Genomic DNA, 281,711 nt, shown 5'->3' on the forward strand with positions numbered 1-281,711 from the left:
CTATAAATCATCTTGGAAGATACAATCTCAGGGGAACCCGCCGTCTTTTCTTTACACACGGGCTGCTAAGACCTCGTAGTGTGTATAAGGTGTATAAGGTGCACGTGCATGTGCTAAATCCCATGTTGTCCACTAAGAGTGTGAGCTTTTATCTCACTTTTTTCTCATTCATAACCCGCTCTGTTTCCCAGCTCTGCCTCTTTACACGCCTCTCTGTTTCCTGTCCTTAGTATATTCTACATGGTGTTTCCCTTTCATTCACTGTACTTGAATAATTGAGCAGTCGTGTAAGATGGCGTCATCACGATCAGGCTCCCGAGAACACATTCAGGCCAAAGAAACTGATGAGGATGATATTTGCCTGTAGCCCGACCGTGCCCCAAATATCACGCACAATGTCATGGGATGCACGTGCGTCCTTGAAAATGTAGTCCTTGTAGCTCTGTCTGTTTACCGTGTTCCCGGTTGGTGACATCACGGTGATGGGAACCACAGATGGTGGGCAGAGCAGCATCTTCAACCCCACACACCGAGGCCCGTCACTGCGAGCTCCATCAAAGCAGATATGACTTCGAAGTAGCTCAGATTTCCATCACAAGGCTGGCCACTGTGCAATTTTAATGAGCATCCAGGCTGTTTTGGGACGAGTTGGCACTAAAACCCCCCGAGGACTTGGGGTGAGTAAGAGCAAGTGTGTGAGTGTGCTCCTATCACGTCTCTGTGCGTGTGTGTGTGTAGTTGTAAAGTCACAGTGTGGCTTTACCTCACGTGAGTTTTACTGGAGTGCAGTGAGTGAATTATGGGGGAGGGGACTTTAGAATACGTGAATAAGCACCTCATTGTGTCATTCCCTTCAGCACATGCAGCAGAGCCGGACAGACACTCTTAAATCATTAACTTGTTAAAACCAATATGGGGATGTGGAAGCACAATTAAAACCTACACAGCAAGCGATAAGAGGGGCAATAAGTTCATTATGTGCAGTCCTATTGATGCACAGACACACATGCTCAATTAGTCCAACACACGCTTGCTGGATGGAAAAGTGAAAACAACAGCACATTTATGATGTAATAACAAAGATTTTTCTTCCGCTGACTGTGTGCTTAAATAGACTGTTACACACACATCATGCTAAATTGGCTGTAATGCAGAAGGGTTACAAAACTTTTTTAAAAACAGAATTGTAGAAGGGAAAGAGAAAAATGAGTTGAGCTAATGCAAAAAAAACAAAAAAAAACAATCATTGTTGATGAATATAAGTGGGAAAAACAACAAAAGTCCTCCATTTTCCCCAAAACTGAGCGAGGTCAGATCTCCTCCCTGTGCCCTCCACACATCCTCTTCCCGTCCTTTTCCTCTTGCCCCTCATTTCCATCCTCCAGAGGAGGAAGGGGGGGGGGGGTTGTGGTGGAGGGGGAGATGGAGGGCAAGGGCTTCTCTGCTAAAAACTGCATGGATACAAGGGGGGGCCGAGAGGGAGGGAGGCAGAGGGGAGGAGGGAGGGAGGGCGGTCTCTGTTGTTGTAATGTAGCACAGTCAGTGTGTCAGAGACAGGCCCATCACAAAATCAGCCAGTCAGTGTGTCAGAGCGGGCGGCGGGGAGTGGCGCACGCGTGTGCATCTGTGTTTATGACTCGGGGTATGTTAGCGTGTGTGTGTGTACATGCAGCGTGGGTGATTTCATCCCGTCTAAGCAGGGGAAAAAAAATCAAACCACACCCTCTTAAAATTTGCCACTCTCGTGCCCATGTGCACGCAGTATCCATGGGTGTGATGCTGGAGCAGAGAGAAAATGGTGAAGGTTTCAGCATCTTTAATTCAGGAATTTGGGTCATATTAGATTTAATAATTGATTAAATGTATGAAAGCAGAGCTGCAGCCAATGATTATTTTCATTATCAAGTAATCCAACAGTTATTTTTTTCGTTTGACTGATTAATCATTTAGTCTATAAACAGTCAGATATAGTGAAAAATGTCCCTACGTTTTGTCTGAGCATCAGTCCAAAACCTAAAAACATTCAACACAGAAAAAACCCACTTTAGAGAAGCTGGAATCAGAATGTTTGATGTTTTTGCTTAATAAAATAACTTAATAAACGAATGTTCTGACAATCGACTAATCGTTGCAGCTGTGAGAGTATTTAATCAGTAATAGTTCACAGCTTTGTGTCTGCAGCTTTGCTGATTTTCACCATTGACTGACAGTATATTTTGATGTAAAAATACATTCATTTGTGTTACATAATATTACAATTAACTGGCACCCAGTGTGTGTTCTGCAGTTTGGGTTTTTGTCATGTTGTCATGTTATTGACAGGATGCAGACAAAGAAAGAAATCTTCTTGTTCAGTGTAGAAATGACATCACTGAAAACACAGCCAGGCTTTATGGGCTTAAACAGGAGCACGGGACGCTTTGGTGAGCGTAACTTTTGACTCTCACTGTTTGATTTTTTTTTTTTTTTTTTTTTTTTCCAGAGGGACTGAAATCAGCATGCCTGGGTGCAGAGATCAGACCTGGGCCTGTTTGACTGCTCTGTTACAGTACCAGGAATACATACAGACACAACCATGGCAGGCTCTTCTCTACTACCTACGGGAGGTACTGTATTTACTCATTGCAATCTCTCAAATTAAACAACCAACCCACATGAACACACATAGAAGCTACAGTAGTGTTTGCGCTCTGTAGAGCAGCTGGTTGAAGGATCAGCCAGACCCCCCACTATACTGCCAGTCAGATTACCGAGGCTGTAGTCTCACACTCTGCTGCCCCTCCTTCCCTCTACCCTCTCCTTCCCTTCCCTTCACCCCCCCCCCCCCCCCCCGCCCTCTTACCCACACACACACACACACACACACACACACACACACACACACTTCAAAATGTACAGTCTGTAAATCTGCACCCCATTGAGTCACACATCTGTTCAGTGAGAGCTGCTTTCCAAAACATGAGTTATACTCACATTGTTGTATATTATGTCAAAAACAAAATCAAATATGCCAACGCGTGAACACAAATAAATACAATAAACAGTGAACAAAAAGACCAGCACACGTTTCAGCTTTCAAAAATGTGTCGTTTATTAAAAGATTTTTTCCTTTTCATTGTTATTGAAAAAGTAGCCAGAGGAGAAATATCATGTAAAGATGGGGTGAGAGAGACAGAGTTTAGTTTAGAAAGAAAACACACTAACAGGATTGGGGCAGATGAAGGAGAGAGGGCAAGGGCAGACGAATGCAGCAGAGTGGGGGAGGGGAGGTGGGGGGGGGGGGGGACTACAGTCAGCTTTTACAGTTCAAGAAGAGAAAGGCAGCTAAAATAAACAAAACATATTATTCCTGACCAATCAGCAGTGGTCGCTGCAGTAGAAAACATACATGAAAAAAGAACATAAACAATGAAAAATAAGTGCAATTGGTTTCTCTGTCATAACACAACCGTATAAAAACAGGAGTCGGGTGGAGGACACCCCCAGCCTCTGATCAGCGCCTGGCACATCGCAACATCACGTTTGAAGACAGGATGGGGTAAGACTGCCAGACTCCGGATCTGCGGCCGAGGGGCTGTACGCTCCACAAACATAGGCAGTAACATGGAGGCTGCCAACGGCTCTGTGTTCACATGTGGTGCTTTTTGGAGGAGTCTGGTCTGTGGATACCCCCCCTCTCCATTTATGTAAATAGTGTATGAACCACTCATACCAATTTAAAAATATTTTAGTCTAAATATTTACAATACCTTTGCAATACAGGTAAATCCAATCACATCATTAACACCCCCTCCTACATTTAGAAGAATATTGTGAGCAGATTTCCAAATAAAGAGAGAGCCTCTATCATCTAAGTTAGATCTGGAATTAGAACCATAGCAGCAGTAGAGGGTGGTGCAAATAAAGATTTCCTCCCTTACATTTATATTTTCTCTGTTTTTTCAAGTTTTCAATAGCACCAGCTATAAGTGCAGTTCAGTCTGTTCCTTTGTTGATCAGAACCAAGAGAGAAGCCCCAAAGAAAGGCTACACTTTAAAGGTACAATGTGTAAGAATTGGCCTCCTGTCGAACGTCACTCCAAACAAATAGGGGGCAGCATCTCATCGGAGAACTGCTAACTGCTGCTCACTGTACTCCCGGCGTTAGCTACTTAGCTCAGTTAGCCGTGTGCCTAGCGGTCGTTAGCTGACTGAGTCTGCCCCGACCAGGAGCTCGGAGAACCAGGGGGCCGTTGGTGTTCACACCTCGGGAAACAGAACTGGGCTCAGCCAGGGCTAGCTGGTTAGCACGCTAACTTCAGTAGATATCTCTGCTACACAGTACATGGACGTCTTTGACATACAGCCAAAACTGTTACTTCTTCACATTCTGTTGATAAAGTTAGTTCGGTTTTTCATGTTTTCTGCTGCAATTCTGGCCATATCTTACACATTTCACCTTTAATACTACACGACAAATAGTAGCCACTGCTGTTGGTGTGTGTGAAAGTTGGAGATGTAGGCAGGTTGAATTAACTGTCGCGGGTTTTTAAGCAGTCGATAGATAGTTGATGATACTGTTGGTTTTGATGCTGTGTGTAACGTTTGAAGCAAGGTGAAAATGACTACATGTAGGCTTTCATGATTGAATGTGTACTGGTTTTGTGGAATAAAAGCAAACAATCAAAACGCAGTATGAATGCACTGAAAGCACAAAATGCTTTTCTGAACACATCCTATTTGGTAAAAGGCACAGTAGTCCAATAGTCCGATCATAAGATTTCACTTCTTTCGTTTTTTTCCCCTCACATGATAGCAATAAAAACCACAAACCGTCAACAGCATCTTCCCAATCGCCTCAAACAAATTGTAGGCCAAACTATGCAAGTGCACAGCAGGCGGTATTCAGCTGCCCAATAAATAAATACAAACAATAAATAAATGCAGTGTCCGATCTACACATGAATAAATTAACTGTGGGACTCGAGAGTCATAGGTCTTTGAGTGGTCCTTGTTCTCTCCTCCAGCTGGTCTTCCCTGGATTTTCATGTCAGTTTGCAGTCGAGGACCGGGCAGCAACATCTGATCCACAGCATGACAAGAAAAGTCGTGTGACCTCTGATCGCCGTGATGTCACGCTTCTCTACGCCTTGCTGCGGATCTGCCAGCCAAGTGCCCAAGCAGTTCTTGGATTACATTCGTGAGCTGATGACATCATTTTTTCCACAGTCTCAGATGACTCGAACACACCACACGTTTAGTATAATGCTGCGTTCTGTACACTTGTCACATCACCAGCTACAAGATTTTCAGTGACTTCAGCGTCACGTTTCCTCTTCCAGCCAGTTGTCTTGTTTCTATCTAAAAGTGAATGTAAGGTCAAACGTGTCTCCTGCCATAAGACTAGAATCAAATTCAGCTCACCCTGTGTTACTCACTCTGGACTGAATCCTAACTAGAATTGCCTCATTACAACAAACCATGGAGGCTTTCATTCTCAAAACGGACATCAGCGTTTCTATTTTCAGGTGGAGTGTTCCCCTCAAGTTAGATTTCTACCGAAACATTCCTCCCTGAATACATTGATTGCTTTCATGCTGAGGAGAAACTATTATTTACTCCTCGAAATTCTTCAAAATCTTTCCGATTGATCGTTACTCAGATGTAGATAACCTGTCAGTTTGTTCTTTCCTGCCCCCCCATCAACCACAACTGCCTTTCCATGCAGATGTTTAGATTATTATGTAATTGTGATTCATTATCAACTCTGATTTGATTCTTTTAAACACATTTTGTCCTTTTGTTTGAATTAACTGTTGTCATTGTGGTCTTGGTGGGGGGGTCATGTATGATCCATCAGTTGTCTTCATCATCTATCCCCTCTCTTTAATGCATCTATGATCTCAGGCCCTCAGCCTCTTCCTTTCTTCCCCTCACAGCAGCTCTTAGCTCGGTGGTGCATCAAAGCAAGGCTGCTGGCTCTTTAATTGTTCAGTGCATCAGGTCTCTAACGGGGTGGGGCACACCCTGGGCAAAGGCTTGAGAGTGACATGTGGAGATTGATTTGGACCCTGACAGGTCTCGATGGTCTCACTCTCACACTGCTGTCCAGCAACAGGCTGGCTTTGGCACCGGATTGGCTTCTTCATATTTTTGGGGTGCTGCTTGAAGGGTGTGGTAGAAGAGATGGAGCTGTCTTGTGTGGCTGGACTGCCCAGCCTGCCGGGTGGGAGGACAGAAGCAGCGGGCTGATTTTCATTGTTACCTGCTGCTGAGGTGCCCTCATGTGATGGGCAGGCCTTTCGAGGGGACAGGATGGGGGCAACGTGAACCCACGTCAGGCTCGGTTCAGAGCTTTGACCTGCTTTGTATTGTGATAGCTTGCCTTGTTCCTCGCTGTCACTGTCCTTTCCTTTTGTGTCCTCTTTTAGCTGGCTGTCACCGGCCCCATCTGGTGAATTTTGGTTTGCATCAGATGCCAGTGATGGAGGAGGCGGGCAGCCCCTTTCGTCACGATCTTGCTTCACCCTCTTCTCCTCTGTACCAATGTGAGGGCACTTGAGAAGCACAGGGGACGGTGTGGGGGAGTCTGTACCTGTCCAGCTGAGCCTGCGCTTCTGGAAAATGAGCAGGAGAGTACTTTGAAGTGAATATAGAACTCAGTTGTTGTTTGCGCGTGCACAATTAGACTCTTGCACGCACAGGTATGCATGTGTTCTCACCTTGACGGGAATATGTAACTGATCCCTGTGCTTGTGTGGCGGAGTGGAGCTGGAAGTGTCTTGGAGGGAGCGAGCGGGGGACGCGGCGATGCTGGAGGCTGCAGAGACGGGCTGAGCAGGGATGTGAGGAAACCAAAGCTTCAGCATCATCTCCACCTGGAGCAGAGTGTTCAGGTACTTCTCCCTACAAAAATAGATAGGTTGAAAAAGAAGATAAAAACTTTAAGTGAGGACCAGATGGCCATGGATTCGTGTTACCGCACAGGAAAACATCTGGATGTTTATGGTCCTGCATAAAGCTCTAGATAAATTTAAGTTTCTCTGCACTGTCAGTGAATGCTGTAACTCTACCTACCCCAAGGACTGTTCAATAAAACATGGAACGGGAGATGAGACTGGAAATGGAAGACTACCTCGTCGGCTACTCCTTGTTATAACTCCTATCTTATGATCATTACATGCTAAAAACTAAAATATAGTGTTGGAGACGATAAGAATGAGTAACAGATAGTTAGATATACTGAGGGTGAATGGTGGGACAATGTCTTACCCACTGTTAGGTCTCTGTAAAACCCCCACAATCCTCTGGATTCGATCCATGGCAACGCTCTGTTGGAAACTACTCAAACCTGTCAATCAAAAACATAATAACCTGTCAGCGTTCGCAGTCTGAGACGTTGTAGTCACAGAAAACAGATGCACATGTAGACAGTCTCTCTTTGTCCCTCACACACACACACACACACACACACACACACCACTTTCACTCTGTGATATCGGTAAACTCTTGTGAGCTGATGAGTCAGCCAGAAGACTGTCGCTTCACACAGGCTGCACTTTGGACTACATCAATAGGCTGCGTCAATACAGACTGCTGCACAAAGGAACACTCTATATCACAGTGGAGTGAAGCCACTCAGATCATATAAACCTGCGCCCATTCTCGACAACTTTAGCTGCCAGTCTGCGCACGTGTTTGACTGAAAGCAGTGATGTGAGGATGCTTACCGCGGTCGAATCGGCCCCTCTTCAGTCCATTCAGCAGCTCCAGCAGGGGCCTGACGAAACCCTGTAGCTCAGCACACTGACAGAGGAAGAGGGAGAGAAGATAAATTACTACTGAGTTTGGGTTAGGCCTTGCTGTCTGAATCAGTCTTTTGGGCTTTCCCCTGCACATATGGCTCTGTCATCATCACCCTCTTCTTCTGCGCCCTCCACCCAGTCCCTCACCTTTTGAGCAAACAGCAGGTCTCCCTGTGATTTTGGGATCTGGCTTGTAGGGTCCGTGTCATCCAAGCTGATGTGAGTCGCTTTGCCGCTGCCCTCCAACCTGTATGGCTCCTCCTCTTCCTCTTTGTCTGTGAAGCCGTCGCACGTCCACTGGGACCCGGGACTCTCCGATCCTCTGTCTCCACTGGCCACAGCCCCGCCCACGTCGCCGATGATGACAGAGGAAGAGCTGTCCGTCAGGAAAACGTCCGTGTCGTCCTCCGCCTGCTCCGAGTCGCTGAACAAGAAGCTGTCATTGGAGCTCAGGGAGTCGAAGGAGGGTTGAGAGGAAGTGCTGCCCTGGGACTGCATTGCTGTTGGGGTGGCAGCAGAGGGTTTGGGTTATTATTACAATCATTACAGTTACTACAATTCAGCTGAGAAAGAAACAATAAAAGACGTGGCTGAAGGCTCAAAACCAGCACGTTTGAAGTTGTTACTAGAGTGAGAGGCAGGGCAGATCGAGACAGACAGGAAAGCGAAAGGATGGAAACAAAATCCACGCAAAGAACTGCTTTCCATTTGGCAACACTCCATTTTTTCCCATCTCTCTCCCAAAAATAATAACCCCAATTACTCAAAATGGTGGCTATACCAGTGCCCTAGTTTAACATGGTGCAGAGTGGGACTGTGGGGTAGGCACACAATGGTAGTGCATGTCTGGCTCCCATTGAGGAGATTGGAGACTGGAGAGGAGAGTAAAATGTGAGGGGGATGGGAGCTTGTAGAGTAGTGAAATCAGAATAAGCAGTCTCTCTCTCTCTCTCTCTCCCCCCACTGCCTCTGGTGCTCTCTCTCGCCCCTCCTCTCTGTCTCGGGCTTGCTCCATCCCCCCCACCCACCCACCCAACACACACACACACTCACTCATACACTCACACACTCACACTCTCTTTCCTCTACGGCTGCATTTCTGTATGCCTCTCATCTCTCTCTGCTCTGCCTTCAGCTCATCCTGTTCGTTATGCACACAGGCCTGGTGGCTCCTCTTCCTCTCCTCTTCCACAGAGCAGCCCTCCTCCTCCTCCTGCTCTCTTACTCACATTTTACATTCTGTATCTCTGGCCATGTGCCTCTCTTTCTGTCTCTCTCTCTTCCTCTTCTGCCTTCCCCTTTCCTTCTCTCTCTCTATAATCTCCGAGTGCCTGCTGGTCTCTGATCCCACCAACACATAGGGGAGGAAATTAGAGGGGGGGGGGGGGGGGTCACCGGAACACACTCAACTAGTACACACACCAACACAGCTTTCATCAGTATGAGAGTAAAGTCTAAACTCACTCACAGACAAAGGGGAGCGACACACATTTTTGCAGTGTGCCCACACAGGTGAAAAAGACCAAGAACCACCCATTCGCGAGTTCGCACAATGTCTCAGTTTCAGGAAACAGTTTAACAAGCCTGTTCAGCCTTTGCAACGCACAAAATGACCTGCCATTCATATTTTATTTGTATCTGCTGACTGCCCCCCTCCCCAGGCTAGCTGTTTCCTCTTTAAACTCTAAATTGCTTGCACGCATATGCGGAATAATCACAATACAATAAATTCATTCTTTATTCCCAAATTTCCTTCGCCCTGTGTGATTTAGTTAGCAGCCTGCGGTGGATGGGATTGGGATGGAGATGGAGGGAGAGTGGGTGGGACGGGATGGAGGTGATGATGCATGTGTCGGTACAGTCTGCACAGGTAGACATGGACCATGAGGCTGCGTCTCAGGTGTTGGCTGCCTGGCTGTGTGTGCTCACCGCGTTGCCCACAGCAGGAGCACACCGCGCATTTCTATGCGAAATGTTCTTTTGTACAGTTGTAACAAATGTGCATGTGTTAAAACCTCAGATATCGATGACACGAGAACAAAGTAAATATCTAATACAAGATCAGATCACATGGTGCTGGTATATAAAAGCCATATAAAAGCGATCGCACATCATTCAATGGTAATGATTTATTAACAATATAGAAGGAGCAAAGTCACATGAGAAATAAACAGCTTCTGGCTAAATTAACAGATTGTACCGGGGGCACATACGGGATATAGCGGGACAGGAAATTCCTTATGGCTCGGCTGCCAACTTCGGGAAACATTAGCCATGAAACACAAAAGCCGCTGGAGATACTCACCTTCAGTAATGCCAGTTAAAAGCAGCAGCTGCCAGAAACAATCGCTTACGGCTCAATCTTCCACTTTGATACGACGGATCCGTCAATACACTCTCCGTAGCTGGAGCAGCATCGGGGCGCCCAGCCTCAGCTCTCTCTGTCTCTCTCACACACACACACACGCACACACCGACCGGCCGTTCATCGGTTTGTGTCTTTGCTCGGTCTTTCTCTCGGCAGTTTACGAGCATCAACATGTGCGGGAATCCACGTGCCCACGTTTTGCGCGTATCCCATTGGCTGCTGTCCCAGCAGAGGCGCACGCCATTGGCTGACCCCTCCAGCCAGTGGTTGCTGTACTAGCGTTTGATTGGACGGCGTCCCGGGCACTCACGGTCCTGCCCACTCATGTGTCGCTCGTGTGTGTGGTGTCGGGCAGGGCTGCGCTACTACAGCGTGCGGGTGTAAACACACGCACGGCGCCGGCCCGAGAGATGCACAATATGTTCTATGCATCTGATGGACACAGTATGTATGATCCCGCCTCCTCACGCTCGCTCCCAAAACACTAAAAGCATGCGAACCCCGAACGCGCCTGAAAATAAGAAACTTATGCAACCCAGCTCACCCATCACACTGATTTGGGTTTAATTGAATAAATGCATGTGGAAATAACAGACACCAGCAAAGCATAGATCATTTTCCTCCTCAGTGAAGAGCCTAACCTCTAATCTGTGGGGAAGGCGGCTGTAATTCAAAATAAATAAGGACATTTGTTGGGATGTAAAAGGCATTCAGGCACAAAAAAGACTAACATGATCTTTGATAACCGGGTCCAGCCACACCTCACCGCATAGACCAGGCCATCATCACCACCATTATAGTGGAACAGAGCACCCTTACATGAATTTTATAGTGTGCAGAGTCAGGCTCCAGGCTCAACTTTCAGAACCAAGTAATGCTAATATACACCTCCATGGCTCCTTCCTCCTTTCTCCAGTCTTTCTAAAGAGGTTCTCTAACAGCAAAGTCAGTCATCAATAAGCCTGTGACACTTGAAGATCCTATAGGAGCAAATGTGAGATGTTACATTTCCTGGAATATTGTATTTTTAATGGCTGGGGTACTGCAACATTGCCAGGAATGTGTCAGCTTATTATTCCAACATAGTTCTTTAACCCTATGTGATATCTTAGCTGAAGTGAAACCGACAAACAGGCTCTACGACTCTAAATATTCAGCGCCACAAACATCCGTAAACATAAAATTCTTTCGCAAAAAGTGTTGAGGTTGCGCAACTGGAAAACCTGTCAAAAGATAAAGCGAGATGAGAGTAAAAGGGTGAAACAACTAAATGAAAAGGTGATATTTGATTGAAAAGGTAATATTTGATGCCATTTTGTAAAATAAGATCCCTGCTACAGTAAAATGTACATAATAGGGATTCGACCACAATGCAGTAAGTCAGCTTTCAGGTCCATGATTTATGGCCATAACAGTCTCCCCCTCTCATAGGTTACTACAAAGTGAACTCAGTGACCCTCCACTTGAAACATGCAGTGCAGTATTCCAGCACTATGTATGTATAGACCACACACACACACACATGCCCCATACTCATTATATTTATTGATATTTTCTCTCCCCACAAGACTTTAATTGCAGGTCAGTCATTATGCTGGCTTTTACTGGTATTTTTAGATGGGAAATGCCAGGTTCAGCAGGAGAGGTGGTGGATGCCTCTAAGCGCCTTGCATGTCAGGCCTGAAGGGGCCCTTCCCCCGCTATACATACAACATACACATGAACCCATCGACCCCTCTCCTCAACATACACACAACAGGCTGTGTCCTTGTGTGATCGACAATACCTGTCTTTAAGCCTTGTAAGCATATACAGTCACTTAGTAACCTCAACACCAGGTGAGCAAAACCACCCCTTTTATTGTCAAAACACAATCATAGTTAACCTTTGGCAATAGTAAACCACGGGAAAGGGGTCTGTTTGTGTATACATAGTAGGGACCAGGTCAATAGTAAAAGACTCCCCTCCCCCTCCCCTGCATTCCTCTGCAACACATGAACCCGTTGAACCTACTCTGAGTTCATGGGTGTTGAAGACAACCCCCATCACTTCCATCTTTCCATCTCCCTTCCCCCTTCGTTCCATCCCCCACCTGGTTTCTGTGTGTCTTTCTCTCCATCCCCTTCTCATTATCTTCCCTTATATTGACATGCTTGAGAATAGAAGTGATCATGTGAGGCCAAACCCTGTGGAAGGTGCTTTTGTCAGTGCAGTGGGTCAAAGTGCAATGTGCCACATTGGTCCCCAATAAGGAAAATGCATCTTTTCTATGTTGGATTTCTCAATGCAGAATTAGAGTGATGTACATCTGGAATAAAATCAGTTTGAAGCTTTAATACAGTGGTTTATAGATTTACCGCTGAGGCTTGTGTCCTCAGGTGACATGTAAGACAGCACAGCAGATGATCCTACGGTTTATCTCAGGACGAGAGTGAGAACGTTGAATTGTATTTAAATCATATTAGTTTCATTATCATATTGTTAATGTTACTGTAATGACATTTGTTTTGCGGTCTTGCTTGCTGTGAAAGCATGCAGGAGGTCTCCTAAGGCCAAATGCATAAGTGGGTGTGGTGAGAGCTAGACACCAAAACAGAAAGCTGACCCACCTGAGGGAAGACAGAGGCCTTAAGAGAGACTAAAATGTCTCCGCTCTTGTTGAGGGGGTAGAGCAACATATCGCGTTTCACCTGGAAACCAGGACAGCTGCGAAACAATTACACACTGTTGCTGTTATGTCCTCTCTGCACTGCACCTGTCTGCCAATCTTTCCCTTCTTCACCCTCCTCTCACGTAGAGGAATTTTACTGACACATTACATTTAAACAGTCTTGACAAAGGAGCAGGATAAAACAGCCTATGTATTCCCTTTTTACTGTTTATGCATGGTTGCATGTGCCAGTGCCTGCACAATGTAATTCATGGTATGACAAGCAGGAACAGCACTGTTATTTATTTATTTATTTCACATTTAAAGTATCAATTATTTGGTTTGAAGCAGCCCAGTTCACAGTGATCATTTACTTCAGCAGTATTATTAACCATTATCTCTCTTTCAGTCACTCTCTGGTCCTTTTGAGGTGGATTCTGCTCTGACATTGGTGGATCAGGACTTTCATAACCGTCGTTAATCAAATGTCGAGAGTTAAACGGCGCTTTGCTTCATGCAACATGGCTGTAGCCCGATAGGACATTATGGGTCAACCCATGGTTTGACCATAAATCACGCCAAGCTTTGACATCTATTCAAAGCCGGAGAAAGTCTCTCTCCTCCTGCCGAGGCTGCAGCGTTCTCCGCCGCTCCCATTTGCGGAACCGGGACATGTGTTCATCCGAATAAACAGAGGGATATTCACATGTCGGTGAGACGCTCCGCTGGCAGATTTGTGAATGAAATCAAACGGCACGCCCACTGCTAAGACGCGGCCAATGATGTGTAAAAGTATTCTGACCACACCCCCTCGACGGAGCCCTGAGCGACCAATGAGAGGCCGACAAATGTTATTGCTGTTGCATAATTTGGCTGAAGTGCTTCACGTTTAAGCGGGCCGGTACACAGTGTGAAAAGATGGAGATGAGAGTCAGAGGAGGTGGAGAACGAATAAAACAGTGGTTTTCGTGCTATATATACAGACCTGTTAGTAGACTTCAGACAGTCATACACTCTGGCCCGAGGTTGCCTCGTGATGTGATTAGGAAAAAATAGCACGCAGCGGAAACAAGTGCGATTTTTCTGAAGTCGCTTACAGAAACTAATCCAGACACTAATACTTTCTTGAAATGAGTTTCAGGGAGTTTCAGAAAAAAAGGTGGACGACTTCGATAACGACTAAAAATAATAATAAAAATGATCATAGGCTATCAACACTCTGATTAATTCAGGACCACTAAACTGAAATTAGACCATAAAATACATGACAATGAAATAAGTCATGGGTTTATGGTAAAATTTGTTTTTCAATGGCTAATCTATCTATCTATCTATCTATCTATCTATCTATCTATCTATCTGCTATTGAAAGCTCTTCTAGAGTTGTCACAGTGCAGTAAGTGATGTAACCTTTGCAGTTTTATTTTAATGTTTTAAGTTTATCCTTGACTCCAGAATGTGATGTAATCTAGATCAAAAGACTCTTGGCTGGATTGCCTTGGATTTTTTTAAAGGGGAAAGCCACCCTAAAAACAGAAATGGGATTGTTTTTGAAATGTGTGGGTTTTTTGTTTTTTGTTTTTTGTTTGTTTGTGTGTGTGTGTGTGTGTGTGTGTGTGTGTGTGTGTGTGTGTGTGTGTGTTGGGGGGCTGCGATCAGATGACAGTTTGCAGTGACAATGAAACAGGCTCAATAGGCTTCTTTGCTTTTGGATGTTACATTTCTAATGTAGCTGTGAATCAGACTTTCCCATCAAGATTGCTGCTGTTGTTCCATTATTCAGTTTTTATGAACTATTTCCGGGCCTGTAACCAATCTGGACAACGTTACAGAAACCATTGACAGTGTACATTCTGTTTTAGGGTGGATTTAAAAAAAACAGACCAAACCATGTAACGTGGAGAGGGCTCCCCCTAGTGTTTAAGAGTGAAGAAGTCTTTGAGACGTTCAAGTATATGTTCAGTTTATGTAACCCTTTTTTTTTTTTTTCTTTTTTTTATATAGAGATATGCTGTAAATCCAACTCACAGTCAGTCTTGGTCGGGATTATAAAACACCAAACAGAAAACATTTTTCTACACAGAATGATGCAACTTGATGACTGACAGACCACTGAATGTTGAACATCCCCACTTCAAAGATCACACTGTATTTCAGGGAATCAGGCTTTGTTGGCTGTGCAGATAACTGACAATGAAAATAACAATGGGCCGTCTGAACAGCAGACATTTTGAATTCTCATGGGAGGAAAAGCACAGGTGTCAAGAATAAAAGTAATGATGACTGTGTTTTATTGAAGAGTCCCAGTGAGTCATGACCGTGTGACCGTGGGCCAGCGTGAACAGTAACTGAGCACCTCGGTGTTATCAGTCATTGTAAATTTGCCTTAACAGTTTGCCTCATTTGCCTTAAATTCCCCCACAGTGATCAGCTCTGACAATTTTAGATCTTCTGTACATTAGTACAGGATGAGGGGGCAGTGTATTTAAAAGCTTTTTGACTAATTCTGTTCTATCTCTGGGGACCAACATCTGTAGAATATCATGAGATGAATCACATATAAAAGCTGTTAAAACACAAAATGTGAATGCATTCTCCCATAACAGTTGTTTTTTGTCCTGAAAATGAAGATACCCTTTGTTAATAGAGAGACTGTTACATAATTATAAAGGCATTCATTTAAATGGCTTTTTGCTAGCCCAGTGGTTCCAACACGCAGGATGGGACCCCATGAGGGGATTACTGGGGTAGGAAATAAGGAAAAAATATGATAAATGAATACGTGTTTTGTTTTTTGTTTTTTTTAATGTATATTTGTACTTCGGACCTCTAAACGGTTTTCAAGTTAAAGTTTCACTCTCAATCAACAGCACAAAAGCAGCAATGTGTTATTCACATTTAACAGTCTTATCGAACATCCTGAGAAAGGAGTGTCACGCTTTAACTGAACTTCTCACATATCATGTATTACTTTGTGTTAAGCAGTATAGCTGAGGATACCACAGTACCAGCCTGTGCGATTCGTCCTCACCCTCTCTATTAGTATTATCTAATAAAGTTATTAGGACAGATGAGGACTTCTTCTCACCCAGCCGTAATTTACAAGCACTTTTTTGAAAGTTCAGCAAATCAGATGCCTCCTCTCAGATTGACACATATTCATTTCTCCCCTGCAGTCTGTGTGTTTTTGCATTGTAAGCCCCCCCCCCCCCCCCCCCCCTTCACTCTCCTTTATCCCATTGCCATTTTTTTGCAGGCCACTCGTCCCATGCTGTAACCTGCTTTCCTCGGCCCCGTCCCTCTCTCTGTCCTCTCACCCACTGCTGTATCGCTCTCCTTTTTTTCAGCAGCGAACATTGAATTAGTTCTCACCCACTGGTCCCTCTTTGCAGTCTTGTTCCCCCCTGATTTCTCCCCCACCTCTGCCCACTCTCTCTCTTCTCTCTTTTCTTTTCATACTTTCTCTCCATCCGCCTGTTGCTGAGACCTGTTCCGGTGGCCTGTACGCCAGAGTGGAGCCAGCATGTAACATCCACACTCTGGCTGTTAAACCGAGCTGTGGCAGGTGGGATCGCTGGACCCAGTCAGTCTCCCCCTGCTTCCCTCTCTCTCTCCATCTCTCTCTCTCCCTCTCCGTCTCTCTCTCGCTCTCTCTCTCTCTCTCTCTTCGTCTCGCTCCTTATCTCTCCGTCCACTTGTATTCATTTCTGTGTATGGACAAGGAGGGCGAACATGGGCTCTTTGGGTCTCTTTATCCTTCTTATGCCTCTGTGTTTCCAGTGGACAGCTGCCCCTGCTCCTGGTAAGGTCTTAATACTGAGTACATTTGGGTAGTATGTGAGGACTTGTATATTAGAAATGATAGAAACAGAGTTAGATTAAATGTGTAAAAAATATATAATAAAATACTTGATGTCACAGATAGGGTGCTTCATGGTCAGTACTTGTTGGAAACCACCGTGAACTTATATGATTACTGGCTAAAATCAGATTTTTAGGAGTTTTTCTCTTTTGCTATTTTTCAGAGGAAGTTACCTGGACCTACACTGGTAAGTTCAAGTTTACTTGTAGAGCGAAATCTCATGCAAAAACAGTTCAAAGTGTCACAAAGAGTGTTAAAAAAAGCAACATACACAGAGGGTGGACGATAATCTGGAGACGGTATGTCAGCTATATTGTATAATGTGGGAACTAAGAGCTTCATAGACCAGGAGCCCACTCCTGAAGTCAATTCTAATACATAGGAAGTGAGTGGAGACATTTGATACAACAGATTTTTTTTTGTCCTGGTCCAGCAGTTTAGTGTCTGATACAGGATGACTTGTGGTGATCTAGTCTGATAATAACAAAGGATGTGTTTTGAATGAAACTCTGCACACGCAGCCTTTTCACGCTGACTTCCCTCCACACGTTAAACTTGCATCTCTAAAACATCAGAACTCTCATAAAAGCATCTGTAAGTTGGGTAGGATTTTCTGCTTTTCCACCCCTCATATCTCCCAACCCTGCTCCCTCTGTTTTCCTCTACTTGCCTCTCTGTCTGTATTAGTTACAGTTCAACAAGCTGGCATGAGCACAGCAGTCACACAGAGATGATGAAGGGGTGGTGGGAGATGGAGAGGAAGAAAGCAAGAAAAAGGCCGATAGAGAGGCAGGCGGAGGGAGGCAGGTGCACGAGGATGAGGGTGTCGGACAGAGAGAGGGAGATGGGACGGGATTAAGCAAAAGCATACCAAATTGTGCCCTTATTGTTGCAGCGCACAATAACCTATGTGTTTATTGTGTTGTGGACGCACACTAGCTGCCTATGCCGTGGACAATGACATTGTGGGAATGAATGGGGCACACAGACCACCACTCTCTGCATGTATTCAGGAGAGCAGCACCGATGTACAGTACATACAGAAAGCAAACTGTGGAGGCTGTGCCTGGAGCAAGCCGGTGTCTATACACACGCCGTGTGGGCATTATCAGAAAAGATACGGTGCAGAAACATGTCGTGCAGTCTTAGACTCGTAGCCAATATGTTGAGTGATACATGTCTTGCATTCAGTTACCTTTGATTTTTGTCCTGAATTTTCAAAATAAAAGTTCATGGACAGTGCTCGGATGAGTGCGTGCGAGGCATGTCGTGCGACACAGTATTGCGTGATGTGGCCTTGCTGAGCTGTTAGCTGAAGTGGTAAGTTAGTTTTGTTACACACAGCTGTTTTCCTACACAAAAGAGCAGAATTACAGGCTTTCAGAGATGCTTCTTTCCACTAGAGATGACAAATGCAGAGCTGTGTGAAGTGATCGAGGGACAGTCGTTCCCGCATTCCATCATTTCCTCATCACTCTCTAAGTGAGGGAATCTGCATGTGTGTGTCTTTGTTCGCGGCTGTATTCAGGACAGGGGTAGCATGGTAGGGAGAGGTAGAGCGGGCGGGCAGGGTCAGAATTTTCGGCCTCCGGTTGCCATGGAGACCTCCATGACGACCAGTGGCGGGGCCACGGGACTCACTTTTGAAGTTGGGTCTTGGTGCGGGGCTGTGCTGTGGAGAGCAGTGAGGGGGTAGGGGATGGAGAAGAGATTGGAAGTGCAAGATGGGGGTTACAGGCGCTGGGAGAGCAGTGGGAGTAATGTAAAGACCCTTCCTCAGATTATGTGTGCAGAGAGAGAGAGAGATGACCGGGACTTTGACCTTTGTGTTCATGTGGTAGTTGTTGAGGCTGAAACCATGATGGGTGATTTGCAAACATGGCACAGTAATTATATGCACCCTGTCTCTCTGTTAATACATAAATACAGATGCTTGTTATTAAAAACTTCAACATTTGCAAAACCTGCAGCTGCAAATATATGATTGGATGCTATTTTTTTTCACACTGCTCACATTTCTTTGTGTGTAACAGTGTCAGCAGTGCGCCTGGTTTCTAAAGCATTCCTTTCCTTGCAATTGAAATTCAGATTCTTTGACTAACATGTCACTCTCGTTTTCTTTCAGGCTCTTTTTTTTTTCTCACTTTCTTCTATTATGTAGTTGGGGAGACCACTTTCTTTTTTGCTCAGTGAACCAAGGCCTCAGTCACTCTCCTCTCCCACAGTTATTTTCTCAATATTTCTGTCCATCTTTTCATTAAAGTCCAAGGTTTAAGTTCAATGAAGTTCAAGTTTCAAAATGATTTTCAAATAGAGCATATTTATCATATACGTATAATGGTGTGGTACATAAGCTGTAGAGGACGTGCTCTATGCAGCAGATGTGTAAAATAATCTGTATATTGTTACATGTTGCCAGCTTTAATCTTATGTTTGTGTACTACCTTTCAAAATTTTTTCCAAATATTTAACATTATTATCATTTTATCACTGATCAGGTTGTCATTTTCTGTTTTTTCCCCATCGCATTCAGTTGATGTAGTATGTTTGAGAGCCATTTTTGACATTTAAAACCACAAAAACAAATTTAAATTCTACATTTTTTGTTTGTAATGCCTTCTGGAAGTTACTCCAAACAAGATAGCGTTTATATGTTGACAAAAAAAAAATCATTTCTCAGGAATGAAGAATGGGAAACTCAATTCAATAATAATAATAATCTTACATCATGTAAGACTTTTTTAAAATCTCATCTCAATATCAGGCTTAGAAAAAAATCACATAACTCAAAACAAGATTAAATGGTTTTTTGTTGAAAAAAAAAATAAAATTCTGGTAACCTGAGTTAATTTTGCATTAATTGTGACCAAATTTTGCAGGTATTCAACACAGCATTTTAATTTACTGGTATACACTTTATGAGGCTGATCCGTTTCTGTTGTTTAACGTCATATTGAATATATCAAGACATCTGGATAATACTATAAAACCAAGGGTTGAAGAGGTGATATGAGACTGAATATTATGTACTGATTATGTTGTGGTGTGTCGTTTGACATTTGTTTTTCAAGTCCAAGTGCCCGTATCACCTGCTTTTGTTGGTAGAAACTCGTGTCTGTGAGTTTCTCGGAGGGTACGTTTCACCTGCATCTGAGTTCGATTTTAAATTTAGTGTTGATCCACAGCAGCAGTCATTCAGTACAGTCAGTCACAGACATGCTTTATGTAAACGAGGCTTTAAGTGGCTGTTATGACCGTTGTGAAACTCTCAAACTTTAAGCCATGTGTCATTAAACGTTCACTGAGGTTTTTAAAATGTGGTACAGTTGTAGATTATCACTCATTAAAACATGTAAAAACTGGATTTTCCTGTTATATTTGGTTGAGGTGGAGCTCATTTTCACCTATTTTGTATTGTACTGTAACTAATGATTGATTATTTTCTCCATTAATCAATTGATTGTTTGGTTTATAAAAAGTCTAAACCTCAATAATGTTAAAAATAAATCCAAATAATTAAAATTGAATAGTAACTTCAACTCCCAGATAAATGGAGTGAAGTAAAAAGTACAATATTTCTCTCTGAGATGTAGTGGAGTAGAATTTGTACTTAAGTGCAGTAGATGAGTAAATGTACTTCATTACATTCCACAACTGCTGTGACCCTAAAGAGAACACCAAGGAATAATTGTCTCGTCTAATTAGAGACTGATCAATGGAGGCTTTTCACTGAATGACTGGGAGCCAGTGGGCTGTGTGATTAGGTGACATCATTGTTTCTGTCTTCTCTCCTGTCAAAGGCTTGGTGGGTCAGTCTGAGTGGTCACAGTACTTCCCTGACTGCGGTGGTACTTCTCAGTCCCCCGTCGACGTGGTAAGCACCCAGACTAAATATGACCCCAGTCTGATCCCTCTGACTCCGCTGGGCTACAGTCAGCACGGCAACACGCCCTTCACTCTGTACAATAATGGACACACAGGTAACTATGGCAGCCAGCTGATCTCTCCCAGGTATCCGAGCAGCCTTACGGTTGATCTGTTTACTCTGCACCATCCTCAGTTGTAACCTGGCAGCAACCTTTTTACTCCCCATTAATAAATTCACTTCATATTTTAAGATTTCGTGCATTTATTTTGAAGTAAAATCCTTGTCTTCCAGGTTTGTCCTGTTCAGTTTTCTTGTCTGTTGAACTCAGAGAGGGAACTCTTGTTTTGCTCTTCTCTCCATCAGCGGTGATTGAGCTGCCAGAATGGATGGGACTGGCGGGGCTGCCGTGGTTCTTTACGGCTGTGCAAATGCACCTCCACTGGGGCAGCGGCGGCCCGAGTCACGGGGGCAGCGAACACACCATCAACGGACAGAGCGCTGATGCAGAGGTATGTTTGAAAAGTTGAGACTTGAGTAAAGGGGTCAAGTCGAGGCCACTGGTCTGATAACAGTAGTTTTCGAAGGCGGTCAAGATTTTGTATAAAGGGATGTGTGTGATCATTGTTATGGAGAAGAGGATGAAAAAAGGCGATGACACATAAGTGATGACACAGCATGAAACCAGGTCGACGACAGACCACGTTTCAGCTGCCGTACAGTATTTTACTCTTGCTTATCAAGGAACAAGTACAGTAAGAGAGACTGAGGAGCAAATAATTGTGTGTTTATACAATTAACTTCCTAAATTTTGGAGATAGGTGAGATTTAATTGAGCCTTTATAATAATGCAAAGAATGAACAGAAATTGATTACTCTGCAGATTTCAGCAGTGCATGAACACGTTTCTACAGGACACACACACCTAGCAGTGTGCAGTGTGTGCTACGAGCTGCAGTGCCCAGCTCAAGGTTTTAGTCTGATAAAACAAGTGAATTGAATACATGACAGTGGTCTCTGACCCACTACATTGTTGGTATTTGTCTTGAAATCTTCGGTTAACATTGAGAAATTGGAGTCCCTGTCTTTCTTTCTTTCTTGCTATACTGCTCTTCTGTGACTACATCTCTTTTTTTTACCTCATGGTTTCTTTCTCTCTCACACACAAATCTGTTATAGCTTTTTGAGCGTGGATCCCTGTTCTGGTTTACTGAGGGATAGAGATGGAAACACTGAATAGAAGTCCTGCAGAGTAGCCGAGAGAAAGGTGCAGGGACAGAGGAGCAACAGACGATAAAGTTTAAAGATAGTTTGCGGTTGATTAAAATAAACGTGAAAAAAAAAAATCCTAAAAAGCTCAAACAGAAGAATAAGCTTCAGGGAGAGAGGAAAAAGAGTGCAGAGGGATTAAGGTAGAAGTAAGGAGGGTAAGTCGTCTCAGCACCTCACTTCCTGTCCATCTGTCAGTGTCCAGGTATGCCAACACATAGGTTTCTTCAGGGGTCAGCGGTTGGAAAGGAGGAGGAAGCATGAGGGATTTTAAGCAGATTAAAAAAACGAAATCATGCAGAGTCAATGAAACAATGAGACAAAAAAAAAACACAAAACGAAGGAGAGGGCAAGTCTGACTTAAAAACACTCGGCAGGTCATGCATGAGCGGTGTTATTACATAATGAGACAATTAAGCTTTTTGCCACTCACATCAGTCTCCTCGGTGCTCTTTATTTCTCTTCTGCCATACTCTGAGAAGGAAAGCTGAGTTTGCAAGCAGCTTTCCTTCTCCCAGTCTCTCTGTGTCTCTCGTTTTCTAACCGTCAGCCGTCATGAGGACGAACCAGGACGTCTTTCTTGCTCTGACAGTGCTCTTCTCCTCTCCAGCTGCATGTGGTGCACTACAACTCCGAGCTCTACCCCAACATGTCCACAGCCATGACACAGAGGGACGGCTTGGCTGTTTTAGGAATTCTCATTGTGGTAATAAAGCAGTACAAATAAACAGCAACAACACACATGATTTGATTATGAAAGAATAAGAAGAAGAGTCATTCTCTGAGCCGTCAGCTGGAGTATTTTGACCAATGTAATAAACGGTACCACTTTATATTAAGGTATAGTCCAGCATTAATAATATGTTTCCAGTGTGCGTGCCAATAAGCCACCAGTTAATGGTCAATATGTGCACCTTAATATATCGTGTGACCTAATAAACATTGAAGCCTGAGATTTGATTTCTCAGACAGGTGAGGAGACCAACCCGGCATTCAACAGCATCCTCAACTACCTGAACCGCATCAGACATGCTGGTAAGCATGTAAATTCCTTTACATACTCATTTATAATCCAGTGTTTTCTTCTAAATCAAACAGTGTCTTAAAAGCTGAGTGAGCGGCTTTTCTCCTCTCTTCTTCTCTCACTACTAAGTAATTTGCAGTTTGCGTTTTCAGACATTGAATGTAAATGGATTCTTCACGCCACCCGGTCACAGTCCGTTGAATAGATATGATAACGGTGGCGTGTCAGAGAAGAATTTGTTTTTCTTCAGTGTGCTGCTGCAGCCAAACATTTTGATGATATTTGGCTGCAGCAGTAGCATCTGTTAGATTTTATTTTATATATTTTCTCTCCTCCTTACACCCACTGGCAGATCAGAAGGTGTCCATCCCAGCCTTTGACGTCCAGTCTCTGCTCCCGAAGGATCTGGAACGCTACTATCGCTACAATGGCTCCCTAACAACACCGCCCTGCTACCAGAGTGTGATCTGGACACTGTTGCATGAGAGGGTTCAAATCTCAAAGGCACAGGTAAAACTGAGGCTCTTTTTATCCACGGTGGATCTCGAACTGATCCAACGTGCTTTGAAACCTTACACAGACTGTTGATGTGCATATTTCCACTCCCTACAAAATCAACACATCTAAGCCAAAGCTGTGATGCTTAACTTATGTGGAACTTCCAGTTTCTAAATTTAATAATCATATGTTTTAAGAAGTGAAAAACTTCATTTCCTAACTGACAGCTTGAGAGTCAGTACATTAATGTGCATTAGTGTGAATTAGTGTCTTCTTCGTTCCCTTTTACTGTTGGCATTGTTGGATTTACTGCAGTTCTTGCTGTTGATGTTGATAAAGTCCAACCGTTTCCACTTATTTATTTATTTCTGTGATAGATTTCATACTACAAACATTTCTGCATGAATTCCTTTTTTAAGATTGTACAAACTAAGCATATATAGGTAACATCATCATCAACCAAGGTGAAATCTAATCAATACTTCAAGTGTCACATTAGTGCAGAATCAGCTAACAGTGCAGTGCATTTAAACGGCCTTAAACTCTGACTTTACTATTCAGTTTAATGTCAGTCTGTTCATTTTTACTCTCTGTTGTAAGTTTCGCGCCTCAGGACTTTAACAATTAGTTTTTTCCATCTGCAGCTGCTGAAGATGGAGACGATACTTTACTCGAGTAAAGCTGAAGAGGCAGACAGGATGCTGCTGCAGGACAACTACCGCGCCACACAGCCACTCAACCACAGGGTCGTCTTCACCTCCTTCACTGCAGGTTAGACAGACCGAGCATGTGCGACGAGATAATTGGTGTAAAAAAATCACACCCACTCGCCCAAGTTGACCTCTGATGTGAAAGATAAACACATGCCGTGTTCAGAATCAGACATTTGCCTTTAAATTACACAGCATAATTTTTTGGTTTTTCAATTATTACCCAATTAGTGCAATATATGCAGTAGTGGAGGAATTATTCAGTACGTAAGTAAAGATACTAATACCACACTGTAAAATTATAAGTAAATTACAAGTAAACAGTTAAATAAAAAAATTGTAAGTCTAAACAGGAAAATATAATATAAGTTTTAAAGGTAAAAGTACTCAGTTCAGTAAAATGTCAAGTGTGACTGTTCCTATTATGTATTATATCATTAGATTATTTTTTACTTAATATGCATTAAGGATTTTACTGTTGTAGTTTATTTGAGGTGGGACTCATTTTAACAACTTTATTTAGGGCTGTATTGGATGATTATTTTAATTATAAATTTATAAATCCATTGTTTGGTTTGTAAATGAATCAGAAAGAATAAGTAAATGTTGTCGCAAATACCCAAAGTGAAACATCACAGCACTTATTTTGCCCAACCAATAGTACCAAATTCAGAACTACTCAAAATGAAGAATAAAACATATGTATTATTTGGAATAATATTGTAAAAGCATTTAATCACAGTTATCACAGTAGTTGACCTTTAATATTATCCTCTAAGATGTAGTGAAGTGGCAGCATGAAGCTGGATAAAAAGCAAATATTCAAGTATGAGTACCTCAAATCTGTAATTAAGTACAGTGCTTAACTAAATGCTACTTTCCATTGCTGAATATATGATCAATATATTCTTTCAAATCACACAAATGTGAACTAGCAAAGGTCACAAGCTGCTGTGAAATCCAGTGTTTCACCCCAACAACACGTAGTCGGATTGTATCGCCAGCATGCTGCTAATAATGAAAACCACAATAACAAGCCAGTGGGTGGCCGTGGAGACCAAAGCTAGCAATTAGCACAACCCATGCAAAGTGGAATGTGGAGAGAAATGTGGGAATATTAAGGATTACCGGTGACTTTGTCTGAGGGGAAAGAGCCTTTGTAGGGCAGGAGTAGAGAGAGAGAGACAGAAATAAAGGGGAGGTGGTGGAAAAGCACGGGGGAGCTGTGTTTGTTTGCGAGCTGATTAGAGAAAAGGATTTGCAAAAACGAAACACTGACTCCATTGTTATCACGCGAGCCTAACTGAGAAAAAGAGAGAGGAAAAAGAAAGACAGCGAAGTGAAAGAGGGAGACAGAGTGGTAGACAAAGACAAAGGAGAAAGAATTTGTGTAAAGTGCTCATTGTAGTGAGTGACTGAACTGGAAGGCCTGTGATATCAGCACTGCTGTCAAAGGCAGCAACACTGACTAGACATAACATTTTACAAACAGCTGAGCAGCAGATTCTGCTGAGATAAACCAGCAAATTAATGTGTCAGAACGGTGCGACAGAAAGATGAAGTCTGCTGTGACTTTTCCACTCATTTATTCCATCTTTTATTTGTCGTAGAATCGGGGAAGGAGCTCTCCTCCGGTAAGACTACGTTTTTGGAAATAAAGTAGCCGATGCTACTGCTACATCACTTGATAGTAACTGTGTAACTGCTCTGATTCATGGCTGTATTTTTGGAGGATTTCCTTCCCCCGTCATGCCTCTGTGTGTGCTCTTCTTCTGCAGGTGAAGTCACAGCTATAGTAATAGGAGTGATGTGTGGCTGTGTGGGCCTGGCAGTCATCATTCGCTTCATTGTGAAGACGATACGGTAAGGAGCTATGCTCTGCTGCCCGGTCGTGTCGGAGGCAGACACTGGCCACCGCTCTGCTGCTGTTCTGGTTTAACTGGGCGATCTGCAGGAACTGTGGGAGCGGTCACTATGGAAACATCCAGTCTCCTCTCATTCTCCATCTCCTATCTCTTGGCAGATTTTTTACACTCCTCCACCGTGAAACAGTCGTGGTAAACAGGTGGTTTACCTGATCTCAGTACTGACAAGGATGCTCGGCTCGCACTGACAGCGTCGTTTTTGTGACTTTCTCTTCTTGTGCTTGTCAGATATCCTTAAGCGCAGATCTTGGATTTTCTTTTAGGAGAAACTCAAAGAGGAGGCCTGCGTGCCCACAGTCGTGTGCGTACACTGCAGCGATGGTTGAGATTATGTTAGGTCAGTCTGACCAGCACTCTCACATGGCTGTTACTGGCTGATTTTGGCTTACGACAGATGTATTGGTATTGGCCTTGTTGCTTGGGTGCTAATGGAAATGTCAGTAAATCCTCTTTGTAAAGTTTCACCATAAAAGTTTCAAGTAACCCCTAAGATCAGCGCTAAGGATAATCTCTGCTGCAATAACATGGCTGTTTCCAAATACTCGTATTATTTTCTTTCATTCTTACCACTGATTGATGAACGTATGCGGTGAGTTTCCCCTTGTCCCACCAGTCAACGATTTAACCTTTCCACTGCTTTGATCAGGGGTTCCCAAAGTTCCCATACACATGTCACAGGACGAAAATATGATTGTCATTATTGCACATGTGAGATCTCTGATTCCTGTAATCTCTTCTCTCTGTGTAATCTCCAGACGAGATTACAGTGAAATCATGATGCTCCTGATTGTTCTAGGTGTCCCCTGGATCCCTGTGAAGACGCCTCCAGGCTGCATCCTGCTTTGGGAACCGCTGGCTTTCATAATGTCAATCAACCAAGTGCAATCACTTAAAGAATGTCACCTCCAACCCTTCTATCTAATGAGAAATGTTGAATCTGATTTGAACATGCGATTCTGTCTCTTGATCTGCGACAGCTCTACCTCTAGCTGGGACGTCCTACACAGTAACCGGCCTGCTCCTATGCCAAGGTCACCGTTCAAACCTTAACTTCTACGAGTTAGATTCTTTAACCACCCATTCATACTGACTTATCCTCTGGGGCTAGACTTTAACACCTCTCTTAGGCTGGAGATATACTTGTTTTTGAACTGTGCATTCACATGCAAATGAGAGCTGCCCCTGCGTCTGTTTGGAGCATTGATTCTTCACATTTTCAAAGATTAACACTATGCATACACAAGATGCATTACACCCATGATCAGAATTAACAAAATAGTTACCGTTTTATTACTTACATTGCACATTACATTGCGCTTCTATACAGTTTGAGTTGTCTGGTGTGCCCTCTAGTGGCATCCTCCTTCAACACACATAGTGAGTAGGCTAGTATGTGAACAAATACGATCAACATGCAGCCAGTCGCCTCTGAGAATGTGTTGGTAAAAATCAATTATATTTCCAACCTTAGAGTATTAGCGATTCTTTAACATCAGTCTATACTAGGAAGATTAATCCTTTAATCCTGAAGTTTTAGGTGTTTTGTCAGCTGGCCGTTAATGCAGTGTCATGACACATTCTGCCTCTGTCGCAGCTGCAACATGTCAGCTAAACAACTCAAAAGTATACTGGAAAGGTGGCTGCTGGAGAATGGATGCTCCACTGTTGAAATGCTGGAGATGTGGACATCTACACTCACACATTTCTTCTCTCCTATCATATAGCATGTCTAAGTCTTGGTGGGCTAAAACACTTTCTGTACATATAACATAACATTTAAGGCTCTGCCAGTTATTTCATAGCTTGTATTGTCTAACAACTAAGGACCTCTGCTGGACAAAATAACAAACTACACTGACAGCCCACTTCCAGCATAATGGGATGAGTCAGTCGGAATGATTCTTCCTGTTGATGTTTCAGGATGAAGGAACCAGAAAAGGCAAAGGAGAAAAAACAAGACGTGGCTCTGAACACAACCTCTGAAGGAGAAAAGAAAGAAGAACCTTCGCCGCCTCCACAAATTGAGCCCTAGCTGACAGCGCGGTCCACTTCAGGGCTCATCCAACACTTGCAAACACAGTTACAGAAAGGCAACAGGACATGCCGTTGCATATAGTAAACTGGACACGGGACAAATCACCTGCTGCCCTGATCACCTAACTGTTTTCAGTATTTCTTTTTTCCACCCAGATTCAGTGATGTTGGCAGTCGTGGTGTCAGACATTTTTTCAGTTTGCACATGAAGCACTTGGTTTAAACATGTCAGTTTGCTGGCTCTGACTCGTATGTTTGCTCTTGCAATGCTTGGGATGCATAATTGGTTCATGTAAATACTTTGTATGATATATTTTGTTTTATTGTTTCACATGTTCAGCTGTTATATCATCTTGTTCATCCTGCCTTGAAGCACAAGCACACTGCACTGTATGAAATGTAATAGACTCGTGAAATGCTTGCCTGTGAATTCAGGCCCAATGTAATGTTATTATTTCCTTTTGCCCCAAGAATTTAGCATACACACAAAATTGGACAGTTTGGTGTCAATACACCAACAAAGTCCAATCAAAAAAAATAGAAATGAACTATGAAGGTCTTAAGGGATTTTAAGTGTTTAGTATAAACTGATGTTGTCCAAACATTATGGCTCAATTTAGCATATTATGTTGTAAATGAATGAGTTATATTTATGTACATGTACATGTTCACTCTATTAGGAAAATGATTTTTGGTGCCATATATCATCATTTTTTTGCTGTATATAACTCGTCAACATGGGCACCTCATTAAAATACTTGAACGTTAACCTCACAGCTTTGATTTCTGCGTTGTGTGTGTGAGACAATAATCACGTTACACACAGGTAGTAGATCCAGTTCATATCTGAATTACCTCAAGCAATCTGGTCAACTCTGGATTTTAAAGGTTTAAGACAGTTATTGGCTCTAATCTCATTTCTGTTTGCAGCAGAGGGGACTTGAGTCACGCAGTCCAAGTGAAGATAAATTTGGTTTGGCAGCTTCATAAGACTTGCAATTCGACTGTGACCTTAATGACTTGTGACTGCAGGTGGAGAATTTGAAGTGATTCTTCCTTCATGCTAGAATTTCATTTCTGTGTCAGTAGAGAAAGGGGGCAGAGAGAAACAAGCAGGATGAGTTTGGCTACTTGGGGATGAAAGCTTGTTTTGATGCAGGATGAAAATCCTTTTTATTTTATTGCCTTTATTTGATAGTGCAGCTGGAGAGAGACGAGAGGGAGGGTGGGGGACGAGGGGGGATGACATGCAGCGAAGGGTTGGACTCAAACCCAGGCTGCTGCCAAAAGGACAAAGCCTCAGTGCAATGGGTGGGCTCTGCCAGGTGAGCCATCAGGGCGCCACTGAAAATCCATTTTACTCCATCCTGATTGCATGTGAGATTTTTTTCAGTTCAGTGGCAAAACAGCTATCATCTTATTTAATGTATAACTTCACATTTTGATTGGCAAGACATGAAGCACAGCCAGATCACAGCTGTCAATGTAATTGTTCACATGCTTACCCTCTGGTAGTAAGTAACTTGGCTTGTCCGACCAACCATGGTGGAAGGGCTTGGCTTGGCTGTGGCTGACTTCCTTGCAGCCTCCTCATGGTTCCCATTGGCCTGTGGTATCCCCAAGGTATTTGTAGCTGTCCTGAACATCTGCAATGCTGCCTTCGAGTAGTTCAACACCCTCGGTTCTGATCATCTTCCTCTCTCTGTAATAGCATCCGCCCACATTTATCCCGTCCGAATGACATCTCGATGTCACTGCTGTAGATCCTAGAGATGTAGATCAATGTCTGACTCATTTCTGGCATACAGCTGGGTGTCATCCATGTAGAGGAGGTGGCTGGTGGTTGTTCAGCTTTGGAACCAGTATCCATAGCCACTCTTCATGATGATCTGGCTGAGGGGATTCAAGCCTATGCAGAACAGCAGCAGCATGCCGCACTTGTGTACTTTGAGTTGGCCTCCAGGGTTGTTTTCCACAGCCCAAAACTAATTCTGTATTCGTTTACACCAAACATCATGTCAATGTTTGCTTCACAGAACCAATTAGAAATGGAAGATACATTTTCTCCATATTTACTCAGATTTAACAGAATAAAATAGCCATATGAACAATATGCATGTCTTCAAACTGCCAGTCTAATGTTTTTGACCACTTCATATTTTGGACTTTACAATTTTAAGTACCTTTAAAACAGATAATATAAATGCACAAGTGGTAAAATATGATTACTGTAGATCTAAGATTTTGATCTATTTAAGCATGTTTAGCTGACAACATACTACATATTTCTGTTTCTAGTGTACAACTCATAATCATAGTATATTTAGTAAATGCAATGTGAAGCTCAAGCCTGTCGGTATGAATACACTAATAAAATGGCCACCAGTAGTATCAGTTGAAAGACAATATTGTCTGCTTAGCATCTTCTCAGTTCATTCACACACGTCTTATATGTGGATGTAGCAGTGAAGACATATCCCGGAGTCATTTTCGAAACCTGGGTGATCAGAAAAAAAAAAAGTCAAACATACTGCATATTAAAGTTACCACATGACAAAAGACAGATACACGCGGCAGTGCTACTCGCAGCACACACAAACACACACAAACACAAACACACAGGCAGTGTCCAAAAATGAGCTCACTGGACCTCTCACAGTTATATATAGCTGTAACTGGATCAGGTCTTGCCATATGCTCTAAGGCACAGCCATGTGGACAGATTTAAGTAATGCACTCACTGCTCAGGCCACTCCCGCTCACACACACACACACACAGAGGAAGTGAAATGTGGAACCGAGACTGAAGGACAGAAGAAAAGTTCTCACCTCTGAAGCTCTTACACCACTTGTAGCCCTCAGAGGCCTCTGCTGCTGCCAAAACAAGGTACAGGAGTTTTCACATTAAGCAGTTGTTTCTACTCTGCTGCTTTCATTTTTACGAAAACACTGAACAGCTCTGGCTCTGTCGAACTCTGCTCTTGTTCGCCCATTGTTTACTTTATTATGTGCCGTGTGATTTGTTTGGTAAAACGGAGAAAAAAAAACAGTTGCAAAAAGCTGTCAAGTGGAGTGTTTGTTCTTTACAGTCTTTGTTTGACTCCAGGACTGCTGGGTAATGGCTGCTCTCAGGACTTTCCTCTCTCTTGCCGTCTGTCTCCTGCTGTGTGATCAAACGTTGGCTAAAAATGACGCTCCCTGCCAGCTCTCCAAATGGAACAACGGCTACAACACCTTCGTCAAACGTCACATTCGCTCTGGCACTCCCACTTCTCTGGACCAGAATCAATGGGAGAAGTACATCAGGAATAACGGGGGCTGTGACAGACCCACGCAGTCCTTCCTCAAAGAAAAAGACCTGGACCTGGTGAATGATGTGTGCACGAACAAAGGAGGGAAGATATTCAAGGAGAACCTGTGTATCAGCCGGCAGCCTTTCACTTTTGTCACGGTGAGGAGTGAGCCGGGGACGTGTGGCATCAGGAGCGTCCGAGAGGAAACCAAACATCTGATCCTGGCCTGTGAGGTGCTGGCCAATCAGTGCCTGCCAGTCCATTTTGAGGGAAACCCTGGGAGTTTAAAGCCTGATAACAACGCCAAAGCCTGCCAGGACCCACAGGCTAAAGGTCACGCTCCCAGCTTTAAAATGACATGGCTGCCGTTGTTATCTGTTCTGCTTGTTATTATTCATGGCTGTTAGCTTTTTTTTAGATTGAGAAACTGGATAAGACTATTAAGCTTTTATAGGAGGAGTCGAGACAATTTGCTCTGTGGAGTCTCGTCCTGAACACATTTCAGCAGCCTTGAAACTGAATTTGAGGAGTTTTTGGTTTTAAAACAGTATAAAATCACATCAACCATGTTTTTTGGAAGAATTTCACATTCACATTTTTACATGTATTTTTGTAACAAAAGCTTGTACTGTTACGCATGTGTGCCTGTGTATTTGTGAGTTTTCATGCATCTCAGAGATAATGAGAGGTTTGGTGCTCTAATGGGTTTTTATTTAATTTCAAGTGTGCCACCTCAGGCATCAGTGTAATGCTGAATTCAAGTTGTTTACAGTGTTGTGTGTATTTTACATTAATAGGGCACACATGAAATTGGCATACAAAAGGAATTTAATTGCACGTAATAAAAAGATTTCAACCACTTTAACTGCCACACTGGTTTCAATGTGAAAACTTAACTCTGATCACAAAGCAAGATATGTCCAGATCAAGTCTGCAAAGACATCAAGACAACAGACTAAATCTGTGGACTCTGATTGGAGGCACATTTTCACACTACTGTTGGTTTGACGTCTTTGTTAGACGTGTTTGAACTGAAACTCACAGCTCACGTCCCATTGCTCAAATAGAAACCCCCACCAAAACCTCTTCTTTGTTGCAGTTTCCAGAACAAAACCATGACTAGTACTGGGAGGCACGGGTTCACTTTTTACTTTGGTTCGTCCAAACATAGAGGAACATTTCAGTACATGTGTCATATGCACATAAGCAACGCTGCAGAAACCATGAAAAAAAAACTGCAGAAAGAGGTAAAAGAGACCCAGTCATGCTATCATGAAAGAGGCACTGACTTCGATCCATAACTGGTACACTCAAGGTTTTTCAAGGACTGAGTTCAGACCTACAGTGCGACTGTGAAGATGAAGACATGAATTGGCATAAGTTGACAACACCATAACAGATTATGAAAGTCAAACTGGGCGTATTTGTCAGAAAATTGACTGTAATCTACATAATTTGAGTCATTTTTCTTTGCTGGTCTTACTGAGCCGCGTTGACAGCCATAATGCTGTCCACACACGCTCAAACTGTCAACACGCAGATGATGAAAGCAATGCATAAATTTATTGGCAGCCAAAAGAAGGGTCATATTTGCAAATTTTTGGATACCCAATATTTGAGCACACAAATAAACCAGATATGCCTCAATAGTCTATCACACGCACATAGCTAAATTAAGCTAATAGATAAAAATGGAGGAGAACACTTGACCGTGTCCACATGCATGGATGGATGTTTTCCATTCATCTTTCTCTTTTTTCCCAGTAAAATGCACCATGTAAGCACAATATGTTCTGGAATAATGAGGCTTTAGATTTTAATTCAGGGCCCTTCTATAAAATGGTGCGCCAAGATTATACAATAATACAAATTGCCTAAAGGCCATTGTTTCAGTTTCTGAATTGCTCACTAGTGTCATCCTTCATTTACATTTAATGAAGGCGGACACTCATTTTCAAATTTTCACTCATTGCCACACGGCAAACCTGACGCCTTTGGCACCAGCCTCTGTGCCAAGTTGCTAACCCAGCCCTGGAACAGCTGGAGGCCTGCACTCTGAAAAACTGGTTCTCACAGAGTCAAACCAACACAAACACAAATATACTCGCATTCATGCGCATGTGCCAGATTTCCAACAGTTTTCTGGACAAACCTGCATGTCTCCTGACTGCACCTGTCCCTGCAGGGATTTGAGTGGGCCCCGTGTACAGTAACACAACGTTGTGTGCACCAACCAGAAGTAAACACTAATAACAATAGTATGATTGGTTACAGTGTGTCACCTTAGTTGCACATTCCCAGACAACTGAGCCAAGAAGTTCCTGTCAGTCAGGAGACGTGATATTGCCTCTTTTTGACCACCAGGTGGCAGTAGAGTTACTTAATACTCCCGACAAGCACCAGAGTGAAGCCCCAGCAACCTCTTTGACCTGTCCATCTGTCCCACAATTTCCTTTGTATTTTGTCCTTCTGCAAGCATTGTATTACTGTGGTATTACTTCTGCACATTTCCCTGCAGTGCATCAGGAGACATGCAGAAACCTTTCCACCTGTTGTCTGAAATGCTTTTTTCCGAGACACTGAACCTGCCTGTTTTTGCTTTCACAGCTCTTTGTGCTCGCACTGCCCAGAGAAAACAACTCCAGACACAGTGATCACTGAAACTAAACATTTTCAAGAAGATGAGAGATGAAACTTTAGTGTCCGCTGCAGAGCATTAGCATGCAGTTGCAGCACAACATTGTTATGAAGGCAAAAGCAGTGGCCACATGTTTAGAATTTAACACAGAAAATGTTTATCAAATTGTTTTTGGTGCACATGTGACGCTCCAGGCACTGACTGGTAGTGGTGCTCACAGATGATCCCTTTGGAAAGAAATGCAGCCCTGATCCTGTGAAACGTCCTCAGCTTTCCGTTCTGCCACAGCGCATCATTTTAACCTTCTATAATCTTCTGCCTCGTGATTCTGTCGCAGCGAAAGACAAATACAAGTTTAGAATTCATTTTTTTTATCCTTTCATTTTTTTCACAGGCTGTTGGCAAAGTCATAGGACCATAAAGAAATCACAGGATGCAGCTAAACATTATGTTATTTTTGTTTTCTGCCCAGAGGCACCAGGGAATGACATGTCTGCTGAGTGCATTCGAGACAGTTAAAGAACAATAAAACAAATAAACGTGTTAGCATGTGGTCAGGTAATTCTGGAGACTTTAGGGACCCACACTGGTCACATACAGTAACAGTGACCAGAGGTTGACCTCCAGACAAGTATTTAACTATAGCCATTCCTAATCCATGACATCATCAGAGGGTCTCTCTCTCTCTCTCTCTCTCACACACACACACACACACATATATAGTTGCACACAGTCACACATTCAGAAACACACACATCAACACATGCACAAAGTCAAGAACAGTGTCTACTGAACACACACACACACACACACACACACACACACACTGACTGCAGACACACACAATCATGGCTGAGGAAAAAGCAAAAGCGAACAACAATCGTTGACTTGGGTCAAAGAGGAAAGGCTACGGGAGAATAAAAGAATGAGTGCAGAGTGAGAGGCGGTGTGAGGGTGGAGGGGCAGAGCCGTAGGATGCAAGATGAAGGAGGAGTAATATGATAAAAAAAAAAAAAAAACAGGACTGCACTTTTATTGAACTTTTGGGTTTCAAGGAAAACAAAACACATGAGCATAAAATAAGGTGAAAAGCAGTGAAAGTATGGGAACCAGCGGCTGTTTTTCTTCTCACATTTCCCTTCATTCCATCTCTTCTCTCGTCCACTTTGGCTGACTGTACTTCACACAACCTCCCTCATGAACATCTCCATCTGCCTCACTTCCTTTCTTCACATATTTGACCTCCCCTTTTCTCCTCTCTTCTTCTCAGTCCTTCCCTCCTCCGTCTTCTTGGTGAGCGTATAGCAATTCGGCATCATTCGGCCTATACAATGCTGTTTTACAGTGCTGTTGTCACGTCTCGGCTCAGAGGGGCCCATGGGCTCATTAAACTGTAGGTGGTCAGCGACAGAGTGGACAAAGTGCAAAAACAGAAGGGAGGTTAGAGGGAGACGGACACCCGAATGAGACCAAATTAAATCTGAGAAAATAAACTTGCATTTTAAACTGTTGTGATTCAACCCTTCCAAGTATAACCTCTCTCAGCTCTCGGCCTCCCTCTGTCCAGACCAACTCATAACAAATGAGCGCGATAATTAGAACCACAAAGACTGGAGGGGGAGGGAGGAGAGATTTTAGGAGCTTGGGGGGGGGGGGGGGTGCAGGACAAAAGGAGTCGAGTGTGAGTAATACAGGCGTCTGGGTGCAACTGCCCAGGCATCTGGTAGTTTAGTCTCATGTACACAAGGACACGCAGCTCGACTCATGTACGCACTCACACACTGTCCATTCTGATATACTGACGCTTCAAATAGAAACATGCCTGGATGCGGTGACGTGATGTGTGTGGGCCGGACAGTAAGTGATGGTTTGTGAGTGACTCTTCCTGCTTGATTCCTGTAATGTATGATTTTACCAAAGAGGAACGATAAATGCTGGTGGATTTCAACACACACATGCATGCAGGGGCTCACAGGAGCACGCACACACACACCCACATACACACATTTATGCAGACAAAGCAGAGACGTCCCGTACATGATGAATTTAACAAGAAACTTTTGCCCCCAGTTTTTTAAGTTTGTTCTAGGACTTTGCCAAGGTGTGATGACACACATGACTGTTCGTCTGCTTTCAGTCTCCATTCTCTTTTCCTCTTTCTTATCTTTTCTTATCTTTTCCTCTCTGCTCTTCGGTCTCCCTCATTCTCTGCCTCTCATTTCCACGTACTAGGTTAAATGCTGCCATCTCCTCTCCTCTAATCAAACCCACATGGTTTGGTGGGTCAGCGTGCCAGCAGCCCACAGCGCTGCACACACGTTTGGCTGTGAATGTGTGTGTGTCACTGCGGCTGTTTGTTGTGCAACTGTTGTGCAAGTCACACAGAGCAGTGGCTCTGAAACTTTTCGGTTTGTGACCTCCTGAAATGAAGCGTCCTTTTGTAAATTCTGTGTCTCGCGTTGTTTATGCCTGTGAGTGATTTCTGCATGTCAGACTATAATTGTTATGAGGCCGGAGGAGGTAGAACTGTCCGGTATTTCAGAAGAAAAGCGCGAAAATTCGAGAAAAGGACACCACTTTGTGTCACAGAACAGCTTTTGTTCCAGTCCTGCTCAGTCAATCTTCTCTCAACCCGTCAGATTTATCTTATGACCTCCTTCAAACCCCCACATGGACACAGAAGTAAGCATGGATACTGTAATTGGTGGCACTTTCTTTCTGCATGCATGTGCATATCTCGTCCAGTGGCTTCCTCTGAGGGTAAAGGCCAGTGATAATGACTTCCAGGAGTTGGTGGTCAGGAAAGCCAGGGTCAAGTTCACATCTGGGATTCGCAGGGTTACTGAGGTGAGCCGGATTTTACTGGAGGTCATCTGGACGATAAAGTGGAGAATGCCACTGAAGTGTGACTTTATTATGGGCTGATCACACCCACAAACTCCCACTTGTGTAGACAAGTTGCTCCTTTTCAAAAACAATGATTGCAACACCAATTTCAAAAGGGTCACAGCTGTAGGAGAACTCCAAAATGCTGGTGCATGAAGTGTAAAGTGGTCCATGTCGTTTCCCATCCCACATACAGATAAGCTCCCTTTGGGACAATAAATAGACTGTAGCAGTCTGGATGTTCCACAGATATGGTTCAAATCTGTGTCATTTGAATGAGGAGAGGAAATAGGAAACAATAAGCAGCACAAGAGGAAGTGGACATGGAGATATTGTACGTTTCACCTCGGTGGGAGTGTTGATACAAGGCTCAGGCTGATTTGAATAAGAGAGAGGCCCCACAAAACCAAAAGAGATGGAAAGGGAAGTAAAGCTAATGATGTCTCTCTACTGCTACCGATACAACTGCGACACCATGTCGGATTTCACATTATTTGAATCGTCTGTTTAAATTACAACATCAGAAAAACTTGACAAGGAAAACATTAGATGGATTAATATGAAACATCGGTAATAACTTTGAAATAATATGATCATTTTTTGATTAGTCGATTCATTATTTACTCTTTAAAATGTCAGAAAACAATGAGAAATGACCATCACCACACTGACATCTTTATGTTTTGTCCAACCAGCAGTTTAAAGCCCAAAGGTATCCAAGGATACCAAACAGAAAAAAACAACAAATCTTCACAATGGAGAAGGCGGAAACACCCAGCGTTTGGACTTTTTGTCATCATCACTTATCAGAATAGGTGGCCTTACATTTTCTGTTGATTGATTAATCAAACACTCTTCAACACTGTCTAATGTGATTTCAAGTGTCAGGATTTCCAAAGGAGAAACAGAAATCCTGTGACTGTCCAGTGTGTCTGTGCTGTGAACTGTCAAACATTACTGCAAACATGTCACAAGACGCTTTGTTTTGCTTGCACGTGGTGTGGCCTGTGAATCTCTGCACAGCCAGTTGATATCAGTTACCAACAAGGTTCTTGGTATGAGGGAGAACACAGAAAGATGAAGATGACAGAACAAAAGACGTGAACAGTATACGGGTGAATAATAGTTGGATGGGAACATAAGGAAACGAGGATGATTGAAATAAAGTTGGCAGCGGAGGAGCAAACTAATACTTCTTACACCTCCAAAGACAGAGGAGTCTCTCTTTACATATCCGTCGCCTTCTTTCTTTCGCTGTTTCTCAACCTCTCCATCTCTGTCACTGTCTGTTTGCCTTTGATCTCTTTGCTGACTCACTCTCCCTATCCCTTTCTCCACAACAATGAGATAAAAAATGACCTGCACTCTAGTCTCTAACTTTCTCACTCACTTTTCCCCTTTTTTCTTTCTCCTCCTTTCCATCCTCTCCCCTTCTGTTTTCCCCTTCTCCCTCTCATCAACGTGCTTGAGGAATGTGTCAGAGCAGCACAAAAGAACAAAAGCTTGACAGGAGGAGGAGGAGGAAGAAGAAGAAAAGGGGGGGGGGGAGAGAAAGTTGCGTGAGGTAAAGGAGAGGCAGAAAGGAAAAAAGGGGGAATGGAGGGAAGGAATGAGTGGAGAGAGAAAGGTTGAGAGGAGCAGAACACGGTTGAGTGGGTCTGAATGCTGAGCGGTGCTTTGTCATCACGTGCTGACATGCAGCATCACACACATTTCAGAGCTCTTTATCAAGCCCCCTTTGAACAGCACGCACACAAGATGGGTGAGGCTGTCGCTGTGCTATACTGCACGGCTGCCTGTTTGATTCAGGGGCCTCTGATGCATTTCTTGTTGTGTCATGGTAATATGCTAATGGCCTGCGGCGAGGCTGAAGATGAATTTCCCCAACACTAGACAGCTCTCTATTGTGACCTTTGTGTTTGCATCAGTCACTTTCAAACCCCGGGCATGATCAATTCCCTCTTTCTGAACAGCCCATGTTCGACAGACCACCGTGGCAGCAGTGAGGCAGACTGATGCTGTGCTTGAATAGATATATTCTTGTAGATGTGGACCCATCTCGCCTTTTAAAGGTACTTTTCTACTTTACGGACAGGTTGTCTTGTTTTGATATTGTCAGAGCAGCCTTGAAGAGTTAACGACTTCAAGTTGGCTGCAACAAGTGAATGACAGGAAAGAAAACGAGAGGATGGGAGAGGAAATTGCAGCTCTGATATTGCTGTCTAATGGCTCACCTCTGTTGTCTGGACCAGGAGTAACTTGTGAGGACACGCTGTGATTGTGGCATGGTGTGTGGCCACAGAAGAGCGCGTGTGTGTGCGTGCACTGATGAAGGAAACAATGAGAGCGAGTTTTGTTCACATCTCACAGAGCCGAAGGGCCCGATTCAAAGTGCTGGATTTGGACGCAGCTCTGTGCGTAAAAGCGCATATCGCGTTACCAAATGTCAATCTGAGGCTGTTATTCACCTTTGTTAGTCAGTGCGTCATTGTTGTAAGTCTGACACTGAGCCGGTGTGTACATGGTGCCTATGGCTGGTTGGGGAACCTTCTCCTGATGCCCCCACCTCCTTTCTCCAAGTCGCCCGGTTAACCTCGCGCTAATTCGCCGTGCAGTGTAGCGGATGGGATCATCCATCAAGAGTCAATAGTTAACGTCGGCTTTGTCCCGTTGCCATCCATCATCGGCGCGTGCGTGCGCGCAAACATACAGTGTGTGTGGTAGTGTGCGTGCTCTTTATAGGACTACCTCCGACCCCGCGGGCCCCTGACCCTGCCCCACTGGTCCGTCTGACTCGCCTCCTCCTCCTCTCTCCCCTTTCTTCCGTCTGAGCAGCGGGGGGCGAGAAGCTCTGAGGACACACCGCCGACCTGCGCCAATCCCACCTCTTATTTTAATCTCTGCCCCTCTTTCTTTGCCTCCCTCATGGGTTCAGGATGTTTCATCCTCTAATGCAGGTCCCGTTAAATGGATAGCCCACCGGTCGAGGCCAGAAGCTGTATCCCATTACCACCGCTTTTATTTTTATGACACAGCGCCGTGGCGCACAGGAGGCTGGGGTGAACTTGGCCTCTCTGTCTCTTACTCTCCACACACACACACACACACACACACACACACACACACACACACACACACACACACACACACACACACACACACACACACTTTGCCATCCATTCAGTCTGCCAGTTGACTGGTTCTTCCTTCGCACCGCCCTGCCAAGACGACATGTTCTGTCAACAGACTGGACTGGCTGACATCCTCCCTGTTTGCTATAGTAATGTTCGCCGCAGGTCATTCATTCATCCGTGCCATTACTGAATGTATCGCAAAACACATCTTACCCCTAAATATTATATAATATGAAGTCTGCAGAGGTTTCTCCAGAGCGCACAGGGACATCAGGGCGCGGTCATTTTGGCTGATTCAAGATACGCGCGTGGAGGAGAGGCGTCTCCAAATGTTGGATGAAGTGCACATGTTGCCTACAGGGGCGTGGTCAGGTTGAGGCACTGTGGACCTTTGCCTGTAATCTGTTGGCCTGCGGGGCGTGTCCGTATAGAAAGGGGCGTGTGCATCCCTACACAAGTATCTTCGCTGTCTGTGCCATTCATTTGTGGCACAGGCGCTTCTGACACATAGGTGAGATAAGAGCTCTGACAGTCGGTCACTCATCCCGGGAAGAGGGCAGAAGTAACTGGACAGGCAGAGTAAAACTAGCCGGCGCACCCACATATCCCGATTCAAAAGGGACAGTTGGAGCATTTTTGACGCAAGAAGCGCACCGACTGCAGTTGGACCTCACAGTTGACCTACATTAATCCGCAAACTACCTGCAATATGGAGCGCAAAATCCCCGATTTCTCCGGCACCTGGGAGATGAAGAGTTCTGTAAACTTCGAGGATCTCTTAAAAAGGCTGGGTAAGTGATGGAAATGAGGATTAAAAAAGTGCCTCACCATGGTAAAATGTGCCAGCTTGACTCATTTTTTGCGCGACGGTGGTTTCGTATGAAGCCTTTATTTCTGTGCGTAATGACACAGATCAGATGTGTCAGCTCAAACTGTAGCTTTCTCAGCACATTATAGGTCAAATCTTCCTCTGTGTCCGTGCGCCAGCGAGGATCACCCTCTGTATCGCATTGGTGGGGGGTCTTTGTCATTCTGCAAAACCCAAAATTCAGTGCTTGGCCCCCAGCCAGCCTCACCCTCTCTCTCTCCTCTCCCCCTTTGGCCTCCCCTACTAACACAATAGAGACAAACGGCGGCACATCTGTCTGTGTCACAACCTCCGATTGTGTATGCGTGTGTGTTGAAGGGGACCGTTATGGCACGATACAGTGCAGGACAGTCGCATCATTATCTGAAGTGACAGTCGGGGGAAATGACAAACACCTGCTGCTGAGAGTCACTGTTTTCTTTGTTTGTTTTTTTTTTTACATCACTGGTGCGTTTGAAGTCCGGACAAGGGTGTGTGTGCCTGTGCGCGCGCGGCGTCATAGCCGTCTGTCATTAGTAGCCAATTAGATGACTTGCTAGTGCACACCTGGAATTCATATCATCACGTAAGGGCACACGGAGAGATGACTGTATGAGACGACTGCGCCAAACAACAGCGCCTTTTATCTCTCTCTCTCTCTCTCTCTCTCTCTCTCTCTCTCTCTCTCTCTCTCTCTCTCTCTCTCTCCTTTTCACACACATACACACACATGCGCACACACAGAGTCCTCTGCATATGAAGATTATTGAAATAGCAATCAATCAAATGGTACTATTGTTCCGACGCATCACCACAGGGCGGGGGCGCGAATTCCAACTTTCCTGTTAGACTGACGCACCAATTAGCGTTTAATAGCTCTCTAACGCTGCTTATCTTCACCTCCTCTCTCTCTCTCTCTCTCTCTCTCTCTCTGTGTGTGTGTGTGTGTGTGTGTGTGTGTGTGTGCCTGACGGAAAGCGTGGTCATGGTCGATAACAAAAGGAAAGATGGCAACATGATGGCCCCGTGCACAATCATCAGTGTGCATGTTTTTGCATGTGTACAGTATACAGCGGTATATGCTTGTGTGCGCTTTTTTAATGTCGATGTGAAGTATGTTCAAGAGTGCCAAAGAGATGGGAGGTGTAAGACAAGTGTTCATGGAGAGGAGGACCTGCAGCAGGAATGCAGGTTAAACTATCTCTCACAGGTATCACCGCACGTGTTCTTATATTTCCCTCTGCATTGGCATGACTGACAGAGAGGAATGGCCCTTGGTTTGGGTGGGGGAAAAGGCGCAGCTGTATGCAGCCTGTCAGCACCCAGCTCCCTCCTCCTTCCGTCCATCCTCTCTTCCTTTCCTCACCCCTGTTCTCCTCCCCTCTTCCCTCGTTTCCCCATGTCCCAAATGCTTCCTCTGCCCTCTGCTCTTTGACCTCTGACTCTGACTGTCTGTCTACCTATGTGTGTGTGTGTGTGTGTGTGTGTGTGTGTGTGTTCCCTCATGTGGTCAGGTCTGTGTGAATTTTAAGCATTTTGGTCATAGATTTGCAAAAGTCTGTTCAGGTAATTTTCTAACGTCTAACAACTAGCAGTTACTTGAGAAGCTTCAGCCCCCTCGTGGCTCCCAAATGGTCCACAGGCCACCACTTGACTCCTGTGTCTGAGCCAACAGACTGACGAGACTCAGAGGTCAGCTCGTGTCTGCAGGCTGGTTTGTTGCCTGAAATAATCTGAGCTTTTAGGAAGGAGCGGACTTATATTTTAGACTAAGGTTCCTGGAGTTACAAAGACGTGTTTGCAGCAATCTGCTGTGTTAAACCCAATTATCAGTTAACGTACCTGTAAAGGCTGACATTATTCTGATGTAGTCATTTTATACAGTGCATATATCATGGGACCCACCTTTACAATCATATCATTGTATGCGGCAGTGGAAGACGTATTTATATCATTTGCATCAATAAAAGTCGCAGTGCCACAGTGTAAAAGTACTCCATTATGAGTAAAGGTCCTGCATTAAAACTTTTGTAAAGTAAAAGTACATAATCTCAGCAGAATGGTCGTAGAATATTCTGTATATCATAAGCAGTGTTTCAGTGTTGCAGCTGCCAGAGGTGGAGCACATAATTTACATACTGCTGGATAGTTTAATCTATAATGATTGTATTTTGTAAAACATGCTGTGGATGTAAATTTCTATCTTCTAACAATAACTGTCACACACTGTAAATGTAGTGCAGTAAAAAGTCCAGCATTTTCCCTGAAAATGTAGTAGATTATTGAAATATTTCAATTACAGTAATAAAGTACAAAAATTGCTTTCAAGTATAGTACTTGAGTACATGTGCTTACTTTCCACTCCTGACTGCATGTCTGTGAAAGTGTACCAAACATGAGAAAATAAAAGTCATTAATAAGACAGTGTCTCGGGTGCATGTACAGCCCCGTGCAAGAGCTTCAATTATGAATAAAGCTATTTATTAAATAATCTGTCTGTCCACCCCGTACATGCCAAAAAAAAAACAAAAAAAAAAACAAAAACAGGAAAGGAAGATGCTGCTGTCAAAGGGTGAAAATGTTCCCTGCATTGTGATGTCCTTTCACTGAGTTTTACACAATGTAACATACATGAAATCCATCTGCACACACTGAGAAAATGACAATGCACATACTGTGTGTGTGTGCAGCACATACAGTGCACAGCCTGGACATCCTGACGCACACTGAATGACTGTGCACTTCGGAGTGTGTATATATTTACCCTTGGTGACAGGTGGGAATGTGTGAGAGGTGAGAAGTGCGAAACCCAACTCGACGGCAGATACACACTGGACGACGTACGCACACTTCCCCTCACACTTGGACAGAGATCTTCACACACCACACACAGACCACTGCCCCCTCGTCTGTGCGACCCCCCTCCTGTTCCTCCCTCCACACCGGTCGGCACCTCGTTCCCTCTCTTTTCCCACGCTGTATCGTCAGTTTCACTGCAGCACACCATGACAATATGAGTGTGCCATCTCTCTGCTGAGGAGGGAACAATGCTGGTTACATCACAGAAAGCACAAACCACCACATTAGTCCACCGTGTGTGTGTGTGTGTGTGTGTGTGTGTGTGTACATGCATTACTCATATTCTGGGGACATAAATCTGTTTACACACTCAGATTGCGGGAAAATTAATGTAAGTATATGTAATGTCCTTTGAAATGATGGAAACACAGCTGATTACGGATGTGTGTCCACGCAAAGATGATTAATTGGGGGGGGGGGGGGGTGCAGATGTGCTGGCCATGCTTTGTCTTATGACCTCATTGTTTCCTCTGTCATCATTATTGGACAGAGGCGTGCAATGCTAGGCTGCTCCTTTTACCCTGAGTGTGCAGGAGAACACCCAACAAGCAGCAACGCCGCACCACTCAAGCCCACACACAAACACACATACAGCGTAAGGCCAGTGGTGATGCAAAATTAAAGTAAAAACTGGTTTCATTTGCTTTGGTCCTCAGGGCAGAAACCTGTAAACCAACACTGTGACTGAAAAGATCTGTCCTAATGAACTGAGCTTACCCTTTCTGTGGTGTTCTGCTTACATAGGAATATTCATTCAAAGTGGCCATGACAGCTTGTGCAAGATCAAGTATTTACTTGTGCGTATTGTCCATATCTATATATTTATGTTTATATGAATGTATTTATATCAACATTAAATCTCCTCTTGCATGTTCTCTTTCTAGTTTGATTGTTACCTCCTTGTCCTCAGTGTTTTTTTTTTTTTTCTGTAGGTGTGAACATGATGCTGCGTATGATTGCGGTGAAGGCAGCCTCCAAGCCGCTGGTGGAGATCACGCAGGACGGGGAGACGCTGTCCATTAAAACCTCAACCACAGTGCGCACCACCCACATCACCTTTACTGTGGGGCAGGAGTTCAATGAGGCCACAGTGGACGGGCGCGCCTGCACGGTACACAACGCATGGACACAAATGCTCTCTCACTTGTACTTTCTTTGCATTTTCACACACACACACACACACACACACACACAGAAGAAATGGGCGAATGGGGAGGGAGCTGTCCAGATTACATCAATCTGTTTAATTTGGCTTTTCATCAAATTTGGACCGATAGCATATCTTTACCACTCCCTTGGTCTCTGAAGGCCTATCGTGCTACATTATGCTGATTCACACTCTTTATGGTCCCTTTCAACTTGCCGTCTTCCCTCCGTTCCCCCTTCTTGCCCTTTCCTGCCCTCTGTCCCTCCCTAATTCTCCCTGTTGCTTTCCCCGTTTTCCCATAGATGGGCTCTGTTTGGCCGTCTCCAAAGCAAACATATGTCACAAGCCAGCACTTTGCTCTAGTAACGATGAGCACATCACAAGTTATCACATCTCAGCGATCTCCCTGTTCCACCTTTCTTGTCTTTTCCCTCCATTAGCCACCTCCTCCTTATCTCCCTTTCCCTTTCAATAGCTTTGTTTGGTTTGTCATCTTCTCTCTCTCTCTGTCCTCAGAGCTTTCCACGCTGGGAAACTGACAGTAAAATCTGCTGTGAGCAGACTCTGCAGAAAGGAGAAGGGCCTAAGACATCCTGGACCCGAGAGATCACCAATGATGGCAAGATGATCCTGGTAAAGCACACAAACTATCCACCAAGCCAGAGTTTAGATTTAGAACCAACCAGGGTGACACTTTACTGCCGCTCACAGAGCACAAATTACTGTGACATTGTGTTGTACATGTAGGGTGTCAATAAGATTCTTAACCATATACGTACACCGATAGTGTTCTGGACTCAAGCCACATGACTTGGGCTTGGTAATGAAATAACCAGTACGATTATATTTAAGATAATTGTGTTTTCAAGGTAGGTTTCTGTTATTTAGTGACTCTCCTCAGAGTTGAATATGTCATATTCTAGACTACACATTGATCAGTAAACGGGTTTGTTACAGTGTAAAAGCACTGCCTTTGACTCAGCCCCTGTATCATTTATGATATAGCTACGCTGGCAGTACATAAAAGCTTAAATGGACTCACATGTTCAGCTGTAACTACCCCCAAACTACATTATTATACCTCAGTATTTTCAGTTAGCAGCTATGACTTCAAGAGCATTCTGAGTAATGTAATTTATGTTGCTTATTTAACACCCTGCACACCATATTTAAAACTTTCTGTGCCACAGGATTTCTTGTAAGTACGCTGTATGTTTAAAATGGATTATACCAAAACTAGATTATTAATTCCTCAAAATATCATTATTTGCATTGCGTAGCCAGTAAGTACATGGAAATTAGAAAATACTGCAGTGGATTTTTCTCTATGTCATTTTCTCTAACCTCCAGTCTGCCTCACTTGCACACACATTTTCATACTGGTAGTTATGTATTTTATTGGTAACCCCATTTGTACAACAAAATTACACTGTAATTTGCAGGCTATAATTTTAAGTGTTGCCTTTAGATTATAAATCATTTGCAAATTGTGCTTAGAGTAACATAATGCCAATCTAATTATTCTATCCCACAGAAGATGAAGGCGTTTCCGTTGAAATTATAAATGCAAGTGCAGGTCTCAGCATGAAGTCATGACAGTGAGCGTACAAACAAAATCAAAAGAGAGCGGGGCAAACAAACCATTATGTCATGTTAGTGACGTCTGCAGTGAAACACTAAACAGGTCTAGATCAATTATGGTTTTCTAACAATTTGTACCTGTTTGCACAGTTTTGTTCTGCCGCTGACAGCTACCAAAACCTCTGTGAATAATAAGGTGCCTGTTTCACAAACAGAACTGTGTTCAGTAAGAAACCCCACCCAGCTGGCACTTCAGGCTGCCTCAGACAAATTTTGATAAGTAGTCCAAATAATCATTTGACCCAAGTCAACCGGTAAACCAGTCCAACCAGGGGTGACACATGCATCCTCCACAGTCCTCTCTGGAGCAAACGGTTTTAAAAATTGGACAAAGTGTAAACTGAACAAAAGTGCTTACAGGGCAATGGCTGCACGAGGATTGGCAGTAAGTTTAAATCTAAGGCTCCTGACGTGCTCTCGACCAAACCCACAACTGCTTTTTAGAAGCCAGCAGTGATAAAACTCAGACTTTCTGAGCAGATCAACAACTTTCTGCAAAAAGTGTGAGATGTCGGACTTAACTGCTGGAGGCATTTAAAATAACTTGGACATTTAGAAAGAATCAACATTAATGGCTTATTCTAAGAAATACTCACCTTCTGATATGAATTCACATTGACCAGATAACCATGCCAGTCCACATTTAACATCCACATTCTCCTCTCTTTTCAGACCATGAGAGCAGATGACGTGATATGCACCAGAGTCTACGAACGACAATGAACAAGAGCACTTCTCACTTTTCGACCTTCCAGCACCCCCACCCCCCACCCCCCTCCGCATCACCACTTGCGTCACTGGTCCCCTTGTCAAGGCAGCACTGGGAGATAGTCTGTAGTTTTAGTCCAGTATCTCTGCTAGCTTCACTATGTAATAAGGGTGGTTATTGTATCAAGTCTATCACATATCTACAGAATGTTCTTAGCTTCTGAGTTAATCCGTCTGTCTCTCCAGCTCCATCAAACGCGACCAGCTTGGTTTTAAACATGTCTTTTGCTTTACATGTTAGATTTGCTGAGTGACATCTCATTTATTTGGCATTGTGTGTGTGCGTGCGTGCGTGTGTGTGTGTGTGTGGCAGCAGAAGAGGTGTGAGACTATATTTGTAGATGTGTAAACCAATCTATGAGCTCTTCCAGTTTCAGGTCAGTTTTGATGTGTCCCTCCTCTCTGTTCCTTTAGCTCTGCCCCACAACTTTAAGCTTTTCTATCTCACGACGACATTTTATATTTATTACTACACTAGGGGTCTGATACAGTACTGCTAAAGTTTTTACTTTGTGTCTCTTTTATATAAAATGTGATCATAAGAAACAACACTTTCTATGGGAAAACAATAAAGCATGATGTTAACTCATACCGGCGTAGATTCTTGGCCATCTTGTACTGTAAACCATTAGGGGCATAAAAGCATTTAACAGTGCGTATGTTTTATGGTTTGTGAGTGTAGCTGCTGAATATGTGCACATTAGATGGCTCCATCTTATTTTAGGCTTTCAGTCAGCTGTCTGCAACTAGAATAACTTGTCTGTCCCCTCCCTTCCAGTCTCTCTCTCTCTCCCTCTCACTGTTTTTGTCTTCCCATCCCTCCCGCCCTCGTCTCTCTGTCAGTCATCTCTCTGCCACATGCCCTCGTTATTCTTCCCTCACTATGCTTCAAGGCAGAAAATGTTTCCATTTTGACTTCTTTTCCCTCTGCCTGTGCACTTTTATCACACATTTCATGTGGATCTGTTCATCCTGCAACTTTCCCTGGCACATGAAGCGACACACAGGGAGCCAGCTGCGGGAATGCCACTATTAGACTCGGCTTTATTTCCATTTCATTTGCCAGTTGGTTCAATTTGGTTCATATTTCTCTGGAAAGTATTTGAAGGCTGCTTGACTTAAAGGAATAGTTCAACATTTTGGGACAATCACATTTCTTGAGAGGGGTTAGATGAGAAGATTTATACCACCCTGATGTTTGTACGGTGAATTTGAAATTAGAGCCACCAGCCGTATAGCAGGTTGTTTGTCAGCCGGGACCAGTTACCTTCTGGAGTCTCTCCTGGATGCCAGGCAACTGCTCACAGCCAAGAAATAGTCCCATCCATACTCCCCCAAAATGGTAAATTGATATGTTTTTACATTTTGTTTTTTGTACGGATTAAACAAGATATCAACTCTGAGGTGCTGGTAGGTGGATTTGGCTACCTTTGTGCAGAACTAGGCTCCAGTCTTTATGCTAAGCTAAGCGAAGCTAAGCAGCTGCTGCCTAACTAACGCTCAGTAAGAAAGCGATTTTCTGTTATGGTAAACAAAAATGGTGATAAGTAGGTCCGTTTTGGGTCTGACAATGGACTACCTGACCAATCATCAAATGGTCAGAGAGTGGGCGTGTCTCCAAGTGCAGGAAATGCCAATTGCATTACAGGGTACAGCTGATTGACAGCAGATGTTCTTAACAAGGAGTGGGCTATTAAGGGACCTGGAAATGAAAGAAGGGCTGGGGGAAAAGATGGATGACCCTGGGTTCACACACACACGTACAGTCATACAACAAGTAAAAACTAGATAGGGAGGGATTCCAGAGAGAGGAATTTAGTGAAGCTAAAAGTCTTATTTTTTACAAACTATCTCTTCTTATTTCTCTTCTTGCCCTGCAGCTGTGTGTAGTTACAGTGTGACCTCAATAAAGTCCCCTCCTCTGCCTCCTTCCCTAATAAAAGGGGTAAATAACTACCCCTCCCTCACTGTTTATTACCCCCTGGGGCAGTAAAAGGCAGCTGTCTGGCCCCCTTCAAAACGCCTGGCCTGCACCGGACCCCCGTAAAATACACATGTATACACTCACACACACACACATTCACATACCAAACTAAAAACACACATTCTGGGAACTCTTCACACATACCATCAAACACTCACACTGTACACGCAGCTCGTAAAACACCGTCATGGCTCACCCAAAAGGTGCCTGTTGCACAAAACCTGGGAAAAGACATAGCACCACAAGACGAGGCCTAGAAAACAGGAACAAACTGAGCACAGCGTCTCTGCTGCCGACATCGTGCCTGCATTGTTGTCCCTGCAGGTTGTTGGCTTTGCAGAAACCTTAACAAGGAACAGAAGACAGTTTGGCAACATCCTAACCTAACTCCACTCCCTGTAAGTCAAGAAATAAATAGGGACATGCTGTAGAAAGAGTAAAAACACCAGTTCACACGCATACCTACAAAATAAAAAACACCTGTATGATGCATGAATACGCCTACAGCTAATGCACTTCATCCATCAGAATTAAGGGGGGAACTGATATCCTTTTAACATGTCTAACAAGGTAACCATAGCTATCTGGATAGAAACCCAACATTGCCGCCATTGACTCTTACGTGACAGCAGGTTAGTTTAGGTGCCCAGCGGCCACGGCTGAGTCAGGTTGCAGTTTGACAGATGACTTATGTGCAGGGTGGAGTGGAGTGTGTCTACTTGTCTGCATACTTCAGAGTATGTCACAAAAGTCAAGATGGGTGATTGATTTGTGATCTGGTTGAAGTAATTATTGCCATGCGGGTCAAGTGAATTCCCGGTTAGATAGTAAAGAAATGAGAGGGCTTGCAGAAAAATGCCCTGCAGGTGGTGGCTGAGTGCATGACAGGGGGAAAAAACCCAAATGGCTTCATGATAGTGTCTTATTGTGCACATTCACATTCATAGAAAGAGCATACATGTGACAGCGTGATGACAGGTGAGTGTCATTAAACACCCTCACATACTGTACCGTCTATGCAGGATATTGATTTACACCCACACACAACTGCAAGCCTGCACAAACTGATACACACATCTAACACCGTGGCAAAGAGCTCCATCTCCTGTGGCAAACGCAATTAGACCACCCAGGAACCTCTGAGGCCTCTTGTAAAACTTTGGTCAAGAATAGTGCACATGAGGGCATACCACACACACACACACACACACACACACACACACACACACACACACACACACACACACACACACACACACACACACTGCTGCTTTTGCAATGTTACAGTTCAAGTGTTTACTGGAGGAAAGTAGAGAAAAGCAGTCTGCAAACTGACCCTCTTGGCACACACCCACATGTTCAAATAAATTCGGTTTTATATATCACTGACATCACTTCAAATCCCCCTCCTTCTTTGTCAAGATGCAGTCAAGAAATCCGAAAGACATGAGAGTGGAGAAGGTATTCAGTAAAGGTTATGGAGGAAGTCTGGAAATCAAGACTATATGGTTGGCACCTCTGCCCACTGAGCCACACAGGACAGTCAAACCAGCAGCCTCTGGGCAGAGAATCCCTCCATCAGGGGAAATAAAATCAGAGAGGCGTGGAACAGAGCGACATGGAGACATTGAGTCAGAGACTACAAGAGGAGTGAGGTTAAGAGGAAAAGCTCCCTTTTAACTTCCTCATCTAATTTGAAATGATTCACTCGCTCACACAAAAAAGGGATTTATTAATGTACTTTGCTCAGACATCTACAGATTTACTGTCAGCTCAGTGGGGAGAATCCCCAAACGGTTCATCACCAGTCCTCCATGAGCACCAGCATCCAAGACAATGGCCTTACAGTATACCAGAGGTAGGCTGAATGAAGTCTTTGTAGAGATAAAGAATGTAGTGATAAATCTGATTACAGACTCTGACGGTGACCTCTGGATAGACGCAGGGAGATGAGAAGATAGAAGATATTGCTTGAAGACAGAATAAGAGAAAGAGGCAGAGTGTGTGAGGAGTTAAAGGGAGAGAAGTCTTCTCTCACGTAGGAATTTGTCTTTGTATTGCTGTTATTTTCATATTAACAATTTGGTTAAAAGAGGGTGGACACCAAAAAAAGCAAAGCACAGAAAGTGGACAGAATGTACTTTCAAAGCCAGCTGGGTAGAGGTGGAGGACAAAGACACCATACAGAGCTGGAGGACACATACTTAATTGCAATCCAGTCAGTCTCCTTACATGTTTCTGACCATGTTAACAAAAAACTGAACATCATAGGCTTCAATGTATTTTCCTTCAGAGTAGATTTTAGGTATATAATCTGCAAAGCTGTTGAAGGTCAAAGCGTTGCATGATATAATTTTGGTGGTGATGCAGCAGACGGATAATGGACCAGTACACCCTTATTAAAAGATACTGGTATTGGTAGATAAGGTCTGGCTCACAGTCTGGGTTCCAGTTCATCCCACAAAGGTTGAACTTTGTCAAAAATGTTAGAAATATACTATTGAATAAAATATAACTGTATTCTGTACACAGATGTAAGTGGGCAGGTGTGTCCATGTACTTTTGTATATATGTAGAGAAGAAGAGAGTGAGATGGAGGGGGTGTGAAGAGAGGCACCCGGGAGGATCATCAGGCATTACAGGGTGATCAACTGTCAGAGCTCCATGACTCATTCTGTTTTTTTTTTTGAGTGAGGATCAGCTCACTGTACAGACACACACTAACACACAAAATGTACACACACACACACACACACACACACACACACACACACACACACACACACACACACACACACACACACACACACACACACAAGCCAGCATATTCCCATTTCACCCACGACTGGTTTTGTTTAAACATGTAGATAAAATGTATCCTCCACAGCGAAATAATGATAGCTGGAGTTACATTAGTGGCACTTTTAAAGAGTCTGCATTTGATTACTGCATACATGAGGTTCAGCTTATCACCCTCTTTATTTTCTCTCCCTTCCTCACTCTCTTCGTCCATTTCCTCTTTTTGACCAGCTCCAGACGGCGACCAGGCCAAAGCATACCAGAGACAGGCATGTCATAACTGGACACAGTGTAACTCTGGCTGAGGTGTGCTGCGCTGTCGTTTGATTGGCTGCAGAGGACTGAGATTTGGGAAACGGGTGGAGGAAGCACACCTTGTAAAAAACCTAATGGCTGCTGCACACACACGCAAACACACACACACACACACACACACACACACACACACATACACATACATACACTGGAACGTGTGTCTGCTTGAAAAGAAATCTAAATCTGCTACCAACAAGTTGCCGTATGTGTGACAGCAATGCTTTCTGAAGCAAGACGCACTGCACACTGACAGAAAATCATGATAACCACAGGTGTCAAAAGTTGGCACAGCTATTGCTAAACCAAACAAGAGTGACGCTGCAGGAGCACCTGGTGACAGATAGAAAACAGGCTCATCTACTAACACTAAACTGTCACTACCGCCTAACTTATCCACAAATCATGGATACTGTGTTGCACTGATAATATGTAACACAGTGGTGCTATGGTCTCCTACTGGCCCCTATCTATCTGTCTACACAACCAAGCTCTATGTCTGACGTTGATTTACAGATCAACCAACAGGCAAAATATCCCATGGACATGCCAACTAATGCAGTACGCCCAGCGGTAGACGCTCCTTTTGCTCCTCATCCTAACATGCACATTTGCTTTTTGCACATCTGCACACTGAGGAAGATGTCAGCTCAACCTCTGCTGCTGTCTGATATAGTTCACATGCAGTTTAGGAGATTTTCTAATGGTGTAGTTCGTGATTTTTAGAGCTGGAAATGCATGCTTGTTCATCCTAACATAGACCATCATGAGCAATCATCATAAATGCATCAGAACTGGTCTAAACAACTGTTTGTAGATGAATGTAGAGAATCTAGAAATATTATTAAATGTCCTATCCATGTTATAAATATAACATGCATAAATATTATTATGAAATAGTTAATCATGTCAAACTCCTTCGTGGAAACACAGATAATAAAGCATGCTGTCCACCTGCAGTCACTCTGCTGTGCAGCAGTGGTTTGTAAAAGCCATAAAAGTTATCTACTCTGCATTGATTCAAGTTGTGTTGTTACAGCAGCGCGACTCTGCAAAGTTTGATTTTATGCCTGATGTTAATGGGCTCCTGCATAGTTCCCACTGGTGTGAAACAGTCTCTGTGTGTGTATGTGTGTGTTTTGGCTCTCACTCCAGTTTCACCTCTGTGCAGGAATCTGTGGTTGTGTACAACGAGGTTTGGTTGCATGTGAGCAAGCGCATCTGACTTTCCATACAGCTGCCAGGCAGCCTGACTATGCTGCCAACAACCAAACAATGTGGCTCACTGGAAACATAGAAAGTGTTTGTTGGTGTGAATGCTTTTTGCCCAGTAATTGTCCATCGTTATCATGGGACTGTGCCATCAAAAAGTATGCTTCTATATTCACTGTGGTTGCAATGAAGGGGGACATGAGATGAGAACAGGAACAACTAAGATCTGAGAGGAGGGAGACAGAGCGTGGAGAAAGAAGATAAAGACGAGGAAGGAGGAAGGCAATAATGGCAAGGACACTGATGGAGACCAATGTCAATTAGGCAGTAACTGTCAGAGCAATGATGGAGCGACAGTGGTAAATTATCTAATAATCATTATCCCCCCCCTCCCCCGTTTCATAAATCAAAGCTAATGAAGTCCTTCTCATGCCAAGATGTGTTGGCCACTTATGAGTTTACTCTCCAAAGCCATTCTCCTGTCCCAGTCCTGGAAAAGATCCATCACCACATGCGGTCTCTGATTTGCAGGAGACAGAAAAAGACATTCAGCAAAATTCCTACAAATTTGAAAGGAGCATAATATGAAGCCGTCGTCAGCTGACCGTCAGGAGTCACAGCAGTAACAGTCAGGAGACAGACTGGCCTGGGATGAGCTTCGCAATTAGATAGAAAAAGCAAACCCACCAATTATGACCAGCTGTTACAGTATTCAAGCAGCCACGAGGCTGTTCAGCCAGGCTTTAAAATACATTTGTTGAAACAGAGCGCCACCGAGTGGTGACCCGTGAAATTTGTTCCTGGACTTGATGCATAACATATAAACTCAGGAAACCCACAGCATGTTTGCCTCAGGGATGAAGTGTTTCTGTGTGAATCTATTCTGAAATGTAGATTTTTCTTTTCCCCATCAATCAGGACCTAATCCATAACTCAGTGACCGTTAACTGGTCACTGAGAGCATTTTCTTGTTCAGTATCAAGTTATCATTATGGATTTTACATGTTGTTTAAGAGTCTGTTCACACTGATACAGGCTCATGAAAATAACAGTCATTTTAAGAAAGTGTAAATAATAAACAATACTCAGGTAATTAGGCCTAAATAAATGTATTTTTCCCATATGAAAGTACTCCCCACAATGTCTGCTTAGACAAATGTTGTTGAGGACCCCTGCCACCTTGAGTGGCTACAATACGCACAGCGTTTTATAGTTTGAAATAAATTGAAATAAGTTGGAAGAATATGTCTGAGTCAGAAATGAATATTGACTAACTGTCTGAGTTGTCATGCCGGCCCAATCACAAGAGACGTGATGTTAATTAACTGATATTGTGCTCCTTTCAGGTGGCCTTCAGGTGGCACTTCTGTCTCTCCACTCCAGATCAGATCACTTTCCTGATTCAAATTGTTTTCTTTAAATATTCACTGTTTCATTTGTTGCTCCTCATTTCTTGCTAACTGATCATATCACTGTTCAAATGCACGTCAGTATGCACGAACTTCACTCTCCCTGCCTCGAGGAGCCCTTTCAACACTGCCATTTCAATGACCATGTTTCCTGATTTTCTCACATTTTGTCCATCACATCCCTCTTTAGATCTGAGAAAAATACAGTTTTCTTTAATGAATCAAAGCTCCTGGATCTGCTCTTTTGTGAATGAGAATGAACCTTATGTGTGCAGTTGTGTTATCAATCCACCAGGTGGCTCTAAAACTCTACATAATGTTATAAAAAACGCATCAATTTTGGAGAAATTCCGAAGTATTTCTAACTCAGGTACATATGCATCATATCTGGTTATGGTGGAGGTACTTGTTTCTACTTAAGTCTTCTCTTTCTCTGCACAGTTTATACATGTCTTTTATTTCTGGTTAGTTACACACGTCTAAATACATGAAAGCCAGGGATATCATTTTGCATATCTCACTTTTTTGCACTTCATGCTCCGTCATGCTAGTCTTTCATTCAATGACTCCTCTTATCCTGTAGATGGGGGCATTGTCATGCTGGAGGAGACACACGTCAGGATAGATTGACTTCATTTGGTCAACGTGAATCTTGATAGTCATGCCAGTATATCAGGGCTCTACAGTTTCTTTATTTTTCCCATATGAATCAGGTTCGTAGGCCTTTTCCACAGCAGACATTTTGACCTGTCAGCAGGAAAAGAACAGGTGGATCTTATATTATCAATGATGGCTCCTTTCCAGCACTTATTGTAATACAATACAATACAGCATGTTATTATGCTAATGAGTACCACAGCATAACAGAGCTGCTGTAAGGGTCAAGCATTCACACCTATATCATTTCCCTTACCTGAGTTTGATTGAAAGGATCATACTGCTGTCTGGCACCTCATTCATTCATGAATTTACCAATGTTTTAAGTCATTAATAATTACAAGGGTTGCCAAGTTGGTAAAAATCCTCTTCCAGCATGACACTTGCTTTGTCTGCTTTTAGTTATAGCTCCTCAGATTCATCAGAAACACCCTCCCTGGACAATTCTATCACCTACCTCATGGAAAAGATCACCAGGGCATCTAAACTAGTGGCAGATGGTCAGCTGATATTGAGCATTTTGAGATATTCAGTGTCTGTGAGGCTGATTAAGCAAAAATGTCTGCAGACATGTCAGAGACAATCCATAGTATTATGTATTTCTTATCTTTTTCAGTGAGTAATACATTAGCATTAAATGGATGTTAACCGGGACCAGAAATAGAGATGCTACTGGGTGATACTGTGTGCACTAAACATTATCTGTTTCTTACTTATTCATGTAAGTTTAGGAAGTTTCGTGCTCTCTCAGAAACAAGATGCTGCTATCTGCTGTTTAATGTTGTTGTTGCACACACTGACAAAAACTTCATTTTTCATTCAGAGAGGTTTTGTTTTGTTTTGTTTTGTTTTGTTTTGCAAAGTTTAGTTTTTGAATACCTGTAGTCATTTATTCAGCTGATACCTCCATAACTTTATTAATGAGTTATTACCCTTTATAATTTCAGACTGACTAATGTTTGCTCGTGGCTTAGTGAGAAACATGGGGACCTGGCAACCCAAAAGTTTTTGTTTTTGTTTTTTTTTTTGTAAATGGCTCACAGTAACTGCCATCAGTCTCAGCTTATAGTCTTTTTAGAGTCTTTTTACTGGGTTTCTTATTAGTAAATGATACCAGCTGGCTTATTTGTTTTGTTATCTGTGAAGTGCAGCTCAAAAAAAAAAAAAGAAAGAAAGAAAGAAAAAAGAAAAAGAAAAAGAAAAGGTGAGTAAACCCAGAGATTTTGAGAGAGAGTTTGCCAATATGAACCAGTTGCGCGGAGAGGAGTCTGGTGGATGGAGGAGGACGGATGGAGGGAGGGGAGCTCTGAGGATAAATGCGCTCTTTCATTTCAAAGTGAGAGCAATCCGTTGCTGGAGGCACATATTTACACCGACAGAAACTCACGGGAAACAGCCGCCTGCTCGTTAACGTGAGGGGAAATCAGCGGAGAAGATCATGGATCTGAAGTTATCAGAGGAACCGTGCGCAGCAGCTCACCTCACACTTTGGTCTTGGTGAGCGGACTTGGTGTCAGCAGGAGAGCTTGATCTTCAAAGACGCGCTCCGGAGTCAAGGGGGGATAAAGCGCGCTGCTCACTGACTGTTTGGGAAGGTGGTGCACATTAGTAATGGTTTAATGACTCCGAACTGCAGCCTCTTGTTGGATGGGACAGGTGCAGGGTTTTCACGCCCAAAACATGGGTCACCGAGGTGTCAATTAAGTTTGTGTCCTTAATCTTAAAGACCTTTTCATGAACTTTCTCCTGAGGCGTCACTCAAATATTCCTACAGGGACTTGACCGCAAAGACGCCAAAATCACGGAGTAGCACTCTGGTGTCGAGCAGGTTTATTTTATTGTAATCTTTATTTAACAACTGGAGACTGCTTTCGTGGACGTCCTGAGCTGAGCCCTCACACGCAGAGCAGACATGCCACTGCAGCACCGTTTGACCGGATTTTACGCATCTCTTGGGGAAAGAGAGGGCTGAAAAGGCGCGCGTGTGTTTATGTGTGTATGTGTGTGTGTGTGAGTGTGGTGGATGCCGATGCACTCCATTTCCAACACCTCAGGGGAGACCACTTTGTAAACCAAAAAAAAAAAAGAAAAAACAAAAACAGAAAAAAAGGGGAGAAATAAACGAGAGACTGCTTTCATTCGGTTTTATAAATGGAGCTGCGTAAATACCTGTTGTGCCTGGAGTTCATCCTCCTTCTTAAAGGTAAGAACTTTTTTTTATACACATTTTCATTTTTCGTATAGTAAGTTAAAAATGGGTTTAGAGGCCAGCTTTAATTTTGTTTTCTTACATATTCGCTGTTTTTAAATTAAGATTAAGCCGCTTAATGATCACTGGATCACTGGAGGGGGAAATGACTCACTCAGTGTTCTTAAAGTTAGACCGTGAACTTTGGAGACTTTTCTAAAGTCAACCTCTTGTCCTTGATTGATGCCTCTTCTTTGCCCCGTTGCTCTCCTGTCCTCCAGCACTGTCTCACCGGATGACATGGTCATTAACCTCCACAACTTTTGGACATTAACAGCCAACATGTGAGAGAAATTGTGCCACACGTGTCTCCCTGAGTCCCAAAGAGCTTTGTTCTGTGTGACAGTAAGCGACTGACCGTGAAGACATTCCGAACATGACTGTGTGCAGGAGAGTAGGGAAGCAGGCATATTAAAACATATGGTCACACTCCATTTGCCAAACAGATTAAAGCTATAGGAAGTTACGCATGAGTCCAAAAAAGTCATGGATCATGGTTCAAAGTCTGATCCTTCAGTAAATCTATCAGTTTTGGGAGTACCAAGGAAATATTTTATTCCCATTGGAGGCCTCCAGCTACCAGAAGATGTCTGGAGCAATCAGAGATAGTTGCATGTATCCTCCACCAAAAGGTTACTGGTTCATCTCCTCTTACAGCTGACACCTTCCTGACCCTGGCAGCTGCGTAACTCGACCTCACCGGCACTATCAGCCATTTCTATCACCTAGACTTGATGCCTAAGGTTCCCCTAATAAGGCGTCCGTACCATGTGTGTTTTCTCCATAGAGCAAGAACATTAGGCTCCCCTCTTACACTCATGTTGTGGCAGAGCAGCCTCACACACCTCATTGAGCAATTCCTGCTCACCAACAAGAAACCGAAGAAAGTGGCCATTGTTGTCTACCAAAACTAAGCGTTTACGCAGCTGATAAGAGCCAGTTTAACTCCTGCATTACGGCACGCAGCCGTGAAGCGAAGAGAGATCCATAGGCTGAGATATTACGTTGTGGAAGGCATGTTAACTTTGTACCTGCTCTGAATCACACACACACACACAGTCTCTGAAGTTAATGCATAGATTGAGATGTTGGCATTTGTGCCAAATTTGAACATGTAAGAACAGTTATCCAGGCAGCCAGTTTAAATGCTATGCAAAAAACTTCCAATTTAGGAGCCAGGGAATGAACAAGGAACGCATCAAGCATTGAAGTTATTCACACCACGTACTTATATACACGCACACACCTATTTACACATACCAGCAGCCAAATGTTGCCTGTGGATAGGTTTACACATTGCCCTCCATTAGCTGTTTGATTCAAGCATGTACGCCGTACTTTTCCCCCTTTCTTACCGTGTAAACTTTGATTTCATTTGTACGTAACTTAGGTGATCTAAGTGTTCTCGCATGTGTGTGAGTTTGCTAGCTTGTGCGTGTGTCATACATGTTGGTGAGTGAGTATGTGTGCAATGTTAATGGTTTCAGCAGAGCTCCCCTGATGTGGGCAGCAGGCCTCCCCTGTCTGTTACACCCTGTTATGCTTTTACCGAGATGTCGAACACAGGTGTGTATGTGTTTAACTCAGTTTCACCGGCCATTCATAAATTTTCACTATTATTCTCCCAGCTATCGTCTTGTGTTTTTTTCACTCTTCCATCATTTGCTGGCTTTCATTCCTACTCCCCCTCTCCATCCACCCCCATTCCCCACGAGAGGGTGACAGAGATGAGAACAGAACATGACGGAGATAATGGAGAGAAAATCTGTGAAAGAGGGTGAGAAGAGGTGAAGGAGGGGGATGCACGGGAAACATTATGAGTCGGTTAAATTAAGATGATAGAAACAGACAGTGGAGCCGACGTCTCTACTGCAGGACATTTCACAGACGTGCTGTAAGTCAGGGATGTAAATTAAAGAGACAGACAAGCAGAGACGGAAACTTAAGAATGTTAGTACAATTAAAACAATGTACTGAACATCAGTGTCTCTGCATGCTGCTGTAAGTGCTGGCATGTCTCTGCAGTATCCAAAACATTGTAGTGTCAAGTTCAGTTTCTGTTCCCTCAATAACACACATATACACATTCTACACAATCACAACCATACTCATCCGGCAGCAGTAGCGCCCAGAGCTGAACGTGTGGTCGAGAGGATCTGGACTCAGTTTGGCTTGATAAATGTTTGCCGCCAGTTGTCATGGCGATGGGTGGTCAGACAGGCTGCGGTACAGTGTCATATATAAAGCCCAATGAAAATGGAACCAGAGGACAGGGAAAACAGGGAACGATGCTACGGTTTTGTGGGAGTCGGCGGGGTTGGGAGGGGAGAGGGGGGGCCTGTGGTAGAGTTACAGTGTGTGTTTGTGTGTTGCAGGAGAAGGGGTAAAAGAAAGGAGCAATTTATGGTTTATGAGAGAATGAGTGAAATAGGACCATGACGGAGAAAATCAGTAGCAGGGGTTGTTATCAGAGGCCTGGTTGTTGCGGAAAGAAGTTTGGAGAGGGAGAGGGAGGGTGCTGTCGCCACAAGAAAAGACAGAAACATTTTACTGCACTGTGTATATGAGGGGTGATGGGAGAGGACTGGAGAGTATAGCTTGTTACAAAAAGGCTGGATGGGAAGAGTTTGTTCATTCTGGCTATGAAAAATTTATTACTGAGGAATTACTCTATTCTTGCCTACGCATATTCCCATTGGTGAAGCGTATTAAACATCTGTGTAGAATCAGATAGATGGCTGAATTTCATCGGAGTCACTGGAGCTTTGGAAATATTGGAAGCTCACGCAGATCTGCAAGATGAGCAGAAACGAGTCTACAGGCTCTGTGTGGCTCTACTTATGCACAGTGGTGCTTTGAGCTAAATGCTAATGTTAGCATGCTAACATGCTCGCAAGACAATGCACACATGCTGATGCTAATTAGCTATAATGTTAACTGTGCTTGCCATCTTAGTTTGGCATGATAACAATTACAATTACAATTAGTCTTTGGGCAGAAGGTTTTATCCAAAGTGACGTACATGTGAATTCACACACTGATGGCACAGCATCGGGGGGAAGTTTTTTGGTGGGATTCAGCATCTTGCCCAAGGATACTTGGGCATGTGTCGGATTGAACCACCGACCTCCTGATCTGCGGACGACCGCTCTACCTCCTGAGCCACAGCCGCCCCATAACATGATAACATTTGCTAATCCGCACTAAACAGAAACGACAAACACAAATTCAGATTTGACCCAATCATGTGGCTAAATAAAAAGCTAAGAGATAACCAAAGTTATTTGAAAGTTATTTAAACCGTGAATGTTTTATGGCAGTTCATCCAACAGTTGCTGTGACATTTACCTCAAAACCACTAATGTGAACCTCATGGTAGCACTAGATGAAAATCCAGAGGATCTGTAAAAGGCTTCATCCTTTGGGGACCATGTTGTACCAATCCATTAAGGAGATCAGGGCGGTATCAGACATCGGAGTATAAACGTGAACGTAGGAAAAAATTCATTATGTCCAAACTAGCTGGTTAGCAACCTCACTCACTGACTGTGACACAACTGAATGAAACGTGACACACAACTCCTCACTTTGCTCCATTAATTTGCCTGTCCAGCCAGAGAGCCTGAGGGGAAATTACGCGACACAAATTACAAATTACTCAAGTTGAAGTTATTTTTAAAACCTTCAGATTCGGGGCTTTGGATAAGGCACTTGGGCCTGGAGCTCAAGAAGCCACCCCCACGCTCCAACGTTGGGGGAGATGTTTGGATATTTCACAGGATAACTGCAAAATTTGACCTGCTGGTTGCACAAGAGGAAAAGTAAGGGGATTACCAAAGTCAGCAGGAATCGTCCTTTAGGGAACATGGAAGTCTGTGCAAAATCTTACGGTAATACATTAAACATTTGTGGAGATATTGCAGTCTGAACCAAAATGGTGTACGGAGCGACATTGCGGTTCCTAGAGTCGTGTTGCTAGTAGCTAGTCCAGAGTTAATCTGGGTACAAGAAAAGAAGAAACTTGACAGAAAAAATCTATGACATTACAATAAAAAACATCTGTGCGAAAGAGACCATGAAAGAGCAGGTAGAAGAGACTGCAGTGTGAGAAAGGCTGGAGCAGAGATGGAAGAGAAACAGTGAGCGTATCTAGTTTCCTTCTCAAAACCAAGTGGAATCCCCTTCTGATTGGCCTGGCCGAGGTAACTGTGTGTGTGTGTGTGTGTCTGTGTGCGTCAGTGTGTATGTCTGGGCAAGTATCTGTATACGAGTGTGTGAGTAGCTGGTGTATAATCACAGCAGCAGGGTTCTGGTCTTATTCCCCATCCTGATCTACATTCCTCCAGTGAAATCACTGAGGTATGTACAGTAGGAGAGTTGCTGTAGATGCCCCCCGGATGCTGCTAAATTACATGTCAGGTCAAATTTATTTTAACAGAACACATCTAACACATCCCACTTTTCATGGACACAAATGACATACAGTAGATACACAAATGGGACAAGTTAAATACCAACTGTCAAGAGTCGCATAGTGTTTCTGAGGCTGAGCTGAAAAGACTACAAAGTAATGTTCTTTAGTTTAAGTGGAACTGCTCATCTATAGGAAGTACAAGGACAGCTCATTTCCTGTGAGCCACCGACAACATCAGCAAACTCTTATACTGAAACGTTAAGTAAGTGTTTGTTTGTGGTCGCAAGCGTGAACCAGAAACCTGTCAGTCGTCCATTTCTTCTTTCACTGGCAGTCATCTTCTGATTTTAGAACACGCAGCAACACCATTTGATGGACTGTATATAAAGAAAGTAGAGATAAGATCAGACACCAGGATGGAGGCAAAATAACTGAAAACTGGAGAAGAGTGGAGCTTCAGAAACTTTGAATTCCCGGATGCACCAATTCACAATAAATGAACTCACTAATGCAAAGATGTGCACTGTTGCTAATGAGTCATTAATCATAATCTTATTTATTTTGCGTTCTAAAAGGTCATCAGTGAACTCTTGTTTCATTTGTTCATTCAGGCTTCACACTGTTAGCATATCAGGAAGCATTTAATAATCAATCTACCTCTGTATTTTTTTTTTCTGGTGATGGAAAAACATATCTAGACTTTCCTCTTCAGTCTGTGAAAAAAAAAAAACTAAGACGTGCGCCTTTCATTTTGCCAGTTGGAGCATGTTTTCATGCTTCTGTTTACACCTAAATGTTCACAACTCAGTGAACTGTCTGACTACCATCTTGTTGCTCTCTGTCTTCTCTCTGTCTCCTTCAGCTCTCTCTCTCGTTATATGAAGGGCAGGCTTGTGTGTCGTAACAGGGGGCTTACTATACTCCATAGTTTTTCCAACCCACACCCTTCCCTGCCTTGCCTCTTCTCTCCCCTCTGCTCTCCCTCTTTCCCCTCAGACTGAACTCCCTTTTTCCTCAGAGGTTGCCTTTGGTCACTCTGTTTATCCATCTTTTTCAGCCCCCCTCCTCCCTCCCCCCAGTTCCCTCTCCCAAAGCCAAGAGAGAAAATAATAATCTGACTCTGCACTGTAGATGTACGGTTGTGTACACACAGTCTTGCCGAGAGTTAGATGAGATGATTGATACTGCTCTCATGTCTGTACAATAAATACTAAAAAGTAGTCTGATACATAACACTTCACATAGTAAGACAGAAATTTGTTGTTCTTACACTTCTGTTTCTGTGCGGATTAAACAAACAAGATATAACGTGTTAATTTGTGATGCTTTGGACGCGCTTGTAGGCAGATTTTCTTCCTTAAGAACAGAGTCAGGCTAGACTTTCCCCCTGTTTCCAGTCTTTATGCTAAGCTAAATTAGCTAGCTGCTTGCTGTAGCTTCCTATTTAAAGGACAGACACAAGAGAGGTATCACCCCTCTCATCTAACACTCGAAAGCCAATGAGCATATATCCTGAAGTGTCAAACTTTTCCCGCAACATCCAGTTTTCTCCTTCTTTAAGTTGCTTTAAGGTTGGAAAAATAATCCTATTCCACTCAGTCTGATTGGACCACATCGAGAATGTGTGAGCGATGTTATGTTTACACTGAGTTAAATCTTTTTATGGCTGCACCATTTCATCAAATGTTAATATTCTCTGCCTCTGTGGTTCTAAGGGAATGCCAAGATTAAAACATATTAAATTTATCTACTTTATAATCTCGTCTGTCTTTCAGAGTTGTGTCAGTGTTTCAACATAGATGTAAAGCATCCACGCATCTTCACCGGTCCAGAGGACTCTCTGTTTGGCTTCTCCGTTTTACAACACGATGCAGATGGCGAGAAATCGTAAGTGTGTGTTGAGAGACAAAGAAAGACAAGCAAATAATTAAGCTGCCATAATGCCTACACAAAGAGGACATGTCACGATAATAAATGACAGACTGCATTGTTCTGCTGAAGGATGCTGGTCGGTGCTCCCTGGGATGGGCCGCCCAACAACAGGAAAGGAGATGTGTACAAATGCGTGGTGGGAGAGGAGAAGACCTCAAACTGCAGCAAAGTGAATCTAGGTGAGAGGAGCAAATATACTCAAAAAATCAACTCCCCCTGAAAGAACTCACATCAAGTTTAGATGTGCTGCCCAGTAAACTGCTCTGTTTATCTACCGCAGGCGAGACTGCTCTGCAGAATGTCTCTAAAAACCTGAGGAACTCTCACCTGGGAATGACGCTCACTCCGGACTCACCTGACGGCTTCCTGGTATGCAACACTGAGAAACAAGGCTTTTTATTGTAGCTACATGGGCATCTGGCTCGTGTGCGGATGCCTGAGGGGATGTGGTGAGGCCAGGTTGTGTTTGTGTGACAGAATTGTAATGAATCATCTCTGTTGGTGCGTTTTTATTTGACTTTAGATGTGACCATGTGCGGTTCACTCATCCCCCACTTCCTGGAACCTTTTTTTTGGAGATTCATATGCACATATCACACATCAGACACACAGGCTGGTGAATCACTTGCTTACAGAATTTGTTCATGGATTATGTTACACATACAGGATGTTAAAAACTTCAAGTGAAGATGTTTTTCAGGTCTGAATGAAGAATTTGGATATTTTCTTTTCAAACTGCAGTTTTTTTGGATATAAATGAATCAGAGCCTGTGTTCACAAAGAGGTGAACCTCCCTCCATCCTTGCTTGTGAACGACTGAGCCCTTCCAGGATGCCCCTTTCATACCCAATCATGATACTATCACCTGTTATCAATGAGCCTGTTTACCTGTGGAATGTTCCAAACAGGTGTTTTTGGGGCATTCCACAACTTTCGCAGTCTTTCGTTGCCTGTGTTCCCCTCGGTGGAGTCATAAATGTAGCTCTCGGCTCCCTGCTTGGTGCTCCCTTTTGGGGAGTGATGAAATCAAGGCCCAAACACCAAACATCAATTCTGTATAAAATCTACATTCATATAATAATCTTTTCCATGTGAGTTGGCTGACTGAACTGATACCACGCTTTCAGTGCACAGGCATAATACTGTAATTAGTGTGATTATGCAAGGCTGATTTCTGCTCTATTTTTGACTGTAAGAGGTACAGATTTGAGACTAATATTGTTTTTGTTCTCAAATCAAAGTCTTTAGGGAGTCAAGTCTCAGAGCAGTCAAGTGTTAGTCAGCCCCCATTTTTGTGACATAAGTCTCACTCAAGACTCACAAGTCGAAAACTCTGATGCGCACATCCTGCTGTTGCTCTCCAGTCCTGATTTCTCCAGTTTTGAGGCTTCTGGCTTGCAGATGAACACACTTCAGCCTGGGCCAGCAAGCAGGCATGTGTGTTTTCATGTGTGTTTGTATGTTAGTTACTGTGTCTATGGTCCTGTGTCTGTTTGTAAGTGTGCGTTATGCAAGTGTGTTTCAGTGTTTGCCAGGTTTTTACTGCTGCTTCGGGTGTGGAGTCGTGTACAGTTCACGAATGATCCAGCTTAGCCCATTTGAGTGTGTGTGTGTGTGTGTGTGTGTGTGTGTGTGTGTGTGTGTGCGTGTGTGTGTGTGTGTGTGTCCCTGTGTGTTTATCTTAACCCCAGTGGTCAGGTCTATAACAGGATCGGAATGCGTCTCCGGCCCTTTGTTAATGACAGACCTACCAAAAGCCATAGCACCTCTCTTGCTTTTCTCCGTCTTCTCCCTCCCTCCTTCCTCTCATCCCTCTCTCCATCCCTTCTTCTCCTCCTGTCTGTGTGCCTAAGGAGAAACCCGTCCATAATGACAGGGCAAGCAAAACCAGGATGTTTCTCTTTCTCTCATTCTAGCCCCATTTCACCCCACTTTCTGTCTCTCTTTTGTCTCTCTGGTGTATGCGCTAGTTTCTCTTTTATCTCCTCTTTCCGCACTCTCCCCCTCATGCCTCCCTCTTGGTACGAAAGCCAAATAAACGGCATGCTTTGAAGACAGAAATATTTTTATACGATGCCCCCCCCCCCCAACCCTGCACTCACCCCTCTACATTTAGCACAATCAGATTTAAATTGCTTCGCTGGTCTGCTGTTCCAGCTCTGTTAAACCACTCATGACAACAGTGACTGCCAACATGTCAACAATAGTCTCCCTCTCTCTGCCTCTCCCTCATTTTTCTATCCCCCAAACCACACTATTGTAGTTTTTCCATGACTTACTCCGTCTCATGACTTGTTTTCTTTTTGTTCCTCGTCTAGCCCTCGTTTACTCCTTTTTTTTTTTCCTGTGTTTATTTGCGGGTCACCCGACCACATTCGTTAAGGCCTTTGATATTGACCGAAAAGCCACCTGCATGTCTTGCGAGCGGAACACCAATACTTGCAAATAAAATCCCCTAAAATTGGCTGTAGGTGCTCCTGCAATTGCTTCACCTGTAAGACAGATGCTGATGTGTGTGTTTGTGTGTGTTTGGCAGGCTTGTGCCCCTCTGTGGTCTCAAGAGTGTGGTACGTCTATGTTCAGCACCGGCATCTGTGCCTCTGTCAGCGATGACCTAGAACCAAGAGAGACCATCGCTCCAACAGCGCAAAGTAACCACACATTTGCACACACACACACAGTGAGGCAGAGAAACATGCTGCACAGGCCTGCTTTAGCTAACCAAATATTTTTAAACTCCCACATGTGGCAGGGTGCTCCACGTACATGGACATCGTGATCGTGCTGGATGGCTCCAACAGTATCTACCCCTGGTACGAGGTCCAGAACTTCCTCAGCAACATCCTCAGCAAGTTCCACATCAGCTCGGACCAAATGCAGGTAAAAGTGCAAGTTGGTGTGTATTTGCGCTGCCTATAAATATTATTTACATTAGTAATGGAAACTTGTGGGTTTGAATTAGTGTGAGTCCCCTGTTTAAACCACTGAAACCCCATAACTGTTGCCCAGAACAGTAAGACAAGCTAGCCCCTTGAGTGAAAACATACATGGAGTGACACATATTGCCAGTTTGGCAAAATAGGACCAGAATGAATTGCTTTAGTAATGTAAAGGGACATGAGCCGAGCTATCTTGAGGTTGCAGAGGAATGGAAGTTGGAGAGGGGGGGTCTGGGGACATTATTCTGAGCTACAAGAGGAGTGAGTGGAGGTTTGGGTTTTGAAAAGGGAGGGTGGGGGGTAAGGGGTAGCAAGCAATGTGAGGTGAAGAGGAAATACCTCTGGTTTTTGAATGAATTCAAAAATTCCCCAAGTGCACTGTTTGCTTTAAGAACAGGATTGGTACTTAAAGAGATAGTTCACCCCAGAAACAACAGTCTCAAATGTTGCTCTCCACAACTATGTACCAGCACAACCATGAACATGTGCCATTATTGAAACATGTGTGTGTTTGTGTGTGCGCACTTTCAGGTTGGCATACTGCAGTACGGTGAGGTAGCTGTCCATGAGTGGTCTCTGAAGGACTACCAGACCACACAGGAGGTGGTGGAGGCCGCCAAGAACATCAGCAGACAGGAGGGACGGGAGACACGTACTGCATATGCCATCCACATGGCCTGGTAGGCCTGTCAATCACTGCTGCTCCACTCTTACCAGCTGATGTTCTTTGTACTAAAACCTACCGTAGATTTGGCTGGCTGACTGGAAACTGTTTAGATTTTTGGTATAACATCCTCAGGGGGGTTTCTCTACATATATCACAGAGTAATTTATAGTTATAATGACTATCAGGGGTATTTTCTTCTAGTCTGTTGATGATATCCTCCAGTAAGATTCCATCATTCTGGTTTTTGATTTGTGGCTATCAGACAAGGACTAGAATAAACAGCGTACGATGGGGGACTCAAAGCTGCTTTAATCATTATTTTAATTTAACAAAGGATCAAATGACTGAGCATAATGTGAAAGAAGTTGCTCACAGTGATAGACAAATGCATAATTATGATAAATCCTCAACTCTATCCAGGGTTTTAGCATCTTTCGGCTCACTATTTTGGTTTTACAGCCTGCAGCCTCACTATTTTGTCTCTCTCTATCTGCTCTCATCCAATACATTTCCAGCCAGAGCAGGCAGCCGTCTCCACTAAAATGACTCTGACAAGCCCTCGATACACTTCTTACCCATCATCAAACAGCAGACAGTCACAGTTAGCAACTAGCTGGTGAAAAAAGTGGATAACTCAGCAGCTATGTGATCCACTGGTGGTTTTGGCAGGTGAACGCCAACAGAACTTTAAATGAACGAAAATGTTGCTCTGTGTCTGCTGGATGAGTAAATAAGCATTTGCATAACAACGTAATGAGAAGATAATATGTCACTGTTAAAAAAAAAAAGCTGTTATTGCAGATTTAAATTGAAGAAGGTTGTTTTAGCTGGGATTACTTTTGTGTTCATATAGGTTTTTTTTGGGAACATGCAATCACCAGTTACTGAGCAGAGATATATAAAAGATACATCCTGAGAAAATGTCTAGGCCATCTTTAAAATACTCTCCTTTAACCTACTTCTGGCTGTATTATTGCCCAGCTTCTCATCACCGTCATGACTTCTCCATAGAAGTATGTTGTGGGTATTTAAGCTGGTAACCCAAGTCTAAAGAAACAGCTCTATAGGTTGAGGGTCAGTGGCTAGATGAAAACCTCTAAGTCTTAAAATATCTCTTCCCTTTCAAAATAAAATTCCTGCTTTATTAAAGTCATACCCACATAGAGCACCACACCCAGACCTGATGTGTGGCCATTACTTCCATTTTGGGATGTGTGTCTTGGAGAGATATTCTACTTTAGTGTGCGCACGTGCACAGACACACACACACACACACACACACACACACACACACAGGTAATTGGAGAGTTCCTGTTTTGTGGTACATTTAAAGGTTCAAGTTGGAGAAGTTTAGGAGGAACGTTTAAAAGGTAGTTGAAAAGCAATGACTGGAAAATGGAGCCAGTAAAATAGTCTAACTGTGGCATTTAAACACCAGTGACAGGAAATCCGGATACTACAGCACACTCTCCGCTCTTTACCTTTCACTGTCACTACCTTTCCCTCCCTGCGGACCATGACAAGAAAGAAACACAGAACTTGTTACTCAGAGGTCATTTTTAAATCTCTAAAGTGAAAGTTTGTGTGTCAGGGTCAATAAATCAAGTAGTTACAGTTTTTGAAATGATTTAAGAACTTCAGTTTTGACTTACACACACATGCATACTCCTACTCACACACGCACGGAGATGTACAGATAGCAGTACTGGGAATAGGCAGGAAAGTAACAGGGTAGAAAAACAGTGAGATTAGCTGAGCTGGACTAGCCGGCTGCTGGCTCAGCACGGCTGCAGGTGTGGCACAGCCTGACCCAGACCTGGTCAGCCAAGTAGTGCTCCTGCAGCTGTAAAAATACACACAGACACTTACAGTACAAACATGCATGGATGAACACATACATACATATTAAGCCCTCACACCATACTCTCAAAGTCACATACATGCATTGTATTACTATACTTACCATGGCTGACATTGACTGCATTCATGCTTTGGTCTCCCCTAACCTCAACTTTAACCCTCTTCCTTACATGTTTGACCTTTAACCTTTACCCTGACCTTGTCCTTATTATAAACTTAACCCTAAACCCAAGCACTTAGCTAACATAGCTCCTAAATATATCACCTTGGAGGCTTTTGCTGATTTTATTTTAGTGTGGACAATCAGTACACACTCGCACAGAGCCGTAGCATAAAGACACCAACAAATTTGAGGACTTGACTGGGAAGTGAGTTAGACCAGATTTAAGACTTGACTGTCTCAGACTTATGGGAAGTTGGCAGAACAACTGGTTCTTTAATTGTTATCTTACCCAAGTCAGTAGGAATATAACCACCAAATCTCCTGTATATAACCAGATATACACATGCTATGAAAGTTGTGTGATGTGTGGGGAAAACAGTAAAAAGCTAAACAAGCTCAAGACCAGCTTGCAATGGAAAGGATCTCAGACCATACTGAGGTACCGTGAGCTAGGCTAGCTAACATTAGCAGAGATTCCAGGTTTTAGTAGTCTTTTCTTACCATAGGATGAAGCTAAGCTAATGGCTCATATTCAAACACAGAGACAGGAGTAGTATCGATCCTCCCATCTAAATCTTGGCAAGACATTTCGAAAAAGGTTTGTATCAAAACCTTGAGCAGGATACTGAATCCCAAATCGTGCCCAGTGGGAAACAAAGTGCACTTTGCTTTGGATGTGCACACGGTGTAATGCTGACATGTGAATGACAGTGCAGAGTGTACAGAGGACTTTTTGAATGCAGAGTAGATGACAGACTGATGCATGAACTTCAAACAGCCCTCTACAATTGGATTAGCCACTGATTTTTACATCGCTCCACCCGTCTGCGACGCTCTCACTCACCCACACACACACACACAAAAGTACACTCACAGACCGCTGTGCCGTGTCATTACCACACTGCTGTGACTCCATAAAATGGGTTGTAAATACAACCAGGCCTCCCAATTAGCTCCACTCACTTTCTCCCCTCTTTCATCTCCCCTTCCCTTTTTCTCATCTCCTTGTGTCTTTCACCCTAATTTTTCTCTTCTTTCCCTCCTTTCATCCCTTCCCTTCTTACCTGTTTGTGTCTCATCATTTCTTTCTCTCTCTTCTCTCCACCGCATTTCTTCCCCCTTTTGTATCTCTTTCTTCTCTCTGTCCTCAGTTTTATTTCCCCGTATACATCACACAATCTTAATCCCACATCAGAGCAGGATTTGCACCCCTCAGCTGTAATGTTTGGCTTCATTCTGCTGCCTTTTACAATGCTTTTAATTTGCAATCCCAACCCCTTTCTCTCCTTTCCAATTATCGTCCTTAGTTTTTTTCTGTTTTCTGCCTTTTCTTTAGATGTTTTTTCTATCTTTACACACTCATTGTTTACCTGTTTGCTATCTTTCTTTTCACATCTTCTCCAGTCTTTCACTCATGTATTTGTTCCTCTCCATTATTTTTCGTCCACTCTTCTCTTCTGTTTTCTTCTCTCCTCTCCCTCACTGCTCCCTATGTAATTTGCAGACTGCATAGGGGAAACGGTTGTTTTTAACTCTGAGTTTCTTGCGGCTGACCACGATGTTATATTTAGGCAAGGGCTGGAGTTAGGCCTGAAAATGACTGAGTTCACTAGCAGTGACTTCTCTCCCCAGTTCGCTGTGTGTATGTGTGTGTGTATGTGTGTTGGTCTGAGGCTTACCAACCCTATTCAATGCTTGAAGCAGGTCCCACTGAGAACAGGTTTCCTGCAGACAAACAGGGTGCGGCTTGGGTCTGTTTGTGTGTGTTTGTCATTTAGGTTTCCTCTCTGTGTCATGGCACAACCGGATGGGAATGCACAGATGCGGTCACTGCATGCAATGACACATGCACACTGCTTGTGATGACCGAGTCAACTGGTAGCTGATGTATGTGTGTCAAGTATGACTAATATAGTTGCGGCGAGGTCCAGTTGTCACAATCACAACTGGACCATTTATATCTGACTTGATGGGAAGAAACTTAAATCCAATGTCCCAGTGTTTTACTGGCTATTCATTTTCCCAGAGAGGCACTTGAAATTGTATATTATCTTATAGGGATGTTTATTTGAGATTTTAGGAAACCAAGTGACTGATACTCCCTGGTATCCTCCCTCTCCCTCAGGCTCTTCACTCTTTGTGTTTTCCTTCCATTTTCATTCTCTTTCTTTCTCACCCTTCCTTTCTTGATTCACGATCATTCAATTTTAGATGTTACAGCAAACTAGCATGACAGTCTTTGTCTCAGTCTGTCCTTTCTTTCTTTGTAGCACGGAGGCATTCAGTACTGAGCGTGGAGCCAGGGAGGGCGCCACCAAAGTGATGATCGTCGTGACAGACGGAGAGTCACATGATGGGGAGGAGCTACCAGACGCTCTGAAGGAGTGTGAGAACAGAAACATCACCAGATACGCCATCGCTGTGAGTACATATCATCAAGTGTCGATGGGTCATTCTGCTTGAAGGGCCTGAAACCTTAAAGAATAATAAGTTCTGGAGAGTTTTGGTGTCTCGCGATGCTTAGAATGTTGATTGAGGAGCTTTTTTCTACCATGATAACGGTGAAACTACTGCAGGAAACACACAAACAACTAACCTACATCATCAGTGGGGTGTGCATCCCTGACATTCCTCACACATTGTGTGAAAGCGGTATGGTGACCATCTACACCCGCAAGCAACCACACAATACCACCACCACACCCCCAAAAATAACATCTCCAAATTACCAAATGAACCCCTTGAGTCTACTAAAATAGCAGAGTGGGAATGAAAACTCTTCCTTTTCAGCCCCACCCGACACCACCCCCCAACCCCCACCCCACATACAGGCACACACTGAGAGGTGGCATGGTTTTAGTGTCAGTGGGACAGACAGACTCTAGTGGCAGGACTGGTTGCAGACCCCTCCCTTCCCCACAAGCTGGGGAGCCTCCAGACTCCACTGGAACCACAGAAGAGGAGAACTTGAGCCAATATGGAGGAGAAGTGCAACTTTAGAAATATAGTGACAGTGGAGATCAGAGTACTCTGTGGATGGAGAGGTTCAGTGGATCGTCCTGGTGTCTGAATTATTATTCAGTTTGGTTAGTTTGGGCTAAAAATCTGTTCCAAAGATTTACTGTTCAAAAACATTATGGTTTTCATTGTATTTGCCTTGTCACTTTAAACTACAGCTTTGTTTGCTGAATTCCACATATCACAACAAAACTATTCATAAGGGTTTGTCCTGCCTCTGGAACAACATGCTTGATCAGACTAGGATCTGATTATAAATTCTCCTGTGTCTTCCTGAATCTGTCTCTCAAACTGTGCACCTCATTTACATATCAAGTGCACTTTGTCCTTTAAAGCATCGGCTTGAAGAGCTGATGAGAGATGAGCCTGATGAAGGCTAAATGCTGAATCACGTCTTACTGGAGTTTCGACCACTTCTTTTCGTGGTATTTATAGTGGTATGGAACCATAAAATTTTGGCTTTTATTTGTCGAGATATCCGTCTCTGAGATTTCTGCTGCTATGCTAACACAAGAAGGACAATGCTAACATGCTAGCAGGTTTACCACATTCACCATCTTTGTTTAGTGTGTTAGCATGCTAACACTTGCAAATTAGCACTGAAGCTTGCATTAGTTTTGCAGGTTTTGGTCATAAGTTGTTATGATGAAACTTATGATGAAAGCAAAGGATCCCCAAAATCATTAAGAGTCATCATTAGGGGAACATGAATATCTGTACAGAATACAGTGGCCATGCATGCATAGAAAGCAGTGGACACACAGACAGACTGACAATGCCGTCTATAAAAAATTCAACAGCAACATCTCTTTCCAGACACATTGTCCCGTAACTCTGAACAAACCTCACTGTGAACTAATTTCATCAGAACTACTTTCTGAGGAGTAGTCTCTATTAAAACTATGCACTGTGATCATTTTTCAGTGTTTTCAGCACCGCAGATGAAATTCTCCATTGTATTGGAGTTTCATGGAGATCTGGTTATCTTGGCTGGATACCTGTTGGGAAAGGAGAAAAAATATTTTTATTTGTAATGTGGGTGACCTGACCCTTTAAAATGCTTACAAAACAGAACGTTGCTTTGAAAGGGTCTAAATCCTGATCGTCCAGCAACCATGAACTGTGTTAAAATGGGTTGCTGGGGTCATATCACTGTGTGGTACTTAAATAACACCTTCATCCGACATATGCACAACATCACCCACCAAAGTCCTAATTTGGAAGAAGGACACAGACAGCCAGAGACAGACAGTCAAGGTACGGGTAGAGGAGAAACTGTATACGCAACCTTCAGTGCAAACAGAAACACAAAACTGAGCAATGAAAACAAGAGAGGCTGAGGTCAGTTTTGTGGTCGAGTGTTTGCCTTAAATGTCAAAGTGATGACAGGTAAGTACTACTTGTAACAGCAGCCATGTTTTGATGTTGCTCTCATGGCTGCTGCGTGTGAGTGTGCGTGCAGTGAAAATGGCTCACACGGGACAGCAGGGCTTTCAAAACAAGAGCACGGTTACTGCAGACTGTGTTTTATACATCAGCGCAGGCCAGGGGCTGGGAGTGTGTGTTTGTGGGGGAGCATTTCTGTAGAGCCATGTATGTATGTATGTATATATGTATGTATGTATGTATGTATGTATGTATGTACAGTTGCATTCATGTTGTATATCATATTCATCGTGTCTGCAGATCCCTTATATCTGGAAATGTGCTTCATACTTGTTAGGTAGACAGTAAGCTCCACCCCTTCAATGATGTGCACCTATTGATGGCACCTGCATTCATTAGCGCAGCTGGAACTAATCAGCCGGGCTGCTCTATAAAAGGAGGCTTGTGGCTCTGGTTTAGTTGGGTGTGTGATACCAGAGAGTTAACACCTTCAGTTGGCTCTCCTGGTTTTGTGTGTGGCATTGATGAATGAGTGTGTAGTGATTCTTTGTTTTCCAGAACTTCACTCCCTCCTTTTTAGTGACTCTCAATTTTTGTTTTTGGGCTCATTTCTTTTGTTCTGCTATCATTTTGATAGAATTAGTGGGTGTGTGGGTAAGTTATTCCCCATCACCTTTTAGACCCCAAGAGGCCCATTTTGTGTTGAGTGCAGTTTGTTTTTTTTGTTAGTTTCCCCTACCAGCGACCGCCATTAAGTTTGTTTTGAGGGGAAACGTAACATATTTAACAGGACTTTCACTTTTCTGTCTTCCTCTTTCTCTGCTCATTACTATGTAAACGCCAGCAGCAGTTGGCAGCCTGACTGGAATTTCTCTATAAGACTCTATAAGATCTTAATGTACATATTTATATGTAAGCTCTCTTCATGTTACACTCTACAGCCCTCTCCATCCCCTACCCTTTGAAAACAGAGGATTTCCGTAGTTTGCTTGGCAGCTGAAGTCACAGGAGGAGATTCTTGGGTTTGGTTTCTCTTATGGAATTTTCTCATTTGTACTTCAGGCGTTAAGCCATAGGCCACTGCTGCTACAGTATATCTTCCTCATCAGTCATCTCTTCACCTCTCAGCTAGGCCTGTGCACCTCATTTACAAATCTCTGGCGGCTGCCATTTCCTCCGTTCTCATGTTTTCCAGTCAATTTGTTGCCTTTAGGTACTGTTTAATTTCTAGTAAATTGCACAGGCTGGGAAGTGTATTTGTTTTCATTTTAGTCACAGTTCAATCCTGCATTTCCAGGTAGTGGAGGAGGAAATATTCAGAGCCTTTACCAAAGCAAAAGTACAAGTACCGAAAGTGAAAGTACTCATTGTTCAGATAAATGGTCCCTGATAGTGCTTCATTTTGATGTTTTTGGATTAATGTAAGTGCTGCATTAACTCGTATGATGCATTTTACTACTGAAGATATGTAAGGTTGAGCTAATTTTAATATACTGTTGTGTGGTTTAATCTACATCTCCATTCTATAAGATCATCATATCCAGATATGTGGTTTTCACTGGATGGTGAGGGTATGAAAAATTGCAATCTTAAATGTAACTAATAACTAAAGCTGTCAGACAAATGCAGTGGAGTAAAAAGTACAATATTTGCTTCTGAAATGTCATGGAGTATAAAGTTGAATAAAATGGAAATGCTCAAGTAAAGTACATGTACCTCAAATTTGGAATCAAGTGTAGTAAATGAATACATTCCACCACTGATCCTTGATCGTCCTTGAAGGTTACCTGTGTGCTACTTCTGCTACACAGTGATGTTGGTCCTCTGTACTCTTGCCTCAGACTTCTGTGATGAAGACACAGTAGTGTTGAAACATGTGTCTGTTTGTACAATTAATGGTCCCATCCCTCTTTTCCCCTTGGACGTTTTCTGTCCTCGAACTGAGAAGCACCTGATTCAGCTGCATGCTGCTGGAAGATGTTTAGAGAGCCTTGTTTCATCTCTCTTTTCTCTCTTCAGTGTCCCTCAGAAACATGGAGAAGCAATTCCTCTGACTCTAGCCAGAAACTCTGTTTATGATCTCTGTTTTTCCCGCTTTCGCCCCCTTTCTCTGCATCCTGTTTAATCCCGCAGTGTTTTATTGAGCTTGTGTTATCTGCTTATTCATTTATCGTATTCTCTCTTTTAAAAGTATTTTTCCCTCCCTCTGTCTCTCACGCTGGGTTCCAGGTTCTTGGTCATTACATCCGGCGGCAGCAGGACCCCGAGACTTTCATTACTGAGATCAAGTACATCGCCAGCGACCCTGACGACAAATACTTTTTCAATGTGACCGATGAAGCCGCACTCAATGACATTGTTGATGCTCTGGGAGATCGCATCTTCACTCTGGAAGGTTTGTGGATGAATGAAAAATGCAGTGTTGCAGTTCTTTAAGTCATAATTAGCACCAAGGATCTGGTAATTAAGCAGTAAGGTTCATTTCTGTCTGAGAAGTCTGAGAAGGAAGAGAAGAATGAAGTAGAAGAATATGAGACAGAAGTGGAGAAAGAATATCTAGGAAGGAGAGAGGAAGTGAAGGAGGATTGGGACAATGTGGGAAAATAAATAGCAGTTCTGCAGAGAAAGCAAGAAAAGGAGATGAAGGTAAAGGAGGGGTACAGCTATCACAATAGTTGCAGGAACATGAGAGGAAGGCTGATGAAAAGTGATGCCACCCTTTAAATGTTTAGGGAATTCAGAGAGGAAGGGACAAGAGGAAAGGAAAGGGTGAGGTATGTCTGCCACCTGTGGTCTTTATGGTGAGTGAGGGTGCTAATGATGCCATCTAGATCCTGTAAGGGAGAGGAAGGAAGGGAGGAGATGTGTAAAGAAACATGACAACGGAGAAGACTGACTGCTGTCTCTGTCCACTTGTAGGCACGCTGGGCTACAATGAGAGCTCGTTCCACATGGAGATGTCTCAGATCGGCTTCTCCACACACACACTGGATGTAAGTCCGGTCAGCTGGTCTCCTTTGTGTGAAGTGCATGTGTTTTACCTGAGTGTTTCTCATCCGAGCCCTTTTCTGCTCTTCAGGATGGCATTCTGTTCGGGATGGTGGGTGCCTACGACTGGGACGGTGGGGTGTTGAAAGAAGGGACCAATGGGCGCATCATGCCGCCCAGAGAGGCTTTTGAAAGCGAGTTTCCACTGGAGCTCAAAAATCATGCTGCTTATTTAGGTATCCAGATGTCACACCCCTGAGCATGATTCTAAAATGATCATACTCGTGGTTTTTGTATTAATATTACACACGTTATTGTGTTATTGTGAGGTTGTTGCCTGGACCAGGGTGGTGCATTCTTGGTGGGAGGGCCAGACATGAGAAACCAAATTAACCCACAAATGGGCCCAGGGGCAAAAATTAAGTGTGGGCCCAAGATTAGCCCCCATGTACAAATTAGTTTGGTTGTAATAACTCATAGTTTCATCTGTAAAATATCTGAAAATAATGAAAATATCCTGTTTAATCCCAAAGCCACACTTTGAAATTTCTTGTTCTTTCTGGTTCAAAGTCCAAAACCCCATAAATGTTCAATTTGAAATCACAAATCTGCAGATGCACCAGTTCAAGATGAAACCAAACTTGTCCATGAATGTCAGTTTTTGAAGTGAATAGTGAAAATGTGACCTGTAACACAAACCTTGTTTTCAACCTAGGTGATTGCTGGAAATGTTATGTTGCCCCAAGCAGAAACAAGAACTGAAGCAATTGTTGATCACTTGTGGCCCCTACTGGCCGGTTAAGAGGAGTGAGGAGTCAGTCAGGTTTTTGAAAAAATGGGAATCACAACAACCGCAAGAAGTCCATGAGCAAAAAGTCATAAATATGCACAAACAGATGAGGCTGACAGGTCCAGTAGCACACCTGATGGAGATAACAGCTTCCAGAGGAGTGAACCTGGACCCTTTTGGGACTGTAGAGCAGTTACACACATTTCCTCAGCTGATAATCCATCTTTGGCTGACTTCTAAACAGAAACCTCTTTCAAATGCAATAAGCTCCAAAATTGACAAAATCCTTTTCAAAACATCCTTGTTTGCTTCGTCCGCTTTCCACCAGCATGTAACAAACACACTCCTGCAGAGTAGGTTCAAGTCAGGCGTTAACCTGCATGAACGCTGATGGCTGTGGCTCAGGAGGTAGAGCGGTCGTCCACTGATCAGTAGGTCGGTGGTTCAATCCCCTGCAGTCCACGTGCCGAAGTATCCTTGGGCAAGATTCAGAGATACAGAACCCCAAAACTGTCCCTGATACCGTGCCATCGGTGTGTGAATTCATGCTTGCTTTGGGTAAAAGCGTCTGCCAAACTACTGAATAATTGTCATTGTAATGAACATGTAAATGATACAAACACTGACAAAAATGTAAGGCCAACAAGACATGACATCACTTAACTCTGCAAGTAGATTTTCGGGGTCCAAATGGTCAACAGACTCTAAACATCAAGCATGCTTGATTTGTAGTAATGGATTAAAACATTCACCTCCAGTATTACACTTGAACAGCAGTGTTGGATGATGTGTGTTTGCAGGTTACACAGTGTCATCTGTGATAGTTGGAGACTGGAGGAGGCTGTATGTAGCTGGGGCTCCTCGATTCAAACACAAAGGGAAAGTCATCCTGTTTGAGCTCAGCGATGAGGGCGATGTCAACATCGTGCAGGCCCTTAATGGTGAACAGGTAAAGCTGTCGTCCTCTCCCTTGAGACACTTTTGTTTATTTGTAGCAAAAAAAAAAAAAAAAATCAGAACAGCAGAAATTTCAATTTGTCAGAGGTTAAAGCGAGGGCTCCACCTACTGGCAGTAAGGTGAAAGAGCATGTTTCTGTCTGTAGATTGGATCTTATTATGGCAGTGAGGTGTGTGGGCTGGATATCGACCGGGATGGCATCACTGATGTCCTCCTGGTTGCTGCTCCAATGTACCTCGGCTCAGGAAACAAGGAGGCCGGGAGAGTCTACATCTACACCCTCAGTGGGGTAAGGCCGCAGTGACACTTATCACTCTTCTCCTTCAGGATTATTATGCAACCATAATGGAGATGAGCAACATTTGTCAAATTTATGCTCAATCCCCATTAGTATTTTCTCACAAGACTGACATTAAAACCTATTTTTTAGCCCCTGCGCTGTATCCTGTTACCATCAACCTTCCTCCCCTCCCCTTTCTTTTCCCCCAGGAGGAGGTGTTTGTTTCTAATGGCACGCTGAAGTCTGAGGAAAAGTCCCAGGATGCCAGGTTTGGTTATGCACTGGCAGCTGCTCCAGACCTCAACCATGACGGCTTCACTGACCTGCTGGTGGGAGCCCCGCTGGAGGATGAACACCGGGGCGCCATCTATGTCTACCACGGAGAGGGTATTTACATCATCCACGGTTATAAGCAGGTATTTGACTCTTACCTACATTACATTTTCACAGGAGTATTTCAGGATTCAATCTAATTCCTGCTTTTGTTTCTGCCTCTCAGCGTATCCCAGGGTCATCAATTTCCCCCTCCCTGCAGTATTTTGGCCGCAGTGTGAGTGCTCAGTTGGACTTGGATGGAGATGAGCTCATAGACTTGGCAGTGGGAGCACAGGGCAGTGCTGTGCTGCTCAGGTGGGTAGAGGCAGAGTTGGAAAGGGAGGGGAGGGGAATTGTTATAACAGATTTTATTCCATAGCTGCAAACACTGGAGTTAGACAACACATTAAATGCATCACATGTAGCCGGCTAGCTTCCACATTAAAGAACATAAAGAATACAAACAAATGCTAATTTCCTATATAGATTCAAGTCATTTACTGGCTTCTGCATTTCTGTAGTGTCACATGGCTAAAAATTAAATCCAGTATTTATCCTCCACCGTCCCTCCTGCCAACAGCTCTCGAAGCATAGTCCAGATCAATGTGAGTCTGTCCTTCCAGCCGCACTCCATCAACGTCATCCAGAAGACCTGCCAGAGGGGTGGCAGAGAATCAGCCTGTCTGAATGCCACCGCCTGCTTCACAACTGTCTCCCGCTCCCCTGGACCACACAGCAACAGCTTTGGTATAACACTTTATTTTTCCATGAAGCCCATATTCACAGGCTTGCCCTCTCTAGTCCTTATAACAATCGTTGTTAGTGTTGTGAATTGGCCTGGCTCACAAATGATTAGAATGGGAATTTTCCAACACTCACCATCTGTCCAAACTGCCTGCTACCTCCTCAGATCTGTGGGTGGCGGCCATGTTGGACGACAGGAAGTTGTCTGCGCGGGCGCTGTTTGACGACAGCTCCCACCGACAGACCCAGCTGGCAGTCCGAGTTCACACAGGACAAACTCTCTGTTACAAACTGCCCTTCCATGTCTATGTGAGTGTTGCTGCTCATACCAGCCACAAGTCTGACATTGAATCAGACACTCGTGCATCAGGACAAACTTTGTTTAATTACTGTTTTTGTTGTCGTAGGACACAGCAGATTACATCCGTCCAATTAGCTTCTCACTGCGGTTTAAGATCAACAACACAGAGAGTGGCCCAGTGCTGGATGAAGGCTGGCCAACAACTGTCAAGAAATCTGTGAGTGGCACAACACTGACTATTCTCATTAGCAGCTATCTTACTGCATCATATTTCCTCCCTCTTCTCTCCATTAAACATGCTGTCCTCTCCACGTGTACCTCTCCAGATCCAGTTCTTTAAGGACTGCGGTGAGGACGATGTGTGCACAACAGACCTGGTTTTGCAGGCTCATATGGACATCTCTGGGACAAGGTACAGATCTGAGATACTCTTCTAGTCTCTTTTCTTTCCACATGAGTTTGATAAAATCAGATATCTAGTCAGTTTCAGTGACTTCTCATTGTATTTTCTCCACAGACAGAAGCCTTATGTGATTCGCAGCCCTCGTAGGCGTCTGGCAGTGGAGGTGCAGCTTCAGAACAGACTGGAAAACGCCTACAACACCAGCCTGACGCTGCACTATTCACGCAACCTGCACTTCTCCAGCCTCAGCATTAGGGTAAACCACAGACACATAAACAGCTAACACATGCAGCACCACATGTAGCTCACCATGCACATTTATATACATCTATAGAGACAAAACTAACACAATTTCCTCTTTCTCACTTTGTTTTCTTTTCATGTAGGAGGATGCCCACTTTAAGATTGAGTGTACAGCACTTGGTGCCAACAGCCACTTGTGTAATGTCAGCTATCCAGTATTTCGCTCCCAGTCAAAAGTATGTGCATGCAGAGGAAATAGCTCCCTCACTCTCTCCACTCAGCCCACTCGTACTTCACTTCCTCCAGGTGAAATGTGTCACTTCAGCAGCCTGTTCTCTCTTTTTTTGTTTGCAGGTTAACTTCATGTTGGAGTTTGAGTTCAGCTGCACATCTCTGCACAGTCGAGTTCAGATGAAGCTTCATGCTGCCAGGTAGCTCACCAAAGCAACAAGTTCTGCCTGCTCTGCACACGGTTCATGAATACTGGAAACTTTAATAGACGGAAGGTTTCCACAAGACGTTAAAAAAGGCTTCTCTGTCTACTGTGTGTTCACGTAACCCTCTGTTTCCTCTACAGTGACAGTGTGGAGAGAGAAGATACTCTGGGGGACAACAGTGTTCAGCTGCAGAGTTTTGTTCAGTATGAACCCGACTTGTTTGTTAGCAGGTATATGTGTGTGTGTGTGCAGCATAGTGTATGTATTATTCAGCAATCAGATATTTTACCTACTTTAAATACATATTTGTGCAACCCAGATGTTTGCATTGTAAACATTTACACAGCGACCTCAATTTTTTGCAATCAGGGTTGTATTTATGGATTTTTTTCCCGTTTTTCTGTGCAGTGACTCTAATTTGAACCGATATGAGGTCCACCCCACTCGGACAGTGTCAGAGGCAATTGGACCAGAGTTCTACACACACCTCAGGGTAAAGCTATGGCCCACATGCTAATTTTATAAACCCATGGCTCCAAGTTATTGTAAAGCTCCCAGTAAATAACATAAATGAGTCATCATCAGTCTGCACAAGGCGAGGCGAAATTTGAGCAGTTTTCTGTTTGTGTTTGTAGCTGCAGAACCTCGGCTGTTACTCTGTGAGTAATCTGGAGCTCAGGCTGCATCTGCCCTCTGTGGCTGCGGGAGACAGAGTCTTCATGACTGTCACCGAAGTCTTTTCGTACAACGTGAGTAGTGCTGCCGCATGAGTGTTTGTGTCTCTCTTTTAGGTCATATCTGATGTGTTTAAATTGCCCCGCAGGCCACAGGGGTGAACTGCAGCGTGCTGAGCGATCCGGCCCAGCTGAAGGCCAGACAGAGAGATGTGCGTCCCCTTCATCCCGAAGACATGATGCAGAATGACATACTGGTGAGGCCCCTGGTGGCACAGCTGCTACTGAACACTGCACAGCAGCAGCAGCAGCGTACATGTTAACACACTGTTTGTTTGCATGTGTAGAACTGCAGCAGGTCGTGGTGCACAGAGGTCGTCTGTGAAGTCCAGCAGCTTCTGAGAGGGCAGGCCGCCATCGTTCGCGTCAGCCGCAGAGTTCATGATGATTTCTTCCGAAAAGTGAGTGACACAGCAGCACGCAGACGCTCACTCCAGTCCTTTTTTCTGTCCTATGACACAAACACTGGTCATCACCTCTGTGTCTCTTTTTGTAGGCCAAATATAAGTCAGTGAGGATAATAGGCGCCTATCACCTTGCAGCTCAGGAGACAAACCTCATCACTCTGGGCACAGAAACAGTCTGGAGGGAGGTACGAAGACTGAAGCAGGAGTTTGAACAGCAAAATGTGAATGGTGTTTACTTTCTTCTCATCTCTCCCTTCATCTTTTTTTCTGTAGACGGTACTGGAGGTCCTAAAGGGCCGAGCTATTCCCATCTCGCTGTGGATTCTGATTGGCAGCATCATCGGAGGCTTGCTCCTACTGGCCCTTATCATTTTCGTACTATGGAAGGTATTTTCACGTTACATTTCAAGTTTCTTCAGTGATGAATGTTGCACAGACAGAATATCAATCTCTATCTCGCTTCTCGTCAGCTGGGATTCTTCGCACGCAAACAGAGAGGAGAGGATGAGAACCATGAGGACTGAGCCCAACTTTTGCTGCCATGTCAACAGTCATTTTCCATGACGCCCACATGAGTCATACCAGGCACAGAGACAGTCCTGAGGTTGGACTCGACACACAGACGCAACAGGGACCTCCAGGACCAAAGAGAGCATTTGAGGGTCCAACAGAAATGCACTACCCACTATTTCCAGGGTCGGGAGCACTTATGTAAATAATCTTTTTTTTTGTTTTTATTTTAAGGAAACATCAAAGTGTACTAAACCACAATTCTTCTATTTAATATACAGACTCCTTCATGGTTTTACATTTCAAACGATCACTTTGTCCTGTTTGTTTTAGTTTTGTGTTTGTTCTTTAATGAAATTAAAATAATTAAAAAGAAGAATTCTTGTGTTCAGTTTATTCATTTGCTGATATGTGCATTAAGAACAAGCAAAATAATGTTTTCAGATCTTAAATCACTTCAAACTGAAATAGTCCAGTCACATAAACTATAAAACAGCCATACCTGACAGCATTCGTACACGAACAGTAATGGCAAAAGTAGTAAGTAATAGTAGTATGTGTGAGCTGCACTGCCCGTGCGCCTGTCTCTCAGCTTGTGGCAGAGGAGTTGATGTACGATTCTACTAGAAAAATGGTTTCATCCACCTGGTTCTCTGCTGAATCCAACCTGGAAGGGAAGAGAACAATAATGAGAAAGGCAACACCAACAGGCCAAAGAAACCTGTAGAAAAGAGAACTGCAGTTTTGTTTTGTTTCCGCCTACTTGTTGATATGAAGCCGTAAGCCGTCCAGCTGTTGCTTTTCAGGGGCAGTGATCATCTCCTCGACCTCCGTCAGCTGCTCAGGCTCGGCCCCGCTGGCCTGCAGAGATGCCAGAATGGCCTCGATTCGCTGGGATTTCTCCAGTAGACGCCTGTCGATCAAACAGAAAACCAATCATCTGTGATGCTGTGTGAATCAGACAACTTTTACAGTTGATCATGTGCCGTTATCTGGCTCTTATCAGGATATAGCAAACATTGGGACATACAGTTACGATGAACTCACTTGCTGTCTTTGGTCTCAAACAGGCGTCGCTCTATGAGGTTGGCTACTGTCTGCAAAGAGAAGAAAGTCCAGAGCCGAGACATTACTGAAGGTAGAACCAGCAGCCATTGGTAATCATCTTCTATCCAGAGCTCTGAAGGTTACAGTATGATCACTGTTTTACCTTATAGCAGTTCTGAAGCAGCATTCTTGCAGTTGGGAGTTGGTTGACGGTGTAAAGATAGAAGGTACGAGAGGGAGCATAGTCAGGAGTCTTGGGGATTTCCTGAAGAATGAAAAAAATATTGCGGCTGTTCAGAGAAAATGGTCACTTTTATGAAAGTCCTCCTCCCTTATTGTCCACAGAATCAAAGATTGACTTTGATGCTGTGTGGGTGTAGTTTAGGAAAAATCTCGTTCTAATCTGCAATTTCCTGTAATATCCTACATAATATCTAAATATCACCATATATTTATAGAAAGTACAAAGCAGGAATTTCACCAAATTGTCCCAAATTTAAAACTCCTAGGTCGTATTGCTTGTGGGAGAGCAACAAAATTCACTTATTCTGGAGTTCAATATGTGCAAACACAGCACAGGAACAGGTCAACATGTCAGCAGATCCACTTTTATGTCCCTGGCTCTCTCACACTGCACTTAGCTCAGGGCTAAGGATAGCCCCAGGCTAAGAATACGCAGTGTGAAAAGCTCCTTTAAGGAAGTGGTTCAATCGCTTTTAATGCCGGCGAGGAAAGCCATCATGGTGAGGTGGGTCGGGGATGACCCTCCCTCTACTTCCATGTGGACATCTCTGATCCTCAAGATTTTGACTTTGGAAAAAACAGGACTCTATAATGATGGAAGCGTTCTTTTACTGCAGACATGGAAGAAACCACTGGAACCTCTGGGAGTTAAATATAATCTGGATTTAAGCGGATAAAAACTGTGGACAAGTGTCTTAAGTGGGGACATTGGACATGAATCAGAATCCATGTGTATACAATAATTAGCAATGAACGTCACCATATTGTGTCTCTTATTATGTAGGTGCTGGGCTTTTTTCCTCTTTTAGGGACCAGCCCTGTAACACTATGTTTTTTCTATATTTTGATTGAATTAAATAAAAAAAATAATAATAATTTTAATAGTGCATCTTCAAAAAGTGTGCCAAATAATTTTCAGAATAGGTTTTTGGATCAGATTTATTTTTTTTTGTTTTTTTGGATAACTCCTACCTTCCAGACAGCCACTCATGTTAATACACTAAGAAAATTGGCCTGAAATCGATCACAGCGATCAGCGTGTTCTCTTATTTTTGTCAAAGTTACAAATCTTTTCTGGCAACAGTTGAGAGGGAGGACTGTTTTAGAAGCTCTTCATTCAATCAGATCAGAGTTTAAAAGCTCAGAGTTGGGTAATGGCTTAGTTAGAAGACAGAGATGTGATGAGAGCATCTTCACATGTCGAGCTTGTACCTGCAGCTGGACCAGGTTGTGTGAAAGCAGCGTGTAGAGCATGTCTTTAGCCTCTTTGGCTGGAATCATGGCAAAATCCTCCACCTGCTTCTGCTCCAGGTGACGTTTCCTTAGCAACAGACGGAAGATGCGGGCTGATCGGGAGCCAAATCTGATAACAATAATAATAATTACAACTTTATTCGTATATCACCTTTCATACAAGAAATGGAGCTCAACAACAAATAATTACATGCACCAAGTGTTTCACATAAGAAAGGCATGAAGATACAGTCAGAACAGGGATAGAATGCCATTATTAATGTAAGATGAATAAAGCCCACTTGATAAGAATAGTAAAAATACAGTAAAAATAAGGATTGAAATAGAATACAGAGAGCATAAGATGGCAAATAAAACCCACTGAAATATAATGACAAAATTACGTTAAAATTAGAGTATAATGAATGCATGAAATCAAGGAAATCTGCAGGGAGTGCAGGAATGCATAATTGTGGCTGCTAATGATTCCGAAAATAAGATAATCAAGGTACTGAAATTATTACACCACATTCCCTTTGGCACTGATGCTCTTATTTGTCTCGTGTTATAAATCCAGCGCACCCCATTCCTTTACAGTGGTGCGTTTTTGTCCCTCCTAAAAGCTCAAACTCATATCAGCCAGGCTGTGTGTGCATGTTTAGTTCAGCTCGAGCCAAGATGACAGAAAGAGAGTCTTTGACCAACAAGAAAGGTACAACCAATTCAGCTGTTAGGCAGGAAGATGTCACATGGTGCATGGGTGCACACAAACACACACACACTCATGCACAGTGAAATCGTGTTGGGGGAGCAGGCAGAGAGAGTTGTTGAGCACTGGAGCGTTTGCAAAACCCTGTTCAATGAGGCTAAAAGAAAGCGGAAGCACATGACAGCTTGTGGCGCATGTATCAGCTCTCTTAAGACATGACTGTGTGCGTAACGTGCCCAGAGCTGACAGTGTGTCACTGGACGCCAAGCATGTTCTGTACTGAATGAGTTAGAGAACATTCAGACGAATCACGATGACAGAACTGAATAAAATGATGGCAAAGCCCATGATGCTGCTGTACATATTACATTCATTTCTTAATGCGTTTTCAAGTCGTTATATTCAAAGTTCAACAAAAGTTCAAGGAATGCATCACATGCTTAAAATTTTAAAATGCACTCACTCACCTCTCCTGTACTACAGACTCAAGCGTGGCCCGAGCCAGATTGGTCAGTGCTCTGTGCAGATCTGAGTGATGAGTTAAGAGAAGTGTCCATGTCTTGTGTTTCCCGATTTAAATGGCACAAAACAGTGTGTTGGTTCTTGACAAGGACCCTCTAGTTTAAAAAGGATACTGACAACGTACATCCCTCCTCCGCTTTCACCGGCCTTCCCAACAAACTCCATCTAAGAAAGGAAACGAGGACAAGTAGCTCTAAAAAAAACCTTGTAAATAAAACAAAATGGAAAATGTGGTATGTTTCTTGCAGAGGTCTTACCGGGTCATCAACCAGTAGTGTGAGGTACTGGTCTAAGATGGGTCTGGAGATGTTGTAACTGCTTGGGAGGGACCTGAAGATCTCGTTGGCTGAGAGGGGCTTTGTGCAGGTGGCTGTGGGCGAGGTCGTCACTTCACTCATCCTCAGCATTGTCCTCACAATCTCACTGCTAGTCTGAGTTATCAAGATGAGATGATTTAGCCACAAATGACTTCAATAATGAAGCATTCACTTGCCTTCTTGGTGATACCAGTTTTATATCTATACAGCAAATATGAAGCTACAGCCTGCCGCTGGTTATCTTAGCTTAGCATACAGACTGGAAACAGGGGGAAACAGCTAGCCTCACTCTATCCTAAGGTAACAAAAAAAAAGCTCACTAACACGGTATATCTTGTTTGTTTAACCCACACAACAGTTAAGATCTTTTGGCTGAGCACTGTGACTTTTTGGAGTCTTGTCATCACCATCACGTTGCCAGGCAGACAGAGGACAAGACATAACATGTTCGTTCTTTAGCTTTAAATGTGCAAGTCGGCGCAGACCCGGGTTAGCTGTTTCTCTCTGTTTCCAGTCTTTATCCTTCAGACATGATTGTAGTATCAATCTCCTCATCTAACTCTCTGAAATAAAGCAAAGAAGTGCATATCCCTAAATGACTATTCCTTAAACAAATACATTTTAGCCTGACCTGGTCCAGCTTGTTGGCTACAGCGCTGATGATGGCCTGGTCTCTGAAGTGGAGATGGAACCTCTCAAAATTCACCTGCCAGTAAATCCCCTCATCACCATGTATCTGAATATATGAGACACAAAGAGGGGAATAGAGTTTTAAAGGTGCAGCAAATGTGTTAAAAGTGTAAATAACATGTTCCAAACACCCACCTCTGAACTCATTTTAGCCTTCTTTGCATTCCTTTGGTCCTCTCCTTCTTCACTGGGGAGTTGGCGTTTGCCCCGCCCGATGAGTGTCACTTGAGGCACCTTGTAGCAGTCAGGGAAGCTCTCTGGTGTGGGCAGGGCGGTGCTTACAGGGGCTGCAGGAGTACCAGGGGTTGCGGGGGTTGCAGGGTCAGCCGGAGTTGCTTTCTTAGTTGTTGCTGTTACCGCCATTGGAGGGCAGCGCTGAAGAAAATGGGTCTCCACCAGTTTGGAGAAGGCAGTAGACACTTCACTGTAATCCATGCTGAGACCCTCTGGAACGACAGGAAAGACAGAGACAAGTTGTATTTTTGAGCGTGTTTGCTTGATTGACAGGCGTTAAGCGGTCTACAGTCTCTGATGGATTCAGACACTGACATACTGACCCTCCATGTTCTGTGTGAGGCGGTCGGCGACTGTCTTAACCGTGCAGCTCATGGTCATGTCACCTCTCTGTAGTAACTCCTCTATGATTAGCTCTCCAGTGTCACCGTACAGGGTTTTGGCAGTGTAGATGTAGCGTGGATATCGCAGAATTCTCAGAATCTGATGACAGCTGCTCCGATACTCCGTTGGGCTCCCAGGTCCTTTACGGCCTGAGCTAAACACACATGCCCCATGCTGCACAAGCACGCACAGGGACTTCTTAACCTACATACAGACAGAAAAACATAGGAAGGGGGTGCTTTACCATCATGGCTCCCTTTATAAGCACACAATATATACAATATGTATTTGTATATTGTACGTAACATATTAGCATGCAAAGTAAAGACGGTAACAGTCTAGAGACAGTAAGTGTAGGGGTGGTACCAGGTCCATCGAGATGCCAGTTTCATGAATGATGGTTCTTAAATTCTGTGCTCCACTTCTGAGCAGGTGTGTTCCCACTTTCGCCACCAATTCTCCAAAGTGCTCCTGCAGCAGGAGACCACACAGACGCACCTCCTGGGCAGTCATCTGCACAGATACACAGGGGAATACGCAAATGAAGAAAGATCTCACGTCCAGTCTCACTACGAGGTTCCCAACAACCTACATTAAGTGCCTGTAGCAACACATCAGTCAAAACAAGCCTATTTGCTTTTAATATATGTTATATACTGTAAGTTTAGCTTTGCCTTTTTTTTTTTTACCTTTCCAGGACACCTGATTCTAATGAAGCCATACATAAAGACACAATTAGGACCAAAGAGCTTGGAAATTAAAGGGTTGCTGCATGCAGTGATTTACAAAGCCATTCATCATGGAAGGCAAATGTTAGAAAAATAAAACGTCAGAATTGCAAAGAATTAGATTTTTCTTTTAAAAGGGAAAAAGTGCCTTTTATACAATGTGTGAAATGCATAATGTTGGGAGAGGACTACTGTTGCTGCAGGATCAAAAACACTGGTTGTTATGTGTTCCTATGTGAAAAAAATACAAAGAGAAATTATAAATTTGCGTCTTATTACTGGATATTACAAAACCAAACAGTCAAAGACCGGCAGTCACATTATACTTTGTGATGCATTATCTTGCTGTTGCTGAAAGTTTGCATTTTCATTGGACAGTGGCTATCATCAAATGAGGGAGCATCTTTTTCACTGCACTGGTATCACTAATAATATCAACAATTAACAATGGCTCTGTTTTATTCCCAGTAAGGCATTACAGCGTGACAGTGAGCAGCATGAACAGCAGCAGGACCCTGAAATTGAAGCAGCTCAAGAGACTTTTATTATTTTGATCATTAATAATAGCAATAATAATAATACTGTTATTATTTACACGTGTGCTTTACTGTTCCATCCCTCCAGTGGAGTTCAAAGATGTCTAACCTCAACCAGGTGCACTGAAGGCTGCCTTTAATTTAAGCTTTCAAAAAGCATCCAGAACCTTACGAGACATGCTTTGCACACACAATGATGGCTGCTGTCATTGATTTTCACTATTATTCACAATTATTGTTGATCTCAATGGCATCTCCTGAATAAATAAAGCACAACAACATCAATAATCAGTGGGCTTCCCAGAGTCCCATCAACAGGCCAAAACCCAAAGATATTCAGTTTACAAATATATGAAACAGCAAATCCTCACATTTGAGAAGCTTGATCCTGGTAACGTTTTGGTACATTTGCTTGGAAATGACAGTGAATGAAATGGTTGCAGATGCACTAGTAAGGTACTAGTAAGATACACCATTTTTGGAGGTTGACCGACACTGACTGGACTAACTAAAATTAAAAGCATATTGGCTGCTGCTGCTTTGATTTGAACCATTATGTTGTTAATTTCTCTCTCAAAACTTTATGGAAGTGCACTTCTAAATCTAAGAGACAACTGCCCTTTGCCTGGCTAGCATCATTTCCAATATGTGACAGAAGTTACTAACATTCAATGACGTCTATCCAATACTTGTATTTTCAGTGTATTTACAAGTACATTTCTAGAATGATGAAATATTCTGTAACTTACAGAAACTTCTGCTTGGCTGTGTAGACAAATGCCAGTGTTTGTCATTCACAGTTACAATATAAACTAGCTGTAGCCAAAGCTAACACCTGAGCATTATGTCGTCCGAAACGTCTGCTGCTTTCCACAAACCTTTCTGAGAGTGAAGCTTCTGGACAAAGACAGCTCTTGCTTTTAAGCATCCCAGAGATAAACGAGTAAACACATGCGACTTCTCACTGACAACACATGAACACTTCCGCTCCTCGGCTGTGCTCGTTCGGATTTGCCCAGCGGTGCCGCGGTGCATGCCGGGCTGGAGGCGGACAGATGTCTTCAGTCTGTGGAGGACCGACGTCAGTGTTTGTGCTGGGCTGGGGAAGATGGCGGAGGCTGCGGCTGTTCCACCGCATCGGTTTTTCTGTCACTATTGTAAGGGAGAAGTGAACCCCAAACTCCCGGTAAGGCAGATGCTTTTCTTTCTTCCTCTGTCAGACTATCCTTTATAACATGTGTGGTTGACAAGTCAGCCATTCTCCAAAAGACCGTTTGTTTCGCGTGCTTGCTCCAGCTCAACACTAGCTAGCCAGTTAGCAGTTAGCGGCGTTTGTTGTTGTTAACTCTGTTAATAAACTCGTGACACTCGCAAATTTCTTCGTCCAGAAACGGACACCAAAAGCAAATATCGAAAGGCTTTGTTAGGCTTGCATGTTTAGGACAGTTTTGTGAAAGCACCGTGCTGGACGCCTTGATTTGACAGCTTGGGGATGTTGTGTTTTACACAAAACACAAACAGATGAGAGAAGAAGGTTTATGTTATTACCTTGTCGTTTAATTGCATCGACAGTTAGCAGCAGTTATTTGACGTTAGGTTGATTTTGTTTTCAGTTTTTGTTTCCGATAGAACACAGTTTTGGGAGAACGAGTTGGGGAATTTTCGCTAACATAAACATGTAGGTTTTAGTTTCAGTTTTAAAGTCGACCGTGAGTGTAATGTGGAGTTTAGGTGTAAACGCTAATACATCCTCACATCTTGCACACTTTTAGTAACCTCAGGATGTGTTAAATACATTATTTTCTACATCTTAGATAGTTGTGAGACTTTTCTATTTACACTCAGTTGCCAGTTTATTAGGTACACCAAACTAAAACTAAGCCACACTGATACAACAGCCTCACAGTAAACCCTCCGTTCATGATGGTTATTTTGTTGAAGCTGTTTCAGAGAGGTGTTAATTCAATTTAGTGGTAATTTTGGAAGCTGTTATTTGTTGTGCTGTTGATTTATATTGAATTAACCAGTGAGATCTGAAATGATTAGTTGATTAATCAATTAGTTAATGGACAGGAGATTAATTCCCAACAATTTTGATTAAAAATTAATTGTGTAAATCCATTATTGAGCAAAAATGTCATTTATTCTCTCATTGCAGCTTCTCAGATGTGAGAAATTGCTGGTTTTATTAGGCTTTTATGGTGGTAAACTTTGAGCTTTAGTCTGTTCAGGTGGACAAAACAAGCTATAGTAAGATGTCACCTTGTATTTTAGGAAACTGTGATGGGCATTTTGACTCATTAGGCAATAAAATGATTGGTAGATTCAATTGTGAGCAGCAGAGTCAATTGGCCAGCAGTCATTGTGTCAGTAAGTCAGTCCACCAGGTAATCTTGTCAGGTGATACCCTTATGTTTATGGTGCGATAGAGGGTACTTCCAGCCTGCACTGTCACTGACTCTAAACTAGCCGGCTTGTCTCAGGCACACTCAATCCTGTGGCATGTCTTCACTGAGCCAACTGAGTGTGACACCAGGGCTTGTCACCCCACACTACTCCACTATATCCCAAGGACCGTCTCTCAGTCGTGTGTCTATTTATGCAACAGATGTGATAACCTTTGTGTGAGAAAATGACACGCAACTCACTTTAACTCTTTTTGCAGTTTTCTTACTGCTGGCTTTCTCAAGCAATTGTGGTTTTAGATCCCTGAATTTTTGCAGATCAGGCTAATAGAGGGTGTTGAATTGTCACATGAGTTTGAGCATGACATTCATTTGTTTTGTTTTCAAAAGCAGTCAATGAGCTCCAAATATAAATGATGCTAAATATCTAATATAGTTTAACAACATATATTTTTTGAGCCGCTTTTCATTAACATACTGTATGTTATAAAATAAGTAGATCAGTCTAATCTTCATCTAGTCTGTGTATAAAATGACCCTGCTTCAGTCCCGTTCCCATGGTTGAGAAAATCCTGGCTTACACTGAGGGGACAGTAAATGATCCAACTGTACAAACTGGCTGTAGTGCCTTCCTCATTCTGTTGCCGTGATTTCTAAAACGCTACACACTATAGGTGTGGTTGGCAGACCAGCTCTACCTCTTGTGCTACATTCATAAAACACCGGACGTCATGCAAATCTGACTGATAATATCCATGCAAAGACAGACTGACAAAGTGTTGTTTTGTTGACCAAACCGCTCAGCAAAATGGTTTTAGAATATTTTTAGGATTCCCTTGAAGGGCTATCTAACCTGTGTGACTTCTTGTTTGTGGTGACTCTTTCCAGGAGTACATCTGTCCAAGATGTGATTCAGGGTTCATAGAGGAAGTAACAGAAGACTCCAGGTAAGAGACATGTATCATTCTAGGTATCTGCCTCTAGTCTCCAAACAGCATGAGGCGTTAGTCTGGAACAACAACGGGTACATGGACTGAGCTTATTTACAATAACCCCCGTCTTGCTCTGTAGGTGTGCTCACTGTAGGCTCACTGTGCATTTTGTCCCGGCCTAGCACTGAACCTGGACATGTGCACAGAGTTCAGTGGATGTTGCTAATAATGTGTCTTTTGTCCCCTTGTGCACGTTTTCCCTCAGTCTCCTAGAGGGTGGCGCTAATGGGATAGATGACACAGCCACACACTTTGCAGAGGTACAAGCAGCTCTGAGGGGTTTTGGGCAAAATAGGGTGGGGAAGGGGACAAAGAGGCTTGATTGCAGTCATTTTATCTGTTTTGATTAAATGTGTCTTCTTTTTCTCCTGTCTTCCTCTCCACCCACCTTTTTCTTGTCCCCTCTTCACTTTGCTGTTGCTTGTTGGCTCACCTGTCTTCCCATTGTGCTGCCCTTTTTTCTGTCCTTAATCCCTCTTTGTCCAAACCCTTACCTGTCTCCTCCCGTGTTCAATCCCAACATCCCTGTAGCTATGGCACCTGTTGTTACTGGAGCGGCCATTTACAGACGGTGACTCACTTGATTCAGAACCTCGGCTCCCAGGAGGGCGACTGGGGGGTCTCAGTGACCTGGGGGGGTTGGGAGGGGGACCAATTGGTGGGTCAGTCCCAGCAGGACTAGGGGGACCAATGGGGGGTCTACTAGGAGCCGGGGATCACTGGGGACCAGGACGTCCCCCTCGCCTGCACAGCCAGAGGAGATACCGGTCCAGAGGCAGCAGCAGGCCAGACCGCTCACCTGCTGTGGAGGGGTGAGTAACTGACCAGTTCAGCCTCCACCTCCTTCATCTTCCTCAACATCGTCTTGGCTCTCTTCTCCACTTTGCATACACCCACGTATAATGATGACAGTGCTATTTATGCTCTTAGAAATCCTAACTGTTCTTATTTTTGGCAGTGACAGCAACTGTTGTATATTTTCTCCTCGTGTCTCAGGATTGTACAACAGTTTCTTACTGGCCTCTTTGCCAACTCTGGAGTCCCTGGCTCACCTCCCCTCTCATGGTAAGATGACATTCCTGTGATGTCACAGCATTGGTGCTATTTCTTATCAACTAGTGGTGTCAGGAGTCCCTTTCACACATGCACTACAACGTTGAACTTCTCAGGCATTACCAGTGGAGCTGTGTGTGAAAACTTAAACGTCCAAATTGACCGGACATTAAACAGGTTTTACCCTGCCAGCTCCCGAGTACAGAGTCCGTGTTATGTCTGACTGGGCCGTGTTGTCTGATTGGGCCATGTTGATGACATTGATGATGTTGCAGTGTAGCTGCTTCGTACTCTTCTCTGCTGGCCTGTATATTGCTTTCCACTCTGTCGTTGATATTTCGCATATGTCCAAATACATGTAGCGATATCAACGCCAAAACAGTCATGATTACGGATGAGCCCCCCTCCTCCTGCACGGTCTACCCAGGTGTCAACCCTCCCCTAAACCACACAGAGTATTTCCAGTAGGAATACATCTGACATGGAGAATGACCTGTTGTGTGCGACATGTGTGAATGGGCGACTCCGGACAATGTCTGGACCTGATTCTCCAAACGTTTTCTGGAGTTCTTTTGAGAAAACAGACTTTGTGTCTCTCTCAGGACGGGGATGCTGCACTCTAACCCCGGGGACTACGCCTGGGGACAGGGAGGGTTAGACGCCGTGATTACACAGGTACTACAGACTTCAGAGAACTTCACTCCAACTTTCTGTTTTTGTTGCTTTTTAATTTCTTTGAAGTTTATGTGTGTGTGTGTGTGTGTGTGTGTGTGTGTGTGTGTGTATATAGTTACTAGGTCAGTTGGAGAACACAGGACCTCCTCCAGCAGAGAAAGAGAAGATCTCTTCTCTCCCAACTGTCAGTATCTCTCAGGAACAAGCAGGTCAGTAATTCCCTGTTTTCACATTTGTCTCACTTATTCGCTCCACGTTACTCTTGCTGTGGCCCTGAAGAACCAATTGCTTGTTGCTTGTGGAGCTGTCAGTCTGATCCTCTGCATGCAATAACTGTATTTAGACAGTTAGCTGAGTACACACCTTGGGTTGGACCTGCTCTTTGTGAAACTGCTAAGTTTGTATGTCAAGGCATTACTAAGTGGTTAGTAACTGGCTAGTTTGAAAGGAGTGATTTAAATCAGGTTGCACCAATAAATCCTGTCTTACCTTTTAAAGTAAAGAAAAAGTTTGCTAACAGGACATCTGTCACTATATAAATACTTGCTTATTTGTTTAGAAGTCTCTGCAGCCTTGAGATAGAGCGTACTGTTGTTGCCTGCCAAGGAAGGGCTCTGAAACTGTGTCTGTTTATCACAAAACGCCCATTGACCCTGACTGAATCAACAGTTTATTCCATAAATTGCTTTAAGGTTACATCTTTTTGCTCGCTGGTCTTTCACATCCCTTTGTTTTTCTTCCACATCCTCTTGTAGCTATGTTCTTCTTGACTTCCTCTTCTGTGTCTGTGCATGCTGTCCTATTTTATCGCTCAGCTGTAACTGTGTGGTTAGTTATGCGGCTTTTGCAGGGCCGTTGAGAGCTCACATATTTGGGCATGTTTGTTTGTTTTTTTTTTCCCCCCAATATATTTTTATTTCATCGTTTTTGCTAATTAGTGAAAACCATACTTGGTACTGTTAAAATGTTTCACTGTCCTGTGATGCAAACACAGAGTTTGTACTGATGATCTGATGCACGTCCCCACAACAAATACTGAAAGCCATTACCAAGTGACCGATAATTAACACCAGAGACCACAAGTGTTTTGATAGCGAGTGAATGGTAAAAATCACATTTCCATCTCTCCTGCAGATTGCTGTATGGAATGTCCGGTGTGCAAAGAGGACTTCGCTGTGGGAGAGCCAGTTAGACAGCTACCCTGTAACCACTTCTTTCATTCAGACTGTATAGTACCGTGGCTGGAAATGGTGAGTCGCAACAAAGATGGTCGAACTTTGTAGAATAAACTCAGGGAATAGATCCTCATCCACACGTCATTCTGCAGATGATATATTCGCAGCAGCCATGACGGTATTAAGACCTAAAGGACATTTGAACCCATGCTTTGGCTGTCTGGTAGTCCAAATGGAAACATTAGGGCAAATTTAGAGGACAAGGGGGGTGATATTTTAGTTTTTGTTCTTGTCAGCAAATCCCATGAAAAAACAAAATCAAAGAATGAATTAGCCCGTTTGTTGGGGACTATTTTCAGTTGTGGGTTCGGTTGGTGCTCTAAGCGGCTGTGGCTCAGGGGATAGAGCAGGTCGTCCACTAATCTCTGGGTTGGCGGTTCGATTCTCAGCTCCTCCTGTCTACATGTCGAGGTGACCTTTAGCAAGACAGTAAATACTAAGTTGATCCTGATTGGCAGACCAGTGCTTTGACAGCTCTGTCGTCATCAGTGTGTCTGTTTGAATGGGTGAATGTGAAGCACTTTGTCTGTTGAAGTATAATTCATTCATGGTTTAGTGAGCATTGGCATCACCAGAACCGTGTGTGTGGGGTTGACTCAAAATAAACACGTCCCTTGTTTGTTGTAATGATTGAACATGCTGCCCTATGCATGTATGTTCTTGATAGTTTTTGGACAGCAATGGAGGTTAATGGCACAGATGGGTAATCTTTGTCAGGCTTTGGATACACAGGGAATACTGTTAGTTAGTTGGATCAGTGCGTTGTTGGTTTTTGGACTTTTCTTGAGATCTGTCAAACATTAAGAAAGTATATATTGAATATCAGCAGCTTTACCCCTGGAATATCTTCCATTAAAGGAATGTCTAACAGAATAAACCAGTGTTCGTGTTCAGATTCGGTTAAATCATCAGTACATTGTTTAAAATGCTGAGGGGTTAGTTTACCCGTGCTGAAGTTGCCTCACTCTGTCAGTCAATTAACATGAGCAGTGGGGAATTCTGTTGACATACAATTAATATTTGAGGGCCCAGACAGAAAGATCACAGCCTTTGAAGACAAAGAACATCCTGAGCTTCGTGTAAAATAAGAAGTCCACTTGTAAAAGCTGCACAAAGTCAATGCTGTCTGTATTCTGTTCTGTGGCCACACAGCACGACACATGTCCAGTGTGTAGGAAGAGTTTGAACGGAGAAGACAGCAGCAGCCAGCCCCCATCAGAGTCCCCCTCCCTCTCCATGGACCCCCGCACACAGGAGAGATGGTCCTTCTGAGACACCCACCTGTCTCATCCCTCGGTTCTCCTCGCCTACATCCAACAACACGCCGAGAAGACAAAACGCTTCTCACTTTCCTCTTTTCATCTCTGTTGCAGTCATAATCATCTCAGTCAGATTTTTTTTTTTTTTGTATTTTTTATTTTCTATTTTAATGCCTTTGTCCTCAACCGTATATGCAGACACTCATACAGACGTCTTAACAGTGACTTGAGGTCTGCTAGATCTCTTTTTTTTTTGCCTAATAACAAACCAGCCTCGATTGATTATGATCAAGCCCATGTCTTCTCTACTTCCACCCCTCAAGCGAACTCCTTTTCCATCTTTCTTGAAAAGCACTGCTGCGACACACTATTATGGGGAAATGCCAGACTTTATATCATACACCATGCCCTCTTTACTCATCTGAAAATTTGCTAAGTCCTGCAACTGAGCCCTGTACGGCTTATGGGAATACTAAAGCGGTCACTTTCACTCTTTGCATTTACAGGGACTGAGCCTGACAGCAGAACACCTATACCCCTGCAATAAATGTCATGTTTGTGAAGGGTATAATGTTTGATTTTTGTTGACATTGTGTCAGCAAGGTTTTGATTGGACTTTGTCACAATTGGAAGCTGTGATATCGAATGACAGCAAGGGACTCTAAGACATTTTGGGACTCTCCTGCATCTGGAAAAAATAAATAAATAAATGTCATACCGGTAAGGGAATGAATGATAATGAAAAAATTATGAAGCTTGGCCCATTATGTGATGCTTTAGATTTAAAGATACTCCTCCTGGTGTATATATATTACAAACAGATGGCATCCCTCTGTCATTTTGTTCCTCTGTTTATGACTGTCTTTTGTTCATTTTTATCACTTTTTTTATGTAAATAATTTAAGTCCAACAACTTATGGTTTGCAAAGGAATAAAAAAAAAGAATGGAGACACAAATGTGAAATACCTGGTTATCAAACTGTAAATTATATATATGAAAAAATGTCTATGATGTATTAATAAATTGACAAAAAAACTGTTATAGTTTGTCATTGTTCACAACCAGATTAAGTTGTCATTTTATATCTCTAGTAGTTAAAACATGAACCTTGACATGGGATATTTTAAAATACGTGCTTTATTTAAAATTAAAGGATTAAATAGCAACAACAGAAGGCATTTACAAATTATGTACATTATTCATATCATTTTTTCAAGCATCTCATTAGCTGGAAATCAAGGCAGCACTTGTGCTTCAGCACAGGTCATTCTCGTGAAATCATACATTCGTTACTGCCAGGAAACATTCCTGATAAGATCAAATAAGCATTTTAAGATTTCGGATGAAATGAGTGACCACTGAAATCACCAGAGCTGTGCAGGAAAGCACAGTGAAAGTGAGAACTGCTGTGGTGAAGAAGCGTAAAACTTTTGTTTTTCTGTTGAAATGAACAGGAATATCTGGAAGGTGATTCAGGTCAAACAAATGTATGTAAACTCAGAGTAATCAGTGTGTGTTCCAAGCAAGTGTGAGCAATGAGTGAGCCGGAGCAGTGGAGGGGATGTAGCCCACAGCGGGGTCCCACACTTCAAACTGGATCGCTGATGATGACCTACAAAACACAAACACAAAGTTCAGAGGAATGAATTTCCTGTCATTAGCACAAAAAAAAAAAAAAAAAAAATCACATACCTGTTGAGTACGATCAGCACTACTGAGCCATCTGGTCTGATGAAAGCACAGTATTCAAGGCCTGTTTGCTGACTGGTGGACACGCCCACTCTCTGAGACCCCTCCCACAGGAACTTACTGTGTAAAACAGGGGATTTATGTGGATCTCATTGGACTCAGATCTCATAAGAACACGTGAAATGTGACATTTTGTGTAAAGTAGCGGATAAGACCCAGTTTGCTACCTGAAGTGGGCCATGCTGTAGAAGCTCGGCTGCTTGTAGAAGACATCTCGATGTGCATCCACTATAACAGGGCTGTCCACAAAGTTTTTGACCCAGGTTGGTCCACCTGTCTGGTCCAACGCCAGGTTCCAGTCAGTCCAACCCACCACATAATGATTTAAGTCCTGCCATGGAGAAAACGCCCGCAGTTGAGAATCTTGTTAACTTGGTTGAAACGTGTTGCTGGCATCAAATTCAGAATAAGCTTATATTAATGAAGCTGAGGTCAAACATTAAATGTACTGTCTTTATACTGTCTTCAGATGAACATGTCAAAAAAGATGATCTAATTATTTTTTATGTTTTAAACAGTGACCCAACTTTTTTGAAATCAGGGTTGTACCAGGTGTTTTGAGTGAATCCACTGGGCCGGTGTCTGCTGTTCTTCTCAAATGTCACAAGAACAGCACATCTACATAAACAAATCCCTGCTGATTCACAAGACATCTAGAGTCTGAATGCACCCATGCAAAATGGATAGAATGGAGGGAGTCCGATTTCCTTTGAGAGAGAGCGAAGTAAGAAGAGACAAAACACCAGTTCCAGCTTGCTTTGATGGCCTGCAGGCAGTTTCTAAGCTGAGTGTGTGCAGCAGACTGCACCTTGTAAACCTGCACTGCAGCATCGAGGGAGGTGATTCACCTTTCAGGAACAGCTCGCAGCCCGTCAGATCTCACATCTGTTACAGCGGATCTGACTGAACAAGCATAACCCTCGTGCATAAGCTAAGATGATCTCACCTCTATAATGTCATGTGCATACTGTTCAGCCCTGTTCCAGCTACCCAGCTTCACCCCTCTGTCCAGTGGGCTCCAGCCAGAGCAGGCCTCTGTGGCGAACAGGTAATACTCTGGGTAGAGATGATGGGTGACTCCCAGGCTTATCTCAGCTGGGACAAGTTTGTCCATGTACCAGTGAACTGCCACACCATGAATGTACCGTCCTGCATGGACATCATTTAGGACCTGGAGGGAAAAAAAGACTCGAGTCAAAACCAAGTTTCCACATAAAATGCATGCAAAATGTTTAGTTTCCTAAAAAAAGGCCTTATTTAAAAATCTTCGATTTCACTTACAAGTCTTAAATGTTTTCTCTTGCCTGCTGTACACAGTAATGTGAGTTCAGTCCCTTCTGCTAGCTACAGTTGAGGGTAAGCTCATTGTCTCATAGAGGCCACGTGTTAATTTTAGCAAAAGTTTCAATGAATTTATCATTTTTTTTTATTGGTTAATCTATCCATGGATATTAAGCTGCTCATCCTGGTCCAGGTCACATTAATATAATTGACTACCCACTAAGGAATTCTTGCTTTATGCTGCTGGGAAGTACTGAAAAAAATGTATTATAATAATAAATAATTCTAGGCCACATTGTCCCCACTGGTTCTCTGTCATACTTTCATAATCTGGTCGTTGTGACTGTGAAATCTGTACTAAATTTCATTCTATGTGGTCATAAAACAGTTTCAAAATGTCTTAAATTTGCCATGGTGAACCCTGCAGCGTTAGACTGGTGCTTGTCCACAGCACCAGGCTGACCGCAAGTCTGACAAAGTTTACCATGACCTTTCCTACTATCTCCTCGTCCTTGGACTCACCACTTTAGCCCAGTGAGGCAGCAGCAGGCGGTTGTCATCCAGTATGAGTATGTGTGTGTGTGGGTGTGACGAGGCGTGCAGGGCAGGGCCCAGGTCCAGAGCCACCCAGTCCCTCTGCTCCTCAGGAGTGAAGCCCAGAGCCTGAAAACTGCAGTGAGACAAAGATGCTTCTCAGTCTGCTGTGAGTCGTGACTACGGTGAATTCTGTGTCATATCATTTGAAGGAAGACCTGTAGTTTGTTATCTGTCCTGCGGAGGGCTCATTCCCCGTGGTTAATGCCCAGAAGGTCAAGTTATATTTAGCATATTCCTCAAGGAACCTGAGAGGAAAGAAGAAAAGCCGCCATCAGGGTAAGTTTCCCTCGCCTCAAACATTCCCAACATGTGACATCACGTTCATGTAAAGCCCCACACGTCACCTGATGTAATACTGAGCCCAGGTCTTATGCTCCTTGCCCCCTGGGTGGCCCTTCAGGGAGCCCTTTCCTATGAGTGCACCGCTAGTTTTCATCCAGGCGGGGGCGCTCCAGGAACTGGCCAGCAGAGACAGAGGGCGAGGAGACAAGGCCTGAGCGCGCTGCAGGAGAGGGATCTGAGGAGGAGGAGGAGGAGGAGGAGGAGGAGGAGGAGGAGGAGGAGAGCTTAGAGGGATGGAGTGAGGGACATGTGCACATGTGTGAGTAGGATGAGTGACAGACCTTCATGGTGATGTCCTCAGGGGCCAGCGTGAAATTGTCCAGGTTGTAGTCTCCAGGTGTGTCAGCATACGTGTACAGACGGGTGGAGAAGTCACAGCTGGCCATGGGCACACGCAGCACGCTGTAGCCGATACCTGCCGGAGACAATGGCATCGGTAAGATCTACGACCGCATCACAATCCAGAACGATCATTTATCGACTTGTAGAGTAAAATATTTTGATGATACACGTCGGAAAACTCCACAATCAGATACTCGCAGCCACACCTTTCTTTACATGAAATCATTTTGAGTATCAGCAGAGAGGACACATGGAGACACATTGTTGAAAAACTGTACATCAATAAACACTCAAAATGTCCATATATCTGCGAACAACAAGAATATAGTGTTAAAAACCATTTGTTAAATGTTTTATATCCTAAATAGGGGGAGTAACAGTAAAGCTGGAATTAGATATTGACATTTTTGTTTTGCTTTGAATATAGTTTGAATATTTGATTCTGCATTAAGTTAACCGTACGATGACGTCTACGTACATATTTCGGTAAACAGCCTCATCACGATCATGATAACGTCCTAAAACATACAGTCCAGACCTGAAAACAGCACGTACGAGTGAGGCTGGACGATGAGGATGCTGCGATGATGATTCTGTTAATGTGGGAAACAAACGAACCTGCACATACAGACACCTCTCACAGAATGTGTGAAATGGATTTTTCATTATGTTGGAACAGGACAACTGCTGCTGTGTGAAAAAGTGTGGTTGCTATGTGTTTTTACATTAAAAAAGGACAAAAAGACTGAGACATTTGCATCTTATTTGTGGATATTCCTGGATATTATGGTCACACTCTTCTGATTCATTACCCATCTGCTTTTTTTTCCCTTTTACTTCACATACCTTCAGGGGAGAAGTACTGTCGTAGCAGCTGGTCCTGAGCACCGGCAGACAGAGACAGGATGTTAATGGCTGCTGCGTCCGTCATAGCGCCACCGAATCCCCTGATCTTCTGGTACTTCTGGTAGGGAACGATAGTCAACCTGAGGCCTGAAAGAGGGACATTAATATGAGACGAGAGATGCTCTCCACCTGCTCCAACACCACAGACATCGCAGGAAAACTCTGTCGCTCACCTGGCCCGGTGCTGTTCACCTGGACCCGACCCTGGCCTGCTTCTAGTCTGCTGCCGGTCATGCTGGTCAGGTAGGAGGAGTACTGGCCCAGAGGAGGCAAGGTGACTGAGCCAACGCTGTCACAGTACGTCGAATTACACTCACACACAACCGAGTCATGGCCGAAACTTCTGGCAACACATCCGGTGCTTCCTGGAAGGAGAAGGAGTCAGAAAAACATGATGTTTTTCCTCATTGTGACAGTCTTCAGTGACAGCGTTCTACTGTCATGGAGTCTAAGTGAGTACATTTACTCAAATACTGTACTTCAGTACAAAGTCAAGGTACTTCTAGTTTGAAACATTGCACTTCTACTCCACAACATCTCAGACTGAACCTTCTTCTCCACTACAGGGAGCATTGTTCTGCGTTTAGTATTGCAATATTTTCACAGTTACTTCTGCTGAAGGATGTGAATATTTCTCCTGATGGTGTGTTACCTGTGCAGAGGGTCACTTCTGCTGTGAGGAAAACGAGGGCCAGCAGGAGGGACGGTGGCAACGACAACGCCATTTTATCTGCAAACAAGGAATACTGAAATTAGTCTACAGCGTTGAAAGTTCAAATTCAATAAAATAACGCTTTAAATCGGGGTAAAATGGCAAAAGCACGCTAACAAGGAGCCAGCTGCTCGTTTCTTTTACCTAACACTCTCACATTTTACTGTCATTTCATTCAGAGCGCTTTGAAAAGACGAGCTCACCTGAGAGGAAGCGATACACACCTAACTCAAAGATCTACACTCAGCCGTCACCTTAGCTTGGTCCAATCTGCCATGTCAGCCACCGTGTTTTGGCCATCAACGGTGACTTTGGACCAGTCATGTGACTTTGTGAACTGTCACGTGAACAAGAGTGCGATACTCTGACCAGCCGCCAGGTGGTGCCGTACCATTAACCATTCAAGGTGAGTTAAAGCAACCGAGCAGCGTCAGGAAATGGGGCTTTGTAGTAAATTTTATGAGTATTATGAACCGTAGTCCCTCTCAAATATGAGTTTAAGCCAAGATTGTCCCATTTTTGCATAGCTTTCCTCCTAGTTTCTCAATTGCACATAAAGAAACTGTCTAAGGGGCAGACAACACTACTCCATTCATTAAGAAAGCTTTTCAGATTCCCACAGTGATTAACTTTTTTTTTCCATTCATCTAGCTGATGTCTGAAAATTAGCAAAATTGAACTACAATATTTGCAAATAAAGACTGGATGTGTAAGAAAAAACACAATTCTTTATAGTCCACTTAAAGTGACAGACAACAATTATTTAACCTGCTTTCAAATGACAAAAAAGGCCTTTTTTTTACTCAATTCAACATTTTATTATCAAAGTAGTACACATGCATCATAATTTACAGAGGGGCACATATAGACATGGACATTTTTTATTTATGTATTTGTAGGACATCGATATTTGTGTGATTTAAGTCCTATGTAGCTTCACATAAACGCACAAATTCTTTCCAACATTGACGGATTTCTATTGCTCAAAAAGATGAGCTCTTTCTTCCCTTCCTCTGTTTGACCTGGGGAGAACAAAAGAATTTAAAGTTACTAAAGCAGCATCACTTCACGGTATTTTTTAGAAAGCAAAGCATTCCCAGTATCACCACTTACTCTGCGGATGCTGCAGCCAGTGGCGGTCCATATAGTAGAGGTAACAGCTCTCAAACTCCCTCTCGCTGTAGTTGGGCACTGACACTGGGATGAATGGGTCCATGCTGTCAAAGCCACTCTGATGAGTGAAACGCAGACAAGAAGTCAACACATTGGACATCAAAAATCTAGAGAGGCATATCATCATATATGATGCACCACAGGCCCTTTTACAATATTCAGACAAATACAGATAGTAATATTTATATGATTTAAAAGCATAGAGGGGAGAAATCAGTCAGTGGTCAACAACACAAGTCTAAATGATTAATATTAGGCAATTACAACAATATGCTTTTTAGCTATGACAAGAATGTTATACGACCCGAGTTTTATAGTTCAATCACTGCCCAGTATAAATGGAAGAGGTGGGCGACAGTAATGGATTTATCGGTCAATTGGGAAATTGATCTTTTGACTTGCAGACATCCACTAAATACAACCACTATAAATAATATTACAAGCCACTTCAACAATACAAACAGGTGCAGCTTTAAGCATATAAGGAAATGAACAGGGAAGACAGGATGGGGACAGTGAGATGCATTCAAGGATGGGACTCATCCTTTGTCACAGTTAATCTGTCCACTGGCTAAACTACTGGATATGCGGCCTGTTTGGATGCTCACAGAAAGTTGAGATGCTTGTCACAAAGCAACAGCAAAGCATCGACAACAAAGCGCAACCATCATGTCTTCTGTGCACTGCTTGACTTGATTCTGAAAAACAACTTCTGCCCATGGGTCCTGATGACTTGAGTGATGCAGTCTTGAGGTCAGATTTGCAATTTCCTGACTAATGACCAAAGTTAGAGAAGAGAAAGGAAGACTAATCTGCTGTCAGAGCTGGAGGGCAAGTGCTACAGATTATAAAGTACAATAAAATGACATCTGACCTCTCCCAGCAGCTCATGAGGCAAGTAGGCAGATTTTGAAGTGTAGAGAGACCCAGTCTGAGACAGAGTGGTGATGATGGCGCCTCCAGTCTGAGACAAAGGTAATCAATGTTAATGGGAAATAAAAAAACAGAAATACAACATTCTCATGCAGCTGTGGTCATCGCCTTCAGTGTGTTCTGCTCACCCAGTCGTTCTTCATCAGCTTCCTCAGGTTATGAATCACAGTGAGCTCTTCTGGTTCCACCTGACAGACAGCGAGAAAGAGAGACATAAGACATCCTGTCTGCGGAAAAGGCATGAAGACAAGTATGACAGGAGTGTGAACGTGATTCCTCACAGGACTCCTGTCCTCCTTCCTGATGGTGGATCTTCCCCACAGGGCGTTGACACCATCCACAGCCACCGCCAGCCGGAAGTCTGACTCTGGCTGCCCGCTTTGCAGCTTCAGCTCCTTTATGACAGCCCCCACCACATCACTGCTGCTCTTCACTCGGGTGATACCCTTCAGCAAAGGAAACACCATCAGAAGTCTCATCACATTGTCATAGGGAGGGAAATCAAAGGCAGTTAAAGGGGAACTCTACATCTGTGAACTCGAGTTACCACCTCATGGTCGCATGCCTCTGTCAACCAGTCAAGCTGCAGTTACATCCATGTCTGTCCACACTCATATATGAAGTTATCATTGTACTGACATGTTTGAGTCCAGTGAATAATTTCCAGTGAGGAATTTTCTATCTTCATTATTTTTACAGAGGAGTACAGGGGACTGAGAGAGAGTGCTTTGGCATTCCTAGAAGGACAGATGGATGGTTGGACAGACAACCCCAAAACATAATGCCTTCAGCCACGGCTGTTGCCAGAGTGAAGGCTTAAGACAGTTGTATGAAGTCTTCTGTCTCTCCAGAGGGAGATGTGTGAAGTCCGACAAACTGCCTCGTGTCTGTTGCTGATGACATCAAGTTTGAAAATGAAAAAAATCTGGGGATGTGAAGTCATAAAGTAAGCTAGTAAGTAAAGCTCCTCATCTGTGCTTGAGGCTACATTAGACGCTGCTAACACAATACACCCCAATCTCAGATCAAACTGTCTGCAGTGCAGTTGCATTGTGGATAATGTACCAACCAGGTTTTGACAAGGAAGAAGAATTTGTGGAATAAAAAAAAAAACTCTGGTTCTACTGCATTGATACTAATTTCATGCACCATTTCTTCACTGTTACACATCAAAACATCCAGCAGTTTAATGCAGATGCGATCTGAAACTGATTCATTTTTTATAATGTCATCTCAGAAGGCCAGCTATTAATATCAGATCCAATTACAACCTACAACAAGCTCGCACTATTATCAGCAGTGAAATTAGAAATTTAGTTTGTATGAAAAGTCAAAATAGGGCAACACTAAGCACAGGGAGAACGTGCCAGCTCCACACAGAAAGCCCCTGCCTGAGTCGGGAATCGAACCCCGGATCTTCTGGCTATCAGGCAACAGAGCTGTGCACTGAGCCGCCGTGCTGCTCAAAACTATGCAGTCAAATACAGCAAGGCAGGATAACTAATGGCAAGAGAGGTGAAAAATTCACAGGCTGAATGGAAATATACCCCTCTTTTCCGCCTTTGTCAGTGTGTATGGTACAAACATACTGTGGTGATCCATCACCATGCTCAGTTCATTGGCTACTGATCACCACTAAGCACAGGCGAGGTGAAAGATGAAACTTTAATGACCCCTGTGGGGAAATCGGTGGGGCAGAGGGAAAAAATCGGGAACAGATAGAAAACACTACAGAGTGATGAAAATGCCCTCGAGGGGGAGATAAACCACATCTCCAATGAACACAAATAAATACTCACAGCCAGAAAAATCAAGACTCCCACTCATTTGCGCCGTGAGAGGACTCACCTGATCCACCAGCTCTCCGAGTGTGCATCCCTGCTCAGTGGCCTCTCTCTTCGTCCACACATAGCGCTGCTTTATCTTTATCTGGGAGAGAAACAGCACGGTTTCATTCACCATGTTTCTCTGTGCAAAGACATTTCAAACTCTTCCTGTTACAGCACTACACGTGGGTAAATTCAGGTGGTGTCATCAAGCAGTTTAATGGCTTCGTGTATATCAGCATGTGACCGCTGTGAAAACACAGTCGAGGCTCATTTAAGAGCTATAAATGCTTGTTAATAGTGTGACAAATTTTGTAATACTTCACAAGCCTTTATTGAACCGTGTGTACTCAGAGCTGTTTTGTTAATATTGTAAGATTGCGGCCCACTTCAGGATCATCTGATGACGGCTGTTCATAAAGGCACACTGTATAAAAATCATTACCTTTGAAAGGAAGTGCTCATTGGTGGTTCTGAAGTTGCGTAACCATTCGGTGGCTTGTAATGGCTGATCAAAGCGAGAGGTGTTATAGGAAGAGGGCAGCAGCTCCTTACAGTTCTTCATCCAGAGGTGCGCTGTATTATAAATCAAACACACAAAAAAAAAACACAGGGAAGAGGAGGTTCACTGGTGACACCCTCAGTACTTCTGCTGTGGTGGTCGATAGTTGGACACTTTCCATGTGTGATTGTTTGTCTCACCATCAGGAATATGCAGCACCAGCCATCCCTGTGTGTAGCAGAAGTGGACTGTGTGAAGGAGAGACATCGTCTTCCCACTGCCCTTCAACCCATCTGAACAACTTGATAAGGTTAACAACACTTCAAGAAGCGTCAAGAGAAGAAGAGCGCATCTGTGTGTGTGTGTGTGTGCATTTTAAAGGATACAGAATAAATACCGCACAGCAGGTTTGCTGGTGTCAGTGTTCTTCAGACAGGAGATGACCTCTAGAGCCGGCGACCTCACCATCATACAGGCTTCATTAAACGTCTTCACCTAAAACCGTACATGACAATTTGTCTTCATGGCAGAAGTTGGCTTATTTCAAAAAATGAGTAGAAAAAAAATGAACCAACCCACAAAATACCATCTATGAGGCAGTAAGTTGAAAACAGCGTTCATGCAGTCACAGACAGAAGCACATACCTGTTGTTGAAAGCGCCGCGGGAGGCCACTGGGGAATCCAGTGCGGATGTGTGCGGGGGACAGTGTGTAATACTGTCCGACATGTTTCTCTGAATGACATGCCTGGAAGGAGACAAACAGTGAGCTCACCAGCTAAAATCATACAAATGCACAGACAAGCACGGCTGCTAACACAAATCTGCTGCAAAGAGGCAGCCGTGCTGTTTTATTCCCTCCCCTCTAATTGTTGCCTGATGACAGCACCTGCACTGTTCAAGTCAGATTTGCTTACCGGATCGCTCTCTTGCGTTCTGAAAACTGAGAAGGGCTCATGTTCGGATTCTACAGCCGCGGCCTCTTGCTGCTGCCCACATCCACTGGTGTGAAGGGACCTTACATGTGTTACCTGCAAACGTTTAATAGTTTTATTCAGATGTCAAATAAGGGGACGTTCATCTGGTACAGCACGCTCCCCGTGTACGTGAACAGAGTCTTCATACTATTATCCATGGCTGCAGGGCTTAGGCTTTTCCTGAAGTGAGCCCTCCTGCACTGCAGTGTTCTGTACCTGCACCCTGATGGCAGGAGGGTTAGTTGGTGGGTGTGTGATGTCCTGTGCTATTGAAGTTGCAATGTGTACAATGGCTTTATTATTGACCCCTGCAAGATTGGGTGTACAGAGACAAAGTATCCTGGCAGCAGTGCTAGTTATACATCTGACTTTGGTTCAATTAGAAACAGATAACATGGTGTCTATTTTTCTTGAACAACCTCAGTAAAAGTAAGTTTACTAGAAGGCATGTGAATGAACCTACCGCAAAGTCGCAGCTTGTGTCACCACATAGTGTAAATTTGGGGGTCATGTAATGCACTAATGCACCAGCTTAACACCACAGACATCAATGAAAACAACTCTTGCCTCCTAGCTTTGCAAACAGAGCTGCTGACTCGCGTCCAAAATATCTGAGAGTGATTATTCTTCATATCCTGCGCAGGTTATATAGCAGCAGTTTCTCACACACTTAAAGCCACTGCTAGCAGTGATCTTACCGTTTGCCGTAGTCTGAAGGACAGTCTGTGCAGCGCCATGATCTGAAACACGGAGGACGAAATGAATTCAACTTACATTTCAGGAATGACACGTTCCTGTGAAGCAACTCGTGTGTAAATACACACCAATGCCCTGTAACCTTGTGTAACGTTAAACACTTAGCTAACAGCTAGCTGTGTGTTACCCAGAAGGCATGTTACGTACAGGCGACATTTACTTTGCGGAGCTGTTTGAGCACAAAGCGCAGTTTACCTGCGACTCACCTCATTAAATATTCAGTGACGACGATTTCGATTAAGGTCGTCCACTGACAAATGTCCCCGGAGTGGTTTCAAGCGAAGCTAAACTGCACACCTCCAGAGGAAGTCAATGTGCCAAAACCGTCATGGACACCGCCATCATGCGGTACAGACCAGGAAGTGACGTAACGCCATCACAATTCTGTGGGGCCAATGAGGTGGCACGAGCCAGGCGACAACAACAGAGGAAAATGGAGTTTGTCAGACTTTGACACATTTCACCTGTAACAGTAACATTTCGTGTAGTGAGCCTTACCGACACTGGAGACACACAGAGGACATGTCTCGTGCAGAATCAGCTGTGTGGAGAAGGATGCTGATCTTTTAAAGGACAAAACAGGCCTCTTGACAGCATTTTTGGGAGATTTTGCCCACTTCCTTTTAAACAAATAGCAAGATCATTACAGTGCATTCAACTTTAACATCTCAGTGAATCTGCATTGTCTCAAGGGGGATTACAAAATATTTACAAGCCCCTTTTGCAAAGTAGATATCCAAGATGACAAACAAACCTGCACAGCTGTAGGCCTCCTCACTTAATTTCCATAGTTTTCATAGCTGCTTTACACTTAGGTTACATTAGATGTTTATGTTATGTTTACGTGTTATTTAAACTGTGCCTCATATCATTCCTCTTTCTCATGTCTTTTTTTTTTTTTTTACTTTCTTGAGCTTCAGTTTGCTCTTTTAATGTTCCTATTTGAAAATAAATGTATTTTTCTCTATCGTCTTACTTGCATTATGCACATTCTCTGAGATGCTATTTAGGCTTTTTTAACTTATCAAAATACAAAACAATTTGCAAATAAAGTTGAATCAGGAACAACATAGCCTGTAGAAAATACATTATAAATAATGTACTGTAAATGAAATGTATAACCAAGGTTAGATTAACAACCAAGCAAAGAGGCAAATGGCCCAGAGCCTCACACCCACAGGGTTCCCCAATAGACACAGGTTCACTGTAACACTTTTTGATTAAATACCTACCTTGTGCCATAGTGTGAAGAGCCTTTCTTTCTTAAGATCGGATGTTTTTTTGTTAGTTTTTCATTGTGTCGTGCAAGTGGTGATCCTCTCGAAAGTTTAAACTGTGCTCCCATGGTGGACATTCCTAAATAAAGTGTGTTTGCTCAAAATACACACAGAAACACACAGCTCACCTATGCTGGAATAGGAATAGGTTTCTGAGTCTCTGTGTACACTGTACTTGATGGGAGCTCATATTTGACAGGGCACTATACACAAAGTACAGGGAGGTGAGCATTTGGGGCCAGCCATAGGGGCCCAAGTACATTATTTTATCTGAGGTACCCTTAACAGCTAATTTGGCCATGTGTCATGGCAAGGCTAGAGTACTAATCAGGCAAAGAGATCAATAGGCCCAGGGCCCCAGTCAGCTGAAAGGCTAAAGGTTCAATATGTGTCATTTGTAATTAAATACACTGCTAATTTGCTTATCAATTTTTGGAATATGCACCACTAGAACTCAATTTAATGCCAAGGGCCTTATGGCAAGTCCTGCATCATTACTTCATCCTGAGGTTCTGTCTCATGGAAACTCCCTAAATCTAGTTTTAAAAACATGATGACATTGTAATTACATGGTACACACTGTTAATTAAAACTATTTATCTATTGTTTTATTCTTACCTTATTTTTAGAGCATCACGTACAGCAGCTGCAAACCTAATCTTCTTCTACTTGAGCAATGACAGTAGAGGTATTCTGTTCTATTCTACTGATTACCAAAAACTATTGGACATTCAGCAACGTCTTGGCAAGTAGTGCTGATTGTTTACAGGGTACAGTTGAAATTCATGTGCGGTCTGCAGTGCGCACCTCATGGGTATTTGGAGGTTGCAGTGTGCGTACGCACGGAGGAAGAGGGGGACCAGTAGGGGACCTAAGGTTCACCTTTGTCCCGGGGCCCCACTGTGGGTTAAAACAGACCTATACACAAAAAAAGAACAATAATGATGGTGTTAGTCTCTACTTCTGCTATTAGCGCTATATGACACTATAGATAGCAACAATAAAAAAATAATGATAATGTAATTTCTAAATTATTATCACTTTGTTTTTAATCGTCATGTCATTAGTTACTTCTTTATTTTCATGTTTATGCTAAAGGACATATTTGCGATATGTGTTTATATTCTAAATATGTTTTGTTGATTTTGTGTTATTCCTGCTTCATGAGTGGGCAAAAACATTGCGTGTAGCTTTGGATCAATGTTCTGTGCAACTGATGCATGATAAACAGCTCTTACATATTAACTTTTTAATAAGTGCTTAGCCCAGCCTCCCTTTCTTTCCTCCCCCACTGCTGTAAGATGAATCTCATATTGCATTACGCGATGCAACTTTGAAGCTGCTCCCCAAATCCTACCAGCAGCCTACTTTGGCCAAGTCGTCGCCATTTTATTAAGCGTCTAAATAGCCCTCCCCAATCGCCTATTATGAACCGCAATGAGATCCTGTGTTGTATTCACCGTTTTATCTCCTCCTCTGGCCACATGAAAATGGCCACGCAATTGCATTCCCGCACATCTACCAACCCCTCCGCGCTGGCAGCCTGTAACCCCGCACGCACGCTGCCGCAGCCCTCAGTCCGTCGTACTGACACGTTAACGGCTTGTATGCAAACGAGGGCACAATCTGAGCCATTATTACTGGCGGGGGAGATGTAACTTTCCCCGAGAGAAGTGGGCAAAATAAGATCCAGCGTAACCAGTCCGCCACCTAGCTGCGGAGACGCGCCGTCGGAGATCTGTCGACTGTATGATTATGAAAACACCCGCGCCAATGTTGTTGCACAGTCGGCTCCGCGCTCCGACGAGACCGAAACTCGGTTTTAGGAGGTGTTTTAACCTCTGCTGGCCTTAGTTATGTAATCAAAGCAACATCTAATGCACCAAAGGCTCTGGATTGCTGTTGGTGCGAAGGCAAGAGCAGGACAGCAACACCTTAACCTCCTGCCTAAACGCAGTTGGCTCCGGGACGCGCTCTCGGGTAAGTAGCCTACGTAGCCTTATTACAGATTTTCATGGCAGTCCGTATTAATGTGTGCAGGCCTGTCATCACCAGCGAGCGCACAGCACTGTAGGTTACTGAGGATTTTGTGCATCCGCTTTGCGCTAATTTTATCCCTTGTTGCTGAGTGTGTTTCTCCGTGCATGGTGATATTTCTTATTCCAGTGTTGCTGACACCAGCAGAAGGGCTGGCAGAGGACAGACAGAAGAGAAAAAGGTGGCTCGGGACTAATCCACATCACAAACACCACCAGCAAGCACGTTTTTGCTGCTACGTAGCGCCCCACTTCCATGTTGAGTTCCAATTTGCAGCTGTGTATCTTTTAGGACGCTTAAATGCGGGTTATATTTTATTATGGAGATAGGAGTGACGACAACAACAACACGTGCATGTGTGTATCATTTGTAAGTGCGACAGCATCAGGCGGATAGTGTTTTTCAGAGGTGCGCAAAGTCATTATGGAGAAGGAAGCCCCTGTTGACGTCCTCAGTAAACCAGTGATAGGTTGCTCCAGTGCGGTAACACCCCCACTGCCCATACTGTATCTACAGTAGCAACATCAGTCAGCCTACGCAGCTGCGACCTGGGTACACAATGTACGACCAAACACACTTCTAATACACCAACTAGGCGAAAGTGTGCGCGTGAGGAAGAGGAGGAGGGAGACTCACGTGAGAAACTTCCCTGTACTGTATGTGAGGAGTAAGGCTGCACTGACTGTGTGAGGCTTCGTGGTTCAATATTTTGAGATGCCATCACAGCAGCCCTGATCTCCAGCTGGGCTGCCGTGCTCGTGCTGTTGTCAGGCAGATGGTAATGGGGTTGTAGTTATTGATGATAACACCGTCATGGGATGGTGATGATGGCTGGAAATATGGTGGGCCATTATCATGATTTAATCGTCGCCTCAGCGCTGCCGAGGAACCACACTGACTACAGTGTCAAGTCCACCCATCATCCTGTCACTGGAAATAGCTTCTGGTCTAATGTTAGAATAATTCTGAGTTATGTTTGAGAGGTATAGCTTTGGAGAGTATAAAAAGCTATTAGTATGCACTTTGACTGATGTTGAATGGGCCTGCCCTTTTAAGTTTGAAAACCTGCCACTCTCATTCTCTTCTTATAGCCACTTTGCAAAACAGGACTGAAACTCACATGACTCATATCTCCACGTTTTGCTCTTCTTCGTACGGGTCAGGCTTCTGGTCACAGGTCATAATGAAAGTGGCCGCTGTTCTTCAAGAGGACGACTGTCCATCTCTGCTCATTTTATTTTATTGTAAGGAGGTTTGGCCCTGGAAATGCTTTCCAAAACTGTTACATAACAGCAGTTACTGGAACAGATGTTGATTTGAGCTCAGTCTGATTCAAGGAAAGGGTTTGGGTGTGGAGGGACCAAGAGGCAGGAGAGATAGCCCACTGAGCTCTTAAATGAAAACATTATCTGAGATGCTCTTGTAAGTTTAAGGGGGCAGTTCAGAGTGTTGAGAGGCAGAAGAGCTATTTCGTAAGAAGCTCTCAGGAGAGAGCTGCAAGAATGCTTGGTGGGGTGTGTTTTATTAGAAAATGGATGAGTGTCTCCCTTAATGAGAGAGAGAGTATAATGAAGGAAGCATGACAGAAGATGCTGCTTCCCTTCGATACGTTAAAGACTGAGCTGAACACTGTGTGAGTGAGAGTGAAAGTTTTTTCTCGGGTGAGGAGAATGTTATTTTAGGGTGTGTTACTTGCTATAATGTCACATTAAAAGTCAATTTACAATGGGGTCAATGAAAAGCTTGCTTGACTTAGAGGAAGCAATGGGAGGAGGAGGAATTTGCACTCCTTTCCAAAAATAAGTTTTACCCTTTCCTACGGATTTGTGTTACCACTACTGAAAGGGGAGGAGGGGAATGGTCGGACCGTGAATGGAGGGATTTAGGTTGGAGAGGAGGAAAAGAACGAAGTGGAGGAGGAAATATGGTTCTGATTAACATGGATACAGTGTATGAGTTGACCATTTTACTGTGTGGTCTACAGAGAGAGGGGGAGAGAGGCAGAGAGAGAGAGAGAGAGTGGATGGGACTAATAGAGAATGCATGCAAACGCTTTCTGCCAAACATGAAAAGGGGAGTTTCGGAGAGAAAGAAAGTACAGCAGAGGGAAGGGTGGGAGGAGAAGTGCTTGTGGGAGTAGCTGAGAACAGAAGGCGCAAAGACAGCGGGAAGAGGAGGGGAGGAGACTGGATCAAGTGTTTGAATTAGTCAGGAGCTGATTGATTGATATATTGATTTGGGAAGAGGAGGCAGAGAGGATTAAAACATGAGTAAAAGCGTAGAGGTTTAGGGGGCGTTTGCTGTCTGTCAGAGCTGCCGTTATTTACAGATAGTTGGAGAAAACTAGCTGAAGCCATTTTTGAAGAACGGGAGAAGGTCTTTCTTCCAGTTAGTGTCGACATTCTGGGAATCGGCGGCGTTGATTGGCCCCCTGGGTTTTCTGTATGATGAGATCATCTCTGTGGACACAGACTTTAGCACCTCTCCACAGCTGCTTGCAGGAAGGGGACTTTCCCTTCAGTTCCCGTACTGCTGCTACTCAGCATCTGAGCTCACTGAAATGACTAATCACTGGCCTCTCTATCTTTCTGTCTGTGTCTGTCTGTCTTTCCTTCCCCCCTCCCTCTGCCTCAAACTTATTCCATCTCAGTTCAAGCCAAAAGGACAAGAGAGAGACCTTCCTCTGCTGGATGAAGGAGCCCAACTGTATCTGGACTGTTACAGGATATTGTCCTGGAAATCTCTTGACCCACACCTGCATTCTGCTCTTTGCCTTTGACCCCACTAACCCCACTGGGGTCATTTAAAAGTGTTATACTGGGAACTCCACAGCATCCTACTTCTCCCCCCTGACTTCTCTGATGGACCAGAGAGTGAAGGGGGGAACCCCTCCAACCACGAACTCCACTCTGGACCCCACCTCCGCACCTGAAGACTCTGAACAGGAGCAAGTGGCAGAGAAAAAGAGAAGAGGTGAGGGGGAGAATGGAGACGTAGGGGAAAAGGAGGAGGAGAAAAGGGGTGCAGGGAGGAAGAGGGAAGGAGACAAGGGGGCAGTGCTGGAGTTGCTCATCGAGGGGCGCTGTGGAGGCACGGGGCAGCAACAGCTTCAGATCTCTGGCAGAGAGACGAGCTGCCCTGAAGGGAATGTACGACTCCGGATTGGACTACAGGCGAAACGCACCAAGAAACCGCCCAAGATCTTGGAGAGCTATGTCTGCAAGCCCACCATTAGGACCTATCAGAGGCAAGGCAGGGGAGGCCTGCTGAGGGGGGACGGAGAAGGAGGAGTGGGCCAGCAGAGCAAAACCAGCTCTTCTCCAGACGAGGCAACCAGAGATCAACGCTCAGGCTTGGATGCTGTCCAGACCACATCCAAACAAACTGCATCTGCTGCCTCGCCACCACTTGCATCATCATCGTTGTCATCGCCATCATCATCATCTTCGTCATCACAGCCACTGTCGTTATCATCAACATTTACTACAGCTTCCACCCCAGCCTCAGTCCCTGCCATAACCAGCCAAGGGACCAAGTCTGCCAAACAGGTAGGTTAAAGAACAAGGGCAATTTGCCTCACACGCGCACAGATTCCCTCATACCAGCTGCTGATATTAAACCTCTGTTAGTTTAAGTTAGCTTAAAATGGAAAAACAATCCAAGGGTTAAAGTGACTGGAGGTATTCATGTATTATTAATGGCACACACTTTATGTGCTGTTGCTCTGTTTTGGCTTTTGCAGTAAACCACAAGACAGGCTCATAGAGTATGGTGCAAAATCGCCCAGCCGTGTGCTCGGTTGTAATAAGGTCAAATGAGCTATTGTCTCAATACTGAACCCTAAGCAGCCCATTGAAATAAACAGACCTATAAATAGGACAACAGCACGGCAACCACTTGGAGCTATTACAGACATTGGTCCATCAGTCCCTATGACAATCACCCAAGGGGAAGCGTATTGCTTTAGCTGCGCAAACGCCACTCAAGCTGCAGCATACCAAAATTACAGGACAAGTACGAAATGTCAAGCCTTCTCATCTGTATTAGTGGCAATTTATAGCTACCAATAGCACAGCTTTCTCTCTCTCTTTCTGTCTCCGCCTGGCTCTCTATATCTGTCCCTCTCTTCTATTTTTACATCCTCTCTTTTCTCTACCTGCTCTCATTTATCTCTCACTCCCCCTCTGTCCCTGTCCCACTCCCTTCCTCTCTGTTTCACTGCCTTTGTATTTCTCCTTTCTGTGTCAACCCCATTCCTGTTTCCATCACCTCACTCTCTCCTTCTCCTCAGTATGCCCCCTTTTCTTTGCCCGATTGAGTCATTTTGTCCTCACTCTCTCTTTTAATGGGCAGACGAAAACAAAAGCATTTCGGTTATTGTCTCTTTCACGTTGTCCTACGCTGTTGTCAGCAGTAAACTAATGCATGTCCCAGCTGTTGTTGTCTATGACAGATATTCTGTGCTCGCACTCCCCAGGTTCCTATCAAACTGGCCGATAAGACAGAGGTGAATTCAAATGGCTCATCTGAGAGAGTGAAGAAAGAGAAGCTCCCAAGTGTCAATGGCCAGCCTGTCCCTGCAGGACACAAACCCTCTTCACCCACAACAGACCAGACAGCTTCAAATACTCCTTCTACCCCATGCATCCAAGCCCTATCTGCATCGGAATCCAGGAATGAAGGGAAGACCTCCAAGAAACATAATGGTCTGGTACAGACAACAAAACAGAAGGGACTATCGAATGGGAAAGGCTCTGCCGATGTCCTTGGCACTTCCATTTCATCAAAAATCAAAGTTGGAAAACACAGCAGTTCCTCCTCTGTTTCTTCCGTGAACTCCTCGACAAGACCTCCAGTCTCCACCAGCTCCCATAAAGAACATAGCGTGTCTAATAAGAGTAGGCCAGACTCTCCTTCCTCTTCCTCAGTCACCCCGAAACCACAGCCCTCCCCCACTGTGGGTCTCTCCTCTGGCCAATCCCAAGATCAGGATCCCTCTGTGCAGCCCTCACTAGAGAAGAAGAGAGAGAAAGAGAGGAAAGCAAAGAAAGAGAAACGGAAAGACAAGAAATCAAAGCGAGAAAGATTGGAGGCTGAAAGAGCAAAGAGCGAGAGCAGAAAAGAGGAAGGCAAGAAGAAGAAAAAGGAGAAAGGGAAGGATGGAAAATCAAGGCGTGGTAAAGAAAAGGATGAAAGACATAAGACTGATGAAACATGGAGGGATGAACTGAAGATTGAAAGAGGAAAGGCAGAGAAAAAGAGGGATAAACTTAGCCCCGACAGACAGAGAACAGTAGATAATAATACAAAATGTGGTGAAACAGTTGACAGTGGTAAAGTAGAGAAAACCTGTAAAGCAGTGAATCCAGGCATACCAGATGAGATAGACAAGACGGATGACAGTTCCAAGCCAGTTAAACAAGCCGAGCCAACAACAGGTGACACCAGTAAATCAAAAGAACAAGACGTCTCGAGACATTCAACTGTGCCTCCAAGCCACCCCTCTTCTTCCGCTCCTCCCTCTCTGCCCACTCCTTCTGCCCGTGCCCCCGTTTCTCCCCCTTCTTCTCCCCAAGAGCAGGACAGCCGACCGCTCAAGAAACGCAAAGCCAGACGGCCCAGCTGGACCAAGCTGGTGCACCGGGCTCAGAGGGCGGAAAATCAGGAAGCCCCGTCAGATTCCCAACATCATCCCTCACTAAGTTTCCCCCAGAACCCCAAGACATCCCTTCCTGCCAAGACCACTATTCAGCAGACTGATGAGTCACACACAGCTCCCTCTAGCTCCTTAACCAGCAGCGCCTCCCCTCTCTCTCCTACAACCAAACCTCCTTCTCCAAAGCAAAGTCACCCCACATCAGACCCTAGCCCCCCTGCTTCCCGATGCCCCATAACCCCTGCCAGAAAAAGGGGCCGCCCTAAATCCCACAGCTCCAGCTTAGACGAGCCTCCTCCGAGACTTTCACCAAATACGGCGCCAGCTGAGGTGCCTCTTCTGGGGTGTGACAGAATTCAGAAAGCCCCTGTGCTGGAGCCAAGTCCAATACTGCAGTGTGCTGCTCAGTCTAAATCCAGCCCCAAGAAGCGTGGCCGTCCTCCCAAACGACCCCTCCCCGAGGACCAGAGTGGAGATGCGCTGAATCGCACTGATGATCCAGTCAGGAGTAAAGATTTCCATCTTCCTGAAAAGGGGAACAGGCAGCTAAAGATCAGGAGGCTCATTAATGAGATGAAGAAAAGAAAGAAGAGGAGACTTCACAAGGTGATGCTGTCTGGGTGTGTAGCAAAGGAGGGAAGGGGAGGCGAGGCAGCAGATGGCGAGACCTCTCTGAGAATGTGTAAATCGATAGAGGCTACAACAGTACACACGCTCTCAGCCCTGTCCTCCTCCTTTGGGAGTAAGCTGGGCCCTCAGATCAATGTGAGCAAGAGAGGGACCATCTACATGGGCAAGAGGCGAGGACGCAAGCCTAAAACCCAAACAACTCCAACAGTCCAAGCCAACTCCCACAGCTCCACTCAGTCGTCTCTGTTTACCAATCCCTCTGAAGCATCGCTCTTCTCCACCCAACCCCAGCCTCCTCCCTCGCACCCATTTCCCTCCCCTTCTCTTACCCACTCCAGCGGGGCCCAGAGCCCTTACAGTGAAGGCAGCCTCACTGAACCAACATCCTCTCTACTTTTTCCTCACCCCTTCTCCCTCCCATCCCCATCATCCTCCTGCACCTCCCCCCGCCCTCCCTCTTCCTCCTCCCTCTCTCCCTTTGTGAAGAAGAGTTGTCCGTGTCAGGGAAGGCATCACTTCCCCTTTCACCAGTCTTCATGTAAGCTCTCCTGTCCCACCCCTCCACTGCATCACACTCCTAGCTCCCCCGGCCACCTGAAAGAGGCCACCCCCTCCCCCAGGAGCGAATCACACAGCGAGGAGACGCTGCCTAGCGATAGTGGGATCGGAACGGATAACAACAGTGTTTCTGAGCGAGGAGAGATCAGGGGAGTTCGAGGCATGCTCAGGTTGGGTCAGGGGTCAGGAGTGATTCTGGGGGGTCAAAGGCACCCCTCCTCTCTTGTGGACCGTCCCTCTCCCGTCTCTTCACCCCTCTCTCTCATGCCCAGACACACAAACCCCATCACCAACTCAACAGCTATGGAGCGGCACAGAGACAGACACAGGCACAGGCGGAGGGATTATGAATGTTCCTCCTCCTGTACTTGCTTGTGCCCCTGCCCCTGCCCAGGACATAACAAGTGCGCTCATTCGGATTATTACCCTTGCCTTGGGCACAATGCACTGAAGAGACAGAAAAATAAACACAAGAAGAAGCACCAGCAGCTGCATATGCAGGATCCAGAATTTCTGGCTGAACTAGAAGATCTGATTGGTCAGTTCAGCGAGGTCCACATCGGGCGGCGAGGTTGGGCGAGGACGGGACTTGGACAGGGCTTTGATGGGAGTGGGAATGCGGCTGGAGGAAGGCGCCATCATTCCTCCTCCCATTCTCTCCGCTCTAACATCTTCAGGATCAATCTGAATGGCTTCTACTCGCCTCACCCTTCATCTTACTCTGCTAACACCTCCTTCTCGCCCCAGCCTTTCTACCCCTGCCAACCTGTGCATTGTAACAGGAAGCCTGACCGCAGGCAATGTGGTTGCCCGTCAAAGTTTCAGGAGACCATTGAAAATATGGGCTTTTACAGCAGCTATCCCCCAGCCACAACACTTTACCATCACCTCCCCAGCTCCTACCCGCTTCCCTCGCCACACCAGTACGCCCCCCATCAGCCCCATCATGCCCACTTCCTCCTCAACCCTGCTAGATTCCACAGGCGGAGGACCAGGTTGCTGAGGGAAGGAGCTTTAGGAGGGGATGTTGAGGGAGATATAGGAGGAGGCAGTGGAGGAGGCCCACACCTCAGCTCAGGGTTCACATCCAGCCTCTCCTGTGGCTGTGGAAGAAGCGAACACAAACACAAGCATAAACACCGTCACAGGCACTGCGAGCGAGATATGGATGACGAGGAGGAGTTTCATGAGGATGAGGAGGAAGATGGAATGGATAGAGAGACGTTAGCCGGCTCAAAGACAAGGTCAGGGTTCATTCTGGGCCAAGCAGAAGGAGGAAGGAAAGGGGCAAGACGAATGGGGAGTATGCTATCTAAAGAATCGCCTTGGGTATGTGAAAACGGAAATGATCCTTTCTCCTCTGCCACTGCTACCACATCATCATCATCTTCAGCAGAGAGGTACAAACGCACATCTCTCACCTCTCTGGGGCTGGGTTCCTCTCACCTGTCCTCATTTGGGGGAGGCTGGGGTGGTCTGGGCCAGAGCTGGACGAAATTCGGGGGCCTGGGAGGGACAGGATTTGGAAACCCAAACCCCAGCTGGAGAGGCTTCAGTGGGGAGCAACACACAGGCCGACTGATTGCATCAGATGGAGAGGATGAAGACGGCGAGGATGTTCAAGAGTCACACCTGTACAGGACGTCCCCGTCCCCAACACACACCAACCTGTTCACATCTGCTGCCATGGCAACAACAGGGAGGGGTCTGAGGAGCGGACTGAGGAATCCAGGAAGTGGAGACAGATCATGGAGGAGAGATGAGCCAGTGTGGACAGAGAGGAGAGAAGCAGGTGAGGATGCATGAATGAATTGATCTATGAATGTGTGAATTGATGGAGCACTGACATGCATGTGCTTCTGTTTGATGTCCCAGTATGAGGTTATGCTAGCATTAGCGCTAAAGTTGGTGCATTCACGAACACACTGCATTGTTAGTATTTTTCTGGCTGGAAACTGTGCTGAAAGATGTTACAGAAATAAAATTGTCAACATTGCCATTTGGGCTGTGTGCATGCATAGTTGTATTATGTTAATTTTCCATTGGGAGAAAATATGAATACACAGAATACGGACATAATTTGATAATCGTGGAGATCTAACATCAACTGTGCTTATCATTGAAATACATCAATAGCACCCAAATTGTGACAGCTAGCTGAGTGATTTTATGCCAAGAGGCTCTTTTCATTTGCAAAGTATGACAGATTTTTATGTTTGCACAATGTGGAGATGAGACTGTGGCACCAATAGTTTGCCCAGTGTAGTGACAGCATTGCTTTTTCTCAGGTGTTGTTGAGCCACACATCAAAGCCTGGAGGGTGTTTGGGAGGAAATCAGACGCTGTTCTTTTTATAGCCAATTTCAGACTCCCTCTGCTGTGCAGGGGACATGCCTGACACCAACCCCCCCTACACACACACACACACACACACACACACCCCCACACCCACACAAGTGCAACCGCTCAGCAGACACTCTCTGCTGAAAATTTTTAAAGTGTTATAGCAGGAGGGCAGCATCTTGATGGAAATCTTCCAGAAATCTTTGAAATCTTCCTGGTCTGGAGCGAACCGCACGCTGTCGCAGGCCGGGGCTACCCAGTGAACACAGTCATTAGTTAACCACCAGATTGGCTATTTAAAGCCTGGCCTATCCCTCACTGCTGGCCAACAGGGCCTATTTGACTTGGAAAAATCCAATAAGGAAAGAGTGGCCAGTCTTGTCGGTGACTGGAAAATGGAACAAAAGTAGATGACCTCAGGAGTGATTGATGGAGGAATAGCATGGAGGTCAGAGTGGGGGCAAAGAGAGCTTGTGAGAGGAAAATATGTTGTTTTTGAAAGAGGTGGAATACGTTTGACATCAGTTCATCATCTAACTAAACACAGATGTGTTTTGAAGTACAGCACGCTAGCACGGGCACACACACACACACACACTTATTTCTCTGCTTGTTTGTCTGCTCAGCCTTTTGAGATTGTGTTCCACATTAAGAGTGCAGTGCAAGAGGGCATACGTGTGCATGCTTATATTAAAACATGTGCATTCTGCACAGTGTTTGTGGCCATTCTTGTGGGTGTTTTTTTGCTGTGTGAGTGTGTGTTCATAAATCACTTCTTAATGCATTTCCCAGAAGTGATCTGGTCAGAGGAAATGTTGTGACTCACCTAATCTGTTGCCCCGCATGACTCAGCCTAGACTGGCCTCACCTCACACCTCCTGCTGGCTCAATCACTGATCCACATCTGTCTCATTTCCTCTCTGCCACTTACCCCCCCACCCCCACCCTCCTCCTCCACCCACCGCCCTTCTATTTCAATGACTGCAGGTTTACAAGGTGACTCGAGAAGCCGGGGCCAGCAAAAAAGTGTGCCAACAGCGGACAGTGTGGCAGGGAAAAACAAAAGAAGGCCAGGGCGGCCCAGAAAGCACCCGCTGCCCTCCACTGTACCCTCCCCCACGCACTCATCTGCAGCTCCCTCCATGTCATCGCCCGACCTCCTGCCTCACAGCCACAACAGAGATGGGAGAGAAGTGGGAGGGAGAAAAGAAGAAAGAGGGCCAGAGAGAGATCGAGGAGGTGACGCGATGCAGCAGGTGACAGAGTCGGAGCTGCAGGCCAGGAGGAAGAGAGGACGGAAGAGAAAACATGGTGACTCTCCTTGTCATCAGAGGTAAACACTCACAACTGTATTACAAAGCACCTGAGCTGGTTGACTTGAAAATTCAATACAACCACTCACTACTGCTATATTAACCCATCGTTTTCAGCACTGTGTGCTAAACCAGTGCCTTTTCTCTCTTTCTCTTTTTCCTCTCTATCGTTCTATCTCTCTCTTCATGCTTTCCTTTTAGTGTCGCTGAGGATAAACCCGAGTGTGACACCCACCCTGAATGTTTTAGCCAATCAGATGTCGACCAGGCTCCATCCCAACCAGTAACCATCCAGAGAGAGGAGAGAGCAGATGGTCCTCCCAGGAAGAAATTTCTGAGGGCAGGTCTTTACTCTGATGATTACAAAACTACAGAGTGAGTTGAATTCATAAACAAACTTTTCAAATATTGTTTCTGTTCTCAGTTTTTTTTTTGTTTATGCATTTAATGTGTCTCTTTCCTAGTCCGCCTTCCCAAGCCCAGCAGTTGTGCAGAGAGAGTATGGAGTACACACCAGAGGAGCATGACTATAGCCTTTTACCTGCTCCCATACACGTTGGTGAGTACATACAAAAATGCAAACACTGCTGCAGTTTGCTGTAGCTGTGACAGTTAACCCAAACTCCCTTTATGTCCTCCAGGGAAGTACCTTAGGCTGAAGCGGATTCATTTCCAATTACCTTATGATGTTATGTGGCTGTGGCAGCACAATCAGGTACAGTAGAGCCCTAGAGCACAGAATCAGGAGGTTAGAAGGTCAAGCTAAAGCGTCTTTGGAGGTTAAAGAAGAGATGTGCAGTGTCATGAATGTACGAGTAATTCTCATGTTGTGTTGTTACAGCTTCAGAGGCAGCCTGCTGTCCCCCTGAAGAGGAAGCGGCGTTACTGTGAGTTGCCAGAATTGGATTTGCTATCTCCAGGTTTAGTTGATGGATAGGATCAATACTCTCAAGCAGTGTCTTACTCGGTTTCTCTCTCTCTCTTTGACTCAGGCCGGCTGAAGGAGAGGACTGTATTCTCTCACCAGGCAGCGGTGAGTCCATGTGGCTCGAGGTTGATTCATTCCTGTGAAGAATGCAGCTTTGATAACCGTTTAAACATGCACACATCCCTCCTTTTTATTCCTATTTTACAGGAGGAGAGCTCTAGTGACATTACCAGCCTGTTTCCTCACCTCGACATGGAGCCTTTGACCAGCAGTGAGAAGTATGGAAAGAACATAGCGATTCACTTTTCAAGATAAACCACTTGATGTACTGTTACTGAACTGACGTCAGTGTGGATGGCTTATGTTTTTTGCTGTCTCTCCGTGCCAGGAGCTTTGTGGTGAAACACCACGTGTTCCTTGTGAGGAACTGGGAGCTGGTGAGAGACAGACAGATCCGACTGAGGCTAGAGAGGGAGAGAGAGAGAGACGCAGAGGGAGAGGAGAGGGACTCGCAACGTCTGTCCTGTGATGGAGCCAGTGGGGACGACAGCCACATCAAGTCAGGTCCATGAAGCAAGTGTGTGTGTTAGTTTTTGTTTCTGTAGGTGTTTTGTATGCATATGTGTAAGCGGTTGAGCTCTATACATTTTCACTGTTACTGTACATCTGTATAGATTTCTCCTGGCATCCTGTGTTGTGTCTTTTACTTTATGTGTGCATGTATGTGTGTGTGTGCGTGTGCTCCGTTGTCCTCATATTTGGCTTGTCTCTCTATATCATACTCAGCAGTGCAAACTAAGTGGTTTTCCAACCACAGAATTTCAGCCTGCAGAAATGTTTCCCCATTTCTGTCATCCACTCTTGGTGTCCAAGAACCCAGCAGGCATCGACTTTCCCCATTAGCAGTGAAACCACACAGTTTCCATCAAAGACTCCCTGACTGATGGCAGATAGGACTCAAGGGGAAATAAGGACACTTGCATAATTGCAGATATGTCTGCAAAAGAAATGACGTGCTGTTTTCATCCCCTCCTGCGACGCCTTTACTAACATTCAGAATCCTGTTTGACCTCGACCCTCAGATCAGCCAGTGGGGGAGGAGGTGATGGTTATAAGCAGTGACCCCCACCATCAGAGTCAGGACACCTCCAGCTCGCTCACTGCCAGCCCCTGTGTAAGTGAATGAATGTAGACACATAAAAAGAAAAAAAAGAGGAGCTCTGCCTTTTAAGAATGCAAATTTCCACAGGGATAAAAATCTGCTTTTGCAATTAGTTGTGCATATTTGTTCACCCCACAGCCCACCAAAACCCAGAACAGACAAGAGGAGGAGGGAGAGGAAGAAAAACGAGGGGAGGAAGAGGTCTGCAGCAGAGAACAGAGGAGGAAACGGCTGAATGATTTACTTTTGACCCTGCAGCATTCATAAGCTACGAGAGAGAGGTGAGTGGAGCATCAGATACAGAAACAGGAGGAACTCGGAGAGCTGTGTGCGTGGTTTCGTTGATAGTATCTTGCCTTTGTGTAGGTGGGACCACTCTGAGAAAGGGACCAGGCCCACCACCGGACAGATGGACAGGAACTGATGTCATAACGCTACTGTTAACAGCAGTCGTGCCACAGAGAGCAAGCGAGAAAGGGAGAAGAGAGCTGGAGAATCATAGTGGCTGAAAATGCAAGAAAGACATCTCACACACTGACAGATGAGTGTGTTGAACCTAGCGCTCTGAAGGGCATCACACCAAGGATGAAACCATGGCAACACATCTTTTGTCCAAGCGGCGAGGGATGAGAGAAGTGGAGATTGACTGTCCCGGATGAAAGAAAGAAACAGACCAGCTGAAATGAATTTGCACTAGTGCTGGATGAACAAGCACACTAAAGACTGTATGTATGCTGACTATGAACACACTCATACATTTTGACTGCTCTTACTTCGGCACCTTAAGCAAACTGGGAAAGACGGACGTTGTTCGGAGACTGAAAGTGGACATATATGGTACTCAGCATTTCGACTCTGAAGTTTCCAAGAGACAAGGAGTTCACAAGCTACCCGAGGGAACAAAAATGTAGCCTGGGCCCTAACTAGGTCAAAATTGAACCCCTCATTTAATCGTTAAGCTTTCAAAGTCACATTGCACCTTTGGGAAATGACACGAGGAGAAGTGAACCAGTTAAAAGCTGTTGAGACAGTGTTAGGGTTTTTCTTCACTTTACCAAGACAGTGTCTGCTATGTACCAGTGAATAGGCAGGGGAGGGGGTGGGCTTAGTGATAGGAATTTTGGCATCGCTGCAAGAGAATTTCTAATGAGGTTTTAAAGAAAGAAGTTATTTTTGAAAAAAAAAAAAGAGACAGCTTGAGTTCTGTCTGCTGAAGAAATGGACAAAATATATTCACGATAGGAATGTTTATTGTTGACTATTTTCAGTATTGCTTCCTGGGGGTGGGAGGGAGAGGGGTAAAAAGTGTTTTGTTTACTTCAGACTGCCTTTGAGAATGTTTCGCTCTTTGCTCCAGAGCATTGACAATCAGAATGTCCTCGGGGGGGAGAAAGGAAAGAGGAAAGGGAATGAAAACTAGAATTGATTTGCCCCAAATGCTCTGTAGAAGTGCCATGTTGTCTTGTGTGCGTACCTAAGCGAACTCATGCAGTCTTTAAAAGCAATATCTCCTCTGATAAGGACTATATAAGGACTTCCTTTGTTTTGTTTTGTTTTTTTAAGTTGTGAATATTTGAGGATTGGAGGTCATTTTTTTTTCTGTACAGTTGCATAGTAGATTGTTCTCATCTTAGGAGCATTGGGCTAATCCACTTAGTGGAAGGAACCATAAGTGTTTAGTTTCATGTGAATGTACATAGAGAGAGAAAGAGAGAGAGACCTGTTTTCCTTCTATCAGCAGTAGCGTGTAAAAGTAGTATTATACATGACAATACTATTGGGATTATACATAAATACATAATACTCAAATCTTTCATTTTACTAACATGTTTTTAACAGATTATACAGCTGACCAATATATCAGTCATTTCTCCTTAAAATTGACTATGATTGTATATGATTTTTTTGTAGAACTACATAATTTGTCTTCTTTTTTTTTTTTAGCTGAGCGTACGTTGTTTTGTTTTTTTTGTTTTTTTGTTTTTTTTTATTGGTCAGACAATCAGTGACAGTGAATTAGTTTTTCCAGTGTTAAACTTCTGCTCTCTTTCAGTAGTGTGGCTTCTAATAACAAGCCAAGAAAGTGCAATTTCTTTGACTGTTTACATACTGTATGTATATTTTTCCTCTTTCCTTTTTTAACTAAGAGCACTACATTATTGCCAGTGGATGATTAACTTTATAGCAAAGGTACACATAAAGAGTTATTTATCTAGTTTGCATGACATGTAACCTTTGCCTGTTGCCTCTGATAATGTGCATCTGAAAAACAAAACATCAAAAACAAACAGCTATAACTCAACGCCATAGAATGTCAGCTCAGACTTTTTGCCTCTATAACCATAATAATAAAAGCATTTTATGTCTACTAGTACTAAACCCAGCAGAATCTTGGTGTGTGTGTGTGTGTGTGTGTGTGTGTGTGTTTTCGGAGGTGACTGCAGTGATTTGAATCAGCTTGAGCTAACAGTGCTATCTAGTGGTGTTAGATTGTATATCTCACACCGTGTTGTCCTCCATAATGACCCACAATGGAGGACGCTATGAAAGGAACACGGTTACAAGATGGGGGAGGGCTGCAGCTCACTCCAGATTTTTTCTCCTCTTTCTGCCCTTCACAACATCCGAGGGCGTCCGGGGATTTTTAGATGTCAGCAAAGACGTGAGACAAGTATTCCCAGTTAACGTAATGGACTTAGGTTGTAAAGGCGTTTCATAGAGGCTCAGCCGTGAGTCTGCACTTCCTTTGCAATCTGACTCAGTTTCCTGCCACATTTCAGAGAGCAACAAATACAGGCCATGTAATGTAATAAGTGAGGCATCCTCAATGGCTCAACATAAAAACTCTGATAGGGATTTTTACATGAACTTATGTGCAAACATATGACTCAAATAGCTGCATAGGTTTGATTTATACTGATCATTTTATTTGGTGTATTTACAAACAAGCACATGCAGGAGGTGGACAGTGACTGACACTATAGGGGCACTGAGCTATATGCAATAGTAGGACACAGGGGGATGTCTACAGGCTACATGACACCAGAGAGAGAAAGAGAGGAGGGGGAGAGGGAGGTGCATAACTCAGTTACACTTGCACACACACATAAGTGAAAGTGCAGGATGTGCTCACACTCATCTCTGCTTTCACTGCCACATACGCTGCTATGTGCATGCTCTCTCTCACTCAAACACACACACACACACACACACACACATAATGAACCCAGATAGATAGAGAGACACTAGATGGGTCAGATAGAGCTATTCCTTTCATAAACCTCAAGATCAATAAATAGCACAATACCACAATAAATTAACAGCTTTCAAACAAATGCATTTAGACGAGAACCTCACATTTGAACAAAAATACAAAAACCAAAATGTTATTAACACATTTTAATGTGTCAACCGATATTTTAGCTTTATCTAGACATAAGTGCTTGTGAACACCTAGGTATCATCCATTTGATGGCGTTTTATTGTGACCATAAGTCACAAGTTATGAGCACTGGCTTAATGCTACCGAACAGTTGCCATAATGACAGTAATGTCACGCTACATGGCATTGACACAATAACATGAGGAAACTTTCAAGAACTGAGCTTTCCCTGATTGATCAATAGCAATGAAACTTTCCTGCAGAATTAAGTGGAGGTCCTTTAGTGTCAGTCTTTCAGAACCAGTTAAAATCGAGCTCTTTGATATCAACTTTAACTATTTAACCAATATGACTTGAAAACAAACAAAAAAGGCTCTTTGTTGTACATTTAACCATATGCATAGTCCGCGATACAGAATCGAGAGAATAACCAATAAATATATGACACAAAGCAACGTGTTTCATATGAGCAACGTTAGCATCAACATATCACTTCTACCACTATCATTAATATCAATGATTATGATCAGCAAACACGGCAGGTAGGGTTAAGAGAGATACAAAAGCTGAGGTACGAGGTGAAGACCAGCCACCAAACCTACAGACTTTACAGAAGCATTTATGAGTGGAGTACATCTGGGATTTTCTCACTGCATCAAATTTAAGGTCAGATAGTGTTGAACAGGAGCTGGGCATAGTTTTGTGATGTGTTTATTCCAACACATGTTGGGTTTTGGCTGAGTAGAGAAATTAGCTACAGACTGCTGTTGTCTGATAATATCTGACAACTGTGTGGGATGGCTAAATATTTTCTGGCATTCATTCAAAGCATTCATGGCACATTACAATGCATACAGTGTTTAAGATCTAATCTAATAATGTTATGAATATGATGTCGAGACACTGGCAATACATGAAGCACACAGGAGGGGAGATAATGGATTTCATACTTAAAACAAACACGTTTTTTTTTTTTTTTTTTTTTTTGCATGTATGACAACCACTCAGTGTGTGTGTAAAGTTGCAGATGTAAAGATAAAGAATGAATCCATTCGTTTTGAACCATCTGCTTCCTCAGTGTGGCCACAGCATGAAGCTTGTGTTTTACTATCTGCTTTCTCTTGTTCATCTATCTTTCTATCTATCTTGGTAATATCACTCTCAATTTATATACCTATATATATTTTTTATGTATATTTATACAGTCAAATATAGAAGCAGAAACATGTCAAACACACATGAACCAGGCGATAAAGGTGAGAGGTCAATAGGGGTGAGAGGTCAATAGAACACAGATCTACACAGCTACAATTCACTACATTACTACGCAGTATGCAACAGGAGCTACGGCCCAGTACTCTAACATGCTTTCTCCACTCGACAGCCTGCGAGCTGCGACTTTCTGCAGCCGACGGCTAGAGATATTAGCGCGGCGACTAGCAGGCTGTTGACTGTCGCCTCCTCCCAACAGGCAGCCGCTGATCTGAAAGTGCTTCAGTCTGCTTGTGGTTGATTGCACAGAATTTCCCCTGTGATCATTTTCAAATCAGTGGCTGATGAGGGAGGCAGAAATCGAGAAAAGGACATTTAAAGGGATACTTCACTCCGAGATCAAAGGTCTTGCAGTATGAAATGATCTAAATTTGACTTGAGTCATTATTTCACACCATCTGCTGCATTCCTGCTGCTAAAATCCATTAGTTTAATGCTACCAAACTGGATGGACTGTGATGGGGAAAAAACACTCCCATATGTTCATAAAGGGAGAGGGCTGCAGACTGCTCCTGATAGCAGAACAGATGGTGCTATGCCCTCAACTCAAACTCTAACCGAGCAGGCGTGAAATATCCCTTTCAGAGTAGTGGAGCCTCACCGAAACCTCTCAATACTCGCCTAAAATATATATATATTTTCTTTTTTTTTTTTTTATTGATTGAGTGCAGCAGTTATGGTGCCGAAGTCACATGATGAGAGAGGTGTAGCCAATAGGTACCAGCCCCTCTTTGTCTCCCTGACGACAGCGAATCCAGTCTTGATCGACTCCTCCTAACACCACGAGTTCCTCCCCTTTGCAGAAGCTGAGCTCGGAACCTGATCCAGTGTGGTCACACAGCGTTCGTACTGACCTGTGGACACACAGCAGAGATCTTCTCAGCCATGGCAGTCAATCTTATACACCAACCTCAAACAATAAGGTCATCTTTAACATGCAAAGTAGCTGAATGAGTCACAGTGCAGGATCGCTCCAAGTCAGACTGGTGAGTCACCAAAGACAACAATGATAACAGGAGCGCTTCTGATGCCCCCTACACCCACTGGTGGGCATCATTTTAAAAAGAAAATGAAAGAAGTCATTTGAAGAGGAGAAAACACACAATTTACCAGTGAACTGGTGAGTTTAACTCCCATTATATTCAAGCAAGCAAGCCTAATCTACATAACACATTTCATTCCAGGTGGAAGCACAACATGCACAGAGCACAAACTACCACAGAGGCTGCAGCCACAAAAACTATGTGGACAGTAAAACCTTCGACATGAGTAAACTCAATTAAAGCTCACACCCAAAAAACCACGAAGGACATAAAATAATTAGGAGCACCACCAGTAAAGATGAGGAGGTTTTCAGTTTAGTTAGAAAAGATGTCAGCGTTGGAGCACACGCGGGTGGGTGGGATGTTCCAGCGCCTGCGGGCATAAAAGCTTAAGGCAGTTTCACCAGTTTTTGTAGAGACCCCGGGAATAACCAGCCAGCCTGTTCCCAATGACCTGAGAGGTCTAGCTGGTTCATAGCTCATGAGCATGTCAGAGAGATATTGGGGTGCCAAATCATGCAGGGCCTAAAAGACTAGCATTAACATTTTTTAATCAATTCTAAAATTTACTGGAAGCCAGTGTAACGACCTTAGTACAAGAGTTATATGGTCATATTTCTTTTTTCTTGGTAAAACTCTGGCAGCTGCACTCTGGAGGAGCAGCATCCCTGTCTATTCCAATCTATGGACATATTAAAGGTGCAATGGGAACTCTCTACTTCTGAATCTGCAGTACATGAAATAGACATGGGATCATGCATTTATAGACAGTTCAATGTGTCACAAAAAGCCAAACAGCAAAGCCAATCCAAATAAGATCCCACTTTTGGTGGATATCAACTGTCTCCAGCTACTCTGATTCACATACTTTGGTTGTGTCCTGAGCTTTTTGGGGTTCAATCCTTAAATCTCTGAGTGATGCTTACCTCCCTGTTAACCCATCATCTTATCCTACTTCACTGGAAAAGTAGAAAACCCCTTCTCATATCAGGTGATTGACAGATGTCACATTTCATTTAAAACTAGAGAAAATTCAAATTTAGCAAAAGAAGAACGTCTGATTGTTTTAGGAAATATGAACGCCTCTTATATCCTACTTTTTGTCACTGGGATAAAGAATAGTGCCCACTAGTACCCCTTATGTGCAGGTATTGAAGGACCAGTGAATGAGTTTTATCAACATATTTGTTGCTGTAATTTCTTTCTCTTTATTAAAGTCTGATTATTTTACATTTTAAATGGACTATTAAAGCCTGTTGGGTGTGTGTGTGTGTGTGTGTGTGTGTGTGGGGGGGGGGGGGTCATAGGGAAGGAGTATTGTGTACTAGTGTATTGCTTTATGAAATGTTTTGTGTAGAACTTGGAAAACAAAGTTAAAAAAGTGTTAATTTGAATCCTATATTTTGACCTTGCATCACAGCACCATGAGCATCACTGATGCCTGTTGTACCTGAGTGGTCTGGGTTTGTCCTTCATCTCCAGTGCATCAACATCTTTCTCTGGCTCTGGCTCACTTTCTCCCTGGGGCTTCGGGGCCCTCTTTATTATTGGAGTGGAGCTGCTGCTCACCATTCGAGTCAGTGCAGTGACACCAGGAGCCAGCCACTGAGAGGGACGCCTGCAGAGACAGACACAGGGAGGATGAGAGGAATGGGAAAAACAGAGACAGATGGGCAGAGAAGAATCACAGACAGTCACCATTCATGCAGTTTACTCATGAGGAAAACAATGTCAAGTATAACTTGACTTAAGAGAAAGTGGCTTAGGAGTTTCTTAAAGTAATTACAGTGGTTGAATAATTCATTGCTCCCTCTCCAGCTAGAGGTTTAGTAGTAGGTATTTTATTCTTTAAATCAGTGGCTAACCTGGTTGGGGGTGTGTGACCTGGTGGGCTGTTGGGGCTTTTAGAGGCCCCAAAGAGCCGCCCCAGACCCCAGGGCACCTGAGCAGCACTGCTGACAGGAGCAAAGTCACTTCCTGCCTGGACCTGGAGATCGGGCAGATCCGTCCTCATCTCCTCCTTTTTCAGGCTCAGCTCAGCCAGGTTCTGGCTCAGCCTGCCTCCCCAGCGCATCACAGCCCCCCATCCCTGCTGGATAACCTGTGTTTAAAAAAAATGTCAGTCCTGCAGGATCACACAAATGTATTTGACTACAAACATTGAACAGTCGCACACAAATGTGAGTACCTGTCCTGCCTGCTGAGCAAGGCTGTCCTCCTCAATATCAGGAGGAGGTAGCTCTCCAATTTCCTTCTCCTGCACCCACAGCAGCTGAGGACTTGTCTTCATGGGTGCAGCACTGCTATGTGTTGACTCCTCTGATCCTCCATTCTTTGGATTAGCCAATGGTGACAATTTTTCTTTGGCGGCCTGATACTCTGGGCTTCCAAAGTCTACTTCTGACAGGCTTTCAATATATCTGCAGCCTGCAATTTTAGATTGGGAATCCTCTGTTGAGAGCTGGAACCCAGCATCCTGACATGGTGGACTGGGGATCTCTGGACTGTGACTATCTGGCTCTAAATGGTGGTGCTGGAAGAGCAGGTCGAGGTTGAAGGTCAGCAGGCTGAGAGGCTGCAACACGAGGAGCAGCTCCTCGAACAGAGGCTGGCAGGAGGCCAGCGACAGACGCATAAAGGCGGTGGGATGAAAATATGTCTCCAGCACATCTGAGAGGAAGAGAGATTGCGGTCACATACATGCACGCCCACAAGAATGAGAAGAGCCGGAAGTGAAGGAAACTCACCACTGCAAGACTGAAGGTGAGACAGCCAGAAATCAAGAAGCTTGGTACTGGAAGGAAAGAACGGACAGAAGAGGATATAAAGAGGACATGTGAAGGGAAGTCAAAATACAGTATATTACATTTTTTAACTATTAATTTGAGCACTGTTCATTCTACCAGTGGACACCAGAGAGGATGAGGAGCCAGTACTTACTTCAGTAGGCCAAGGAGGAATGCATTGAACCTGTGTTTGCTCTGTCGGAGCTGGGGTAGCTCTCCGACTCGAACTTGGAGGTTGAACAAGGCCTGTGTTTTTGGACCTTGAAAAATGCAATGAGAGGAAGAGGAGAAAATATATTTAAAAGGGAGGGTGAGAAAGAGAATGGGCTCAAGAGAGAAGCTTATAGAGGTGAGCGAAAAATTGCAGTGAAACTTGGCACTCGTAGGCCAATCGATATCTGCATCCTGTTGTTCGCTTTATTCAGCATTTCAGACACAAAAATCAAAAAGTATTGACTGATGTGTGGGAAAATGAGAGACAGACAAAGCCCAGGGTTTATCATTATCATCTAAGGCAAAAGAAAAAAACAACAACACAGAAATAATAGGCCTAGATCAAATCCAAGTCTATTAATGGTAATTTCCCTACAGTGCTTGGTGTGCTACCTGGCCTGGTGGAGGCCTGGACCAGACCCCAGGCAGAGTTTGGCCTCCTGCCTGCAATCAGGTCACTCTGGTGGGGTTTCAAGCCATCGGTCAGCAAGCTGTGCAGGGCAGGACAGAGGCACTGCAGCACCAGACGGCCAAGAGATGGATTTATAGTGCTGTCTCCTGATAAGGCCTGAGAGGAGAGGAGGAGAGAGGAGAGGAAAAGAGGATAGGGTGAGGAAGAAGATGTGCAGTGACAAGAAGAGACAGATGAGAGAGAATGACTCAAGAGAGAGGGAGGAAAGGAAAATGGGACACATAAATGGGGGGGGGGGGTTGAGCGAAACGAGGCAATGAGGGTCGGTTTGATGTGATGAGAGATGATTTTTGGGGGAGTCTGAAGTTAGTTTACAAAGAAATTCTTAATACTACAAGATTGGGTTATCTAAAGATATTCTAGTACCTTGTTAACTGAGAGAAACTGAGGAGAGACAACAAAATATGTAGAATCAGGACAAGAAGGAAGGAAGGGAAAGCATTGTCAGAAATAAGAAAAAACATTCAATATGACATTTAGTTTCTCGCTACGAATATTTGTTATCAAGAGAGATGTGAGAAAAAACACTCCTCGACAGGAAACTAACAAAAAAAAAAAAGCCCTCAACAACATAATTGTGCTAACAAAATCACACCAGTGATGTAGATTCAGCAGTGACTGACCTTCTGAACTACAGTCCGAGAAGAACTGAACTGGGCCAAGATGGCTTCCACTGCCACGCTGACGGCACTGACCAGAGCTGGAGGGAAGAACAATGGTCTACAGTTAAACTGTAAGAGCTACACACATCATGGGGCAAAGATACACAGCTGGACACGTCAACACACACCTTTTTTTTCCTGCAGGCACAGAGAGGACAGGCCCAGACCTCTCACTGGATGCTTCACATCTTCGCCCATCCAGGACGTCTCTGTCCTCTGTACAGAGCCAGCGAATGAGACACTGCGAACAGCTGACAGTGACAGCAAAAGAGCAATTACTTACTGTACACGCACAAAAAAATACAAATTCACCAGAAGCAAAATGAATCATCACAGACAGAAATATCGTAACTAAAATATTAGCATTATTAGCTTGAGCAATTAAGCAATGAGAAGCACTGGAGTAGGCAGATAGAAGCAGATGGTACCACTGACAACAAACAGTGTGTGAGGACATCCTGTAAATATTGATTTAGCGTGGTGAGCTTTCAACATCTGGATCTGTGAAGACGACTTTCTGTATGCATCAGGGATAAACAGGACCCCATGCATTAATCTTTACTCACACTCAAACGCACAAATACACTCATATAAACATCCAGACACACTTGATATAAGCATGAGCACACACAGAAGTAACTGAAGAGCTAAGGGGGAAACAACTGTGTAAGCTACCACATCAGTCAGGTCAGATATAATTACACATACATGTGCAAAGGGCAGGTGTTGTGTGCAGTGTGATGTTTATATAAATGGATTTATATAAACTAGTTATAGAAATGCAATGGACGGGATGCAGTGGACCTTAATTACTTTGAAATCCCCCTAATTGTACACATATGCAAAGATGAAAAAAACTTAAATAAAAATTCTTTACATTACAACATCCTTAACAAGCTACTTGGGCTGTGCTTGGCATGAAATGTATGTGTCCAGTTCAACACACCATGCAAAAACAAAAACAACAGGCGTACGGACCAGACAAGACAGGACGCAAAGAGAGACAGACAGAGGAGGACAGAGAGAAAGGGAGTGATGAGAGTGACTGTGGACACCCTCTGACAGGAACAGCTGTTACCCTTCCGAAGGCCCTTTGCAGATTTGAAAGGACAGTGCAGATAAGACGTATCAGATGACCGGCAGGGAGCTGCCTTCTGATACATATAACAGCTACAGTTACGCAGCTCTTTCAAATCTGCAAATCCCCCGGGTTGAAAAAGAGACAAAAGTGTGAGGGCCATCATATCCAGAGCAGAGAACAGAGACGGGAGAAGACAGTCAGACAGACAGACAGACATGCATACAAGCAACATGTCAGACAAAGAGGGAGAGTGTAAGATGTAGGGAGAGAGAAGAGAGAGAGAAATCTTACTCGCCACGCGTGACTGCGGAGGAGCCTGGTAGAGTTTTGGGGGTAGGGGGGGCGCCCTGGGCGGTATAGGAGGGTAGAGGTTTGGATAGTAGAGGGGAGCAGCGAGGGCAGGCAAGGTGTGAGAGCGGGGGAAAAGCGGGGAGCTGAGGCCGGAGCCTGCTGCGCCTGGAGGGGGCGCTCCTGAGCGCTGGGGAGGAGAGAGCGCTCCGATAGGGGAGAGGCGGGGAGGGGCACCCCGGTGTAGAGGGCAGTTTTTAGGGTGGTACAGGTAATACGTGGGGAGAGGAGGAAGCTCTTTAAATGTCCGGGCCTTGTTGCTGTTGTGGTCTGTGTGTGAGTGTATGCGCTTCTGTGAATGCAGTGAATCCATAGCGCTGACACTGTTTGAGTACGTCATCATGACATCAATGTTCTTATACGGGGTGGTGCAACCCGCAGCCTCTGTGGTGCCACGAACAGGTGTGTCTGACTTAGTGTGTGCGCCATTCTGCTTCTCTGAGTCACTGCAGTAGAGAGAGTCAAAATTGCACATGGAGTCAGACGCAAAGTCCCTGTGTGTGTTAACGATATTCCCATTATCACAAGGAGAATCTACACCAAAATCCACCACGGGTTCGTATTCAAACCAAGCACTTAAATCACTGCTGGAATCATCTCTGCGGGTACAAGCTGAGCTGGCAGCAGGGGCCCGCTGTGTGTTGCAGTGTTCGTCTGTAGACTCCCTGCCTACGTGGTTGTGGGGTCTGGGATCTGCAAAGGGCTGGGAGTTACAATAGCCTGGGCGGTAGGAGGGGAGGGCAGTGTGGAGGAAGTAGGGTTGGGAGGACTGGGTGAGGGACAGTGGGGGGGAGGAAACTGCTTTTTGGAAAGGGTAGGCCAAAAATTGTAAGGTGCGGGAGTCAGGATGGAGAGGGCATAAGCGTATATGAGGGAGCAAAGCGGAGCAATGGACAAATGATGGAAACAACAGAATGGGATGGATAGGTGAGAGAAACAAGGTTAAAGTAAAAAAACAATAAAAAATGTGGCAAAGAAATGGGAAGAGAGAGAGAGATGCAGAAAATGTTAGCGTCTGTCGAGAGAAAAATGCACATTCATGAGTGTATTCCAGCAGAAATTGTCATCATGTAACATCATGCCGTAATGCAGTATTTCAACAAGTCAAACAGTTGATTGACAGTTACACACTGACAGTGCATGAGAGTCAATGGAGTTGATCTATGGAGAGCAATAACCACAGTCTTTCATTTAAGAGGGTTTAACAGGAACAGGAAATGACACCGGGGCCATAAAAGAAGAACGGTTGAGAAGTCTCACAGCTGCACAGCGGTAACGCTCAATCTGTCAATCAGCCACTCATTCACCAGTGACACCATAATAAAACATTCCCAAAGAATCATCATATTAGGATCCAAGTTTCCTTCACAGCATCTGGTTTCATTTTCATTTCATACTTGCATTGAGATTGAGAGTATTAAGCAGAACACAGTGAGTGCCAACCTTTATGCTAACTGTTTTGCACTTTACTGCAGTGCGTGCCATCCTCACCTCTGGATCACCTTCTCCCTTCCTCCTCTCTGCCTTTGTTTTCTACGTGTCTCTCGCTCGTTCCACACCACCCCTCCCTTCTCCAGCTGTACAGCATGCAGTGTAATGCTGAGTCAGTCAACAGATAGCTGAGTTCTGTCCCCTCCTGCTCAATCACCATGTCTGGCTGTGTGAAGACTCAGAGACTGTGGCAGCACAGTTTTCACTACTCTCAATGACCTGTGACAGACTGCGAGGCTATGGGCTACAAAACGAGCTGGAAAGCAACCATACCTTGGTTTGACTTGTGCTGTCTTTACACTGAAGCCAACACATGATACTTCCTATTGCTCTCACAGAGCTCTCAGCAATTGGTTCACATGCTAAGATCCACCCCTTGGACTCTTAAAGGTGTACACACCTATTTCTGGTTTGTTCCCCCCAGCGTGTTGCAGCATGTAGCTCATTAGTAATTAATTTGACTTTTTTCATGAGAAAGGTAATGTCATGAAATAATAATAAGCAATTATACCTCAATCAGAGAACACAATTTACAAATAAAATCAGCATCCAATTGCCACTGGGTGAATATGACCGATTGAAATTAAACATACACCCTGCTGTATCTAGACAATGACAATCTAATAGTGTCTATGTAGCTGATTGCTGCACTGCATGAGGTAAGTAACTTGATCTTAGCCATCTCTGCCACTCTAGGGAGCGGGGGGGGGGGGGGGGAGACAGAGGGAGAAAAGCATAAAAATGTTGCTGGGATTTAAAACTGGTTAAGATGCACAGAAAGAGAAGCAGAAAAAGATTTCAGCACACACAGAACGAAAGAAAAGACAAAGCAGAAGAAAGTCAAGATGAGAGTTAGTGATAGAATGAAGGAAGAGAGAGGTAGTGAGCTCAGTGGGCAGTCCATTATCCCCCTCCCCTTGGTCTGAAGGGTGGATGAATAATTGAATAAGGCAGTGATGACATCACACTTTGATAAACCGTGCAGGAAATACTGGCTGGAAAGTTTCCAACGTGCTCTTTCTCCTCATATTACCCTCACTCCCTTCACTGTCTTCAACCCTCCATCTCTCACTGTTACTCACGTTCCGTCTCCAGCTTTCCCCGTCTTGTTTGTTTCCCCCCTCTGTGAAATCACCCTCTGTTTATCCCCCCGTCATCACTTAACCATCAAATCACGCATCATTCCTTTGTGTGACTCACACCCGTCCTCCATCTCTCCGCTCTCGTTCCATACACCATTTCCATAAATGAGTCAACATTTTCGCCTCCCTTGCTTTTTTGTTTCTTTCCATTGTTCTGTCCAAGGATATAATTTGTGCATCACTGAGAAAGTGAGCAAGTTGGCTCTTAGTCTGTCTTTTCCCTTATCTGTTTCACTCCATCATCTGCCCATCCCAGATTTGTTGTGTCGTCCAAATTATACTGAGTTACTTTGATGTGTTTATTTTCTCCCACACACACACAAAAAAGCAAATACACACACACACACACACACACACACACACACACACACACACACACACACACACTCCTTCCACTGTGTCATCAATTTCAGCTGCCTTCCTTATTATTCTTAGCATCATCATGGGAATTCATACTCACCTGAAGTTCTTGATTCAAAAGTCCCTCCTCCATCCGCTCGTCCCCTCACTTCCACTTCCACCTCCTCCTCTTCTTTTTCTTCTTTCCCTTCCTTCTCTTCACTCTTTTCCTCACACTCCCACTCTCTTCCCATGGTCCACAGGCTGTTGTCACTGACTGAGCAGCCAATCTTCTGTGATGGGCACAGCTCCAGTTGTCCACCCTCCTTGTCAGCTCTCTGGAGCATTTCCTTCAGTGCAGCCATTGAGGTGAGGGCTGGTGGCGGCTGCATGAAGAAGGCCTGAGCCTGAGAGGTGTACTCCCATTGGTTGCCATCGCCGCCTGCCTTCTCTCTTCTCCACCTCAGGTTGTACAATATGTCTGGGTCTGGAGTAATAACTGTTGGGTCAGGGTCTGGGTCAGTGATCACCTTTGTTGGGGGGGAGGCGCTCTTGTTGCGGAAGCGCATTTCTTTAAATGTTGTCACCTTTGGAGCTAACTCTGGAGAAGAACCTGACGAACTGAGCTTCTTTTGAGTTTCCGTTTGAGATTTTCTCATTTCCAGTGGTGGAGGCTGCGGTGGGGCATCACAATCAGGTGTGAATGCAATGAGCCAATCAAATCGCTCAGGTTGTGCAGAGTTGGCAGGGAGAGTGCTGACCTTGACCGGTGGCAAAGATGGGGGGATTGGGGGTAAGGGACGAGGAGGAGGAGGAGGGGGAGGTGAATCTGGTAACCCAGCGGGATACTGAAAAGACTCAAAGCTCATATTCTTTGCTTTGGTTTCATGTGTATTGCTAAAAGCGGTGCTGTAGTAGGAGTCAGTGGTCAGACCGCTGTTCCTCTTCCTTCTCCTCGCCATCTCAGTGAATGAGGTGGTTCTTTGTGTGTCTTTGCTTTCCTCTTTCTTTTTGCCTTCTTCAGCCACATCGACTCTTCGATCGCCATCCAACTTGCCATCTCTGGCCATCAACTCGGTGTCACGTTGCCTCTCCTCCTCCCCCCTCTCTCTCAGTCTGAACTCATGTGGCTCCGCAGACCTGGACAAGATAGCATCATCTCCATCTCCCTCATCCTCTAACCCTCCAACACAAACACCGAGCTCTGGGCTGAGTTTGAGGAGCTCAGCTTGGGTCAATCCAGCAAGCATCAGTAGCTTCCGAATCTCCACATCCAGTGCATGGAAGGAGGGGGGAGGAGGCAGGGCAGGTGGAGGTGGTATGGCAGGGGGAGATGAGGAGGAGACTGAGATAACTGGTGGAGGAGGCAGAGGTGGGGGACGTGTGGTAGGAGGAGGAAGGGAAAGGGGGGTCTTTTCCTGTTCGGCTTGAAGAGCTGCGAGCCGCTGCGCCTCCTTCCTGGCAAGGTGGCGCCTCCTAGGTGGAGGAATGGGAGGAGTTGGGGTGGGTATGGATGTAGGTGGAGAAGGAGTAGTATAGAGGGTGAGGTAAGGGACCGGTTTAGAGGTGGGCAGAGGAGGAATAGATGGTGGAGATGCAGGTGGGGGTTTCTCACACCTAAAAGTGGTGAATGTGGGGGATGAGGAATTAACAGAGAAAGTAGACAATGTGGGGGAGGTGGAGACTGCCATAGAGGTGGTCTCCCTGCTGATATTGATGTAGGTGTGGAGGTCAGAGCTCACGCTGGCATGACGTGCTGGAGGTTTGGGGGGTCTAGGTGGCGGCTCAACAGGAGAAGGCGTGAGGGAATCAGGAGCAAGAGGCTCATCACAGTCTGATGGCGCAGTGAGGTCGACCCCTGCATCTGAAAACTCCTGAGAGTCTCCCATCGTTCCTCTGTGACTTTTATACAACTTCCAGGGAATGTCAATGTTGCCCATTTCATCCATGACATCTGAGAGATCCTGCTCTTCCAGATCTCCAAGATCAAATCCCTTCTCATGGAGTCTGGCGACATAGGCCAGTTTTACTTCCCTGTTCACCTTCTCCAAGCGATCCAGGTGATCTAGCCAATCCCTCAGCACATCCCAGTGTTGTTCCCCCTCCAGATCCCAACGAGCCACTTGGATCACCTGGCTGAAGCGCTCCATTTTCCCAAACTCCCCCACTGATTCTAGAAAGTCAAGTAAGCCTAATTTGGTGACCTCAGAATCACCTTTGACTCCTAAGTAGTCAGGAGAGGGAGAGTCCAGTGCAGAGGGGTAGCCCTCATCTGGGGAGCAAGGGGGAATTGGGGAGCATGATGTTAAGTGGAAGGGAATGCGACTAATAGGAAGGGATGGAGGTGAACGTGCAGGAGGCTGGCATTCAGGGGCTTGTGGAAGAGAGTGGTCTTTGGGGGACAGAGTGACGGACAGATTATCTTGGTCTTGGGAAGAGCAGATGGAGGCAGATTGATCTGCACAGTCAGACTCCAGATCAGAGCAGGAGCTGATGGAAGTGGAGGATGAGGAGGTAGATGAGGAGAGCGAGAACTCCAGGAGGGAGGGAGGACCGTCACAGCACGAGGGGACCAGGGTGTCGTCATCTTCATCGTCATCATCATTGTCAGCTTCCTCTTCATCATCATCAATATCAATGTCCCCACTGCTCTCTTCCTCATCATCTTCTTCCTCAACTTTTACATTTTTCTTGTTATCCAGAACAATGCTTTCATCTGCATTCTTGCCTTCATTTTCCAGACTGGCAGCAGGGCAGGCAGAGGATTCCAGCTGGGCCTGTGCTTGCAGGGGAGGCTGAGGCTGCTCCTTGGCTCCTTTCCCATCTTGCCTCTGGGGCAACAGGGCCGGAGGAGGCGGTAACTGCAGTTGCTGTCTGAGAGAGATGGTGTTGTTGTTGTTGTGGTTATGGTTGAACATACTGTTGTTGTCCTGCGGGGAGCGCCCATCGCAGCACAGACACGGGAGGCTCGGCTCGTTGCAATTCGGGTCAAGAGGGAGAACGGAGGGAAGCGGAGGAGGGGCGGCTGCTGGTGCAATTTTGGTTGCCGCAGATGCACGAGCACTCTTGGGTTTGGGCTTAGCTGATTTGGAGATGGTCGAAACCTGTTTTTGTGAGCCAAACCTGGACTGGCTTACTGGTGCCCGAGGCTGCACTCCCACCCTGCTCCTGGTGGGTGCAGTGGGGCCTTTAGTAGCTCGGCGTGGGGAGGATGTGGTGATCGTGTTCATGTTTTTATCCTCCCTCTGAAAACCAGGACCATGAGACTTTGGTGCAGCTAAAGTATTGGTCCGTCTGCTGACGTCAAAGCGCCGTGGCTTTGGAGGCTGAGAGGCGCAGCTAGAGGACTGCATCGTGGGAATGGGATTTTTTTTTTTTTTTTTAGGATACTGTGATATTTCTGTTGCTATAGAAACAAGTGTTGTAAAGGCTGGACAGATCCAAACTATGACGCGCCGTGACGGTCACATCTTGGCTTGGCTCCCAAGATCCTGCAACATCAAAGGAGACACACAGTGAATAACGACTACGAGCAAATTCAGCTCTTCAAAGACTGTTTTCTTGCTCTACATATGTTGTCATATTAGGCTAAGTCTTTGAAGCTAAACCCATCATCTGGACTATTCATTAAAACTCAATTGCTTTTGGGCTTTCTATTTTATAATTATCACAGCCCAAGTCCTGGGAGGACACAGCAGTGGTATGAACACACACACTGTCTCCACACAGGCCATAAAAAAACACATTATCACGCATAATTTGAGCTGAAACAACTAGTCAATTATTAAATTGATCATTAATCAGCAATGATGCTGAATATCAATTAATTGCCTAATTTGCAAAAATACCAAATATTCACAGTCCAAGCTTCTCAAATGTTAAAATTGGCATGTTTTCTTAGTCTTTTATGATCGTAAACTGAATATATTTGCTTTTAGGACCATTGGTTGGACAACAAAACACATATGAAGACATCACCCTGGAAAACTGTGATGGTTTCTTTCCCCCTGACATTGTTGACAATGTGTTTACCTGATTAACCAAGCCAGTAATCACATCAAACTACTAGTCGGAGCCCTTAAATAACATTGCATCTTAAGATGAACAATGCGTTAACTGAATTACCATGATGCAGCAGGAAGAGGCTTCTCTACAAAATTTCTGTGATGGCATGCTCGGTTAAACAAATTGGCTGCTTGCAAATGTAGATAAGAGAAGTGCCACCCCATTTGCATGCATCTGTTGTACTATTATCTTGGTTTCCAAATCTATTCAAATTCAAACACGCACCCACACACATATCACATGAAATGATCCCCATGATAATAACTGTCACCTAATTTATAGCTTAATAGCTGTCACTCATCGTCTGCATCAGTCATGTTCAGCTTCACTGAGCACTGATATCCATGAGTTTACAGTAGTCAAGCTGCCTCCATCAGTGCCACTCCATCCTTACCAGCTGACAACAGGCAATAAGATGTAGATCGAAATGAAAGTCGTTTAAAAAAAAAGCCCACTGTACCCAAAGCAATGACTGAACATAAAAGCACATTTAACTGGAGCATGAAATAATCAGGCAGCAGCACTGAACAACACCGAGTCTGCCTTTTTAAAGCCCATTTACCGAAGGCTATTGCTCATATTCCTCCACAGTGTCCTTCATATCACTGAGGAATATAAATCACTCAAGTGCTTGCTTACACTGGGCCTTACGTCGGAATGGCCATTAAAGCCAACAAAGCCTTGATTTGGCAAAAAAAAAAAAAAAAAGAGAGAAACCCTCTGAATACCATCATATGCAATTTAACCCGTCCTGTGCACAGCATTCACCCCTGCACGTATTGATCCCACAGAGCTGATGGAGACAGGGAGGATGGGAGGAGGAGGAGGGGGAGGAGGGGGTACCTCCAACCGCATCGCCCTGATATACAGGCCCATCCGCCCCTATTAAAGCTCAAATATTACACATAATATTTACATTCCAGTTCAAACAAACAACAATAATAATACAACATTTTACTTTAAAAAAAACACACACACAAAAGAATTGTCACTGTTAGCAGCGGAATTGCATGTCTCTCGGTCTACGCAGGCTCTGTGAGGGAAGAGGAGGTTTTTCTTACCCGACCAGACTAAGCAGGTTCGTTTGAACACAAAAAATATGCATGGTAAGATCATACATTACAACTCGACTCACGATCAGATTGTGGTAAAGATGGATGAAGGTCTCCATCTCGTCGGGCTCTCTCACATCCCCAGTCCGTGTGAATGTGAATGTCTCTCCGACGTTAACAGCCTCAGCATCTGTCTTCTCGCGAGCTTCCGTCCAACCATCGCCCCCCTCCCCTGCCGACGCGACCAAACCACACCCCTCACTTGCCTTATCATCACATCCAATTTATCTCCCGTCATTTTCGCCTTGATCTCCTTCAAATGATGAGTCCTGCGCCCTGCGTTAAGAGGAAGAGTCACATTTGCTACGTGTTCGTGCATTTATTAGTCTGGCTTCAAGGAAGTTGACCAATAAGCAAAACTCACATGCAGCCAACTGTAGCTTCCATTCATTCTTATTATTATCAGTTTATCTGGCAGTGATATTCTGGATAAATAGATTATTTACTCTGGAATCGACCAGAGCCCAAATTGCTTTATCAGATCAAAAGCTGAAAACCCAAAGATATTCAATTTACCATCATATGACAAACAGAAGCATCAAATCCTCACATTTGAAGATCTATGAAGAGAAGTTTTGGCATTTTTGCCAATAGTTTATTTAATTTCATTTCTGCTCTATAGCCAAAACACACACAGACACACACAGACACACACACACACACACACACACACACACATGAAAAAAGCAACAAAACGATGACAGAAAAAGAAATACTGGTCATAAATATTTATTAAAAACATAAAACATTCAGACCAGTACAGACTTTAGTAGTAATATAAAAATAGATGGAATTAGAGAGCCGATCAGGTTTGACCCCTTGCCAGATACATCGACCGTCACATATGTACTGCCCTGTTCAGTCCCTCATTAATTGTTATATCTGTTCCTACAGAATCAATACAGTGCCGACTATCTGATTTGATTTGTACCTTCATCCTGCCATGCTTTCTTCAGGGCGCACAAATATGGAAGCTAGACCATGTGATTCATTCATGGGTTTCTTCAGTGAAGACCTGACTGCAGACGCTGTTACTTATGCACTGGGTTCAATAAATAGATAAGATGGAGCAAAAGAGACAGGCTGAGCAATGACATTCACAGTCAAATATCTACAAATCTTTGAAAAGTTAAGAAACTGCCTGCAGCATTTCTAAATATCACAGCCCTGCTCAGGTCATGCTGTTGGGTCCCGGGCAAACCCTTTTTAAAAGGAAGAGGAGCTGATCTGTGCGTCGCAACAACAGTCAGAAGGGAACCGGGCTGATGCATCTGAAGCAGCTTATGATCACAGTTCCCTCTCACTTGTTCCTCTTGTATATTTTCTTGGCAAAGTTGAGGAAGACTGAGTGAGGAAGGTTTTGAGCGTGACTAGCGATGAGCTTCTGGAGCCGCTGGTAGCTCTCATCTTCATATCTGTGGTACAGTGTTGGTATTTGCAGGGTTTTGTACAGTGCTTTGACCTGTTCCACGCTGGCATCATCGTGGCGCCCGTAACATGCCTGATGAGGAGAACAGTGAACAGTGAATATGACCTGCATAGTAAATTCCCACACTTCTTTAGCGTCATTAGACTGTGTGTGAGCCACAAGATCTGTGAAAACCTCTCTGCAGTTTGCACAAAAAAAAATATCAGTACATATTTAGGGTTTTCAAATAGAAAGGGTTATCATCTGAACTCCCACCTCCAGCTGTGCTCTCTGTTCGGGAGTCATGATTTCCATGGCGGTCACCACCAGCCAGCTGCACTTGTTATCCTGGATGTCTGTACCAATCTTTCCTGTGACAGCAGGGTCTCCATAACAGTCTAAGTAGTCATCCTGCAACATGAATGAAACATGCCAGGTGCTTTGTTAAGTCTGTACAATTGGCAGCATATTACTCGATATGTGATGCAAAAGCGGGATGCAAGTACGAGTAATTACCTGTATTTGAAAGAACTCTCCCATCTCAAGCAAGATGTGTTTGGCATTGTTGTGTTCTTCTTCACTTGTGATTCCTGCCTACAAAAGTGAGATATAATAGTTCTGTTCTGTAAACTTTCATTTGCTGCCATCACCATTCTGCCCATGAGTTACTTCAGTCATGCGTGCACAAAAGAAATACACTTACAATGTACATTGCAGCTGCCACTGGGAGGTAAAAAGAGTAAAAGGCGGTCTTGTATTTCACAATAGCTTTATACCTGCGAGATGAGGAGAGAAATAATTACACCCATTTGCTTTGTTGAACAACGTCCTTCTGTGCAAATGGCACAAAGATTTACACAGATTTGACGTCACTACCTCTCCATGGTGAATCTGTTGAGGTCAATCTGACCAGGGGGAGCGGTCATGAGGTCCAGAGCTTGGCCGAGCTCCGTCTGAAAAGATGTCTGAAACAAACAAGAGATGCTTTTAGAATCCTGTGTTAGTGTGTGTCTGTGTGTGTGCGCCTGTGAAATCAATCAGGACGTACTGCACCTCCGTAAATAGCTCCAGTAGGTGGACGTAGTAGGGCTGATCCCTGCAATGTCTGCGAAGTAGTCTGTAGATTGACCCTTCTAAGAGAAATGAATCATTGATGGCGTCCAGGCCTATCCCATCCTTAAAAACAAACAGACAGGATTCACCTTAGAAAGGGAGCACACCAGTAATAATGAGAAATCAATTTCAACATTACAAAACAGAAAAGCCCTTGTGGTGTCCTTTCTCTGGTTCATATCAAGTCTCACCTTCTTGTACCAGCAGGGCTTTCCTCTCCGAGTTACAGATGCATCCATGATATCATCCGCCACGAGGAAAAACGCCTGAAGCTGCAATCAACGGAGACACAGTTGTAACACTTAATGACTTACAGAGCGTAACACCCTTGAAAAGTGTCACTGCAACAGTCAGTCTGAGAATGTGCATGCAAGATGAAGTTTAATTGACCCATTATGCAGCGCATAACAGCTCCCTTGGTTTAGCTACACATACAATGCTGTTTTTGATCTTTTAATTAAATTTGTTGACAATAAGAAAATTGTGAAATAATGCCAGATGTCTCAGTTAACCTATCAGGACATGTCCTTACCAACTCAATGCACCAGCCGACCAATAGAGCCCGCTGCACTATGTCCTGTGTGAGCTGACTGGGTGGAAGAAGCTCCCTCAGTGAGCCAATCACAGACAGGCCTCGGTTTCTCTTGCCTCCAGGTGAATTGTATATCAAAACCTAAGAGGGAAAGACACAGGTACACTTCACAGCTGTTCAGCAGTTGTCAAACGTAACTCAGCAATAGATAAGACAACATACATACCTCTCTCAACCTGCTCAGAGCATCAGCTAGCGCAGGATCCGCGAAGTCCTTCTCTGAAAGCTCCGTGACCAGCTCCTCAAACGTGGCTTCGAACAGCTGAGGATCTGACAGCAACGCCTTTTTGCTGTGGCCCCCATTGCAAATGCTGTCTCCCTGGAAAGACGAAGTGCACACCTGAACTGATGGGTTTTTTATCTTAAACGGGGAGACCACCGGCCACATGGTCCCGATTGTTTTAGTTGCATTAATGACGCGAGTCAGCATACGTCTCATCCCCAAACTGTGCAAATGTCCGAAACACCGGGAACAATCTGCGCTCAGACTTGTCGGGCTGCGGCGGTTACTGCTTAATCACAGAACGTAGGTAACTTGTTCCTCCTTGTTGTTGAGGAAAACTGCCAAGCTAGTTAGCTTCATGGCATCATCGCCCCCTGGGCTCACTAACAGCAAGAGCAAGGATTAGTTAAAGAGAATTACTATTATTAGCTAGCAAGCTCCTTTGCCATGAGAAGAAGCGTTCTGTGACATTAGCTTAGATTGTTTTCCTGCATCAAGTCTGTTAACGAGGCTAGCTATAGCATACAAAGTCTAAATATTTTTTGCTCATAAATATGCCTTTACATACCATAATGATAATGTCCTCTTATCCTAAACTGTTAAGTGCAATACAAGAAAATAGTTTATCCTTTGATTCTTCGTTTTGCTGTCAAACTGAGGTCTGTGAACGTCTCCTAAACCAGGATATGCAGATTGTAGTTCACTGTAACGCTACTGTCCGTTTTATAACGAAGCACAGAACTTATTTTCCCACCATCCATTGCGAGTGGTGCGTAGGGGCGTGGAGGTCGAGGCTCCATTTGACATTGAACGTTTTGATTGGCCCGTAGCATCGAACCAGGATGAGCTTTTACACTGACTGACCAATAGGATTTGAGAAGAGGTGGGGTTAAAGTGGAGCGGGGGAGATGAGCACAGCCAAGGTTACCCTAAATTATAATAATTACAGTCTCACTGATAGAGTAGAAAATAGAAAAATGGACAAAACGGAGACAAAATAATGAATTGAATTAAAGGATTAAACAAAGAATACGAACCTTACAGTACAGTTTGGTATTTTGTTCTTCATAATATGTACAAAACATCAACATAGGTATTTTTATTTGATGTCTATCATTTATTTCATATTTTGAAATACATAACTTGCATTGAAAGTTTTGCCATTGACACTGCATTTAAAATCTGGAATAGGTGTCATATTTAGATACATTTATTATTCAGGTTTCAAGGCTCTATCCTGTTAAGCCTGCCATACAGATATACATTTCTTCAAATAAATAATGTTTTATGCAAGACAGGAGGTAGAAATACAGCTCAGTGCCTTAATAAGGGGGTGTGTATGCGTGTAAATTTTTAAAATTAGTTACATACATATGAGTGTATCCAAAATGTGCCTTTTACCGATATGGAATCAATATCATCACTTAGTGAGCACGCCAAAAAAGACTTTCCAAAGAAAAAACTTCAATCTGACACAAATATTGATACCCTTCAAAATCCAGTATCCAGAGCTGCCAGGCGCATCTATGCTCACTGTCACTGGACTGTCAGCAGTAAGACTTTTTTTTTTCATTGAACCACCCATCCACAAGAGAACCCGTGCCAACACATAGTGTGCCCAACCTTGTAACAAATTTGTCTGTACATTTATTGCAAGAGACTCTTCCTGTCATCAGAGTCGCAGTGCAATTCACACTTCTTTATCTTACAGGATCAGGCCGCTTTAGCCAGTGTCACAGATATACCTGTGCGCTTGAAACAATTTCAAAACCTATCAAAATCAAATTAGGATGCAGAGGCATGTTTGGAGCCATCTGGCAGAAAACTTTGGGAGCATTGCGCATCTTTGACTCTGACCTTCACCTTCAGCTACCTATTAACACAAACACATTTCAAATGGCTACTATCATAGGTCTTGGGTGCAAGAAGGAAAAAAAGTAAGAAGCATTGTCAAAACATGCAGATAAAGACATTCTGAGGACATGTTACTTAGTTACACAGACGGTCAGGGTTGAATGCACAAGGTTCCTGCTGTATTTGGGAGACTGTAGCAAAAACATGCACATATGCAAATCAAACCAACGTATCCAGGGGCCACCCACAGATAATACATTTCAAAGGCTGAGCATGTGTCTGTGGCGTGCAGTAACGTCAGTGTTAAAAATGCTGGCTGCCTTTTTTTTTTTTTTTTTTTTTTTAAGCCAATGTGGAGGTGGGAAAGCATGGAGACAGCGGGAATCTGAATTGCAAAAAGAAAAAGGCAAAATTAGCAACTCAGGTAAGGGTTTTCCATGTGAGAGCGTTTGTCCTCATGTGCAACCTCATCTGTTTATCTTACATTGTACTCAGCTAACTATATGTTTATCGAGATGCATTTTTTCATCAATGGAAGACAAAATAAGGATTTTCATGATCACCTCACCTGAGCGATCCTGTGGATGAATAGCAATGTACAAAATGGCCAGAAGCATATTGCAACCCATAATTATGTAATTGACTGAATGTACATGTAAGTGCGTCTTGTAGCATGAACGCTCGTTGAGGTCTGTCTCCAGTCCAGTTGAGGAACAGAAGTTTCCAGATGAGTATGGAGAGAGGGAGAGGAGAATACAGCAGAAAAGATGCCTCTGGTTGGTTGTCTCGCTGAAACGCCGCCCAGAAATAAGTATCTAGTGACCGTTTCACTGGTGTTGAACAGTGAAAGAGTGTGATCTCGAGGCTGATGTTCCGAGTGACAAAGAGCACCACAGAATAAGGCCATTTGCTCAGCTGGCTTCAGGAAACAGAGGTGACAAAGTGGAAAAGGAGGGAAGACTGTCAGATACCTCCACTAAACTGCCTGATGTCCTCCCATCACCATCTTCCATACAACCTTTCCTTACAACTCGCATGCCTCCTATCTTCCTCCTTCACCCTCCTCTCCTCCTCACAGTGCAGACTCTGAGTAGAGAGCTCCCGATGACCCATGTGGTGGATGGGGTGTCACCAATCGGCGGAGTGACGCAGAGGAGGAGCTCAAATCTCCACAGCTGCGCAGGTGGATCCCCTCTGGTACCCGACCTCCGAGGTGCCGGTTGTGTCGACTGTCACTGTGGGAGTGGTGGTGCCCACGGCGATGAGGGTGATGGTTGGGCTGTCCCCGGTTGGTGTTCCATGGGGTCAGCAACACCTGCGGATGATTTCATAGAGCAGAAATGTAAACAAGGAGCAGATGGCATTACTTGCAGGAGCTGAACTATGCTGATGTAGTGGTCTGGAGATAGGGGGAAGTAAAACAGCTTAATCAGAACTGTCATACTTGTTCCAAGGGCAGGTGGTTGGTGGCGGTGCCCTCAGCACCACTCCTCCTCTTAGGCCCCTGCCCTGTGCTCCCAGCATGCTCAGAGGAGGGTGACAGGTTGCGTTTAGAGCGCTGCAGGAAGCGAGCCACCAAACCCCGAGTCACCTGAAGGAAATGTGAAAAGATCAGAAGATGAAAGATGAAACAATAGTCCAGCTTTTGCTAAGACTTATGGGAAGTGTTGCTTCTGTATTTTCCATCTGCAGTTTTCAGACTCACCTTAAGGTCTCCCAGGGAACGGTGGCAGTCTTTAGGTAAACGCAGTGGTGAGGTGGGGGGAGGTTTGGAGGGGACCTGCACACCTGTGGCTGCTGATTTCATGCTGCCTTTCCTTGGCAGCGCTGCTGCAGGAGGCAAAGAGGTGCGGGGCAACAGACATGCCTCAGAAGATGGACCTTTGAGAGATGGATTTGGAGAAAAAGAAAGCAATTTTGACTTTCATATTTTATCAAGTTATAATTCTGTTACAATCCCAAACTGATCCAGGGGAGAGAGGATGAAGGAAGGAATCAGTTTGTACATTTTCTCATTCTTTTATTGCTGGATTCAGAAGCTTAAGTTGAAATTCAGGGAGAGTCAGACCAAGCAGTCCTGATTTTAAATAAGAGCACAATACTGAATAAACTATATAAAAAGCAAAAGTTCCAATGCTAAATTGAACTCCTTAACTACATTAAAAAGGGAGAAAAGAAGGAAACATGATAACAGCTTCCCCCTGCAGAGCTTCATGGCAAGGAGTTAAAGATAGAAGTTGATAAGAAAACAAAACAAAGCAGCCATGGACTAAGTCCTGACAAAATAGCTCAGAATACACAAACCCTCTGTGTGTAAGCTGGCAGCAGAAAAATGGCCGAGAGGCCCAGAAGTGCTACATCTGATCTTAATCTGTCTTTATTAATTCCCGTCTTTATCAATTTCTTTTTGGACAAAGTGTAGTCATACTGTGATTTGCCAGATTGTCATTATGTTTTGCAACAAAGAATAAGAGTACATGATTTTGTGGTGAAATGTAAGTCAGTAGTTGATCTACCATGAAAAGTACAAACTAGGCTACTTAAACTCTCAAAGATGCACGATCAGATTGAGGAATTACCGTGAAGCCCAGTAACCACTGCAGATGTTTTTGCTATGTTGCATGACAACATTCATAACGTATCATTTGAACATAAAATGTAAATGAGGACCTGGTGAGGCACGTTATTGTATCACTGCTCATTTAGATGCTGAGGAAGAGTTTCATGAATTCCACGCACATTAGGACAGATTTGTCTCCAGTGTTCAAATCTGCAGTAGGATTTGATAAGTGATGGACATTAGGTGCAAATGTTTTTAATTATATCTCATCAGAACAGCTTTTTTTTGCCCTTAACTGCTCAGAGGTGAAATGAGAAAGAGAGAGAGAGACAGTGGTGACTCTTACCTGTGTCTATAGATACCTTACTGCCTCCAGAGCCAAAGTCAACTAGAGAAGAGGACATAGAGGGACAGGTTATGGACACTGAACTAGTAATGCACGAGATGTGCTCATATTCGCGTCTGACCTACCTGTGTCAGTGGAGGAGCCGAGGCCTGGCTCACTGTGTGACCGCACAAGACGTAGGAGCCCGTCGCTGTCCCTTCTTACACCTTCTCCATCCTTCTCACTCCCCCCAGCCCTTCGTCGAAGGTACAGCGGTTGTACCAGGAGGGCTGGTCCGTGCCCCTGCCCGCCGCTCTGCTCCCTGGCAGCTGAGGAGGGTGAAATGGGAGGAGCAGAGAAGGTTGGGGCAGCTCCTTGGTGTGAGGGAGTGCAGGGGTGAACTCGAAACTCTGGGATGGAGGATCGCTGTTGAGAGGCGGAAACCCCTATTGCTTCCAGTTGGGAACAGCTACTAGCTAGCATGGCCTGGCGGCGCAATACTGGAGACCTGCAGGACAAAACAGAAGCGGGTGGAAGAACAATATTACAGGCTCAATTTTTGATTTCAATGTCTGCGTTAACTCGAGTTTATTTCCCAATATGCCTTCTCTATGGTGAGCGACTGTAGAGTCCTTATTTTATTAAATCGTGTGTGTGTATGTGTGTGTGTGTGTGTTTGTCCTCACCTGTACGTGGTAGTCGCTGTGCTGGGTGAAGAGCAGGAGTTGGACCTCTCTCCTCTGAGGAAGCGCCTGGCTCTCGGCCCTCCTGCCAGAGGACTCTCTGGCGTCTGAGACGCGGGGCCACGAAAGCTGATGTACTCCCCTCCATCTCCTCCTTCTCCCCCTTCACCCCTGTTGCCCCTCTCACCCTGGATCCTTAGCCCAACCTCCATCAGACACGAGTCCTCAGAGGGGGAGGAATCATCAGGGATGTCCACAATCTCTGACATGAGCAGAGATCCACTGTCCATGGACACTAATGAAAAAAGGTAATCCTTTATTATGAAGTTAGTTTAACTGTTTATACCGCCTTAAAACACTGTAAAGAGTAACTGTCTTTAATTAACTGCTCATTTCTTTGGATGAAAAAGTATTGTTGCTGTGCTGTGTGTCACAGTTCTAATTTATGCAGTTATTGTTGTGTAAACATACACTTCCTGATTTTGATACCGTGTCTAAACTCCAAATCCCCAAATTTCCTACAAGCACACTGTAGACATTTTAAAACCTCATCGACAGCTGAGGTTGTTCATTTGGTGGCATATGTTAAATAAGGTACGGAACTAACTTCTGCTTTCACTATCGATAAATATATTGATTATTTAGTGGGTCAGTCAAGTGATTGTTTGGTCTACAACATTATTGAAAACCAAGCAAATCCTCACATCAGCGAATGTTTAGAATCACTGCTTGATAAATGACAATTATTCCTTTTCTCCTTATTTCAGTGTTTTTATTTTTTGTGCAGCATCTTTGAGTACCCTGAAAAGCACTATATAAGAACTATGTATTATTATTTGCTTGTAAAAAAAAATTTGAATAATTTTCAGTCTATTAATTAATTGTGAAAAATCATGTTCCCCAAAATCATCATGTTACCACCAGCTTTAATTTTTTACTTAATCATAATGCTCCTTTAAACAAGTTCAAGTGAATATAATACCACAGACGGCAGCCTCTGTGTTGTGCTCTCTGCTATCATTGACTGTAAATACTATATATAGACATGTTTACATGCATATACTGTACATAACCAGCCACTTCATGTATACAATGCAATCTATTACATTACCCATTCAATATGTATTCATTTGCCCTATTTTTATTGTTTACAATTGATAGAAACATAAACAACATGAACGTATGTTGTTGTTCTTTGTTGCTTTTTATTTATCTATTCAATAGTTTGTTTTACCTGTTTGTATGTACATAATAGTCCTATGTTTATTTTCACCTATTTAGTTCAGCTTTGTTCTGTGTGTAACACTGAGAGAAACTTCAAATTCATCCTTGTATGTGTAAACCAATAAAGCTGATTAGATCTCTGAAGCGAAACTGTGACATGTGATGATTTCTCACCTTCTCCGCTGAAGGCAGTAGAAGTTCCTCTCTCTCCAGACAGCTCAGTGCCATGGGGGTCAAACACTGTTGCCTTGACAGTCAACATAGACAAGGATCAGCATAGGCAGCGGAGAGATCACATGTAAGACACACATACACAAACAAACACGCACACTCACCTGGCTTGCAGCTCTTTGTCCAATCACAGCTTCATAAGGAGGGGGGCAGTCAGTGGGGTAGAGGGGAACCGGGCTCTCCATGGAGCCATTATAGGTGATGCTAGATGTTAATACAAAAATATCACACAAATCATTTCCTTCCACTATATCTATCTATCTATCTATCTATCTATCTATCTATCTATCTATCTATCTATCTATACATATGTGTGTGTGTGTGTGTGGTACCTCTGAGCATCTGTTTCAGAGCTGCAGGTGTACTCAGGAGGATAGTAGGGGGGCGGAGGGATGGGTGGGACAAACTCCTCAAAGTCCATGATGTTGGTCAGGAAGGCGTCCTGAGGAGTAGTGCATTCTGGGTTGACTGAACGAGAGCGATGTGGAGCCAGCTAGGCAGGGACAAAGGGGAACATATCCAACGGATAGATGAAAAGGGCGTCCACATCAGTACAGTCTGTTCTCAAATGTAAACCTTAATCCCTGAATGCAGCAGTGTAGTTTACTGCTGGGTACTCGTCATTTGTGTGGAAAAAAGAGCCAGACTGGTGTAAAATGTGCTGCGTCCGCACTCACCAGGTGCACAAGGTCCAGGGAGAATATGTGGATACTGCAGGTCACAGTGGACAGAGTACAGATGATGGTGGAGAGAATGCTGAGACCACATGCGCTGAACAAAAGGTCCTGTGGAGAAATACATATTCAGAAAGTCTAAATCTGACAACATATTTAGCATTTTATTGGTAGAAAAATGTCAGATTTAAAGGAGAGGTTTTTCAAATCTGTCTTAAAACACACTAACTTTGGAGGACATCCACTTACTCAAACTGCTGAGGCTTCATATTATTATCAGATAAACCTTTGAATACATTTTTGCACAAAACAAAGACTTGAGGACACTGAAATCATTTAATGGCCAGTATGAACCGGTGGAAAGATTACAGCAAGCAAAACTTTTTTCAGTGTCCATATGAGCGCCTGACTGTTTTACTGTTTTAAGACAGACCTTAAAAACTTTTCCTTTCATGGATGATGAAAAAAATCATTTGTGTCTCCAGGACATAGACACATCCCGCCCACCTTCAGCTGATGTCTGACTGAGTGACAGTCAGCATTCAGGTAGAGGACCAGGGTCTCCTCCGCCGTGATGGAGCAGGGGTGAGTGGGCACGCAACACGCACACAGACCATTCTCCACCTACACACAGAGGATTGGTGTGAAGCACTGAACTGCACGCTAAAAACACATTCACAGTTATTCCTGGCACGTTCCCCATGCATCTGGCTGGAAGGGCATTTCAGCATGAGGCAGGAGACAACACTTGCATAATGTTGTGTACCTGGCAGGTGAGCATAGACTTGACCATCTGTGCGTTCTGACAGGAGAGCATGGAGCCGGCCAGACTGAGGATCACACACACTGCAGACAGCAGCATGAACAGTGACACCTGCAGAGGAGCACAGAGCCATGTTTTGATTTAGAGCAGGATGTCAAAACTTGGCCCATGCGAGCAAGAGTGTGCCGTAGTTTTATCCTTCCAACCGAAGACTACAGCAGGTATATTTCACTGATAAATATTCAGCCAGAGAAGAAGAACTCGTAAGTGTAGAACCTGGTGATCCAGCATTGCTGCATGGTATGTGGTTTTACACCTATAGCTAAGAGACTTCAATGCTCCTCTTGTGAGATGGAAATATACATACCACCAGCGTCAGAGGTCTCCTCCATGAGATGATTCCCACTATCCCTGATGCGACCACCTGCAGACACCACATACATCAGAAATCACCCTCTTCTGGTTCTCTTTTGTTAAATCAGTACTGAATGTTTCCAGTCAGATTTACACTTACAAAGAAGCCGGCCCAGAATGGACAGGACTGCCTCACACGCGCTGAGGAGGTGAAGGCCATGCTGGTGAACGAGAAGGCCAGGACCATGGCCCCTAGGCCCAGGTGGCACAGCCCCAGGTAGAGGAGGAGCCGTGCCCCACCTGGCCCCCGGCCCGACATGCCTCTGCGGCTGTCAGACCAGCCTCGAGACCCCGAGGCCGAAGCCACGCTGCTGGAGTCTGACGGAGATGGCATGTTAGGCTCGTGTGTGGAGGAGGCTGGGAGGAGTTTCACACTTACTCTGAGTTCATAAAATAAAGCTCAGCTGTGTGGGTAGGCGTGCGGGAGAGCAGAAGAGGGAGAGACATAAATGCTGGCTTCAGAACTCCACTCTGTCAGAATTATGCACCAAGCTCTCCACTGGCAGGTGCCATAGCTTCTGCGCAATGCCCCATGGTGCGCACTGTAGTCCAGAGAGTCCAAGAACTTTGTCAGCAGAAAGTTGAGAATTGAGCAGCCACTACACACTCACAGCCACCGTACTCACCTCATTTGATGTTTCAGCCATGATACTAAGATAGCCTCAGTCAATACAGTGTCTGTTTCACCCCATGCAGTTCACAGGCCGCCTATAGAGTACGGTCAATACACCAGTTCCCTCTCTTATTAAAATGCATTCACACAAATGGGAATAGTTTTTGCAACCTAGTCATCCTTGTGATACTCATTTGCTTTGTGCTTCTCCCGCCTCTCCATCTCCTGCCTTCCACCTCTCCCTCCTCTCGCCAGTGGCATTGCGGTAACTGGAGACCCGAGCAGGCCGCAAATATTCAAGCATCCCAAAGAAAGCAGCTGATCCCTCGTTGTTTCACCCCCTCCCCCCCGCCAGCAGAGATGACATGAGCCGGTCAGTCCGTGCGTCCACTCAGGAGGAGCAACATCCGAAACATGTGCGCTCCCCTCCCGCGACCTTATGTTAGGTCCTCATCGTGGTCACGGAAAAGAAAAAGACGAAGAGATCAAAGCGCCAAGATCACATCGGTTGGGTCGGGAAGCGGGACCAATTACCTCGACATGAACAGGAAATAAAGATCCTCCATCGATTTTCAAACTGCACCAAAAATAGCGGCCGGGCTGGAATGTTTCTTTCCTCACAGGTTTCGATCTTTGACAACTCCACCTCGGGGGGTTTGCGGTGGTCCACACAGGCACCTAGAGTTCCCCCCTCCTCCTCCTCCTCCACCTCCGCCGCCTCTTTCCTCCCTGCAGTCACGCGGGCATCCCGTTCAGCCCGTGTGTTTGTGTGTATGAGAGTATCCCGGACGTTTACCTCACAGCCTCCCACCAGGCGTCACACGAGCATAACAACATAGTTTATAGCCTACCTATGTCCGGGATTACATGTTTAAATCCACCCGAGCTCATCTGTGATTCTTCTTTCACTTCGCCCCTCCCTCTGCTGCCCTCACGTCCTCTCCTCTGTTCCTCGGTACAGCTCTGGCACTGGGAGAAGAATGTATCGTGTTTGCAAACCCAAACCTGCCCTGCGTGATGACAAGGCACGCAGCAGAACGTGCAGGCAACTTGAAGATGCGGCAGAGCGCGCGCACACCGTCGTGGTGCTGATGCTGGAAAGGAGGGGCGGTTGCCCAGCGACAGGCTCCAGCTCCTGCTGCTGCAGCAATGAGGGGGGGGAAAGAAACTGGCCGTGCTGGCCGCTGTACCGGGAGGATAGTAGTTAAAAATGAAGGCGCAAGGGGTCCTATAGTGAGAGTGTCCCATAGGTGCCTGGTCTAATTTAAGGCCTGTCTATTAACCAGTGCTGTGCCTGTCAATGGACATATTTCCTGTCAGTGTCCTTGAGACACAAAGCCACCCTCTCCTCTTGTAAGCTGCCTCACTACTTGAATGGATCTTTATTTCAGTCTTTAGGTAAAGATAATTAAAACTGAAAACAGTAATGAATCTGAGGGGTTAAAAAGACACAAAATAAGACATAAAACAGATCATAGCAATGACCAAAAAGCTGTAGGTTGAAGCCATTGCTTATTGCGCCTACCCTCATGATACAAAATTAAAGCCTTCCTGGATCCCTATTCTTCATATGTATGCAATCTATCTTTCAAATATTCTGATTCTACTATGGTTGTTTCTGCTTGCCCTGAGGTTTCTTCTTGTTACTTCCCCTTTTAAGGGTTTTTTGGGATGTTTCTCCTCACACGAATAGATCATCTGAGGATAGAAGATGTCATATACTGTACAGATTGTAAAGCCCTTCGAGGTAAATTTGTGATTTGGGGCTATATAAATCAAAACATTTTTTTTAAATCATGGAAAAGCTGCATACCAGTAGTCCTGATAATCCAAGCTACGGTACATACTGTTATTGTTCCAACACACAGATTCAAACTACATCACAACTCATCATGTTTTATTCAGCAAGCGGCAGGACTGTAAACTACATACAAAGTCTCGTGGAAGGTCTAAAAAGAAATGCATGAAAAGTAGATACAGGAAATACAGCATGTCTGTCAGAATCAGATGTGCACCTACTGTACAGCCAGAGTCCTCTCTAATGATCTGACATTGCCTGAACAGGGAGACTGTCATGTCAGATGTAGCTAATGTGTGATAGTGTTTAGTAAGAGATCTATCAGGCACTTCAGATAAAAGGCAAGACCCACTAAATCAATTCAAAATGAGGGGCATGTGCGCACATCCTGTCCATTCACTTGCATTATCCATCATTCTTTCATCCCTCCACTCATCTTCTCATATTGCACTTATCTCTATTCCTGTCTTCCACATTCTATATCCATTCGTTAAAACAATGCTTGTTTATCACCAGCGCTGGTTTCAGATTCAACTCCGTACGACCGGCATCCACAAATTGTTAAATCCATTAACGTGAGAGCATGATGGCAGCTTCTCACAGATTCTTCATCTCACACATTTTCCCAGAAAACGTACCGGTGAAACATGTCATCAGCTTTCACAGGATGAGCACAACATAAACATAATAAAATGTATGTAGAATTTTAGCCAACATTTAAAGCTGCGTGTTCAGTCCATGACGTCCCTGCCATACATTTATGGTTCCAATGAAACTGCGGGGAAACAAATTCATCTCAGTGATCAAACTCCTTGTGTTTTATGACTTATTCATGAACAAATGTACCATTTCTGCCCAGTATTTAAACCTCCTAACAGGATCTATGCCTGTGGCAACTTGAATTAAAGATGAACAGGATATTAGAAAAAGTTGCGTCAAAGACTACAACCAGAAGCCTGCTGTGTGTGTGAATCAAAACACTTCCCATCAAACTGTTCTTCTGCCACTGAGCTCCTAAAAGCCACACATGACAAACGGTTCCATCAAGCAGAAGTGTTTTTTTTTTTTTTTTTTGTCAGAGCTAATCAAACCAACAAAAGATTTAAAAACCTGGTTCTTATAAGACATGAAGCAGTGACTATTGTAGCTGATGATCATGTGGTGATAAGCCAGAGAAACACAAGGCGGAAATACAGATGTGTATCTTAACTACACATGGCGGGAACTGCTGGGTGAAATCTAGGACGCCCACTTTGCACTATTTTCATGACCGTCACAGGAGATGTGGCAGAAGATATGTTCAGTGTGAAATTACAGGCACGATCACCTCAATAAAGGAGAAATCCATACATATTTTTTCTGGCAGAGTACACTTTGTTTAGCACCTGTATGTAATTGACATTTTTAACCACCAGATGGCGACAGAAACCCCGCTGTGCTGTATTCTTCCCCCAGTGATTCCTGTTGTGCTCTTAAATGTGTACGGCCCTTCCTTGTGTGTGCTGACCTGCGTTCTGTCTAGAGAAGAACACATTTGGAGGATTTTTTCTCTGTGCTGCTGGTGATTTTCACCTCTCGACCCGTGGGGCCCTGTCAGACAAGGAAACAGACAAAGAAAGGAAATAACGTACAGTCCTATATTCAGAGAGGAACAAATGCTTCACTTTGGTATCATTTGGTTTGACAAGACTGGTCTGACTTACTGGTTTCTTGCTTGATTTCTGTAGTATGTCACGGGCCAAGGCCAGAAAAGACTACAGGAAACAGACAAGGAGTGAGAGAAAATGAAAGTTAAAGTGTTGGTATCATGTGGTTAAGACTAATGAGGCGTGCAGACAGTGTTTTGTTAGTCAGCGGTTACGTTCTGGCTCACCTCCTCCACGTTGATGCTGGACTTTGCACTGGTCTCAAAGAACCTGATGCCATGATCTTTTGCCAGCTGTCAACAACAGACACGGACCAGATTACAGCAGGTCAGGATATGGGTAATAATCACTTCCTGCTTCTTATCAAAAGTAAATGTGAAGTGGGTGCATCAATAACGAGTCCTTCCTCAAACAACCACTCCCTTCTGTATTTAAAAAGTCACTTCCATTGTGTTTTTATCTCAGTGAAACATCTGACTACTTACTGCATGATGGTAGAGCAAATCTCACATCTACCCACTGCTCTCTGAATCAGCGGCTCCCAACCTTTTCCTTTAAGGACGCTGTTTCTATCATTGAGTGAAGTGACAACTCCTGACTAAGTGACATATTTCGTGAATATTTTCTATTATTTTCAATGTATTATAATCACAGTGCAGAACAACTGATAAACTACAATTAACATAAATAGTCAACACAAAGACTGCAAGAAGTTTGTGTAAAAAGAGTGACTGGGATGAAGTTTGAAAAGATTATTTCCTGTAAATACTGCATTAAAGATGAGTTTTCCTGATATTTTTAGAAACTTTATATACAAATATCAGTCTGTATTATGTGTCTTTTTATTTTTTAACAATCACACATACTTAATAGATTTCTATACTTTAAAACTCCTTTAATTTTCCTCACAGAAATGATGAAATGAGATACTGAGATACAGGCCTACATATATTCTTTTTCTTACACTGAAGAAGGTCTCTTGACCCCCCTGTGATGTTTTGTGACCCCTGTTCAGGGTCTGGACCCCTAATGAAACTAATTCAAAACACATGAGCTATAATAAAGTGTCTGCTGGGGTCACCTCACCTTTTCTCCTGTCTCCTTGGAGACCTTCCGCTTTGCTTCGATGTCGCACTTATTACCTAGTAACATTCGACTGACTCCAGCTGATGCATTCTGGGAAAGAAGGAGTGCGGTTAAATGATTAGACAAAGCCGAGCACTTGTCCGTGAGAACGTTTGCTTGGCAGAAGAAGAGCTCAAAGTGAAGGAAAGCAGACATCTTTAAAAGTCTAAACAACCAGACTCAACTGCACATGAGAGACAGTCACTGTGCAGGAGACCTGTCTCTACATTCAAGGTATTCTACTGAAATGACTGAATACAACGACTTCAACGGGTTCTGACATTGAATCTGTATTTACAGCAATTCTAGGTTGTTGATTTTCACTCAATAAAGGGATCCAGGGACTTGAAAAAAATGTGCTTTTTGTGTGATTTGGCTTTAAAATCACCACTTGTTCAATGCTCCTGCCTTGCTGCTGCAGTGAGTAAAGGCCCATTCTCATGACTAACATGAATCCGAGTGACTAATCACAATCCGTAAGTCTTTCCTGGTTGTCTTAGCTGCGGCTGAGTGGAAACAGTCTCACTTCTTTGATGCTCTTCATCCAGTTCTGAATGTTTTCGAAGGACTTCTCGTCCGTGATGTCGTAAACCAGGATGATGCCCTGGCACACAGCAAAGAGAGAGGGACACAGAGAGGGGGTTTAAGGAGTCAGTGAAAGGTAGAGAGCGAGCACAAAGGGCCAGTGATGTCAGCCTGATTATCCAGTCTGCTTGTACTGCAGGCGTCCTGCGCTCACCATGGCTCCTCTGTAGTAGGCCGTCGTAATGGTCTTGAACCTCTCCTGCCCTGCTGTGTCCCTGCACAAAGCGCGCACACACAGTGCAGAGTAAGAAAATGTGCACTGATGCGTGCTCACCAAGCAAACTGTAGTCAAAATCAAGATGAAGTTAGAGCTGTAAGCAGGATATATGTGCTTTTTACACGGCTAGAGCAAGCTGGATTCATGCTGCTGCAACAACGGGCTTATTTGACATGAGGTGACTCTCTGTGGCGGCCCTGTGTGATGCATACTTGGACAGTAAACCCTGTCATAAAGTCCTGATTTGGACTACAAGAGGGAGGTTCCTCTTTCCTCTCAGGAAAAGGAGCCAGGGGAAGTCAACGGATCAACTCAGCATTATCAGTTTGCATAAATTCACCTAAACAAAGCATTTCCACACAAGCCAGCAACTGATGCCTCTCACCAGACTTGTAGTTTCACTTTCTTCCCATCCACGTCAATGGTTTTTACTTTGAAGTCGATGCCTGAGAGACAACAAGAGGACGGGAAGGAGCAGAAACAGACAGATAATGAGTTAAATACCTCAGATATGAACTGAAAACACAGCCGCCCACACTGCAGGATATATAGGTCACCCTCACACGGGTGGAGACCGATTCATGGTCATTCCCACTGTGGTTCTGACCCCTCAGTGCACTCCCATCCACAAAGAGACAGAAAGGAAAGACGCACCGCCCTGCAGGACAGGCTGTCTTTGAGTTTTGTTATAGTTCCTGCCAGATGGACAAGCTGACAGAGACAGACAGCGAGGAGGCAGAGGAGGGGAGTGGGGGGGGGTTGTCCTGTGGAAAAAAAGAAAAAAGAAAAATGTGCATGCCAGAAAGCCAACCATTCCTCTGGGAACGTAGAGATGGTAGGAGAGATAGGAATGAGGGTGGGTGGACCTTCTGAGAGCCAAGTGAGAGGAATGAGATCTGGGAGAGGGTCAGGGAAGAGACACGTCCAACAAGAGTAAAAAAGACAGAAAAGATAAGAGACAATAAAAAACAGAAAGAGAAAGAGAGAGCGGGGGCCAGTTCAGACATGAAGGCAGTCTGAGAAACCAGTCTGTACAGTGTTGGGCATCAAATAGAGGAAGAATGAAATGTCAGCATTCAGCAGACGTTGGTTACACACAGGCCAAACATAAGCTGGTGCAGACATGTCGAAGGCTACAAGCCAAACAACGTACCGATGGTGGAAATGTATGTGGAGTTGAAATTGTCCTCAGCAAAACGAATGATCAGACATGTCTTGCCCACTCCGCTGTCCCCGATGAGCAACAGTTTGAAAAGGAAATCATACTTTTTCGCCATGGCTGGAGCTGTTCCTCAGAGTTGGAGTTTGGGCTTTCTGGAGGCACTTTTCATCCACTTCGCTCTTCAGATCTGAAATGCGACGAAAATGAAGTTTTGTTTTAAAAGTTACTCCATGAAACGAGTGGATCCTCTTTTCCTTTTTTTTCCCCCCTCGCAGACTTGTCACCGGTAAATTCCGATCCCCCTCAGTGCCTCAGCGCTCTGTTTGGACTGCGCGGATAAAGAAATACACTCCATCCAAAGTTGAACTGTCTACTGCAGATCAGCCCTCAGCGCCAAATCTAATCAAGACTCATGTCGCTTTCCTCCCTCAGTCAGTATCACCCCGTTTACAAACGGGCCGGGGTGCCCACGGGTTTCTTCTGCTTCCAAAACTCCACTTCGGCCGTCGGCCCAGATCCCAAATCCGCTGAGAGGCTACGTAGAGTGGGAGTGCTTCATGGGAGCAGCGGCTCAGAGCTGCAGGCGCCCAGCGTGACCACACGATGGCGCCGTTTGACCAGAGAACGAACACACACCTGAGGGCACTCGAGCGACTGAACCTGGCCGGATCAGTCATACAAAAAGTTATTTGACAACATAGGCCGGAAATCGCAGCTTTTTTTGATTTCTTAAAAAAAACAACAAAACAAAACAAAAAAACAATCTCTGGTTCACGTGTCCTCTTTATTTCAAACAATAAAAGTAACCTCTGACATCTAGTTGGAAGTATACTTTTTAAAAGTATATGTCACACATACAATGTGTATTTGTAATGACTTTTCTTTATTTAAATTCTATTTCAAATAGACTAAAATATCCGTCTTTTTGACCTGGGTGTGTAGTTTAAACAATTTGTAAAGGGTATTTTTTACTGTTATGCATAATGGCTTAAAATCCACAATTTACAGTAAAAATATTGTTTAGCTAACTAAAGCTCAGCATACACAGCATGAGTCAAAGTATGTGGAAATCTGATCTTTCAGCTCATATTTGATAATTGGACATGTAAATATAAAACCATGTGGTTTACCTAAAGCACACAAAATCTGTTGACACAAGACTGTTTACTTTTGGCAGTATAGTGCTATCTGTCTGAGGTGTCACATGACACGTAGATAAATGTGCAATGTAAATAAAGCTTACCTTGCCCAATAACAAACTGTAGCTCCAGTCTAACAGGCGAGGAAAGTCCTGCAAACATGTGATCTAGTGACACCTGCAGGCAATGACTGTTCACTGCTTTTATTACAGAACGACGATTTTGTTGTTCTGGTGGATAATGAGAGGAGTAAATAGTTTATAACCCTGGCTAGTTCAAGGAGGTATTGAGGGTCCTTACAGATTAACTTGAAATCAATACATTTGTTACGTGTTTCTTTTAATATATTTATTTATTTTCTCTCCAAGACTTCTCCAACAGCGTGGACACAAAAATTTGAAGGATATTTAAAATCACTTTTTATTAATACAATATTTATTTAGAATACAGCACACCTTTCCACTGTAAATCACAGCCCAAAGTATTTGAGAGTGACCCGTTAACGCACTCATCACTTCCGCCTCGTCTCTTCCTGTCAGCCACGAGTTTCCGGTGCGTCACTAGTGTCATCTTCCGGTGAGCGTCCAGACACGCAGACATGCCAGTAAGTAACACTACGATTTTTATACTCGCCTTCAGTCGTTTAAAAGTATATTACCTGGGGTAATTTAACAGGACATGTACAAGCCTTTTGTGTCTGTTGCTCTCAACGTCCTCGTGTTCCTGTATTGTAAACGTAAAGACGTGGAAACGGACACAATATGGCGAAACACGTGCGCAGCGCAGCAGCCCACGCGGCTCCCGCTGTACATACACAGACCTTTACCTTCCGCGATCACGTTGCAAAGTTGGCAAACGTGAATTTATCTCTCTGTCACAGTGACTTCAGGACAGTGTAGATCATGGGAGCTGAAGTGGAAATCATCTAAAATGTTGTCGGTGATTTTCTTTCAGCTCGCAAAGGATCTGTTGCATCCGAGCCCCGAGGAGGAAAAGCGGAGACACAAGAAAAAACGACTCGTCCAGTGTCCCAATTCCTATTTCATGGATGTCAAATGTCCAGGTGAGTTTGTTAAGGTGGCAGCCCGATGGACACCTCAGCTTAACATAACAGAAAGAAAAAACAAAACGTGTAAAAAATACACGTAAGTACTGTGCCTAATTACAGCCTCATATTAAAGTAGTGATACTTTGAGACTTCAGACTTGAGGGACATTTGAGTTAAACATAATTTGGACACAACATACATAGTACTTTCATTTTTGCTATCTGAGTAAACCTTACTACCACATTAAGGATACTTAAATGCAGGATTTCACCATAATCGCTTGTGGTTTTTAGCATTTTCTAGATGTAATGGAGTACTCAATTGAAGTACTTTTCCCACATCTACATTAGACTTTAATAAAAAATATTTGCCTTTTAAGTGTTGCCCTTTCATTGTTTCCTTAATGTTGGGGGTGTCAAAAAAGGCATACAGCGACACTTGTGACTGTCTGTCTGTTGAATGAGTTTCAAGTGACTCCTTTACACGAGCAGCTGCAAGGACACAGGAACATCAGAGCACGCGTGGTTATGCAATGGTTCTTCTGTGAGGAGCCGGCTGTGCAGTGTCACAGTGCCATGTTTGTACCGTCCAGTGATTTGTGTGTGTTTACGTTGTCTGCAGGTTGTTATAAGATCACCACAGTGTTCAGTCACGCTCAGACTGTGGTGCTGTGTGTCGGCTGTTCCACCGTCCTCTGCCAGCCCACAGGAGGGAAAGCTCGCCTTACAGAAGGTACAGGAAAACCAGTGCACTGAATTACAACACCTGCATCATTATCTAATCTTGTAGCCTTGTATCATAGGGTGGCTGTTGTTTTAATACCTTACTTATTGCACAATTATGCTCTACACACAGTGTATACTCCGAAACAAAGTTGTGTTTAATCAAATTACTAGAAAACCACTTTTTTTTTGCCTCCTACAGGTGAAACTGGTAATGACACCCAGCACAGACAGAATTTATTAATAAAATCTGATATGATCGAACCTTAACTTTACACAAGATTTCCCAAAAACCCAATATTTTGTTGGGGTCAGGATGCAGGACACCTCAAACTGACCGCCACACCTTGCCTCTGTGTTGCCCTCTCATTGTATTCTTCATGAACAGGGTGTCAGCTGAGGCATACAGTGACTCTTGTGGTGGTGACAGAAATTCGTCATTGTTGATCTGTTTCTACACCGTCAACTGCAAGCACACATGCTTTTCCATTCAGACTTTTGTTTGCGTTTCACCTGAGCGAGCCCGGCGGGGATCAGTGTGCTGGTTTTGATCAAAGATGCATCAGAGCAGCTTCAGCAGTCAGAGCGTAGAAGTAATGTTGATGCACTGTATTCAGTGTTAGCGCACTGGTTGGGCTTAAGGTCAAGGTTTGTTTTTATGGACGCTCTCGTCGTCCCACCCACTCTATCATGGGCTCTGCTGCCGTGGTAACCAAGGGCCTGTGAGTGTGCTCAGCTTTGAGTTACTGTGGGTGCAGCAGCAACTGTTGGCACTGACAACATTTGTTTGGAGGAGATTCAGTGTTTGAAAAAGGCAGAAAGCAACATGAGTTTTACTGCTCGCTTTTCTGTTATATCTGCCTGTCAGTGAGCCCCCTTCCCTGTGGTATTGACTGGCTTTGTACTGAGTTAAATGTATGATGCAGTCTAATACAGCTTTTCCTGCATGGCACAGTCTCTGCGGATTCAAATGTAAAGACATTTTGGAGGCTTTACATGTAGTTTATAGTGCTGTTAAAATGTGTTTAGAGCCGAAATAATTAGTCAAAAAAACTAAACACAACGTCCATATTCTCTGTCCGTCCTCAGGATGCTCATTCAGGAGGAAACAGCACTAGTTTGACCAGACGGGGTCGGACACAGTTAAGGAAAACAAACAGCGCTTGATTGACATCGAGCAACACTGCCATGGAGCTGATGCTGCAACGAGGAGATGGAGAGCGGGAATACAAATGATGTAATATATGAAGTCTGTAGTGCAGAATATGCAGAGAAAAGGTTGGTGCTGTTGACACCCCACCAACACCACATACTCATTCATTCTTGTCTCTTAATAAACTTAGGTTGTTTTTTGGTAAATTAATGCTGCATGTTTGTCATCCCGTTTTTTATCTCTGATCTCAAATGTCATTTGTCTGGTGAAAGACACGTGTCAGTTTAGGGACCTTTAAACATTTGCTGGTACAGATGAGGGCATTTGAGGACTCTGGCTTTTGGTGTTCTCCCGATTGTTCAGATGTGTGGCCTCAACGTTTTTTTGTGGTGAGTGATTTGCATTTGATTGCAGTACACCCTCGATGATTAAGCACAAACAGCTATTGAGAGGTGAGCCTTGCAGTGATTGGCCACCAGTTTCTCGGCGCTATAGATTTCCGCAAATTTCCTTTTGAAAACACTAGAACAGATCAGGGAAAGGAGACACGCTGTCGCTGAAATTATCCTTGAGTTTTACGATGTGAAAGCTGCACTCTGCATTATTGAATGTTGAATGATGTCTGTTAGAGCTGCTGATAAATCCAGAAAGTGATCACATACAAGTACGTCTTCAAAGTTAATGCCACAGCGAAGGCCACTTTTTATTTGAGGTCGACAGTGATGTCATCGGTGCCTGCTCCAAAGCTGGTGGTGTTGGTTCAGGGCCTGCTCTCAGTCTGAATGAGGGCGATTCAGGGAAAGTCATCGCCAGCTCTGCTTCTGTTTCCCGACGCTTGTAAAAACACACAGTGCACAGTGATGTGACGCTAAATGACATCATAACGAACAGCGTGGTTGTACATGTACATGTGCTTGCAAATGATGTGAAGTTGCTTTTTAAAAAAAGAAGAAAAATCACACGAGCTCGGGAGGAGTGAGGAAGAAATTAGAGATGAATCAGATGAAATGTGTCCTGCAGTTTACTCAGCTGTCGTTCAGTTTGCACAGGCTCTGTATGCGACAGCACTGAGTTGTACTAAATACAGAAACTAAAGCAGGAGAGGGAGTGAATGATCACTTTTTTTGTTGCTATAGAGACACTTTTCTTGTCTTGCTTGTATATTGGACACAGCTTACAAATAAAATAATAAATGGGAATGTGACTGTGATGTGCCTCCTGGTTACTAATTGACCAATACAGGATCAATGTGTCAGAATGTGCATTCATTTTTTCTGCCACAGCCCGTTAAAACCACAGTTTACTCAGCAGTTCTCTAATGTGAGTTACTATAAAGAAAAAGTGGGATTGTTGTGACAGTGGATTGTGCCTGCAGGACTTGAGTTTCAGCACCGTCAGACCTGTAGCAAACCTTCACCACTGCGAGCTGCTGGAGGAAGGAAGCTCGTCGTCTCATAATGGGCGAATGAAGATTTTAATCAGAAACTTAAGTTCACTAATCATTTTTAATTTGCTAATCCATCCATTTCTTGCATCTTATCGCAGTCCAGGTCTCTCTAATGTAATTACATCATTAGGATTTATTCCTATAGACTGCTGGGAAAGACTGAAAAATATGTCATATGAGAAATAATTGTAGGCCGTATCATCCCTACTGGATTTCAGTTATTCTTTAGCTGGTGCGGCCTTTAACCAGGCAATAAATTGCTTTTTACGTGGTTTGAACCCTGGCCAGTGAGGTGGGGACTGGCAGTGCTGTTGAAGGGCACAGACAGAACATCGTCCAGACTACAGCTGTGGGAATAAACCCAACACGTGCAGTGATCACTGCATTATGTCATCACATGAGTTTTCAAGCCCGATATCCATATGGGATGTCCTAATAGCCAAATGTTTAAGATGCAGACCTGACAGTGGTGGAAAGTAAATGAGTATATTTACTCAAATATTGTACTTAAGTACAATTTTGAGGTACTTGTACTTGAGTATTTGAATTTTCTGCTACTTTCTCATTAATTACAGTTCAGAGGATAATGTTCTACTTTTTAATCCACTACATTATATGATTACTTGAGTTGTAATTTACTTTCTAGATTCAGAATAATATGAATAGAATCAACTAATAAATATAAAGTAATTAAAATTTTACCAGCTGCAACATTAAAATGATGTGCACATATGAAACACTTATAATCCAATGACATTAGGTTGTAGCTGCAGAGATTTCATACTAAATCACTGAATGTCCTTTTAGGTTCTCGTGAGACTTTAAATACACTCTAAAGAGCTGTAAAAGGCTGTGTAACAAACTGTGTGCATGACCTTCCTGGTGTAGTATGCTTGAGTGCGACACACCTTGAGGGATGAGAGCGTGTCCTCGGTACCCATCGCAGAAAACTCGACACCAGACTGAGGGCCGGAACCAACATGAAGCAGTGGAACGCCAGCAGGTAGGGCAGCGTCTATTGGACACCTGGGAGCAGCGGAGACGGGGGCCGGAGACCTGAGAGGCTCAGGGAGAGGAATGAGAGGGTTAGTGCAGAGCAGCTGGGAAACGTTACCAGTGCTGTGATCATAGTGTGGTGACACTTTCAGCACTGACTGTAAAATGTTAAGCTGTCAGTAGGGGGTGCAACAGGAACACAGAGGCCACAGATGCATGTAGCTGAGACTGCCAGTTCATGCTGGTTTATTCTAGTCCTCACATACTTTAGTTTAATATTGATGAATATTTTGGTGTTTGTGCTTTTTTCAGGTGTTTCAGGTTGGAACAGGGTAGTGTTAGCCTGTGTGATGAAGGAGTTCTTCTCTCAGGACTTGCTGTTCTCCCTCTAGCCTGTAGCAGACTGTCACTGTCCAAAGATGCTTTGGGCTGCCCTGAATCACCTGATTAAATGCCCGTCTGATCTGAGTGACAGTTTGGTTTGCTCTAAGCTCTCCTGTTTTTTTGTTTTTTTATTTTGCTAGTTAAGTGCAGCATGTCTCCTTGTTCAAATGGATACAGACGGACGAATAGCAGGAAGAGGAGTGTAGTCACTGAAAGAGGTGTTTGTGGGATCCTTTGGCACTGCTAAACTCCTTGTCCTGCAGACAAAGCCTGGACACCATAAGAAAAAATAAAAAAAATGGCTGTCAAAAGCTAAAGTCATCTGTGCCAGGTCATCACTGAGTGGGAGGCAGAGAGGAGGATGGGACGGGAGGATCGATAGCGAAGGGCAGAAAAATCATTCAGAGCCATGGTCAGATGAGTTTTTACAGTATTGATCTGAGCAAAACCAAAGTTGTAGCAGAGAAAGTGATATGAAAGAGGACCGGGGAGAAAGACCGAATGAAAAAGAAGCAGAAACTGTGAAGAGATAACAAGAGTGGACACGAGAGAGTGTGGGGGTGAGGAAGTGCGTGTGCGTGTGTTGTCAGAGTGTAGCTATTGTACTAGATTGTCACAGAAGAGCTCCCTCACAAAGGGAAGAGAGGCTGACTGGCCCTCTCTCACTGTACAGGGATGAAACCCAAAACAGATACATGCACACACACACACATAAATTTCTGTTTGAGTTTCTCCTTTGCCAAGGACAGAGTCATTACACTTCATTAGCATCCAGTGTACAATTAACTGACCTGAACAGAGTCTGGCTGACCCCACAAGTCTCCATGGAAACGACCTGTCTGGGCCACTTGTCAGTACCCCCCTAGGAGTCCACAGTGACGAGCCGTGTCCCGTCACACACTGACCCAGAGCGCAGTCCACAGGGCAGATGGCATCTGTGGCACACAAGACAGCAACACCCAGTGGTCACGACATACAGACTCCTGGTTTCTGAATCCTTTAGGAGCAGGTACAGGTAGAGAGTGAGGGTTGAGACACTTCAACAGATGCTTATTGACAGAAAACTTCAACCTCACGACTCTGTTGCCTATATGCTTTACACAAAGACGTACACACACCCACACAGACAAATACATGCACACATGGAATCTATTGATGTTTAGTTTGAAGATTAAAAACAACTAAGAATTGGATCAAAATGCAAAATGCAGGTGCAGTTCAATTGCTTCACTTTGAATTGCATTTGATTTGTTTGAAAGGTGTTACATGAATAGTCTGATTGATCGATGCACCGTGGCAAACAGTGTCTTACTGCAACAAGAATCTTTCTGCTGCATGGAAACATGAAATATAACTGAAAATCAGTTAAAACTGACCTACAGGAGTCACAATGTCCTGCAGAGAGAGAGACTGACGGGAAGACAAACAGCAAAAGAAAGATATTTTGCCTGGACAGGTTTTACATCTACCATGTCTAGGTAAGAGATAAATATGATGAAATATGAGTGTAAGTGTGTGTCCCTCGGGGGTTACGTCAGGGTGATTGTAAAGGTTTCAGGTGGGTCTGCTTTGCTGCATATATTTCACCATCTTACAGAGGCAGTAGGAGTTGAGGCCCCTGAGCTTTGCAGTCACAAAGTTGATAAATTAGTAAACATATGCTTAAAGACACCTGCTCCATGCACATGCAAGCACATAGAAACAGACTGCACACACGCTACGCACACCTCTGCAGGAGCGAGGGTCACTGTGATGGATGCTATCCCTGAATGGCCGTGAGTATTAAAAGCCTGGCGAACGGGTAAAAACAATCAGTCATGTCATTTTGTCACAGCTTGAAATTAATCATTCCTGCATCTGTGATAATTTCCTGCATTAATTATTCTGACCATGTAGCTTAAATAGGCTGCACCCTGTGAGTGGGTCCACCAGCACCGTGTGCGAAGGAACATTTAGGGAGGTGAAGAGGAGTTTGAGGAGTCACTGGGAGGTAAGTGAGGTTGTCAAACTGCACCCCCTTCTGGTCACACGATGCTGGCTGCAGACACCGGGAAAAAGAGAGGAGAACGTTACAGAGGGAGGGTGAGGATGGATATAGTGATAAATATTTTCTAGCGCGGCTCTTTTTGGTGGTAGAAATACAGAAGTACCATATCATATATTTGTTCAGATCATTCAGCAAAGTAGTGAGTGTAGAAATAGACATGAGTTGGAGGGAGAAAAACAGGGTGGCAGAGAGAAGATGTAAACACAGGCTGTTTCAATCCACTGAGAATGTTTGAGCGCACTGCTTTGTGTTGGCTAATCGCAGCCTCGCTCCTAATGGAGGAGACAGATAATGTGTTAGGACTCCTGTCAATAGTTTGCATGGCAGAGAGGCTCAGAAAATGTAAATACATAATCGCTAGCCAGATGCCACTCAGTTGTTTTGGCTAGCCAAGTTGTCACTGAGTGTGTTTGCGCAAATGGATTATTTCCCCTGTCAGAAAAGTTCTGCAGTCAGAAAAATGCATTTGATGAGTGTACTCATGCATATTTCAACCGCAGTTTACACAAAAAACAAGCAGATAAATTATGTATTTGAGCATTAATTTATAAGGGATGCGTTTCAAAGGCACACAGGCAATACTTGCAAAAATGTGATAATGATAGCGGTGAAAGTCTGTGCTACAGCGTGTTATATGAAGAAGGCACAAAAGTTCCATTTAGCTCCATTCATTCCTTCTGTTTGTCCATTGTCTTTACCCATTCATTCCTACTCAGGATCAAAGCGATCTAGGATCTATCCGTGCACTCTTTCTGACGGTACGCAGGGACACACAAACACACTCACAATAGGCAATTTATAGTCTGCTGTCCACCTGACCTACATTCCTCTGGAAAGTGAGAGAGCACCACAGCAGCGCACAGAGACAGACACCAAAATGTCAGGTAGCATAAAATCTCCCATACAAAACACAAATCATCAACCAAACAATCATGTGGTGAGAGGAGAAACCATGCGATGACTACTGTACGCACATGTGTATTCATCCTTCAAAACAATGTAAAACCGGGAGAATTCTTCATCAATACAGTCCAGTAAATCACTACATCATCAATTAGAAGCCATGACAATCACTGTTATGACTGAATGCATTTACATGGGCATCAGTTTCCTGATTTTGATTATATTTAGGATATGATGTTCACATGGAACATGAGAAACCTCGTTATTCAGATCCTTGTATACGTGATGGTAACAGTGTCCAGGTTTCTGATCGTCTGCCTGCAGTTGCGTCTTGATTTCTCGGTCACTATGAGATGATTCACAAAGCTGGATCAGGTGTTTACGTGCCACAGTATCCTGGTTTCTATCGTACTCTCAAAACCATGGTAAGATGTTTACGTGATCGAAATATAACCAGAATACTCCAAAAACCTGATCATAACCAGGATGCTACTGTGCACGTAAACACAGTCACTGATGGTGCTTCAGAAAAAAATATGAAACATTTAGGGATTCACATTTTTTTATGTTACATCATGCCCCTAAAAAAACAAAGCAAAACAATTTTTCATGTCCAGTTGCAATATACTCAAGCCAAGTCCTGTTGGAATCACCCAATCAACAGCTTTCTCTGAGCTCATTAAAAAGAAACAGTCAGTGTGAAGCACATGCTGATTGCTAATCAACAGTTCCACAAATGAATGCATGTCAGCGTGTGTGTGTGTGTGTGTGTGTGTGTGTGTGTGTGTGTTCTTGTGATTCCCCTCGCTCGGCATCCTTTCTAGTCCGTGTCAGGAAACTCCCATCTGATACAGACACAAACAGTTGCTATGGAAACCAACATCACTTTTCAGGCAAGTAACTGGGGAGGGAAGAATGAGGTGGAGGGGGGGATGAGGGGTGGTGGTGGTGGAGGGGAGTAAAAGCACAGTTCAAATGAATATGAAATTCTAATGTAATCCTCTGTGTGTGTGTGTGTGTGTGTGTGTTTGTGCGCGCCCAAGCCTCAGTATGTGTCTATGAGCCTATAAGGGTGATAAGCAGAAGGTATGGCACCAGCACCAGGGAGGCGAGATGGAAAACAGCAGAACAGCAATGACGACACTTGATGGAGAGGGCAAAGACAAAAAAGCAGGGGAGCTGCAGCCCACTTTCAGCCTCCTCTCCTCCTTTGATGGCTGGTAAGGGGCCCATCAGCCATCAAAGGCACACACCTGCACGAAGTTAGTATAATAATGCACCAAGAGTGCTGATGTCAAGAGACAACTCGAGCTAAGATGCTAAAAATATCTCATTTGACTTGAACCAAATATCAGAGTCCCACCTGGACGCTGAGAGCCAGATGAGTAACACTGCTGGCAAGCTGCTGACCGTTACGAGGCTCTAACTGGCTGACTGCCCCCACCGTCAGCCTGTCCACGCTCTCCTCCACGGGGCCAGAGGCCACACCTTGGGACCTGCCACATATACAATGAGGCGTGACACTCTGACGGAGGGCACTGCTCCAGAACCAGAAACCTAGAAAGAAAGAGAGAAAAAGCAAGCGTGACCTGGAAGTGAAGGCAGAAGTGTACAGTATGCAGAGCAGTTACAGGTAGCAGAGATATGTCAGCGTAAGCGGCAACAGCTGAAGTCCTGTCAGGAAGCGAAGCACAACCCCCCTGTGGCATCATTAAAAACCCCATCGTCTCTCCCTTCATCCTGATTCAACTGAACAGTCTAAAAAATAGGTCAATTAACAACCTCTGCTTTCTTACTCCTTCTCTCTCACTCACTCACTCACACACACACACACACACACACATGTCCCCTGCGCACAGCCTTAGGGGAGTGTGGGCTGCTAGCGTTACCATGGAGCTCATATTGTGCTGGTCGGCTTCTGTGGTGATGGTGACAAACGTTTGTCCTGTGTGGCAACCTGAACTGTGATCGACAAGGCTCACAAAGACTTACACGTGCAGAGAATGTGGGTGATACCCCCAAATAAGGACGGACAAAATTTCATGCATTACAGAAAAAGAAAAAGGGACACTGAATTTACTCGTGCAGCAGTCAGCTCTCTAAGGGCCATATGAGGAGTATTTCAGCAACTGTATCGGCTCTCCCTAAGAATCATCATCGCCTTTTGTTGGAATATTTATACAGTCCTCTTTACTGTAGAAATTCCTGTTGGGGTGCAGGCCAACCTTCTTAGGTCATAGCATGAAAACTATGTAAGATTAATGGATTTCCATAAATTCAGGGGCTGCAGTGAGGGTGTGTTAGATTTTAACGTCCAGGAAGCTGACTGCACACTAAAGCATGAATGGATCAGGTAGACATTTAAGAACCTGTAATCTGATCTCTTAGACCAATGAAGGCATGCATTAATGATTGTATCCAGTATCGCTAATGGAATGTTAACATTACGTCCATGATTGTGTATGTGTTGGTCTCTAATGGACTGGCATGAGAAAAGTTCATTGAATGGAAAGGGCAGAAAGCATATTGCCGTTTGCTGTGTGAATCAGTCCCATTAAATGAAACTGTCTACGCAGGTGTCTATGAAAGGAGGAGGTGGCAGTAAGTAAGCGAGGGATAGTGATGTGCTTCCACAACTCTAGGGCTGACCTGGGCCAAACTGGCAGAACTGAAGAAAAGCCACACATCTGCATGCGTGCATTAGCACACACACACACACACACACACACACACACACACACACACACACACACACACACACAAAGTATTACTAATGTAAAATGCTAAAGTGCTGAAATACAGAAAAGTGCTGTACTGAGGATGTGGAAATGCTAGGCAAGCACTGACTCAGGTAAAAAAACAAAACAATATGTTGTGGTAGTATTATCAGTGTTGGACACTGAATTCCACTCATTTCTACCCTCCACCACCACAAAAGTGCACCCAGTGTCAGTTTTTCTTGGAAAGCGAAAATATAACGAAGTATTGGCTGAAGATGAGTGTGATGTTGTTTTAGGTTTATATATTTAAATACCACCTTAATTTAAATCACCACCTCAGTAATGCAATGACAAATGTGGACATTACAAGAACTATAATTAAAACACCTGGAGGCCAAACATGGAGATTTATCAAGAAGCTTCCAACTGGTTGTTTAAAAAAAAAGAGAAACCTCAGCAGTGGTACTGACCGATGAAGAAGACCCGGCCCTGGATGTAGGGAAGCAGGGTCAAGGTGCTCTGAAACTGGACTGACTATTGGAAGACTGGTGAACTGGGTAGCATGATGTTCTCCCACCGAGCAGACTGCAGGATGTGGACTCAACACACACATCTGGACAGACAAGAGAAGAAAGATCCATCCATCCATCCATTCACACCCGCTTATCCGGGGCCGGGTCGCGGGGGCAGCAGTCTGAGCAGGGACGCCCAAACTTCCCTCTCCCCGGACACTTCCTCCAGCTCCTCCGGGGGGACCCCGAGGCGTTCCCAGGCCAGCCGAGCGACATAGTCACTCCAGCGTGTCCTGGGTCTTCCCCGGGGCCTCCTCCCGGTGGGGCATGCCTGGAACACCTCCCTAGGGAGGCGTCCAGGGGGCATCCGGAACAGATGCCCGAGCCACCTCAGCTGACTCCTCTCGATGTGGAGGAGCAGCGACTCTACTCTGAGCTCCTCCCGGGTGACAGAGCTCCTCACCCTATCTCTAAGGGAGTGCCCCGCCACCCTGCGGAGGAAACTCATTTCAGCCGCTTGTATCCGGGACCTCGTTCTTTCGGTCATGACCCAAAGTTCATGACCATAGGTGAGGGTAGGAACGTAGATTGACCGGTAAATCGAGAGCTTCGCCTTTCGGCTCAGCTCCTTCTTCACCACGACGGACCGATACAGCGACCGCATTACTGCTGCCGCTGCACCGATCCGCCTGTCAATCTCACGCTCCATTCTACCCTCACTCGTGAACAAGATCCCAAGATACTTAAACTCCTCCACTTGAGGCAGGATCTCTCCCCCAACCCGGAGGGAGCAAGCCACCTTTTTCCGGTCGAGAACCATGGCCTCGGACTTGGAGGTGCTGACTCTCATCCCAGCTGCTTCACACTCGGCTGCGAACCGTCCCAGTGCACGCTGAAGGTCCTGGCTCGATGGAGCCAACAAGACAACATCATCCGCAAAAAGCAGAGACGAAATCTGCCGGCTCCCGAACCGAACCCCCTCCGGTCCCTGGCTGCGCCTAGAAATTCTGTCCATAAAAATAATGAACAGAACCGGTGACAAAGGGCAGCCCTGGCGGAGTCCAACATGCACCGGGAACAGGTCCGACTTACTGCCGGCAATGCGGACCAAGCTCCTGCTCCGGTTGTACAGGGACTGCACAGCCCTCAACAGAGGGCCTGCAACCCCATACTCTCGGAGCACCTCCCACAGAATGACGCGAGGGACACGGTCGAATGCCTTCTCCAAGTCCACAAAACACATGTGGACTGGTTGGGCAAACTCCCATGAACCCTCAAGCACCCTGTGGAGGGTATAGAGCTGGTCCAGTGTTCCACGGCCGGGACGAAAACCGCATTGTTCCTCCTGAATCCGAGGTTCGACTATCGGCCGGATTCTCCTCTCCAGTACCCTGGAATAGACTTTCCCAGGGAGGCTGAGGAGTGTGATCCCCCGATAGTTGGAACACACCCTCCGGTCCCCCTTTTTAAACAGAGGGACCACCACCCCGGTCTGCCAGTCCAAAGGCACCGTCCCCGACTGCCATGCGATGTTGCAGAGGCGTGTCAACCAGGACAGCCCTGCAACATCCAGTGACTTGAGGTACTCAGGGCGGATCTCGTCCACCCCCGGAGCTTTGCCACCGAGGAGCTTGCAGACTACCTCAGTGACTTCAGCCCGGGTGATGGACGAATCGACCTCCAAGTCCCCAGTCTCTGCTTCCTCTGCAGAAGACATGACAGTGGGATTGAGGAGATCCTCGAAGTATTCCTTCCACCGCCCGACAATATCCCCAGTCGAGGTCAGCAGCTCCCCACCTCCACTGTAAACAGTATTAGTGGAGAGCTGCTTCCCCCTCCTGAGGCGCCGAACGGTTTGCCAGAATTTCCTCGAGGCCGACCGGTAGTCCTCCTCCATGGCCTCCCCGAACTCCTCCCAGACCCGAGTTTTTGCTTCTACAACCGCCCGAGCTGCTGCCCGCTTAGCCTGCCGGTACCCGTCAGCTGCCTCAGGAGTCCTATGAGCCAACCAAGCCCGATAGGACTCCTTCTTCAGCTTGACGGCATCCCTTACTTCCGGTGTCCACCACCGGGTTCGGGGATTGCCGCCACGACAGGCACCGGCGACTTTACGGCCACAGCTATGGACGGCTGCATCAACAATGGAAGTGGAGAACATGGTCCATTCAGACTCAATGTCTCCAACCTCCCTCGGAATCTGGTCGAAGCTCTCCCGGAGGTGGGAGTTGAAGACCTCCCTGACAGCGGGTTCCGCCAGACGTTCCCAACAGACCCTCACAATACGTTTGGGTCTGCCAAGTCTGTCCCGCTTCCTCCCCTGCCAGCGGATCCAACTCACCACCAGGTGGTGATCAGTTGACAGCTCAGCCCCTCTCTTCACCCGAGTGTCCAAGACATACCGCCGAAGGTCAGATGATACGACTACAAAGTCGATCATTGACCTCCGACCTAGGGTGTCCTGGTGCCACGTGCACTGATGGACACCCTTATGCTTGAACATGGTGTTCGTTATTGACAAACTATGACTAGCACAGAAGTCTAACAACAGAACACCACTCGGGTTCAGATCGGGGAGGCCGTTCCTCCCAATCACGCCCCTCCAGGTATCACTGTCGCTACCCACGTGGGCATTGAAGTCCCCCAGCAGAACGATGGAGTCCCCGGTTGGAGCACTTTCCAGTACCCCTCCCAAGGACTCCAAGAAGGCCGGGTACTCTGCACTGCTGTTTGGCCCATAGGCCGAAACAACAGTGAGAGACCTATCCCCGACCCGAAGGCGCAGGGAAGCGACCCTCTCGCTCAGCGGGGAGAACTCCAACACATGACGGCTGAGCTGGGGGGCTATAAGCAAGCCCACACCAGCTCGCCGCCTCTCACCGCGGGCAACTCCAGAGTAGAAGAGAGTCCAGCCTCTCTCAAGGAGTTGGGTTCCAGAGCCCGAACTGTGCGTGGAGGTGAGTCCGACTATCTCTAGTCGGTACCGCTCAACCTCCCGCACTAGCTCCGGCTCCTTCCCCCCCAGCGAGGTGACATTCCATGTCCCCATAGCCAGAGTCGTTGTCCAGGGTTTGGGTCGTCGGGGCCCCCGCCCACGACTGCCACCCAAAACACAAAGCACCGGCCCCGAGAAGAAAGATTTACCACTCAAATGGTCACTTTCATGGACAGGACAACAGGAAAGAGAACCGCAGTCCCTTTAAGTCCTGTTTCGCTCAAAACTGTTGTCACTAAAGAGGCTTACACTGTGGAGACATGAGGGCAGTCCAAAGTGGCAAACAGGTCTGGAACAGCTACGGCAGAAAGACTTGACGGACTAGCAAACACAGGCAAGTTGACAGATCATGTACAGGCAGGCAGAAATGGCCGTAACACACCTACATGTAAGCTAAACCAGTATTTGGTTCAATGGTAGGATTTGGTAGAAGATGTCCTAGGTGGAGCTTGGAAAAACTTTCTGATAAAATTTTTTTGCTTTAACATCAGATATGATCTCCCAGGCTGACTGGCAATGGATGACTGAACTGAACTGAACTGAAGAAGCCCATTTAATGAGGGATCAGGTGTGGTGGGTGGAGCGGGATCAGGTGACTGGCAAAGGGTGGGGAACATCTGAGGGCATCTGGTGGAGAGACAGATATGGTCCCAAAAAATCCAGGGAACAGGGGGATGGAGAAAGATGACTGGAAAGGTGACTGAATCTTTTGCTTTTGTTTTTCTACAGTATGTGTGTGTGTGTGTGTGTGTGTGTGTGTGTGTGTGTGTGTGTGCATTCACCTATCCTCTGCTGATGTGTAGAGGGTTGTGTGTGGCCGCGATGTGAATCACACTCTTTCCCGCTATCGTTTCTCCTTTCATCATCAAGGCAGCATCAGTCACTCACTGACCAGCTCAGCACAAGCACGAGCATTAACACACACAAGCAATGGTCTTTCCTAATTCAATACTGCCTCTAACCCATCTCATCGTAAATACAGAAATACACACACACGCTCAGACACACACACACACACAGACCTGTATGTATGTATTATAGGCCGGTGCCTCTGGTTGCCAGGGAAACACCGGGACATAAGGCATCAGAATGAGGGGTTCATAGATCTCCACTTCCTGGTGAACTGTGGAGGAGTCAACTCAGGGTTTTACTACCACGAAAAGGACAGGAGACTAAGCAATAATGTGTGTTGGTGTACGTGCGTGTGCTGTCCCCCTGCAACAATGCAGAAGACGTGAGCACATTATGTTAATAGAAGCTTACTGTACACCGCTCATCTCTACTGTCAGCAGGCACCATGGAGGTAAAAGATCCTGCTGTGATGGGGACAGTCTCCCGCTGATTGAGCCTGGTGACATTTGGTGGGTTGTTGTGATGATGACATTATAGTTGACAGGTGTAACACATGATCGCAGAACAGTGCGGGCAGGTGACAATAGTGGCCGACCTCCGGCGTCCATCCGTCTGCCTGTTCCACTGACAAAGCTATGTGTACGCTCGCATGCACAACATCATGAGACATCCTCTTTTAAGCATAATTAGGCAGATGAAGTCCACAATGTAGACAGAGCAGCAGGGCACATGGAGTTCAAAAGAAATAACCAGGCCTGGAAAAGCAGATGCATAAGGAAAATACATGTCCATGGTGTCGTATGTTTTGAGTGCACATGCACATAAGCTACGTATTTCTTATATTATAGAGTCAGACTCTCCTCTGAGGCACAAACATTTAGCAAAAACTCTCTTTTGCGAGATATTTAATTTGAGAGATAAGGGAGAGGAGTATAATTCAATTTATTTTAAGTCAACTTAATAAAGTTGTGATGAAGGGTCAACTCTAAGCCAGGAAGGATGTGCTCCTTAATAATTCCCTTAGATGGATAATGGGATGTGAAACCGTCACTGTAGCACATCTTGTCTAGACAGCTGTCAGTGTGGCTGTTTTCTCACTCACACTGATGACATCAATATTGTTATCTAAAGTAATAGAGTAAGCACAAAACCTGTGAAAACGTGGACTTCATTGTACTAATGGATCTTATTTACTTTTACTAAAATGTGCTCTCTCTGGTGTTACTTTGGCCATTTCTTGCTTTTGCTTTTTGTAAAATGTATTCTGAGTAATAAATTGTTCTTGCAGTTATATTCTTGTCATTATTTCAGTTTGGCTGGAATAGAAGTAAAAACACATCCCAGTGTCCATTTTCCCTGGGTCCTTTGCTGTCCTCGGCACAAACCGCAATGCTGAAAGACTAAATGGGTTTCCTGAAAAATGGAGAGACTCGGGGACAGTTGGAGAGACAGAGAGCGAGAAGCATGGGGAAGTGTTGAAAAACTAAGCTATGGAAATTACCTTGGCCTTAAAATTACAGTGCACAATCATGACAATGAACATAGCCTGAGAGAGAGATGATGAACGCCCGGGGAGCAAAAGAGCCCGCCAGTAAATAACACAGATAACAAGCTCATCGTATCTGGGTATGTGCTGTGCCCTGGGCAGAGCAGTGCCTCAAGCTGACTGGCTTTCACACCTCCGTTACTCTCTTTTATTTTCACCCTGGGCTGGACACACACACACACAGGCTGGGTTTATATGATGCCTGGTCGGTGAAAAAATGAAAATCAATTTCCTCTGTTCAGGAGAGATTGTGGGAATGTGACTGTGACTGCCTTCATGCTCAAGTAAATTTTCTTACACACGATAAACCCTGAGAAGATTAGTGTGTTGCCACATTTGGGACAAGCATTGGTGTTAAATTTAAATAGCGTTGAAACTATCATGGATCAGTAAGTATCTAAATATAAGGAAGGCATGAGGCATACAACAAGTTGTTGTTAGGATCTCAATTTACTGAATGTGACCCATTATTTCACACCGCGAGCTATGGCCAGTGAGCAATTTGAGAAATTTCTTCTCAGTTTGGCACATTTTGACAGTCTATGCACAAATAATGTGAGGTTACAACTGACAAATACTTAGCATGTGGTCCTTTTTCAGATTGTGATATCCTCACTAACCTGATGATGAATGCAGGCTCCCCATTGGTAGTCACAGCATTTGAAAGCCATGTACTCTAAAAATAATAGACAAATCCACAAAGACAAGTGAAAAACTGTTTGAATTAACAAACAAAAAATCACAGACGAGACAAGAGAAGACTAACATCACCTTATTTTCATGGCTGCCTATTGTGAGTATTACTCACTGCTAAAACTTCACTCCTAGCCCGCACTTTGCAAGGCCTGCCACAGTAAGATTATAAACCTAATAAAGGATTACACCCAATTAGAATGAGGACGCCTGAACATGCAAATCCTTAAACAAACAACATTGTGTTGTAAAATGCATCTCTCACGGCAAGAAACACTTCTAAACACAGCTTGAATTACAGAAAAAGTAGAAAATAGGACAAACAACCGGGCAGACTGAGTAAGTGACCTGAAAGGTTATTACCACAGGCATTTCAGACAGAATCAGTTAAGCAAGGACCTAAATGAATCTGAGGCCCCATCAGCCAACACAGTGAATGCAAGTACAAAATGGTATGTGTTATTTTTGCCAAAATTACATTAAGTTATTCGTGCTGTCTACTAAAGTTTTAGGAGTTTTGTGCTACATGCTTTTTGATTATAATCATTGAGTATTCATTCTCTGTACCAGCACAGAGTCAACAGAGTTCAATTGCTACTTGTAATTTATCTTCACTGTTGTTGCACTGACTCAGATGTCAGATAAAGGTTACAAGAGGTTCACTGCAAACTTAATCATAACCAACGCATGCTTGATGCAACCTTGACATTTTTCCGAACTATAGCTTAATTTTAATTTTAACACAGATCAGTTTTGCTTGCCCTGAATGCAAATGCAGTAAAAACAAATAGAGCGTGCAGCTTTTATCCTGACTTGACCAGCCTTCCCTGATTAGCCAGATTTAAATGTGAAATTATTTCCCACATTTGACAGAGCCTACCCACTGGCCATCCACATGCCTAAAACATGTCTCCACTTCCCATCACCCATGCTCATACTGTATGACGTTGGTGGTGGTTGGCGCCAGTATGGAGGACACTGCTGGAGCAGAAACTGAAAGCTGCTGGCTGTAGGTAGAGGACAGATGAACAGAGGGAGGCTTGGCCAGAGACAGAGGCTGGACACAGACTGTCTCAGGTCTGGATGCTTTCCTGAATTTACACACATGTATGGACACACACACACACACACACACACACACACACACACACACACACACACACACAAGCACATACTTTTTTTTGTTAACTGATCCTGATAACCTCGCCTCGGCTAGCTAACAGCGCTTTGTTACTCTAAAGTCACAATGGGTCTTGTTTTCTCAGATGCAATTCTGAAATTTTCATACTATTTGACCACCATTCAGCCTTGTTGACTAAAGTTAGCAGTAAACTGTAATTTTAAGTGTTTTTAATTTGCCACATGTACTTAGCAATATCTTAATTATGCAATAACGTTAGCCAACTTACCTTATCGTGGCTGATTTTCGTAGTTGTTTCTTAAGTTTTTCAGCTAAATTAGTAAACTGACATATAACCTAGCTGGCTTAAAACTCCAACACTTAGCGATTTTACAGCCAAAGATAAAAATATTCACTCATTCAAGTGTTTTTTTTTTTTTTTTTTTTAAGAACCGTCTCACTTGAAAATTAGCTACAGGTAACTAACTTATCAAACATTATCAAAACCGCTGTTCACGGAGCTTACTCCAAATATCGCGAGAAAGTGCGCAAGCTAAAATCAGTGTCACATGACCTGCTAATCAAGAATGATGTGAACATCGACTGTAAACATCGCGTCTACTGTCTTCCTTAGTTAGTTACGACTACTCATTTAGTGTGCTTCAGAAATGAGCTTGCCGAAGTAACATAAATATTTCATCTTTTTTGCCGTGAGATATGAGAGTAGCCCCAAATTATGTATAAGTAAAATATTCGACAGCAACTCTACAATTAATTTGTAAAGTACAGCATGCTATAGGCTGTATGATGTCCAGATGATAACTATTCGGTGTGGAGACTTACAAAATTTGCCTCTTGTTCTCTCACATTCAAATAAATCGACAGCTCTGAAAGCAGGACATCTAATCTGTATCGGATGGATTAGTTCCGTAATGACTTTCTTAAGAAAAAAACAAAACAAAATAAAATGAAATAAATACTGCGACACAGAAAACATGGAAGCTATCATGTTATAGATATATACTTTATTAATTCTCTCTGATAAAATAAAATTACAAAATAATTTCAACCTCAAACGGCACTTTCCTTGTTCATAATTATTTAACATATTGTTAATACATATATCATAATTGTCATGACGAATGAGAAGAATACTATAGTTTAGTAATATTAGATATCAGCTATAACTGCGTTTAATCATAATGGTAGAAAAGACTAAGCAATACAAAGCTAGATTTCGTTAACAGCATACTATACAATATTCCAAGCGTATGTAATTCAGTATTCCGGCCACAGCGTGTCGCTATAAGACAGTTTTCGATATTGTCTCCAATGCAAGGGTAGGCTTGTCTTTTTTCTCATCACACCATTAAAATTCCTCTCAGATATACCTTAGACTCTCTTTCTATGTTTTATTTATTTCATAAACAGCTGCTCCTTCATGGCCATTTATCCTTTATAAGGTATATTTGTGTTCCCTTGTGTTCATCCATAGTCCACCTTGATCTGTTTTAAAGCAGTGAAGAGCCGTCCATGTACAGCACTGTAACAAGTCCATGCCCAGATTTTCACAGTTATTCCCTCAGAAATATTGTCAAGATATCTGCAACGCCTCCTGCTATCTTTTGTCCCCAGTGACAGCAGTGTTCCCTGCCTCTTATTGAAGTCCATTTAAGAGAGAGCACTTTGGTTGTCGAGGTGTGTATATCTGTGTGTACGTGCGTGTGGGTGTCTGTTCTTGTGTCTGCATGGCAGTTTAAGTGATTGAGCAAGCAAGAGTGTTTGAGTGTATTTCTTTACACAGAGTACATTCATGATAACAGTGCGTTGTTTTGGGACTGCAAGCCTGAAAAAGAATGGCAGTAAGTATGGTCTTCTTCCCCGCATACAGGGTCCTAGACACAACCGTACACTGTGAAAAAATATTAACCATCAACTTATAATCACACAGCTAAACAATTGTTGGATTTTTAAGTCAATTAAATCACTAATGTAAGAATCTATATTTTTGTAATTCTAAGTATATAATATTTTTTCAGAGAATCAAAGCAAAACAATAGATATATTAGAGCATCCCAGTCAGTCTGACTCCACAGGCTTCAGCCACCTCTCACAAAAAGAATAAGCACATCATTTATTATTGATGGGTAACGTTTTGACTATTATTTTAACTGTCCGCAGCAGACCTCTGGGTATAAAGGCTCCAGTAAATTTAATAACATGAAATGAAAACACTCACCAAATGTGGAGCATTAGGTTTGTGCCTCTGTCTTGTAGAGTCAGTGTTTCATACACAGTTGTGATATCATCTTCAAAATCAATCAACCAGATTGAAATGCCAGTTTAATAAATGTTTGTGTTGTAATCTATTCTTTTCCACAACAACCATCCCAGTATTAATGCACTTGACAAAACTATAAATTGTCAATTTTCTGAGGTTTTCATAAGAAACGTTCACAGAAATGAAACAAAATCGAACTTTTTTTAAAGCCTCATTTCAGTACAGCAAACCTACACATACACTTAAACATCAGGTCAACCCAACCTGTCTGGTTGCAGTTGTGTTGTTTTTATTGTATAATCTGCTACCATCTTCCTCATCTCGAACAGACCCGATGATGACTCATGTTCCTCAGTGTCACACCGACTTATTTCACGTTGATCTGTAGTTTGTGTCACTCAGTGAATGCTTACGATTCTCCCAAATGAGTCATTAAAATGTCACAACTCTGCATTGTAAGTCTAAACTACTGCATCAGCTCACCCCCACAAAAGATAAGTCGTTTGGATGAACATTTTTTACAGTGCGTCTACATTGTTTGGCAGTGCTCTGTGGAGATTGACAGTGCGTTGAGTGCTTGGCAGTATAGGCTTTAGTATTATCTTGTGGGCTACTGCATTAATTTCTTTGTGTGAGTGTAAATAGGGCCTGCATTGTGAGAGATTGTGTATTTATGCTGTTTGTGCTGTGTTAACTTGTATTGCATGGATGGGGTGTTAATATAAGTTGTGTGTGTGTGTGTGTGCGCGCGCAGTGCATGCCACTAGTTTTTTTTTTTTTTTTAATCACGGTCGTATTGATCGAACCTTCTGTTAAAGGGATGCTCGTTAACACACAATTAGCATTCAGATAGAAAATACATCATAAGGATAAAAAGTCATGGTCATTAATTCCTGATGAAGGGAGAGAGATTGGGACAGGGGGAAGGAAACAGAGAGAGGAAGAGAGAGAGAGAGAGAGAATAAAAGGCATTTTTCAGTAATTGGAGTGGATTCCATTTAGGAGCTCTGAGTTCATATAATTATTCCAAGTTATTTCTCCTCCTCTCTCCTTTCCGCTGCTCGTCCTCTCTACCTCCATTTCTCACCCTCTTGACATCCTTCCTCCCCCTCACACCTTTTAGAGTCTCCATTTTGTCTCCATTTTTCTTCTCCTTCCCTCGTCAAGGAAAGCGCCCCAAAGTCCCTAACATGTCTCATCATTCATACTGGCCCTCCATCTTAATCTTATTATTTCTCCTCATAGTCCCGTCTTCATCCCTCCCTCGAGGAAAACTAGTTTCAGAGGATCACCTCACATTTCTCTCCTCCTCCCTCCTTGTTCCCCTCCTTTAGTCTGAAGTGAGAGGTCTAGCACAGCCCCCCTCCCCCTCCCCCCTCTCTCCCTGTTTTCTCTCCATATTTGTCCTCTCCTGGTCCTCGGAGCTGTCTTCAGCAGCTAGAAGTGCAGGTGTTGAGGTTGGGACTTGCCTCCAGGCTTCCCTCTGGGCTCAGTGGTAGGGGGGACAGAGGGGACTCCAAGGCCAAAGAAGGCATCTGGGAGGGGGGCGTCGTTGCGACCTGGACTGGAGAAACTGAAGCTGGAGCAGTGGTTAAAGGGGCAGCTGGGGACAGTGGGACCACAGCACCAACTCCACCCCCTCCTCTACCATCCCTTGCATCCCGCTCTCGAAGCAAGTGGACCAAGGCGGCGTGCTGGGCGCTGAGGGTGGCTGAGAGGTGAGCAGGCAGGGTGTTAAAGCCAGCGGTGAGCTGCTCCACCCGCTGCTCCAGGGACAGCATCTGGCGCTCCAAGTCCTCGCTGCGGTCGTTCAGCTCTGACATCAGCTCATACATGACGCTCTGCATCTACAAGAGGAGAGGAGAGGAGAGTGGGAGATGACTCAATGCACACAGAGTACTTTGAAGAAGGGAGACAGATTGCAAATACGTAAACAGGAGTATTATGAGGGCTGCTTTATTAAAGCTTGTTTAGAGAAGATTCTTTTGGATTGAACAAGCAGAGACAGCAAGAGAGGGAAGTAAATGTGAAAAGAGGGCAAGCACGAGGCTGGGGAGGAGGAGTGAGTAAGACACTATGCAAAAGGAAAAATTGTACAAGAGGGAGTAGAAGCTGGAATGAAGAGGAGGCTGGAGGGAAGTCTCTATGTGGGCGTTCTAACATTGTGAAGAAAGAGAGAATAAGAGAGAGCGAGAGATTGAAAGGAAGGCCTTGTCCCCGCCTTGCACATCCTGGCTTCTGTAACCATGGTAAACACACAAGTGGCCAATTGAGATGGAGTCACTGGCACAATGGCATAATTGCAAAAATATTTGGTGCTAAAGCCGCTGCTTCTTGGAAAGACACACACACACACGCACGCACGCACACACACACACACACACACACACACACACACACACACACACACACACACACACACACACATCCTCGCTCGATCGTTTTTCCTCCCTCTTATTGAAGTGCCCGCCTCACTCCCTCTCCTCTCTCTCTTTCACAGTCACACACGCACTCACACGCAGGCACACACACACGTGTACGCTCACATTCTCACTCAGACACCCACACAGTAACAGAAAAACATGAGCGCTCCCCACCCTCCTCTCATTTCCTCCTCGCTCTCACTCAGTCATCCCTGTTTTAACACTTGTTCCGGTTGCTAGGAGACACAAAGCCACAAAATCGAGCAGGTCAGCAGTGAAACGGAGGAACGTGCTCTTATATTTTGGGGGCAAAGGCATTTTGGGTATGAGTAACTAACCTGTACGATGGTTATGCGTCTGTGAAGTGCGTGTCTCACCTTTGAGAGATCCACGAGTGTGTTGGCCTGATCACTGAGTTTCCTCTGCTCCATTTTCACACTGCGTAATCTGCAAACAGATACACACACATTAAATACACACAGGTAGAAAGTTGAAACCCAGTAAATACACAGTGGTTGGTCCAGAGAGCTAATCCCTTTGGGTCCAGACAAGAACACTGTGGAGCGGTCACCTTGCCCAGTTCAGCCTCATTTCTACCTGCAGCGTGTTGCCGATTTTGAACATCCAAACACAGCGAGCACACAGTGTGCTCGGAAATAATGTAATTCTGTCCTGAATGTGAAAATATTCATGCATTTAATGTTAAGATAAGACAGAGACCTTATGATGTAGAGTAAACTAACAGGATGGTTTCAATATTAAGAAACCTGCAGGGGGAATAAGGCCTATGGGGCAATAAACTAAAGGGAATGAAATCAGATTAAATAAAATAAATCGTCTTTCTTCAACCCCAATTAAAAATACCACCTGAGTGACTCTGAAAACACAATAAAACAATTAGTGAACTAAAGGTCTGATCTGTGTTTTCACAAAGCAAAACCTTTGGCTTCCACCATTATGATGAAGTGCAGACTGATTTTATGAGGCTGCACCCTCAGATGAACTCAGGTCTGAACCGTAGACGTCACCCATTGGTTCGTGGGCTTCACTTTGAGGACTTGTGTTTGGCATTGTGGTTCTTTGAGAGCCAGAAGTGACCATATTTGGTAGAAAGGGTGGAGCTAGAGAGGATACACATTGCCGCACCTCAATCCTGACTGGATGTGACTGAGAACCAGAGGATACCACTAGACAAATGTAGATGAGGACCCCTCCCCTAAAGCATGCCCTGATTTCTTATCTATTTGACTCTAAATGGAAGCATAATTTACTAAATGAACAGCATGCTGTATGGAAGAAGACTTGAAATTAGCGACTGCTCCATCCCCTTATTATACGTAAATGGTTCAAACCAGAAAGAAAAGTATTCATATCCCTATAATGCTAGCATGTTACTGTGTTCACAGAGTCAGCCTCTCACCCACAGTTCACATGCTGCAGGATCAGCCTTCATGTTGCAATTAAAAGTCTTAGGTCTCTTGACTCTGGCTTCTGAAGGCACTTGTTAATGTTCTCAAGTCTAGACTGAACTGTTCCAAGATCAAAGGAGCAAGCAACAAGAAGGGACCACTTAACTGTGATGTTAGACACAGGATAAAAAAAAAAATCTTTGAGTAAAACAACAATTAACAAGACAACCACCCAATTACACTATAACTAAACAATGCTATGGATGAAAGGAATGATAATGCACAATTAAGTTCTGCTGTATGGATTTGTGTCATCAAGAACATCCCTAAGTACACATAATGTGATGCTCGGAGTGTCTCTAATAGTACACAATGCACTGATTATCCGGTCCCACAACTGTATTTGCCTGGCGTGAACCTGTCCTTTGGTAGATGATGATTCATTTTGTGTGTCTCTTTCTGTGTGTGCATGTGTGTGTGTGTTTGTGTGTGTGTGTGTGTGTGTGTGTGTAGGGATTCATGCACTTTATCTGATTATCAGTGTTGATTCAACCTGTGGGCGGATAGAAAGTACAGCTGATTTCAAAGGCTCAGCTCAACTGCACTGTTGTGTGCATGTGCTTGTATGCACGAGTGTTTTTGAGCGTGTGTGTGTGTGTGTGTGTGTGTGTGTGTGTGTGTGGGTGCGTGTCAGGTGTGGTCTCACTGATGTATAGCCTGGAGGAACTTCCGCTGGTGTTTGCGGACTCTGGAGTGGTCGATCTTCTTCATCAGCTTGGTGTGTTTGTAGATGAGCCAGGTTTCCCTTAGCACGTTAGCTGCTGCGTTCTTTATCTGCTCCCAGACAATCAACACACACACACACACGCAAATACACACACATCACACATAGACACGCAATGTTAGCAACAGGTAGCCCTTGGCAACTGAAGCAGGCAACAGGTTTACCCAGCCCTGTCCTCTTTCTCTTTTTCCCTCCATTCTCCATTGTCTCCCTGCAAAGAAAAAAACTAAACCATCATTCTCTTCTTAGAGGCTGCCCTCATTCTCTCTGTCTCTCTCTACACACACACGGGCTTGCTTGCCAATGCTTTTCATAAACAGCTCTCTCCTTAGGGAGATTTGGCAATGAGAACCAACAAGAGTCTCTCCCTCACACACACACGTCTCTGCTCTCTCTGTCTGTCTATATGCCACATTATATTGTAGGCTAACTCAAATGGAGCACAATATCTTATCTGGTTAGAAGTAAATCACTAAAGTACCACTGCAGTTCATTAAAAACCTGTGATCTTCCATTTAATTATGACAGCAACTGAAGGAAACAATAGCAGCGTGAGTCGCTGCTCTTAAACTAGCTGTTTAAGACCATTCTCGAGCCTGCAGAGGAGACACATTAGAGAAATAACCTGCGTAATGATGCTCACCTCAGTCAGTGGCAAGGTGGTTATTTTTCTCCATTTTGTTGGTGAGACATAGGCTTCAGCTGTCTTTGGTTTGTACCATCTGAATGTAAGACTGTTGTGATTTAATAAAATACTCATTCAAAATGTCTGGAGAGGCTCCAGATCGATTTCTGTGAACAAGGATCAGGATTCTCTTATATTATTTAATTTCTGTATCTGCTCCTGTATGTTTCATGTGTACTGTATAGCCCTATAGGTTGCTATATAATTACAACACAGGGGTCTGACAGCCAGCAAAACACACACACACACACACACACACACACACACACACACACACACACACACACACACACAAAAAAAAAACCCCCCCAAAAAAACCCCAAAAAAAAACAAAAGCACGGGTGGATACCATAGAGAAGGATACCATAGAGAAGGGAGAGAGAATCTGTGAGGACATAAATTGAATGAGAGACTTCAAAGAGATGCTGAGCACTGAACAAAGAACAATTATACCCCCGTCTGAAGAGCACAAAAGACCCCGGCAGCTTGGCTAATCAGCACCTATCCACCGCAGTCAAGGACTGCTCACACACATACACGCCTACACATACACACATGCAGACAAACACACACTATTGGCCACAGATGAAGAGAGTAGGAGGCCCTGGGCCTTACAGATGTGTTTTCAATGACACAGAGGAAGTCAAACCAAAAAGAGCTAATCCAACATACTATAGATAATATATAAGACCCCTGCAGGAGATTGAGTCATACAGCTAACCAATCATTCTTAATGACAGTTAGCATCACAAATTTATGATTTCTTACCTTTATGCAGCTTGCTCACTGATAAGATATTCAAATATAGTACAGAAATATCATGTGAATAAGCCCAACAAGATAAAAAAAATATTTATGTTTCGCTGACATGCCATGGCAAATAGGATTTGGATGTAAGTGTAGGGCTGGAGTATGAGGTAAACCATGCTATCCCATGTTTCTCCCTCTGAGCCTCATCTCTCCGTGTGTATCAATAGGATTACAGCACTCCCATCCATGTAGCAAAGACAGGAACTGACAGAACTGCAAACATCCCGAAGAGGAGACATCATCACAGCAAGGATATGTTGTCAGTGCAGCTGCAACTAAAGCACTGATGCCAATATCACTGCTGATATCTTGATTGGATAGTGTTTTCACAGAGAATGTAAAATCACAGCTGCTTACACTGTAGGAAAGGACATTTGCATCCGAACATCGATGCTAGTTGATGCTAGGTAGAAGTTCATTTGTCTGGATTATGTTTGAACAAAACACAGTTTCTGTAGTGTTGTGTAATGAAGGGCCAGGTTACTGAGGAGCATGTTTAATACGCCTCATATCTACAGGCCCATTAGTAAATTGACGTGTCAAATCCTATTTATCAGCTGATTAATCACTGCAGGCTGAGTGAAATATGATGAATGATAGCATCTTGTGTCTGTCTGGCCGGCTCGCTGTGGAAGTTTTCACACAAACTTCCTACATCTGTCCAGCAGCACAGAGGGACCCTGTTGCACCGCTTCAGGCCATTTAATTAGATGACGCTTAAGCTTCACCCTTCATTTAAACCATGGGGACTACTCCACATATAAATAACAGGGACTGATAATACCACACTGTTTGTATCTCACAGTTAATTCTCCCCACCACCCTCTATATTTTTCTTTCTCTCTCCTCCTGGGAGTTAATGTTGAAACAGAAGCATAGACATTTAAAAAAATAAAAGACGCAACATGAACCGCTAAGAATACTCCACAAGAAACCAAACGACAGCAGCAGCAGTCATTCGTGGACCATATGGCCTGTACTTGGGTAACCATGTTGGGGCCATATGGCTGGTTGGGTCAAATATCTGTTCTGGCTGCTCCCCTACACGGCACACCTTATGGCAGGTACAAGAGAAATCTGTTAAAACAAGGGGTTCCCACACCTCAGCATGTTGGGTGGTTGATGACATATTGTGGAGAATAAATCAATCAGTATAAATAGAAACATTTTAGAAATGTCATTACTGATAATGCTAATACCGCTGTTAAATAACAGTGACAGCTTTTTTTCAAATATGCATGGACTTAAATATTTAGATAAGATTAAAAAAAAAAGCCCTGGGTTGTTTTCCCTTCATCGTTCATCGTAATGGAGATATTCTTGAAACATCAGAAGAAAAGCCGAGACGGCTGACCCTTCCAACCCGGGAGAGCATCAATGACCTACGCATGATATTACTAATTATGTGCTGTGGTGCTAGGCATTCAATGGTTTTCTAGGAGAGCAGAAAACATAAACAAACAGGCTAATTACCTTGGCAACAACCTCCCACGTGCCACAGTGACACGTGAACTTACCTGCTGATCTTCCTCTCACAGGCATGGTGACATGTCTCTCTCTCTCTCACACACACACACACACACACACACACATACACACACACGGTCAGACATCCTTGAATGCACACAAACATCACAGACACTCAAACAAATCAATGAAGGGTCGCAGAGCAATTCATAAAATTAAAATAATAGCTGGCTTACACTGGTTTTAGACGTTTTGTGTCTCCTGAATGAGTTCGTTTGCGAGACGACACCCACAAACACACCACAGAGAACCTTTCATGAATCTAGACAGTGCACTCGGGTTCAATTGGTAAAAAGTGAAAAACATCAGCGAGATATGTAAATGCATTCATGGGGTGTCAAATCAATTTTTGTCACTGTCACAATACATCCATACTAATAATGATCCATCTGGCTTGCTTGTGAATTAAAAGGCTGTTGGAAAATGAGTAACTTTGACTGTGCAGAGTGAAAGCTAGCTTCGTAGAAATCTTTGGGGGTTAGATTGCTCCCGTTTGGCTAGTGGTGTAAAGATTGGAAGGCATTGCAGCACCTCCTCTTTGGCCAGCGCCCAGAGTGTACTCTGAATATTCAGAGAGGGTGAAGCTCTGAATATGCCACAGGGACTTCTTAAAGTGCTCTGAAATAACCAGTGGCCCAGAGCAGAGGCAGAATACACATTCTGGGTACAAATTTGGAGAAAGACGTAATATTTTCAACTTTGCAAAGCTTGAAATAAAAGCACTGACCTCAGAAAAAGCCTCAGTTAGCCCTTCTCAAGGTCAACTGGCTTGTTGCTTCAGTGAGTGGTGTTACATTGACATGCTAATGGCATAAAAAGGAAGGAGAGGCCACACTAGCGCCTACAGTAAGCCCTACTTTCTTAGTGTCAAGAGCTCTGGGTAAACGTTCGGACCACATGGACTTTCAGCAGTGCTCCCAATCAACCAACACTTCAGCACGGAGCCACACACACTGCTGCAACCAGAGTGGCAGCCTTTAAAACACACCCTGCATCAAGTCCTCACAACAAACATGGGCCCTCACAACCTCACACATGGTTGACTTTGGGACTATGTTGGCTGTTATTTAATTAACATCCATATTAATCCTATCAAAGGGAGAGGAACACTTCACTTCACTGAACACTGCATGAGAATTAACCCTGTGCATTGAACTTTGAGTGATGTATTTAAAGCACATCCTCCTCCCCTCTGATAAGGTTATTAGGTCCTCGGCAGCCAATGTGCGCCACATGAGATTTCAAGATTTCAGACTTCAGTCCCGTCGGGCATGTCTAAAAATCAGATCTGAGGATGAAAGCAGAGAACACTCAAATGATGGAAAGTGAAAACATTTTGAAGTATGTGTCAGAAAGTGTCAGAAACACCACACATATTTGGACTAAAAATGATCTGTGTGGTACACATGCAGTACGTCTAAGAAAAAGTTTATTTTCCTGTGTAGAAGTTAGCTTGCTTGCAGCTTTAGAGATCTAGCTCTGTACTATTTAGGTACTGTGAAGAACCAGAACACTTTTCTTTGCACAACACACAAGAAAAGATAAAGACAACGACATGAAACACTGATATTACCAGGAACACGGTCCACCGGCTAACAGCTTCACTGATTGGCATTTCATTGACATTCTTGTTAATCCTTCAAAGGGAAGGGAACACCATTTCACTGATGTTCAGAGCCAGTCTATGTGCTTTTCTGTCAATTTGTGTGTGCATGCTCATACCATGATGGCAGGAAGTAGAGTTCATTGTTGCATTATTCATTATAAAGCATTGAGTGATTGCATTCTCTTGTTACGATGATATGGCAGAGACTGGCCCCCGCCATGTAAATCAATGGATGCAACAGCTTCAATCACTAGTCTCTTAGTAATAGAGGGCAGGAGACAATTACCACCGCATAAACCGAAGACCCTTTGAAGGAAATGTCACCAAGCGGCACGCTGCATTGTGTTGAATGAAACTGCGGTATGGCCCCTCCCTTACCTGATGACTGGCTTTGTTAAGATTGTGATTTATTGAATAAAGGAGGACATTCACTTTAAAATGTCTGGTCTGATATTCTTCTTTATCTCAATGTGAATAAAATGTGTTCGCCATCAGTTTTGTCTTTATTTATGCAATCAATGGCAGTGCAATGGCTTGGAAAACATACAAAAATATAATTCTCAACTTAAGGCAATTTTTAATTCTTAAACAGCAAAATAAACGTGCAAACAGGGCTGAATCTTATATTTGCAGTCACAATAAACAGCTACGATAACATGACTGCACAGTGCACATCTCCAACCAGCCTGAGCCAGATTTACTGTAACACCATAACACCATGAGCTGCTGCAGCGAAGTTGAGAGAGCTAAAGCTAATGGATAAATGAATTAACTACAATGCTTTTCTTCCACAAAAGTGGTACAAATATGAGTTTCCATTTTTCTAAGTACAGCCATGCTAGCTGCTCTGCGAGGCTGTGCTTTATAGCCAGGCTAAATGCTAACACGAACATGCGAACATGCTCACAATGACTACACGAACACACTAACACAGTGAAAATGCTAACACGCTCACCATGTTAGTTTAGCATGATACCACGCTAACATTTGCTGATTATCACAAAACACAACGTACAGCAAAGGAACCTCAGTAATGCATTTCTGGCTGAAAATGCAATGTGAATGCTGACAGGCAGAAATGTGACATGAATTGCCTGAAAAACCTTAAAGCTAAAATGCATTGCGTGTATAAATATCTGTACAAAATTCATCTATCAACTTTTATACAATTAGTACTGTTCAACAGCACTCATTTAAAAACCTTTCAAATGGAGCTACATCAGATACAAAAAATACGGAACAACTGCTTCATATGGTCATCTGAATTCCAGATTTTACATGCAAAAACTCACACAAACACACACACACACACGTACTCACACACATTGTTCAAGGTGTTAAACGTCTTGTGAAGAGAGACTCTGGTTGACCTGGTCAGCGCTTGCAGGAAGATGCGGTGAGAGCCCGACTCCAATAGAGAGTCTATTTGTTTCTCTGTCGATATTTTATCAGCGCTGAAATTATTGATCACCCTACACTGTTCAGCTGCCCGGACACCCCGCTTCCATAATGTACCCTACATATTTCATATGGGAGCTATTTTTAAACTTGGGTCTTTCAACTGTATGAAAAATTGAAAAGGACCGGTGGAGGGAGGGAGTGAGAGATGGAGGGAAGGAGGCATGAAGGGGGCAAGGATGAAGGGAAGGAGAGGGCAAAGGAGGGAGCAGAGGAGAGACGGTGATAGAAACAGACAGAGAGAGAGAGAGTGAAAGGGATTTACTGTAAGAGAGACAAATGTCAGAGGAGATGGGAGGTGGTAGGGTGGAGGCATGGCCATGGGGGAGGAAAAAGATCGGAGACGGAGAGAAAGAGAGAGACGGTAAGTGAGGGAGCAGAACAGAGAGGGCGAGAAAAGAGATGACCTTTTACTGCCTTCGCTCACTCAAATAACATGGCACTCTGTCACAACAATACAGGGTGATAGTGTGATGCAGTAGTTAGGGAGCGTGAAGGAGGGCCGGTGAAAGGACAAGCCGTTTTGCTGGACTCTCAGCCACCTTTTCTTCAACCCCAAAGTAATCTGAAAATACAGTACAAAACCACCCAAAGGAGGGTCACACATCAAACCTGTATTTTTATAAATGATAGGTCCGTTCGAGCCCCAATAACGGCGCATGCAGAAGATGTCTGCTTTCTTTTAAAAATGACAGTCTTGCTGTATTTCTGTGGGACACACTCATTCACACCACTGACACCGCACAAGCCTACACACCCTCTTGGTGAGTTGCGTGTCCATCATGAAGTTGTGTACGTGTTTCTCGGCCTTGGTCAGCTCCAGCTTCCTGGCTACCACGGCAACCACCAGAGCCGTACAGCCTGCACCCTGAGAGAGAGGAGGGAGGGAGGGAGGGAGGGAGGAGGAGGAGGAGAAGTGGGAGGAGGAGGAGGAGAAAACACAGCACTGAGTCAGTCAGTAAAAAGGAGGAATTGGTAAATCGGTGGCTTTTGGCCGGGGTGATTGAAGGGAGCGAGGAAAAATATGAAGACGGGAGCCGCACGACAGAAGGAGAAGTGAATGGGAGAGAGGAGAGGATTAAGAGGGATATCTCTGTTCCAGATCCACATTTCCTCAAGTTGAGAGGCGAGCCAAGTCTATTTTCACTTCCAATCCATCTGGTGTGAGATCCCGTCTATATCGCCTCTATATGTAGCTGAAAAATATGCCCCTTATAGATAAAAAAAAGCACATCAAAGATTGGCACTACCTAATTTCATTTAATTAGATGCTGTCAATCTGAATTACATGGTGTCAGTCTTCTCCTGTCACCGGAGGCTCGAGGCCTGCAGGAAGTGTAAAAGTGTAAAACACAGACCGGTTTGTCTGTATTCCAACTCGGCCCACATGGGACATATGGCAAATTCATTTGGGAGAGAGTGACAGCAGTCTCTCAACCAGAAAGACTTGCTTGAGAGAAGAAGAGGAGCAGGAACACAGGGAGGAAGACAGACTTAATTAACTTTCAGATTAGACACTGTTTTCAATGGGGCTGTTGAGTGTTCACAGGTTCCTCTGAAGGGGCAGGCACCGAGAGGAAAAAAAAAAAAAAGGGAGAAGGGAAGCAAAGATAAAGAGAGTGAAGAGCTATGAGTAAATATAAATGGGGAAGGAAGGAAACATAGAGAGAGAGAGAGGGATGAATGCAAGAGACGAGGGTGTGTGCGCAGGATAGGAGGAGAGGAAGATGGAGAAGAAGGCAATGTTAATGAGGTCACATATCTCCTGATAAGTAATGAATTAAGATTAAGAGTGTTTAATGAAAATGTATGAGTGCTCTTCCTTCCTGCTTGTGAGTGTGTGCGTCCCACAGTGGGAGAGAAATGGGAGAGAGAGAGAATAAAAGAGCTATAATGTAGTGAGTTACAGAGCTAGAGCGAGGGAGCGTGCAACATTTGGAAGCGTGCAGGAAATAGCCAAGACTTCATCATGCACACTCTACAACGATAAGACAGGTTTGCCGAAAATAACTTTGGCTGGCTTCAGTAAAATGTAACACACAAACAGGCATTAGTGCCCACGTCTATACACTCATCCAATCTATTTGTGTATATTCAAAACTATGAATAAAATATGATGATAGCTGATGGAAAACCCTTAGAGCATTCATACATGTCTGTGCTTTAGGTAAAAGAGCCCTCGACGAATTGCTACAGTACAGCATGTACAAGTGCAGCGCGGCGTGCACATGCCCAGCTGTGTGTGTGTGTGTATGTGTGTGTGTGTGTGTGTGTGTGTGTGTGTGTGTGTGTGTGTGTGCGCGCGCGCGGGTGTGTGCGTGCATGCATGTGCGTTCAAAAATGTCCTCCTCGGTCAGAAACAGTGGGGTGCTGATTGGTTTCTCAAGGCAGGCTACATGTGTATGCGCATGCACGTCCTGGTGTGTGCGTGCATGCGTGTGTGTCTGTATGAGAGTTTGTTTGTGTATATGCCTGCATCCATTTGATTTCAGCAGGGTTCCCTGTGCAATCTCCACAGAGTGACATGGCTGATGATGGCTGCGCTGCTGTGATTTGTTTCATACGCCTGGGTGTTTCCCTCGCTTCCTCCACTACAGCGCAGCCATCAACGTACGTAGCTGTCAGAAAAAATGGGGGAATCACCCATCTGCGCTTCTGTGTAACATTCACACACTCCAGGTAAAAAACTGCAGAGGAAGAGAGTTTCCCAAACGGGTCGGCTTGAACACACAGAGGAACGCGGGGAAGACAAAAATGTGAAATTTAATTTGCTCAATTAGCGCGCACAACACAAGCACTTAGAGACAGGCAAAAACAGAAAATAGGTTTTAAATGGCAGCTACTCTGCATCTCTTTAACCTGACGATCCATCAACCACAGAACATCACGAGGCTGAGGGAGATGGAAGACAAACAACAAATGCACATTCGTAGCATAACACTTTATGTCAACACCCCCATGTAAACATTTGATAAATGGTTTATAATGCAACATAATGTCGGTGTATGCAGATATAAGGCAATTTTACTTATGGATGCCCACAGGATGGGTCATACTGTAGTTGTAGACAAATATATTAACACACACATATGTTTACAGTATGTACATATATATAAATATATGCAGTGTGTAATAAACCTTATGAACCTGATTATAAATGCTAAATGGGGCGTTAAAGTGCAACATGCATGAATGATGATATAAGAACACAAATACGCACATGCACACATACATGAACTGTGTCATCCGATATGAGCTGTAATATAGACAACACACACCTTGTTGCTGTATATAACAACAACAAGTAGTTCCTTGTATTTCAGCACGTTGCAGAAGTCTTCCCCACCACCATCCACTCAACCACAAGAACACACGATCACACACATACACACTAACACCTGGCACACCCCCAGGTAGCCTCGGGGCAGTGGTATATTCCAACACTGTTGGCCTTCATGTGTTGTCATAGAAACAACGGCGAGATTTTCTCCTATAGAAACTCATTAAAATTATTCTCAACCAAGGAAAAAAAAAAATCTGATCCTGCTCTCCGTTCTCAACCTCTTACCCCTGCACCTGCCACCAGCCTCACCTTTCTATCCTCTACCTGCATCCTCACACCTTCTCTGATGATCAACGAAAATAAACCACTCTGAACACTCTGAAGAGTGTGTTTGTGACAGGAGAGGAGAGTGTGTGTGGGAGTCATGCTAAGAGTGTATGTCAAGCTCTGTGTCAGTGTTTGTGTGGAGGATGCAGTCTGTAACAGAGGGCTTGGGACATTCTGTATCCAACCCCCTGTTTCATGACTTTGTGTGTGTATGTGTGTGTGTGTGTGTGTGTGTGTGTGTGTGTGTGTGTGTGTGTGTGTTAACATTATCGTAAGAGTTGTACTCTAAAATACCAACTGGATGATTCACCCAGCAAATGGGGGTCTGTGTGTGTGTGTGTGTGTGTGTGTGTGTGTGTGTGTGTGTGTGTGCATGTTTGTGCATGAGTCTGTTTATTCACACATTTAATGGTCTATGCAGTAAAGAAAGTAGGTGAGCTGGCAAATACAGAGAGGCTGGACAGACTGTGAGGGTGAAAGAATACACACGGAGGTTTTAGGGCGTTGTGGGGAAGTTGCTCGTGAGAAATATAGACCTCTCTGTAACCTATAATCCTCTCTGAGACCCTCGTAGATGATTCCAGCCAGCACTGCACTCTTATACTACGATGTCAAATTCTAAAAGGTTATAGACTAACGGTGCAACAATGTGCAAAACATCACTGGTAAGCACATTAAGTGAAGTAACTAACTTGGAAAATACTTACAGGCTTTTGATGTTGAGAGTTCTGTTTTTTAGTCTTCCTGATTCGCTCTCCTGATTTTTCTTGAACTAAGCAGTAATTAAACTAAGGTACTTCTACACTGACTTCAAGTTGTGCTGCTTGACTCAAGTGCAAAAGGACTAAGCATTTAAGCGTGTAAATGGAAAATTGCTGCAGTGATGGTATTGGTAATAAAATGCTCTTTTAGCAGCCTGTAATCTTATTTTCTTGATGAAGCAAAAAAAAAAAAAGTTCAGAGGCTCTGCTGTTTCTCTGAGCCGGTGGTCACATTGTCACCTCTTACCATGAAACTGACTGACAGACTGATCAGAGGACTGTTTGGAGGCTTTTAAAATACTTAAGACCCAGTCCAAAATCAAGATTTTAACCTACTTAACACGTCCATATGGTGTTTTTCATATCCTATAAGACATATCACGACTGAGATAAGAAGTCAAGGCCATGGCTGAGCTTCTCTGTCTTGGAACTGCAGTGATCCAATGACAGTCTCACAGACACGCATTCAGACAGCCAAGGTTTCATATGTAAAATACCTCAGGAACCAATCCCGTCAATATGCAGGGTGGAGTGATGGTGAAACGAGGGGTATCAGGGGAGAAGTCAGGTGCAGCTACATATCCGTATTTTGCAAGCTATGTTTCAATCTTTCCAAAATGATGGCCCAGTTTTCAGTTGCAAAAGGAGACTTTGTGTATTGCCAAAGGATCTGAAATCTGGGAGCCAAACTACCCTTATTCCAGAACGTTGCTTTGCCACAAAACTTTCCATTCATTTATCCTGCGGACACAGTGAGTACAAGCCAGCATGTTGGTCAACAATTATGTGTATTTTTCTTGTGTTTTATCCGCTGACTGTGCGGAAACAAACCTGCACCTGTGTGCTACATAACGTTAGCTGATGTTAGCCTGCCAGGATACATTTCAAATGCATGCATTTTATATGGTGTGGCAGTATTAACAAAGAAAGTTACGGAAAACGTTACTCAAAACAGCTTGTTGCAGCGTTGAAGCTGCAGGTGGGCAGCGGAGGGGCGGGTGGAGACAGACGTCCGAACTATGTAGACCTGCGCTACATGAAGGCAGAGGTGTACAGTTACATCTACGCCAAAATAAGCCATGAAGCAATTTTTATTTTCATGGCATTTTAGGGATTTAATCAATGCAAGGAGAAGAACTTTAAGTGCTCCTATTCTGTATAGGCACACTGCCGTTACTTTTCATTCACTTTAATGAGCCCAGTTACGCTACGGGCATTATTTCTGTGAGTAAAAGCTTACGCACATTATTCATTTAATGAAAATGACATTTCAAATGTCTCCTCCAGGCTTCCGCATCTTTTTGTGGGACCGTCATTCAGAGAAACACATTGATAATGTAGTGTTTAATGCATTGTACGAGTCTGTAATTCAGAAAATTAATATTATTACACAATTTGTTAAAAAACTGCATTATCCCCAACTCGGCTGAGCACCCACTGTGTGGTGACTTTCAGCTCTTCAGCTGCACACCGTCTACTATTACTCACCGTGCTCTCCCCGTTGGCAACATAAAACGTGGTACATCATGTCCTATGAGAAAAGTGTTCCCCGGTAACATATTATCATCATATTTTGAGTCTTAATTTTTCTTTCCTGACCTTATAAAAATCAACCCAAGCCACAATATGTATTGGCACATCTAATTTGAGATAACTTGACATTTAGCTGTAGCTACTAAGAAATTCAAATTTTCTTAGATTTGAAAAGTCACTAATTTCCTGCAGTCATTCAGAACAGCGTATGCTAAGGTGATAGCATAAAGGAAAAAGATGAGTAGTGTCTGCATTCTAATTAAAATTACAAAAATTACCAGACTGATTTCAGAAAACTTGTTGCTATTCCTTCAAGCTAGAGATGAAGAGGAAAACAGAGACAGGAAATGAGACAAAAGAAGAAGATAAGCAAGAATGACAGAGAGAAAGAAATAGTTTGAAGAGGGAAGAACACCTGCAAAGTGAAGCAAATAGAGGAGCAGTCGGCAGCTTAAACACTCATGCTAACAGATGGACGGTAGATAGAAATAAACACATGGCCTCAGGGAAGGAGAGACGGACAGAGAGGAAAAGAGAGATGGAGGGATAAATAGAAAAGAGACAGAACGAGAGAGAGGTAGATAGAGGTATGGAAGGAAAATGAAGGAGAGAGCGAGAGAGAGAGAGTGGGAGGACATGGCACACTGAAAGGTGGGACCTTCATTATGCAATGAGGACAGACAAGGGAATAACATGCAAGCACACACACACGCAGAGACACACACACACACAATCCGCTAACGTGCACTTGTTTGCACGCCTACATGCCCAAAACACACAGAGGCACAGATGCAGGCTAATTCAGGGAGGATTGCCCAAATTACACAAATGGCAAAATTTCTCCCGCAAATGACAGCATGCTCTCTAATCTGCTGACCTTTGAACGAGGCGAGGACAGCGCCGTGGGGGAGGGAGAGCGAGAGATAGAGGGAGAGGTGAGAGAGCACTGACCATGATTCCTGTGAGCAGGCAGACTCCTTTGCCACAGTAGGTGTGAGGAACCATGTCTCCATAGCCGATGGACAAGAACGTGATGGAGATAAGCCACATGGCTCCCAGGAAGTTACTGGTTACATCCTGGGCATCGTGATACCTGAAAAATACCGTCCGTGTTCAGAGGATAAAGTCAGTCAATGGTAAAAGATATAAATAAATTAAAAGAACAGCATAACTGGCCCACTGGTCCTGTCTGCAACTGTGGGCGTCAAACATGAAACACGCGTCCTTCAGTTTTGCCTGACATAGAACATAACACATATCTGCAGCTCTGCCTCCATCATTCCTGCCCTATGCACAACATCGTTTCCATAGCAACCAAACCTGGTGCAGATCTGAAACAAAATTGTTTTCTCCAAAAAAAAAAACAAAAACAAAAAAAAAAACCCCACTATCCAACAGAAAAACAAATTTTCGCTTTGGATGTTAGCAGGAGATATATTTGCACTGAGCTGATGATTCTCTGGCCTGAAGGGAAATACTCTCAAAAATCTCAACTTGTTTAAAGCAATTTAATGAATTTTATATGTTTTTTTTTTTTCATTAATTTGGTTTGGAGGAAATGCCAGATAGACTTGGATGCAGACCAAACAACAACTTCCCAGCAGCCTGGAAATGATGTGCATATTCAAGCTTATTAACCGACTGACATTTTCCCATATTTCCTTGATTATCTCACAAGCACTTAAACACATCATCAGGGATGGTCACTTTTTACCTTCCTCTTGATGGTACATTCACAATATTACATAACTCATAAAATCAATTTATCAGTCTTTAAATGTAAGTGGACAATTTGATTCATAGTTTGAAACACATGATGATTGAAGTACAATACGTATTCTTCTAACTTCAGGATGTAAACCCCAGAGAAACTATTACAACGATTTGAAATGCAAAATGTTAAACAGACACTAACATTCCAGTTTAACCACCTATTTATCATTTACAAGAGGTACATAAACAATTAATGATTAATGGTTTACAACACATCATATATTATGGTTGCATATGGGACACATACGGAAGTTTTTAATTATTTATTAATGCACCTGTCAGCAACTATAGCTGTGAAGCATTTGCTACTGGTGTTTAAGTATCAATGAATGATTAAAAATACACAACTGTAATTTCTGGATATGAAGTATTTGTTATCATATTTATTTAAGAAATATATTAATGGCATAGCTACAACTGGGTAAACATCATCCACTGATGGAGGCCTTAAGAAGGTGAAAGCCTGCTTGCTTTTTCCACTTGTTTCCAGTCTTTATGCTAAGCTAGCTGCTGGTTGTAGCGTTATATTTGCTGTCCAGACATGACAGCAGTATCAGCCTTCTCATCTACCCCTTTTTTTTTTTCAAACTATTTAAGACTTCAGACTTTAAGATTTATGTATTTTGGTTTTGTTTTGTTTTTGGTCAAACTACAATTCCGAGGTCAAGAACGATCCTTCAAGCTGAACGTAGAAACAGTTTTAATCTCACCTGTGAATGATTTGCACATGCGTATAAACAGTTTAAAATACTTAATGAGACACAGTAACGATCTGTTCATCTATAATTGACTGTACTTTAATTTCGTCTGTGTTATGCTGTTATTAATTATTCATTCATATGTTAAGCCATGTCCGTATATCTGCTTAAAACTACATTATAATGAGCTATAACAAAATGAAGTGACTGTATACTCCTTACAAATGCTGTCTTTCCAGTTGTCTTTCAGGATACGATCATATTGCCGATTTATGAGACACAATGGACAAACGAAGTAACAACTCCATCGCCTGGATCAAATTAAGTGTACAACTGCTGAGAAGGCTTCATAAACTGAAGCCTAAAGAGGGATTATATTGCACACATGTCCCAGATTATATTTCCTGCCAATTGAATTTAATTGTTCTGTTGAATTCCTTGTCCAACCTCGGTCCATCGCTGTGTCTCATGCACACACATAGTAAAAAAAAAAACCCACACAGACTCTAATGAACCGGCTTTGCTGCTGACCTCTCACACACTCGTACGGTCCAGGCGGCGATGATCCACAGAGAGATGCTGAAGACCAGCAGCACCGTCCCGGGGCAGATAGTCATGAGGGTTTTCATGACAAACCGTGTGTTAAAATGCACCTGCGATACACACAAAAGCACGCACACTCAGTACAGCAGAGCAGATGAATTACATTGTAATAGAATTCTTTTTCCGAGGGTTAGTATTGTGTCGCTCCGAATGCTCATCCTGCGTGTTTCCCACACAGATTTGATGTTTTACTAATTAGTCTTCTGAGCAGCTTTTGATAGTGGCAGCACTCTGAGAATCTCCACTGTAATTGGAGTAGAGATCGGGCTCGCCCTCTGACTCGGGTCAAACTATACAGTGTCTTTGAGTAATTGGCCCATTTCATGGTAGTTTTTATCCGCAGCTCATTTGTCATCAACTTCTGGCAGATGGATGGTGTGAGAGCAACGGTTGAGCCCTGGAAGGGTTAAGCAGCTGATAAATGAGTTGTCATGTTAGAGCTGTACTTCGATGGCAGCTTCACCTCCCCGTCACTGTGGCCTGAGGGTCAGGATAGTGCCATCACAGATACACTCGCAACCTGCTAAATTACTCATCTAAAATCTACTTCATCTCTCTCGATCTCCTCCTCCTCCTCCTCCTCCATCTCTCCTCCTCCTCATAGTTTGCATATTTCCACTGCACACCACATCTCGACTTCCTGATTCTACAATAATGTTTATCATTTAAAGTCATTACAAACCTGGCACCAATCATTTCTTCCATGGCTTCTACACGTTTCTGCGCACTCGTATTGCAATCCCATTCGAGTCCTTTCTTTCCATGCCCCATTTGAGCCGTATGCAATATCTTGTTCCCATTTCACGCTCCCATCTCATATTGTATTATGAAAGATCCACCACAGCTTACATCTAAGTCTCTATGCACAGCGATAACAAAAGGAGAGGAAGGGGGTTTGAACTGGTGGATGAAAAGAGAAAGAGGGCGACTAGAAGGACAGAGCAGGAGGAAGGACTTGAGATAGTCAGAGAGATGGAGAACAGGATTGAAAGGGACACTGCAGACACAGATTTAATTTAGAGGAGAGAGTTCTTGACCTTAATACCTCTCCAACTCCCTCACCTCTTTCTAGCTAAATCTTCGCCCACCACACTCTTGAATGCATGCTTCACATACACACACACCTGCAAGCGCAAAACCCTTCTGACCTTATTTAGGGCACCTATACTCCTGGAGGAGGCATCGGTGAAGAGCTTGCTGTGCAGAAGCATGACTCTGGCGATGAGGTAGAGGCGCAGGAACATGGGCACGCTCAGCACCATGTCCAGGTCAGCCTCGGCCTGCGACGGCGCGTACGAGAAAGCCAGCCGTGCCCGCCACTGAAACTTAAAGTCCCCGGGAACTGGATGCACCGCAGACACCAGCAGCTCCAGAGCGATCAGAAGAACCCTCTCCATCGTCATGGCAATGCGCCAGTCGTCCGCTCCGTTGTCGATGACAAACAGCTGCAGAGACAGGAAGGACATGAAAAGAGTTAAAAGCGGGAAGGAGTTACACTTGTTTTTAATGCGTCACTGTGCAAACTTTTCATCATGATCCTCTGCTGGCACAGTCCACTCATCAGTACAGCTGACTGATCTGATGATTAAAGGAACCAGCAGCAATTTAGAGTAAATGTCTCTTTTCCTGAGATGTAAAATACCCTCCATCTAATCAGTAATCTATTCAGTCTCCACACAGTGCTTTGGCTCATTTTCATATAACCTATAACTCTTACTAAAATTAAAATCAAAGACGCCGAGTCATCTCAAGTGGCTGCTCTTGAGCAAAACAGGTTCCCAATTATTAAAATAACAATATTTTTCTAACAAAGACCACTACATCGTTATTCCTGCCAGTCTCGTGAGCACGTGCCTAACAATTGTACTTTAATTGTAGTTTTCCCTCCCTGTGCTGTATGTTGGTGTTTTGTGTTTGTAATTGCTGTGGTTACTCTTGATATTGTCGCCAAACCCGCTCTTATAAGGAAGTGGTAAGAGCAGGTTTCATTACAGGGGCCTTCCTCCAGACAGTGCTGACAGGAACTGGTGGGTGGTGGTGTTGGGGAGGTGGGGTTGATGAGAGGAGAGGGTGGTGGAAAGAGATGGATGAAGTGCAGTGGAAATGAAGAGATAAAGATAGGAATGAGGAAGTATCAGGGAAAGGAGGACACAGCAAAAGAAAAAAAAACTTCCATGTTTTTAAGTCAACTTCATAAAGTCTTATTTTTTTTTCAAACAAGGGAATTTGTCAGGGCAGTAAAATTACTTGTTTCAAAGAACTTATTTCAAAAATTTTCTAGACATCTATCAAAGCATAACGCATCACAAAAATCAAGAATTGCATTTGACTCTGTGGTGTTAAGTTGATTTCATTGGGAACAGGCTGGAATTTTCCGACTGAGCATTTTTTTTTCCATTCACGTCTTGATCGGAGATTCTCGGACAGGAAAGGCTACAGCGAGAACCAGCAGTACAATGTAAAAGAAGTAGCACAGCCTAACAAGAAAGGCCGGAGCGCAGTGAGAGAAATGAGGAACTCCCCTGCTGTAAATCAGCAGAGTTTACCACATGCTGTACTGCCTGGAGAAACAGCCAGCGCTAACAATTGCTCTTTACCACATGATTCATCTCAAGGGCTTTCAGCCCACACAAACATTTATTTAGGAAAACAAAAAAAATACAATAACAGGTCAAACATCAGAACAAGTGGGCATGACAGCCAGCTGCTCTGTGTCACAGCCAACTGGTCACTGATGAGGGCGGACTGAAGCTCTGCCACTTCCTCAACCGCCTATGGACGCACACACTGCAGATTTCATCGTTATCCAGCTCAGCAGGATACGTGTTTCCCTTGTTCTGCTCTTGTAACATGTATGCACACATTTAGCCAACACGTGTACACACATGTACGCAGGTTACGCACACGCCTCAGTCAGTACGTAAGCTATCATTTGAACCCAGGGTCAAACGCTGGCTGTATTCTTTAATGATTTCAGTAAACGCGTGTGTTTGTGTGTGTACTGTACTTGTGTGTATTTGTGTATGCCTGAGTGAGTTTGAGAGAGTGTGCAGACCCAGCCTCGTCATGGTGACTGTTGCCAAGGCGACAACATCAAAGAGCAGCCAAGCTTAATTAGGATCCCCAGCGAGAGTGGGGGGGGGGGGGGGGGGGGGGGGGGTTTGGGGTGGGGGTGAGGAGGAAGACAGTCAAAAAAAAAAAGAGATAGAAATGCAGTGAGGGACGAGACAAGAAGAAAGAAAAAGGAGATGCAGGAAAAAAAGACAGAGAGGTGTGAGGCGCTGAGGTACAGAGAGGAGAGCACAGACGGGTTGTCTGACACTCATTCTTTGCACAAACTTGCAAAGGTTTGTGTGTGTGTGTGTATGTGTGTGTGTGTGTGTGTGTGTGTGTACAAACATTTAGCTGCATGGTCACATTTTTGGGACTCACCTCCTGTTTGGAGCTGGTTCCTAGAAGGTAAAACCCACTGAGCTTCAGGGCAAAGACAGGTTTTATGGCTGATGTTAGGTTTAGGATTGGAGGTAGACATGAAGCAGTTAGTCCCTAAGTCTCCAGGGAATGAATGTAAGTCAGTGCAACATCCTCCTAAGAGACAAAAATAAGTTCCTGTGTGTGTGTGTGTGTGTGTGTGTGTGTGTGTGTGTGTGTGTGTGCGCGCGCTGGTTTTCTCTCAGTGTGTGTGAGACAGACATCAGCTCTGTCTTCCCCTTTTTCTCTGTCTACCTCTGAGTTTTTCCTCCTTCCAAAATCCCTCACTCCCATTCCTCCTCTCTCTGAATGACATCTCTTCAAATCAAAACGGAGGTGATCCAGTTTCTTGCCACCAGAGGAAATGAGCGCCTCTCCCTTCCTGTTCTTTCCGCCCTCCCCTCCTGTCCTGTCCTCCCTCGCGCTCCTGCTGTCGGTCTTTTCCTGGCTAAATCGCCACAAGGAAGGGATAAATAATTAAATTCCATTAGGAAAGTAATCTGTCAATGGGAGTGAGTGAGTGCCACTGCCCCTACATGTCCATGACAGAGGGAGGGAATGAAGGAGGAGGGGTTGGGAGGAGGAAAAGTAGGCAGGGATTGTCTGTGTGTGTGTGTGTGTTTGTGTGTGTGTGTGAGGGAGTTCAAACACAAACTGTCAACTCTATCAGAACAAAAACAGGGAGGAAGGTCAGACAAAAGCAAAGCTAAATAAACTTGGACATAAAGAACAAGCCCATTGGGAAAACTGAACAAGATCATGCAGAAAAAAAAGCGTCCTCTGTTATTTTCTTAATTTTAACGAAACATGGCATCGCAGGGCAGAGGGCAAGGGACAAGGAAAGACAACAGCAAGCAGACAGGACAGAAGGAGGACAAAGCAAGAGAGAAAAAAACACAGAGCAGCAGGAGGAGAGAGGAGAGACAAAAAAGAAAAAGGAGAAATGTGTGAAAATGACGGCACCAAGGATAAGCTGAGGTCTCTTCATAGGTGAAGGTGTGAGATCTGAGAGGACTCTCCCCACTTTAAGCATCCCCCACCGCTACATCTGCAACCTGCTAGAGGAGTTTATCACCACTCCATCTTTCCTCTTTAGCCATCCATCCATCCACCCATCCATCCATCCATCCATCCACCCATCCATCCATCCATGCCTTGACCCCTTGCAGTCCCTGCGGCCATTGTATCTTGGTAATCGTGTTCCCTGATTGCAGATGTCTCTCATCACCGAACCAGACGCGGTCCTGGCTGGACTCTGCCAAGCGAACAAGTGAGACATGCAGGGACAATTTTGCACACACACATACACACACACGCACATTAGACGGCCCTGTCAAATGCAGCGCCGTCTCTAAAAAGAGAGGCAGATGCAGGCAAATCAGCCTCATGTCGACATTTCCCAAGGGAGTGAAAAAGACTAAACTTCAGTCTGGGACGGAGACGGCCCTAATCAGTGAAGGAGACAGTAACAGAGCGAACGCTGAAAAGCATGCACATGTACTTTTACACACATAGTCACACCTCTGGGATATGTCTGGGTCCTACAGCATGGAAATCCCTAGAACAGGCTGAAAATAACTGGGGTGAGCCAAACACACACACACACACACACACACACACACACACACACACACACAGACTATACGTGAATATGCAGAGAGCATAACACGCTTTCCTCGACTGTAGCTGCAGCTCCGAGGGAACACCCCGGTGGCTGTTTCTACATAGTCGGCAGAGGGAAGGAAGGAGAGAGGGTGTTGTGGAAGTGAAAAGGAAGTGTTGGAGAGTGTGAGAGATGAGGAAAGGTTCACGGTGTGTGCATGAGCGTCGTTGCCTAGTCTGCCACTAGAAAGTCTAAAAACAGCAACTGGGAGAGAGTAAAGAAAGGATTCCACCAGTGGAGTCTTGAGACCAGGAATCTCTTTCATTCATTCAGAGCAGATATGAAAAACAACCTGGGTTACTAAAAATGGCCAGAGGCTAGCAAGACACAAATGGCATCTGATAAATTAACATTTCTTGGAAAGAAGTGGGTGAAATGCTTCTTTCATATGTGCAGTCTTAGGAGGATGCTGTGGTTTACCTCACGCTCATTTTCTCTTCCATTATGGTTCCCAAGGCGGATGTACATTATGCAGAACATGACATCATGAAATGATCGTCCAAGCATTAGACGTCCCAGGACTTTAAAGAGGACGACCCTTTCTGGAAGACGATGGCTCATTTTATTTTCCATCCATCCCATTTATTTTCCATGCCATCTGCCAGGTTTTGAGCGGCTGTGAGTGCCAAGCAGGTGTCTTGTTGATCAATGGGCTGCTTCAAAAATCCTCCAAAAGTAACTGAATAACACAGTTCACTAATATTTAAAGTGCACTAATGGAGTACAGAAATATCTCTTTCTCACACATGCTCTTAGAGTTTCTATTTGATTAATTTTAAGAATTCATTTGTTGCCTTTCAAGTCTGGATTTCTTGCAAGTTTATGAGCTAAAATGAATCCCGAGTAGTCGTTTTTTCTTGGTGCTGGCTATGTAAAAGTTTGTGTGAAGAATAGAGAAGAAGGCCACTGGTGAGCTGGAAGATTAATGAGTCATGCATCAGACCAGAACTTCAAATACCTGAACATGTGTGTGTGGATGTCCCCGGATGCTACATGAAACACATCAAAGTGTCCCTTCTAAATGTGCGGATGTTCAATTTTTTAAGCGAACCTTCAGCCCAGTTTTGGCCCTTGCTTGTCTCTCTGATTAGCCAAAGGACCACTTGAAAACTGTGGCTACGTTCACAGTATGTTTCTTGATTCATCATTGGCTAGACTAATGATGTTTCAGTCCTCCGTCTCCATTATTCGTGACCAAATGTCTGCCGAGTTCATGGTGGATCTCAGCTCTATTTCCAATGACATCTGTACAATAATGATCTCTATCTGGTAAGAATTTCTCTAAACACAGTGACAAAGATTCAGTGAAGAAATCATGATTGAAACCATGATTACAAAATCACATAATACTGCAAATATACATAATATAGCGAGAAGTTAATGTGGTCAGAAATCATCCAAAACTGAGAATCTAAATACTTCACGATATAATGGAGCATGGTAAAGATGATGCATGTGAGTGTCTTTAAGGATAAAAGCTGTTAAAAGAGTACCCCGATCAAGTGTTTTACTCGTATAACATTGTCAGATTCAAACTTGACAGATTGAAAAGAACGATTCAAAATTTCCAAAAAAGTTCAAGATTTTTTTTCCCCCTCATGCATTTCTTCAAAATCTGAAGCTCAACCACCCACTGAGAGTTTGGTTCTTGAGACTGGGGAAAGGTCTGTCCGTCAACACACAGCACCACATTATACACCTTTGAAACTCAGCTGGGTTAGGTTTAGGGACAGATCTCAGAGGGTGTGTGATGTGGGTGTACCGTGTTGTCTGCAAGACTGCAGATCCCCTCTTCTCAATTCAGGTGTGTTATGCTAGTAGCGATTAATGTCGCCTTCAGTGGCAGGCCTCAAACAGAGATGAAGAATGGGCTTCGGAGGTCTGGTAAACTCCTTTCTAACTCTACACCCCCAGACTGTCAAACATCACTTGTGGTAAGTTATCAGACTTCATGTAGCTCCCTTTGCAGCCACCAAAGGCTTTATATAACCTGGAAAAAGACACTAATGCGCAAAATTGGTGGAGGTCCCCTTTAAAGACAATGTGTGTTCAGTTAAACCTGTGCAATTCATTGTTTTCTAAAGAAATCTTCTCACTACTACTAAGAAAAAAAGAAAAACATTCCTTAATGCGACACTATACTGAGCACGTCTAAACCTTGGCAAAGTACATTTCCAGATCTGTAGGAAGAAGCATTTCTTTTAAGAGGTTAATTTATTCCAGATTGCTTTAAGAGAAAATGATATAACTTCTTCATTCAGCCACAGCCAGCAGGTTTTGATGGCCACTTGCAGTCCAGACTTGTGCTTTTATGCAAAGTGCACAGTAGAGCTGGAAATAGAAGACATGGCACGCAATAACCACCTGCACAAGTGCTTGATAACTGTTCATTTCTGCCAAGGTTTCAGACGTTATCAAGACAAAGAAAAGCTTATTACTCCTGCAGAGGAAAAGGAAGGCACAAACACTTTTTATAATAACGCTGGATTATTGCGTTATGATCACTTTTTGAATGTATGGAACTAGCTGTAGGCTGCTGATCAAAATGTAGATTTATTTGTGGAGATATTTGTTGTATCAATGAAGACAATTCCATAATGAAGCACTAACACATCCATAACTTTTAATTATTATAATTAATCATATATACTGTAATTTGGCTTTATTTGATGAGGGTAAAACAATGCATTGATCAGGAACTGTGAATAAATGCAGCCAAATCCCCAAATCTGAGATATTTTTGTATAGTTAATGTGTTAAAGGGTCTCAAATGTGCTGCAAAACTCTTCTGAAACTAATAAGTAAATAATAGATGACGATAAGATGATATTTCAGGGACAAGCAAATTAGATCTAGTTAAAACCCATAGCTGCATTTTGTGCAAGTTTAAGGAGGATTCTTGATTAGTTTGCTCAAAGACGTATGTGAGAAAACCGAGGAAACGAGCCGTATGTGAGAAAAACTGAGAAAACAAGCCGTATGTGAGAAAAACTGAGAAAACATGCCAGACTTGACAAAATTTGACAAGAATCAGATGCCAACCTTGAAAATTTTCGGTCATGACTGACTCACGAAAATCTAACATTTGGATACTTTAACAGCACATATCTCACTATAAAAGGATTTACAGAGTGTGGCAGTGGGCTAATTCGTACTCCACTGATTTAATCTAAACACACAGTGAATTAAGGATCAAACTAATGAAAATCAGCATTTCAACAGCAGCATTTGTTTAAAATTTTTGGCTGGATTTTAACTTTCCAGTTTGCTGGATTAAAAATCAAAGAAACAAACCCCGGAGTGTCAGCGTGGCTCTGCTGACTAAGCACAACACAAAAACTGCAATGTTCTCACTTCAAATCAAACACTTCTCATGCCAGCTCCCTGTCTCTGTCATTTTTCACTGTAACGCTGGAATAACAGCTCAAAAACCTTGAAATCACACACACTTTTGGAACATGTTCATGTCGGTCACAAGAGGCTCTCATTTGCTTTACACAGAAAACAATTATCTCTCTTCCATTGCAACATAATTACTGTCAATAGTTAATAAGAACTCAAACTCTTGTCTTTGACGGCAGTGAATAAGGGACAAATTTGTGATCTGTGATTATTACCGATGAACTGCACTATAGTCTCCATTGACTCTTTTTCAGTATTTCATGCTGAGCACAATTGGTTTGGTTTGATTTGATTTGGTCTGTCCCGTGACAGATTAGCAGAGACAGTGAAGATGGGGAGAGAGGAGGAAGAGGAGAGAAACATCCGAAAGAGGAAGGATGAGAGGACTCTAGCAGAGAAACACAGAATGAAAAGAGGACAAGATAAAAGGCAACAAAAAAAGGTGTGAGGGTTTTTAGGGGGCGACAAATGCGGCCAAGTGTTAAAGTACAACAGGAGAAGGGTAAATAGGTGAAAAGTTGAACGCTGAGTAACAAGAGAGGAGACGAGTCAGGAAGAAAGGATGTGAAACTCAACAACAAAATTGAATTGAGGCCCAGTGGAGGAGAAGGGAGACAGATCTAATCTGATAAGCAGGAGGAGAAAGAAAGAAAGAAAAAGGAAAGGAAAAGAGAAGCGCACTGACGGCGGTAAACAAAAAGTACTGTGAGATACAAGACATGAGGAGGGAGAGAGGAGCGGAGATCAGAGAGAGAGCGAGACAGAGAGAGAGAGAGAGAGACAGACAGACAGACAGAGAGAGAGAGAGAGACAGAGAGAGAGAGAGAGAGAGAGAGAGACAGAGACAGAGAGAGAGAGACAGACAGACAGAGAGACAGAGAGAGAGACAGAGAGACAGAGAGAGACAGACAGACAGACAGACAGACAGAGAGAGAGACAGAGACAGAGAGAGAGAGACAGACAGACAGAGAGAGAGAGTGCCAAAATGCCATCTAAGCCCGATAACATCATTTTGATCTCAGTGACTCTGCCTCTCCAACCTTCTGTGCAAATGTATATATGCATGTGTGCGTGTGTGTGTGTGTGTGTGTGTGTGTGTGTGTGTGTGTGTGTGTGTGTGTGTACGTGCATGTAATATCCTGTTACATGCTGAGCAAAACGCTCCGGCAGAGTGTGTCGTAATCTGAGAATGCGATCTTTATTGAACAATGCCTTTCATTTCGCACTGCATTACTTCTCATGGTGTGTATTTGTGTTTATGCTTGAACCATCCGACAATAAAAACCAGAGACATGCTGCCACTGCTTTTGCCGCTCATGTAAATAAGCAAACAGGCTTTGACGCCGGCAGGCAGGTACAGAATAACAAAATTAAAATGTGTGGAAGGAAACGTGTGTCTGTCTTTCCAGGTGTAGCCAACATATATGAAAGCAGTTTTTGCATGCACCGTGGCATGCTGCACTCCCTCTGCCTCTTCATGCTTGTGACTTTGTGCATGTCAACACTCACAAGCTATAGTAACAAGCAGCTTGATAGTTAGCAAGATTTGCGTAAATATGTGCCAGACAGACCTTTGTTTTTGTGTGCCACTGCGATTTTGGAGGTACAGGACATGCAGGAGGGATTTCAGAAACCACCTGAACAGGCGTCTCCTCTGCATCCTGTCCCACTGCTGCAGCACTTTCTGTTATCATTTATTTGCCAAATCAATGCCGAGCCTCCAGGTGAATTTTGCCCTCATTTGCATAATGTTCAAATGCTTCAACTGTCAACCCTTCATGTTTTTCACATCACCACTCAGTCATGCTTCGCCTCGAGAAAGAGCTTGCTTGTATTGAGGAACCCACAGAGAATTATCATGCGTGGTTCCCCCTCACCTCTATGGAGCTTTGTAGATTCTCATTGTTTTAGTTTTACAGCCAGCAACTGTACTCTTTTGGTTCGGTCTCACCTCATCAGTGTTTGCAGCAGCAGCAGGCAGCCCTTTTAAGCAAAAAAGCTATAAAGGCTGACCGTACTCTGGCTGCTCAGCACCAATCAGCAGACAGACAAAGTCAGTGGCTTGCTGCTGAACATAATATTCAGCTGCTGATAAGCCATTCCTCAGGAGCTGGCACAGACCAAACCAGAAAGAGAATGAATATTGGACTGGACATTCGCCAGAAACAGGACTCCAAATGAATGCTAATGTTACTCCGTAACTGCTGGATGTGTTAATACATTTGCTAACAGGTTTGTCTTATGAACTTAAAAGATATCCTAATATATCAATGTTGTGTTTACAGCTTGTTTCCACTGCGTCCAAGTAGCCAAACAAGTAGATACTGCAGGTTAAAGAAATACTCCCCTTTTATCCAGTGCCAAATTAAAGAGTAATAATTTAACGTTTAGTCTCGTAATTTCAGCCATCATCCCTGTAGGTAATCATAACATTGTACTCTCAGTGTTAATTGCTGAATTGTGGGACTGAGGCTTCATTGACAAAAAGGACAAATGACTGTTTGAAACCTCTCTGTTTGTCTGACTGCGATGTCACCGTGTTCCCAGATTTCAGCAATTTTACTGAGTGCAGTGTTGTAATAACCAACAGAAACGATGGTCAAAACTACAAAAATAATATTCAAGTTGTAATAAACTGGGATTATCTTTTAAAGCTGTCAGCTGCTGCAGAGTGAAAATGTGGATAAATTATCACCATCCAATTGAAGTTATTACCAAAAGTGATTTGCAGTTAAATCCCAATATCACCTCCCCCACCCTGTTGCAATTCCCTCCCCTACCTTCCCACCACCCTCGCCTAACTCCTAACTTCATTTAATCAAGAGGAGTGATTTCTCAAACAGATTAACAGAAGACTCTCTCTCTCTCTCTCTCTCTCTCTCTCTCTCTCTCTCTCTCTCTCTCATTCGTCCTTACAGTAGTGGTATCACCGTGCCTGTCACGTGCAGCAGGCACAGTGTGCGTGGGAGTATCACTGACTGCGTATGCGAATGTGACATCAAACTTGTGAGGAGAAACGAGGGTTCTTTTATCAATGACTCAAAGACACACATGCACATGCACCACATGAGCCTACATCTTATCGGCTCCTCGAATCTTAACACAGAGCAGCTGCCTATTACAGACCGATTACAAGTCTATCAGTCCCTGTGTATGACAGTGAATAAGCAATGTCCCTCTAGTTATTGATGCATAGATGGAGAGGCTGAAACTCGGAGCAGAATGCATCAGAATCTCCATCTCAGACCTGCTGGAACTTTAATAGACATTTTCAGCATCATCCAAGCTGTGATATAATGAAAAAAAAAAAAAAGTCACAGCATTAAACTAATACGTGGTTAGATGGATGAGCGTTGCTCCGTGGTTTAGCTGGTGGGAGTAATAGCTGGTGTGGGGGCACTCAATGGGTCTGATTCCCGCAAGGCTCCCATAAATAGTCAATGTGCATCGATTGCAAATGGCTTCGGATGAAAACCCCGGCTAAATGACCGTGGTACCATTATATTAGCAAAATGACAAACAGCAAAACAGATATCATGAAGCATGAAAGCATTTCTGATTGATTGTTTCAGCCTTACAAGAGGTTGAGGCTATGAGTGTGTGTGTGTGTGTGTGTGTGTGTGTGTGTGTGTGTGTGTGTGTGTGTGTGTGTCGTGTGTTCTCTGCGCATCTATTGAATGACAGGATTGTTATTGACTGAGCATGTATTTAACATTCCAACCGTATCTACTCGATGCAAAACCATACAGACTGGTCTGTCGATCCCGCTACGACTCTCATTAATGTCATTAATTGGTTGGAGCTGATGCACACCTGAGTCCCTCTGAGTATGTGAGGAGCCTGAGGGAGGACAACATAATGTGTACACTATTGGACAGAGCTCAGATGTGTCTCTGTTTACATATGAAGGAAACCACTCCTAGGAAGGAATAGTCACTACTTTGGGAAATTTGCTCACTAAATATAAAGCCACAACCCAAAGCTGCTTAGCTTAGCTTAGCATCGAGAATTGAAACGGCTAGCCTTGCTCTGTCCAAGGTAACAAAATCTGTCTCTAAAGCTCAATAATTACCAAAAAGTTGTGGTTTTATAGTGGGCTTGGTACAGGACTGTTTCTTGCCAAGGCTCAGCAAATTCCTGTAGTCTTGAAATAGTCTTATACTATACAGTATATAGCATATTATAACCTTTTTAAGGCGGGCAGAAGTGGCAGATTTTGTTAAATGTAGACAGAGCCAAACTAGCTGAATGCATCTGCTTCTAGTCTTTAAGCTAAGCTAAGATAATCGCCTCTAGCTCCACCCTGGACACGACAGTGGTAACGACCCTCTTTGCTAACTTCCCACAAAGCTAAGCTACTGAAGTAACCAACATGTTGAACACCTGCCTGTGAGCTGTCTGTGTCACTGTTGCATGTCTACCTGTGGATGTCTGTGCATGTGTTTTACCTGAACCTCCCGTGCATGGTAGGCTATGATGAGGCCCAGCAGTATGACTGTGGACAGACTGATCAGACACTTGAGGGCCAGGGAATACATGGAGCTCTGAAAAGAGAAAATCGACACACAAACACACACGCTTAGAAACATGCAGCATAAACATAATAAACATTTTAGATTGACATTACAATGAGGTGGCCGCATTAGCTGACTGGAGTCTACCCCGACCTGGAGCACGTAGCACCAGGGATTATTGGTGTAATGGAGCCAGGCTCAGCAGTCTACCAGTGAACACGGCTGGATCAAGACTGGACACAGCCTCGAGACCAAAGGAGCCCAAAGATGATGTATGTGGCTCAACTAGATGATTTTGGTGAGTTTTATTTTTTTTCTGTTGAGTTTGAACTAAGTGTGTTTTACGTCTTGGGAAATGTCGAGAGGCTATCTGGTGGGCATGCTAACGTCAGTAGATATCTCTGCAATACAATATATAGACATCTTTGACACAACGTCGCATTCTGTTGATAAAGTTACTTCATTTTTGAACATTTGTAACCAATATTCTGGCCATACCTTACACGTTGTACCTTTAAGATGTGATAATCGTTTGCTGTAGGGTTGTCTTAATATTCAGATCACAGTGACAAAAAAAAAAAACATCTATGAAAGATGCCACACTCTTCAAACTCATGATAGACCACATTCTGCAACACGTCTGGTTGAACCCAGTCCCAGATGTCCTCTGTCACTCCTCTGCTAAAATGAGATGTGTACCACGGCCTCAGCATAGACAATGAGAGCTAACATTTACAAAACAGACTTTCAGATGCTGAGCAGAGGTAGAACGGTAGTATTCCAGCTGTCAATATCACTCTGCAGTCGAGCTTTAAATCCTCTGCTTGTCTGGTTTCATAGAGCTTACAATCAATGCACTGGGGAACTTCTGATCAATACAGCTCATAGCACTTCAGTGGCTTCTTTAACCCTCTCACCTCACACACTCACAGCACAGCAACATTTACTGGACTTCATACGCGTGTGTGCACACTTAAACGGTATACATATACACATACACTGACACATTCGTATATCAGCTCATTTACACAAGAAACTCCCATCTTTGTACACCTAATCTGGATTACGATATATATCTGGAAGATCAAAATAAAAAATGTATAAGATGCGGTAGTTTCTGTTCACTGTCCTCACTGTTACGTGTTCTTTTCAGAACATGCTTTCATTGGAAACAGCATGTTTGGTCTCGTGTGAGCCGAATGTGCTGTAGGAATTAATGGATCAATTCAGGTGTGAGATGCCCGAGCATCAGGTATCATGGCTTCAAAAATGACATCAAAAAGATGAGATAATGAGGGAGCATGCATGTTAATTATTTAAATGCCGCTTATGTTATGTCTTTGGTAAGGGGCCATGGCATACATGAATTAATTCCCTCTGAATCTTCCTGGTATACTTGAAGGAAATGTTACTTCACTTCATCCTCCTATTTTTTTCTTCCACCTCATCCATAGCTGTCATGCATCAGGGAACCTTATTAGTCATGCCAGAGGCGTGGCTCTGGGAAACGTTAGCCTGTGTGGTGGTCTTTCTATTGGCCTGTCCACCACTTTGGTCCAGACTGAAACCTGTTGAAGTGTTGGAACGTCATGAACTTTTCTACATACACTCCACGTTCCCCACACGATGAACACTGGCTTTGGCGATCTTCTGACTTGTCATCTAGCGTCTCCATCAAGTTTTGATTTTTTTCACTGGACCATGTCAACATCTACTTGATGGATTGACATCAGACGCTGTACACATATTCATGTTTTAAGGCGATGTATTCTGAAGACTTTGGTGACCTCCTGACTTTGCTGTAGCACTGCCAGCAGGTTGACATTTTTGGTTTTAATCGAAATATGTCTTCAACTATTTGATGGATCGCAGTGAAATTTGAGACTGGTCGTCATGGTCTTCGCATATAACGACCTGTAAAAACCTTTATCTCCTGACCTTCCATCTAGTGCCGTCATCAAAGCAACATATCTGTTTTATGGTCACATACCTTTCAACATTCACACCAGCTTCAGCTGATGATGAACTGTAAACACTGTATCTGCTTAACATCGACATTAACAAGCATTAACATTGGGGGTGCTGATGCACTGCTGTGTGTCAGTACAGCCTCACAGAGCCCCCAGCATGGCTGCCAACTCTCATTCTAGTTTTTCATTATCACTTCTTTTATCTTACTATGCTTTCACGAGAGCATGCTTTTGAGGTATCCCCAAACAAGTGAAGTTAATTTATAAAACATATGACACACTTTATCCTAGATCCTTGATTTGAATAAGACAAAAAGTCTAAAAAAAACAAGAAAGCAAATAAAAAGTAGTGTACAGAGTAAACAGAAACAGCTGTCATAACAATGCAATATGGGGAAACAGAATTACAATATCAGGTGAATAAAGTACATGACCATGATAATAAATTATTTATAAATGCAATTAAGGTAGTTATCATAGTAGTAGGCAGTGTTACACACTGTTTCAGGTGTCAAATATCAAAAGATTCTGTATATGTATGTCTGCCAAAGGAAAAGATAATGTATAACCTGAAAGGAAGGCTAACGACACAGGACTCCTTTTATATTGAAATGAGTGTTAAATCCAACTGTCGTGTGAGTCTGATAATGCTTGTTTTATGTTGTTGGTGTTTTTTCTTTTCTTTTTATCCTGCTCTTTCAACTCAATTGATAGACAAGGGTTGTTATTTATTCACTCTTTACAAGTGTCTTGTTTTAAGTGTTGTTTTTTTTTCCATACTGTCATTATTTTTTGCTGTTCCTTTGAATAGGTACAGATGCTGAAGAAATTACTGGTTGTACATTAAAGGGAGGTTGAGTGGGATGGATGTGTGTAGGTAGTGGGGAGTGGGCTGTGGGGGGTGAAGGGGGGGGTGAGATCGGACAGGTAGAGGGGTGTGCTGATCTGTCATCTATGTGTTATATCATTGCGGCTGTGTGGCTCACTGATTGTTGTTCATGGTTTTTAAACAAACATGGAGCTCTATGGCAACACAGACAATGCTTGTTAGTTGGATCATTGTTGTTTCGGCTTTTCATGGTACATGTTGACAATAAGAAAAACATATCCAAGATTTATTCTTTATATTTTGAAGAGGAGAGGAAGAATAACTGATAAAAAAAAAATACACATACACCTTGTTTACTGTATTAGTCTCTCTGTCAACAAGCATTAATAAGAGTTAAACTCATACTGGCTTCTGACCTTTTATCAGGAAGTGGATTTTGTCAGTGCACCAGGTGTTTAGTGTTAATCTGCACACAGATGCAGATGCAAATGTCAGGAATCATCTTAGAAAAACATTTAGTTTAACTCACTTTCCAAGCTTCAGGAATGAAACTAGCTGCATTCAGTATTTCTGAAAGCCACACTTGTTGAATTGTTTCATTTGTCTACGTCAGCTCAAGGACTATGTTTTGAATTGCACAGTATCATACACAAAAAAACAAAGTGCATCAGTTCTGGAGATCACCAAGGTCACATGACAGCCGAGTGTCCTCTCCAAGAGAGCAGTTGTCCCACCTTCAGACTGCAGCGCCTCAGATTAGACATTTCAGCTGTTAAGTAGGATGCCGTTAAGCACTCATCGCCATTCGCTCTCTTAGTTTGCTTGTGCGTTCCGAGTTTAGACACACATTACTCAGCCTTTCCTTCAAGACGTTATTAAGCAGCATCTCCATCGCATTTTGGGTTCATGAATATATATTGCAAGTCAGCCTCCTGGAAAATAGAGTGTGTCAGTGTGTTACTGTGCCTATTTAGGGTCTCTGTAGATGCTCATGGCCTTAATGGTATTAATTCAACATCACACAAACTCACACAGACACACACACACACACAGTCTAGTTTGTTAATCCTCACTGACACCCTCCTCTGCTGAGTATTCCTTTTTCACATAAACATCAAAATCTGAAAAGGATTGAATATGAGATTGGGTGTCCTTTCTACTATCTAACACGCACACACACACAAACTTACACACACACACACAAGGAGAGCATTAAGTGAGTGTTGTTCATTTGTTCCTCATATCAGTGTGGTCATGGGCCACTGCACAACACTGGGAAAATACCAGCTACAGCTCGGCTCTCCAATGATTTCCTCTATCGGCTTGCCCAAAGCTCTGGCTGTCTTTTGGCCTTATTTCCTCACACTCTCTTTTCCTGTCTCGGTCTGTCTCTGCTAACATCTCATTTGTACTCACTGAGGCAATCTAGGTGCAAAGAAAACCGACATTGTTGTGCTAATGAGAAAAATGCAGACTTGGACATAAATACACAGCCACACTGGTGAGCTACAGTGTGATTTGCTTGGAGTTTACTTCCACTCTCACCTCTCTGGCTGCGTTTACCGTCAACCGTCTGTTGCCCGTTCAGGTTTGTTTTCAGCTCTGCCCATCACACTGTCAAGAGCATTTAGTTTCTTCCTGTTTCCACTTCACTTACTCTGCCTGTATAGTGAATGACTGGATGGTGACGAGATCTATGTGTATACATGCTTGCCCTCTGTTCATTTTCACTCTTGTATACCTGCTAAGAATTCTTGATTCTAATTGGCTGGCAGGGGTCCATTAATTCCTAGTAACTGGACACCTCTGATGCATGTGTTTGCTTTTCTAAATGAATGCACTTGAATTAAACTCTAGATAAAGACAACAACAGCGAGGCTAATGATTTGTTCATTCTTCAATAAGGACATGGACAGCTGTGAACAGCAGATGCACGCACGCTACAATCTGTGGCACTAGAAAACAGCATGGTGATCTCACGACAGCAGGCAGAAGACCTCCTTTGTTTTGGCTGGACAGAACAAAAAGTAATTTGTGTGTCTTTGTACTCCCTTAAAGATGATTCGTAGTGAAGTGTGGATGGCAACAGATCTCGCTGCACAGCTTCTCTTTTTAAGTTTACTTTTCTAGCACACACAGTCTGCAGTGTGTACAATCCATGCTGACACTTGCGGACATGGACAGATGACAAACTTTATTTCATGCAGGCCCTTGATGCCACATGGAGGCAACAAGCTTGAATTTCAGTTAAAAAGCTTTGAAATTGTGATGCTTGTTTAACCAGCTAGAGTTCTACATTTGGGGAAATATGCTTACACCCTCTTCTGTTCCAAGAGAGGCACATGAAGACTGATATTAGTGTTAATTATGAAGGTAAAGCCATCAGGAAATTAGCTTAGCATAAAAACTGAAAGCAGTTGGAAACAGTGAGCCTGCTTTGTCCGTTCAAAAATACACCTACCAACACCTCTGAGGCTCATTAAGTAGTCGTGTCGGATTTCAGCAATAATGGACGAGGTATTCAGATCCTTTACTTACATAAAAGTACTGATACCACACTGTGGAAATACTCCACTTTAAGTAAAATTCAACATCTTACTTAAGTAAAAGCATGTGTTGTTCTTAAAGTATTAAAAGTAAAATTATTCTGCAGAGCACATGTCCACATCTGTGTTTTACTATTACACATGATGTTTCTAATGTTACTGATACATTAATGTGTATGTTGCATTTTACAGCTGTGGATGTTTAGGGATGAGCTAACTTTAACTACTTTATATACTGCTCAGTAGTTTAATCCACATATTCATCATATTCTATAAGATCGTCTTACGTACAGTATCGTAGTAGATGTACATAGTTATATTCCACCACTGGATTTTGGACTATTCCTGACATATACTGGAAATGTTTGCATTTGTATGCATGTGTAGTGTGTGTGTGTGTCTTTTCCTTCTTCTTTTTGTCCAGCTGTGCTTAAGTGTGTGATTTGTCTGTATTGATCAATGGCTTGGTAGACAGCATGTGGAGATAATGAGCTTTTTGAGCTTCTTTAGTTCAATCAGCAGACAGACAGCCAGACACACGAACACATACACCAAACTACATAGTACACTGGTAGGGAACCTCCAGCCTCCGGGTCGTATCTTCTTAAGCAATAAAGAAGATAACAAAGCAGTCCCTGAACGCAACACATGTAAAAGACAAACCAGTGTGTCTAAGTTTGTGGGGATGAGCTTACAGTGATGAAGAAGGCTAATCTCAAGAGTCATTAAAGCTACTAACATGCTGAACTGGATGAGCTGCAAGGACAAATGCGTCCGGATGAAGTCAATGCTCTTCAGCAGAATCTGGACACCCAACAAGCAGCATTCAAAAAAGCACATTCAAACACAGGCAAGTTTTGTGGTGAGTGAGCTAATTCGGAAGGAGAATTTGTGAAGGAGTGCCTCACTGCTGCGGAGCTGCGAGTGCAGGACAAAGTAAAACAGAGTGTCCGTTAGTGAAGGAAAACCTGACGTGGAAACTGATAGCATAGTAGGTGTCTGTGCGATTTGGCCTTCATCGTGGACGTTACCAAGTCTCAGAGCTGAACCTCAAGCTCCAGCAGCTTCTCGGCTCTCTGCTTTCAAAAATGAAATCATTTCGAGTGAAATTAAATCTGTGCCATGTGCAACTGGAGAGAGGAAACACTGCATTTTCCTGCTCTGCAAGAACAAAAGCCCGCTATGACGTCTGAATATGCTGCTGAGTGTGAAAACTCCTTCAAGCGTTTGGCGAGAGGTTTTGGGACGTGAAAAGTAAACAGAAGAAACTGAATATACTTGCTGCTTAATGTGGAACCAGCCGAGGTGCCTGACAACCTACAATATGAGATCATTGAGCTGCAAAGCAACAACCTATGACTGTGAGCACTGACTCTTGCACTGACTCTGAATGATTTGGTTCCACTCAAGACCCCAGCCTTGAAAACCAGCTGTGAGCATCATCATCATCATCATCATCATCATCATCATCATCATCATCATCATCATCATCATCATCATCGCTACCATCTGACATCAGAAGCCTCCCCAAAGACAAGCAGCTCCAGCCATCGCAGTGGCTTGTGTGATACATGTATTAAATAATTGCCAGGCGTGCGGCCATGGGGGAGCCAGGAGGGCCAAGGACAACCTGATAATTGCTGCCCCCCCCATTTCATATGCATAATAAGCTTCTTAGATAAGCCCCCCATTGATGTGTGCCATCCCTATGAAAAATCTGCATGCCCTCGATGGATGTTATGAAACTTGAAACGGCCCTTGATTGGAAAAAGCTTCTCCAGTCCTGAGGTAGAATATAGATGAGGGTTTCCCCCAACTGTCCCTACCTCACCCTTATTGACACAGATGTAAGAACAAATAGCAAATACAAGTCGCTTAACGACACATTACTCTCGTAGTGATAAGTCGCTCCCAACATGTGTTGGTAATGCATATGAATGTCTATGTGCTCTCCCTGTCAGAGTGATGCCTTGTTGCAATCAGTCTCCAGGGAAACAGGCAGTAGACAGATGAGAGATGTCACCTCAGCAGGATAAACACACACAGAGAGACACACACACACACACACACACACACTCGACTGCACGTTGACACACACCATTACGACCTTACACACTCAATTAAATCCAGACAAAGGGAAATGTGAATGCACACGCACACACGCACACTAACAGGTGCATCCACCTGACGACACACACTCCATAGGCGTGTATGCACAGAGGAGACCACGCAGTGACGTGAATGTTTACGTTGCCGCCAGATGATGCAAGTTATGACACACCCATGAGTACCAACACACTCACACATTCAGAGAGAGGTAGCCTAGCCTTGTTACACTGGAAGAAATGAGCATATTTGTACCTGTTAGTAGCAAGACCTGTGGGATCTACCGTCCCTTAGAAGCCTGTGATCTAGAAGATGAAGGGAGTGTGGAGGAAAAGAGAGGAGGAGGAGGTGGAAGAGAGTGGCACAGAAATGCTGAGATGGCTGATAGCTCCTTTAGAGAATATGGTGGCAGTTGGTGAGTTTAATTCCCTGATGATCCTTGTGTTCTGTCTGAAAAGCAGCACACAGCCAGCGTAAGTGGCCTCGCAGAGTAAGGTCTGCAAAGGTCTCCCAGTAAATGTCTGCGAGAAATGTCAGCGATAGGGGAGCGATGGTGGGGAGGGAGAGACGGAGGTAACGCAGGGGGGACTGTGGGAGATGTTGTATGCCTGTTGAGATGGCAATGAGCCCCTTGGGGAAATGGAGACATATTTAAGAGAGGAACATAAACATTCGCTGCAAGTGAGAAGAAGAAAGGAATGGAGAGGGAGACTGGAAGCGGGCACTGCTGCTAATCTGTGAAATCATCTGTGCTTGTGGTGAAAAATGGACAGTAAGTGGCTACATGCCTCTCAACCACACATAACACCCATCTGGATGTCGAGGTGTCAAGTGTGTGTATTGACAGTGTGGCAGGTGAAGCTGACAGCAGCTGTGAGTTCCCTCAGAATAGCCATGTTCCACTGCAGGTCTGAAACGTGGCGTGGAGCCAGGGCCCCAAGGAGCCACATGGGTCTCTGTGAAATGATCTATTGATCTGACAGTGACAGGCCACATGCTAAGGTCCCAGGTGTCCGAGGGCCTCAGTTATTCTCAGATAGAGACACATGTCAGACAGGGACCCCCCTCCCTTTTAACCTGTTCCTAATAAAATCAATAATAGAAGCTCATAAAAATGTTTTTAGGAGGGACTGTCCTGTCCGTACTGCTGCTAACACTTGAAGTGTCAAGGTCAGTGTCAAACAGGTGTCACTGATCATGAAAAGAGTTTAAAATACAGTGTGATGCTTGACACTCTGAGGATGGACAGCGTCAAGCCTCTCTGGAGAACGTGTCTCAGAATAAGTTACGGCGGCAATCGCATTTTTCTTGGATGCTTTTTGTGGCAAAACTCACGATTTTGCCTGAGAGCAAATGAAATTATTTCACATTCATGAATTATTTCATCATCTAATATTCTCTCTGCATAATCTACCTTGGCTCAACAACTATGATTGGACATTTACAGTACAGGAATTCACTGCCACTGCCGAGGGCACTGAATATCAATAGCAAAGAAGGATTCAGATCCTTTAATTAACTGAAAACGACCAACGCCACAAAAATGTGAAAAATGCTCTTTTACAAGAAAAAATCCTTCATTCAAGTACAACCCAGAACCCCCAAAAGTTTGGACACTGTGTAAAACAAATAAAACTGAATGTGATAATTTGCTGATCCTTTCTGCCTTATACTCCATTGAAAAACAGTACAAAGACAACATATTAAATGTTTGACCTCATCAGCCTCATTAATTTTTGTAAAAAATCTGCTTATTCTGAGTTTGATGCAGCAACACTTTTCAAACATGTTGGGACAGGAGCAACTAAAGACTGGGAAAGTAGTGGAATGCTCCAAAAACACCAACAGGCTCAATGGTAACAGGTGCTAGTATCATGATTGGGTATGAAAGGGGCATCCTGGAAAGGCTCAGTCATTCACAAGCAAGGATGGAGCGAGGTTCACCACTTTGTGAACACATGATTGTATAACATAGTTCATTTGGAAATGATTCATTCTGTTGTTATTTACATTTTACATGGCGTCCCAACTTCTTTGGAATTAGATTCATGTACTATCAGCAAAATGTACTAATTGTATCAAAGTAAAAGTGCTTGTTTTGCAATGGCCCCTGTGAGTGATACATTATTGTATATTGCATTGTCAGATTAATATACTGATGAATTAATGGTTGAGGTGGAGTTCATTTTAACTATTTAACATTACAATCTCATTGTGTTTTTATGTAAAATCTTAATCTGAAAAGTAACATAGAACTATAGCTGTCAAATAAATGTGGAGTAGAAAGTTCAGTAAATACGTGTGAAGCATCAAAATTGTACTTGAGTGCAGTACAATAAGTAAATGTTCTAAGTTACTTGCCACTACTGCTGAATGTACGTACATAAGAACAGTTTTTATCTGCATCAAAAATGTGGCCTCGATTGTGGACTTTGCCTTGAACTCGAGTGAATCTGGCAGGTTAATAACTGAAGATAGAGGCTATAATACAATGAATGGAAAATCTCAGCTGTGGCTACAGTACGTGCTGACAGGGTTTGAAATCTGTTTCTGCACATGAATATACATATGCTTACTCACTATACCCACAGTCACGAACACCATGTCCTTTTCTGTTAACCTCTCTCCCTTTATCCTTCCTAACACACACACACACACACACACACACACACACACACACACACACACACACACACACACACACACACACACCATCCAACATTCTTATTCTTCATCTCTATTTTTGGGAGCAACATAGAGCAGCTGGTTTGGTAGAAACACAAACACACACACACACACACACACACACACACACACACACACACACACACACACCGGCGGTATACAGTGACATTTAGTTTACAGCTATTGTCAAAGGCACAAAGTCTTATGGTGTTGTTAACATGATACACATATATATGTATATACGCTGTATGTATATATAACCATACATGTAGATTTCCAATAGTGAAAAATGATCTGTACCTATCACATTTCTGCACAGGCTCTCCCACTACCTCTCAAGGATGGCTGTCAATACACAGCATGCGAGCTAGCACCTCTGAAAGGCAGCATCCATTTCCAATGTGCCACTTTCTCCAGCATGTGTGTGCTGGGATGGACCCTGCATGTGTGGGTGAGTGATTATCAATAATCAATAGAGGAAATCATTGAAGGCTTCCCCTGTAGACTGGTTTAAAGCACTGCATGAACCTCTCCACTTCCCTCCTTTCTCTCTTTCATCCTCATGATCTGCATCCATTTTTCACAACAACCAGTGGGCTTCTTTCCACCTCAATTATCTAAGTGAGGGCTTGAACTGTCTGGTGGAACTCCTGAATCTGCTGGAGTCAAACCAAATCTGCAACCATAAAAAAAAAAATAACTTGGCACTCTGCATTTAAAAATGAATTTTGATCAGGCTTTGCAGAAGCATACTTAACTCTCTGGATTCAACCTCTTTTTTTTTTTTTTTTTTTAAATGTACAACCCTGAAAGGTGACAATGAGGTCCAAAGGTATTTTACATACTATTCTTCCTCAACTCTGACTTCCTCTTCTTAACCAGAGATTTTTTAATGAACATAGATTAACCCACAGAAAGCAAACAGCGTGGCTGCTCTGATTGTGTTTTACAGCTGTCCATCAATTCTTATTGATGGACAATTCTGCCTGATTCACTTGAGCACTATATTGGTTGTAGCTTAAGAACCCAAATCAGGCTTTTCATTATCGCCTTCCCATTTTTTCTCTCCTTCCACAGCCTTTCATTTCTCGCCCAGCCGCTTTTCTCTTCCGATCACACTCCCCCAGTTTGACGCCCACTAGAACAGCACAGGAGCAGAGGGAGAGAGAAAGTAAGGGGACAAATGAAAGAAAGACAGAGAAGAGAAAGCAGGATAAAGAGACAGGCGTGGAGTTGATAGAGAAAAGAAACAGACAGAAAGAGAGAGCTTTACCAGTGTCTGCCGTCTCCTTCAGGGAGGAGAATAGGTCGACGGAAAGGAAGAAAAGAGACGAGAAAGGGATCGAGAGAGAGAAAAATTCAAATAATGAATTTTCATTGATGAAAAGGCATCGCTTCTAAAACTATGGTTTTCATAAAGTAATGAGTGGGAGACAGAAGCAGCAAAGACACAGGCAGCAAAACAGAACAGGCAGATTTTTCTAGAAATGACAATAACAGAGAAGGAGACCAAGTATCAACTGGAGACCACAGACTACAAACAGATACAGAGAAGCAGGGAGATAGAGACACACCCAGCTGGCCTAGCCTAATAGGCTACCTGTAAATCTGTGCTCTCACACGATCCCATAATCTCCCTCACATGATCAGTGATCCATATATGACAAGCTGTATAAGTGGAAGTAATGTTTCCACCTTATTAGCTAAAGAAAACTAGCCCTCTGTGACATGACAGCGGGAAAGAAGGGATTGAACGAGGACAGATCTATCTTTGCATCAGGAAGGTGAGCACAACATGCTCCAAGGCTCTCTGGGACCTTGTGGCGCACACACACACATACACAAACACAACCAAAATAAACAGACAATACCAGCCAGGGGCCGATTGAGCTTATTACACTCCCCATTACACAGACAAATGAGATCCTGGCCTCCTACTGATGATCTGCCCCCCATGTCCTCTACATCGCTGTATTACATCACCCAAAAGCAGCAACTGTCAAGCCTGGTCATTACAGTACACAACCCTGCAACAATATGGGCATGGTGCTGGTCAGACTGAGCGGGGGCACCAGTCAGGAATTTGGTGATTAACTGGTGAAAGCTGATTCTAACTATCTGGCCACAGGTCCATCCAAATCTGACAAAGTTGAGGCAAAAACGAAAGTTAACTGAGGAGATTCCAGCTTAGCACTGGTGCACAATGCTACAACCATCATAACAGCCTGGTGTCACTTTGCTGGGCACCTTTAATGCACTGAGGCAACATTAAAGGGGCAGCACCAGTTTGTCCTTGCACCTGCATAAAGTTAGGTGACTTACGAAATACCCATTAGAAACATAATGCCCAAAATTGTAGCAGCAGAGGCCAAGATATCCTGACTTCTAGTCTCAAGTAAGAGTCAAACTCCAATAAAACTGGATCCTTCACTTCCCATAATGCGACTGAATAGTGTCTTTCATTAGACCCTCCCTGCCTCGTAATGGCCACGTCTTTCAACCTCTGCATTTTTTAGCGTACCCTTTCTTGTTTACAGTTATATTCTCCAAGTTCAAGCCAAGATAACCCTGATGATGTCGCTCTGACATCATCAGGGTTACATTATACAACTGACTAGTGAACTAATCTTTACATGTAAAATCAGTAGAGTGCCCCTTAAAGTGTCACTGGTCTGTCCCCTCACCTTGGTGTACACGCCCCACGACAGCTCTGTCTCAATCACCATGACGACGATGCCAAACATCCCGAAGATGAGAGCGTAGTCGCTCAGCCTCTTCCTCTTCTCAAACAGCGCCCTGCGATGCCCCAGTTTATAGCCAATGTTTTGGTTCTTCCTTTTGGGGGCCTTGGAGGTGCTGCCCCTTGCCCCGGTGCCCACTGCCCCGACTCCCCCTTGCCTGCTGCCCCTCCCCGGCTGCGCCCGCCTGCTCTCCACCAGCGCGTGGTTCTGGTGGTAGATGGACATCTGGTTGGATGTGGAGTCGCTGATGTCATACCCCCCTCTGGGGTATGGCGAGTCTTCTTTGGATGAAATCACAATCTCCGGGGGGCTCTGAATTGGGGGTTGATTGGTAGAGGACAGGGCCACCGAGGAGGTAGGAGGGGCTTCACGCTGTCGGTCATGCCCCCCAGCGGCCGTTGCCCCGGCAACAGCTGAAACACCACCCTCTTTGGTCTCACTGCTGCTGTCTGATTCGATGAGGTTTCTGCGGGAGGCGCTGAGGCGGCTCAGGGGCTTCATGACCCCGCCTGTGTACTTACAGGAGCTCATGGCGATCTCCGTGAAGGGGTTACTGTCCCGACGGTGGACCAGAGGGCTAGCCTGTCTGTGCTTGCAGCCCCTCTCTCTCTCTCTCTCCCGCTCCCTGTCCCTGTCCCTGTCCCTGTCCCTGTCCCTGTCACGCTCTCTGTCCCTCTCTCGATCCATGGAGGGCGAGTGGGAGGAGTAAAAGAGGGCGTTGTAGACTGGGGAGTTGTCCCCACTCAGGCTGTGCTGAGATCCCAGGCAGGAGGAGAGCGGGGTGCTGGTGGGATGCAGGGCGTTGGGGATGGGTGGCGGCAGAGGCTGGGCTCCAGAAGATGACAGGGGCAACTTGGGGAGTGATGCTGGAGGCAAGTTGGGCGTGGCAGTGGACGGGGACGGGGTGCTGCCATTTAGACGGTCGAGGCTTGATCCTCCCATGTGGTTGGAGTGGTTTGATCCTGGCTGGTTGCCAGCGGTGGAGGGATGGGATATACTGCCCAGGGGAAGGAGGAAGCGCTGGTCTTCATCCTCACTCCCTCCTAACAGAGCCAAGCTTAGAGAGGGGGGAGGCTCCATGGTCACGGCTGAGGCCACGCACCTGTCTACAGACAAACACAAAGCAAGAGAAGAGAAGAAGTGTAAAGAAATAGTCGAATATTCATCATGAAGGTAGTAACGAAGACAGGACAGACAGAGAGAGAGAGAGAGCTTTGTGACAGACGGTTAGTTAAAAGAAATGAGGGACAAGACTGAACTCCAAAAGCCAAACGTGTGTGACAAAGAGGGGCAGCAGACTGAAGAAAAGTAGCCATTATTGGGGAATATGTTCTTCCTTGAGTAGCATTTGAGTCAGCTGTCCAGTCAGCCCCTCTCAGCGATTTCTCTCTCTGTTTCCCAGTGTCCTCTCATTCTCTCACATCCCACAATGCTCCCGGCAATCTTTGCCATAAAATGTCATCTGTGTTACACTGTTGTTAGCCAGGGGGGTGGTGCAGATCCTCCATGGAAATGAGATCAGGCTCAGACGCTAGAGGATAATAATTCCACATCAGTCAGTTTTGACAGCACGAGAAGTAGGCTACTGTGACTGCGTGTGTGCCTCAGTTAAGCATAAGTTGTCTGCATTTGTTTGCATTTGATTGATCCAAAACAATAACCTACTTTCAGTAGCCTATGATATAACCAGACACCTTCACAGCCCCCTCCTCCCTGTCTGATTCTCTACCTACCTCCTACCTCTTCTCTCTCAGTCCCTGTCCCCCAGGTTAGTTGTGTTGAATCACTGGCTGGATGAAAATAGACCACCACACTTTTTCTTTTTCATGTTGTCACGGCCATCATCTTTTCGCTTCGCCTCCTTTCATATAGGTCCCTCCACAGGTCCTCGCTCGTCTCTCGAAATTGTGCGTCGCTTCCCACAGATGTTGCTCCTCCGTCTGCGCTCACTTGATATGATCAGTTTGTTTCTTTCTCCACCATCACGGGTCTCTCAGCGGTGCCCATGTCGATCCCGTCAGTGACAATCGACTCGAGATGAAGAGGAATAATCCATGGTGACTGGATTTAATCGCTCAACCTGTGGCTGCACGTCAGACAATGTGCAGCGGCATACACCGGCAAAACGGGCTGCAAAAAAACAAAAAAACAAAAAACAAAAACAAAAAAAACGCAAAGCTGGACGTCAAGTAACAGTCCTCAGATGAGCGGTGAAGCCTGAGATTTAGTATGTGACTCCACCGACTTCCACTCAATCTCCAGCTCCCTGTCTCCTCGGATCTGTCTCTCACTCTCCTCCAACTTCTCTCCCTCTTCCTCCGCCTCCAGTCCTGCCGTTCATTCCCATTGGACGGAATCAGAGAGGCGAAATAAGCGCTGAAAACAGGTGGCAGGATTTGTAAGGTGTAGCCGCCAAACAAATGTCTGATTTATCATTGTGGGTTATTTGGGGGGGTGATTATTTTCACTGTAGCCTCAGAAAATAGCATTTGTATCAGCTGCCTCGAATAAAGACTAATAAGACTAATAAATCCTGCAACATGACGGAAGGCGCGTCCTTCACCTGAGAACATGGAAAGGACCTGCACGCTTCTCTGTTTAGAGTAAGAAAAACCTCTGATGGTTTAGGCTGGAGTTGGATGGTATAATGCATCAGCCTCTAACAATAATACATTTTTCTTTCATTTCTTATCTGTTGATCTGGGCCAGCTGCTGCATACAATGCCTTGCAGGGACAAATAAAGTTGTATTGCATTGAATTGAATATTATCTTAATAATTGATGCCTTAAGGAAAAGATTAAAAATAAAAAAAACGATATGTAATTAACACAAGATAATGTAAGCACCATTTTCCGTTAGGGATTCTCTGATTTCAGTCCTGACAGACTAAGCAATTTATAATCCAACTCTACAGAGTCCATACAGCATAATCCTGCATAATTAGACTATTCTACCTGGCCTAATCGGTTTAATATTATGATTCCCTCTCTGTGCGTTATGTGCACCCTTAATCGGATGAGCGCAGACGCGGAATTATGTGGGAGCGGATTAGACCGTTTTCTAATAACAGGTCAGCCAATCCTGTGATTATGCAACCTGACAGACATCAATAAAGCAAATCATATCGTGCGTGATTCTAAGTATTTATACAAAAGCAGCCCTATGTAAACACCTCACCCAGACACTGGACGGAAGACAGGCAGTGGTCCACCAATGGAGAAAAATGTGTCTTCCTATATGTACCGACTGCTAGTTTCCTCTTTATGTGCATTTTTGTTTGTATGTTTTGTTGTGTTTAATTCTCTAGATGCTCTCGCTACACGTGTCTCTTTGAATTTGGGTAAATAAGCGCAGTAATGTGTTGTTTCTGCCCTGGGCTGATTCGTGATGGGTCAGTGATGGAGAGTGGCTGGCTCAACAAGCGGGAAACTCCTCATAGAAAGGCCTGGGGAAAGGTCAAAGGTCAGGTCAGAGCCGTCACAGATGAAAGCCATTTACTGAGCACAATGGAACAGGAATAATAAGAGAAAGTGAAGGAAGTAGGACAGGACATATGTATTTTTAGTGTATCTGTGTTTCTGCATTTGTTGGGCCTGGTTTTAGTTTTAGATTATTTTTAGGATTTTTAAAATGGAATAGGATTAAGGTTACATTTTAAAAAAAGGTGGTCTACAATTCAAGGTTGTACTAGGTGCACTGGCACAGGTGAAATTACAACAAAACCCCTCTAATTATGAAATAACATAAAAATTCTGGTTAGGCTTAGTGCTGTGGGAAACAGAAATAATTTTACAGATCAAACAATTACGTTATTAATCAAGAAAATAATCAGGAGATCAATCAATAGTCATTAGCTGTACCTGCAGCTGTGGGTTAGCCCATGAGGTTTTGGCTCACCTGCACGGTCGGTGCTTTCCTCCCATTTGTGTTTTTCCTGTTTATCCTCTCAAATAAAAAGACCAAACTAAATTATGTAAAAAGACTAATCATCTGGTCAAAACTTTAATGTTCTGGCAGCAGTTTCTTCACAGCTGCTCTGCCAATAAAACACAGGAGCAAAGGAGAGAGTGAGAAAGATTTGACAAACACTATACAATACAATGAAGCACAGAAAATGGAAAAAGGCCTGCCAGGGGCCCAAGGGGACATTAGGAATGACGGAAAACAGGAATGGAGGCAGGCCACACTCTATATCTTTCACAAGTCTTAATGTTGTCGACAGAGGTTAGGGGGCAGCAGAGAAAGATGGAGAGTTTGGAGCAATGGAAGCAGAGGGCAGTGACAGAGAGGAGGAATGATGGGCCCATTGAATGAAAAGGTTAGTTCACAGCCCTGCCCTGCCTGCAGCATACATCAGATGCATGGTGTGAGAAATATCTGAACGAGAAAGTGAATGATAGAATACAAAGAGGAATAATAAAGTGGGATGGCAGTTGCTATGCCAACGCTGTAGTATACAGATGAGCTCTCACACCACCTGGTCTGTCTCTCTCTCTCTCTCCTCCCTCTGAGTTTAAAGCCACATAAAAGCCGGACTACGGGAAATGATACTGTATAAATCACATAAAACTTCTAAGTGAGCAACAGGTGGGTGGGTGAGGGAGGAAATAGAGGAGGGGAGTGATGTGTGTCTGGTGGGGAGGAAAAAGGGGGGATGTAGAGAAAAGGTGAGAATTTGGAGAAGGAAGCTCATCAGTGAGAGGAGAGAGGGACTGATTGGATTCTGGCTGAATGGACAAAAGGCCCCTCCCAACACGCACATGCACACGCACACACACGCACGCACACATAAACACTTTGACAAAAAATAGCAATCATTGCATTTCCTGTACAATTCTACGCATTTATTTCAAATGCGTCTGCCTTTGTCATTACAGATTATTCTAATGTTGGTTTACACAGCCATTGATAAATACATGTGTGAAGATAGAAGCAGTCAAGGTTTTTACGTAAAAGGAATAATTTGACATTTTGGGAAATATGATTACCTATTTTCTTCCTTGTTAAAGACTGATAACACTCTTGTACAAATATGATCCTACAGCTGGCAGCAAGTCAGCTTAGCTCAGCACAAAGACTGGACAGGGGGAAATATCTGCCTACGATAACAAGAAATAGTCTGGCACATAACCCTCCGTCAAACCACAATGTGTCTTCTTTTACATCCGGATTAAACAAACAAGATGAAATGTTGATTACTGAGCTTCATTGGTGCTGATTGTTACCTTTCGGTAGGGTCAAGCTAGCTGTTCCTTGATGTTCCCAGTCTTTGTGCTAAGCTAAGCTAACTGTTTGACAGCTGCAACTTCATATTTACCGACAAACATATGTGTGGGACTGAGCTTCTCATCTAACTCTCAACAAGAAAGCTAATAGACCTGAGCAGATAAAGTCTTATCTTACATTTTATGATTGAGTCAGGATTGCTGATGCATGAGCATATAAGCAGCATTTTAATGGTAGGTAGAAGCAGAGATACTTTATATTCGAGTTTCATGTATAATAAAGTGTCATAAACTGGTGATTTTCTCAGAAATGTGGCAGAGGACAAGTGGAAATTCTCGAAGTACAGGTACTTTAAGATTATACAAGTACAGTAAAATGTGTTGAATAATTGAATAACATGACCGCACTCTGACTGAACTGCAAGGTCAGTCAATGCAGAAAAGGAAATGGAGCTGCACATTTTCCACAATCTCCGGATCAGACACCTGTTGTTGAGCAGATTTATGATAAATGTCAGAGATTTGATGAGTAAGGCCTTTTGCATAGCTGCATGGCTCTTCGTGGGAAATCATTGGGCTTGCCCTACTCTATCAGACATGCTCTAATCGCTGACCCACACCGGCTCCACTGTATCTTAATGGCTCAGATTGCATTAGGGGCCTGGAAGCTGCGCGGGCTTACCCACAACCTAAAACCGACAAGCTGTATGCAGATGGATCTCTGCACAGCAAACAGCACTCTGATATGACTGCCTGAGAGAGACTAATCAAATACAAAGAGCAGGAGACTACGGGGGGTAAAAGATAGAGGGGAAGAGGGGGGGGGCTGTAGAGGGTGGAGTAAAGGCTGTGGGTAATGCGTCCGCTCTCCCATTTAAGTGGCTAACAAGCAGTGCGGAACATCTCGCCTCCAAACAACTGTGGCCTTTTAATGAAAGGACAGACACACATGCAGGCATACACACACACGCAAACACACACGCACACACACACACACAGGATGCTGACACAGCTTTAGTAGACTCTATGTCTTTCAGAAGTTGTATCAAACCCCAAATAAAATAGTCGGCGCTCCATGTCAGGCCTTGTTCTTTAGGATGTAAGATATCATGTGGAAATAGTGCATCGTCACCTCCGACTGAAGAGCCAGTTGGTTAAGTGTGCTGCTTACAAGCGTGTGCAGCTGTCATGTTACTAATATTTGGAAGTGTGTGAAGAGTTCAGAGGCTGACTGCAGTTTCACACTGTCAGCATGATAGCAAAGTGTATGCTGTGGCGGTGCTGATGTGCTGGATGTGTGTGTGTGTTTGTGTCAGCTGTCTCCTGACCAAAAGGAACTAGTCAGCAGACGAGATAGTGCCAGATTTCCTCTCACACAATTTTCCTGTCACTTTAACATCCAGGTCCTTTTATCCCCTCTGAGGTTTGACTTGGCTTTGGGTGGCTTTAAGGTTTTTTTTTTTTTTAGGCCGGATACTGGACAGCCGCTCTCATCCTGGAGTCCCTGAAGCCCACTGGTGCCCACATAGATCGGCTGCTGTATCTTCATGCCAAGTGGTCCCAATTAGTTTGAAAGATGCCTCGTCGCTGTTCCAACCAGGCAAGGTGATTAACTTGGCTTTTGTTTAAGCTACCTATCACAGAGCCAGGGATGATGGCAACATATTCCCAGCTGCCACTCACAACCCAGATGATGACCGTGACCATTGCTCCTTTGCATTTGACATCCCTCCTTGGAAACCATCTGCTCCACCTGGTCCGGCTCCTTGGGAACAACCTCTTGGTTGATATCCAGCCTAGTCCAAGAGTGTGCAACAGTGTCTTCATACTGCTCTACTACTGCTACTGCTTCCCCAGGACCAATGTGAGAGGCAAAGGAACAAAGCATGATGGAGGGAAGGATGGATGAGTGGAACGGGGGCCGCGGTGTTCTTTACAGTGGACTTGAAGAGCAATTTCAGTTATTTCTGTGTGATCAGCTGGTTGTTGGCCCCGTCAGCCAACACCACCCTTTCTTCTGTTGAAATGGCAGTGGTAGTTCTGAGATCCTGTGTCCTGTTTAGTCCTCTTCTAATGCATAGGTAGCCGGGAGTCAAGGTCTCAAGCCTTTCAACAAAAGGAATGTGATGTTGTATGCTGTGTGTCACCCTTGATTGATTGGCTAAGCATGTCTGCAGCTGTCCTGATGCTGACATGGCTTAGTGTTAAAGGAGTTCAGAAGCTAATTACAGTTTCATAGCATCCGTTTGATAGTCAGGTTTTGTGTGTGTGTGTGTGTGTGTGTGTGTGTGTGTGTGTGTGTGTGTGTGTGTGTGTGATTCTGCAGTCTTCATGAGTCAGCTGTCTCTTATCTCTCAGCTAAGTGACACTGCCTGCCTGACTTTTTGTGACACTTTATTCCTTGAAAAAGCGCCATCGTATAGTAAAGTCAGTTTTACTAGATCTAACCATGATAGTGATCAAATTACCAAGCTGCTGTGCTTCCATTGTGCTATGGTCCTGTGCATCTGTCCAAATTTCAGTTGTACCGTGCTTGACAATGTTGTAGCATTACAGAAACACTAGCTTTGTGCTACTGTATAATACCATGCAAAGGATAACTTCCATTACATTTAATTCCCAAATGTAGGTCAGGAAATAATACAGCATATATATTAACTCTCTGCCTTTTTGACTTCAGCCTCCACATAGGCCACTTTTCTAGCTGTGCGACCTGGTCAGGGGATGTAAATGAAGGATATTAATTGGCAATATACTCTAGTGGTCACACATGAAATGCTGGCATGGTTCTCATTTGACTCACTTGCTATTATACTCCTTGCATCCTACTGCCAAACTCTAAGCAAAATTGAACTTATGAGTTCATTCTTAATCACGGAAGCTGACAAAATCCTCTCAACTCAAGGTCCAGATGTTCAGTCTTTCCGTTATTCTGTGCACCTCTAGGACTTCTCATCCATTCTGACTCCATTGACGTTGTTTTGGCAGCTTCAGATCAGCTTCTTTATTTTATTAAATCACTGGAATGAGATATCATGTCCTTTAATCTTTCTAGAGTGTTGCTGTATTCTCTGTAAACCCACATTATGTACACACCGAAAATGTCAAAGATCTTGGGATAGCAGGTCAGAGTATTTAATAAAGGCACTTATTTCAATGCTGTGATGACAGAGGGGACAAAACTCCTGCTGAAATGAGTTCTCCTCCATCATAAGGTCCTGTATCTCCATCCTGATGTCAGTGATGTGACTTGATGATCAGTATCATTTGACTGTTCTGTGAGTGATGGCTCTGCTGTTCATCTCCGAGGGTTCGGCTGTGGGAAGGCTGATGATTTTGGAGGCAGTGTGTGTGATGATGGTTAACTTGAGATGGTCAACATGGTGAAGAAACAGGAGGAACAGCACAACAGGATGCTGATATTATTGATAGCTGGCACTGCAGCATATGAGTCTATTGGTACACTCCCAGAGTTAGTCTCATTATGAATGTGCACAGTTGTACTGTATAAGGATGCACGAGTAACACTCTTTAATGGCATTGCTTCAGTGCAATCCCATAATGTACCATTTATTCAATGACCAACAGCACTGGGAAAACTACTCCACTTGGACACATGCTCCTACAGTGACTGCACCATGGTATATGATTTCGTACCACAGTAGTAACACTGTCAGTTTTGGTGGAACTGTGCCATTACGTCATAACAGTATTTCATACTGAGCCCAGTAAAATGGCAGTACAGATGTGTCACTTTTATTCTGTGGCCAGTTATTTGTCCCTAACTGAAAATACCACCCATTATCTTCACAGTACCAAAGCACTTCTGCAAGGCCTCTCTTTTCCTTTCTGATTCTTCTAGGACTCCAGCGTTTGGTCCCTTCTGTCACACCTTTGATGACCATTTTAAATGTGCACCGGACTCCACAGGTTCTCATGATCTTGTGTTTTTTAGCCCAGCCGCTCAGCCATTGCCCTCCGCGCTCAGCCTTCATGTATATTCCCTCTTTCCCCTCTCTCATTTATTTTCATTGGAGAGCATCGATTGGCTTGTTTAAGCCCTTCGGTGTGGACTAATATTTCACTCCATGCGGCCCCGTTCCACTGGCCCATCCTTCCCTCCATCGTGCTTTACTCCTCTCCCTCTCTCATTAGTCCTGCCCTCCCACCATCCAAATACTTGACAGCAGAGACCATATGACTCCAACTTGATGGGTGGAGATCCTGATTAAAACAAGCTCTCACTATTGCACACAGGCCATTTCGACAGCACAAACACACACATCTATATGTGTGCACACGTTTATATAACTTGAAGGGAACCTCATTTATTGATTTCTTAGCTCCAACTTTAAGTGTAGGGCCATTATCATACAAACTGATAGATCCACTGTACGCCTTTATCATACGTCTGTGATTTTTCTACCAGAAGTTGTTGGGATTCCACTGCTACACATCCTCCTCTAATGAAACGGGCAGTTTGGGGGACATTAACAATAAAATTATTTATGAGGCACTACACTGATTGGCTGGCAATATTGGTGCCACCGTCACGTCCCTCGAGAGAAACAATTGCTGCTGAACTGGAGACTGCATCTAATGCTACACAAAGCTGATTCAGGATGAGGCACTGAACATTACTGTTTGTTCCCAGTGATGCATCACACCATGCAACAGCTCTAAATGGCTTGTTCAAATGTTCAAAGTGTTATTGCATCACATTAAGACACTGCTGAAACGACGAGGAGTATCAGTATTATCCAGCATCATGGTTTTACAGCACCTAACTGACATCGACGAAAGAATGCACCAATAGGCACATTTTGAGTTCCTTAATCTCCCTTTTGTTGAGCCTCATCTTTATTATCATAGCTGCTTTACGTTTTGTATGTTCTTTTGTTTAATTTGTGTAGATCTCATTCATTCTTACTATCACTACCTCACTGGTCTACTGATCAATTGTTTATCTTTATATATCTCTATATGCATTTTTGATGCTGTGTGCACCTGGTTAGATGCTACTTGGTTGCCCTGCTTCTTAGTTCAATCGAATGCACATTTTACTATACAATACTCATCTATTATACTAATTCTGATCTTAATTCTTGTTCTGGCCAAAATATCCTCACCTTTAAGGTCCAAGAGTGACATTAGGTAGAAGCAGAGACACATAGTCAGACTTACACAGCCTGAAAATAAAAGCAAAAGGACTAAAATATCTTGCAGAATCAGGGAATTAATGTGATGAGCCCACATAATACAATGTGCTGGTCTTTAGATAATATAAATGTCAGGACTACACAGATCTTGGTAAGGAGATCTACTAGATTTGGTTGAGCGTCCACTATGAATATCAGGTCACGCGGGCTGATTGCATGTAGCCTTTCTCCACTCCACACATGGATGCATGCACACAGCCTACGGCCCAAAGGTGAGGACATGTTTCCATCTGCTGATCCTTCGGAGCATTGCAATAGGCTCCGCAGCTATTTGGAGGCAGACTGGATCTAAATGCCACGCTGAAGAGGCCCTGCTGTAAAAAGTAGCATTTCCAACTCAAACTTTCAACTTAAAAAAGTCAATCCAGCAGTCCCCTCAACAACAGCTTAAGAAGTCAAAGCCCCTGTATCATTCAGACAACTCAAGCCTTGGGTGAAGGAAGTACTTCTCTGGAGGAGGTAAGAGATAAATGACAGTATAGCAGACTCTGATATGAAGAAAATGCCAGAGACGCATCACTCCAGTGAAACAATGCTACTTATTTTATTATTTTTCTTACTTTTCAAATGTTATTGGTAAAAAAACAGCATATTGCAATTTAATTAAAACATCAGGAAAAAAAGATAGAAAAGCAATTGTAGATGATTTACAAAATTTATACATTAAACCTATACATATGCATACACACACAGACATACTGTATATACAGCAATATACTCAAACATACATTTTTGCAAACAGTGGGGTCCAAACCTGAGTCCACTACCAAGAACTGTACATTTTAATGACAGATTACAAAATGAATAAAAATATTCATCTTTTAAAGCACTTTATTCACAAACAATTAGTGCCAACATTAATCAAAATGTCTTTAATGTCTCTAATCTTTAGGAAGGACAACTGATCTACACACAGTGACCAGAGAGAGGCGCCACTCGGCTCTACAGAGGCATATCATCACTTACAGCTTTAAACTTCTCCAGCAAGACAATGACTGACATGGCAGACCTCAAACACAGTATACATCAGTGAGAGACAAGCGAATGTATGACAGTACGTCTCTGACATGCTGTGAAGGAGTGCTCGAATAATGAGGATTCTCACGTGATTTGTGATTCTCTAACGAGCCTGCACATCATTGTCCAATACAAGTGCAGAGGACAAATGTTGAGAAGTCTTGACACACAAGTTTCATTTACTTACTGGATTAATAAAAAAAATAAATAAAAGAACATAACACAATTGCTTAAGAAATTAATTAGCTGACTAAAAACATTTTGGTTAGCTCTTGATAAATGAGAGTTTCGGGATGTGGACTCAGGCTTTTGAACCCCACTGTACATCTGTGTGTTGATGTATCTGTATATACCTGATGTATATATTGCACCATCCATCTACATTTAACCAAGTCGAGAACAGACGAGACGTTCTCCTTAGACAACAGAACCACGCTCACTTAGCAGTCATCATGAAATGGCCACGCAAGACGACTGAAAAGCCTTTTTGTATTGAGGTGTACAAAACAATACGCAGGCAGGACAGTTGAGACTTTCCAGGACTTGCTAGCATGGCCAGCTGCTGATGAACATATAGACAGAAGTAAAGACAAACAGGAGAAATACTCAAAAACACACAAGAACAACTGTACTGCTTGGAGGTCATGACATCAGTTCTTTCTCTAGAAAAACACAAAAGCACAGTGAGTTGATGGGACTGATCAAAGGGCCACACTGACCAATGCTACGCTAATGGAAACCATGTTAACAATATGCAGATGCATGAACATCTGAGGACGTACAGTAACTTTAACTTTTACTCAGAGACGGCCTGATCGAAGGCTTCGGAGTATGTACATGAGCTAAAGCCTCAGATGCTGGCCAGTAAATGTCTGAGTCACTGATCAGAATATAAGCTGGCATTGATATTCTTATGTACAGTGAAAGCCTCTTGTGTGCAATGAAAGCTGGGACTTCGCTGAGCAAGGACTAACTTCCGACTCATGACATCTAACTAGGCTGAGTGCGAGTTTCAAAAATCAAGTTTCCTGCTGAGAGCGTCACGTTGTTCCAAAAACAACAAGCACTGCGTGACACAGGAGCTAAAGGCAGAATGAGTAGGATATGTGGGTTTGTAAACGCAGCATTCAAAGTTGGCCCCTCACCCCAGGCTCGTGACTTCCTCTTGGATGTGTGTTTATGATCTGGCACCTGCCATGTTTGTATTAAGTCCCTCCCTCACACTGCTATTGGCTGGGGGCTACACACCCAGTGCCCAAAGGTTGATGCCCAGAAATGTCCCAAACACAGCAAACGATGAAAACTCAGGCAGGGGGCAGAGTCTCCGTGGGTACAGACACACTTCTGGTGGGCAATAAGTGATGATTGAGAGGGATTATTTTTTTGTATGAGTCTACATGTTATCTATTTTTTCAAGGAAAATCCTACTCACTCTGCCTTTAAACTCTAAATGAACGTAATCACAATTACAAGCACTGCTACATGGCAGGTCCCATTGGGTTGAATGCCAATTAGCAGCACTTGTCAGCTACTTGAGCTCCAATGGCAAAAATTAGACAACAAACAGTCTGAAGGGGCCAAATCGACTGGGTCCAAACTGCAGCTGCAATGGTCAAAGAACCGAATGAGTTCACGAATCAAGCAGACCAGTGGAAACATAACAGCAGCATATGACAAACAAAACACCGTAATGACAAAGGAAAACGACTGAGATTACAATCTGAAACCATAGTTATAAACAGTATAAAGGAAGCTGGCAAACGCAGCCATTTTTGATTGGTAGCACTGTTTGCCATGGTGACTTCAAACCAGTTCCTTTTTCATGTAGTGTTTACAATATTCTGTACACCCTGTGGATCTCTCCGAAACTCTCTGTGACCCCGCTCATCCTTCAGGCTTTGCCCTTGCCATCTTCCTCTCATTTCCTGTCCTTTTCCATCGCTCTTCTTCTGCAGCCTTAAACCATGTTCCACCACAAGATACAGTTCTGACTGCTGGCTACGCATTGTTTGATTGTCCTTTTTCCCTTCACACCCACTCCTTCAGTCTGCCCCTGCCTTGTGCTTTTCTCCCCCCCCACGTATTCGTATGCACCATCCTACACCTCTTCTTACTTGTAGTCCATTGCCCCTCCGTTTCTACTACTGCTGTATCCCACAGGGACACTTGCTCCATTGTTCCCGGTTCCCTCCCCTGCCTCAAAACTCTTCTCTTCCAGCGGCTTCCCGATCCAGGCGCCGTAACCGTGGACGCTGAGAGCTTGGAAGAACTGCTGCTTGGCTAGCTGGAAAGACGTGGCCGACATCTTGGCCTGGGAGTAGGAGGGCAGGGAGAGGAGGTCAGTGCGGCCACACTGCTGGCACAGAGAGCGGAACAGACCGAACAGGTTGGACTTGGACACCCTGGACACGGCCAGTTTGTTCCTAGAGGGAAGACATTAGATAGCCCTTTAAGCTGAGTGTTGTGTAGTGTGACAATCACAGGAAACATAGATTGGCAAGCTGGCATGACACATTTTTCCCTCTGATCATGCAGTGTTTCCTCTTTAGCTTACTAAACTGCCTGCTGCTCACTGTTTTGGGGGATTTAATTAAAATTTAATTAAGCTTGTGGTGACAGTTTTTGGTGAATACAACAGATCGCTTGAGATGATCCAAAACTTAAAAAAAAAAAAAAAAATGCTGTATGTATGTGCATGTTTTGTCATAGTTGGCCACAGCTCATGTTTCTTATCATAGGACGTTGTGTTCGCAGCGGTTTCGAAATATTTGGGATTTGAATTCTTCAAATAAAGTTTCTGGAAACAAATTCCAGGGATAATATGTTGTCACAACGATCAATAACTCATATAGATGAAAAAACACAATCACATTTCTGGGAAGCATTTTCGAGGCAGATTGAGCGACTGGGAACATTTATTTAAATTCAAACTCTAAAGTAATTGCCAGCCTCTAGAGAAAGACAAAAACACTCAACAGCAGCACTGCACTTTTTCAGTAAGAGGCTGAGTGGACAACAACATACTGTACAACCAACTCAAAGCTATTAATAAACAATGTGTGCTGCCATCAGCAGCGATAGGATTTGGTTTAGTTGCATACCCATCCAGTTTGCCTGTGGTCCCGTCCAGCACCTCTACACTGTGCTGGTCTGGAAAGCTCCAGTTCACACTGGACTCCTTGGTCTTGCCCGTGTGACGTGTGGAGTCGTACACACTCACCCGGCCCACCTACAGTCCAACCAGGTGGTGTGGGAGAAGGGATGGGGGAGAGAGAGAGAGAGAGAGCGCTTTTGTATATTTTGTTCAATCAGGCTAATTTAGCCTTCCAATGTGAGTCAGCAATTCCAAACAGAGCGTGTCACAGGAGCTGCGTTGTGTAATGCGTGTGTCAGTGTCACGGCCGCATCATGCTGCGTGTTGTTGATTAGGGAAGGTGGTTTCAACCAGCGTCGCTGATGTGTGAATGATAGCCAAGAAAGTGTTCAGAACACTACAACTGTAGTTTTAGCTGAACTGGCATTTCGCCCGGCGCTCTGATAGTGACCTACCTGCTTTCTGTTAATTGATGGATGAGCCAAATTTAAAGAAGATGAGCAACGGAGAAACAGTTGTGACGGCACAAATGGGAGTGTTGTCAGTTTAATTGATTTGTTTAGTGAGAATGACCTCGATACTCCTGATTAATATCCACGTGCAACATTGCCAAAAACTCACCTCCGGGTGGTTTAGCATGAAAGGATTAGGGAGGCTCTGCGTGAATGTTTCACCGTCTCTGGCCAGTCGACAGCAAACAGCACGCGTCAGGTGCCCGTGGCTGTACAGATAGCCTGACAGATCAGAACAGCAAAGACACGTTGTAGAACAGACATCTGAGACACGAAGCGATGTAACTGTGGGAATTCATCCAATTTTACTGCTGTCACATTGTCTGCTCTTCGGTCCAGAGTAACAGTATGTTTTACCAAGCGTGATGGACTTCAGGTAGATTGGATGCAAGAAATGGGTGAGCAGCGCCCCCTGCAGACCCAACACGTTCCAGCGCAGGATCTTATCACTGCAGCTCATGGTACGCAGCCTCTCGCCGTGCTGGATGCCGTCCCATGTGGGCACAATGGCACTCGACTCCACTGGGATGGTGCCCTCGCCTGGCAAAAGCAACAACAAACACACACAAACAGACAGACAGAAGGTTACAGGGAGTGGAATCATTTGCTTCCATACACTGCACTGACATGTATTTGTGAAGTCAGTTGTGTGTCAGTCTCATCTCTCACCGTTCTCCACTTTGGTGCGGAGCTTGCCCTGCTTAGCATTTTCAAACAGAGGCTGATGGCCCTCGACTTCATCCCCTGCCTCGCTGCAAGACTTGTCAAACAGAGCGCCGTCCCCACAAGGTGCCGTGCTACGGGTGAGAGAAAGAAGAGGCATAATGTATTGACATGACACAGACACCGTAATGACAGCTGAAAACAGGACGTGCCACATTGATCCGAACATGAAACATTGATGGAAGGGAAAGGAATGAAAGAGGAGAGCATGGGTGGAGGTGAACGAGGAGAAAGAAAACATCTGATACGCTCACCTGATGTAGAGGTGAAAGGTGATGTCAGGTTTGATTTGCAGTTTATTGTTCTCGGCTGGCTCAAATATACTGTCGTCTGTGCCGTCATAGTACTTGAGCAGCTCGCTGTACAGAAACCTGAGGGAAAAGGAGATGGTGACTTAGACTTATAAATAATGTCCTTCCGACTGGGTCTGGGAGAAGAGCAGGGTATTTTCAGAACATTGACAAAGAGAAAGATCTATTTCTACCGAACAAATCCCCTTCTGGAGATGATTTCAGCGTGGCAATCATTAACGGTGTCCCCTTTAAGGCTCAGCTCCTCCCCTTTAACACAGCGATTTCCTGACAGAAAAGAAGAGAAACGTGTTCAATGTCAAACAACACAACAATGCAACGCCTGCAGTGACCTTGCTCTGTTTTAACTTTCTAACAGTGCATGCCTGTAAGCACACAAATCCATAAAACTTCCTCATATCATGGAAAAATTCAGTGACAACAACCACATTCCATGTTATTACCAGCTCCATTTTGCTTTACAAGTTATATGCCACAATTAAAGGATGTACCGGTTCCCAGGCTGACAACAGTCCCCAGGCCCTCCCCCCTCCGCATGACAATGGTGGCCAGAATCTTGCGTCCTAGAAGGCTGTGCTGGATACGTGTGGTCAGGGCGTTGAAACGCTGGTGACTCAACATCGCTATCTGGTCATGCAAAGTGCTGCCACTCACTGGAAGCTAGAGAGGGATGTATATAGGACAGGACAGGAAAGGACAGGACAGGAAAGGACAGGACAGGACAGGACAGGACAGGACAGGACAGGACAGGACAGGACAGGACAGGCAAAATAGAAAGGAAAGGATTTAATATCTGGTGATATCCAAAATGTATTCGACCATGCAATCCAATGATGAGTCTCAGAAAACTACCATAGTCAATTATTCTGACTTTAAAAACATATCTAAGCCAGGCTGCCTGAGTATGTAGTAAACAAACAAACATAACACCCAAATACTTCCAATAGTTGCTACAAAACTAAAGCCATGCAGTGAGCAGAAGTGATTTATGTACTGTGAGGCGGTAAATAGGTTGACTTATTGCCTGTGGGAGTAGTTTACTTCAGAATGGTTATGTGTTAAAGAGGTTACAGGTTATTCATGTGGACATTTATGCTGTTACTCTGCCAGTGAATCAGTTTTGCTCAAGTGAGGTGCAGGTGTTTGCTGTGATCAAATTGAAGCTCAAGCTTTCAGTCTCTTGACATGCCTCTGCAATTTCTCTCACGCCATTCTGCACCGCGTCATCGCCATGTTGAGCCAGAGAGGGATCTTAAGATGTTGGCACATGCAGAAAATGTGAAAACACTGAAAAGTCAGTACCTCTGCTGGGATAAGCTCCCCCGTGCGGGCTGCCCTCTCAGCTTCTCCAATCAGAACCCGTAGAGCAGCGTCTGCCGCTTCCTGTTTTCCCTGCTTCTTGTTGGATGCACACACTGGAGGGAACCAGCGTCCGCCCAGCTTGGCCTGGTAGGTAAACCTGAGCAGGTGAGAGCAAAGAGACGGGAAATCAGACGAGGACTTGACTGGAGACTGGAGACCTAAAGATCTCATGAAAAGTGTGCTTTTTTAAAAACCACTGGGAGATAAACACAAACATAAATTGGAGCATTTTGACTGAGCCTTTCAAGGTCCTTTCAATCATGATACTCTCACCTGTTACCAATCGACCTGTTTCCTTTCCAGAGAAATGAGCCAAAACTTTAAATTATCAGAGAAATTACATTTTTCTCAGGTACACAAAAAACATGTTTTTCCAAGCACACCTAGGCAGAAGCTGGGTTTTTTCACCCAGTGCGTATATGTTAATGTTACTTTTTGTGCCGTTCACACCTACTTAGGCTCATGCGGGGGCCCAGACTGGCCCACCAGTCGGATCTCAGCAGCGAAGCCCCGAGCTCGAGCGTACTCCAGCAGACCGGATACTGCATTGTTGTTTAGGTGGTTGATGAGGTCCCCTACCCCTGCCTCGTGTGCTGCTCGCAACTCATCTGCTGTCAGGGGGGGCAAAGAGGGACATGTGGTCCCAGAACCACTGCCATCACTATCACTGGAGGAACCAAGGGGCAACTGGGGCTGGAAAGGGAGAAAGGGGAGAGTTAGTGGAACATGACAGTGCGACAGAGGCCTGGGCGATCTGCTGTATTCCTGAAGTCATTCCACTAATTCACAAATGAACAACTTGAGTTATTCTCTGCTTCTCACTCCTCACCTTGTTGAGCTGCAGTCTCCCGTCAGCCATTAATTCTTTGACGGCCTCTTCTGCTGCCAGCTGGCGGGCTGCCTTCTTGCTCGGAGCCGAGGCCTCTGAAAACAAGCTCTCTCCGACCTTCACCTTGTACATGAACCTGAGCACAGGACGGAGGGTTTGGTTTGGTTTTGTAACTGAGATCAAACGTGACATCACACGTTACTGAGTTCCAGATTTGTGACTAAGGACATTTGGATAAATGAGAGTTTCTCAGTACAAGTGGAGCTTATGGGGTACTAGTGATGGAGATAAATGTATGCAGCATTTCTGAAAAGAGATCAGGGGAAAAAACAAGTTTATATCATTTCTGCCAGTCTGCTGCCTAAAGCGATGGATCATGAAAAGAAAGAGTGGTAAAGAGTGAATGGACAGAGATGGTGTTGTGTCTTCGTCAGCTGATTACAGCAATGGGGACGGAATGAACAGAAATAACTCAACTGATTCCCCGAGGAGGAAATAAACGACCACAGAGGGACCCTGCAGTGTGGGGGACAGATTCATGGGGAGGTGAGGGAGCCAGTACCTTGGGTCATGTGGTGGACCTGCCTGCCCAGTGATGATGAATTCGATGGGGTTTCCGCTGCGCTGGCTGTACTCCATCAGGACAGACACTGGATTCTTCCCACCAGGCAGAGAGCGGGACAGTGGCTGGCGAGGTCCTTCCACCATTCCCATCCCTTCCACACTACCAGTCCCACAAATTCCCCCCATGCCTTCAGTTGGCCCCTAGCAGACAGTGGAGGAGACAATATTCAATTAATGCTATTTCTTTTCTTTTCTTTTCTTTTTTTTTTTTTTTTTAAATCGTGACTGCATTTCTGCAATTTATTTACCATCACATGTTAAGTGCCTGACCAATCTCAAGGGCTTAAAGCAAGTCTTTAGATAGCTGACGGGGGCTTATTTCCACACATTTGAACACAATCTTACGCTGGTGTCTGGGAGTAGATCCATCACTTGGTCCAAGCTGGCTGTGTTTCCCTCGTCCCCTACGCTAGCTCCTCCCTGCATTTCTCCCATGAGGATGCGCAGGGTGGCTGCAGCAGCGTCCTTTTTCGCAACCTTCTTGCTGGAAGCTTCTGCGACAGGAAACAGTCTCCCGTTGAGCATCACCTGCATACGGAATCTGACAAAAGGGAGAAAAAAATACACAGGTGAGACACAGTGAGCTGTCCATACATGGTTAGTAGAGCAGCTACAATTTTCTGCGACTATCGAGTCGCATGACAAGCAAAGTAATTTTCATTCTTCACTGGCAGCATCATACTATGTCTTCATTAAGGCAGATTTATGCCTCGCAGACTTTGAATCGATACATTTGTCACCAGTTGCTTTACAGAAGGTAACAAACATGTGGGTGGAAAAACAAAATATGAGGCATATCACATAATGAAACAACAGATGGCACTTCAACACACTAAGTCTGCAGAGGATTGTGTAAATCTAGTGTATTTCAACATACTTCCAAGTGTTAGATTTAAGGATTCACTGACCCAACTCTCTACTTCCTGACATCTCAATTCAGAGCATCTGCTGATGATTCACTGCTTTTGATATCAGTACTCTCTTTGTCCAATATTTACACTCTACATTGAAGTATCTTAATTTTTTTGTGTAAAGTTAACTGAAGTAAGAGATTACTGTGACACTGACGACTGAGTCTGTGGCACACTGTATTAACAAAAACACTTATTTAAAGTTGATTGGTCAAAACCTGATTTACCTATGCCCAGAGCACACGTACATGGGTATTTCTTAAAACATAGCTATTTCTATGCATTTTGGTCCACACGCAAATGCAGCTTTGGGTCAATGAAACAGGAGCTTTTGGATAACTCCTTCCAGGGTGAAGACATTCAGAAACTCTGTTTGCAGTGTTAACAGGGAAACAGAGTTATTTGCTTGTGACAGCGACTGTGCGTCCTCATCCTCTTTGTTCATATGAAGCGATTTTGTGCAATGGCAGATGTGGTCAAAATAGTGCTGGAGCTAACCTTGCTAACAGGCTCTTCTACTATATTGAGGGACAGAGGCATCAGAATGTGCTACGGACGTCACTGCTACATAATCCAACACTCAGTCACGACAGACCCCGCCGACAACGTTGCTGGTTTTGAATGAGACCTGATCTGATTGGCCAACCTGGGTTTAGGGTTAGGGTTATATTGCTGCCTGTTGGTCTGGCCTGCTCTTGACAGCACTTCAAATGGAAACACCCCATTTAAAATAAAAAAAACATGTATGTGCAGACTAGGATTTAATGAGGTCGGTATTGTATATGTTGCATTAGCAGTTCAATTTCAATGATCCCAGATTGCATCACTCGTATCAATTAAAACTTTGCACTAGCAAACAGAGTAGATTACGTGACTAACCTTGGGTCGTGAGAGGGTCCAGACTGGTCGAGGAGCAGGAACTCACAGTTCTGGCCCAGATACTGGGCATACTCCATGAGTCCGCTGACAGGGTTCTTCAATCTCACCTCTTGTAATTTGGCCCACAGGTTTTGGGGAGGTGGAGCGGCCAGAGACACAGCCACAGTTCCAACGTTGCTGCCCTTTTCTGCTGCCAATTTCCCTGCGTCTGTCTCTCTGCGGATGGCGTTGAGAAATTCTGGGATGTCATCAGTGGCCCACTGTCCTTCATTGGTCTCTTCTTCTGTACATGGGGTAGAGGAGGGGGGCTGAACGGAGGATTGGGACTGAAAAGGGAAAAGTAGAGGTAAAAGGGTTAATAAGAGATTTCTCTTTGTCAGAGTGGAATTGCAGAACTGCCAAGACAGGCACTTCACCTGTCTTTTTATTTTCAAAGGAATAGATAAACAATTTGCATACAACTATACATGTCTGTCTTGTAAATATAAGGATAAAGCCATTAGCCTGTTAGCTTAGCAAAAAGGCTGAAAACAGTAAGCGAATTTCCCAAAATGTCAAAATATTCCTTTAATCTTTGTAGATGCTGTTGTGGGAAATATTTTGATTACCTGGAAATTGCTGGCAGTCAGTTCAGTTGAAATTCAAACTTGTCTTTTGGGTGTATATATATGTAATTTATTCTTGTTATCGTTTGTAAGAGTAACCTCTTTTGAATGAATCTTTGCCCTTACACATTTTGCTCTTGCTGCATTTGACAGGCACATCTGTTCATAAGAATTGTATTTACCTTAACACCACCAAATAAGTCCAAAAATACAAAGCAAAAATTTACATACCGCCTCACTACGACTCTGCTCTAGGATCCAACCCTCCGGAAGTGGAATTGGCTCGGGGCCTGGTATTGGTGGTAGTGGGGGTGACGGCAGAAAGACGGACCCTCCTCCCCTCTCATCTCTACTAGCTTCTACCTCCATCTGACCCCCCTCATTTTGGGTGCTCTGTGCGGCTTTAATGCTCCTCTCCATTCTCTCTCTGCGGCGGGTGGAGAGCTCCCACGTGGGAGGGTTGACTTCTCCATTCTTAATGACTTCACCTTGCTTTTCCAGGGCGTATAGGGTGGGATTGACCTGCTTGGCAGTCCTAAGACCTAGATTTTTGGCTATGCTGAGAGCAGTTGCCTCCTGTGAATGCAGGAGGTACTGGAGAACTAGCTCCTTCTGGTCTGCCATTGTGCAAAGCTTAAGTTCCTGATCAGGAGAGGTGGTAGTGACGAGATGTCGTTTCTCTTCGTGCTGACCTTGTGATGGCGACTGGGATTCTTCAGAGTCAGATGACTCTAAAGAGGAGCAGTTAAAAGAACTAGATTCAGTGTCAGAGTCCTTGTCTTTGACTTGCCCCAAGTTTTCTACTGTTTTTGTTTTTAGCTCACCCTTGGCCTGAGGAGGGTGTTCTAAGCTGATACACAGATGAGAAAGTGGACTTTGTTCTTCAGAGTTTTGATCTTCCTCACCTCTGACAGGTTCTCTGTAAAGAGTCCACTCAGGAGGGTGGAGCCCTTGCTTGGAGGCTTTCTGAGAGCGCTCCAAAGAGTACAGAGCCTTGTTGACTATCTTTTTGGGCAGACGCAGCTTTTTGGCTAACAACTTTGCAGATATACTCTCACTTGGCTTCAAAGCAGCCAAAGTCCTGTGAACCTCGTCCTGGATGTCAGGGGTAAGAGTGATGTTAACTTTAGTAAAGCTGCTAGGGGCAGAATGTCTGTGAAACCTTTCAACTCCTCTGTTGGGCCTTTCTCGATGAAGGGACAAACTCTGAAAGTTCTCACACACAGAGTCTGTTTGGACACACCATTGTCTGCTGGAGTATTGGTTGTGGTTTGGACCTTGTAACTGGTTGTGAGTCACGTGTTGAGGGCCCAGGGTGCCTCGTAGGGCTCTTCCACTGGTTGGGTATCCAAAACTCTGGTCCTGACTATACCCCCCTCTACCTCTAGGGCTGCTGTTGGGGTTGGGACATCTACTACAGCCTGACTGTGGCGGGTATGAGGAACTGGGTGGCCTTCCAGGTACCGCTCCACGTGGACGAGCTCTGAACTGCGGCGCCTCAGAGCTCTGTCCTCTCAGGAACTCTACCTGTTGGTAGTGAAAGGAATTGGGATTGTAATTTGGATTATGTGAGTTGTTATGGGTCACGGGGTTAGGGGTTACTTTATGGAAGTTTGGATTGGGTGGAGCAGAGGGGATGAGCGAAGGAGCTGGGGGCTGTATGGGCCCTACGGGACGGGCAGGGCTGTAGTAGTAATTTGAATATGGGGTGTGCTGTGGGCCAGGTCTAGGGTAAGGTGAGGCCGGGCCAGGTCTGTGGTAATTCTCCTTGGCCTGGAGGTCCGGGGGTGGATGCCTGTAGTAGTGTTCTCTGGAAGGCCCTCCTCTACCTCTGCTCATAGCGCAGGGGTTGAGCGTGAAGGGGGCCGGGGCAGCTGGCAGTGCAGCTCCTGTGTGAGTGTATGTCCTCTAGCACAAACAGCAGACCCTGATGGAAAGTCAGGGCAGGCCAAATGCACGCTGAGAGCACCTGGAAAACAAGCAAAGGACAACATCAGGGGCATATTAATAAATAGAAATGAATAACAGCCAGATAATTGAATGGTGGAAAAATGAGCAGCAGCCTGGAGGGCAAATGAAACTGTTGTTGCAGCCAATAATACAAGTTCAGGCCTTGCTGGCAGGCCTCCAACCTGCTCAAGTGTCCTTGGATAAGTTTGCGAATCTATACCACCTCCAAGGACACAGTTTCTAACATGATCCAAAGCTCTTGCCTGAAATTTGGTATAAAATATACAGTGGACAATGAAATATCTGGGTATTATGGAAAAAATAAAGACCAGAGGATAAGCTCTCCACAGGCCAGCTGTGTATATCTTCAGAACACAGCCTCGCCAGTTTACAAGGATACTGCAGGGTGACATATGGTTTCTCCCAGTCGCACTGAAACTTAATCCCAGGGTAAAAGGATGGTGATTAATAATTCAGACCTTCTTGCGACTATTCTGTTTTATTTCTGGCCTTACAAATTATTGCTAGATCTGGATCCATAGTGGAGAGGAAAAGTGAGACACTGATGCAGACAAAAAGTTCCAAGGACACAAGAATGTGAAGGGCTGCCTGTCAGTGACAAGCCGCGGACAGAAAACCATGCAGTCGTTAACTCAGTCCTGACTATTATGAGAAGGTTTTGTAGAGTTCCTTCCTCCAAAAATGAAAACACACGAAAACACTGAATGTGTAGAAATGTACATCGTGAACTGTATCGTCCAGAATTCCAATATCCTCCCTATGGTACAACAAACATTGATTCAGCCTCAAGTGTCATATCTGACAACACTCAATAATGTCTATATCAGTGAGACTGACAACAAGGGGACACCCAATACTGAGTCAGGTTTCATCCCCTCTGGCCCAGTCAGCATCGCTGGTCTGTCACATAGAGCTGAGCAGGCCTGAACGCTGCCACATTAATAGAGAACACCATAGTGTTGGTTCATCACAGTAATAGGGCCCGACAGGGTCCGCAGCCCTGGGCCCAAATGGGGCTGGAGCTGACTCATCTTGACCCTGATGCAAGGCAACAGTTGACAGCTAAAATAACAACTCTGTGTTTTTCTGAGCCCATTGTCATTATGCTCCTCTCTGTTTTGAGCCCGGGCAGTGGCATGGGCAAGACAACCCATGTGACAACTGATGAATCAACTCTTTTGCACACTTAATGCGGTCATGTCAAGACACGTCTAAACACCACCAATGCAGCTTGATGTCCAAAGTGACCCCTTCCACCATCACTGAGACCTGTGTCTATCGCCTAGCTTAGCAGCAGAAACGAAACCTGGTACGTGCTCCTAATTCACTGCACGTCAGGCTACATTGGCCGATAGCATAAGGCCCAGAGTGCTTGCACAATTATGAGGATCTCACTTACAGCAGCTGAAATGAAAGCGGCAGCGGTGAAAAAAGTGGAAGGATTTGACGTCGCTGCACCAGCAGCTGCCCAATGATCAGATGACTTAAACCGAGACTCAGGACACAAATCACAGACTAATCACGTTAAGAAAGCGCCGATTGTGGTTAAGACGTTGGTCGACTATAAAACTGCTCTTCAATTTGTGAAACGGCAGAAACTTTTCCCAGCGCGCACGGTCTTCCGCTTTGGATGAGTGAGGTCCTTTCCGCAGCTTCCACGATGAGACCACCCGTACTGTCGCTCGCCTAAACACTCAGTGCCCGTAACACCGCGCTGCTTCACTGACACACCGGGAAAGGAAGGGGAAAATCCACAGAATGGCTATGAAAAGGGAACAGACAGGTTAACTTTCGATTTCATTTCTCACCAAAAGTTAGGTTTCCATTGTGGGTCACGTGACCCACAGAGGCGCACCAAGGGCAGACAGACTGATAGACATAAAGACAGACAGAGCGTGAATAAAGCATTAAAAAGTAATCTATTACAGCTCCTCTGTGGCCGTATTGTAATGCCCACGCTTAAAGAGGTCGCTCTGCACTCCAGCTCAAATGATCAATGTGGCGGCGTTACTGTGGAGCTACAAGGGCATCCTCTCCTGAGCGCACGGTGTCCACAGTACACTGTGGCAGAGGAGACATCGCATGCTCGGATCAGATTCTCACATTAAAAATAAAACGCACGAGGGAGAATGATAGTAATGTAATACATTTTGGGAGATACAAATATCACAGCAAAACGCCGAGATCTTGTATCAGGGTTGTGGTAGGATGGAAAAGAATAACGGGAGAGTACTATAAGGTGAAGGTCACTATTAAACCCACGAGGAGCGCAGACACATGTGCCCAAAACCTCCTTTCACACATGGATCTGGCAACATTGCTGTATCGGCTCTTTAAGACGTGCACAGCATAATTTTAGAAAGCTGTACAGCTTGCACTCACACACCGGTGTGACCAAATCAGTCAAACTTAATCATACATGAGTTACTGTTGACTCACTGTCTTTACCAAGTGCAAATATACCAAGCTGCATAACAAAATACTGAGTAAATACAGCTAATACTGCAAAAGCTACTCAGCCATGTAGGTTAGGATGAACAAAGGTCGACACAGTTCAACATTTGCGTGTTAATGTTAGCTTCATCTGGACGACACGAACTCACACTGTGCTAAAAGTTTGACAGGATGTCTGGACTAACTCGGCATACAAAAATAAAACACCGGGAATTTCAGAAACACTAAGCCAATTTATCCTACCCTTCCTACAAGTGACACTCAACATTTGGGTTCATTAAGGTTTAAGGGAGTCGAAAGAGATGGATACATCTCAGAAAGACTTGACGGTCGATCGCTTCCAGGGTGACTGATGAAAAGTCCTCGCTGTCATCCTTTGCTTTAGCTTGACGCAGACTTTGAAGGAACACAACAAACCTGCGCTTATTCTTCTTTGCCGGAACATGAAGCTACGACGCTAACTTCAGCAGCTACAGGTTAGACGTAACGCTTACATTTTCATTAAAACCACCGAGACACATGCGCTCGGATTTTTAACTTTCTGAGCGTGTTACGCCAAAGTCATAATAAAGGACAAAGTGTGATGCTAGCAGCCAAATGAACATCGTTCCTCCTCCAGCTAACGTTAGCTAGCCTGCTAGCTCATAACTGACAACAGTACACTGCACTGGCACTGCACCATTTCCAACTGCCGCCTGCAGCACAGCCAGTCTCTTATCTGCTAACGCAAAACACACAGACTACTCTTCACCCGAGCCGTGGAAATGATTTAAAGAGCCTCAGTCGCTTTGACTGATTACCTTCACTGGTGTTTTCGCCTCAGCGAGCTCGTGTTGATGTGCAATATTTTAATGCGGCGAAACAATCAAAGAACTGGTGCACGAAGAGTGACGCTCCTCGTTTGCGACCGACACAAACAGCTACACGTCGCACGTGGATGACGTAAATACACTGGCAAGGTTCGAATATTTTAGAGATGTGTTCATTTGCTTCAGCGTTGAATTGGCATCTTGGTTGAATATCATGGACTCAGTTTTTAACTTTCATAGCGTTAGTGGAAAAAATAGTTTGTACATTTGAATTAAAGGAATTAAAAGTAGCTTCATCTCCTTGGCCATAGTAATTAAATGTTGCCAAAGCAGGTGCATTCAGGTCACGCTCTATATGTTATTTCTTCTTCCACAGTTGTTCCCAAAGTATATATTGAATTTGGTTGATGCAATTTTTATTTGTATAGCACATAAAAACAAACAAACGAAGGTTTATAAAGCACGAAGCAAGCAGTGCACAGGAAAAGGTAGTAAAGATAAAAAAAAAAAAAGGAATCAAACCCACAAAATTAATAAAACACATTAAAAATGGGTAAATAAAAAGGATAAACATAGGACAGGATGGCAGAATAAAGATGACAAAAAGGCCAAACTCCTGTTTACAAATTCATCTTTACACAAAATTCATAACTCTCAACAGTTTGCAAACTCTCCGTCGCTGTTAGATATGAGTTTATTCAGACGCTTGTTATCCTCAGCAAACATTTCTCTCCTGTGCATGAACTAAAAAGGTCAGAGTTTCTCACTCTCATTTCTGAATATTAGTGGAAGTGACCTGTCTACATTTTCAGATTGTAGTGCTGTTACTACACTCTAGACCAAAGAAACTGTGTCGTATTTCATATTTCAATATGATGTATTTTTTAAGATGAATAACAAATCTGTTCTATATGCTATTTTTAAGTAAAGCTATAATTTAAAAAGTCCTTAAAATCAGATTGCTGTGACACAGAGTCACTGCCCTTAAATTTATGGGACTTTTGCACTTTACTAATACATCCAGTGGGTGTCAGCATTACCCTGTGAGTGTACTGCTGTCAGATTCGTGCAGAGCAGCATTCAGATATTTCTGGCTGTCTAAATTGGAAAGTGACAAACTGTAACAGCTCAAAACTGTGTGACGCTTCGACTGATTTAAAGATGTTTGCTGTTCCCTTGTGGGTCACTGAGTGTTTACGCAGAACGTTGTTCTTTTGCTCCATTGACATCCTTCCCAAGCTTTAAGATAAACACACCTGGACTGCTATAATAGAGAGGATGGCTGATGTGATGGCAGATTAAGTGCATATCAGAAAATCTGCAGAAATTGATGAGCAGAGAAGCATGAAGGATGAATCTGAGCTGTAGGTCACCTCCTCTTCAGTGGAGTATTCATTTCACTGCATTTCTCACCCTCTCTGTCTCTCCTGCTCTCTCTCCCCCTCTCCCTTTCTCCTCCTTTCCCTTCTCTGCCACTGCCGGTACCACACTCTCTCCACTTGTTTTTTCTACAACCTTTCTTCCTCTCCAGATCCTGGTCTCTATGTCACTCTCCTTTCTTAATCCTCACCCTCATCTTCTCTCCTTATTTCTTCCCCTTCCGCTCTTTCCCTGTTAACACAGAGGAATGCAGTATGTGGCAGGCTGGGGCTCTCTGGCTGTTGATACTTGCGACTCTGCTCGGGGGTGAGTGACTTTCATTGGTGCTTTGAGTGAGACTGTGCTCGAACAAGTGTGTTTGCTTTCTGCATGTGCTGTGCATACTGCACTGAGCTCTCGCATGTCTGTGCCACCGAGCACTTCGTTCCTAATAAGGGTGCACACAGCAGCTCACTTAGACAGCGGGAGAGAGTCTGTTGGTGAGCAGCTAGAAGAAAAAAATTGGAATATTTTTATAATGAGTAAAGAAACAGCATGAATTGTCAATATCTTTACTGCATATAGCATTATTGAGCCGTACATTTTCATTATAGATAAGAATATTAATAGATAGATAGATAGATAGATAGATAGATAGACAGATAGAGAAAGAGAAGGGTGATTATGAGGCTGCGAGTTATTAATTTACTGTGATTGGACATTGTGGACACTAGGGACTATTAATCTGAATTCTAGGCATACCATCTGCGGAGTCATATTGATATTAATTAAGGTCTTGTAGTAAGTGAATATAGATTTAACACCATACAGTCAGTGCATTAATCTTAGAGCATTTAGCAGTATTTAGAAAGTGGTTTTGAAGAGACATTGTGCAGCTATTTAAAGTGCATGGCACTTTTTGAACTTATTCAGCATGCATCCTATATCCACCAATGATAACTCCCTTCACATCAAAGTGATTGCCTTGTGGAGAATCAATCAAGAGTGAATCGAAGCCCGCGGTGGAGTTATAGGGGAGGAGAGACAGTTCCCTGCTCTCATCGTCGTGAGTGCTGTGTGTGTGTCTGTCTGGGGTGTTTCAGTGTTTAATGGCCTCACTATTTCCTGCATGGAATAAAACTGACAAATTTTACGGCTGTGGAAAGTCTTTGACTGTCTGCCAGTGATCAATCAGAGATGTAATTGATTAGGAGGAGCGGGATTCTTTCTGTCTGCTCTCCCCTCTCTCTTTCTTCCTGCCCTCTTTCCTCTGTGTCTCACACACATTTTCATTCTTCTCTGGTCCTGTGTCATCCACTCTGCCATAGATCTCTGTGCTCCTTTAAGAGCAATTCCGTCTTTATAACAGTACCTTTTCTTATATCCGGAAAAGCCCACCCTCTATAGTTTGTTTCTCCTCCTCCTTCTCTTTCATTCACCTGGCCCGCAATTTCTGCACCGCTTTTTCCTTAAAACAATCCCTCTATCATCGTAATCACGCCGTTTTTCTGCTGGTGTTTTCTCTTCAGTGCTTTCTCCTCGTCTTTCCTGACACAGCTCTTTGTACCTGTCACTTTCTCTCCTGCTCTTCTTGGGCGATTCCTTTCCCCTCCATTAAACTCCCTCTCCCCCTCCCCTGTTCAGTGTCATTGCAGGGTCCTCACCAGCGGTTCCTGCTCAGAGAGCTGCTGAGGGACTACAACCCCATGGAGAGGCCGGTGGCCAACGACTCCCAGGCTCTCACTGTTCAGTTCTCCTTTACTCTAATGCAGGTCATGGATGTGGTACGCATGGCAGGAATGCGTCATAAACACAATAATATGCCCATGCAATACATTCAAACGAGACACAACAAAGGATAGGTTCTAATGTGGATACAATACTCACATGTCCATCCGTTTTATGTATTTAAAGAGTCACTGGTCACTGTAATAGTTCCTCCTCCACATGCTGGTTGTGAAAAGAACCCATCCTACTGTAAAAACACACTGTGTCCGAAGTTGACACGAGGCTTCATCAGTCTGAATTAGTCAAATCAAGTGAGTGTCTCCCAAAGCTTTTAGGGCTAATAACACAAAGAGAGAATTTCATCCTAAAACAACTGTAACTCCACACGATACTAACTTGATTTTTCAGATTGCTGAAGCCTGATATTATCTTTAGACAAACTTAGAAATGCATTTTTACACATGAATGAGGACTGTGGATCACTTAAATTGGAATTAGGTAAGATAAGTGAAGCCTTCATTGATCCCCAGAGAGGCAATTTGGTTGTTGCAGCAGCACAAGGACAGAAAAAAATACAGATAAATAGAGAGATATAGATAAACCTGACAGTGGTGTGGTGCGATTAGTAATGAGAACGGGATCCCTTTCTCGTTTCAATTCAAATAAGCTTTAGTGACTTGAATTTTAAAGTTATGTTATGACCAAAGTTAAATTACACATGTCTGAAAAATGATGGTTTACATAAGAAAACAAAATAGATAATCACAACATAACAAATACACTTTAAACAGAACAATCCATTAGACCATATATACACAAACACACTCTCTTCAAAGCCACTTCGGAGAGTAGAGGACAGTTACAGTGACTGTTAACTCTGTAAATGTGAGTAGTGTCTTAAGACATTTGTTTTGGCATTGCCCAAATGTGAAGAATTTCTTTTATGACCGCGTATTGATGAGAGTTTTGTTGTTTGGTCTCAGTAATACACAGAAAAACACTCATGCACACTGTTATTGTAATGGCCAATTTCCATGTCTGCAAATGTAAATTAACAGTCAAGAAATCATGTTTTATTTTAACCCAAAGACTTCAAGCAATACATTTATTCAACGCTCCCTAAGGCAAAGAGCAATTAAAACTGAAACAGCTTGTACTGTGTCAGAATTTTAGTACAGATCTTAGCATTAAACATTAACTTTGAAAACTGTACTTCTTCTTCTTTGTCTTTTCTGTTTTTGGTTATGTGTTACCTTTTGTACATATGTCCTTGTAACTTGTCTGAGAGAGAAATCAAGGGCCATTCTCTTGAAGTTGGCTTGCTGGTGAAAGCTCTTGAAAATCTTTATCATGAGAAATAAAAATAATAATATAAAAATACAGTTATCTTATGTGCTTTGTGTTGAAAGGATGAAAAGAATCAGATCATCACCACGAATGCCTGGCTGCAGATGGTGAGTATAATGAATAACATTTAACACTATGGTATCGATCTGGGTGGTGAAAATCTTTTTCTTTTTGTCCCCCACCCCTTGCAGGACCAGCTACATGGTAAAATCCCAGTCTGGTGGGATTCAGTGTCATGATAATGAATGCTCCAGCAGGGCGAAGACATTTGCAAAACATGGCTTCAATATAAATATCATGAGAACTGACCAAGCTATTTGTCTCTGTCAATTCAAGACAAGTCAGTCTTATTTATACAGCCCACAAGTCACAATTTTGCTTCAGTGGGCTTTACAATCCGTACATCATATCACACCCTACCCTTAAATCTTTGGTTTAAAAATGAGAAAAATACTTCCCCCAGAATTCCTCCAAAATTCCTCCAGCAAACGCAGCAGGGGAGGGATCCTTCTTCCAGTGCATGCAAAAGATGTGTGCGCAGAATAGACTGAAATAACAACAGTGAAATTACAATGTGGAAAATGAGGCTGACACTGTGTCTTTATGCTTATTTCTGTATGTTTTCATATTTTTGCTCATATATTAAACTAGTGTTGTACTTGTGTTTACCAGCAGTGGTACGACCACTACCTCCAGTGGAACCAGTCTGAGTATCCTGGAGTTAAGAACCTCCGTTTCACTCCTGACCAGGTCTGGACACCAGACATATTGCTTTACAACAGGTATGTGGCACACAGACACGCACACATGCACAGTGCTGCTGAGCCATAAGCGAGCTCATCACTGTGTTACTGTCCTCCAGTGCTCATGATAAGTTTGATGCCACCTTCAAGACCAATGTACTGGTTAACTCCAGTGGCTTCTGTGAGTATCTGCCTCCAGGTAAGCTGTTTCCAGATTATTAATCAGCATCTTGTCCTCACAACCAAACTATGTCTTCAGTCATTCTGCATACACGCAGTACTTCTCATGCTGCAGCAAATGAGTTACTGCAATCATTTTCCTCTTCGCTTACTTCCAGATGGCTGCACCAAACAACATTTTGAATCAACTTTTTCATCCTTCATTACATCTTGGGATGATTTTTACTTAACTTTGATGTTTATTTTTCCTTGTCATTAGTTTCTCTATTTTTTTCCCCCCTGCTTTTCAAGGAATATTTATCAGCACATGTAACGTGGATGTGCGATGGTTTCCATTTGACATCCAGCGCTGTGAACTGAAGTTTGGCTCCTGGACATTTGATGGCTGGCTGCTGGACATCCAGATGAAGGAGGCAGACGTGTCAGGATACATGCCTAACGGAGAGTGGGACCTGCTGGGTGAGACGGCATGTCTAGGCCCTGGATAACAGGCAGTGTTGCTTAGTAACAGTGTTTATATTTTCTGCCATGCAGTGCTGTACATGACCTGAAAAGACCTAAAGATTAATTGCCGTTATATATACATCTGTAATTAGATTCAAGTAGATTAAGTAGTTGAAGTATGCCTTTTAAACTGAAACTAAACTGACTGAATGAAAGTGAAATGGCAATACACCTCAGCTTTGACGGCTTTATGTTTTTATACACTTACAGAATGGTACAAAAATACAGTAAGGTATGATTTAAAGGAGATAGAAATCTGTCATTCTGCGCTCAGTTTCAGCTGTGCTCACTAACAGCTTTTTATGATGCTGGTCGTATGTCCAACTTTTCTTGATGTGGTTCTCATTTCACAGTGCTATGCATCCCATTTCCTTCTCACTCAGTCAAAAATATTCAATAGTTGCAACATAATACAAAATACAATTCTTTTCATGTTGGTTTCTTGCTTTCTCAGCACTCTCTGGTGTTTTCTGCATCATAATGCCGTCTTTGCCGCATCTTCCTCAGAGGTCCCTGGAGGTCGTCATGAAGTTTTCTATGATTGCTGTGCAGAGCCCTACCCAGATGTTACCTTTGTGGTGACTTTACGAAGGAGAACCTTGTTTTACGCTCTCAACCTCCTCATCCCCTGTGTGCTCCTCTCCTCTATGACCCTGCTGGTCTTCCTGCTTCCTGCCAACTCGGGGGAGAAGATCAGCCTGGGTGAGTACAAAGAGACGAGGGTGGAGTAGAGAGAGGAGTTGAAAATGAGAAAATGGAAAACAGGAGGTGCATCTGCTGTAAGATAAAATGCACTTCTTGCTGGAGATTCTTTACTCTTTCCTTATGAAAGTATGGGCTTATTTCACTCTTCTCTTACAATGTCTCTCTGTCAACATTACTAGAAAACTTTCAGTTAGCTATGCAGGGCTTTGTGCAGTGTCAGGAGGACTGAGAGGGAGCGAAGAAGAGACAGAGAGAAGACAAAGCCTGAAAAGGCAGGAGGGAAGATGAGAATAAGAATAAAATCGAATGAGTTTTCCTCAGAGTGTCAGAAAGACAGATGATTGTGGCGAGAAGTCAAGTGCGACATACCAAATATACTGTTCCACTGAGTGTTCCCATGTACTTTCTTCTTCCCTCCATTTTTCTTTGCAACCCACTACTCCCTCGTGTCTCGTGTCTGCCTCCAGGCATCACGGTTCTGCTTTCTCTGACTGTCTTCATGCTGATGGTTGCAGAGATTATGCCCGCCACTTCAGATTCTGTTCCCCTGATAGGTCAGTTTCTTTTTGTACAGGGACACGTGTGTATCTGTCAGTGGGTCTTGGTGGTTTTTGGGGGAATGGAAATTGTTTATAACATGTACATTGTCAGCATCAGAGTGAAATGCGCTCTGCTCCTGTCTCCTGTCTGACCTCTCTCAGGTCAGTACTTTGCCAGCACCATGGTGATTGTCGGGATGTCCGTGGTAGCCACAGTCATCGTCCTTCAGTTCCATCACCACAACCCCAACAGTGGACACATGCCGCGTTTGGTGAGCTTTGATAATCAAGTTTCAAGATTAATTTGTTTGTCATTTTACAGCATGGGGTTATATAATGAAATGCAAACTGTAGTTGCTTTATACTACACACAAAACAAAAAACACAGCCTTTGGACAGAAGCTGTGATGTCTCTGATGTAGACAGGGATGTGCCCTTGCCTCCTTTTTCTAACATCAACAAGCTCCTCGGTTTTATCGAGATTGAGCTGTAGGTTTTTCCCTGTGCACAACTCTGCAAGATTGCTGTTTTCCTCCCTGAATTCTCATTGCTGTTTGAAATATGGTCGGTGGTGGTGGTGGTCTGCAAACTCCACAACAGAGTTCTCTCCATGTCGGGGATGGCAGTCACAGGTAGACAGTGTGAACAAGAGGGGGCTGAGCACACAGCCCTGAGGGGCTCCAGCATTCAGCACAAGAGTGAAGGTGGTGTGACTGCCAATCCGAACTGTCTGGGGATTGTTTGTGAGGAAGTCAGAGTGTTAAATTTCATTGTTCAGTTTTAAGGGGGAGATTGTGTTAAATCAGTCAATGCAGAGAAGTTAAAAGCCTTAGAGCTGAGTTTTGTAGCCTGTATGGGGATTTTGATTAAGGCAGTGAATAATGTGAAGATGTGACGAAATAATGCACCATGATGTTGCACCAAGTTTTAAAGCTTGAGGTTTGTTCTTGCACGATAAGCATATTAGATTTGCTTGTAGCTAATCAGCAATATGTTGAAGGCCCATAAAGACCAGAAAGAAAGCTTGTGTCCTTGTGGGTCAGGTGCACTTGGTTCTACTGCAGTGGGTTCCTTGGTTCCTGCGGATGAAGCGTCCAGGAGAGGGAGCAGAGCCGACTCTTTCAAACAGCCGGGCAGACTCTCAGAGCAAGACCCTGTCCTCACCTACCACCACCACCACCATACCCACGCCAGTGCCCTCCATTCTCCCCCAAAGCCTCAACTCCCTGCAGGCTAGCCTGGCTCAGCTTAACCACCCTCTGTCACACCCACTGCCCCACCGGCCCCACTCTCAGCCTATTATTCTTCCGAATCCCAGCCACAGAGATCCCAGCCCTAATCCACATCCACAGCCCAACGGTCATCTGCTTTACATGGGCTTCCATACCACTGCAGAGCTGGAACCACTTCAGAGGCGCAGCACAACAAGTTTTGGGAGGGTTAACAGTGGACTAGGTGGAGGAGAAGGAGAGGGAGCAGCAGCAGGAGGAGGAGGACTGGCTGGAGGTACACCTATCCATCACCACCTCCAAACTTCCAAGTTTGGGAGTCCCCCACAGGAAACTCCGGTGTCCCCAGACCCTGACCCATCGACTACATCCTCTGGACCCTGCGGCCTAGAGGCTGTGGGTGGAGCAGGAAGATCAGCGGCCATTCACTCCCACAGCAGTGTAATTCGATCTGTGGCAGTAGACAGCCAGCTGCAGGCTCTTCTGCTGGAGGTGCAGTTTTTAGTCGAACGTGTTAGGGAACAGGACCGGCAGCTCAGTTTGGCGGAGCAGTGGCAGTTTGCTGCAGCTGTCATCGACCGCCTGTTCCTGGTGGGATTCAGTGTTTTCAACATCATCTGTACCATCGCTATTCTCATGGCTGCACCCAACTTTGGGGTAGCATTGTCAAAAGATTTCCTCTGACAGACCAGAATCAAAGAGATTTGAGAGAGCAGGGTATGTTGAAGGATAATACAGATGAAGATTTGCAGGAAGCACAATTGCTGTTAATGACACTGGGACATACAACAGCAAATATTTCCTTTTCAGTAGGCTGGAATGGACTGTGGCACATGTGGAGTGGACTGTGATTCAGAAACATTACAATACGATTACCATACATTGATTGGTGTGTTTGTTTCTCCCAAAAAGCGGCACTCCAGTCGTAAAAAAGCGAAAGAATCATTTCATGCCTTGATTATTTTGATGATTTCTATTTTAAAAAAATGGACTGAAACTCTCATCAGAGCATCAAATGTCTCACTGATGCAACAGGGGACGCATGACTGTGTTAAATTTGTCGTGAAGCATTTGTACCACTGTTGCGGGATGCTACATGAAGATGCTCAGTAGAGAAACTGGGCACTGATGTGTTGCATGTAAAATGATTACACTCATGCAGGATACATTTCACAGTTTACACTTTCAGAGTTACATTAAAGCTGATTATGTTTACTGTTTGCTGACAGTCTTCCACTGATTTCCAGTGGATCCTGATTTCCATTACAGACCAGAGTCTCTGTGTGCTCTTTTGTTACACGCTTCCCTAAATATAATGATTACTCTGGTACACAGATTTCAGAACCACCAAGGGGGCTTCTTTGCAGGATTTTATTGTTCATTTGCTTTTTTAGACTTTCAAATTAATTTTGAGTTTCATTTAAGGATTTCCCAAGTTGATTTTTTTATTGTCCAAAGTCATTGTGATGAGTTATTTTCCCTCATGAATACTTCCTGAGATTAAAAACCAGAAAAAGAAAGGTCTTATCAAAATAATACAGCCTGAACATCATCCATGTAATGGGATGATGACGCTGGTGATTCATTTCTGCAGCAACTGTATCAATCAAGTTACCTTAATACTAAACATACTAATATCCCTACAAAATATGTTGTACACTTCTGGGGGATTCTTTCTTACCTTTATCATTCACTTTCTATAAAGCAGAACTACACAATTACACACTTCCAGAGTTACAGCGAGACTAAATATTTCAAAGCTCTGGTTTTGTTCGTGATGTGGAACATTAGTGTCTTTCTGTGCAGACACAGATAAGGTTCAGAGTGTAGCATGAAAGAGGGAAAACACTGGTCATGTTAGCTTTTCACAAGGCATTTTTATCTTATACACACACAGCATACCTTCACTCATCCACTCACACTCTTTTGTATACAGATATTTACGACCGTGGCTTTGAAGGGAAATCAGGCCATACATTTCACAGAAGTGCTGGACACTCGAATTCCCATAGGTTGTTGCAGACGGAGCTGTAAATTTTACAATAAATTGTGTCGTCTTTTGTACTCTCTAGACACATCAAATGTTGTCCCCCACCTCCGATCAAAGTTTCAAAAGGACACAGAAACAGAGGATGGCAGGAGTGAAGGGCAGGGTATGAGGGGAAAAAGCGCCACAGAGAGGAAAGGGAGGATGGAGGTAATGAAGCACAGCAATGAAGGAAAAGGAAAGGAAGAAAGAGACAGAAAGAGAGATGGGGGGGCTATGCAGGGGCACAGAGACAGAGAGGATGCAGGAGAGCGCGGAAAGAAGGTGGTTGCATGGTTGAGAGAAACAGGGGAGGGAGGAAAATGTGCTGAGAAAGCAAATAGGAGCCAATAAAGTTTTTAACTGATTGCTCATTAATGACAGAGGAGGGGGAGAGGAGAGGAGGAGGAGAGGAGCGAATCCCTCCTCCTCCATCTCTGGCATGCTGCTGCTGCTAAACTGTACTTAGACCAGCGTTAAGGGGTGACTGGACATATATTCAGAATTGGCAAAGGACGTCCTGATCAAAATTTATGCCAAGGATTTTGGCAAACATTTCCATGTAAAATGATTGACTATGAAATAATGCAAACACTTTATGGATGATTGAATTTTGGCTAATTGGTGTCTTGGCACAGTTGTCCTCAAACCCTCAGCCCTGAGGCCATTCATTTGGCTTTAAACTTTTCATTGTAAGTACAGTATGTGCAGGCAGGGCAGTCCACTACTGGAGCAATTTACTGTGCATTTCAATGGCCCTCTGAGCCCCTTTTGTCTGTGTGACTGCCGGAGCTGCTGCTGAACACAGCTGAGAGATGCAATACAGCACAGGTAATAAATCTAAGATACTCTCCTCCTGCGGCGACTCAGTCATCCACCTGCTCTGAGTAAACAGCTCATGCAGAGCCGTTTGTACAGAGGAGAGGTAAACCGAGTCATACAAAACAGAAGAGCATGATGCAGCGAGCAGGAGAGTGGGATGCAGAACGCGTGTGTTTGCTATCAAGGGGCCACTGCAACGTGCGGCTGCAGTTGTCGCACAAATTTGCACCCACATCCACAAACACGTGAAGCAGCGCAACCACAAATCCACTCTCACATCAAGCGGTGGAGACCATGCTGCAGATTTAATGCAGTAACCACATATATTCTCAAAGCTCTCGGTCTCTTTATGTCTCTGAATGTCTCTTTCTCTCTCTCTCTCTCCCTCACACACACACACACACACACACACCGTTCACTTACACTGCTGCCTGTGCAGTGCTGTCAATTCTTTGTGTTTCCTCATGTGGGAAAAATAAGAGGGAGAGACCATAAAAGACGGGAGTAAAAATTGATATTATATGCTGTGTTTTGGTAGTCTAATCAATTAAAAAATATCAAAGAGTTATCTGAAATTTGAAAGAAATTACACAATCTTTTCTTACTTCACTGGCTTATTTCTAGTTAGTCAGCTATTCCCACTCTAAAAGTGAAGAGGAGGATATCTCAGATAGGTTGCCAGGTTTTCCAGACACTCCCAAACCTCTTGACTTCCATATCTTTGCAAAGGAGGAGACTGAAAACATGCAAATACCACAGTTTTACAGTCAATACTGTCTGAAACTGAGTCACTGTAATGCTCTTATCTTAACATGTTATTCTTTAATTAAGTCATCAGCTCTTTCCTCCCTTCATGTGATCAAAGTGTGGTATGATACTGATCAGCACTCTCCTCTGACCATGTGCAAAATGTCTCTCAGCCCCAGAGATGCTAGCCATTCAAAATTCAGATATTCCAAGAGAATATCCTCCATCACCAACAGTCAATAGCTATTAATTACTGGGTGCAGGCACTCGATGCAGGTCGATATGGAACAGCTATTTCACTGCCTGTTGGGTAATTGTCTCCCAGATCTCATTAAAAGACGGAGTTGAGGAGAGAAGAGGAGGGCAATGAGGGAGAGAGGAAGAAAGAAAACAGATGTGGGTACACAAAGGGAGAACAGGAGAACAAGCAGAAAATCATCTAAATAGGATAAATCTCACTCTGCTGCCTGAGAGGCTTGTGTGTAACTTCGTGATTTTGGCAGTCCTCCATTCTCAACTCCCACCTGTTGGCATCATCTCAGGTACACACACACACACACACACACACACACACACACACACACACACACACACACACACACACACACAATGGGGTTTTCATCACTTGTGGGGACATTACATAGACTTAGATTCATTTCCTGGAGACTTACCCTAACCATAACCACTATTTGCCTATTCCTAACCCTAAACCTCAGTCTTTACCCTAAAATGTAATGATTTAAATTGTGGGGACCTGCAAGTGAGTCCCCACATATGACTGTGTAAACAGATTTTTTGTCCCCACACACACAAAGTTGCGTTTCTATCACTTTTGGGGACATGACATTGACATACATTAATTTCTGGTACATTTACCCTAACCATTACCATTACTTACAAAACTCTAACCCTTACCCATAACCTTACCCTAACCCAAATCTTACATTATGAGGACTGGTCCCCACAAGGAAGGTAAGTCCTCACAATGTAGCTGTGTGAACAGATAAGCAGATTTATGTCCCCTCACCATGAGTAATACACATCCATCCATCCATCTGTCCTCCCTCCTCCTCTAACATGCACGTTCTTCTATCCTTGTGAGGACCCGCAAAAATGTCCTCACTGCTGGTGAAAAATTTGCTCTGTCCTCATTATGTAGCAAGTATACAAACAAGCACACACACGCACAGCACAAAACGTTAACAAAAAACAACAACAACCACTTGGCATCAATAAATCGGTTTATTTAAAAGAATATGTTACAATTTATTACAGTAAGCGACGTAACCAAACACTTTGTCTTAAATTTTACATTTCAACATGTCAAAGAATCTGCAGGTTGTCAATCTCCATTGTCTTCTCAGCGTGGCTCTCTGAAAGCCAAACCATAGCAGGTGAAAAACTGAACAACAGAGACGCTGAATTCAACATTGTATCTTACTGAAATAAATAATGTTAGTGACACTTGACTTTAGTCCGAATGAGAAAGAGAGAGAGAGAGAGGGGGGAGCGCACACTTGGAGGTGGAAAGATCAGACAATCGAACACGTCAGACATGGTCTAGTAAACAGACAAGAATCCTGGGAAATGCATTCGGCCTTTAGAGTTGCACATTCAATCTCTCAATTAAAGGCTCAGCACATTCAATTAAACCTCTTTTACACACCTACCAAAGTCTGATGAAGCTCATTCATCATCAAAAATGGCTTTTGTGAACAGCACCATCGCTACAAAAGGAACTCTTAGTAACAGCCACCGATGTCAGTCTATGTATGCTCTTTACATGTTTGTATACCGCAAAACTGCTGATATTCCATTACAAACTGAAAAGGCGTTACGGCTAGGCGACAATTGAATATTATGATTTACCGATTTGTTGGCATCATATTGTGATCACATGATTGTCTTTGCTTTGAGCATCAGTTAGGTTATCTTGCATGTGATCTGGCATTAACTACACATATTATTTAAACAGTGTATTTATTTTGGAAAGTCTGCTCATCACTATCATGATAACAACAATATCAACCTGGCACTAATAGGCAGGCTCCTAATACAAAAGCTGGTAATAACTGAACATGTAATTTCTTTCAGATTCAGTACGAAAAACGTCCTTCTAAATGAGCTGATAATGCGATAAAACTATTTCGATTTGATGAATAAGGTAGTAACATCAAAAAGTGCAATGATTAATATTTAATACCAGCATTAAACCTCCTCAGATCTAATGATGTCATAACCTGTAATTATATTTGTTTTATTTATTTGTCAGTCTGGAGTCACCATTGTGTCATCAGATGATTACGTTATTACATTATCATTATGAAATTATTTTATGAAAGAGAACATTAACTGGGCTCATTTAGAAGGACATTAAATCACACTGTTTATTATTACATTACACTGCATTATGTGATCAGTTGCTACAAAGCCTTTAGTGAATGTGCAGTTAGCCTCATATCTATCATGTTGATGAAGGGAGCAGGCTTTTCACTAAGAAATCCTCTTCCCACTTAACCTGAATCTGGAGTGTATGAGTGGTTTAACAACACAGCAAAGGACCAGCTACAGAGATAAATAGTGCTGCCGTTTGAATTACAGGCCTATTATAAATCATGTGGGAGTTCTCGGGAACAAAGTAATCACTGCCTGCAAGAGAGCGTGCAGGAAGAGAAGGACCCCTGCTGTCTCATATGGGTAATGCACACTAAACATAGCGAACTACACTCACCAGTGCTCCATATCACTGCTGCTCCTCCTCAAAACATTAGCATGGAGTGTTCTTATAATACTATAAATACAGAAAAGCTAAATGCATGGGTCTGCACATTGCACATATCATTTGATGATGCAGTGCATTGTCATACTATAGTCAGTCAGTCAAAACATGAACGTAAACTAAGTGCAGGCTAGTTCCAGTATTATGCCCACTGTCTGCATCTTAGTTTACACTTCACACGTGGAGGTTTTTAATACTGTTGGATAAAGTGCAACATAAGTCTAAAGTTTAACTTGTTCCTGCTTGTGTGTCAAATCCTCACGGCTGTGTGCTCTGCGCAGCCAAATCTATGAAAATTGTGTCTAATAATCCTACAAAACGCCTGCTTTCTCTCTCCCTTCACTCATTTGCCACATTACAATGTTAATTGTTTCCGTTCATAAATGCAAATTTAGCGGCAAACAGATGAAAATTTATGCATGTGACGTAATTCAGCCGTGACTTACATTCTGAGGGCCTCGCTGAGGTTGGCCCCTTGCCTTCTGGGGCCCCCTTGCACGTATAGTTAACATGCACAAACAGGCTTGCACGCTAACAACTGGCCAAAAAGACAAAGAAGACACCGCTGCTCTGATCCATAAAATTGAGATGCTAAGCGCTTCCTGCAGTCAGCCCTCAGTATCGCTGCGTATGTGTTATCTGTCTTCCCCATTCACTTTCCCTTGTTAGTCCACTGATATTTCCTCATTCACTTCAGCTCTCTCTTCCCATGTACAAGTCACATCCCATTTTAAGTCCCTGCCAGTAAGAAGAAGGCTTGCATGAATCCATGACTTTAAGTCTATAGAGTCCTCGCCTCTTTTAGACAGGGCTCTGCTTTACGCATGATTATGATGTGCTGGATTCAAGAGTTCTGGTTCATGTTTCTGTAGCTTTTTATGTTTCTGCTTAATCGATCTGGTCAGTTGCAGATTCTCGTTGGTTTGTGTGTGTCGGGCATAGCTTCTCGTGTTGCAGCTGATGGGGTGTAAATGACGACCATGTGGTTAATAGCTGAGTGTTGCTGGGTCTGGGGCTAGATGGGGGCCGAACTGAGCCGAGTCGGTGACGACGGTGTCCAGTTAAGACGTAACGATTTCCGTTCCTAGGTGCCTCCATCCCTTCTGTGCCTCAGCAGCTGGAAAATATTCTGCAACAGAAACAGCAATCAAGACGAAGACACACAAACTCAGAGACAGAAAACACAGAAAGTCACCCAGGGTGCGACTGGATCATGGACTAGACAGAGGCAGGCAAAGCCTTACCTTGCCACACATACCATCTTTACTGCAGTTCTTATTGTCCTTGTCTGTAGCCTCCTCTTCCACCTGTAGAAACGCACACATTGCAGGTATGAGGAAAGGACACAAATGAATGGCTTGTAATAGAGTAGGTTTGTCTGGTAGTCCAGTAGATGGTCCTTACCTCCTTCCTCCACTTCAGCTCACAGAAGACTCTCTCAAAGCACTCATGCATGTAGTTGAACTGTACATCAGCCATGGACAGTAAATACAAAGACAGAAACAGGGATTTAGATTTTAGAAAAGATCAACGTTGATATTGTTAACATGGTTTCCTTTAAACGAGTAGTCTGACATTTGGGGAAATACACTCTTTTATCGCTTTCTGTCAGACAGTTAGATGTCGAGATGGACACTCTCATGTCTGTATTGTAAATATAAGGTTGCAGCCAGCAGCAGGTTAGCTTAGCTTATCACAAAGACTGCAAACAGAAGGACACAGCTAGCCTAGCCACCTTTTAAGCTCACTGATTAACACATTAGTTAATTTGCTTAAACTGTACAAAAACTAAAGTGTAAAATGAAATTTGCACTTTTAGGAAGAGTCATGTGGCAGACTACTTCTTGGCTGGGACCTTCCTGGAGGCTCTGCTGGTTGCATAGCAACTGCTCACAGTCAATAAAGAGTGTAGAAATTGTGTAACTGTGTACGTGAGTGTGTACATTGCTTTTACACTACACCCTTTGTGTGGATTAAACAAACCAGATAAAATGTGTTACCTGTTGAGCTTTAGAGGTGCTGATGGGTATGTTTTGTTTCCATTTGACAGAGCCACGCAAGCTGTCCCCTTCTATTCCCAGTCTTTGTGCTAAACTAAGCTAACCAGCCACCACCAACAGTTAGGTGAACAGTCTTAATGCAAAGCTAAACTAGCCGTTATATTTACTGTACAGATGTTACTCATCTGCAACATTGATCACTTGAATTCCTGCTGCTGCTTCTTAGAAACTGTCTGGGTAGAATAAAAAAGCTGAAGATCAGCTGTCAATGTTATAATTTAAAGGAATAGTTTGACATTTTAAAAATGCACTTTTTTTTTTTTTTTTTTTTTTTCTTTTTTTGCAGAGAGCAGCACATGCGTAATAATTTGCATGTTACTCACATAGGGTGTAAATATCTTGACCCAGCGTGGCTTCTTCTCTCCTCGTGCATATTCAAAACAAAAGGCCATGCCCTCTTCATCTGTGTCCCACCTCTGCATCTCCCCCCAGTCGAATGCAATCACCTGGTTCTGCAACAACACTGATGCTTTAGTACACTATATCCACTACACATACAAATATATGTTTAAACAAAGGGACACACGCCAACAAACAGTTGCCCTTGCCTCGAGTGTCCCTTCCTCAGTGCAGGCATGTAGCTTGAAGTGGTGAATGCTGATGGCTGTGATGACATGGCCTTTACGTCGGGAATCGCAGGAACAGTGGGGGAATATGATCTCATTGTAGCCCTCGCAACCCCTCAACAGACTTAGATACTGAGAGAGAAAGAGGCAGAGGAGACATGATAGTACACATATATATGTTTTTTTTACTATATATTATAATATGTAGTTCTGCAACTGACTGAAGTTTAGATGCAGGATGCACCTTCTGATGTATCTAAGCTTTCCTGACATAAAGCCGAGTACAGTCAGACACTGTAGTTACTCTCTGCAGCCCAGCTGATCTGAAAGTAGGGTGTATTATATTTGCCTGCTGGGGCAAGTTTAATCTCTCCAAAGTGAGGGTAATTTATTTATGTTTTCAGACAGAAAATAACTCCCTCATTTTCTCGATGCACATTTTCCCTGCAAGGATTTGTGTCTGTGACACTCCGGTCATACCTACACTCTCACTGTTTTCCACTTTGTTATATCACACACAGTGAGAGGGAGACAGGTGGGAGCGAGGAGATGACATAAGACACGCTGAACTACAACGGGTATGTAAGCTCTATATGTCTCTGTCACTCAGGAATGGTAGCAGCTGTGTGGTGTCTGTCCATGTGTGAGAGACTGACCATGGACATCTTCTTCTGCTCTGCCAGCTTCTGCAGCTGGTAGGACTTCTGCTCTGCTTTGATGAAGCCTTTCTTCACATCATCCACGGCCTGCAAAGACACGTCAAATAGAGGACACTTAAAAAAACGAAAGAAAAAACACATACGCATAAACACACCACAAAGCACGTAAACGAATGCACACACCTGGTGAAAGAAGTAGTTAACAGCAAGCTGGTTGTCATTGAGCAGAATCTCCTCTTCTGTAGTGAAGAGCCACTTGCGCAGGGTGAGGCAGGTTCCTGGGATGGCTGAGGTATAGTTCTGTACATAGAGTTTGTGGGGGAACTCATTGGGGGCAAGCTTACGTACTGAGGAAGAGCGAGAGGAAAAAAGGGAGGGAGGGAAAGAAGAAAGAAGAGAGTGATGTCCCATTATCTCTTTTGTGGATTTTTTGCCTTTGTTTTGAAAGTGCAGCTGCAGAGAGACAGAAAAGGTGGAGAGAGAATGGGGCTGACATGCAGCAAAAGACTTGGTAAGGACACAGCCTTAGTCCACGAGCTGGCTGTGGACTCTCAGGCTCGTCACGGTCTTTTTTAAAGTTTGTTTAAATTTACAATTGAGAGACAAAGAAACAAAAATGACCAATTGCAAGGCAATAAAAAAAAAAACAACACATCAAACAGAAGAGAAGAGGTGTTACAGTGGTGAGAACAGAGGTGTGAAAGCGAGACTGAGGATCAGTTTCAAGAAGTCATCTAACAGATGTAGAGATTTAGTTTCTCAGGCACACCAAAGTCCAATAGCTTTGGCGAAGGCAAAGGGCCGGTTCATCTCAGCTTTAAAGCAGAAAACAGATGCACACAGGGTTAAAAAGTCATTGCTACAACTTTGGTTATACTTTACAGCATGCACATCAAATGCAAGAAAAACATCTTCCAGTCAACCATGAAACTAAAAGGCAACCCAGAGAGAAAAGGCACGATGAAGGGCGGTGATTCATCATCTTGTTTTTTTCTCCAGGTAGAATTCAAGCAGCTGCCTTTCCACCCATTTGGCAAATAAGAGAGACTTTGGAGAGCAGAAGGGCTGCAAAATATTTATGATAATCTAATCTGCAACTGATAAAAACATGGATGACTTTCTTCACATCAGTGAGGAAGAAAAAAATGCTTAACTTCTCATTTATTGGCTGTCTGAAAGAAATAATTAGGAACTCTTGTGACCTGCATGCAAAACTCATCAAAATCCCTCTTTTTTTACTGCTACTGTACTGCCGCTCCTGTCTTTGTAGTAACAGACAGAGCACACAGTTCATGGAGGAAAATTCTGTGGTGCTGCGTGTTGAAAAGAAGTACCTTTCATACAGTTCCATTCTAGCTGCTCTAGCCTTGAGAAACCAAGGACCAGCTGTAGTGACATGTAAGGATATTCAAGTACAAAGCCACCCTGCTATTCACTTCAGATTATTTCAAAAGGATGTCACTGAGGAATCATGACAAAGATGGAAAACATTTTCAGCGCAGAAAAGGAGCACAGACACAAAACTCGAAGCTCAATTATATGTTCGTACTAACCGAAGGTGTGGTTGATGACCTCAAACAGAGCAAAGTAGCTGGCTGTTACACTGTCCATCCCCAGCTTCATAACCACCGCCTGAAAGAGAGCGAGGCAGAGACAGAACGAGAGGGGGTGAAAACAGGAAATGGAAAAAATACTGGTGAGATGACTGCAGCTTTATTTCAGGCCTGTGTATGCATTTACCTGGTAGACCTGGTCTGTCGTGGAGTTTTTGCGGACTCGGACGGTGAGCGTGGTTTTATCGGGCATGGCTATTCTCAACTCCACGTCTGACACGCCATTATAGTTCTAGGTCATGAGAAGTAGAGACAAATTGTGTGGTGAGTCACAGGCAGACGACCACAAGAAGGTTCACACAAGGAGGTTTTTTTTTTTACCTCGTCTGATTCAGACAGGAACTCCTGCATGATGTCACTTTCTCCAATTACCCGTACAGAGCACACTGCAGATGAGAAACGAGTCATATTAGGTCAAGAGTTTTTTATGGGTTTTATATGAAATAACAGCGGGTGACATAAACAGTGTAGTTGTGCAGTTGGGAGTGGACAATATTTCTCTCAGACCTTTCCACTGTTTTTGCCCTATTATTTAACTTTACACATGCCAGAGAGCAAGATGCTAATCACTATTATTACTCTGACTTTACAAAAGTTTTACAGAAACACCGCACCCCCTTCTCGCTCCCTGACCTTTCTCCAGGTATTCTTCCAGGCCTCTGCGTCGTGCGTCCAGCTGCTGCTCAGACAGGGAAAAAGGCCATTTCCCAGGCAGCTTGGGGAACGTAAAGTTAGCAAACTCCCTCTTTAGGTTCTGGTGTAGGATCACAAATTCACGGTAGCGCTTGGAGCACAGCTGCCTGCCTGCCATGTACACGTTATACACCTGGATGAAAGAGAGGGCAGAGAAAGTGAATAATGAAAAATGAACAAACAGGGATTATTTCTAATACTTTGTTGGAACACATGATTTTCTTACTCTCATCCACCCCTGTTTTCACTTACACCCTTTCACTGTCCTTTCCTATTTGAGTCTTAGCTCATTCATTCCCCTCCTCTCAATCAGACATCATCCAAGTTCACCCACCACAAACTTTTCCTGGTTGAGCTCAGTGTGCTTGTAGCTCGGCACAGAGATGGGGACAGCCTGCTTGTCGGAGTAGTCATAGCAGGACTGGGCTGAGACGTCATCTCCGGGATCCAGGCAGTCTGCCTCCTGGGGCGGTACGGACAGCACGGCCAGCACCAGCTCCCTCTCTCCGGCCCGGATCAGGTCCACCACCTGCTTGTGGGTCGCTCCCTCTACATTCACACCATTACTGTTGAAAACATGGAGGAAGGGATGTAGATGTCGGAGCAGTGAGATTATTAGTTCTGTTTCTTCATTGTTGTCGAGTTTAGTTTTTATTTATGCAGAGAATTTCATCATATACTGCAATAAATACTATATTGGTTAAAATACAAAGCTTTCAATAAGAGTACTACCTCTGTTGTTTGTGTCTGAGGCTTCACTTTGACTAGATGAAATTTTACATATCCAGGAGTAAAAATACAAGATAACAGTAACTAACAACAGAAAACAATCAAATACAATAATACTACAAAGTGCACCTTCAAAACTGACCACAGACACAATGACAGCAACAATGGAAAATTGGTAAGTTCCACAAAGGCATCATTTATGAAGGACTGTTGTATTCAGACAATTATAAATGATATCATTTTGCATTGTAAACTCCTCTCAAGGGGAAAGAGTAAAGCACTGAATTTTGAAATTCTTAGCACAGTGGATTTAAGAAAAATTGACATCCCTCAACAGTACATAAAATCTGATTTAAACAGCAGAAAGTGGAGAAAGAGTAATAGATAACAAATGAGCCACTCTTTGCAAACAGCTCCTGTTCATGCATGGCACTCTGGGCTCACATCTTTCCCCTCGGGGATGGGGCCTTTGGTTTATGTCATAAGCACAGCTGAGCATGAGCAACACTGGGTGTGTGCCCTCTGGCAGGCATTATGTCAGAGGCGTGACAGCACTGTACCAACCTGACCTGTAGCGGACTTTACTCAAAACAGCCACAGCATCTCTTTTAAAATCTCTCAGCATCACTTTCAGCTGTCTCAAACAAATTCCAATGTCATGGGTAGGTTGGCAAATAAATATTTGAGCCATGCCAGAATGAGATTCGGTAAATTATATTATTCTGTACTTTAGGTTTCATGCTGATGTAATGGGTTTTTGCAATTTAAACAAACACTTGCAAATATTAGCACGAGGGCATAAGTTGGCCAAATATCAACTTGAACATTTTCCAAAGACTTATTATTCATTCAAAAGACTCATGTTGGAATATATCTCAGACAGGTAAAACTAAATTCTCAAGTCTACTTGCCACCCAAGCCCCTGCTCTCCATTCCCACACTGACCAAAGTCCTGCTTGCTGATTTGCAACATATATGTACTGTTCATATGTGTATATTGTACATGCTTCAGATAGACCTTGCTTCAGACAGAACTTGTGACTGACATCTGATCTGTTAAGTAGGCCGCTGTGTCACAGTATGGCTCACACTGACAGGGTCACACACAGCCAAAGCTCAGCGGGCACATGCTCTCCAATATCTAATAACTCAATGGAGGGAGATAGCTTGAAAGGGAGGCCTTCGAATCCGGAGTTCACGTAGCAAAGCCAGAACTAGTGCTGGTGAGGAAAGATGATTATGAAGGTAGAAATAATCAAAGACGTATAGGGGAGACCCAAATAAAATCATCCTGCAGGTGCAGTGGGACAAAGAGCACACGTCTCCTACAACACAAAATATAGACTAAGCATTTTGGCAGCCCTTTCCTTTGAGCAGCTTTATGATTATATAATAAGCACCTGACGTAGTGGCCTTTGCACTTGCACTATCAGCACTTCTGAGCGTGATAAATAGTTTTTAAGAGACATTTTTGTGTGTGTCATATCTTCAGTTCTTTTTCCTTTAGAATTCAAGATGATAATCTGTGTGTTTATATCACTGCCGAAGAGTGGAGTCTACTCTTTTGTACTCAATGGATGTAAACATGCGCAAATACACACACAAAACTGCAAACTAATTCTGCAACAACACTATACACTGCACAACATAAAGGGAGAACAGGGAATATCCTGCGCATTTAACATTACACATATGATCAATAAGGAGGCTGAAGGAAGTTGTCTAGCACTATAGATTATTCTGCATCAAAGACTCAGAGGCAGGCGTTGTTTGTAAATGTGCA

At 43.9% G+C, this 281,711-nt stretch overlaps 18 protein-coding genes and 1 non-coding gene across 33 annotated transcripts in view; 8 read left to right on the top strand and 11 right to left on the bottom strand.

Annotated features, from left to right (window-relative positions):
- Window positions 1–3,066: 3,066 nt before the first annotated feature.
- Window positions 3,067–10,283, bottom strand: LOC143324036 (uncharacterized). Its single transcript, XM_076736214.1, has 6 exons — window positions 10,090–10,283; window positions 7,932–8,284; window positions 7,710–7,785; window positions 7,252–7,330; window positions 6,702–6,885; window positions 3,067–6,596 (listed from the first exon to the last, which is right to left on the bottom strand). Exons 2-6 carry the CDS (start codon window positions 8,280–8,282, stop codon window positions 5,979–5,981), a joined length of 1,308 nt encoding a protein of 435 aa, XP_076592329.1. The 5' UTR covers window positions 8,283–8,284; window positions 10,090–10,283; the 3' UTR covers window positions 3,067–5,978.
- A 6,000-nt stretch (window positions 10,284–16,283) lies between these two features.
- On the top strand, window positions 16,284–28,765 carry ca14 (carbonic anhydrase XIV). 4 transcript variants are annotated; one of them, XM_076737652.1, is made up of 13 exons: window positions 16,284–16,604; window positions 16,828–16,851; window positions 20,465–20,644; window positions 20,896–21,041; window positions 22,409–22,504; window positions 22,767–22,833; window positions 23,175–23,332; window positions 23,965–24,091; window positions 25,641–25,664; window positions 25,809–25,893; window positions 26,054–26,095; window positions 26,933–26,986; window positions 27,876–28,765. In XM_076737652.1, the coding sequence occupies exons 1-13, from the start codon at window positions 16,535–16,537 to the stop codon at window positions 27,985–27,987; spliced, it is 1,185 nt and encodes a 394-aa protein (XP_076593767.1). In that variant the 5' UTR covers window positions 16,284–16,534; the 3' UTR covers window positions 27,988–28,765. The 4 variants fall into 4 exon arrangements, with proteins under 4 accessions (XP_076593767.1, XP_076593766.1, XP_076593764.1 ...); XM_076737651.1 differs by having other exon boundaries at window positions 16,285–16,604; window positions 26,054–26,087; window positions 27,876–28,001; XM_076737649.1 differs by lacking the exon at window positions 26,054–26,095 and having other exon boundaries at window positions 16,285–16,604.
- An 11,656-nt stretch (window positions 28,766–40,421) lies between these two features.
- crabp2a (cellular retinoic acid binding protein 2, a) lies at window positions 40,422–48,604 on the top strand. Its single transcript, XM_076737355.1, has 4 exons — window positions 40,422–40,731; window positions 44,579–44,757; window positions 45,310–45,426; window positions 47,107–48,604. The coding sequence occupies exons 1-4, from the start codon at window positions 40,650–40,652 to the stop codon at window positions 47,155–47,157; spliced, it is 429 nt and encodes a 142-aa protein (XP_076593470.1). The 5' UTR covers window positions 40,422–40,649; the 3' UTR covers window positions 47,158–48,604.
- Window positions 48,605–57,726: 9,122 nt separating this feature from the next.
- On the top strand, window positions 57,727–83,671 carry itga10 (integrin, alpha 10). Its single transcript, XM_076736592.1, has 30 exons — window positions 57,727–57,778; window positions 64,013–64,124; window positions 64,239–64,348; window positions 64,450–64,538; window positions 66,706–66,820; window positions 66,922–67,049; window positions 67,640–67,788; window positions 72,069–72,219; window positions 76,432–76,597; window positions 77,122–77,195; window positions 77,282–77,426; window positions 78,781–78,929; window positions 79,084–79,227; window positions 79,428–79,634; window positions 79,718–79,848; window positions 80,114–80,280; window positions 80,444–80,586; window positions 80,685–80,795; window positions 80,905–80,990; window positions 81,096–81,237; window positions 81,368–81,460; window positions 81,579–81,655; window positions 81,802–81,891; window positions 82,070–82,154; window positions 82,297–82,410; window positions 82,485–82,592; window positions 82,683–82,796; window positions 82,892–82,987; window positions 83,076–83,189; window positions 83,273–83,671. The coding sequence occupies exons 1-30, from the start codon at window positions 57,727–57,729 to the stop codon at window positions 83,324–83,326; spliced, it is 3,516 nt and encodes a 1,171-aa protein (XP_076592707.1). The 3' UTR covers window positions 83,327–83,671.
- Window positions 83,494–90,990, bottom strand: polr3c (polymerase (RNA) III (DNA directed) polypeptide C). The gene is made up of 13 exons (XM_076736593.1): window positions 90,834–90,990; window positions 89,058–89,204; window positions 88,631–88,895; window positions 88,209–88,519; window positions 88,015–88,119; window positions 87,324–87,497; window positions 87,180–87,231; window positions 87,012–87,072; window positions 85,815–85,965; window positions 84,523–84,624; window positions 84,360–84,409; window positions 84,076–84,225; window positions 83,494–83,979 (listed from the first exon to the last, which is right to left on the bottom strand). The coding sequence occupies exons 2-13, from the start codon at window positions 89,202–89,204 to the stop codon at window positions 83,901–83,903; spliced, it is 1,647 nt and encodes a 548-aa protein (XP_076592708.1). The 5' UTR covers window positions 90,834–90,990; the 3' UTR covers window positions 83,494–83,900.
- Window positions 90,984–98,739, top strand: rnf115a (ring finger protein 115a). Its single transcript, XM_076736596.1, has 9 exons — window positions 90,984–91,141; window positions 93,249–93,307; window positions 93,558–93,612; window positions 93,884–94,164; window positions 94,349–94,417; window positions 95,008–95,080; window positions 95,196–95,289; window positions 96,215–96,330; window positions 97,468–98,739. The coding sequence occupies exons 1-9, from the start codon at window positions 90,989–90,991 to the stop codon at window positions 97,585–97,587; spliced, it is 1,020 nt and encodes a 339-aa protein (XP_076592711.1). The 5' UTR covers window positions 90,984–90,988; the 3' UTR covers window positions 97,588–98,739.
- gba1 (glucosylceramidase beta 1) lies at window positions 98,695–103,843 on the bottom strand. Of its 2 annotated transcripts, none has more exons than XM_076736594.1 (12): window positions 103,708–103,843; window positions 103,445–103,522; window positions 102,966–103,157; window positions 102,733–102,879; window positions 101,826–101,959; window positions 101,547–101,719; window positions 101,358–101,447; window positions 101,128–101,275; window positions 100,271–100,495; window positions 99,492–99,655; window positions 99,268–99,384; window positions 98,695–99,187 (listed from the first exon to the last, which is right to left on the bottom strand). In XM_076736594.1, exons 2-12 carry the CDS (start codon window positions 103,515–103,517, stop codon window positions 99,082–99,084), a joined length of 1,569 nt encoding a protein of 522 aa, XP_076592709.1. In that variant the 5' UTR covers window positions 103,518–103,522; window positions 103,708–103,843; the 3' UTR covers window positions 98,695–99,081. The 2 variants fall into 2 exon arrangements, with proteins under 2 accessions (XP_076592709.1, XP_076592710.1); XM_076736595.1 differs by having other exon boundaries at window positions 103,729–103,826.
- A 454-nt stretch (window positions 103,844–104,297) lies between these two features.
- dap3 (death associated protein 3) lies at window positions 104,298–110,034 on the bottom strand. The gene is made up of 13 exons (XM_076736672.1): window positions 109,877–110,034; window positions 109,613–109,654; window positions 108,855–108,968; window positions 108,584–108,685; window positions 108,325–108,433; window positions 108,139–108,231; window positions 107,882–108,012; window positions 107,459–107,539; window positions 105,892–106,056; window positions 105,739–105,798; window positions 105,552–105,641; window positions 104,618–104,735; window positions 104,298–104,526 (listed from the first exon to the last, which is right to left on the bottom strand). Exons 2-13 carry the CDS (start codon window positions 109,649–109,651, stop codon window positions 104,441–104,443), a joined length of 1,188 nt encoding a protein of 395 aa, XP_076592787.1. The 5' UTR covers window positions 109,652–109,654; window positions 109,877–110,034; the 3' UTR covers window positions 104,298–104,440.
- A 2,371-nt stretch (window positions 110,035–112,405) lies between these two features.
- On the top strand, window positions 112,406–127,953 carry LOC143324305 (uncharacterized). Of its 4 annotated transcripts, none has more exons than XR_013077455.1 (14): window positions 112,406–112,927; window positions 115,635–116,532; window positions 117,462–121,620; window positions 123,159–123,504; window positions 123,686–123,859; window positions 123,949–124,043; window positions 124,126–124,199; window positions 124,326–124,371; window positions 124,477–124,517; window positions 124,620–124,690; window positions 124,801–124,989; window positions 125,495–125,586; window positions 125,713–125,855; window positions 125,941–127,953. XR_013077455.1 is itself a non-coding variant. In XM_076736666.1 (14 exons), exons 2-13 carry the CDS (start codon window positions 115,846–115,848, stop codon window positions 125,839–125,841), a joined length of 6,090 nt encoding a protein of 2,029 aa, XP_076592781.1. In that variant the 5' UTR covers window positions 112,406–112,927; window positions 115,635–115,845; the 3' UTR covers window positions 125,842–125,855; window positions 125,941–127,953. The 4 variants fall into 4 exon arrangements, 1 of the variants encoding a protein (XP_076592781.1); XR_013077454.1 differs by having other exon boundaries at window positions 124,801–124,971; XR_013077456.1 differs by having other exon boundaries at window positions 123,602–123,859; window positions 124,801–124,976; window positions 125,941–127,678.
- A 526-nt stretch (window positions 127,954–128,479) lies between these two features.
- On the bottom strand, window positions 128,480–145,133 carry rusc1 (RUN and SH3 domain containing 1). 4 transcript variants are annotated; one of them, XM_076736667.1, is made up of 13 exons: window positions 145,006–145,133; window positions 139,927–143,296; window positions 136,777–137,631; window positions 135,533–135,655; window positions 135,366–135,442; window positions 135,109–135,126; window positions 134,664–134,838; window positions 134,212–134,317; window positions 134,019–134,065; window positions 133,460–133,941; window positions 133,137–133,372; window positions 132,722–132,889; window positions 128,480–131,082 (listed from the first exon to the last, which is right to left on the bottom strand). In XM_076736667.1, the coding sequence occupies exons 2-13, from the start codon at window positions 143,156–143,158 to the stop codon at window positions 130,917–130,919; spliced, it is 5,685 nt and encodes a 1,894-aa protein (XP_076592782.1). In that variant the 5' UTR covers window positions 143,159–143,296; window positions 145,006–145,133; the 3' UTR covers window positions 128,480–130,916. The 4 variants fall into 4 exon arrangements, with proteins under 4 accessions (XP_076592782.1, XP_076592784.1, XP_076592783.1 ...); XM_076736669.1 differs by lacking the exon at window positions 136,777–137,631; XM_076736668.1 differs by lacking the exon at window positions 135,109–135,126.
- Window positions 145,134–145,695: 562 nt separating this feature from the next.
- fdps (farnesyl diphosphate synthase (farnesyl pyrophosphate synthetase, dimethylallyltranstransferase, geranyltranstransferase)) lies at window positions 145,696–149,013 on the bottom strand. 2 transcript variants are annotated; one of them, XM_076736816.1, is made up of 10 exons: window positions 148,887–149,013; window positions 148,262–148,414; window positions 148,036–148,176; window positions 147,695–147,775; window positions 147,444–147,566; window positions 147,267–147,355; window positions 147,094–147,166; window positions 146,907–146,984; window positions 146,667–146,801; window positions 145,696–146,483 (listed from the first exon to the last, which is right to left on the bottom strand). In XM_076736816.1, exons 1-10 carry the CDS (start codon window positions 148,887–148,889, stop codon window positions 146,283–146,285), a joined length of 1,077 nt encoding a protein of 358 aa, XP_076592931.1. In that variant the 5' UTR covers window positions 148,890–149,013; the 3' UTR covers window positions 145,696–146,282. The 2 variants fall into 2 exon arrangements, with proteins under 2 accessions (XP_076592931.1, XP_076592930.1); XM_076736815.1 differs by lacking the exon at window positions 148,887–149,013 and having other exon boundaries at window positions 148,262–148,767.
- A 399-nt stretch (window positions 149,014–149,412) lies between these two features.
- Window positions 149,413–158,630, bottom strand: fam189b (family with sequence similarity 189 member B). Its single transcript, XM_076736817.1, has 14 exons — window positions 157,147–158,630; window positions 157,000–157,056; window positions 156,636–156,743; window positions 156,377–156,493; window positions 155,873–155,980; window positions 155,528–155,688; window positions 155,300–155,399; window positions 155,139–155,211; window positions 153,744–154,035; window positions 153,204–153,565; window positions 153,079–153,120; window positions 151,878–152,053; window positions 151,617–151,763; window positions 149,413–151,487 (listed from the first exon to the last, which is right to left on the bottom strand). The coding sequence occupies exons 1-14, from the start codon at window positions 157,378–157,380 to the stop codon at window positions 151,245–151,247; spliced, it is 2,220 nt and encodes a 739-aa protein (XP_076592932.1). The 5' UTR covers window positions 157,381–158,630; the 3' UTR covers window positions 149,413–151,244.
- A 905-nt stretch (window positions 158,631–159,535) lies between these two features.
- rab13 (RAB13, member RAS oncogene family) lies at window positions 159,536–164,781 on the bottom strand. Its single transcript, XM_076738095.1, has 8 exons — window positions 164,184–164,781; window positions 163,416–163,476; window positions 162,968–163,028; window positions 162,755–162,832; window positions 162,190–162,279; window positions 161,331–161,396; window positions 161,161–161,211; window positions 159,536–161,047 (listed from the first exon to the last, which is right to left on the bottom strand). Exons 1-8 carry the CDS (start codon window positions 164,305–164,307, stop codon window positions 160,976–160,978), a joined length of 603 nt encoding a protein of 200 aa, XP_076594210.1. The 5' UTR covers window positions 164,308–164,781; the 3' UTR covers window positions 159,536–160,975.
- Window positions 164,782–165,876: 1,095 nt separating this feature from the next.
- Window positions 165,877–169,464, top strand: rps27.2 (ribosomal protein S27, isoform 2). 2 transcript variants are annotated; one of them, XM_076738043.1, is made up of 4 exons: window positions 165,877–165,935; window positions 166,286–166,394; window positions 167,001–167,111; window positions 168,191–169,464. In XM_076738043.1, the coding sequence occupies exons 1-4, from the start codon at window positions 165,930–165,932 to the stop codon at window positions 168,217–168,219; spliced, it is 255 nt and encodes an 84-aa protein (XP_076594158.1). In that variant the 5' UTR covers window positions 165,877–165,929; the 3' UTR covers window positions 168,220–169,464. The 2 variants fall into 2 exon arrangements, with proteins under 2 accessions (XP_076594158.1, XP_076594157.1); XM_076738042.1 differs by lacking the exon at window positions 165,877–165,935 and having other exon boundaries at window positions 166,247–166,394.
- On the top strand, window positions 166,748–166,884 carry LOC143325322 (small nucleolar RNA SNORA13). The gene has a single exon (XR_013077523.1). It is a non-coding gene; the product is annotated as a small nucleolar RNA SNORA13 (small nucleolar RNA).
- An 18,066-nt stretch (window positions 169,465–187,530) lies between the features above and the next one.
- kcnn3 (potassium intermediate/small conductance calcium-activated channel, subfamily N, member 3) lies at window positions 187,531–234,652 on the bottom strand. 2 transcript variants are annotated; one of them, XM_076737053.1, is made up of 10 exons: window positions 234,088–234,652; window positions 232,298–233,460; window positions 219,412–219,507; window positions 207,576–207,872; window positions 206,356–206,477; window positions 204,305–204,446; window positions 198,207–198,317; window positions 191,286–191,413; window positions 189,548–189,617; window positions 187,531–188,594 (listed from the first exon to the last, which is right to left on the bottom strand). In XM_076737053.1, the coding sequence occupies exons 2-10, from the start codon at window positions 233,432–233,434 to the stop codon at window positions 188,178–188,180; spliced, it is 2,520 nt and encodes an 839-aa protein (XP_076593168.1). In that variant the 5' UTR covers window positions 233,435–233,460; window positions 234,088–234,652; the 3' UTR covers window positions 187,531–188,177. The 2 variants fall into 2 exon arrangements, with proteins under 2 accessions (XP_076593168.1, XP_076593169.1); XM_076737054.1 differs by having other exon boundaries at window positions 234,095–234,232.
- Window positions 234,653–243,320: 8,668 nt separating this feature from the next.
- Window positions 243,321–259,009, bottom strand: adar (adenosine deaminase RNA specific). Its single transcript, XM_076737023.1, has 16 exons — window positions 258,892–259,009; window positions 253,898–255,635; window positions 253,062–253,387; window positions 251,617–251,812; window positions 251,210–251,412; window positions 250,648–250,783; window positions 250,273–250,511; window positions 249,759–249,915; window positions 248,948–249,116; window positions 248,630–248,723; window positions 248,400–248,516; window positions 248,092–248,219; window positions 247,780–247,962; window positions 247,532–247,644; window positions 246,918–247,045; window positions 243,321–246,239 (listed from the first exon to the last, which is right to left on the bottom strand). The coding sequence occupies exons 2-16, from the start codon at window positions 255,503–255,505 to the stop codon at window positions 245,927–245,929; spliced, it is 4,110 nt and encodes a 1,369-aa protein (XP_076593138.1). The 5' UTR covers window positions 255,506–255,635; window positions 258,892–259,009; the 3' UTR covers window positions 243,321–245,926.
- LOC143324483 (neuronal acetylcholine receptor subunit alpha-7-like) lies at window positions 258,467–268,450 on the top strand. Its single transcript, XM_076737024.1, has 11 exons — window positions 258,467–258,567; window positions 260,432–260,586; window positions 261,904–262,043; window positions 263,397–263,441; window positions 264,007–264,116; window positions 264,197–264,276; window positions 264,549–264,716; window positions 265,269–265,463; window positions 265,934–266,020; window positions 266,168–266,277; window positions 267,049–268,450. The coding sequence occupies exons 2-11, from the start codon at window positions 260,535–260,537 to the stop codon at window positions 267,916–267,918; spliced, it is 1,857 nt and encodes a 618-aa protein (XP_076593139.1). The 5' UTR covers window positions 258,467–258,567; window positions 260,432–260,534; the 3' UTR covers window positions 267,919–268,450.
- Window positions 268,451–272,053: 3,603 nt separating this feature from the next.
- Window positions 272,054–281,711, bottom strand: part of snx27b (sorting nexin 27b) — an 11,466-nt gene continuing 1,808 nt past the window's right edge. The window contains exons 2-13 of one of the 2 annotated variants that reach the window (XM_076737593.1): window positions 279,534–279,765; window positions 279,140–279,332; window positions 278,828–278,892; window positions 278,634–278,738; window positions 278,447–278,525; window positions 277,077–277,240; window positions 276,891–276,980; window positions 276,217–276,366; window positions 275,992–276,120; window positions 275,013–275,072; window positions 274,853–274,915; window positions 272,054–274,737 (exon numbers count right to left, since the gene is read on the bottom strand). In XM_076737593.1, the coding sequence (XP_076593708.1) occupies window positions 274,693–274,737; window positions 274,853–274,915; window positions 275,013–275,072; window positions 275,992–276,120; window positions 276,217–276,366; window positions 276,891–276,980; window positions 277,077–277,240; window positions 278,447–278,525; window positions 278,634–278,738; window positions 278,828–278,892; window positions 279,140–279,332; window positions 279,534–279,765 (1,375 nt within the window). In that variant the 3' untranslated portion in view covers window positions 272,054–274,692. The remainder of the gene's footprint in view (window positions 274,738–274,852; window positions 274,916–275,012; window positions 275,073–275,991; window positions 276,121–276,216; window positions 276,367–276,890; window positions 276,981–277,076; window positions 277,241–278,446; window positions 278,526–278,633; window positions 278,739–278,827; window positions 278,893–279,139; window positions 279,333–279,533; window positions 279,766–281,711) is intronic. The other variant, XM_076737592.1, reaches the window with a different exon arrangement.

The sequence above is a fragment of the Chaetodon auriga genome, chromosome 8, assembly GCF_051107435.1.
Source record: "Chaetodon auriga isolate fChaAug3 chromosome 8, fChaAug3.hap1, whole genome shotgun sequence".
Lineage (NCBI taxonomy): Eukaryota > Metazoa > Chordata > Actinopteri > Chaetodontiformes > Chaetodontidae > Chaetodon > Chaetodon auriga.

What these genes read in the sequence shown, in the direction of transcription:
- LOC143324036 (XM_076736214.1), bottom strand. Translation starts at nt 8,282, where the DNA reads ATGCAGTCCCAGGGCAGCACTTCCTCTCAACCCTCCTTCGACTCCCTG. An exon ending in GAGGGGCCGATTCGACCGCG is followed by an intron (nt 7,331 to 7,709) that starts GTAAGCATCCTC and finishes TTTGATTGACAG; the next exon opens with GTTTGAGTAGTTTCCAACAG. An exon ending in AGTTACATATTCCCGTCAAG is followed by an intron (nt 6,597 to 6,701) that starts GTGAGAACACAT and finishes CTCATTTTCCAG; the next exon opens with AAGCGCAGGCTCAGCTGGAC.
- ca14 (XM_076737652.1), top strand. Translation starts at nt 16,535, where the DNA reads ATGGGCTCTTTGGGTCTCTTTATCCTTCTTATGCCTCTGTGTTTCCAG. An exon ending in GAACCGCATCAGACATGCTG is followed by an intron (nt 22,834 to 23,174) that starts GTAAGCATGTAA and finishes ACCCACTGGCAG; the next exon opens with ATCAGAAGGTGTCCATCCCA. An exon ending in GAAACAGTCGTGGTAAACAG is followed by an intron (nt 26,096 to 26,932) that starts GTGGTTTACCTG and finishes GATCTGCGACAG; the next exon opens with CTCTACCTCTAGCTGGGACG.
- crabp2a (XM_076737355.1), top strand. Translation starts at nt 40,650, where the DNA reads ATGGAGCGCAAAATCCCCGATTTCTCCGGCACCTGGGAGATGAAGAGT. An exon ending in TGGACGGGCGCGCCTGCACG is followed by an intron (nt 44,758 to 45,309) that starts GTACACAACGCA and finishes CTCTGTCCTCAG; the next exon opens with AGCTTTCCACGCTGGGAAAC. An exon ending in ATGATGGCAAGATGATCCTG is followed by an intron (nt 45,427 to 47,106) that starts GTAAAGCACACA and finishes CTCTCTTTTCAG; the next exon opens with ACCATGAGAGCAGATGACGT.
- itga10 (XM_076736592.1), top strand. Translation starts at nt 57,727, where the DNA reads ATGGAGCTGCGTAAATACCTGTTGTGCCTGGAGTTCATCCTCCTTCTT. An exon ending in CATCGCTCCAACAGCGCAAA is followed by an intron (nt 66,821 to 66,921) that starts GTAACCACACAT and finishes CACATGTGGCAG; the next exon opens with GGTGCTCCACGTACATGGAC. An exon ending in ATGATGATTTCTTCCGAAAA is followed by an intron (nt 82,797 to 82,891) that starts GTGAGTGACACA and finishes CTCTTTTTGTAG; the next exon opens with GCCAAATATAAGTCAGTGAG.
- polr3c (XM_076736593.1), bottom strand. Translation starts at nt 89,204, where the DNA reads ATGACTGCCCAGGAGGTGCGTCTGTGTGGTCTCCTGCTGCAGGAGCAC. An exon ending in CTGGCATCTCGATGGACCTG is followed by an intron (nt 88,896 to 89,057) that starts GTACCACCCCTA and finishes GTCTGTATGTAG; the next exon opens with GTTAAGAAGTCCCTGTGCGT. An exon ending in TTACGGCTTCATATCAACAA is followed by an intron (nt 83,980 to 84,075) that starts GTAGGCGGAAAC and finishes CTTCCCTTCCAG; the next exon opens with GTTGGATTCAGCAGAGAACC.
- rnf115a (XM_076736596.1), top strand. Translation starts at nt 90,989, where the DNA reads ATGCCGGGCTGGAGGCGGACAGATGTCTTCAGTCTGTGGAGGACCGAC. An exon ending in CGCTCACCTGCTGTGGAGGG is followed by an intron (nt 94,165 to 94,348) that starts GTGAGTAACTGA and finishes CTCGTGTCTCAG; the next exon opens with GATTGTACAACAGTTTCTTA. An exon ending in TAGTACCGTGGCTGGAAATG is followed by an intron (nt 96,331 to 97,467) that starts GTGAGTCGCAAC and finishes GTGGCCACACAG; the next exon opens with CACGACACATGTCCAGTGTG.
- gba1 (XM_076736594.1), bottom strand. Translation starts at nt 103,517, where the DNA reads ATGGCGTTGTCGTTGCCACCGTCCCTCCTGCTGGCCCTCGTTTTCCTC. An exon ending in GGTGAACAGCACCGGGCCAG is followed by an intron (nt 102,880 to 102,965) that starts GTGAGCGACAGA and finishes TCCCTCTTTCAG; the next exon opens with GCCTCAGGTTGACTATCGTT. An exon ending in TGGGCTCAGTATTACATCAG is followed by an intron (nt 101,448 to 101,546) that starts GTGACGTGTGGG and finishes CTTTCCTCTCAG; the next exon opens with GTTCCTTGAGGAATATGCTA.
- dap3 (XM_076736672.1), bottom strand. Translation starts at nt 109,651, where the DNA reads ATGGCGCTGCACAGACTGTCCTTCAGACTACGGCAAACG. An exon ending in TGCTGTGCGGTATTTATTCT is followed by an intron (nt 108,232 to 108,324) that starts GTATCCTTTAAA and finishes CAAGTTGTTCAG; the next exon opens with ATGGGTTGAAGGGCAGTGGG. An exon ending in GGAAGGAGGACAGGAGTCCT is followed by an intron (nt 105,799 to 105,891) that starts GTGAGGAATCAC and finishes GCTGTCTGTCAG; the next exon opens with GTGGAACCAGAAGAGCTCAC.
- LOC143324305 (XM_076736666.1), top strand. Translation starts at nt 115,846, where the DNA reads ATGGACCAGAGAGTGAAGGGGGGAACCCCTCCAACCACGAACTCCACT. An exon ending in GATGATTACAAAACTACAGA is followed by an intron (nt 123,860 to 123,948) that starts GTGAGTTGAATT and finishes TCTCTTTCCTAG; the next exon opens with TCCGCCTTCCCAAGCCCAGC. An exon ending in CCTTTGACCAGCAGTGAGAA is followed by an intron (nt 124,691 to 124,800) that starts GTATGGAAAGAA and finishes TCTCCGTGCCAG; the next exon opens with GAGCTTTGTGGTGAAACACC.
- rusc1 (XM_076736667.1), bottom strand. Translation starts at nt 143,158, where the DNA reads ATGCAGTCCTCTAGCTGCGCCTCTCAGCCTCCAAAGCCACGGCGCTTT. An exon ending in TTTTGAATCAAGAACTTCAG is followed by an intron (nt 137,632 to 139,926) that starts GTGAGTATGAAT and finishes TCCAAAAAGCAG; the next exon opens with TTTCCTCCCCCCCACTGTCC. An exon ending in CCAGGCCTCCACCAGGCCAG is followed by an intron (nt 134,318 to 134,663) that starts GTAGCACACCAA and finishes GCATTTTTCAAG; the next exon opens with GTCCAAAAACACAGGCCTTG.
- fdps (XM_076736815.1), bottom strand. Translation starts at nt 148,534, where the DNA reads ATGAGACGTATGCTGACTCGCGTCATTAATGCAACTAAAACAATCGGG. An exon ending in AGCCCTGCTGGTACAAGAAG is followed by an intron (nt 147,567 to 147,694) that starts GTGAGACTTGAT and finishes TTTGTTTTTAAG; the next exon opens with GATGGGATAGGCCTGGACGC. An exon ending in TACTGGAGCTATTTACGGAG is followed by an intron (nt 147,356 to 147,443) that starts GTGCAGTACGTC and finishes TGTTTGTTTCAG; the next exon opens with ACATCTTTTCAGACGGAGCT.
- fam189b (XM_076736817.1), bottom strand. Translation starts at nt 157,380, where the DNA reads ATGCCATCTCCGTCAGACTCCAGCAGCGTGGCTTCGGCCTCGGGGTCT. An exon ending in CATTCTGGGCCGGCTTCTTT is followed by an intron (nt 157,057 to 157,146) that starts GTAAGTGTAAAT and finishes TGGTGTCTGCAG; the next exon opens with GTGGTCGCATCAGGGATAGT. An exon ending in AGTCTATGCTCACCTGCCAG is followed by an intron (nt 156,494 to 156,635) that starts GTACACAACATT and finishes CTCTGTGTGTAG; the next exon opens with GTGGAGAATGGTCTGTGTGC.
- rab13 (XM_076738095.1), bottom strand. Translation starts at nt 164,307, where the DNA reads ATGGCGAAAAAGTATGATTTCCTTTTCAAACTGTTGCTCATCGGGGAC. An exon ending in CCTACTACAGAGGAGCCATG is followed by an intron (nt 162,833 to 162,967) that starts GTGAGCGCAGGA and finishes GCTGTGTGCCAG; the next exon opens with GGCATCATCCTGGTTTACGA. An exon ending in GGATGAAGAGCATCAAAGAA is followed by an intron (nt 162,280 to 162,754) that starts GTGAGACTGTTT and finishes CTTCTTTCCCAG; the next exon opens with AATGCATCAGCTGGAGTCAG.
- rps27.2 (XM_076738042.1), top strand. Translation starts at nt 166,262, where the DNA reads ATGTTGTCGGTGATTTTCTTTCAGCTCGCAAAGGATCTGTTGCATCCG. An exon ending in CATGGATGTCAAATGTCCAG is followed by an intron (nt 166,395 to 167,000) that starts GTGAGTTTGTTA and finishes CGTTGTCTGCAG; the next exon opens with GTTGTTATAAGATCACCACA. An exon ending in GAAAGCTCGCCTTACAGAAG is followed by an intron (nt 167,112 to 168,190) that starts GTACAGGAAAAC and finishes GTCCGTCCTCAG; the next exon opens with GATGCTCATTCAGGAGGAAA.
- kcnn3 (XM_076737053.1), bottom strand. Translation starts at nt 233,434, where the DNA reads ATGGAGCCTCCCCCCTCTCTAAGCTTGGCTCTGTTAGGAGGGAGTGAG. An exon ending in CGTGGGGCGTGTACACCAAG is followed by an intron (nt 219,508 to 232,297) that starts GTGAGGGGACAG and finishes TTCTCTTTTCAG; the next exon opens with AGCTCCATGTATTCCCTGGC. An exon ending in ACACGCAACTCACCAAGAGG is followed by an intron (nt 191,414 to 198,206) that starts GTGTGTAGGCTT and finishes GTCTGGGAGCAG; the next exon opens with ATAAAGAACGCAGCAGCTAA.
- adar (XM_076737023.1), bottom strand. Translation starts at nt 255,505, where the DNA reads ATGAGCAGAGGTAGAGGAGGGCCTTCCAGAGAACACTACTACAGGCAT. An exon ending in GGACCCTCTCACGACCCAAG is followed by an intron (nt 251,813 to 253,061) that starts GTTAGTCACGTA and finishes CCCTTTTGTCAG; the next exon opens with ATTCCGTATGCAGGTGATGC. An exon ending in GGAGACTGCAGCTCAACAAG is followed by an intron (nt 250,512 to 250,647) that starts GTGAGGAGTGAG and finishes CTCCCTTTCCAG; the next exon opens with CCCCAGTTGCCCCTTGGTTC.
- LOC143324483 (XM_076737024.1), top strand. Translation starts at nt 260,535, where the DNA reads ATGTGGCAGGCTGGGGCTCTCTGGCTGTTGATACTTGCGACTCTGCTC. An exon ending in TAATGCAGGTCATGGATGTG is followed by an intron (nt 262,044 to 263,396) that starts GTACGCATGGCA and finishes TTGTGTTGAAAG; the next exon opens with GATGAAAAGAATCAGATCAT. An exon ending in AGATTCTGTTCCCCTGATAG is followed by an intron (nt 266,021 to 266,167) that starts GTCAGTTTCTTT and finishes GACCTCTCTCAG; the next exon opens with GTCAGTACTTTGCCAGCACC.